General features: G+C 36.7%; 1 protein-coding gene across 2 annotated transcripts; it reads left to right on the top strand.

The window, feature by feature from the left end:
• Window positions 1–53,099: 53,099 nt before the first annotated feature.
• On the top strand, window positions 53,100–267,569 carry LOC149537226 (uncharacterized). 2 transcript variants are annotated; one of them, XM_089807416.1, is made up of 8 exons: window positions 53,152–53,670; window positions 53,972–54,307; window positions 86,689–86,826; window positions 87,068–87,313; window positions 112,733–112,846; window positions 185,005–185,187; window positions 266,735–266,952; window positions 267,057–267,569. In XM_089807416.1, the coding sequence occupies exons 1-8, from the start codon at window positions 53,383–53,385 to the stop codon at window positions 267,391–267,393; spliced, it is 1,860 nt and encodes a 619-aa protein (XP_089663542.1). In that variant the 5' UTR covers window positions 53,152–53,382; the 3' UTR covers window positions 267,394–267,569. The 2 variants fall into 2 exon arrangements, with proteins under 2 accessions (XP_089663543.1, XP_089663542.1); XM_089807417.1 differs by lacking the exons at window positions 266,735–266,952; window positions 267,057–267,569 and adding an exon at window positions 265,622–265,986 and having other exon boundaries at window positions 53,100–53,670.
• The last annotated feature ends 20,789 nt before the right edge of the window (window positions 267,570–288,358 follow it).

Raw genomic sequence — 288,358 nt, 5'->3', positions numbered from 1 at the left:
AATAGAAAGCCTCCATAGATAACAATTCCAGAGTGAGACAACCCTTATTCAAGAAATAGAAAGGAAATATTTTTGGGTAATGCAAGATTTCTCTTACACCCAAGATGTCCCTACATCATTTCCTATGTTCTACAATTTCTGATGGAGTTCTCTTTCTTCAATACTTCCTTTGCACATTTTCCTTGGTTGTTCATATCTAACTAGTTGCTGCTCAATCAATTGATATGTGAATTCTTTTTCTGGCATAACTAGTTTGATGAGTTTACAATCAATCCACCATTTTATAGAAACCAAGATTGTCTTAGACAATATGTTAAGAGTTGTGACATCTTTCCTCTTCCATTTGCATGGATGAACTACATTTTCTAGATTGAATCTCTTTTGCATTACATTTGGATCTTCCTCCATCTGATCAAACACTTGGAGTATTTTTCATGTCCTAATCATATTTAGAGATGATCTTGAATGCATTATCATTTTAATTTTTTTCTCATTTGGAATATTTTCCCAAAAATTATCAAGGTGAACATTGTGTTAGTACTTGATGATCTTGTTGCAGATTTAGTCTTGTTGTGAGGATCATAATTAGATCTTTTCAAATAAATTGGTAGATGGTGTTGGTGTTTTAAAACTATTGAGCAATAGAGAGCCTCAATACCAAAATGATAATACTTATGCAACCTAAGGATTAGCAATTTCCTATTTTTAGTTACACATGCAAGCCATTTGGATCCAACATTAACAAAACCAAGAATGGTTTTCTTCTCTTTAGGCTCTACAAAGCCAAGGTGGGTATACCTAAGAGATGACTCAATCTAGTTGTTGTTGTATGAAAACTATCTAAGTTTCATTCTGATTCTCATCCTCAATCCATAAAGACACATCTAATTATGACATTTTAAATAGAATACATCCCATAAAACATATTTGGTCATAAAGTCTTCTGTAGATCTGCAAGTATTCTTTGCAACAGTGGCTAACTAAGGCTAGAATATTTCATGCAAACAAGTATTGACCAACTTTGAAGATCTTCAGGAAATAAAAGTAAAATTGATTGTAGTTTTGCATTTGATACCCATTTATGATCTATTTCTCTTTTAGCTGAATCATCTTGACCAGTGCCTAATCCAGTAGGGCTCAGAGTCTACTACAAATTTATAAATCTAATATGTTGCCTTACAACAAATATTATCAGCAATTCTTACTGAAATCCATCATTCAAAACATCCTTCCTATTACTACAATAACCTTATCAAATTCATCAAAGCTCTTATTTAATTCATTGAACTAATAGTAGTGATGAAAAGATATACTACCTAAAGGATTGCATTCAATTGCACAAGTTTTTACTCATACAACATCAAGATAACTAAGTAACCAAAAGGAGAAAAAAATCAAAAAGAACTAATATGGGGACAGCTCATAATTTGTATTCATTTTCTTTGAAAATTGTATACACTTTGCAGTAAACTCAAAATGACCATAGTAAGAAACATGGAGATTATTCTGTATTAATGTATTCCCATAAACTTACAGAGAAAATACATCATAAAGCTTGCTCAAATTACTTGGACCAAAAACAAACTAAGTATGACTAAAAGCATTAGAAATTAGACCCTCACATTGCCTTGAAAACTCATTTATATAGGCATGAGTTGCAACAAGCAAAGGGAAAATGTGATTGACAGGTGTCCTTCAAAAGATACTTACATAGACCTATCACAAAAAGGACAAAACTACAAATAACAGAAAGATATGTAGATCAAAAATTCCTTTGTTGGCCTCTTTCTGTTACATTTCTTCATTCTGATTTGGTTGCTACTGTGAGAGTCACTGTTACCTATCACTATTCCTTGGTTAAATTAGTATCCTAGGGATATGGGATTGTCACTTAATATGAAGCATCTGAGCTTGGAGGCAATGTGGCTGTCAAATATAACAAAATGAGCATTTTCTATTAGCTCAACCATATTTGCATTCAAAACCATTCCTCTACCAAAATATGTTCCCCTTTTGAAAAGAAAGACATACATTAAAAAAAAGTAAGAGTAATTATACACATGAAAAACATAGGTATAAAATCTTCTTCACCCTCTCCAAAAACTCTAAACAGGGATCTATATATCTCTACTACCCTAGTATTGAAGTATACTTTCTTGAAAAATTCCTTAGAGAACAATGTTATTGCTGATAGGGTTCTAATTTTTCTAGGTTCACCATTTTCTCTTTTCACAACCTTAGTGACTCGATCACAACTCTTTGCCATATTCTCCAGGAGATCACAATCCATAAAAACACCTAGGACTACTCATCTTCCTTGGTCAAAATTCCATATACTGGCATGTGGAACAAAAAACTTCCTCCCTACTAACCATCTTTTGAAAAAATTTGAATCAGTTTACAAGGTATTAGCATCTCGAACCCAATTACCTTCATTAAGCAATCCCTCCACTATCCACAACCTAGAATTTGGTGAGTCTCTTGGAGGCATTCTTTGACTATATCTTGTAGGACTAGAACACAAGAGAAATTATAGTATAGTTACTTACTTGAAGTTCTTTCTTATTCCTTTCTGTAATTCTACAACTTCTCCTTGAACAAACTACTTCACACACTTGCCAAATACAATCTTCTCAGTAATTGCTTCTACTGAGAAAAAGCTTGAAATCTTTATTTGCACAAGGTGGGACTAAGAAAATCCTGTGTGTTATACCCTGTTTTACACATACAAAGCTTTCATATCTAATAAATACATAGAGTGGCACCACCTTTTGTGTTTAAATTTGCACTGTTGATCTTTGAAAATCCTGCGATCAAGGGATACGAACAAAAGGTGACAAGTATTCCACTTGACAAGTTGGCTAGTTAACCCAATGAGAGCTAACCATGTATATAGCTCCCTCCCTAATGACATCTTTGTTTGGACCACTAGTAATTAATCTTTTACACCATAGAGTCTCAAACCTTCAGAACTGATACCTTCACTCTTACGCGTCAAACATTCCTCATATGAGCGTAAAACCCTTGTTGTTATATTCTCTTTACCTTTTACACTCACATGCACATGTATCAGCAAAAACCTTGAAAATTTTATTCACATTGCTCTGCTCACTTCATTACCTAGGACATCGTAACTCTTTAAACATTCATCCTTTGGTCATACGATCTAGGCTTTACCCATGACACCATAATGCCTCTTTTTCTTTATTCCTCCTTTATGTTCACAAGAGTTACTCTATCCTTGTAACACTAGAAAGCTTCTACAAATGGCATTGTGTTCTTACATTTTTCCTTTCTTGTATAAGCATAAAGCCTTGTATTCATTTCTTCACATTTCCTTTTACGCTCATACGCTTAGACCTAACTCATAACCACAGAGAAAGGATAGAATAGTTCTTCGTTCATATGCTTACTTTGCAAGTGTAAAGGTGTAATGATAAAACTTTACTTTTCACTAATCAATGACCCAAATTGCAGCATAAACAAATAGAAAATAACATTTCTATATTAAGAACTTAAGTTATCTGCCATGCAGGTTGGACAGATCTGATGTTTTTGATGTGTCACCATTTGATTCGCTTGCACTAGGGCCTATCTAACAACTCAATAGGTCCTACTTTAAAAAATCACTATTATAATCTAGCTTTACAGTTGTTCGCAAGCCCAAGAAATGTATGTATGTAAACACAACAACATCCCACCTTAACTCCTATGAACTAGCTTTATCCATAGAACCGTAAAACATTTTGTGCATTCTTTCAAACCATTCCTTTATGCCATGCCAGGGTATTACGCTCTTACGCTATCCCTTAGTATGTAGATGCGTAGATCTCAACTCAACACCTTTTCGCCCTCTCACTCAACTATTTACTCATACCCTTATAAAGCGGCACAACACATATCCTTCAAAACCTTTTATGATCACACACTCAACACAATATTGTATGACCGGGAATATCTCTTCAAACCTCTTCCGCTCACCCATTCAATTGTTCACCGTAAAGCCATAAAACCACTTTCAAAGCATGAAAAATCCTTTATGTTTCTTTGCTCGAAGACCAAATGTATGATCAGGGAGACTCTAAATGAACTATTCCACTATTATGAAAGACAAAAGCATATTCTCATAAAACAAAACCTCTTTATGCTCTTATGCTGCACTATAAAACGCAACCACGGAAACAAGAGGAGAAAGTTATTTTGCTCTTACATGAAAACCTACACTGCATGACCATAAAGGGCAACATTTTAAGCGATTTTCAAATCTTTTCAAAAATTTGACAGGAGACGTAGGGTTTTTCACACTTAGGGTATTTTAATGGTTGGGTTGAGAGGCAAACCTTGAGAATTTCATAGAATTTGACAACACATGAATCAGGGCACAACTAGGGTAACCTATAATTATTGAAAATTATGAGGAATGAAACCCTAATCTAAAAAATGTAATGATCTAACCAATTTTTCACCAAAATTTTAGACTTCTTCTATACTGTGAAAAATCAGACCAATAGATGGAAGAAGTGGAGTTTACATAATGATCTCTCTAGTGCCTTTAAATATAGTCATATCTCAATTTTTCCTTCTCTTATGGAAATTGGGAAATGCAATCCTATCTTCTTCTTCACCTTTTGGATCTTTTTATAAACTCTAAGTTGTTGAGTGAGTTCTATCAAGGCCAACTTATATGTTGGCTACCATAGGATCTTGTATGGCTCCAAAGAAAAATTTTGAACTCATCTATATGAAAATTTTGGGAATTAAATGAACTAGGCTCCATAATCTTATATCAACTTCATCACTCTAATTGACAATCTCATATGAAACTTCTTTTATAGGGTCCTAATAATATGCATGGAAAATCCATCATTTACTCTGACATCGTCATCCATGGAGTGTAGATACAATTGTAGGTAACCTTCATGAAATTTAAAATGTTAATTTCTACTCTCAAATGGCCCTTTGCATCTCATTCCATCATACTTAAGCTTTTGAGATAGCATATAGATGATGTACGAGCTAATACCAAAAAAAAAATTGTGCACTCTACATTTATCAATTTTTCATTCAAGTTATCACTAATGAGTCTAACCCAATCTATCTTACTTACTTCTACCACTACTTGCTCAATAAAGTACCACATCCAAGCTTTGAATTTATAGGAATGTGACATCCTAGAATTATGACCAAGCATCATGATCATGTCACTATATTCTCATCACAAGTCAAGCCATAACAATTCCTACATGATTTTGGAATGGTGGAAGCTGTTCTTTTTTAACCATTCCTTACTGATGACTTCCTCACAAAACTATGTCCTAGTAGTGTATACTTTGAGAGTTTTCTCTTGTGTTTTTGTCACCATCATAGGGGGTGAAGGAATTGCAAATGCTTTAGATGTGAATGTCAGAGAAAGGTATGTGAGGATGTTTCCATCTGGATTCATGATTGTTCTATCTCTAGGGCTATAATGTTTTGCACATTCTACAATATATTTTGGATGTTGAAAGGTTAAAAGGAAACTGGCTACAATAATGATTCCATTGGTCATGATCCTAGTAGCCAATTGCATAGGTTGATGGTCTCTATACCAAACATCCTCTAATTGAACTCGTTCATATCAAGGTTTTCAAAGCATGTATCTCTAATTTCTTCTTGCTTTGAACTAATTTTCTATTTGGGGTAGAATCATCTCCTCACATTATTTATCAATTATCCTATGGTCCTTCCTGTAACTCAGGGTTCTACCATTTCTTCTTCTTTCAAAATAGAAAATAAACATACATAAGAATATACTAAAAGCATAAAAGAGTGGAGTTGATTTCTTTAAGAGGAGAAGATTTTGCAATTTTGGCTATATTTCAAGATTTTTCTCAAAATCTCTTTCTAGGTTTTTTTCAAGAAACGTATGCTTTTCTCCAACCTACTAAAAAAAATATTTCTAATGAAGTTTGCAATCTTTTTGTGAATTACAAGAAAAGTATCTCTCTTCAAGGATTTTGATTACTTTCATGTTTTCTTGGAGAAATCTCTTCAAAATATTTCTCACAAGCCTTCTAAGATTTACTTTTTACTCCTTACTTCATTTTCTAAACCTATGTAAGAGAGAGAATGAAATGGTTTCTTATATAAACGATCTTCCTAAAAAGTTTCTTTTAAATTATGGGCTAAAATTAGGTAAAAGTACTTGTCCAAATTCTATTGTGGGAGGATTTTTCTACCACTTTTCCTTATTTTTCTCCCACTTTTCAAGTTGTCAATTTGATGTTTTTGACTTCATGAAGAATTTATTACCAAATTCTATTTTTTTCAAAAAAAGATCAATTAAATATTAATTAATATTAATATTTAACTAATTTCTTGATGTAAATGTAAAAATCACCCTTCTCTTCAAATCCCTTTATTTTTAAAATTTTTGGATTAACTTTTTAATATTTTATTAAATATTAATAAAATTAATATGTAATTTTCAATGTAAACTAAAAAAAAAATCTCCATAATATGTATTTAAAAAAACTTTTCATTTTCAAAATTTATTGATTAAATATTGATGAAAAAATAATATTTAATTTTAACCAAAGTTCACCATAAAATTGAGGGTTGAAAAGGGAGATGGTTGTCCAATGCAAGTACAATTAACATGATATTTGTTTTGTTGGAAATTCCAATTTACCAAATGTTTGCTTTCTCCATTAATCCCTCTAAAATTAAAAAATTAGAAGCCAAAATTAGAAACTTCTTCTAGCAAGGTTCGTCTTAAAATAAGAAGTTTTCTCTTATTAAATGGGACACTGCTACATTTAAGCTCATTTTTCTACCAAAATTTTTGACCATCAACTAAATAAGTTTAAGTTGGTTGGAATGTTAAGGCAAAAAAAAAAAATTTTTACATGTAAGCCCCGTGTTGGTCAAAATTTTGACCAACATGAGGCTTATACATATAAAAAAAAAAGAAACATTTCTTACTTTATGTCTTTCACATGCACAGGATCATTTGGGTTTTCTGTGAATTTTCACATGGTTTTTGTAGAGGGTAGGGCTAGTGTTGAAAGCAGATTTGGACCCTACTATGGCTATAACAAGATTAGAAAAGGGATGTTAGCTCTCCTAGGTCATCAACCGGTGAAACCCCATTATTGCTAGTGGTGCTTCAATATACACATTGGTCCTGCTTCTTCCTCTGTCTCCACCTTGTTCTATATCTTTGCATCTAGCCCATCATACTCCCTTACTAGGGATTCAACTATTGCTTCTACATGCCTATAACATATAATTTCAACTATAGCAGGGTATCTATAACCACTGGATTTAATGGAAGAGAATGTTAATCAAGTACTCGTCGAGGCAAAATTAGAGACTACAGGTTATTTCTTTTTCCTTTTTTCTTTGTTTCCCCATTTTAGGGTTTATTTATGTAGAGGGTTTTGGATTTATAAAATTGTTTTAACCATTTATAAGTTTTTCAAGTGTGGTAGAGCTTGCAAAGTTGGATGGGTTGTTTGTGAAGCTCTGTTTAAAGGGTCACTTTTGGCACAAAAGATCCACAGTGTTAGTGAGGCTTGGCACTTACCTACAGAAGAGAATACCTATAAGTGACTTAATATGTATTATTGAATAGAAACACATAAATTAGAAAACAATACTAGTAGAAATGTCTACATTCTCCTTTTTCCAAATCCACTAGAGCCTCATTAAATTGGTCTACAATAAATGGGGAAAATTTATAGTTTGTGATGAAGTGAGGGTGCTAGATATGAATAACCATATAAATATACTCAATCAATATGATGGACCCTTCTATACTATCCAACCTTAGCCAAATGTGCAAGCAATAGCCTTTCCCTAATCATTTCTCTAGTTTTTTATATCTGGCTACAAAACCCTCAAGCTCACTTTCTTCTATGAAGATTGTTGGATTGTTGGTATCAAAAAATTCCTAAGTTTCTTCTCTTCTCAAAAATTCCTCACCACTATTATCCCTCACAATTCTTGTGTTTGGGTCACATGTATGAGAAATAAGCAACAAAAATTCTACATCTAAAAATATTGTTGACACCACAAATTTTCCCAAGTCATACCTCCATGCATTTTACTCTAAGTTTTCAAGGTTTCCCTACCCTAAAATTGTATAAATAGTTTTAAACCCTTGGATGGTATAGGGGCATTTGAGATAAAACTATATTTATCAAACAATCCACCATCAACCTTCCAACCCTTAACTAGTTTTACACCATCATATTTATCATTGGTCAATGGGTTTAACTAGTACAAGAAATCATAAAATATGTTCCTTTTATGTAATTCATCTTGGTGGAGGATTTATGAATTCTAGGGCTGCTACAAAAATAATTCAAACTATATAAACTAGGGCTTGTAAAGAAATAATTTAAACTCTATAAATTAAGGATTTATAAGCTCATAATTTCAATCCAATAAACAATGTACCCAAATTTAAAAAATTCACCTCACTACAATAGTTTACCAACCAAAAAACCACAATCCTCCATCAAATTTTAATATAAATTTTCCCAAGAATTATACGAACAAACTCTAAGAGAAAATCCTACTTACAACTTTTTTGCTTAATCTTGCACTGAATTTTTCTTAGAAACACCACCCCAATAAAATGGATAGCTTTAGATAAATTTTAGGACTTGGTAGAATGTAGAATGAATTGAAATTTGGGCACTTCATGTTTTTATTACCTTTTATAATACCTTTTTGTCTTCTATTAATTCATGTGAATGAGAAATTAACTTGAAACATTCAATTCTTTTATTTTAAATCTCCACCAAATTGGCTTGATCATACAACAATTAAATTTCCAACCTCTTTTGACCATAAACTTATTAAAAATTCCCTCAATAAATCAACCAAAATATTCCACATTATAAAAACCCCCAAGACAACATATTTGTTACGATCAAGCAATACTATGAGGGGGGTAAATCGCTATTGCAATACTTTGCACCAATCAATAAATTTGAAACTTGGTCATAAACACCCACATATAGAAATATAAAAAATTTAATGCCCCTAAGTACTCTAGATATACTCTTTGTTCAGGGCTTGATGTTTGACCAATACTATTATTGGCAATAAAATTCAAGTAAGCAAAAAGATTGAGTCCATATTAAGACCGGTCTGTAGGGCTACCCATTAATAGGAGACACTTGATCCTATTAAGAATACTTCATGAAGACACAAAGATATAGTATTCACATGAATGCTTCACATTTCAAATCAAAAAGCCTTGATATTGTAGCTGGTTGTCTTTTGTTGCTATATCTCCAAAGCTTAGTGGAAGAAATAAATTGCCAAAACAAAGATTTATGGTTATCAAGTAGATGATAGCTGCATCACAAAACTTCAAAACTTATAGTGTTGTGGGATGGTGGGGTTTTGATTGAATACTTTCATTAGTCCTTGAACAAATGTGTCATTTTCTTGCACCCTTCAATTCGTCAAGGATTTTGCAAGTCTAAATGCACATTACGAAGTTACTTGTTTGGTCAAAGACATAATTGTTTTAGCAATCAAGATATGTAGCTTGTCTCTTAAGGTGCAACAATTACTATGATTGCCTAATTGAGGTTTGGGTTAGTCAATGGGAAGTTGATGGGACATATTTGATAGAATATCAACACCATCAAACAAGAAAATTCTAAATTCATTTTCCTTAGCGAATCATATCATCATAATTGCACCATTGGGCATCTAAGATATTAATGTTTGATTGATCAAATTCAAAGAATAAACACCTATAGGAGCTCACATATAAAAAATGGACCTCAATTGGTAAAAATATGAGATATCTAGTCACAACCTTCTATGAGATGATGTGACAAAGAACACACATATTGTATCAAAGATTGAAGCATGATTGTTACATGAATTTGGGATTTTCCACGTTTCACAATAATCACTTGAATAATGTAATGGATACATTCTCATGCTTCCTGGTAGAGGTGTCAACTCTTTGGCTTATTCTAATCAATCATAGATTGAGTAACTACATTGTGAGCCATTAAAAGTCTTCAAAGGGGAGAAGATTCACAACCTGCTATTTCAAAATCTAATGTGATGAGTTTAAGCATCTCGTATCATACAACATAAAGTCTCTATTATGTATATGTCCAAAGTCATCTTCTTGCCAATAACCAATCAATACATATCATTAAATAATAATGTTTTGATGCATCTTGCATGGGAAAATTAAATTTATTTTTTATTTTTATTTTTTTTAAATGTGGAGGAGAGAGAAAATGATGAAAATAGAAAGAAAAAAATTTAAAAAATAGAAAATGGAAAACAAGAGAGAAAAGAGGAATTTCTACTTTCAAGGTGCAAAGGTGGCATAAATAGAAAAATAGGAAAAATAGTTGTCATTCCATTAATCGAGGTGTGTAGGTGGCAACTTAGAAGTTTGTTGAAAGTTCATTAAATCATACATTTAATATTTATTGTGATCTACAAAAGAAACATAATTTTCTAATTGGGCCACATGGTGGTACTTAGTTGTATTTAGGTGAAAATTCTAGAAAGTTGTAGATATTGTAGAAGGTTGTGGATATTCTAGAATGTTGTGAATAAATCATGCCTTGGGTGGTAAGTGCCTATTTAAGGAAGGCTTATGTTCATTTGTAATCAAGCTCTTCGAATGTAATCTCTTGTAAGAAAGCTCTCAAGATGTAGAAGCTCTTCGGATGTAATTTTTTGTAGAAGCTCTTCAAGTGTAAGCTCTTGTAGTGAAGCTCTTCAAATATAATTTCTTGTAGAAGCTCTTCGAATGTAATCTCTTGTAAGGAAGCTCAAGAAGTAGAAGCTTGGGAAGTAGAAGTCTTCAAGAAGAAGCTCTTTTGTTGTAAGCTCTTCTAGTTGGAAGTCCTTAGTGAGGAAGGTCTCTTATATTGTAAGAATTTGGAGTCTTTTCATTTGGAGAATATTGTAATGAATTTCAAGTATTAATGGATGATTTATGAAGCATTTTGTCATCTCTCTATCTCCATATTGTTGTGATCTTGGTTGTGAGTTGGTACGGGTAGTGTGGCCCTACATCAGTGGTATTAGAGCATACCTACATCAGTGGTATCAGAGCATACCTTTATTAGTGGTAGTAGAGCATACCTTCACCAGTGGTATTAGAGCAGGAGTTCCTGAGCATGCGAACAGAGCATCGACTATGAGGCAGTTTGCACCAGGACCTTGAGTTGGGTGAAGTTTGTCAAGAAGTTCTTGATTGTGTAGACAGATCGCCGACTGTGAGGCAGTTTGCACAAGGTTCTTGTGTTGCACTAGATTTTCCTTCTAAAGACTTGATTATGGAGATGAGAAAGAAGAAGATGACTTTTGTGATTGGATGGATTCTAAGGATTCCTCAACTTGAGAAATTTAAAGCAAGAAATCAATAGTCATTGCTAGCTGATTTGCAAAAGCAAGTGAATGAATTAGAAGCTGAATTGTGGAAACAAAGAGCACATTACCAGAAAAGAGATGTTGATAATTATTTGGATGCAGAAAAGAAAGATGATCTAGTGGAAGAGCAAGAGGATGAAGAGGAAATTATTTGTGAACCTAAAGTTGAAGAAGATGAAAGAGAAGAGGAAGAGCATGAAGATGACAAGATTTATGAATTTGAAGAAGATCAAGATGATTTGAAGATTGTAGCAATGGAGGAAAAGTATAGTGTGTTCATTGGAGATCAAGCAAGTGGAGTAGTTACATGCATTGTTGACAACATGAAAGAGGCAAGCAAATGAGGATGTCAAACAAGTAAATTCTTATGAATTATATGATGTTGAATTTGAGGTGAGTTTAAAAGATATTGATGATGGTTTGCATGAGGATCTTGCTAGTCATGTGTGGCATGAAAAGAAAGATTGGTATGGTGTTGCTAGGTTTATTACAGGTGTGATTAATTCAAAAAGATTGGATGAGGATGAGAGTTATACTTGGATAGAATTCATTGCAAAAGAGAAATTTCAGCAATAGACACTTGTTCCAACTAGGTGTTGGAAAAGAAGAAAGAAGGTAATAAATCGGCACCGGATACTTGTTCCAGCTATGTGTTGGAGGAAGAGAAAAAAAAATGTCAACAGTGGCTACTTCATTTTGTGAATCCATATTCACAAAATTTTTCCTACCATGGGAGTCGGATGCAGGAGCATCATGCATCAAAAAAAAAAAAATTTAAATGTGGAAGATTTGCAGGTTGGTTTTCTTGTCCCTGTTGAGGTGGAAGCTTGTGGTGAAGATGAAGATGGTTGTATATCTTTCTTTTGGCACTTTTCTATCTACCAGGGGAGTCTGATGCAGGAGCATCTTGCATGGGAAAATTAAATTAAATTTTATATATATATATATATATATATATATATATTGTGGAGGAGAGAGAGTGTGACGAAAATGGAAAGAAAAAAAATTAAAAAATAGAAAATGGAAAACAAGAGAGAAAAGAGGAATTTCTACTTTCAAGGGGCAAAGGTGGCATAAATAGAAAAATAGGAAAAATAGTTGTCATTCCATTAATCGAGGTGTGTAGATGGCAACTTAGAAGTTTATGGAAAGTTTCTTAAATCATGCATTTAATATTTATTGTGATCTACAAAAGAAATGTAATTTTCTAATTGGGCCACATGGTGGTACTTAGTTGTATTTAGGTGGAAATTCTAGAAAGTTGTAGATATTGTACAAGGTTGTGGATATTCTAGAATGTTGTGGATAAATCATGGCTTGGGTGGTAAGTGCCTATTTAAGGAAGGCTTATGTTCATTTGTAATCAAGTTCTTCGGATGTAATCTCTTGTAAGAAAGCTCTCAAGGTGTAGAAACTCTTCGGATGTAATTTCTTGTAGAAGCTCTTCAAGTGTAAGCTCTAGTAGTGAAGCTCTTCAAATATAATTTATTGTAGAAGCTCTTTGAATTTAATCTCTTGTAAGGAAGCTCGAGAAGTAGAAGCTTGGGAAGTAGAAGTCTTCAAGAAGAAGCTCTTTTGTTGTAAGCTCTTCTAGTTAGAAGTCCTTAGTGAGGAAGCTCTCTTATATTGTAAGAATTTGGAGTCTTTTCATTTGGAGAATATTGTAATGAATTTCAAGTATTAATGGATTATTTATGAAGCATTTTTGTCATCTCTCTATCTCCATATTGTTGTGATCTTGGTTGTGAGTTAGTATGGGTAGTGTGGCCCTACATCAGTGGTATTAGAGTGTACCTACATCATGTTTTATTCTTTTATAAGAATAAAATATTATCCAATCAATACAAAGGTAAAGTAATTTCAATAATCACTTACATAACCAACAAATTATAAAGCACAATATTTATTGTAATTGGAGGGGATGTGCCATGGTTCTTTTAGGGGTTTTTATACTTCAAGGAGGGAGTCTTTTTGTTATTGTTTTTCTTGTAATAGAGATACTCATTTTTTAATGTCATATATTGTATAGATTCTAAAAATGTGGGTTCGTTCTTTGAGATTGGATAAAAGGGGAAGCATTATTGAGTCCATGAATTGATTACTGATTCTTTGGATGATGTTGAGTTGTGTCTTATTGTAATCATTTTTCAGTACCATTGATAATGCAAATATGTAGCTTAGTTTGGATTTTTGTTTTCAGATAAAGTTATTCATTGAAAGGTAATATAAACTTTCTTGTGTCTTCTATTTAATCTTCATTGGTGAATGTGAGGGAGTGAGTTGTGTACCAGTTCCTTGTGTTCACTTTCTTTATATTTAAGCTTCTTTCACATGTATTCTATGTTTATAGGTAGATGTTTGTAAGTCTTTATTTCTTTCAAGTTTAAAGCATTCCCAAAATTTATATTTATCTGAAGAAGGGACATATACCTTCACATCAAAATTTAGATAATATTTGCATGTAACCATTGCAAATGTCTCAACTATTGGTTATAGATATTTTCTTAGGTTTTAAGCATTAGAGGGTAATTTGGTTAAGTATGTGAAAAGAAAAATTTGTTCACTAATATCATATCAAATGCTTCAAGGATCTAATTTGTCAAGACTATCTTCAAGAAGCCTAAATGAAGGATTTGGTTTTGTAAACTTTAAAACACTTGGACTCAAGGGTTCTAAGGTTCCAATTCAATTCAAAGAACCCCAATCCACACAACTCTTCATCAAACTATTCAAAAAGCCTAGTAGGTTGTTTAGTAGACTGGCAGCAGAACAAAAAACTAAATAATTCATACTTCTTCCAAGATACCTAACAAGGTAATGGTATTTATGGATACCCTTTTCAATGTTCTAAAGCATATAAATGACCACAAAGACAGAAGTTATCCCAGAATCACACATTTTCTTCATTTTGTTTGACTTTTTTGTGTAAAATTTATAGCCATGGTAGTACATAGCTTTGTGGTGTTTGACCTACACTTATTCAAACATGTCAAGATTATTTGCATTGATCTGTGAATTGATATTAAACCTATGTCTCATGATTAGTAATCTTACGCATACCTTTATATCTCCTAAGCCATATACTAGATCAAATACCATTGGCATAACATTGAGATCTCCATTATGATGAGCTTCTTTAACCAATGATGCAACACCATCCCATGTTAATGAGCGAACATTTTCTTGAGATTGTTTAATCCATACCATCATCCAATCAAGATTGTTTGCAATATACAAATGTAGTGCATCCCACTCACGACCAACTATAAAGAAGATAATTACACCAGTTAGAAACAACTTATATATATTGATGATGGATAAGAATTATTAAACTACAAAAAAAATAACTTATAATTACCTCTCACTCTCCTTAATATACCTTTCCCTATCAAGTACTCCTCTTCAAATTTGTCATTAGAGTTGGGATCCCAAATGCGATCTACATGGATATTTGTTGCAAACTTTGGAAGATATTCACTAATGTACACCATGGTCTGGTATACCATAGAACCCTCAGGATGTGCTCTTTGTCAAACAAAGCCCTTCATAAATTTCAAGTGCCTCTCAACCATCCACATTGACCTAGTTTGTAGAGGTCCACACAATTCAATCTCCTCAACTTGATGTATGAGGTAGTGTTCCTGAGCATTGAAAAAGGTTGGAGGTAAACACTTTTGCATTTCACACATAAGCTATGGAATTTTTCTCTTACAATATTTTATATCTTCTTTATGAATTTTTTTAGATGATAACTACCTAAAAGAGATTCAACATGTAAAAACACATAAAAAAGATTTCAAATAAAATTATACAATAGATTTTAGATAAAAAGCTACAAATCTAAGAAAAAAAATTCTAACCTCATGTATTTTCCAAGATCCTATATAACTTGTTTCATACTATTGTCAAACTAGTGTGGAAGGGATAGAGGTAGGATGTACTACAATCATTAAAAAATGATCATTTCAATATATTATTAGATAATGCAATAGGTAGTACACTCAATTTTATAAATATACTGTAAATAGAGAACATGACTTACCTTGATGAAGGTATGCCAATCATGTGTTTTCAACCCTGCCCCAAAATCACCTTTCTTTGATAGAAGAGTGCTTATATTTGCAGCAAATCTTGTTGGAATTTTATTTTTTTTTATGACTTCTTTTAATGCATCACTTTGTTGCTCCATTAATAACCAAGGAAGGGCACTTGTATTTATGTGGTCTCCATTGCTATTTGATTCAATGAAATCTTTTAGTGCATGATTAGATTCATGAATGTCAGTACAAATTTTGGCAATTTGTTCTCTATTATGCCTTCCATCCAACATTTTCCATAGTGTCTCTATTACATTCTTTCCAATATGTATAGCATCAAACAAATACATGATTGGAAGATCATTGTAGTATGGTAACCTACTAAATTGAGTAGGATAACTTTTCATTTCTCTAGGAAGTTGGTCATTGATGCATTGACGACCTTCACGAGCATCAATTATAGCATTAGTAAATATAAGACTATCAAAATACGGATTTTAAACTTTGAATGACAAATTGGACATTACCTCGATGATTTAGTTGATCATATTCTAACTTCCATAGATGAGCTGTCATTCTTCATGGCCTTGATGATATGTAATGCCCCGCCAAGGGATCCAAAGAATATCACTAAGTTTTCCAAACAATTTTTTTTTTTTTTTTTAAACGTGAAAGTAAAACCATTTACAACTTACGCATAGTAACGGAAGCAATAGTAACATCCAACTGAAAGTAAACGTAACATAACAAGTTTCATTCTTTAAGAATCCCTTAACATTGTATCACATCTAAATTAACTATTCATCTAACATCACATCCTTAGCAATGATACATCCAATGTTCTTAAACAATATACAAGTGTCCTTTTGTAATTACATTTTAGTTTTCTCAATCATCCACTGTACATTTTTTTTTTTTAACTCCCGCATCTGTACAGTCCATACAACTGCATGCAAGGGGGGCAAAAAAAAATTTCCAGACGCCCGGAAGCCAAAAATGAAAAGTTTTATATGTTTCTTGACTGCAAATGGCCTTCTAGATCCAATGGCCACATCTGTTTGGGCCCAAAGTGCCCCAAAAATTTTCCCTTCACCCTTTTGAAGAAAAAAACTTTTAAAAAGCTAGGGTTTTTGACTCTAAATCATGGCTTCAAGAATCTTTAGACGAGGAAGTAGCAGGTCCGCTCTGATACCATGTAGAAGTTGAGAAAACCAACTACACTGATCCTCAAGAACACCTGCATGCAAATATCCTACAATGAAGAGAAACCAAAAAAATGGAAAAAGCAGAGCTTAGAAGTTCTCAAGAATGTGAGAGCAAAAATGTATTCTAAGTTATGAAAATGAAAATACAAAAGTTCAACCTTTTAAGGTGAATGAAACCCTAAAGAAAAGAAAACTAGGTTTGCACATTATAATTAATATAAAATATTAATTATATGCACCTAAGAGAGCTAAAGCAACTAGAGTAATAAATAACTTACTCTAACACATATGTTGAAGTCAAGAACCATAAACCAGTCATATATCCATATATACCTAAGGTGCACCCACCCTAGTTTGTAGTACCTAAAGAGTAGAGAATTCATGTGATTCTATTAATGTTGGATCCAAGTTTGAAGATTTCTTAGTTGAATATAGGAGGTAGCTAACCCTTAGACCAAGACTTATCATCAGAATCTTGGTACCAAGTACTTGGTTGCTTGGTAGTTTTGAAACACCAACAAGACTTAGGAACTAATTTCTAGACCAAAAGAAATGAATATGACTAGAACTAAATGGGTCTTCAAGTTTAAGTTAGATGAGAATGAAAAATTGGAAAGAAAGAAAAGCTATACTTACATATGTAAAGGTTATTTATAGATTGAAGGAATTATTTTTGGTGAGACTTATCCAACTATTGCACAAATGGAGGCCACTAGAATATATTTGGAATTTGCATCTTTCAGAAACTTCAAATTCTACCAAATGGATGTCAATTTGGCATATATGAATGGCGAGCTAAAGGAAGAGGTTTACATTGAACAACTTGAATGTTTAAGTTTGAAGACAAAACCTAGATGTAGTTTATAGATTAAAGAAGATTCTGTATAGATAGAAGCAAGCACTGAGGATCTAGTATAGAAAGATATATAGATATTTCATCAATCAAGGATTTATGAAAGGTTGGTTTGGTAGTGACGTATACTTCAAAGTTGATATTGACCAAATTTGGATTGTGGTTGTGTATGTTGATGATATTATATTTCCGAGCCAAAGATGATATGTGAAAAATTTTCTAATGATATGTTGAAAAGTTTGAGATGTCTATGTTTGCTGAATTAAATCTTTTTTTTAAGATTGAAAATGAACAAGAATAAGAAATACATGTTTATCTCTCGACCCAACTAAATGAAGGATATCTTTAGGAGGTTTGGGTTAGAAAACTTAAAACGAGTTGGTAGACTTATTGTTACTGACTGTAATCTGACAAAAGAAGGTACTTTATTGAAGGTTGATGGAAGAAAGTGTAGATCAGTAATTGAAGGCATTTTAGATATGAAATAATCTATACCTAATATCATGTATCATGAACTTTATTTGGTAGCCAAATTTTAGCAAAAAACTAAAAGAATTTCATGTTATAATTATGAAAAATATTTATATATATCAAAATGGAATTGAGAATTATGTTTTATGGTATCCCAAAGGATCATATTTTACTCTTATAGTATACAAAACTATTAATTGAGTAGGATCCTTGGATGATAGAAAGAGTAGTAGTGGAGGAGCATTATTTCTTGTTTCTCAATTATTTACTTAGGTTGGCAAGAAGTAGGATTCTATAACACTTTATAATGTTGAATTAGAATATATTGTAGAATCCTATTATTGTCTATAAGTATTATAAATAAAGGATACCTTGAAGAATATTGAACTTACTTTTCCCAAACTAGTTGTGATAATGTGTGATAGTACAAGTGTTATGAGTATGTCAAGGAAACTTTTAATGCACCAAAAAATAAATCATATTGATGTTAGATATCACTTTATTAGAGAAAAGGTTGAGGTAGAAGCCTAATTGTACAATATACCCACAAAGGAGTAGATAGAAGACATATTTACTAAACCTTTATGTTAGGTATTCTGCCCCTTCTTGATGCTCATTGTGAGAATCAATGTATGTATTTATCTAGTGTTTTTCACTTCAAATGTTTCTAGATTAGTGTTAAGGACTTTGTTACAGAGGGAGATGTTTGTAGAAATAAGAGTAAATAGTTTTTTTCCTACTATTCCCAGCCCTTTTTAATTTATGTCAAAGGAGGAGAGTTTATTAAGTTTCATTATTGAGCCTTAGATATAGTTTTTGAGCAGTTTTCTTTCTATTGTTTGTTATTGATGGATATTGTATTCAATGAAAAAGGAGGTGTTACAAGCTATGGTTGTTATTTTACCAGAAGAATGACCCATTAATGTCGAATACAATCACTAAAATTATAGAACACAAGAGATAGTTAAGCCATGTCACAAATCTAGAAGGGATATGTTGGTGGTTATTCCAATAATCATCCCCTTAGTATTACCTAAGGATATTCAATTATGTGATCAAGTTATGATACCACTTGTTACAAGATAAGGTTTTTGTACCACCAAAATTGTTGGAAATATAAGAGGAGTAACTGAGAGGGGAGGGGTAAATTGGTTACCACTAAAAAAATTTCAAATCCCTTAGATGTTATTAAAACTTCCTTTAAACTCATAGCTCAATTAGAACTAGATATACACTATAACTTGGTTAACAAAGTGATCTAATATATTAATGTTTATTAACTTTTAATAACTTAGTTGCAGAAAGATAAAGTAGTAAGAAATAACATGAACACATGAGACACCAAGATTTAATGTTGAAACCTAATTTCAAAAAACCACCAATGCAACTAGTTACAACTTTTCACTCTTTTGAAGTGAGCCCTGTTAGGAGCCAACCCTATTAAAGGTTATAAAACACATTGTTAGGTGTGACCCTATTAAAGGATTTAAATCACCTTGTTATGAGTGGCCTTGGTAGAGGTCTTAAGAAACTTCAATCTACAAATGCCACCTGGTTAGAGGATTTACAAAATGACTATTAAGTCGATTCTATTAAGAGATTTTTTCACTACTACAATTGTTAGAGAGTAACAATGATTGACTTGATTTATGAAGAAACTGGATTTTAGATTCAAATCACTATTATGGTTTATCCTTTGGATCCTCCCTAATCAAAATATTCTTTGCAACTCCTTGGATAATCTTCTCTTCATCAGATATCCTTCTCTTTTTGCATATTATCTTCTTATTCTCTATCTCTCATATTCTATCCACAACTTGACCTTTCATATATATGAAACACAATGTCAAGTTAGCTTGAATAATCTTTTAAACAAACAAATAACATTCAGTGAGTTGGCTTGCATAAACCAACAAATGGATACAACTAATCTGTTGAATGTCAAATAAAATTGGGTCACTCGATTATCACTGAGTTCCTGGGTAACTGACATGACTCAATTGACACTAAACTCCTTTGGTAACCAACCTAACTTGGTTTAAATAAGAATCCCTAAACTTCTCTTCTTCTAAACTTTTTCTTGGTGAATACTGGAGTCTTATAAACTCGGTTCCAACTGGCAGCGCTCGATTAGAATATAACATTTGTGTAACATCAATGACAATATACAATTGAATAATTGTTATCAATAATCTCCCTATTGACACTAATGGAAACACATGTCACTGAGAAAAGAAAACTTGAACAATCAAATGATTTATAATATTTTATAATATCCTTAGTTTCATTCTGATTCTCTATCCATCCATGAGAACTCCCTCTAAGATTCTCCATTTGCCATCTTATCTTTGGACTCCATCAAATCAATTTATCCCTCTTGTAGATTACTACCTCTAATTCTTCTCTAATTACACCAATCTTTCTCAATGAATATATGACATGATTCTCTCCCTCTTTAACATAAAATGCCAAAGACTTGACACAGTGGTTGTACAATGTACCTAATGTATTGATTCATATGCAATGAGCTCTAACTTCTTTACATCAACTTGATAAATCTTCAACATGGTTTGGTTATGCATCACTAATTTGTACTCTAGTAAGCATTAGATAGGATAATGACCCCTAGCTTTCCTCTTAGATTAAAAAAAAAATCCTTAGGTAATGGTTTGGTAAATATGTCAGCAACCTACTCCTTTGTGTTAACATATTCCAGTCTAACATCTTCATCTTGAACTAATTCTCTTAGAAAATGATACTTGATTGTAATGTGTTTTGTCTTGGTGTGAATCACTAGATTTTTACATATATTGATTGCACTTGTGTTATCACAATACATAACCACTAGATACTTGAATTCTTCCTTCATTCTTGATAACAGTTACATGAACCACATTATGTTGGTGTAATTAACTATTGCGACAACATATTTGTAAGGAAGCTAAGGCGTGTGAAATCACTTCCTACACTAATCTTTCAGGTGACAATTATGAAAATTCAACTAACTATTGTAGAGATCTCAAAATTCATAACAATATAATCAAAATAGCAATGAACACATAACACAATGATTACTATCGGGAAACCCATCTGGAAGAAAAACCTCACCCTCCAAAACTTGCACAATGTATTCTCAAATCTAGAAGATTACAATACACTTGCAATGCAAGTTCTTATAGGATCACATCACCACAACTCAAAACCAAATTTGGACTCAAAGAGATACTCCTTCTAGCACCCAGTCTTGCAAACTAAACTCGATGATTCAAACACCTCCCCAAGACCTCCTTTTATAATTATTTTCCACTTGGAAACCATTTTTGGTCTTACAAAACCATGGGCCAAAACCATGGGCAAAACAACCATGCCACATGTTACCCACTTGTCATTTGTAACTCAAAGAATACCATTTTTGTCCATAATTTTGTCCTCTAGTTTAGACCCCCATAAAATTCATATAATGAGTTGTTTACACTCTAAAAATAGCCCTTCTACATTGTTCTAGAGACTAGACACATTTTTAACAACTCATACACCTTTTTCAAAAACATAAACATGTGGAAAACTACCACAAACAAATTCTTGAATTTTGTACAATTTTCTAGAGTTTTCCAAAAAAAGCTTACAAGTTTGAGACACAATTCTCATCATTCTCCCACTTTTTGAACACCTTGCAAAAGTCAAGGGATCCAAAGTGTCATGGACTTAATTGTTAGGAACCAAGAGGCCCATAGGCTCTGAACACCATCTAAATTTCTCTATGCTAACAGGCTTAGTTAATACATCATCAACATTCACCAAAGTCTCAACCTTCTCTAGCTTCACCTTGTCATCCTTGACCATATCTCTCACAAAATGATATTGTACATCAATGTGCTTGGTCCTGGCATGAAATGTTAGGTTCTTCGCTAGGCAGATTGCACTCTAACTATCACTATAAATTGTCACTGCACCCTATTTGAATTTTATATCTGAACATAGTCTCTTAAGCCAAATGGCTTCCTTGTAGGTATGATTAGTTTCCATATACTCTTCCTCTATAGTGGACAAATAAACTATAGCTTGTCGCTTGCTCATCCAACTGATTGCACAACCGAATAATGTAAGCACATATGCACTGGTAGATCTTCTTTTATCAACATCGCCAGCCTAGTCTAAATCCACATAGCCTTGAATATCCAAAGAATGCTCATTTCATGTTCCATAGAAACATGTAGATTACTTTGAAGTACCCCGCAAGTATTTGAAAACTCCTTTTATTACATCCCAATGTGCTCTTCCTAGATTAGACATATAACAGGAAAGTACTCCCACTGCTTGGGCAATGTCTAGTCTTGTACAAACCATAGCATACATCAAACTTCCAACAACACTCTGATACAGTACTTGAATCATCTCTTCCATCTCCAATGGGGATGAAAGTTTTGTTCCCATAGTAATAGGAACACTCAATTGTCTGGAATCCTACATATTGAATCTTCTCAGAATAGTACCAACATACTTACTCTATCCTAGCCAAAGATTTCTATTTTTCATATCTCTTATAATCTCCATTCCTAGAATGTACCTTGTTGCACCAAGATCTTTCATTTCAAACTTTGTTAAGAGCTGAGATTTTAATTCTACAATCAAACATTTTCTTTTGCTAATAAACAACATGTCATCAACATATAAGGCAATAACCAGGAAATAATCACCATCAAACTTGTAGTATATACAGTGATCATATTTGGATCGCACAAATCCCAAACTCAGTACATATGTATCAAACTTCTGGTACTACATCCTAGGACTTTGTTTAAGACCATACAAGGATTTCTTCAATTTATAAACCAAATGACTTTTACCTTTCATCACAAAGTGCTCTGGTTGTGTCATATAAATTTCTTCCTCCAAATCTCCATGAAGGAAAGTTACCTTTACATCCATCTTCTCAACTTCTAGATCATACACTGCTACAATAGAAAGTAAAAATTGAATAGATGTCATTTTTGCTACAAGAGAAAAAAATTCACCATAATCAATTCCTACAACCTAGGAGTAACCTCTTGCAACCAAACGTGCTTTATACTTCCCAATGCTTCCATTTGAACCCATCTTCCTTTTGAACACCCATTTACAACCAATAGGCTTTAGTCCTTTAGGCAATGGTACAAGGTCCCATGTGTCATTCCTCTTAAGAGCTGCCATCTCTTCTTCCATGGCAATTTTCTAGGACTCTGAATAATTCATACCAAGAGCCTCTTCTATAGATTTTGGTTCATCATTATTAGCATTCAAAGCAAATATACACCTCCAATCATCAGGCGAATATCCATACCTTTCTAGTGCTCTCCTTTATCTACTAGACCTTCGGATAAGATCTGGTTGAGGTTCAGTTCAGGTTAATGATCAGGTTCTCCCTCTTCCTCTTATGATTCACAACTCATAGAGCTCTCTTCAACAACTTGTCTTTCTAAGGGCCTTGATTCAACTTTCTTAGGTGTAGCAAGAAGTCGAATCACATCATTCTTTTCTTTTATCTATTCTGGTTGCACTATAATAGAAAAAGTGTTTAATGTCCCACTAAGGGATCCAAAAGAAATTAACCTAAAATTTTACTGAGTTTTTCAAACATATTTTTTTTTAAGTTAAAGATAATAACTTAACAACAATAGTTATAACATAGCAGAAGCAATTAACATTCACATAAACACATACCATAAAATAGACTATGATTCTTAAGGGTCCCATGATGTTAAATCACATTTAATTTTCAATTAATATTAAATCTAATATATAACACATCCATATTAAAGAATAACTATAAGTACAAATCCATTAAATAATATATAATTATATAAGATGTCACTTGGCAATAAATAGAATGCACAATCATCCACTGTACAAGTCACAGGGTTATGAAAGGCTGAAATAATATACATCATGAAATAAATTGCATCATCTCTTAAGATCTTATGAAATCAAATACAATACAATAGTGCAACCATCCATCATAGAAATACAAGAATAGATAGAAAGGAACATCTACACAAACACATCCAACAGCGGCATCTAGCAATCGGATCTCAATGGTATAAGAAAAAGCACTAGCACCCAACCTTGTGGAACCCAAAAAGGTCCACTACCACCATGTTGAGGAGATAGTCTCAAGTCCCAAATAGGATTAAAAAATTCAAGAATCAAATCCAACATCTAGGTTGAGGGAATCACCTGAAAGAAATCTAACTCAAAGGTGCCAAGACCCAAGTATCAACTAATCCCAAAGGCAACATAGACAAGTAGGAAATTGTTGCCCCACTTTTTAGTCCCATAGTAATTTGGCAAGGTAGATGTTTCATCATATTTGGTCTTGTCAAGTCAATAAGTCTTTCCTCTTTAGGTGATGATTGTCTCCATCGAGTTTCCATCTTTCCCCCTTCTCGCACATTGCATAGCCGGGTGGGGTTCTCCTTATGGTCATAGTTCATTTGGGTAGTCTAGATCCTTACTTGATGGAGATTCTCAAAGGATACTACTTCAGACAAATTTACTTGTAGATTATACGAACTGAATATGAAGAAAGATGAAGGGGCAAAAAATGTAGTTTTGCCCTCTCCTTTTATGGACTTTCGCACCTTGAAGGTAAAATTCCGCAATGAGTTTTAAATATGATTTGCAGATTTCAAGATAGAAAGGTGAGTGAAGTTATAGACAAGTCAGTTGATTATCATCATATTCTAGCATGGGAATCATTTAGAAATTGCCAAAGTGATCAGAAAAGGCATTGGCGAAAAACTCAAAACTGACTTCTCCTCCTGCGGACTTTCGTAGTCGGAAGGTGAAAATCCGCCAGAAATGTAAATGCAGTCTACAAGATGAATTTAGAAAGAAGAGTTATGTTTTGCTTAAGATCATCTAAAGTTTGGGATGTTTCAATGACGTGAATGATTTAAAACCTGTTGAGATGAGTAAAAGGAATATTTGCAAAAAACTAAAAAATAGCTTCTCCTTTTACAAGCTTTCGCACCAAGAAGTCAATTTTCTGAACAGGCATAACTAAAGAAAGTAAAGGAAGTCAGTGGGCCCCACTTCCATTGGTGAAGTACTTTTTCTATTTTTTGAAGGCTTAAAGAGAAATAGTTAAGACAGAAAAGACTAAATGGAGGCTTCGCGAAAAATTGGAAATTGCCTTCTCCTTTGCGGAGTTTCTACCTTCAGAGGTGATTTTTCGCATTGTCCAGAAAATTAATCTTGCAAACTTGGTTATGTAAAAAATTAATCACAAGAAGCCTAAAGGATACAAGGGAAGTGAATACTCACATTTGAAAAGGATTCTAAATGCAGAATCGAGCTAAGCGGATTTCACCCTAGGGAGTACTCTGTTTTGGTTTTTTCGAAACAAGGTTAAAACGGGAAAGTAAGTCGGTAATAAAGGAAGTTACTGTTAAGCCAACAGAAAGGTGAAAAGACATGGAGGAACCCGTTACAATCATCAGTCTAACGGATTGATCATTTATTTCGCTTGGGTGGCGTGGATCCTGAAAACTTAACGGTAAATTGAGGTTTCTATATAGAGAACAGTATAACCGATTTTCAAATTACCGTTTTCTTGCTTTGAATCATTATGTTGAACATTGCTAATACAGTACTTGCAAAGCTATTTATCGCAATCATTTACATTCTCAAGTTTCATAGTCTACATTTGTTTGATTAAATGGCTCGTTTCTCTGGATTTGATGGTTTGGGTGGCGTTTGATCGACATGGCAGAACATCACAGATACTTCACTCTGCTTTTATGATATTCTAGATTTTCAGAGAAGGATAAGGACTGAACCAATTCATCCTATTACAGAGAAGCTCTGCGGGAGTGGATTGGTGGAGGCAGCTGGATTTCCTATAGCAGTTCAAGCTCAGGAGTTGATTGTTGAATGTATCAATCATTACAATCTAGACACTAAGTAGATTTTGTTGCCTGATCAGAGTGTATTGATTTCAATTGATAGGCAAGCAGTGGTGAACTATCTACGAATCCCAAAACATGACGAGTTCTCCACACTGACAGTTGGAGGAGCCATATCGAAATTCTCTTTGAAAAAGATGGTATGGAGGAAAGAAATCATGAAGTCTTGGTTCCAAAAACCGAGGGGAGTCAAGAGTAAGGTCCCTAAAACCCTTTTTGGCACTGATCTCAAGCCAGAGATTGTGGATATTATGGTTCTTTTGCATCGACTCAAAGGTGAGGCAGATGCCTTTAATTTTGTAGAGCAATATTTTTTCTTGGTGCAAATTATTTGCTCGGATTCGCAGTATATTGACTGGGCATTTGAGGTTAGTGAGAAATTATCTAGGGCTCTCAGTGCAGCCAAGTTTTATAATTCATTTTATATGTCTTCCTTCCTGATATATATGCTGGCTTCCTTATAGTTATGGCTAGGCCTCCCTAGAATTGAGGATGCGCCAGAAAATGTTAAAAGTTATGAATTTTATCTATGCTTGTAGCTACAAAATAGCTATACAAATTTTATCAGAGTTAATGATGCATTCACTATGAGAATTTGCAGGGAACTCCAAGGGTGTCCGGAGCAGAGATTCATCCCAGAAGCAATGGTGGTAATCAGTTAGTTTGGTTGCTTTTTTATACAATTCTCATCCTTCTCCTATTTGCATCTTGCAGCATTCGATGGTTTTCCCTTGAAGATGCCTAGATACCCGGATGGCATGATCGTGTTGATGGAGATCGTGAGATAGGCTCTCTAGGTGAACGCGTTAAGTGCCAGACTGTGAAAGAAGGGATATGAATTCCCTATGAAGGTTGGAGCTTACAATTGTGAATCCAAGTCAGATGCTAAGAGCATGGTGAAAGCGTTTGAAGGAAGGTTCAAATTACAAGAGTATGAAGTTTTGAGACCCATGTTTGACCCGAATGGGTATGCTCGAGATGTGCTTCAGATTGGAGGCACAATCAAACATATCACCACCATAGAAGACTACTGGGCAAATTGTAAAGATGAGCTGGAGAGTAGAGATCGTGCCTTTGCTAGATTCACGGTGGATCAAGTAAGAACTTATGGTATCAATTTGGATGTAGAAGGGCTAGAGGATGATGGCCAGAATATGTATAGCAATACATATTTAACAAGGTTGAGAAATACCCCAGTCAGCTCAGAGCCCTACACTAATATAGATGAAGATCTCGATGTTATGGTGGCTAGGATCGTCAAAAGAACAGGAAAATAGGTAGAGTGGACAGCCAAGAAGGGCCGAAGTAAGGGAAAAGCTTCTCAACAATCTCCAGCTGCTGCCACTCCCACTTCTTCTTATAGCACCACACCCAACGTATCAATATCAGCTACTCAAGGACCAGCTATGTCTGCAGGAGGAGGAGATCAACCACCTGAAAAGAACATTCCCATATCTCCGACATGTCAAGGTGGCTCTCTGCCAGTTATCGGGACCCAGTCTACTGCTGAAGAAAAAGAGACTGGTAAGGAAAAAGATAGTGGTGCTCCTCCAATCTTCATTCCTCATGTTTCCCCATCTCCATCTCCACATAATACACTTGTCCCTTCTCCTCATACTACACCACTTCCATCTCCTCATCATAGTCCTATTCTATCTGAGAAGACTCCCATTTTGCAGCCATCTGGTTCTCCAATTTAGGTAGTAGAGGTTGGAGATGAAGACTCTAGTAGTAGTGAGTCCACTGAATTGGACAAGGCTAAAGGAGGAACACAAGAGGAGGAGAAAGCTCCAAACTCATCTAGACTTCTTTCTAGATATTCAAAGAATCCTTTCTCCGCTGAAACAATGGTGAAGACTCCAGTAAAGAAGAATATTTTTAGCATCGAATCATTAGGAGCAGCTTCTAAGGTAATTGGAATAGAGTCCTGGCTTGAAGACTCACTGGAAAGAAAAAGGAAAAGGAAAGATGAACATGTTCCTGCAAAGGACATTGTATCTCAGGCAGTTCGCTCTGGTTCTGCCATGGTGAAGGTCAAGAAGCAGAAAACTTTGTCAATTCTGGGGCAAGATCCAGAAACAGGACATCTGACCATGGAGATTGCCAAACCCAATCAGGCAAGGTGAATTGAAGACCTGACTCCTGGAGATTTTACTCTGCATTCTATTGATCTTGGAGAAGCCAGGCATGATACAAAGGTGGGCCTATGGAGATTGGGTAATGAGATCATAGAAAATCAATTGGAGGATCTCAAGTTGTCAAAGATCAGAATGAAATCTGAGATAGAAGAGCTTAAGAGGTTCATTAGGCAGTTAGTTGTCCCATTGGCTACTATTACTGGCGTACCTACTGCTGAAAATCCCATGGCAGAGGAAGTACAAGCCTTCATCTCCCAACTGCAAAAAGACTAACATTTTAGTCAAATCAGGAAGGAATGGATTGACAAGCTCAATTCGGATGGAGTTATGTTGATTGATCAAATTGGAAATGTTATCATTCAACTAGAGACTGAGAAAGATAATCGCATATCTAATCAACATACTTTGGCCACAAAGAGAGGAAGATGTGAAGAGTGTGTTTCCATTCTGAAGATAATTATTCAGATGAAGGTGAAAGAATTAGTTAGGTAATGAGCCCCTGTTTGAATGGCTTCAAGGTATGCAATTCAAATAGGAGATGATTCAAGAAGCAAAAAAGGGGCTGAAGGAAATAGAAGATAAAGTAAAGAAGACTCAGGACAGAGCTTTCGAGTTTATGCAAGGACTGCATTTTGAACCACAGACTAGTGGTCAAGGAAAGGCTTTGATTGGAATAGAAGTGATGAAAAATAAATTCTCTGTATATTTGAGTAACCTGTCAAGCATCGCTCCTAATAATCAAAACAGAATAACAGATTTACAGACATTGAGCGGATGCATACATGTGGCAGCTGAAGCATTAAAAATTCATATGAATTCTGTAAAAGAATTAACTCGAGAGCATTCAAAATGGCTCTTAAGATTCACCAATGTACACGTGTCTAGCAATGATGAGCTAATTCCTATTATAATTGCTGCCAGGGCATATAGAGCGAAAATGGAAAAGGGGAAGAGGCCAAAATAATGTCTCTTTTTCATGTTCTTTTGATTTCGTAAATGACAAATTAAATTCTTGTCATTTGTCTTTTGAAGAGATGAACCGATTGGTATTCCTATTGTAACGATCATCTCTCATCTCTATATGTATAGGGCTAAATGATTAATAAATGGTCGCCAAATTTTTGGTGTGAATCTTGTTGCAGAGACAACTGAGTTTTGTGCCATTTCTTTACTATCTGCTTTCTTCTTTTGTATGTTATATATCCATAAAGGTTAAGTTGAAGTAATTAAGTGAACAGAGTTTCATTTTGTTATTTCATTTTAATGGAACTGGTAAATCAATCAGAGAGTTGAAACTAGTTGTTGGAGATATTTTCGTTAAAGTGTTTCGTTTGTATGCATTTCATCCTATTTCTTCTGAATCATTGTGATATTCTGTTGTGCGTTGAAAGTCATAAGATTGCGAGGGTTCAAACACAACAAGTATCTGTTAGTTGTTTCATCTGCATAGTTAAGCTTGCATTGCATTTCATATTTGCATCTATCATGATTGCTTTGTTGAGAAATTCATAAGAGTGTGAAGATCACAGCACAACATTTTGCATCTAAATTCCACCTGAGATTTCACTTGCCTGGGTGGAACTTGGTTTTCCTCTGCTGTTCTTCGGTTAAGAACATACCCCGCAGTAGGAATTAGAGATAAAACAAATTCATTGCATATCATTTCAGAAGGGAGTTGTACCTTCCAATTCAGAGGAAATCTATCAATCTCATGATAGATTATCCAACTATTGGCATCTAATTGTTCTTTCAGAATTGGGCATTTGGAGAATTTATTTAAAAGGACAATCTGTTTACCAACAAAAATCTACTATGCAATTGGGTGAGTGTCATCGCATGAACCAAATCTAGGGTTACCTGGTTAGTCTTTAATCCTTCGTCCCCCTAGTGACTCTATGTGGCACTAGTATCCTTCTAAACTGACAAGGCATACTAATGAGTCAACTCTAAGGTTACTCGGCTAGTCTTTCAGTCCTTCGGCCTCTTAGTGACTTTATGTGATACCAATATCTTGTTAATTCATTTTAAACCCATTTAATGAAATGTTATCACTTATTAAATAACCTACAATGGGTTACCCTAGTAGCCACTTTGGGCCCCGACCTCCATTACAAGCCACTTCCCAACATGACATATAGATAACCTACCCTAAGCTCAGTAAAATTAAAAGATCACAAAAGACCACTTATCATACATCAGTTCTTAAACAAGCAACTAACAAGTATTAAAAAACACTGATCATAATCATGGATTCCACCAATACGATCATCCTAACAGGACTGATCCCAAAATCAAGTATACATAAACCAATCCATGTCATAACATGACATCACCAAGAATAAATCATACAAACACCTCAATCCTATAAAGGTGACTAGAAAGCAATCCAAATAAAACTGATCAAAGACTCAAAGATTATATTAGATAGGTCATACCATTCACCTCAGTTTCAAACAAGAACACTAAAAAGAAATAACAATCAATGCATCAAAACATTTCATAGAGCATACCAAACACATTACCGTGGTTGAGTATAAAATATCGAGATCAAAACATCATCATGACATCATAAAATAGAACTCTTGAGCCTCTGGTAAACATCCTGACTGGCCAAAGCTAAATCAAACCCAAAAACCCCAACACCAGTAAATCACACATCACATAAAGTGCATACAAAAGTGAATTTCATAATTTCTTAAGTTTTGAAAACCCTAAAGTTCAATAGTTACTAAAAATTTTCAGATTAAATCACAGACAATTCTATAATGGAAATCAATTTTCTCAAACAAGAGTTTCAACCCAGAGAACTTCTGAAAATATAAACACAACAAACACGAAGAAGAGAGGAATTCAAAGAATAAGAAACTAGTGCACAAACCAACAAGATCCTACCTGCATCTGATGCTAAAACAATGAATGCACAAACACGCAAGAATCTTCCTTTTCCTTCGAAAATCGTCTTTTCAAAAATTGGCTCCTCCAAACCTATGTATCTAGAAATGAGCATTGATTTCCTTAGTAAAGAGTTTTTTCTCCCAAATCAAGGCTTTGATCATGCAATCATGTGAAAACTCTATCTTTAATTACTATATTTTAATTTTCATACACACACTTTATGTAATTTAATTAAAATAAACTTTATTAAATTAAAGCTTTCTCTCCCTTATTAAATCGTGCGACATTTTTAATATAATATTTATTAATTTAACTAATAATATTATTTAGAGTTTATTAAAATAAAACTCTTAAATAAATTATTATTAAATTAAATAAATATAAATACGCCTAAATTATAACTTTAATCGAATCTTTTAAATTTAATTCTTTCATGCACATTTAAAGAACTTTTTAATTAAAATAATCTTTTATATTTTCTTTTCCTCCACTTTATTAATTAGTGCAAGCGCTATTTAAAGCATAGTTTATTATTTAAATTAATAAGAATAATTAAAGCTCATTATTTAAATGCAACTCTAATTTAATAATTATTATTAAATGATAATAATAAAACAATATTAAATCTTTAATTTTTTAATATTTTAATTCTATTTTTATCAAACTTCTTAAATTAGACTTTTAAAATAAATATTTTTTGATGAATAGTCCTTTAATAAAATTTACTAAGTTTACAATTCACAAAAAAGGTGCCAGGGGATACAAGATCACCCCGTGAATGAGTTCACACGGCCGAAGCCAAAATTAACAACATTGCCTCAACCATAAACTATTCACTATTCATTAAAAAAAGAAACTCTTAACAACCTCAGGCTGCCAAGGCAGTACTAGCAGAGGGAGGATCGTCTTTATCAGCAAATCTCCACGCATCAGTGGGATTGTGGGGCGGACTGGGAACAGTCCAGCCGTCAAGAGCATCAGCAGGATCTAGGGTAGTCGCAGTCTTCGCATCCTTCTTGTCTGGCCGTGGAGGAGAAATTGCCAAGGTCGGCCGAGGAAACTTGCCAGAGTGCGCCCATCCAGGGGAAGGAGTCGGGGACCGGCCAGAAGCCCGCCCAGGGGGAGGAGTCAAGGACCGGCCAGAACCACCATGCGGTGGGGAAGCAGAGCGGCACCTCCAACCGCCATGTCCACCGTTGGGACAGTGGTGGTGGGGACCCTGGGAGCGCGGCGTGTTTGAATGGTGGCCAGAGGACTGGCGTCGAGAACGGTGATCGCGAGACGAAGAGGCATTGGCCGAAGCATCCGGAGGCACTTTGGCAATGGTGCATGGAGCATTGCCCCAATGATTTAACAACTCCTGTAAGTGCACAACTTCCAAGGCAATTTTATTAGCTTGCACCTGTATCTGCATAATGACATTGTTACAAATGCATGCCTTACTGTACATTGCAATGTTAACATCCAAAAAATTGTGAGTGAATAAAACAGCATTCCTATCTTTCCGCAAAGAAAACAAAATTTCCATCCTAAAGGTATGCCAAATCTGGGAGAACTTTCGAGGAATTCTGGGGGAATCACCCAGTAGGATCATGTGCCAGGAAAAAGGTTCGAGCCTGAAAGGCTTGAAAAAATCATGAATCCAGTGCCAATAATTCTGAGCACGCTTGCAAAACTAGAAAATATGTAAAAAGGACTCAGGTTGACCACAGAAGGGGAATCTGGGATCAGGAACCCCAATGTGCTTGAGCCGAGGCCCCAGGGGAAGACCTTGGAAGGCAAGGCACCAAGCAAAGTGGGCAATCTTAGGTTCTGTAATGGCACTCTAAATGGTGTCGAAATGTTTTCTCCATTGAGAAAGCAAAGATTGCAAATGCCACCGTTGATTAAGTGTGTCCACCATTGGAAGGTGGGGCGAAAGCCATCTGTACCCCATATTGGGCTTATAATTGGTAAATAGAGTGGCAAGATACCACTTCCAATCATGCCACCAAGGACGAACAGACTGAATCCCCACTTTATGAAGTAAGTGCACAGGGATGGAAAACAACAGAAGGTCATAAGTCTGGCGATCGAAACTGACAAGGCGGTACTGAACTTGCATATCCTCCCATGACCTGAAATTCATGGTGACCCTTGAAAAAAAATGCTTGGTATTGCGAATGCCATGTTTAAAGAAACGCAGAGCACTGGCACCTTGAGTCTTGGCAAGAGGAGTACCCTGGAGGGCGAGCAAACATGTCGCCGAGGGCGAGCATTAAAAAATTTCTCAGGCTCCTTGGTGACAACTTTGCCAAGGGTTTGGGCAATAGACTCAATGAAAGGCTAGCAGGGCAAGGGTAGACCTGGGAATTCGACCCATACAGGAACACTAAGCTTTTTATCATCCGAGACAGTGAAGTCTCAAGTCCATTTCTGAAAAACAAGCAGAGAGGAACGCACAGACCAAGGGCCATTGTTAAAGATCGCATCTGCTTGCGATGGGTTAGCAAAGTGAAATAAAAAGAAACCTTTGATAAGGTTTTGCACAGCATCAAGGCAGACTCCATGAGGATTCCAGCATTTGTTGACCCATTCTCTGAGCATAGCTTCAGGAGGAGTCCTACCAACAAAATACCCTATCAAGGTATGTTGCTCTAACCAATCACATGCAGCATCAAATTCTTGCAAAGGAAGGATAATATCAGGATTACCTCGTGAAAAACTTTCGGGACAAACTTGCGTAGGCGTTTGTTCGGTGGCGGTGCCATGGCAGTCAGAAGTAGCAACGTGAACACCAGAAACATTTGGTTCACCGCTGGCCGGAGCCATTAAATCCTAACCTAAAGCTCCCACAGTAAATGCGGTATGACAAGTGGTGCCGACAGAAGGGGAGTGCAGGCGAAGGGTCATACGTAAAAAAAACTGAAAGTTCGCATGTAGCAAGAAAACCCTAGCAGAGCATTTTTCTCTTCAGTCCACTCTCCATTATGCCTTTTTTCAATTCATTATCATTGTCAAAATAAATATTTTAAATTGTGGTACATATTTAATTAATTTATAATTAATTAAATAACATCATATTCTAATCTTTCTTTAACCAATTTTCTAAATTTAGACCTCTAATTTAGACTTCTAATTTTAGACTTTTTATTTAAAGCATAAATTTAATTAGTTTTTAATTAATCAAATATTCACATATTTTAATATTTTCTTTTTAATTAAATAATATTTATTACTCAACTAATAATATTATTTAGAGTTTATTATTAAAATAAAACTCTTAAATAATTATTATTAAATTAAATAAATATAAATATGCTAAAATTAGAACTTTAATTTAAGTTTTAAATTTAATTCTTTTATCTAATTAATTTTTCTTTTAATTAAATATAACTAAATATTGAATTTTCTATATACAATTTTCATGCAACAACTTTATGCAATTTAAATTAAAATATCTTTATTAAATTAATTTTCTTTCTCACTTTAATTAATCATGAGATTTTTTCAATATCATATTTATTAATATAACTAATAATATTATTTAGAGTTTATTAATAAAACTCCTAAATAAATTATTATTAAATTAAATAATTATTTTGTCAGTGGTCTGAAGGATGCACTTCGCTCAGAAGTCAAAATGTTTCGACCTACTACAATGATGGAAGCCCTTGGGTTGGCTAAGTTAGCGGAAGACAAGATTAGTGCTCTACAACGCTCCAGATCTAATTTTGTTCCATTCAGAAATACAGGTTCTCACAACCCTCCAGTCATACCAGCTCCCAGAACTACTCCGATCAAGCACTTGTCTGAAACAGAGATGCGAGTTAGGCGAGACAAAGGGCTTTGTTATAATTGTGATGAGAAATGGTCTCGGGGCCATAGATGTGTTCAGCAAAAGCTCTATCTCTTGGATGTGGATTCTCCACCGGAACTGGAAGAATATGTAGATGCTCAGGAAACAGTGGATGCTGAGGTTGAGCCTCACCAACCTGAACCTCCTTCCCCAGAAGCTCCACCAGAGATATATGTCCATGCTTTGGCAGGAGTCACTACTCCACAAACCATGCGGGTCCAGGGTTTCTTCAAGAAGATCCCTCTTACTATACTCATTGATTCTGGTAGCACTCATAACTTCATTGATCCACGCATAGCCAAACAGGCTGATTGCTTTATCCATCCCTGCTCTAGCTTTGAAGTCATGATTGCCAATGGGGGCACTTTACCTTGTAAAGGGAAATGTCGCAATGTGCGTCTCTCTATTGGAGATTATAACATGCGCTCTGACATGTTTGCCTTACCCTTAGGTGGCTGTGATGTGGTTTTGGGTGCCCAATGGTTACGCACTCTTGGCCCCATTCTCTGGGATTTTGCTGAACTTTGGATGCAGTTTTCAGCCGAGGGGCACCAACACACTTTGAAAGGCTTACAACCAGGGTCTCTCAGCATCATCAGTTCACACCGTATGGAAAAACTTCTTAAGAAGAATTCACATGGTGTCATCGCTCAGCTCCATTCCATTCAGATGCAGCCATCAGCAGTCTCTAGCACTCCTGCCGATCTCCAACACATTTTGGACAAGTATTCTGGTATATTTGCTGAACCTGTGGGATTACCTCCTTCTCGTCCAGAGGACCACCATATTCAGCTCCTTCCTGGCAGTGTTTCGCCCAACATCAGGCCCTACCGCTACCCATTTCATCAGAAGACCGAAATCGAGATACTTGTCCGTGACTTACTGAAGCAAGGTATTATTCGCCCTAGTACCAGTTCCTTTTCTTCTCCAGTTCTGCTTGTTCGCAAAAAAGATGGGTCATGGCGACTCTGCATTGATTTTCGAGCACTTAATCATCTCACTATAAAGGACAAGTTTCCCATTCCAGTTGTTGATGAACTTCTTGATGAACTTCATGGGGCTCATTTTTTCTCCAAGTTAGATCTTCGTTCTGGGTATCATCAAATTCGGGTTAATGAGGAGGATATCCCTAAAACTGCCTTCCGCACACATGATGGTCACTATGAATTTTTAGTCATGCCCTTTGGCCTCACGAATGCTCCTTCAACATTTCAGGCAGTGATGAATAACATATTTCGACCATACCTCCGGAAATTCATTCTGGTCTTCTTTGATGATATCCTCATATATAGCAAAACTTGGGCTGAGCATCTCCATCATCTGGAGCTTGTCTTGCAACTTCTCTCTGATCATCAACTCTGTGCAAAACTATCTAAATGTGTGTTTGGCCAGGAGGAAGTGGAGTATCTCGGGCATATTGTTGCACACCATGGAGTGCGGGTGGATCCTACAAAAATAGATGCCATGAAAACTTGGCCGCATCCTAAAACTCTCAAGAGCCTTCGGGGTTTTTTGGGGTTGACTGGCTACTACCGCAAGTTTGTCAAAGATTACGGGAAAATTGCAGCACCATTGACAGCTCTGTTAAAAAAGGATGCCTTCTCCTGGACCCCTGTTGCTGAGACTGCATTTGAACAACTGAAACAGGCTATGTGCAGTACACCTGTTCTCGCGATGCCAGATTTTTCCAAACCCTTCACTATTGAGAGTGATGCTTGCGGCAATGGATTGGGTGCTGTTCTCCTGCAAGATGACCATCCTATTGCGTTCACTAGCAAAGCCCTCTCTGGTAAGAATCTAGCCCTCTCTACTTATGAAAAAGAAATGATGGCTATTTTGCATGCTGTACAGAAGTGGCGGCCATACCTCTTAGGGAGTCATTTTTGCATCAGAACCGATCACCAAAGTCTGAAATACTTCCTGGAACAACGGGTATCCTCTCCTACACAACAGAAATGGGTCAGCAAACTCATGGGGTATGATTATGAGATCACCTACAAGAAGGGTAAGGAGAATATTGTGGCAGATGCTCTTTCTCGCACATTTGATAATCAAGCTTCCCTTTCCGCTATTTCTAAGCCCATTCCCAATTGGTTAGCGTCTGTTCAGCAGGGCTATGACAGTGACTCTTCTTTATCTCAAATCATTCACCAGCTAGCCAATAATCCTTCTGCTATACCACATTACTCTTGGGATGGTGCTTCTCTTTGATACAAGGGTCGGCTAGTGCTTCCTCAGAACCCAGCTCTACATCAAGCTATTTTTTATGAACTCCATGCTTCTCCTTCAGCAGGGCACTCAGGCTTCCTCAAAACTTATGAGCGAGCAAGGAGAAACTTCTTTTGGAAAGGAATGAAACAGACGATTCAACAGATGGTGGCTGAATGTGATACTTGCCAACGCCACAAGGGTGAAACGACCCTCCTTCCTGGCTTGCTCGAACCATTGCCCATCCCTACACGGATTTGGACTGATATTTCTATGGATTTCATTGAAGGGCTTCCTAAATCCGGTGGCAAGACAGTGATCTTGGTTGTGGTTGATCGTCTCTCGAAATATAGTCATTTTTGTGCCCTCAGCCACCCCTATACTGCCTCCTCTGTTGCACAAATCTTCATGGACCAGATATTTCGTCTTCATGGACTCCCTTCTTCCATTGTCTCTGATCGTGATGCAACTTTTACCAGTCATTTTTGGACTGAACTGTTTCAGAAAACTGGCACCAAACTGAAGATGAGTTCGGGCTATCACCCACAAACTGATGGTCAAACGGAAATTGTCAATAAATGCTTGGAAACTTATCTTCGTTGCTTCACTTTCGAACAGCAACATCAGTGGGCCAAGTGGCTCCCTTTAGCTGAATGGTGGTACAATACCTCTTACCACACTGCCTCTAAAATGACTCCATATGAAGCAGTCTATGGTCAGGCACCTCCAGTGCTCCTTCCCTACACTCCCAACAGCTCACCAGTCCAGGCAGTTGACATAGTTCTCCGCAGCAGGGATCAGATTCTTCGTACCTTACAGGATAATCTTCACATGGCCCGTAATCGGATGAAACAGCAAGCAGATCAACACCGTTCTGAGCGCTCATTTCAAGTTGGGGATATGGTTTTTCTTCGTCTACAACCATACAAACAATCCTCCCTAAAGCTGAAAGGGCGTCATAAGCTGGCCCCAAAATTTTATGGGCCTTATCAGGTTCTGCAGAAGATTGGTTCAGTTGCTTATAAACTGGAACTTCCTCCTTCTTCCCGCATTCATCCAGTTTTTCATGTTTCTTGTCTAAAGAAAGTTCTGGGTACCACTGTCAGAGCACAAACTACTCTCCCTGAAATGGATACGGAAGGATCCATTATCCTGGAGCCGGTGGCAATCATTGACCAGCGCACTCGCCAGCTTCGCTCTCGCTCCATCTCTGAGGTCTTGATTCAGTGGCATGGCATGCAACCAGAGGATGCTACCTGGGAACCCCTTCTTCAGATTCAACAACAATTTCCACACCTTAAGCTTTGAGGACAAAGCTTTTTTCTAAGGGAGAGGGGATGTTAGGAACCTGTGTGTTCCTTCTGTTTATTTTGTTAGAGTAGAGTTGTTGGACGCATATGCTTTGTAAGTCGTCCCGTGAGTTTATTTTATTATCCCACATGCATAGGTAGTATTACTTTTCTAGATCGTACCCAGTATATAAGAATAGGTTGAGGCCCTTGATGGGTACGGACGAATTTATTGTATTGAGCTTGCTCAAAGGAGGTTACCCCCTCGAAGTGGCCTGCGATCAGTAGATTTATTCTGAGTTCTGCTATCACTTTGTATTCTGTTATTTCGAGCATTCTCACGATATTGCTATAAGGAGGTTCTTCTCAGAGACAATGGCCTTCAAGATTGTAATTTTCCCTATTGAGGATAGCCATTTCCCTTGCTATGATTAAAAAATTCTTTTAACTTTCTCTAACAATTCATTCTATTGGGTGGAGGAATGCCATTGTCTAGGGGTAAGGTAGGTATTTACACGGTAAATTACCTCTCTTGAAATTCAAAATTTTGCATATTTTAGTTTCTAGATCCTTATCTATATTGAAGAAGAAAATTTCAAATTTATCATAGTTAATCTCTTTCTTAGAGGCTTTAGAATGCATGTACAAAACTAGTTTGAAGGTTTTGGCTTCCCTAACATCTCCATGACCATAATAGGGTATCATCAACAAATTATTGATGAGTTGTAGGATCAATGTCACACGTTATGTTAAGTCCCCTTAATGATCCAAGAGTTGTCTAATTAGTCATATCTTCCTAAGGCTTTTCCTATGGGATAAATAAAAAGGGGGACATAGGACCCCTTGCCGAAGACCTTTAGGTATGGGAAAGAAACCTCCTAGAGACCCATTAATTAACACATAAATAATTGGAGTAGAAACACATTCAAAGATAAGATTAATCCAAGATTTTGAAAATCCACAACCTTTAATGCAATTTACAAAGGAAGTGTTAGTCAGCCTTATCATAAGCCATGTTGATATCAAACATGATTAACATTCTAGGATCACTATTTTTTGTAAGAAGTGGATTGCTTCATATGCTATGATGATGCCATCATAAAAGGATCTACTTAGCACAAAACCTGCTCGTTCCTCACTAGTGACTAAACGGAGAAGTTTTTGAATCTTGTTGGCAATTGTTTTGGTTAGTAATTTGTATAAAGTATTACATAAAGCTATGGGTCTAAAGTCATTAAAGCCATCAACCTTCTCCTTTTTTGGAATGAGAACAAGAAAGGTGTTGTTAATTTCTTTGAGTAGACTACTTGAATTCCTTACCCCCTCTATAGTATCATAAATTGTATTTCTCATGAAATGCTAGCATTTTTGAAAGAAGCGTGTTGAAAAAACATCAAGCCTTGGTGATTAATTTGGGCCCATCTAGTCAAGGGTTGTCTTAATTCTTCTTTGGAAAACTTAGCCATCAAGATTTTGTTTTGTTCAAAACTAATCAATTTTGGAATATTAGCCAAGATTTCATGTTGGTCTATGATCCTAGTTCCTTCCTAGTTGTTAAGGATGTCTTCACAGACATTGACTACCTCTAAAGCAATAGGGGAGGGATCCTCAAGTAAGAGACCAACTTTATTCTTAATTTTAGGTATATCTTTAATCGATCCCCTTTATTTGGTGATGTTATGAAAGAACTTAATGTTCCCATCTCCTTTTACCAACCATGTTTCTCGAGTCTTTTGTCTCCACAACACATATTCCTTTTCAGAATATCTTTATATTTTATCATTAATTCTTTTTCTTTAAGATACATGTGTTTATTCATGCCATGCTTGATAAATTCCAAGTTGATTTCTTTTAATTGGTTTTCTAAGTCTAATTTAGATTCAAAGATGTTACCAAAATGTTCTTTATTCCAATGAATTAATTTTTTTTAATCTTGAATTTTCATACTACTTTGTATAATTTAGATCCTGAAACCTTAGCCTCATTGCACAATTCCTCAATCTAAGCTAATATAGTTTCATCCTCAAGCCAGATTTGTTGAAGCTTGGAGGGACATCTTTTTGGGCCAATATTAGAAATAATCTAAAGCAAGACTAGGTAGTGGTGCAAACCAGATGAAGGAAGGGTCTTAACTTCCAAGGTTAAACTGAGTCTAGTTAGGCTTCCACATAGGGAGTATTTGTTAAGCTTTTATACTATTTAGCTAGAACCTTTTCGTTTATTATTCCAAATGTATGACTTTTTTATAGTTTCAATTTATGACAAAAAGGATTTAGATACCCCATTATTAAAATCTAAAGTAGCTTGTGAGGTCTTATAACAACCTCCCCTTTTTTTAGAATTGCTTAAGATGACACTGAAATCCCCTCCACTAATGTTTAGCTTATTGAAGGATTGCAAATATAAGTCTATTTCCTCCAAAGTTCTTCACTTATCATAATTTTGAGTAGGCCCTTAAACATTTATTAAATTGAATTTTAGGTTATTTTTAAAGTTAGTTACAAGGAAACTAATCCAATTCTACTCAATTCTTTGAAGTTGAAGAGAAATGAACTGAGGGTCCCATATGATAGCTAGGCCACCTAAAGCCCACATGATAGGGCTTCTAAGGCCCTAATTTTTATTTAAATAAAGCTAGTTGATTTGTATCCAACTTAGTTTCTTGAATTAAAAATAAATCAAGTTTAGTTTTTCTCATACACCACTTTTCTAAGCATTGTTTTCTAGGGGTATTAAGGCCCCTAACATTACATGTGTTATTCTCATTTCTTTGAGGGAAGGATCTTCCCCTTCCCTACAAAATAGATATCAATAAGCTCCATTTGGCCTTCAACTACAACATCTCAGTTTCTTAATTCAAGCAATGACTTTCTTCATCTCTTTTATGATATTTTTCCTAATCTAAAGAGTCCAAGTGACTTTTAATTTGATATATGCCCCTTAGGTCTTCTTGATTGGCCAAATTGATTAAGTCTTGCATCAAATCTTTCATAGAGTAGTTGTTTCCACCTAATACAATAAGTTGTTCTACCAACAAATTATTTTGTAGATTAACTTCATCCAAATGCATTAATTCCTCTAAAAAGGAATTAATGAGGCTATTTGTTTAATTATCACAAAATTATTGGTAGTCTTCTCTTTATAACTTATGATCTTGAGTTGCCTCATTCTCAACTTCAATCCCAATATTTTGATTAATAATAGGTTGAGGCTCAACCTCTATAGAGGGAAAATTTATATCAAATTCCTTATGAGAAGGCACAAAAGCCATAGGGGTGAGTATTGGTCTTTTACTAGTTCAAAATTTATGTTATCACTGACTTCCCAAATGCCAACATTTTCATCCTTGTCAGTGAAGCTATTATTTTCATGAATGCTAGGGGTATCAAGGGCATATACTTCCTCAGGTTCCCAAATTTCCTCTTCATCTAGAATAGGAGACAAACCTTGAGTAGGTTTTGAAATATGAACTTCCATCATCAGAGAAAAGTTATCTTTTGAGATTGTGAAGCCTCCACTATTCTAGTTCAAGTGGATCCTGCAATTGTTATTTAAGTTAGACATCTAAGGGAGTTTTCTCAGTCTTATGAGATCTTGATTTTTTACTCAGAATAGGGCTAGAGGATATCATAGTGATCCTCTCAACAATATCCCCTTGATATAAAAATGATAGAAGACAATAGATCAATTGATTGGTAATGAGACAAAGAGGGTTTAATTTACAAATTCCAAACTCTAGATTAACTAAGATTCTAACATTTGGTGAAGAGACAAAATCCTCTTCAAGGCCTTCAAAGTCATTGTTACTAAAATTTTGCACACGTGTAAAATTTAAGTATTCATATAAGAAAAGTACATAAATGCCATTCATTTCACAAAAAATAGAAATGTCCTTGTATTATTCATTTTCAAATATACAACCGACGTTTTCAAAAATGAAATGAATTGATATGCTAAAAGGAAAAGATCTCACACAAGCCGTAAGTATAGCTTACTATAGCTAACCTTCTTTCATAAAGGAACACACAAATAGATAAAATATGTTGAAAAGAAAGAAATGAGGATAGAGATAACTAGTCATTGCCTTTTTCTTTGATTGGTTATGGATTCCCTAGCATGTTCATTATCCAGCTCCAAGCTTTGTATTCTTCAACAGCTGCAAAAAATGAAGGAAGATGATATTAGATCCCGAAGGATCTAAGCAATGGTTGAATGTCTCTACTACTACACATATTCTATATGTTGATGCATTTCATTACAAAAGCAAGCAAGCTATAGGATGCAATGCTGAAAGATATTTTTGCAGTAAGCTTTTCAAAGAAATAAAAGTCATTTGTGGGTGTCACGAGCCTGTGATCGAACCTCATAGATGATATGCTATAGGATACATATGCCACAAGATGCAAAAGATTACATCAAAGAGCATTAGTGATGATACTATTAAAAGAACTACAACAAACATTTGGGGATATTAGAAGCTTGATTAGGTTACATCTATATGCTACACAATCATGGCTGAGAAGAAATAAGACCACAAAAATTAGTATTTCACATAAGAAAAGCAAGAGTCACATTCAAATCATATTCCTATGGAGCTCCAATAGTGTGTATCACAGAATCAGCTAACAAGGTGGAAAGTAGAAACTTGGATGCTGGAATTGTAGCAGGGTATGAAGGAACAAGTGGATAGTTTATTGAGGATTTAAGGGTATGAAGGAACAAGTGGATAGTTTATTGAGGATTTAATCACAGGAATGTATATAGGTTATGCATGAAAATTGGAAATCATTACAACATGGAAGCAATGAAGAAGGCTAATTGCCTTGATCTTCAGATTAAACACCTTTGTGCATATGCTAAAGTATTGACCTGAAGTCACTATCCTATGCAATGACTCAGATTATCATTCAAGTTTCTTGCTTAGTGAGTACTACATGCTATGCTCCTCTTAAACTACATTGTGTCAAAATGCGAAATACACTTTTATCAGCTAGTGGTGCTTTTATTCCTATTGCTTCCCTACTGTTTGAAGTGCTAGAGTGTATAGAGTCGGAGAAAATGAGCACAAGCGGAGTTGGGACAGTATATGACTTTTCAACAATGTTGAAGGAACATTGCAAATTGACGATGAAAATGTCAATAGAGAGTTGCATCGTTTCTTGATCTTCAGGATCTTTGCACAATATGCACTGATTTTTATAATATGAAATATATGGAGCTCAAAATTCTTAGTATATCAGACATTTGCTGAAAGGCAAGTATACCTTGTCATTCAAAGGATGTTAAACCCATATCTGAAGAATATTTGAAGTAGCAAAAAACAAATACCCATAGCTGGAAAAGACAGAAACCCAACCTTCAACAATGGCTTAAAACAATGTATTCATGCATAACGACTTCAGACTAGTAGATTGTATTTGCAATATACGTATCAGATGGAAACCTAGAATATCAAAAAAACCTTTCACATGTGGCATTTAAAAATTGAGCTTTATCAAAGAAGTTCCAGTATATAGTCATGGCAGCAAACAAGATATAAAAACCCTCAATCTCCAAACAGCAAGTTCATTCTGAAATGAATAGTTTTAAGTAGTCTGCCTCGGGTTTTTAAATCACATAAAAGAGCCTCATTGCTGACTATGAAAGAATATCCAAGACAAAGCAAAAATTTCAAACGTTTAGTGGAAACTTATGAATGGTATTTTTATTTCCAGCAAAACCCAGGCGGCCAATGACTTGAACTTCTAGACAGCAAGAGAATGTGAAGAAGGAAATAACAATACCTTTCATGGTGGCATTACAAGATTACTAGCAGCAATGGAAAAGTATTGCAAGATTCAGCAAAACAAATGCTTCAAGTAATTGTCTTACCATGCTTCTGGCAAGACACAATGGCAGCCAACAAAACTTCCCCATGAAATTATAAGAAAAACTATTCAGGTCTTGTAAATAATGGAATGTAATTTCCAAAACTTGATTTTAAACAAAACCCATATGCAAAAATGGAATGTATACATACAGAAAATAATCTTTCATGGCGACATGAATAGAAGATCTAGCAAAAGATACCAGTAAAACATACCTCCAGGCAGTGGCTCGATCATAGAATGAAAGCAAAAAACTCAAAACCTCACTTCTTCTTCACCGTAGATCCAGATCCTTCTTAATGTAGAAATGCAAAATGAGGAGAAGTTAGGGTATTCACACCATATAATGTGCCTTTTCCATATTTCATATTCTTTGAAATCCACCAAGGGGGGTCTTTTATGGGATTTGTTCCCTTTAAAATTTATGTTTATATTGTGTCGTGATGGGGGATTTTAAACTTTGGTTAATCCTTTCTTTTTGCATAAATTCATATTTGTTAAGAAAATTATTGAAGTAATATAATTATAAATCACTTAATGTTTTCTATCATTAATGCAAAGAAGGATGAGTCATTTTATTCTATCTTTATGGTCTTTAAAAGAAGAATCAGTTGGGAAACATCTAGAGGGAATATAGGGTTCTGGGTTGAATTTGACCTTGCCCTAGCAGTTGAAAGATATTTGTTGACTGTTAGAGCATTTTTAGAGAATTTTGGAGTGAGTCATTGGGTTCTTTATGGGGTAGTGGATTTTTCCCAAGGGTAGGACTTATTTTTATAAGTTATTAAGTCCTTATTTTTATGCTATCATTCTGCATTCAACCCAAGGGTTGGGTTTTGCACTTAATGAGTTTTGCAACTCATTTTTCTAAAGTTTTGATTATGCAAAGAAGCTTATGTGACTACTGTTTTGAGTCCTTAACCTTTTTTGCAGAGTTTGTAATTCATCTTGGGAAATTCAATACAGGTGATAGCATTTGTGTTCATGTTATTTTGGTGTCAATTTGAACCTTCTTTCTTCATGCAAGTTTGTGTGTGATGTCAGAATGATTTGATAGAATAATTTGTGAATTGTCATTATTCCTTGCTATTCTATCTCATTCTAGCACTTGGTTATAGGAAAGTAAGTCTATCTACAGGTTGTAATTCGTGTTTTTTGAAGGTGAAATTGGTTCATTTTTTGAACCTTATTACAAATTATTTATGTAGATCTTTAAAGAAAGAAGTGTTTTGCATGTACTCCAAGCAGCTATTTGATCCTTCTCTATTAAGTGTATTTGGATTTTCGTCATCATTTTGGTGTATCACCATCTCCTAGTTTAGGCTGTAGGTTTAGGTTCATTTTCAGCATTTTCTTCCCTTTTCCCTGAGTTTAAGTTAGGATCTTGGAAATATCGCTGAATATCTAATAGGAACCAACCTAGAACCTGGAGGTTTCACTTTATTTGCATGTCCCACATAGTAAAGTGATTCCCATGTTAAGTCAGGATTACTGAAATTTTCTAGTTCAGTAATGGGTGCAAATTCTGATACTTAACAGTCACCAAGAAGATTCCCCATCGTTGATAAAGTGTGGCTATGAAGAATTTCTACAAGGAGGTTCGAGATTAAAACCCATTTAAGCACTTCCATCTTATCGAAGTTGCTAGGGTTAAAGTTTGGAGAGAAATCACAAAATTTTATATGACAACCTTCAATGAAGATAGGATTTCATGTAACAATCTATTTCTTAGCATGAGATCCCTACAATCTACAAACAACAAATCTCGATCGAGGATATAGATACTTACCAGGTCCATGAAAGAATCCTTCAACCATTTTTTCATGTGATCCATTGAATTTATCAGGCCACACCATTTTACAAAAGGGTCATTGGTTTTACAAATGCATCTAGAGCCCTTCCCTATACTTATTATTTAGAATTAAATAATGTATATCATTCTTTGCATGTATTAAGGATCCATGATAGGTCAAAGGATTTAATGGATCTGAAGGATTCAAAGGAGGACAAATAGAGGAGAGAAAATTTGATTGTCCCAAAAACCCTTTTTGGAGGATTAGCAAGTGATGATAGATGATGGGATTATTGCCTAACCTAAGAAGCTCTAGGGTTTGAAGTTTTCTTCCCTAATGGTATTTTATTAGCACCGATGGAAAATTTTAGAGGATTGGCTAATACATGGCTAACCCAAATCTTCCTCTTCTTCTCCATTAGGGATTTCCTTTTTCTTTTGAGCCCTTCAACTCTATGCCAACTCGCATCATCATGAGCATCTTCATAATTGCCTTCTCCATATCCAAATAGGGACAAATGGCTTGTTAGTCATTCTTCTTATTTTTTCCAAAGCTATCTTGTTCAGGCGACTCCACTGGTAAGGGTAACCCGAGGGGGAATAAATCCCAAGATCTCCAGTTCCTTCCTCTTCGTTTGCCAAAACCACAAAGGAATTTCAAGGATGGGAAGATTTGGCTTAGCCAATATCACCATTACAAATGCTTGCTAATTAACCCTAAGCATAATAGAAGACGCCTTTAAATTCACACTATTCACATATTGCAAAGACTTTTTTGACGTAAGAATTTTTTACAAAGATTACTATATTATTACTACTTATTTTAGATTCTATCTTTTAACTATTAATATTTTTGTATTTTCTAAATAATAATTGCTCCACAATTATATTTTCACAACACATTGACCTGTCTAAAAAAAAAACATACTTTATCGACCAAAATTTCAGGGCACCAGCTACGGTGCAACATATTTGCACCGGTCGTACCATTAAACTTAACCCTTCCTTTGTTCTCTGTTTCATCTATGATTCATGAATGTTCACAATCCTCCGTACTATCACGTGTTTCCATACTTGGTTAATTTTTTTAATATATGTTATATTTATTTTTAAGTTTAAAGTTCTAGTTTAGGATTTAATGGATTTAACATAAAAGTATTGTATATTAATACAATATTTATAACTTTAAAATATTTTAATAATATGTTAATAATATTATTTTAAAAATCAATTATTATAATATATGACTATTATTAAATATTAAATTATTATGATTGTTTGTATTTTCATTTAATTTTTTTTAATATGCATTCAAATAACTTCATATGCTTATTCTTATAACTTACTAATAACATGTATCTAATTTAATAACTTTTTAATTTATGTCATGATTTTTGAGTCAAAATATGATAAATGAAATTTTTAATTTCAATTTCATGTACTATTTTTTTATGGAATAATAAACATTATATTACTATCAAATTATATAATATTCATTATTCATAAAAAATTAATGGAAATAATTTATTTTTTAATCATTGTAAATAATTCTTTTATTTATAAATGTTAGATTATAATAATAATTAATATTGGTTTACTTTTAAAATCTTGAGATCATTGTGGAGTGATTATTTTCCTCTTCATGCTTTGTGACATAGATATTATTTAAAAAACTAAGTTAAAAAAAATTCTAAGTTTTTAATTAATAATAAATAATTAGCATTTCTAACTTTAATTCCTTAAAAAAAAAAAATCTTAAAATGATCATAATTATCTAACAAATAAAACTATTTTTTACTATAATTTAAGAAATAATTTTATCTCTCATTAAGTTTTTATCATTACAAATGCTAATTATTTTTTAATGATCAAAAAATATATTTTTTGTTTTCATTATTCTTTAAAGTCGATAGGCATTCTACAATGGCGGGAGTGGGATGGTGTGAATGTGTTAATGTTAACTTTTATTCTTCTAGGTTAAATTTGACAACTATCTACACGTTAAAAGTCTAAATCTTATTATAGATAGAATATACTTTTAAAAACAATTTAATAAATACCACATAAAATATTCGTTTAAATTATAATATTTGGAGATATAAATCATCCATTTTTTAAGAAATTAAAATAAAAAGATTAAGTTAGTAAAAAATTAAATAAATAGAGATAAAGGAAATATAAATAATTTTAGATGTAGTAAATTAAATTATAATTATTTTGTAGTGGATATCTATCGACATTTCTTTAGATAGATTTATTTAAGATATCTATACTAGTTTATAAAATAATGAACATATATAATTTGACAGCTAGCATTTTGAAATAGTTTAGTTGATATCTTTTAGGTATTGTTAAGAATGAAATTCAAATAAATAATGTTTATACTTACTAAATCCTAAACAAAATTTTAAATGGACTTGTATTTCTTTAATATATATTATATTGAAAACTAATAGCAATGATATTAAAAACTAAATTAATATATATTATTACAACGTGTCTAATTCAAATAACATGTTGATAATATGTTTATTCTTGTAATAAACAAACATGTTTTATTTAATATATGTAAAAAAAAATATTTAAAAATATTAAATTAGTAATATTAAAATATATATTTTTTAAATTAATAATTTGAATTTACACTTAAAATAATGAGAAAAATAATAAAATCGTACAAAAAACAATGGTCAAAATTTATTTCTAATCTAAAATTTGTAATCAATGGTAAATATTTCATTTCTACTTTTAATTTTTTCAAAAAAAAAATCATAATAATTTAACTTATATTAAATATAGGGAGTTCAAAGTTACAAAAAGGGATTGCAGAGTATCAAAACATAATCACAAGAGGCCTAACCTCACACCAGAGATAACTGACTAATAATTACAAAGAGCCCAAAAAGAGAGACAATCCTAGCAGCTAGTGGAGCACATCTTCAAAAGTATCAACCCAGGCAGTCCAGCCTAAAGAGCCTTCCATCCATACTATGTTTTTCTGTTCCTGAATCTATTTAAGCATATAAATCATTTCCCCGGTAGTACCATGGTTATTTCTTCTTATTTCCTTACTGAGAAGGTTAATAGTGTGATTGAAAGTTTGAATGTTGTCCATGTGTAGTTTCCGGAAGTACCCATTCTTCACCTCGTTGGCAAAAAAAGTGGCATGACCATCTCTAAGGAGTCTTTTGAATTTAGCTTTGTCAACTTTCATAGTATTTTGAACCTACGAGAAATTTTTTAAATGGGTGAGACTTCGAAAAGACTCAGTAAGCAATCTGGGAATGTTTTGAAACCTTTCCTCATTTCTGCATTTCCAAATTTAACACAAAATGTTAGATGAGAGAATGTTCCAAAACATGTTAGTATCCTTTTTAGCATTCATAATAAAACCAATAATAATTTTCAAAATGTTGAAATTAGAAGGGATAGAGATATCAAACATCAACCAAACCTCTTTAGCAAAGTTACAATTAAAGAATATATGTCTTCCCATTTTTGGGGTTTTGCAAATGCTATAATAATTAATATCAGAGAAATTTTTCCTAATAGGAAGCTTATCTAGAATAAGAAGCCATTTAAAACATTTAATTTTAGGATCAATTGAACTTTTCCGTAGCTTATCAAATAATTTCTTCGAGGAGGAAACATCTAGATCAGTGTACCATATTTTATTAACGTGATTGATAATATATTCACTATGATTAATAACAGAATAAATATTCTTAGCTTTCAGCTTGGTGATGATGGTCCCATCCGGCCATTTAACTTTCAGATAGCTGCTGGAATTAACATGGGAATTAGTGGGAATGTCCTTACTAGCTTTGATAATCATATTATAGGTTTTCTTTTGAGAATTAGGTAGGTTAAATTTACTTTTTAACTCCTCCCATAGGATAAGTTTATCATGTTCAAAAATATCAATAAATTGTTTGATCCCACAGTTGGCCCAATGCTTGGTAGAGCATCCTTGGGTAAGAGCAAGGGGTTTATTACCCAGCTTAAGGTTCCACCAAATGGATCTTTCACCATGGAGAGTCTTGTCATCATGAATTTTTTTGTTCTTTATGAATTGCCTAACATGGTTCCAAACTTTCCAAATGGACTTGAATATAACCAAACCTTGAACCATGAGAAGAAAATTGCCACAAATTAGATCACTTAGAGGAAGATTTTTCCATAATTTGGCTTTCTTGGGGATAGCCCCTTTCAATATTATTTCTAATCAGAATTTTCCATGGATCATCTCCCTCCAAGGCATGAAAGATCCATTTGGAGGCCAAAGCAAGACCACTAAGTTTAAGGTCCTTAAGCCCCAATCCCCCAAGGAGTTTGTCAACATGGCACCACTCCCATATAACCGAATGAATCTTTTTGTTCCCTTTCCCATCAAACTAAAGGTAATTGCGGATGGCTTTTTGAATTTTCAATACCTGGTAGTCATTGAACATCTAGGTAGAAGCATAATAAATATTATATGAAGAAAGAATTTTCTGGCACTCTTGGATTCTACCAACAAGAGATAGAAATCTATTGTTCCATTTATTAAGTTTATTATGGATTTTTTCCTTGACCCAACTCCACATTTCTTTCAAAGAAGGCTCTATGGAGAAAGGAATATCCAGGTATTTAACAATTTTACAGGGGCCTCCCCATTGGAACCCAAATTTATCAAACCAATGCGGAGGTTGATCTTTCCGTCCAAGGCAAATAGATTTAGACTGAGATAAATGAGCTCTTGAAATTTTGCAAAAGAAATTAAGTTTATTGATCATGGCTTCAAAATTAGTTTTTGAAGCTTCATGCAATAAAGAAGTATCATCAGCAAATTGACAATTAATATTTTCCTTATTATCAGGGACGTTGATACCGTTGACCGCACGGGATAAAGAATTATCCCTAAGAATGTAAGAGAGAGTGTTTGAAGCAATCACAAAGAGGTCAGGGGCAAGCGAAAAACCTTGTCTAATGGTTCTGCCCAGGGGAAAGGAGTCTGAGAGTGAACCATTAATGTCGACCTGGGCATGAACATCTTTAAGAAGCATTTGAACAATTTTACAAAAGAAAGGCGGGAAACCAAAAGCCACAAGCATCATAGTGATAAAACTCCACTCCACTCTATCATAAGCCTTTTCAAAGTCCAGTAAGAACATATAGACATTTTGATTAGAGTGCTTGGCCCAATCAAGAGCTTCCCAACTAGTAATCAGATTCTCCAAAATGTATCTACCCTTAACAAAACCAGTTTGGGTAGGACAAACAAACTTAGGGAGGATTGTTTCAAGTCTAGGAGACAAAATCTTAGCAAGAATTTTATACAAAACATTCAAAAGTGTAATGGGTCTCCAATTCTTGATAAGGGTTTTGTCCCCAACCTTAGGAATAAGCTTGATAATGGCAATATTAATGGATCTACCCAGAGAGCCAATGTTAATAGCTTCATTGTATATATTAAGCAAGTCCTTGCAAATCCATTTGTTGTTAGCCTTATAAAACTCCATCGGCAAACCGTCAGGGCCATGAGCTTTATTGTTATTGAGGGAATTGATGGACTTTTCAATCTCTTCCAGAGATATAGGTTGGCTAAGAAGGGAGGCATCATTATTCGAAATCCTCTTGGGGATAAAATTCCTACATTGATCCCTAAGGGAACTAGCTTCATGAGAGTCTTCTGAAGTGAACAGATTCTCATAAAAAAGAGCAAATTCCCTCTTAATAATTTTAATATCCATAGTCTCTTGATTATCAATATATAATTTTTCAATGGTTTCATTGACCTGCTTCTGCTTGATAAGATTAAAGAAGAATTTACTTCCTCTATCTCCGAATTGTAACCAGTGAGCTCTGGATCAAATTCTAGCTCCAAGAGCTTTGTGGTGTTGATGATTTTTGAGAGCACTTTTAGCACAAGCAAGGTGTTGGATAAGGGAGGGATCATTAGGATTGTCTTGAATAGTAGCTTCAACATTATAAAGATTAGTAGCAAGCCAAGACTCTTTACGTATGAAATCCTTGGCTTTCTTTTGACCAACAGCTCTAAGCAAATTTTGCCAAGCAGAGACATTCATGTTCCATCTTTTAGTATGCAAAATGGAGGGATAATGAGACTGATTGATAAGTCTGATAATGGAGATGGCAACAAGGATATCTTCATCGTCAAGAAGACTAATATTAAGAATGAATTTAGGCCTAATATGCCTGCTAAGGACCGGGGAGCAGCTAAATCTAACAGAGATAGAGATAGAGACAAGCACTAGATTGTTGTGCTTATTAGGGAGCACTGAAAAGAAATTTTTATTAAGGTAAAAACAATCCGATCTAGTATAAATTCTACTCTGACCCTTTTGAAAATTGCACTAGGTGCGCCAAAGCCTAGGATTGACATTCTTATTCCCACTTAAAGGATCAAAAAGACATTTAGATTGTTTAAACATATTCCAAGAGAGTTTAACTTCTAATAATAACAATGTATTATACAAATATTTTAAACCTATTGATTGTGTTTGAATAATTTATTAATAATAACAAATGTATTATACAAATATTTTAAACGTATTGAGAAAAGGCGTTTCCAGTCCAAGCAGGGAGCGGCTATCCTACGAGGGAGCACCAAATAATCTGGAAAAATTAGATGTGTGAAACTGAAGTATTTCTCAAAGAAATCTATATTCTAGTTATCGATGGAGGTTTTACCTCAAGGACAAAAGCTGTAGAAAGCTCAAAATAATTGTCCCAAACAGAAACTCTATTTACTCGTTTAACACCGGAACTGGGGCTGCTCGGTTCTCGTAGCATGTCTACCGATTGCAGTATCTCTTTGTATATTTATTTCTATGCTTTGTCTTCACTTAGGCCCCGTTTGGTTGGGGCTGATGATTTTTTGACATAACCAGGTTATCTTATAACCAGGTTTTCGAAAACCTGGTTTTGTGGTTTGGAAAGCCAATGGTCCATTTGGTTGACACGGAAGATGAATATACTGTGGACCCCACAATATTATTAAAAAAATTGTCATAAATTTCAAAATCTGGTTTTAATTTCGAATTCCACCTTTTTGTTGGAAGAAACTTCTTCCAAGTTTTGACCAAAATTGGAAGATGAAATTGAAAACCAGGTTATAATTTTAACCAACCAAACACCAAAATTTTTTTGCAAAACCTGGTTTTGCCTCTGATAACCCGGTTTTGGCCCTCATCTTCCAGCAACCAAACGGGGCCTTAGGTATTTGAACTCGAGGGCTTGTTAGATTGAACTCGAAGGCTTGTTTGAACTCGAAGGCTTGTTAGATTGAACTCGAAGGCTTGTTTGACTTGAAGGCTTGTTCATTGATTGATAGAGTCGCCTCAATTATCCTGAAGCAGGATTTCTTTCTCTGGATGAGGGGTCAAGAAGAGTTGGTAATTCCTATCAAAAACCATTTTATTCACTTATCTCATGGCAACCTCAGGTAGGTACGCAAGTAGCAGCATTATACACATTCTTGGACATGATCAACATTCCAAAAGTCGTTTACCGCTGATAGATTGCTCTAGAGCTGAATCAAATGAGACGCATCTACAAACAAGGGCAACGAGTTGCTTCCCTCGTAGTGCTACAGTTCGAGCTAAGTTGTCTGCAACCTCGAAGGCGTTGAAGTTTTCAGCCGCACCATATTCCGGCCTCAGGGTATGGTGCTGTGCATCAGACAATGCCATGGATAGTGCACCCGCAGACAAAATACAGGTTGAAATTTTAATATTTATTGACTTATATGGCTCAAGTAAAAGATACTGTTCCGCAAACTTAAATAGAATTTCCTGAATGTCGACAACATGCATGTAGCATTTGTTTACTAGATAGATTTGGATAATATATTTTATAATCCACCACATAATTGAGAACTCAAAAATGCAATGATAGGTTATAATGCTTGTTTATTGGGGACATGAATCAGACGCTTCTTCCTGGATTTGAATTTGTGAAAGTTTGGAGATTACACATCAATTGGATGAATATCTAATTGTTTTACTTATACTGGCACCAGGAAGCATTTGACGCTGTAACAGTCTTGCTTGAAGAGTTAGATATTTCAAAGGCAGATGCAATGATCATATCGAGGAATGCTCCAAGTTACACTCGTGAACTCATGAATGTTGTGCACGAGTTGGATGAGCTTGCTCTTTGGGGCTCATGGGAAACAGAGGTTCAGAGTGCTGGAGTAGAACACATGACATTCAGTGATAAGATACTTAAGATAGCACGAAGAAAGCGTGGTGCAGGGTTTATTCCATACTTGGAGAGCTTAGGGGTTAATCCGTCATCAACAATGCACATTTCCCGATATTTATTAGGAGAGACTTTGCCTGGCTTGATTGAAAAGGTTTGTCTTGAAGACATTAGATTTCCACAGTCCATTACATTGAATGTGTGCGCTTCTAGTTTCACTTTCAACTGTGTAAACTTTATTTGAAGGTTTGTCTTTCATAACTAAGATTTAGCTAGTTTGCATTGATGGAAAGCTGGTTGACTTCTAATCTATTTGAAAATTCTTGTAGATGACACTTTCATAGTTTCAGATTGGCTTTTGTAGCTTCATTTTTGCAACTGCCTTGAAAAGGTGATTTTATAGATTTTATTGTGATGTTCCATTCTCATTATTGTTCCTAACATCTCTATTTCCAATACTTAAGTGTTCTCACGCAATCATAACCTATTTCAAGTGTATCTGTGGCCTTCCTTGGTAAAATGATCTCTAGGCAACTAAATATCTATATCACGGTGGAAGTATTACCAAGGAAGTGCATACACGATATTGAAACTTGCTGTATTCACTCTACATTGTGCAGAACCCATTTTAAAAGAGCTTATGTCTTTTGACTTAAGCTATAGATAATTTTGGTTTTGTTGCATGATCTAGATCTAGAAGATATCCAGTGGATATCATCGTACACTATGAGAATTAGATGTGAAAAGTATTGATTAAAGAAAGATGCGCAGGAGAGAATTTTGAACTAGAAAAGAAGAGTTCATTAAACTGGTGAATTTTTTACACGATTTACCTTCTAGGGAGCTGTATGGCTGTCAAGTTTCCATTGGCTTTGTTTGTGCTCTACTATGCTATGATTTAGATATTTGTCATACTTTTGTTGGTTATAGAAATGATATGTCTACATCTAAAATCAAGTTGAGCATTGAAAAGAGAACAAGACATGAGGATTTGAAGTAGAGCAATTTTTGCAAAATATATATGTTTAAAAATTTTTAACTACTTTTAAAAATTTACGAGCAATTTTTAGTGAAAATTTTTGATTAAATAATAAAAGTTAAAGAAAAATATTTTTTAAAGATTGATGAAATTAATGAAAATAAGTTGAAATCTGTTCAATAAAGAATTATGTATCATTTTTCCCTTTTTAATAATGAATTAGGGGTATGATTTGAAATGTTCTAACTCAAAAAACAGAGAATTATTCACACAAATCTCTAGGCTAGCAAGAATCAAAGCTCTGATACCCCTATAAAGTCCCTTGTTAATATGACTTGAATTTTTCAATATCTTGGGTGTGCATTGAATAATTTTTTGGCAAATTTATTTGAATTTTTTCAGATTGGTTGATTTTGTTAAACAACACATATGACACGCTACTTAGATTGATATGCAAGGGAACTCAAACTTCAAAATATTGATTCAATAAAATTAGTGACTGAACAACAAAGAACTTGAAATTCATTAATTTAACAATTTACAAAGCTGACCTTCTTTGTTTGCAGCAGGGATTCACTAGCAATTACAGATTGAAAAAGGAAGTTTCAGCTCACAGTAAAATAACAAATATTTAAAAATGTATGAAGGAATATCTGTAGGTATATATGAAAATACTCTCATGCTCAATCAAGAAAGGATTCGTTGTTATTTGCAGACCTCTAGCCACGTCTAGTAATGGAACCCCAATGTTGACCCTATCTTTCATATCCAACAAGGTGCCACTTCCATCCTTAGTGTTGTAATGTTGTCATTGATGTCACAATTTTCCTGGCAACATGAGCTCCAAAAGCTTTGACAGACTGTGCATTTGTGTTTTGGTCCGCTCTCCTCTGCAACTACAGGTATCAATTTGCAGTTTTGGCAATAAGCTTATTTATGCAGTACCCATATTCAAGTTTTCACATGGTGAGATTGTACAGAGTGGAAGATATAAGGTCCAATAATCTTTGTGTGAAGACACCATATTCTTCAGTATAGAACAGTCTAACTAAGTGGTCCACAACTCATCTATTGATAACATTTTGTCATGAAGTTTCGAGGAATGATCATAAATTGGATATGGCATATAAATTCGAGTTAATGGGAATAATTATAAATTTATTATGTTTTGGCTGACTCAGTTAGATAATATGAGTAAAGTTTTTTGGAGATGATGTTTGAAGCAGTTTGGAGCTGACGCATTTGGGAACATAGTGTGTTGAGCCGACTTGATGTATGAACAAATTGGTATACATTTGGGATATCCTTGGACATAAGAAGAGATAGATTGTAACTAATTCGACAATTTCAACTTAACCAAATGCAACCATAAATTATAATGCATAAAAGTAAACATACACCATGGAAGAACTCATAACACCATCATTTGTTCTTGTGCAAATGCTGGCCAAGGGAAAACCCTAGCAGGGATTGAACCCACAAGATTATGCACTAATCTCTCAGTATCTCTGTTATATCTGAGCTTGTTAGGAGTCGTTACATAACATTTAGTACATTAAGCTCTCAAAAACCAAATTTAATATTACATATGTTTGGCCTTCCTTTTCTCAATGCCCCATAAAGGGGACATTACAGTCCTCCCTCCCCGAGATTGCTTGCCCTCAAGCAATCAGGAGTCCATAACCAATACCAGGATCCCATATCCATCTGCTAGCATCTAAGTGAGGACCTACCATGCTGTGGTACCAAAAATAAGAATGCAACCCATCTATCATTATGATCCCTGGATTCCAAACCATACTATCAACACGATCATAGGAGTAATGGGTGTCCAACAACCTACCATTCTGGATCAGCCAAATGAACAAACAGATCACCCAACCAAAACCACGAAAGTGCATGAAGTTGGACTCGTAAGTCCACCACGTATCGCTGTCATAAACCGGATCAGCATCAAGAATGTCAACGCTGTCACCAATATGCCGCTGAACTAGAAAGGTAAACATCTCACATGGAATATATCGCAATGTGTGTTGTCCCCACTCATTTGCATGCAACTCACTAACCACTGTAGGCCAAGCCAAATCTGAAAATGTACTAATAGTCCCAGCAGCGAAGCTACTGATAACTGGAGTATGTAGGAAGATAAAATCACCAATCAATAAGTAGGCAACTGCCATATCATAAAAACTTGGTGGCAAAATAATAACTGAGTTGTAGGAACCTTCATCTCTTGGTTCACTAAGATCATCCACATCCAAATCATGACCTCCATTAATGAAAAGATCATTGTCAAGTGAAATGTCTGAATTATTTTCACTTGGTTCATCTCTATCCACATGACATTGTGAAGATATACAACTGCTGTCATAAAAATCAGAATCCTCATGGCTATCTTCATGCCGGTCAACCCTCTCGCTGTCATTACTGTTAATCTCCTCAACTCCTACATCTGAATGTTGAGCCAAGGTAGAGTGTGCCAATTTTATTCTTGATTAAGCTCAACAATCTAATTTTTTGCCTCATGAAATGTTCCTAAGGAAGCCTCTAGGATGTCCTTAGCATTCGTGAGCTTGCAAGAAAGGATGTTCACTTCTTCTTCCTTCTTCCTTAACGCCTTAGAGTAGATCTTCGTGAGACTAAGAAGATGATCACGATCTGAAAGTGGATGTAGATATTCTGATTTCATTGCTTTCGTCTCTTGCTTAATCAGCTGCAAGTGCGAGAACTCCTCTTTGAGTCCTTTTTGTCTTCTAATTGGTCCATCCAAAAATGTTTTTCAACCATCTCATATGTGTTATCAAAATGTGATAAAGCTGCAATAATTTAATCTTCATTTACTTGCAGCTGATTTCCCAACATATGTGAATTAATAGGTGTATGAGATAAGTCAAGTGTACATGAGGTGGGAGAATGTGTTTCATCATACATATCTACATCATAAGTGTCATCTTTCATACCCAGAAAAGATATTTAGTCCTCATCATTGGCTGATTGGATAGTCTTCTCTAATGTGTTATTATCTTGTTCATCAAGAATACTAGTCTAGACAACCCCCCAAGAAGCCTCTACCTCTATACTACCAATCAATAGCCCTATACTAACTTTAACGTCTTCTACAGGATCATGAGAAGTGTCGTCGGTAGAAATTGTGTATCGGCCGACGGGTCCCTTCGGAAAAGAAATTGTGTATCAGCCGACAGGACCCTTCGGAAAAGTTTATGTATCTGGCCGACGGACTCCTTCGGGAAAGTTCTTCGGAAAGTATTTATAACCCCTTCGGAAAGCATTGTAAGGAGGGGATATCTTATCATGGAAGCATAATGTACTGGTTAGCATATGCGAATAATAATAATAAGAAGAGTTCTTCTGTTCGTGTTCGTGTTCATTATCTGTGTGCAATTCTTAATTAACCCATGCCGTAAACATTTGGCGCCGTTGTTGGGGACCGAACCCGGGTCACCCGCGTGACAGGCGGGAAACGACTTTTCTTTTTGGGGGGATGATGTCGTCGGTAGAAATTGTGTATCGGCCGACGGGTCCCTTCGGAAAAGAAATTGTGTATTAGCCGATAGGACCCTTAGGAAAAGTTTATGTATCTGGCCGACGGACTCCTTCGGGAAAGTTCTTCGGAAAGTATTTATAACCCCTTCGGAAAGCATTGTAAGGAGGGGATATCTTATCATGGAAGCATAATGTACTGGTTAGCATATGCGAATAATAATAATAAGAAGAGTTCTGTTGTTCGTGTTCGTGTTCATTATCTGTGTGCAATTCTTAATTAACCCATGCCGTAAACAAGAAGGTTGCAAATCAATGGTAGTTGGTTGCTCTTCTTTTTCAAGGCCCCCTGTAAGCTGTTTTTGGTCCACTGAAAACTCCTCATACAAATTTCTGCACTTGTCTTTTGCAAGAAGATCCTAAGCCAATTCATAATACTTCTTTTCGGCCATATCAATCTTGTGTTGTAGCTTTGGATGAAAGTCCACATAATCAATGAATGATAGATCATTTTGAACATGTTGAGGAAATTTGTTATGCTCATCATACATGTCGAGTATCTCTATTTTTACATTGATTTGAGAATTTTGGGCTAGTTGTTGTTGTAAGTTAACAAGATCTTTTCTATTTTTTTCCAGGCCGTGCATCTTGCCCGTAGCTAGGTTGCTTGTTTCTGAAGGTGATTGTTAAAAGTGTTTACTGCTGCCTAGAAGATTTTTTTTTCATGCACATGGAACACTGTTAAAGTTATTCCCTTCAGGCATTGTTTTTGATTAGATAAACAGGTTTTACAGGGAACCTGAAACCCAACAGTTAAAACAAAAAAAGGCTGATAATAAGCGTGAAAGCCCAGCCAAAAAAGTTTAAGTTCATAGGCTGATAATAAGCATTAAGCCCAGCCAAAGGAAAGAGTCACTGTTAAAGTTATTCCTGTCAGGCACTGTTATAATGGCTACTATAATCTAGTTTGTAAGTCACTGTAAGAAGCCACTCAATTCAATTGGCTCTAGCCAATATGAAAGAGCCTGAATGTATTGTAATTTCAGACCATAATGTAATCAAGGGTGCAAATGTCCCTGACTAGTTCTAGCCAAGAAACTTGATTTTCAAATTACTAATTCATGACGTAAGCATAACATCGGACACTTAGCTGGAAGTTTACTATTTCCATCATACAACAATCGCTGACAACACCTCTTGACTTATTCACAACTCCCTTAAATGGCTTCTATAAGGATTCAAACATCAAGTTTCCACAGATAACAACAATCATGCAATTCTGATAATCTTGCGGCTTCTCATAAATTCTATCTAACAATATGTATGCAAGAATTTTCTATTCTTAATGCAGAGTTTTAATCTGTTTACATGAGATTTGACATCAACCACATATAGTTCTATGAATTAGTCCCTACTGCCCATGAATCTCTCGCACTCCAAATGTTTAACGGGTTCTAGTATTATTTGCAACAGGCGATAGAATTACCGTGACTTAGAGGAACTATGACTTCATGCACACCGAATATATTGTCTAATTGATGTTGACTACAGCCCAAACATAATAGTTTGGGTCCTAACTCATTGTGTCAACACTTACACCACTCTCCGTCTAGATTTGCTTTGCGTCAAAGACTACTAGCAAGATTGATAAATTCAATGTCTCCAACAGTGCTTCATGTTTGCAACCGCCTCCAGAAACCTTCCCAAAACAACTTGAACTCTACAAGTCCAACTCCTTGTGCAACTTTGCTCTCTGTACAAATGTCCCACTATGTTGTACACAATCCCAGTCCGAACCACATTGATGTATGCATCCCAATAGCAAGGACAATGTCCAATTACTTCAAGCGATCCCAGTTCCAGTCAAAATTGCAATGCCACTCTTTTTTAACTACGTTCAATCTCGATACTATCATGCAATATTATCTAATGCAAACACTCTTCACTGAGTTTATTTCTAATACACTTGAACATTGACTGCATTTAAGAACTACCATGCCGAATTCATTCCTATTCACAGACTGCTTGTTGCGTTAACAGGAATACCTTGTCAAGTGTTTTTTTGCATTCTCCTCGTCTTCATACTATAGGCTTGCTTGTGGAAAGGAATGATTTCTCTGGAAAATTAACTCTTCAAAACTCTCGAGCTGATTAACAGGAATAGTTGTTATAGTATTTGCACCTAAATTGTAAGCGATTGAAGCTCTGCAATCTCTGACAACCTCTCTATCCTTGCCATCTCAAATTTGCTACCAACCAAATCTATATTGCAAGTATTCTTCACTGTAGGGAATTTCTGACGACACCACCTAGTTAGTGTAACACTCAAGGCAACGAGCTCCAAGCGACTTTGTAAACAAGGAATAATATTTCACAATTATTTTGGCACTATAGTTATCTCATGTGCCATCTAGACGTTCACCGTTAACCATACTCGTATCTTATGCCATCGAGTGTTATTGTTGCACTTGTATGCATGTAATTTCTATCCACCTAAAGATTTGATCCAGAATGACTGTTATAGCAATCCAATAGTTAGGTGAAAGAAACAACTCCTGTACACAACAATAATGAGTTTGATTTTGGAATCTGAACAATTACTCCATGGCGTGCTTAATCCAACACTTGGGGATTACAACACAATATCAGGGCTGCTACAGTTCACAACAATCTACAATAAATATTTCAAGTCGCAAATTCACCAACTATAATTCTTGAAATACTTGACCACAAACATACTTCTCCACCATCGACTTCTAGTTCTTGGTTAGGACTTCACAAGTGAGAACTCCACTCACCACAAATTACCAATTTTGTTGCGTCCATTTTCTTCATTGATTGACAACGACTTGTGCTGTAGAAAATCCTACTATACCTCTCTTGACCAATGACTTAGTGGGATATTAATACTCCTTATCATGTGTTCTGTTCAACACTTCTTCGTTCCCTATCCACGATTCTTCTTAATCTCCTCCGATGACAATGTTTTCTTTCATGATCTTTTGCCAAAATTTGAAATAAAGCTTTCATGACATATTCAAACATTTATTGCACAAAAAATATATTTGCAGAAACATGATAACTGGTAAACTACTTAGGCATTGGTATGGAATATGAACGAACTAGACTCCATATTTTAATCATCCTTTTGTACGACTACTGATATATTGATACCGTATGATGCACTAATTATATTTAGTAGATTCAACTATAGTTTTGTAAATATTTGAGCACCCATATATATTTCTTTGTCAATATGTTCCGACAATTACTAAGGCTCACAGATGCAAATCTTCAACATCTAATAATGAGAAACATTTCCTCACAACATTGCAAAAATTGATTAATATTGAGCATATTATAAGAGAGGCATTAATTTGTATTATAATATTGCTGCTGAGGTCCAGATGAGGCCGTGATTTTTAAAAGTCACAACCTTATAGTATTTTAACATTTGATAAGAAGTTGGAGACTCTTTCTAATTAATCACTGTCGAAGGTGTTTCGATTTTAAATAATATTGCTCAAAATATTTCTCTGGACTTTAATAAGATGCTGATAAAATATATACTCATAACATCTCATTTCCATGTGCTCTGTAACGATACTCACCAATCGGTGTGAATGGAAAAATGAATTGTGAATGGAAAAATGAATTATTCGTCCCTCAAACCCCAAAAATTTAATTGGGCCTCACCCTAGATAGGAAATATAAATCTTTCAAATTTTATTTTGAGTCCAATATAGAAGAAACTCCACCTTATTCCTGTGGATCTTGCGATATTTGTAGATGATATTAAGTCTAGATGAATATTAGCTCTGCTAAAATCTGGAGAAATAATTTCCAGCTTTGTAAACAATAAATCTTTTGGAATTTGTTTTTCAAAAATTTCTTTGATTATACCTAGCAGAATGGTAGGTTCAATGCTCTGATACCTATGTAATATCCCAAATGGATATTCTCCACAAATTTACCTCAAAATAATTTTCAGTAAACAATTTACATCTTTTGCAAATAAAACCAGTAGAATAGACCAGCAATGAACCATAATGCTTATTGAAAAAAGACCAGTTTTAATACATCTTCAGAATTGTTATTGTATCATAAATCAGCAATAGAATAACGACATGCATAAAATCCAATCTTAAAAACAATATTACATTGAGATTGGAGAGAAACAACAATATGCACTTGTAATCCCAAATGTGAATTTTAAATCAGGCCTACATCCAACCCACCTAGAAATCTTGAAGGTTTTTCATCCTCAGGCTTCAGCTAGAAAAAGCTAGAAGCTTCTCGAAGTTCTCCAAAGAGAAACCATAAAATCAATCTCAAATCCAAGCATGCCCCAAAAGAATGAAGGTTCCTCCTTTCAATCCTCATAGTTGTGACTCTTCAACTCCCCTTCTTTTGTCTTTTCATCATATTCCCCTACCTTTTAGCCCAGTTTAATAATATTAAATTGGCTTTTTTCCCTAATTCTACATTAAGCTCTCAAAAGGCAAATTTAAGATGACATATGTTTGGCCTTCCTTTTCTCAATGTCTTGTAAAGGAGATGTTACAGTCATAAATCATAATGCCTAGTGTAGATTTAGCCAATTGGTTCCCAGAGTGTAATCAGGTTTGAATTGTCTGCAATGTCTCCAATGACGGGTGAACCATCATTTTCTTCTATTGGTACAGAGAGTGTCTCTCACCTAGGCATCATGATCGATGTCCAAAGTTTCATGTGAGTCTGTAACCTCAAAGATTGTGTCCAAAAAGCATCATTTAGGTGCTAATCCTCTGATTCACCAACTTCCATAGATTATCCAACCACAGTTACAGTCAAGAGCCAAGTCCTCAATCAATGAACAAGCCCTCGAGAAAATCATTTGAAAATGAGTTGATTGTAGAAATGCCTGTAACTTGCTTCTCAATTCAAACTCAACTTTTCTTCAGAGGCTTCTGTGTTGTTTTAATTTGACGTTTTTCTGTTTCCTACATGTGTCTGTGTCATTTATTTGCACAAACGAATGGGCTTTATAGAGTAGGGTCTTGTGCGTAGTTTTGCTGGTTACCAACTGATTTTAAATTTCTTCCTCTGTTCAAAAGCTAATCCAATTTTAGAGCAGTTCTAATTGAATTAGCAAACCACTGCTTTTTAGAGAAGAATCATTTGAAATATGCACCATTTGTCTCGTCCCCATTTCCACCAAAGCACGGTGGGCAAATATTACACTTTATTTTCTCAAGAATGCTCTGAATATACATGGTTCAAACAACACTTGTAGACTAGGCAAAAGTAATTAAATTTTTTCAGAATTGTTGTTTTGTCTGATATCCTTACGTTTGTATAGCATTTTCAAACAAAGAACTCTTTGCAGTTTCAATGACATGGCATGGAAGAATACACGTTGGTTCGAAAAATACAACTCGATAGATACTCTATATTAATCATCGTTAATACATTTTTATTGATCTTCAAAAATATTTTGTGGTTGTATCCTTATTACTATCTGGATGTTTTTTGTATTTTTCCTAAAGCTCGAAACACGCAGAAAATAGCTACCTCTTATTTTTGGGATGTGCATATGATCAAAGACACTCCTTACATACTCATAACATCATGCTGTCTATTCATTGTTTCTAAATTTCATGGAAACATTGCGACACTCGTAGAAGATAAGATAGATCATTGATTACTAACAAAAATGAGAATTTCCAGACGTCTTTTGCGGATAAGAAGATTTCTCAGTTAAGGAGCTAATGCTCTACCAACAACTGCAGAGAATGTTCTCAGATTTGCTCCCACCAATGACAAAAATTGATTTTTTTATCTCAGTATTTCTTGTTAGCATAAATGCTGATGGTATTCCTGTGGGGAGTATCCTAGCAGTGTTGGAGACATTTTTTAGTGATTATATGTTGCATTCATGATAGAGTTTGTCATCGATGTCAACATACTAGTTATTTTGTGAAGATTGGCTTCACAAAGACAGAGATTGGCTTCGTGCGGTTCGAGGATTGAAGATCAGTTTTTGTGCACTTGCAAATATGTTCTAGAATATGTCTAGATGCTACAGCTAAGAGCACATACAAAAATATGAAGACTAGACAAAGTGTTACATCCCAAATTTTGACCTAATTTAAATTTATTATAGCCGTTGAATTGAATGGATTTTCTTTCATAATCATGTGAAAAGGGTAGTTAAATATATCTGTTGTATTCATTATTGTTTAACTGTTCAATGATGATGGTTGTTATCCATTATTTGTCATATGATGATGATAGTAGTTAGCAATTGCTTGGTTTCGGAATTATGGTTAATAATTAAATTTCTTGCTAATATCTACATTAAATATTATTATGGATTTATCATGGAACTTGTTACTATCGTGGAAAATGCTGCATGTGTGATTGCAAGAGTAGATGAAGGGGAGAAGCATTGCTAAACGGGATCAACGGAATGGGGTACTATCTTAGTCCACTTATCTGGTTGACAGGTATGATCTCTAACTATCTTGGTAAGGACCTAGCGACTTGTATAGTAGGGTACAATCACTTGGACACGCATGAGCTATTATATAAACATTAAAAACATTAATGATTTTAACTTAATTAAAATACATACTTTTATTAGATTATTGTTGACGTTTCAATCATTTCATTGTAACACATTTATGTACGTGCACATAGATATAGAAATAAAAGTGACACCATAATATAGTTTTTATACAAGATTCTATCTAATACGTGCATTTAAATACATGTACAAGAAGATAAAATAATCTTCCAAATAAAGCATGTATTCAAATATACATAATAAAAGATACAACCTTGGATAAAAACATATAATATGATGCCAATCTTATAAATACATCTATGTGCAAGTAGATAAATATATTATAATTTATCCTTGATTCATAACCTTCAATTCTTTTCCTTGTCTATTCAATTCTTTACTTGAAACCGAACTATACATTTGGCATTTGATTCTCGATGGATTAAGAAAACAAATCTTTGTAAATTGATCATGAGTTACGACTGACAATCTTGGAAAGCCTTTTATTTATGAAAGTTGTGAGAAATCAAGAATATCATTGAGTCTCATTCCTCACGATATCTCTCAGCATTTTTCCTCACGTTCTTTCTCTCATCATATTTCCTTACCATGATATCCCCATTTCATTGAATACTTTTGCTGAAAGACGTGATTGGTAATCACACCGAGATTTGTGTTTGGAGTTATTTCCGTGAAGGAATGGATTGATCGCGTCTAGCCAATGCTCTAATACTTTCCAAACTTAGCAGGTTATGTGGTTGACTTACCATATCCAAATGATTTATAATATGTTTTTATCAGATACCACTGCATTGTATTTACAGTAGTAAGATATAGTTCCTTGAAATGCTGTACAACATCCTTGTTTGATATCATCGGATAGTTCCTCCTTAAGTCAGAACTTCTCATGATAAGTCAAGACCAATTGTTCATGATATGATTTCACATCTTTATTTTACTGCTGAATGTCAGAATCAAATGGTATTTATTTTGCAAGTCTTAAGTTTATAATTATTAGGTCACAGAAATGTGATATGCTGAAAACATGTAATATTCTTATGTCCGTTGAGGATCAACAAGAGCTGGTTCCTGTGAGATTCAAACACCTGGGACTCACCCGGCTGTATAGCCAAGGAAGGGGTGAAGAGGTGAGATAGAAATCTGCAATAACATGGAAATAAAAATCAAACATGGCATAACAATTCTATATTATTTTTAAAAGGAAAATCATTTAATAGCTCATGCATGTTCATACTTATTGTTCTCCTGTTGTCAAGTCGAGCGGTGGTGATCGAGTAATTGAACCCATCCAAAAGCCTTGGCCAAGGTCGTTAAAGACAAGTTTGCTATCTATGATCACTTGATGTCAGTAGTGCCAGTTATTCAGACATGTCCGTCCATAACTATGCAGACATTCTAAACACCGGAAATGCTCAGGTGACTGGACTAGAAATATCCCAAGCCTGATCCTGGGGTAGGGAGGGCTTTTCTATTCAATATATTGTGTGGGGATGAATATGGTCAGAGGTTGGGAGGTTGAGCCTAAGTCAATGCTTCTCCTCTTACCGAAAACCGAGGCTTGTACAACTAGTTAAAGACTCGCTAGTTACTTCTTGTATGTTTCTTCTTTCCATTCCTGATATGCATTTTTATTCCTCATATAACTGATCATGTATTTACTTTACTATATGCAAGGGAAGATAGTTAATCGTTGTTTTAGTTACTTCAGTTACTTCAGTTAATCATTAATTCAGTTACTTTAGTTAATTGTTATTTCAGTTACTTCAGTTAATCGTTATTCCAGTTAGTTCAGTTGAATGGTTATCTCAGTTAATCGTTAGTAGTTAAATCAGTTAATGTCTCATGAAAAGGATTTTAAGATGTTTGTTTTGAAGATGGTTGAAGAAAACTATTTCATTTCTATGTGAAACCAAATATTAGTTCTTCTTTAATTTGTTATGAAAATTTGTTTGTTACATATGGTATCAGAGTGCTGGGTTCGACACTGAACCTAGGGCACACCACTTAAATAAAGATTATTAAATCTGAAAATTCCTAGATTAAATGGACAGGATGCAAGTACATAAAACACCTCGCAAGAAGGCACGACATCCCATCTTTTTATACCTAATTAGGAACATACCGAACTATGACTACACTTGTTCCATGCCTCAGGACAATGAAACCCTAAAGCAGGCTTTGCAACGAATGAGAAAAGAAAGAATCAGGTGGATTCTTGCCAATAAAGCGGTCTATAGAAACAAACTGATTCAAATTTGGAACGCCCGTCTGGCCAATTCTCTTATGCACTTCCATAGATCTTGGATGGTGCGGGATATGTACAAATTTGAAACTGAATTGAATGCTGAAAATAAAGAAAATTCAGAATGACTGAATCTACAATGTAAACATCCTCTGAGGAGGAAATTTTTGTAGATAAGGCTGTCGTAAATACAACATAGAAGTATTAAAATAGATTAAATAAATTGGTTTATTCCTGTGTTTTATCTATTCACAATCTCTTTATCTTGTAGAAATTAAGTTAAAAAAAAATTAACATAAGAATCTTGATAATTTCCAGGTCAAACTAGTAAACAAGAAATATGAGCAGCGAAGAGAACGTTGCAGGCCAAGACATGGTCCGTGAAAATAACAGACAATCTTCCACTGATTTACTACTTCAGATTTAGCAAGAAACGCAACTGAAGTTAGATAATATGGAAAAAATAATGAATGAAATGGCAGGCCAGATGGGGCATGACCAAGAGGAAATGCAATCCTCACCCCCTCCTAGAACATAAACAAAAGTCTCTGAACACAGCAGGAACACCCCTCAAACTTCACCTTCCCAAAATGAAAAGCAGAAGAAACTTGAAATAGTAAGTGACCTATCCGCAGATATTAAGAAGATCAAACCATCTAAATTTGCTGGTTTTGAATCCGGAGAGGATGCAGAGGCCTGGTTAACCAAAATGGAACAGTACTTTGAAATTAAGAACTTTTCAGAAACCTCAAAAGCAGTTTGGGGAATATACCATTTTGCTGGAGAAGTTGCTACATGGTGGGGAAACGCCAAGATAGAGCTAAACATCAAAACCACTGAGATTACCCGGAAAAAGTTTGTAACTATTTTTAAGAACCGTTGTTTACCTCAAACCTTCTATGATCAAAAGTTGCTCGATTTTCAAAATCTCAAGCAAGGAGATATGACCGTACATAAGTATTGGGAGAAATTCACCCGACTACTAAAGTATGTACCACCATACCAACAAGACAGAAACCTAAAGGTGAGGAAATTCATCATGGGATCGAATAATAGAATAGGAGGGCAGTTGATGTTCTCACTCTTCGAACCATGGAAGAGGCTCTAGAAAAGGCTGTCCGACAGGAATATAAAATCAAGAGAGATGATTCCATCTGGGATAATAAAAGAAAAACAAACTGGAATACAGAAAGTACAGATACTGGATCTCAGAAGAAACAGTTTAAGGATTATAAATTTAACAAACCAGAAACAAAAGGGAATGGAATCAAGGATTTTAAAAGTAATTTCAATACAAATAAGAATAATAAGGGTAGTGAAAAGAAGCGACCACCTTCAGGATGTTTCACTTGTGAAGGAGATCATTATCCTAATAAATGCCCCGTTAAGATTAATACCAATCAGTCACATCGACCACCCCTTCCACATCAACATGTATATCAACAAAGGATCCATGCAACACTTGACACTCAACAAGCAAAACAATAGATAGGCCTGATCAAAACTTCGAGTAAGATCTACGGGAACCCTGTTTCTATTTTAATTGATACTGCAACTTCTGAATGCTTTATATCACCTAAACTATTAAGTAGATTTCCAAAGAGATCTATTTTTATGGCAAAACCATGGACAGTTGAGTATGCAAACCAGTCAAGGGCTATGGTAGAGTAGTGTCTATTTGAGGCTCAGGTTGATTTTCCAAATTTCTCCACTGAATTTAATTTGTACGTAGCACCTCTTGGGTCTTACGATATTATTATAGGCATTAATTGACTCAGTGAGCATAAGGCCAAGGTTGATTGTCTTGCAAAAATTGTAGATTGTTTGGATGACCAAGGTAAACCTCTAAGCATTAAAGGGATTATACATGAAATTAAATCAAAACAGATTTCCACCATGCAACTCAAGAAATGTGGAAGAAAAGGTTGCGAGATTTTTGCAGTAAGAGTTGAAGATATGAGAGATCTTATAAACACCACTTCTGGAGATGATTACATTTTTGAAGATGGGGAAATCAGAGAAAAATTAAAGAAATCTTTTGAAGAAAAAGTATCCCTATCTAAAGAAATATCAGGATGTGTTTCCCGAAGAACTCCTTGGTTTAGCTCCATCCCGAGTCTTTGATTTTACCATAGATCTGATACCAGGAGCAAAACCCATCTCTCAAGCACCTTATTGAATGACCACCATAGAATTAATGGAGTTGCAAATATAATTGCAGGATATGTTAAATAAGAAACTTATCCAGCCTAGTGTTTCACCATGGGGAGCCCCAGTATTGTTTGTCAGGAAGAAAGACGAAACTATGAGATTATGCATAGATTATAGAATTCTTAATAAGGTCACCATTAAAAACTGATACCCACTTCCTAGAATAGACAACCTCTTTGATCAAATGAAAGGCGCTACAGTATTTTCAAAGATTGACTTAAGGTCGGGATATCACTAGTTCCGCATCAAGGACAAAGATATTCACAAAACTGCATTCAAAACTAGATATGGGCATTATGAGTTCATAGTATTACCCTTTGGGTTTACCAATGCTTTGACAGCTTTCATGAATTTAATGAATAGCATATTCCAAGATTGTCTAGATAAGTTTGTATTGGTCTTTATAGATGACATCCTAATCTATTCGAAGAACAAGAAAAAACATCAAGAGCATCTAGAAAAAGTCTTGTAAAGGCTGAGAGAACATAAATTATACGGAAAATTGTCTAGATGCTCATTTTATCAAAAATAAATCCAGTATTTAGGACATTATATCAGCGCAAGGAATAGCTGTAGATCCTTCAAAAATCAAAGCAAATAAGGAATGGCCTATACCTAAGAATGTGATAGAAGTCAGGAGTTTCATGGGATTGGCAGGATTCTATAGGAAATTTGTTAGGAATTTTTCCAAAATAGCTTACCCAATCACATCACTATAGAAAAAGGCTAAGTTGCACGGGTACTTCCCCCCCCCCTCCGGACCATGTACCGGTTCAAACCGGTTCGTGGTTCTGGTCCGGTTCGACCTGGGTTCGTTTTTGGAGGCCTGGTTCGATCTGGTTCGAACCCAAGAGAACCACATATAAAATTTCGGACCAGGGTTCGAACCTAGGAGAACCACATATAAATTTTCCACATTACAACATGTTTTAATTTAATTTATGTTGATACATCTTGGGTCTGGGTTGGTAGGCATTACAATGCCACAGTTTTTTAGTGTTGAGTAATCCCTAGCTATAAAACACTTTCTATTTGAATCAAAATGGTACTAAATTTGAGACACCCACAAGAGAAGATGCTCAACATGTGGCGACCACCATGACCAATTTCGAGGAATTTCAGGGCCTATTTGAGTAGCAATATGAATTTTTCAAACACTAAACAATAAACAATGTTTTATTGGGAAATGTTGCCTTGCAGAAGAAAGTTACGGTCACATGAATATGGTCAGGTGGGGCAGCTACTTACCACATTGTCTATAACTGTTTGGCTGATTATTTCTCCTCTAGGTATATTAAAAATTGTATTAAAGAATATTGAATCTGGGATGTCAGACTGTGTTATCCAAAGGCCTCCATGAATGGTCTTTTTCCAGTTTACTGTTGTTGATCAGTGCTTGGGAGATTGTGCCCAAAGAGATTGAAGAATATTCAGCTGGTCAAAGGGATTTACCTTCTGCAAGCTAGATCTAATTAGTTTTTAACCATGTTCAATCGATTATGTTAATCATAATAAGAGTTTGGTAAATAAATTTATGAGAAGAAGAAATTTTTATTAAAACTTACTGTTGATCTGCATAAACTAATCAGATACAATTATGAATTTTTTAAATGAAAGGGAAGAGATCTAGTCGCTAGGGGTTCCAATGATCACTGTGGTTTGCTACTATATTGTTTATGCTGTTTTAAAGTTTTTTGTTGTTCAAATGTGTTTATGCTACTATGCTACATTCTAATTCTAACTCATGCTTCATAAAGATGTATATATATATATATATATATATATATATATATATAAAATATTTTTTTTTACATGTTTTTGTACTAACGAACCCAAACGAACCCAAACCCCTTTTCAAAATTTTGTCGAACCAGCGAACCGGTCCTCGAACCCGAACTCGGAACCGAACCGCGAACCGGCAACATGGACTGAAAAATGCGAATCAGCTTTTGAGTATCTGAAAGAAAAGTTAACTACTATACCCATACTAAGAGTACCCGACCAACAAAAGAAATTCGTAGTCATAATGGATGCATCAAGGGAGGGAGTTGGAGGAGTGCTAATGCAGGATAAGCAGGTAATTGCATATGAGTCCAAGAAATTGAAGAACTATGAGCAAAATTATGCCCCTAATGATCTAGAATTGGCAGTTATAGTTCATGCCCTTCAAATGTGGAGACACTACTTGATAGGGAAACCTTTCGGTCTTCGATCCGACCACCATAGCCTAAAATACATTTTCACTCAACCCAACCTTAATGCTAGACAGAGGAGATGACTGGAATTTTTAGCAAATTATGAGTTTGATATTAATTACATCAAGGGTAAGGAAAACAAGGTAGCAAATGCCTTAAACAGAAGGAGACACATTTTCGTGATGGTTGTCATAAATTTCAGATTAAAAGATCAGGTATTGCAACATCTAGAGCATGATGAATTTTATGGAGAGATTAGCCAAGCTCTCATCAGAGACCTAGAGGATCCCAGGTATTCAAAATTTAGGATAGAAGAGGATGGATTGTTATGATACCATGATAGGATTTATATACCCAACAAAACTGAACTTCGAAGAATGATTCTCGAAGAATTCCATTCAACTCCATATTCAGGACACCCTGGAGTAACTAAAATGTTGTCAGATATAAAACCTCTATATTTTTGGAAAGGAATGAAAAGGGAAATAACAGATTTTGTGGCGAGATACCTGGAATGCCAAAGAGTAAAGGCTGAACATTGTTATCCAATTGGCCTTTTGCACCAAACGAGATACCAGAATGGAAATGGCAGATAATTTCCATGGATTTTGTATAAGGGTTACCTATGACACGGAATTGACACCACCATTCTAGTAGTAGTGGTTAGATTGACTAAGGTTGCTCATCTTATATCAGGAAATCTAACCGATGGATCACCAAAAATTGCTCATAAATTCATAAAGGAGATTTTCAGCCTACATGGAGTTGGAGAGAAAATTATCTCAGATAGGGATGCTAGGATAACCTCCAGATTTTGGCAAACATTATTTTCGGCATTAGGGACTAAGCTAAACATTAGCTCAGCTTGTCATCCCGAGATTGATGGTCAAACATAAAGACTAATTCAGGTTTTAGAGGATCTTTTAAGAGTTTACTGTATGGATTGGTAATATCAGTGGAAAACATATCTACCCTTGGTAGAATTTGCTTATAACAATTTCTATCAATCCACCATTAAAATGGCCCCCTTTGAGGATTTATATGGCTGCAAATGTAGAACTCCTGTGAGCTGGAATCGATTAGAGGACAAAATTATTGTTGGACCTGAAATGCTTAGGGAAATGGAAGAACAGGTAATCCAAATTCGTCAAAGATTGAAAGAAGCCAACGATAGACAGAAAAGTTATGCAGATGCAAAAAGGACGCGTAGAGAATTCTCAGCGGGAGAAAAGGTGCTATTAAAACTAAAACCTCAAAAGACTACCATCAAGTTTGGTAAGAATGAAAAGTTGGCCCCAAGGTATGTAGGACCCCAGTAGCCTACAAAATTGCCCTACCACTAGCTCTTGCTAGGATGCATGACATCTTTCATGTGTCATATCTTAAGAAGTACATCGCTTATCATGATCATATAATTGATTGGAACTTATTACAGGTGCGAGATCTAGGGGTGGTGGAAACAGAACCACTCAGAATACTCGAGGTGCGTACGCTACGCTTTACGAAATAGAGATGTGACTCAATGCAAGGTCCAGTGGGATCAGTATGTAGAGGATAATGCTACTTGGGAAGATTATCATGAAATTTTCCAAAAATGCCCTCACCTTTTCTCTTGGGCTAGAGCCTGAACTTTTACTTTTCAGTTCTTTTCATTAATGTAATGGTCTGGATAGATGTTAATTTTAAGTTTTTGCTATGACATTCATCAGGGATGATGAAAAACTTAAGGGGGAGGGTATGTTACATCCCAAATTTTGACCTAATTTAAATTTATTATTGCTGTTGAATTGAATGGATTTTCTTTCATAATCATGTGAAAAGGGTAGTTAAATATATCTGTTGTATTCATTATTGTTTAACTGTTCAATGATGATGGTTGTTATCCATTATTTGTCATATGATGATGATAGTAGTTAGTAGTTGCTTGGTTTCAGAATTATGGTTAGTAATTAAACTTATTGCTAATATCTACATTAAATATTATTATGGATTTATCATGGAACTTGTTATTATTGTGGAAAATGTTGCACGAGTGATTGCAAGATAAGATGAAAGGGAGAAGTTTTGCTAAACAGGATCAACGGAATGGGGTACTATCTTAGTCCACTTCTCTGGTCGACAGGTATGACTTCTAACTATCTTGGTAAGGACCTAGTGACTTGTATAGCAGGGTACAATCATTTTGACACGCATGAGCTATTATATAAACATTAAAAACATTAATGATTTTAATTTAATTAAAATACATATGTTTATTGGATTATGATTACATTTCCATCATTTCATTATAACGCATATTTATGTATGCGCACATAGATATAGAAATAAAGGTGACAGCATAATATAGTTTTTATAGAAGATTCTATCGAATACATAGATTTAAATACATGTACAAGAAGATAAACTAATCTTCCGAATAAAGCATGTATTTAGATCTACATAATAAGAGATACAACCTTGGATAAAAACATATAATATGATGCCAATCTTATAAATACATCTATGTGCAAGTAGATAAATATATTATAATTTATCCTTGATTCATAACCTTGAAATTCTTTTCCTTATCTATTCAATTCTTTACTTGAAACTGAAATGTACATTTGGCATTTGATTCTCGATGGATCAAGAAAACAAATCTTTGTAAACCGATCATGAGTTACGGATGACGATCTTAGAAAGCCTTTTATTTATGAAAGCCGTGAGAAACCAAGAATATAACAAGACCATTGAGTCTCATTCCTCACAATATCTCTCAGCATTTTTCCCCACGTTCTTTCCCTCTGCATATTTCCTTACCACGATATCCCCATTTCATTGAATACTTTCGCTGAAAGACGTGATTGGTAATCACACTGAGGTTTGCGTTTGGAGTTATTTCCATTAAGGAACTGATTAATAGCGTCTAGCCAATGCTCCAATACTTTTCGAACTTAGCAGGTTATGTGGTTGACTTACCATATCCAAATGATTTATAATATGTTTTTATCAGATACCACTGCATTGTATTTACAACAGTAAGATACAGTTCCTTGAAATGTTGTACAACATCCTTGTTTGATATCATCGGATAGTTCCTCCTTAAGTTAGAACTTCTCATGATAAGTCAAGACCAATTGTTCATGATATGATTTCACATCTTTATTTTACTACTGAATGTCAGAATCAAATGGTATTTATTTTGCAAGTCTTAAGTTTATAATTCTCAGGTCACAGAAATGTGATATGCTGAAAACATGTAATATTCTTATGTCTATTGAGGATCAACAAGAGCTAGTTACTGTGAGATTCAAACACCTAGGATTCACCCGACTGTATAGCCAAGGAAGAGGTGAAGAGGTGAGATAGAAATTTGCAATAACATGGAAATAAAAATCAGACATGGCATAACAATTCTATATTATTTTTAAAAGGAAAATCATTTAATAACTCATGCATGTTCATACTTATTGTTCTCTTGTTGTCAAGTCGTGCAGTGGTGATTGGGTAATTGAACCCATCCGAAAACCTTGGCCAAGGTCGTTGAAGGCATGTTTGCCATCAATGATCACTTGATGTCAACAGTGCCAATTATTCAGACAGGTTTGTCCATAATTGTGCGGACATTCTAAACACTGAAAATGCTCAGGTGGTTGGACTAGAAGTATCCCAAGCTTGATCTTGGGGTAGGTATGGCCTTTCTATTCAATAGATTGTGTGGGAATGAATATGGTTAGAGGTTGGGAGGTTAAGCTTAAGTCAATGCTTCTCCTCTTACTAAAAGCCGAGGCTTGTACAACTAGTTAAAGACTTGCTAGTTACTTCTTTCCATTCCTGATATGCATTTTTATTCCTCTTGTAACTGATCATGTATTTACTTTACTATATACAAGGGAAGATAGTTAATCGTTATTTTAGTTACTTCAATTAATCGTTATTTTAGTTGCTTCAGTTAATCGTTATTTCAATTACTTTAGTTAATCGTTATTTCAGTTACTTTAGTTAATCATTATTTCAGTTAATTGTTATTCCAGTTATTTCAAATCTCAGTTAATCGTTAGTAGTTAAATCAGTTAATGTCTCATGAAAAGGATTTAAGATGTTTGCTTTGAAGATGGTTGAAGAAAACTCTTTCATTTCTATGTGAAACCAAATATTAGTTCTTCTTTAATTTGTTACGAAAATCCATTTGTTACACAAAGTTATGAAGAGTTTGGTGAAGGTAGCTTTTAGACAACATTTCTGGACAATAGGTATTGTTATTTGGATTTTATCTCCCAACAGAGATGGAATCTGGGTGAGCGAGCCGAGGCAAAAGTTGAAGACATGTTGAAGATGACTTGATTAAGTTAGCATGATTAGATGATCGGCAAGTGGAAAGTTATGAAGATTGTGAGCCGACAAATTGCTTGTAATTGTGAAAAGACGTAATATTCTAATGTAACATACAATGTAATATCTTAAGGTGGTCCTATATTATTATTGTAAATTGGGAAAGCCTCAAGGCCAACTCAATAACTTGTTTTAGGACTTTGTGTAAAGGAGAGGTCATTTCCTTTTGCTAGAGTGTGATATGCGGTAATATCTATGTGCGAGCTTGAATGCCAATAATTTTTGGATCAAAGCAGAGATTTGTGCAGTTGAGGCACAGTGAGCTTACAAGGAATTGTATTTGGTAAGATAAGTTGCTGTTGGACAGTTGTTGATGTACACTTGTATTATTCAATGAGGATAGTATTGAAGTTGTTTGGACAATGGGTCTATTTGTCTTCCCTTCAACCCCTAACAGGGTTGGCACAACTCCTAACAGGGATTCAGAGTCTTCTAACAGGGACTCATATGTACTGATTGTATTTCATTGACTCCTAACAGGGTCCATCCTTTCACAAGGAACATTTATATTAGTACATCATCTCGTGGGCGTCATACTCACTAGGGTCCTCTGATCAAGGGTTTCCCTAGTTAACAAATCTAGTGTTATTGTGTATGGTTATCTTTCTATGCTTGTTGCATCTTCTATTTACATGTTTTGGAATTAATAAGGATATTGAGAGTTGTTTTATTTTGGTGGATTTTACCTTCTAACAATTCTGAGTGAACAATTTCAGTATGTATAGGTGAACCTAGAACACATGTTTCTTCTTATAAACTGCAGGCTTGAATGAACTCGTAGTATCAACTCCTAAAGAGTGAAGACTTCTCAATGCCTTCACAAATCACTGATTGACTTGCAAATATTTCTAAATATTGCTGTAGCTACCAATGTTAATCCGTAACTCGTCAATCTCAGAGTATTTGCAATGAGTAATACAAATTATGTAGTCTGAACCATAGTTCGCAAACTCTCTGAGTACTCACGGAGTTGTTGAGTACTCTCCATTTTTTTTGTTGGGCAATGTGTTTTTCACATGCTGTTTTTGCTACAAAACCATGCATTTTTTCTTTCAAGATATAAATTTTTAATTTAATACATTTTGTAATTGATTTTTACAAATAAACGATGTTTCTTTAAGAGAATTTATTATTCAGTTCTTTCTAAGTTGTCGAGTTTTCTCCGGGTTTTTGTCGAGTTAAATTTTTTGGGCTTGCTGAGAATACTCTGAGTCTGAGTTTGCAATCTATGGTCTGAACAAGTAGGAGTCCGTAGCAATAAACAAAAGCTCATCTCCTTCCAAGGGTCTTGACGACAACACTGTTAATGATTCTGCAGTCAAGCAATGAAGAGTCTTGCACCAACAGTTTAGCAAAGAGGAATTCACGGGAATATTACTGCATCTGGATGATTGCTTGAATATTTTTGTTCAAACTATAGGCGAGGAACCATAATATTTAATGCGGCCAACATATATCTGCTTGATAATCAACACTACAGTCTTGGTTTTGTTAATACAATGAATGCCAATAAAGAGGCCCGACATAATAATTATTAAATGCCCTTGGTTTACCGCAAATACATCATAGGGAGGCAGTGGGTTATTTGACTGCGATTCCATCTATACAAATCAAGCTTCCTTGATTTGACAACGCTCCCACCTGTTAGTCTTCCGCTTATTCCATTCTTTGATTCAGCACCCTTAATGCAGATGTTAATAACTTCAAGTTTATCGATGAGCCATTCAATTTCGATCTGATGCAGACTGAAAATCAAGATTATGCTTTTGAGATAGAATTTATATTCTGAGTAATCTGAACTCTCAATTCTAATCGGATCTTCCTTAGCAAGGCTCTAATACCATGTTAAAGATTATTAGATTTATTTCAGATTAGAACTGTGAATGTCTTTTCAATTTTCAGAATATGATAATTACTAATCTCTGATTCTATTTAGCAAGATGTAATCAGAATTCGACCTTTGTAAAGTGTGTATGCAAATGACAATTCAATATTAATAAAGACTGATTATTAATTTGTAATTCTGAATCTGATATTTGCAGTTACCGAACATTAAAGGGCAGAGCACATATTAATTTTCGACGTCCTTCCCATGGGATCGGTTCTTCATTATATAGGGTGTGAGGAGACATACCCATGAACTTGTGGAGACATGCCGGTTCATGGGTATGTCTCCTCACACCCTATATAATGAAGAACACGCCCGTTCATGGGTATATCTTATGAAGAGGTACCTCTTCATGCCCAATCTCTAATCGGGTTTCAACCGTTAACAACTGCAAATGATTTCCTTAATCAAGATTGAAAGTGATCTTGCTCAAACATATTAAATTTCCATCTGGTTCTAATTGCCGATCATGATGCCTGATAGGGATTGGATATGAAACATCAATTAACTATAATCTGCAATTTAATAGTCTCTAATGCAGATCGATTATATACTTAGAATCTATGGTTCTTCAATTGGATACAAACATGATGATTGATTTTCCAAAATGATATGATGTAACTATATGACTGAGAGCAATACAAATATGTATGTGTGTATGTATATCAGAATATACCGAGGCTGATATACATACACACATATATATTCATCATGAAATCAATCATCATTTCTGACCGAAGCTACCATTTCTTCAACAAAAATGTTAAATTTAAATCTGATTGATTGGCCAAATACAAGTCAGCCTCTTCAAACAAATTAAAATGGTTGAATTTAAAATTGATTGATTGATCAAATTCATGTCGACCTAGACCAAGAGGTGCCCCCTTTTCATCCTTGGCGTTTATATAATGAGGGTGTGTTCATTTCATTTTCACCACAAGCAGATCAAACTTGCAATAAGAAGCAGCGATTTCATGACTAGAGGGGTGATTTTTAGAGGATTTTAGGAGGCAAAATTCATCGATTCTCCAAGAAATCAGAAGTGTAGGGCATTGAAGGAGATAAAATCTGGGTAGAAAATACAAAAAATAAGGCTTTATTAGACCACAATTTAAAGAAAACTCATTTAAAATCATAATTTGGTACGATTTTATGTTAAAAATCAGATTCTAAGCACCTAGATTTTCAGTACTAGCCAGCAAGGTAAGCCATATATTTGATTAATGAAAATCCTTGAAGAGTCAAAATGATTTGGTCATCCTAAACAAAGTTTGAATTCAATAATTTGCTCAAACTTCTTGCACATGTCTATTTCATGATTGTAAAGTCTTGCTTTCTAAATTGAAAATCTAATGGAAAATGTGGAATGCAGATCCAAGAATGTTAGGAACTGAAACTCAAAATGCAAAGAAAGATAGGCAAATCCAATTATAGAATGATACAAAGGAAATGACATTGGAGACTAGTTTCACCTTGAAGAACAAGAAGATTGGAGATACCAACCTTGGACTGGTCAACATGTTGCAAGTAAGTGATTGAATCTTTAGAAGGAATTCTTTGAGGATGGAAAAACGAATGGTGAAGAATGAAATTGTTCGCGCTGCTGCTTTTTCTCCTACACTGGAGTGCCCAACATTAGTACTTAACAATATTAATGCCGTTTTGGGACTTCAGTGGCTTGAGTCATTAGAGAGGTATGTTCAAGATTTCAAACAAAGGAAATTGGAATTTATGGTTGAGGATAAGGAAACCGTACTAAAAGGTATAGATGATGTTGGACCGAGGATAGCTTCAACCAGGAGAATGGAGACTTTCTTCTGACACGACGACATAGAATGGGCAACTCATTGCTTTGTTTTTAATTAGTCCACCACGAGAAAGGAACCCACTTACCATATTAATTCACAATCTCTGTTAGATATACATGTTGCAGTGTTTGAGGATATTCCTCCTTGGCATCCCCTTTATAGGGGATTTGAGCATGTAATTGAGCTTGAAGAAGGTTCAAAACTAGTTCTGACCACTTCTTACAGGCATCCTCATCATTTCAAATATGAAATTGAAAAGACAATTAAGAAGCTGCTGGAAATGGGACACATACGCCCAAATTCCAACCCTTTTGCTTCTTCTATAGGGCTGGTCAATAAGGATGGGACATTATGTATGTGTATTTATTACAAGGCATTGAATAAAAGATTAATAAAGAATAAATATCCCATACCCTGGTTAAATTAACTTTTGAATGAGCTGCATGGTTTAGTTTTCTTTTCCAAGATTGATTTACAGTCTGGCTATCATCAGATAAACAACATTCCATTGTTACTATGGACACTTCGAATTAATTGCTATGCCCTTCAGTCTCACAAATGCACCAATGACTTATCAATTTTGTACGAGTCACGTTTTCTTGAGAGGTTGAGGAAGTTTGTATGAGTATTTTTTGATGATATACTAATATATAGCAAACCTTGGGAAGAACATTTGCAGCATGTGGACATTGTTCTGAGTATCATGGAACAACAGTCATTGTTTGCTAAAGTTTTCAAGTGTGAATTTAGAATGTCATAGATTCTCTATCGAGGACACATATTTAGTGTTGAAGGGGTAAAAGTTCATCAAGAGAAGATACTAGCAATCTTGGGTTGGACACCTCCTAAAAGCATTTCCAATTTGAGAGGTTTCTTGGTTTATGTTGTTATTGCAGAAGATTTGTTCAAGGCTTTTCTTAGTTAGCTTCTCCTTTGACTAACCTTGCAAAGAAGGGGACTTTCTAGTGGTCTATAGATTCTCAGGTGATTTTCTAAAAGCTCAAGGACATCATGAGCAATGTCCAATTTCAGCCCTCCCTGATTTCACAGTGCCTTTCATTGTGGAACTTGATGCTTCAGGTCAAGGAACTGGAGCGGTACTAATGTAGGACAAACATCCTCTTGTGTTGAGAGCAGGAATCTCAGAGATCTAGAGAAATTGTATTCCATGTATGATAAAGAGATGTTGGCTATCATGCATACATTAGCCAAATTTAGACAGTATGTGGGTGCAAAATTTACTGTTAGAATTGATCATAATAGTTTGAAATATTTTTTGGAACAAAAGGATCTCAATGAAAGCCAACAAAAGTGGGTGAGTAAGATTCATGCATATGACTTTGATGTGGAATATATCAAAGCAAAGAAGAATGAGGTTGCTGATGTACTTTCTAGAAGACCCACTCTATTCACTTACTGAAATTTCTTCTGATTGGAAATCGCAGCTGCTGTCCAAATACGCTAAAGATACCTTTTGCTAGTGATATAGCGGATGGGAAGGTACATAATAATAGATATTCAATTATTGGGGAAGTGATATATTACAAAAGCAAGATCTACCTTGTACGTGGGTCTAAACTAATGCAGAGCATTATGGTGGTGAGAGAGAGATTCTCTTGGAAGGAGCTTAAAGACGATATACTGCAACATGTCTGTGAATGTTTGACATGCCAATGGAATAAGGCAGAGCACACTTTTTGGGCAGGTCTTTTACAACCATTACTTGTTCCAGAGCATAAGTGGGAAAGAGTATTGATAAACTTCATCATAGGACTACTGTGAGTACATGGAAAGGTTTGCATATTTGTAGTGATAGATGGGCTAACTAAATATTTTCATTTCTTTGCCATTGCTATAGATTACTTAGCTTCACAAGCTGCTGATTTGTTTTTTTGAGGAGAGTTCAGACTGCACGGTCTAAGACTATTGTCAGTGATAGGGACAGCAGGTTTATCAGCATATTTTGGCAAGATTTATTCCGTTTGGGAAGGACAAAATTGACTCCCAGAACCAGTTATCACCCTTAGACGAATGGACAAACTGAAATTGTGAATAAGTAGGTTGAGGGCTATCTCTAAAAACTATGTTTCAAGACGAAAACATGCTTGGGTCAGATGGTTGCATTTGGTTGAGTATTGTTACAATACTAACTATCACATGACAATTTGGAATGTCTTTATTTAAGGCATTGTACAGATATGGAGCTTTGTCATTTATGGACTAAGCCTTTGATGACAACAGAGTGCCCCGAGCAAAAGAAACCATATAGAGTTACCGAGACATTTTCAAAGCTTTGTAAGACGATATTTCACAGGCACATAAACCAACATAAAATGCATGCAGACAAACATAGAGTTGAGAGGATATTTCAGGTAGTACGCTTGGTTTTCCTATGCTTGCAGTCTTATAGACAATTTTCATTAGAAAACAACGGAGGAAAAAATTGACACCAAGGTTTTGGGTACAAGGTACTTAGGAAAATTAGAGAAGTTGCATATGAACTTGAACCTGCAGCAGGTAGTAGAATCTATAATATTCCCCATGTGTCTTGCTTAAAGAAACCATTGGGACAACAAACAATTGCCTCTCGTGAATTGCCACCATTGGATGAAGAAGAAAAATTGATTCTGAAATGTGGAGGTATTGCAGATTAGAGGGAAAAGAAGCCGAGAAATAAGATTGTGTGTGAGTATATGATAAAGTGGAAGGGATTGCCTATTGATGATGCCATATGGGAAAATGATGAGATACTACAACACCCCAATTTATGATTGCTAGCATACCAACAATCTTGGGAAGGGGGACTACAATGTCCCTCTTAAATAAATTATTAATAAATACTTTGTTAAGTATGATGCTAGTTGTGCATCTCCTAGTCCTAGCCAATTTTATGAAATAAAAGGAGACGATTATGTGGGCCTTTTGTCACTTAAGTGATTCTTATTTTTCAGTCATCAATCAGGGCCGTTTAAAACTTAAAGAAATAAGCCTAAGACTTAATGAAGGGGTCGGCTGAAAGTTATATTGATGATTTAATATAATGGTCAAGTAAGTAATGCCATCACCTATTTATTTAAGGAAATCACCTGATTTGTAGGGATGGAGAGGAAAGTGGATTTTTGCCTTTATAAGTCACTTAACCAGAAGAAGGCGGCATGCTTATTATGTTCTCATTTTTTTTCTATCTCTGCGCTCTGGGAAGATAACCCCATGGTATCTCAGCTTGGACGATTATCTAGGACTGCATGTATGGTTGAAGGCATAGAAAGAACATTGGTTCTTATTGTGTTTAGGAACAATAACTCTCTTAATATTCAATCTTTAGGTGCCAATCTGGAGGTGAAATGATTCCATCTCTGGATTCAAAGTGGCTGCCATTTCTCACACATTCAAAGAGACTCTAGCGTCTATCAGCAGTACTTGGGTAATCTATTGTGCTCAAATATTGTAGAGGAAAATCAGTCTTAGTTTGTATTGAAGGCAAATTGTTATTTCAGAACGTATATTTCATTTTAGATTATTCAAATTTTAACTCAAGGCAAATTGTTATTTGAGAACATATATTTCATTTTAGATTATTCAAATTTTAACTCAATTCCATCCCAAGTCCAAAAATCAGCAAAAAATATTATTATTGTGCCTCCAGTAGAGTTTTCGTTTATTTTCTGTTTGGCAAAAAATATTTCAGTGTTGTTCCTCATCTTGGCATGATTAGTTATTTTACCTCGAAAATAACACTGATTTTTTAGTAGATACTTTCAGCTTTTGATTAGATAGATAGATAGATAGATAAAATTTTAACGTCCATGAGGCTAAAAATAGCCTATGGGACAGCAAGACAACTCAAGTAGACTTAAGTAGCAATGTTCGCTTCTTGTGCAGGATGATGATGAGTCCACCCAATTGCTCAATGTACTCTTCGTTGAATAGGTTATGCCAAGAATTGTCACATATAGTGTCCGCAAATTTGTCTCTGCTACTCTTGTAGGCCTCACATTCTAAAATAAAGTGCTGTTCAGTTTCAACTTTCCCAGAATTGCAGAATCTGCAAATTCTCTCTTTCCAAGCCTCCTTTGGCCTCTTCCAACGTCCGGTCTCACAACGAAGTTGGTGAGAGTTGGTTCTTAGCTGAGCAATAAGAATTTTAGCCCTCCAAGAAATGTTGGCTCCTATGTATTATAATGATTAACAATAAGGCCATGTGACACCTTCCTTACATAGAACTAGTGTTCCACAGGGACAATGCTCTCCTCAAAAACCCTACGTCTCCAGTTGAGGGACATTTTTAAGACTTTGGGGAAATGTCCCCCCACAACACCACCACCGATACCACCTCCACTAGGGATGTTGTCAAGTCGCTATTTTGCACGTCATTACATACTGATTGCAACCTTAAACCTTGTGGAAACAAGTTTGCCTTTTACGGGGCACTAGCAAATATACTATTTTGCAGATTTTGCCTTGAAGATTTCAAGTCACCTCAATTGGTCTATCAACGCGGCTCCCCCAACTAATGTTCCATTGTTGTCCTTAAATTTAAGCCCTTGGTTCCCCCGTCCTTGAAAGTCATCCCCACAACCCTGTGTCCCTTTGTCTGAGAACTCCATGGAACTATGCATAAAACAAACATTTTCTTATCCAACACACAAACCTTGTCTAACACAGGGTCCATGCGATGTTTTTTTTTCATGGTTTTATGCAGTGTTGGGAAATTGCTGGAAATGTATCTAATCTCTAATTTAATAAAGGTATTGGCGAAGTAATACAATCCTGAAAATTAAGTTGTCCTAAAATGAAAAACCATGAAAATATTATCTTCTTTGTTTTGTTCAAAACTATCATTTCTAAAATGCTTAATAAACCTATCTTAGATGAACATAAAACATCACAAGTTAATATTACTTCACCATAATATAGCATCAATATAGAAGCATAAATTAGCAAAAGGAGCAAAACATCTCACAACATATGATTTACACGGAGAAACCCTTTTGGAAAAACTTCACACCAAAGATATCGGGGACTTGTATTAATCTTTTAGAGCAGGGACATCAATACAACTTCCCTCTGAATCACTACAACACTTTATTGCTTCAACAACCTGTGACTCAACTTGTTTTTCCTTCGACTCAAGCACTAAATATATAAGATGAGTGAAACTACAAACCACTCATTCAAGCTTTTGTTCAACTTCCCCCTTTTCATTCTTTTTCTATTATGACAACTAAATCATCAGTTTTCATAATTGCATTTAGCAACTTTCATGACAACTAAAAGATTACAAATTGTTAACTGATGATTAAAAAAAATATGGTTAATGCTAGGTTGAGACATTTTCCAAACACATAGAATATGCAGTTTCTTCTCCAACACACAAATCTTATTTAAGCTTTGAATTTCCACCACCTGGCTTGCTAGATATCAGCTCCACTTTGACATTCTCACCTCTAGGCACTAGTCCTGGTGTCAAGATGAGCATACCTTAGAGATCTGCAGGAAGAAACATATTTGGTGAGTTTCCCAATAGTCAAGACCAACACCACGCTTATCTTCCCCAATTGTGGCCTTGAAATCTAGGGCAATGTCCTAATGGAAGGATAAAACGGAGAACAAACATTGGTTTGTAACAAATCCCTTTGTAGTGAGGGGCATCACCTTTCTTCACCTGCTGTTAACAAACCATTCATAAACTGCACTGGATGCAAACAACTGTCATAGAACCTCCTAAACAATGAAATAGAAGAATACAATGCATCACCCAACTAAAGGAAACTTACTGGCAGGACTGCAATGCCTACAAGATGCACTTCACCTAAGTGCAATAAATGACCCTCAATCTTTCCTACGACCTTGTTTTCTGACATAGTGCTACTTTTTGAGCAAACAAACTACAATGAATGAAAATCACAGTCAAGGAGAGGAGCTAAAATGGCCTCAAAAACTGAATAAATAAGATTGGCTATATACAGCTGTAGGAGCTTCTTATTCAATACTGAAATTACATTATGTCACTGCATAGAAATTGCATCTTCGGTGTTGATAACTTACATTGGTAAAATTAGAGCCCAATTCCAAGGATACACTTTTATAAAATACATTGGAGAGGGGTCTTCTTTATTCTATAGTGCATTAGCATTTCTTTGATGACTATTATTGCTTCCAGCAGTATGAAGAAGAGAAAATACATTTTTTGATGGTAGAAATGGAACATTATATTAAAAAGCAAAACATTTACAAAATCGTTGCTTTAAATGAACAAAAGAAGGGAGTTTTGATCTAGTGTATTTATAGAACATATCACAGTTGTAAAAACAGTGTTAGAACCTTTTTTAAGTGGGAAAAAAAGCCACAGGAACATTAAATCTCAATTTTGTAGGGAAATATAATGTGGAGGTCTTTTATCTTTGGAGGAAAAATAAAAAATGAAAACAGCAATGGTAGTATCGATAAAAACCTTGACAGCTGAAACCCTGTGGGCCTTAATATTTGTTTTAGTCCTTTATTTGTCTTGGTTGGCATCAACCTTGCCGATTTCTCAATAGTGTGAAGATGCTCGCTTGGGAAAGGACTTATAAATATATATATTTTCCAATCTTCTATGCTAGCTTGTTGCTCGGTGCCCATAACTTTAGAAACTAAACTTCTGTTGTTTTCAATGTAAAATGGTAGTTGGTACAAGGTTCATGATTTCTTGTTTATTCATATTGTTTTCATGATATAGATGGATTTTGGTTGTAGTGATAGGCATTGGGGCTTGTGCTTACATTTCCAGGTCAAGTTTTTCGAGGAATTGTTTGCCTTAGCCAATTTCCACAAGAGTGTTATTAGCTCCATTGTCCGACGCATGATGAGGCAGTTGTCCATTTCTGCAGATGATGAGCTTCAGCAATGTTTATCATTTTTTGAAAAGGTTTGTATCCATTTTTCTATCTTTTTATTGGTGTTCTCATAATTTTAAAAGCATTTTATTCATTTCCTTGAATCATGAGGCTTGAATTGCATAGTTTTGTGGTGTGTATATTGTTTTCCACAATCCTGGATGAAGATGGTTTGCTGCAGTTATAATGATTTTAAACATGCTATGCATTTTGAGATATTATTATTTAGATCAATGACTTGGTGCTTCTCAATGTGTTTTGAACTTATCGTAGATGGAAGCTCGTCATGGAGGATTAGCTATATTGGATTCTGGAAGGGATGTCTTACCATGGCTCATAGAATCATTTCCAAAAATACTTCTTCGCGATGTTAAATATCATTTGAATCCATTGATAGATTTCTTTATATCTATTGGGGTACCGAAAAGTTATATTGGGCTGGTAGTATTGTGCTATCCTCCAGTCATTCTATTTGACATTGAAGCTGATATCCAACCCAGGATAAGGCTTTTGAAAAAGGTAATTTGACTGATGTATATAGATGAGATTCAATATGTGTTTTAAATGCATTTTATTTTTTACGCAAGGATACATGGATGTGTGGGTCAACATTTGTTTTGAGTAGGAACAGAGAAAGAAATATATCATATATTACTGTCCCCAATGACACAGCTAGATCAATTGGTCTCAAAATTGTACTGACAATTGTATACTTGAATTACATTACAAAAAACACAACACTATAAAAATATTGTATCTTGTATGTCAAAGCATACAATTATTGATTTGATAACTCCAAAGTTGGTTTAACAAGTGCATGTTTGAAATTTTTGTAGTCCATCAATGTTAAATTATACTTTTTCAACAAGTTGCTAACATTCAATATTGTAATGGTACATAACAACGTGGAGAAACCACATGGAGGATAAATTATGGTTTCTAAATGTTAATTCTTGTTGTTTGTGGAGTATATTTCATTTAATGCAAGGAATAAACATCATTCACCATTACACTACAAATTCTTTGATGACTTAATAAGCGACAATTATCTATAGGAATTCATTTATTGTTAATAGAATATTTTAATGTTTCTTTAATGGTCATTTTAGTTAGTCTTTAGTTTATTAGGTAGTTTCTATTTTTGTCTTTAGGTCATGAATGTTTTATAATAAAAACATCGTCTTTGTAAATGTCTATAAGGAGCTTTCATATCCTCTGTTTAAAATAATATTGATTTTCCATAACATGTTATCATAGCTGGTTGATGGGATTTCATAATAGTTGGTGAATTTTAAGGAAAAATCAAGCTTCGTCCAATTTGAAATTTTTTCCACTTAAAGATTCTTGCTGAAAATCGCAAGCCTGATCCAGAGTTTTGATTGCCATTCTTTTGGTTTCATCAAGTCTCTAATTTCCGAAGGTTGCATATACTTGCATGTTCTTTTTGTGAGTTGCATGTTCTTTCATGTGCTGTTTTACCATGCTAAGTCCCATGTTTTGTCGCATGAAGGCTTCTCTAAAGGGTTTTATAATTTTTTTGTTAAAAACTTATGTTTTGGGTTTATAATTTTTTCCTCAAAAATTATTTGTTGGGTTTTACTGTTTATTACTCAAAAATGATGCTCTGTATGCTGATTTGTGTCTTGGTTTCTGCTGTCTGGTTTCGATCAAAATTTTACGTTGAAAATCATGTCTAATTTTTTCCAATTTTTCTCATAGAAAAGTATTGTGGCTTTTTGCACTCTATTTTGGACTATAGTGCTCATTTGCAAGAAGGGTTTGACTGTCTTTCTCAAAATCATGGTTTCTGTTTCATCTTGGTGTCTCTGGCTTCAAGGAGTAGTACCTTTGTTACCCAACATCACGGCTTCTTGGTCATTAACATTTTGCAGATCTAGGGAGGGTCTCAGTAGCAGCAGAATGTTCTGAAGATTTTGTGACCAAAAAATTGTAATTAGACGATGACCATTAAGGCCCGTATTAGAATATTGTAATGTTGCTTTAAAGGTCGTCTTAGTTAGTCTTCAGTTTATTAGGTAATTTCTATTTTTGTCTTTATTTCATGATTGTTTTATAATAGAAACATTGTTTTTGTAAATCTATATAAGGAACTTTCATCTCGTTTGATTAATGCAACAACAACATCAGTTTTGTTAATGGTCATCTTAGTTTGTCTTCAATTTATTAGGTAGTTTCTATTTTTGTCCTCAGTTCATGATTGTTTGATATTATTATAATAGAAACATCGCCTTTGTAAATCTATGTAAGGAGCTTTTATCTCTGTTTAATATAACAAGAGTGGTTTTTTTAATGATCATCTTAGTTAGTCTTCAATTTATTAGGTAGTTTCTATTTTTCTCTTTGATTTACGCTTGTTTTATAATAGAAACATCATCTTTGTAAATCGATATAAGGAGCTTTCATCTCCTTTGTTTAATACAACAACATCGATTTGCCATAACAACTGTGATGATGAGAAATACACTAATTAAAAATTCTGATAAAAGAAATTTGTCAAAGGCTACCAAGTCAAGTGTCTTAGTTTACAAAGGATTGAGTTTCTGAAAGACCCATAAGGTTTAAGAGGGCCTAATTACAGGTTTTAAACAGATGAATGCAAAGGTGTAAAGAGATTTTTTCGTATTTTCTGAACAAATTTGGTTTTAGGAACAGGAATAAGAAGTTATCTGGAAACGTCTGGCATCCTGTTTACAGTACTTTATATTAATTCCAGCAATAAGTTTGAACAAGGAATTGCTATCTGATTAGGGACGAGGTATAATCTTGTTCTGTAATGCCTCCTTTTTGAATTAGGAGTGTAGGAATAGCATTTAGTTGATCTGGCAATAAAGGAATAGCTTTGATTGAGTGAACTGGCAGTTTAAGGATAGTTATAATTAGTTAAACAAGGAAATAAGGCAGGTGAGTCAGTTAGGGTCAGTCAGAAAGGATGGATTTCTCAGTGAATTGCCATCGATTAAGGAAGAAACTTGTTTGTCAGACTGCAATAAGTTGAGATTGGACTGCGTATGACTAAGGAAGCATGGAGTATATAAGCAGCATTGGAAGGGGAAAAAAGACATTTAAGAAATTTGAAAATAAATATTATTTTTATTCTCAGGACTATGATACCTGTTACATCAGTGGATGGCATTTGGATATGGAACCCTTCCAATGTGGCAAATCAGTCTGTCTTGAAGATAGGAACGCTGAAGGAGTAGATCAAAATTTAGATTGACTCAGAAGCTTGAAAAGTGTTTCAGATTGATGTCTATCGGAACATCATGTCAAAAATTTTGAGTAGCCTTATTCAGAATTTCAGGTGTGTGTTTGAACATAATATTGAAAAAATCAAATTATTTTTGTATTAGTTCTGGGTATGTTAGGGTTTGTTGTGATGTGTGCTTTATTTTGGTCTTCACAAAAAACAAACGAAATTGATATTAATATGAGTTTGTGATATAAACCATATATCAACTTGGGGAACAAAGGAAGCCTAAAATGTCACCCAAGGATAGAGAGCAGAAGCCATGGGGGTGAAAATCTTCAGGAAGTAGTTTGTGGTGCAGAGTGATAACAGAATCATACAGAGTGACATCAGTTATCAAGGAATTCAAATTTGCAGATTGCGAAGTGTCCTGAAATAAAGAAGCATTCAAATTTGCTGCAAAGTTAGGTGTCAAATTCACATGCTGGGTATAAGATGTGGGGGTGCAGTTCAATACTTTGGATCTTTCTGAATAAAGTTAAAAAAACAAAATAATAATTTGTGTGTGAAATATTTCAGGTCCTTTTTGTTCAGTATGCATTTAGTTTGGGGCTTTACAGTACCGGAGCTAAGATTTGCCAGGCTGTGGGAGGTTTAAGAAACAAACCAAATATTAGTATTGCATGTTAGTGATAGAAAAGTCAGATTTTAAAATAGGGAACAAAGGAAGCAGTAAATTTCACAAGAGGCTAAAGAGTAGAAGCCTTGGGATTCAACACAAAGGTTCTTGGTGAAGGGCCAAGCACATCTGATAGAAATGTTCTACGATGACAAGGGAGAGTTGAAGCCTTGGACAATGACACTAATTGTGGAGGATGAGATGTTTCTAGAAAGTCTTCCATCTGGTTGACATTTCAGCTCACCTAGCTCTTTCTTCCATCACTAGAGGAAGTTGGTTGATCTTCCTCTTCACAGTCCGTACATCATAGCTCGCCTTTCTAACTCTGGCTGGTTTTCCCTTTCATCGTTTTGAATTCCCTCATCATGCGAAGCATGTCTTTCTGGAGGGCTTGGATTTTCTTATTTGACTCTTCACTACTGCTTTCATCAAAAGAATCTTCATCGTCAGAGGATGATTTACTTTTCTTCTTCTTTGTCATTTTTATTTCGTTTTCCAAGTCCATCGCTCTATTGTAAGCATCGGTGTACAATGCCGGTGGTACAATTTTCATTTTTCTTTGGAGGTAAGGCTTTAGTTCCTCAATGAACCAACATTTAGTCAACTCGTCCGCTGGCGGGCTTTCCATTTTCCCCACTAATTCCTTCAGTTGCTGACCATATCCTCAAGCAGTTTCATCCTTTGCTTGTTTAGTGTTATAAATTTCAGCCACTATTTCATTATTGTCTTTGAGTAGTCAAAATTCCGTTTGAAACTCCTTGAGGTCTACCCATGTTGCCATTTTTTTGTTTTATCTGCATTAGAGAACTAGTCGATGGCCACTCCACGCAAGGTCATTGGAAATTGTCTTATCTATCTAGTCATTTTGTTTTGTTACCGCATTGGCTGTCCAAATCGTTTCGCACATTTTACAATGTCGAATGGGATCTTCCTTCCTGTCACTCATGAACCTGGGTAATTTTTTCTTTTGCACCATGGTAATTGGTTGTGTAGGTATTGGTTGTGTTGGTACGACCGAACTTGGTGTCCTGGAACTGGAAGTGTCTGGCACCCCTACACCTAGTGTCCCCGAACTACTGGGAGTGTTCAAGCTTGGTAGTTTTCTCTGATACTGTGCCCTGTTGTCTCTCTGATACTCGTGGGGGCACTGATACCCCTGGCTTCTCTACCCTCGTCCTCTTCCCTTGCCTTCCTTCCGGCCTCCCTTGCCTCCATATGTAGGGTTAAGGTTAATTTCCCAAATAGACTTCTTGTTTCCTCAATAAAATTCTTCTCACTACTCACCTCACAGTGTTCCTCACCATTCCACTCTTCCCGGTGGCAAAATTCCTCATCGTGTTTGTTGTGGGGTTTTACACCATCGCCCCATTACAAATAGGGACCCCCTCTTTTGCTGTTGGTCTCATCCTTTTGGCTTTAGTTCTTGGTAGTTTTCAGCTCGGTCCTTTGAGGTTCCCTCTTTAAAATGAGAATTGGTAAAATTGGCCTAGTTTGGAGAGTGTTGTCCATGTGGCTTCGAGAATGGAAACTATTTGATTGTATGAGAATTGAATGTCTGGACAACTTTCTATTTTTAGAATGTCTATTTTTAGTAAATTTCACTTGGATTGACCTTATTTTGACATTGGGACAACTCACTATTTTTTAGAAAGTCTATTTTTGGCAGCTCTGTTTTGGCAACAAGTGAGCTCTAGTTGATAAAGAGACAAAAGTGTATCTATTTCTATATCCAAACAAATGAGCAAGCAAGACAGCCGATCAGAAAATGGTTAAGTCTGGAATCACCCTTGAAATATTCAAAAAGTGGAAAGGAATGAAAGCATTAGGATAAATGATTGTTGCAGAATTCTTCCATCATGGACAAAATCCATGACCACTCAAAAATTCCCGCCTTGGAGAAAAATGGTTGTCACAGAATTCTTCCATCATGGACAAAATCCATGATCACTCAAAAAATCCCACCTTGGAGAAAAATGGTTCCTACGGAATTCTTCCATTATGGACAAAATCCATGACCACTCAAAATTTCTGCTGATAAGAAAACTAGAAATCTTGGAAAAAATGGCCAAGTGTTGGAAATTTGTCCTTCATGAAAGAAAAAATGACTAAGTGTTGGAAATTCCTCCTTCATGGAAGAAAAAATGGCTAAGTATTGGAAATATCTCCTTCATGGAAGAAAAATGGCTAAGTGGTTGAAATTCCTCCTTCATGGAAGAAAAAATGGCGAAGTGTCGGAAATTCCTCCTTTATGGAAAAAAAAGGGCCGTGTTGGAAAGTTCTCCTTCATGGAAGAAAAAATGGCCAAGTGTTGGAAATATCTCCTTCATGAAAAAACAAATGGCTGTGTTAGAAAATCCTCCTTCATGGAAGAAAAAATGGCCAAGTGTCAAAAATTCCTCCTTCATGGAAGAAAAATGGCTAAGTATTGGAAATATCTCCGTCATGGAAGAAAAAATGGCTAAGTGTTGGAAATTCCTCCTTCAAGGAAGACAAAATGGTTTAGTGTCGGAAATTCCTCCTTCATGGAAGAAAAATGGCCGAGTGTTGGAAATTCCTCCTTCATGGAAAAAAAAATAGCTGAGTGTTGGAAATTCCTCCTTCATGGAAGAAACAATGGCTAAGTGTTGGAAATTCCTCCTTTATGGAAGAAAAGTGGTTAAGTGTTGGAAATTCCTCCTTCATGGAAGAAAAAATGGCTAAGTGTTGGAAATTTCTCCTTCATGGAAAAATGAAAATGACTAAGTTTTGGAAAATTTCTCATTCATGGAGTAAATTACAAGTAGTCAAAATTTGGCTAAATATCTTTCTAGAGAGACAGAGAATATGTAATTGGTCTATATGTTTCATTTTGAATTTTTTTGCATGATTCTTATATTGCTTGTTTCTATTTTGCAGAGGAGAAAGCTCCAGTTCTAAAAATTCAAGAAAGTTTCTCAAGTCCCAAATTCTAGTTCCAACACCAAAGACATCCAAATACTGAGTGATCCCGTCCCAGACATTCAACGTTCAAATTCAAAAATACAAGAACATGGCGATGGAAGTTCAATATGAAGAAATTCTAAAGTGACATAATCATCAGCAAGGGACTCTAATCCATTTCAAGGAGATAAGTTTCCAAGCAAGTACATGGAAGACGAGAATGTTTGAGAGATTTTCAGAAAAGTCAGTCAAAGTTGGATCTTACTTAGAAAATGACGTAGTTGGAAAGGACTTGAGCTTACATGGTCTCCATCATCATTTCATGGCATCCAACTATCTTTGATGAAGAATTAAGGTCTCCAAGTCAAACTTCTATGTATTGAGAGAATGGATCAAGAATAATTTATTCAAGGAAGATTGAGCATTTAACGAGTAATGGACATGCATTAATGCCCCGCTTGGGGATCCTTGGAACAAGGATAAATAAAAGCCAAGATTTAAAAAAAAACAAGTATGGATGCACACGGCATACAACATACGAGGATCAATAAGATCGCAACAGAAGACTTAACCAACCATCCAATCACCAACGGATCTCCAAATGCCACTACTGAACAACATGACAACTACAGATGACAACAAATCAAAGATGACAACATAACACAAAACCTCCGATCTGTCGAAGCATGGTAATTCAAGTAGTCTTAAAGGGTATTCAAATCACCTAATCGCGTTCTCCAAAAAACATTGGAGATGCCCCCTGTTTTCAATGAGAGAAAACACAAATGGCAGTTTCACGCAAGGAAATGCACCATGCCACGTGAGAAATTGCCCTCTCGCGCGAAGGAATACTTGGCCCAACCACCAAACTCACAGAACTGGTGTCAAGGCTTGCGCAAGGAAGTACAAAGAACCACACGAAGAAGTGCAAAGAGCCATGTGAGGAAATGCAAAAAGCCATGCGAAAAAACATAGAGAGCCACACAAGAAAACGCAGTCACGCAAAACTTCACACTTGTGCGAGAGATCACATCAGCAAGCAAGGAAAACTAAGATGAAAAGAAGGTAAAACTATTCCTCCACATTGGAGATTACCAGATCCACAAATCGAGGCTTAGACACTCGAGCACAATAACTACAAGATGGAAATTGCATCTAATCATCTGAAACATAGCAGTAAAGGAAATAAATTGAAAGCAACATCGCAATGAACAAACATAACAAAACTCATGCTTAGTTCCTCCCAACCATAATAGCATCATGAGACCTCGAAGGTCCTAGCCATCCCTCGTGCATAACATCCCAAACTGCCAACTAGATAGTCGGAGCTATCTTATGAGGACGTCATTATTAAAACGTAATAACATCATAAGCAACAGGAAATCTAACATGCGAATCCAATAAGCAATAGATATTCCAACTAAGCAAATAACATCATCTAATCATATCCTAAACATTAGAATAAGGGAATGGGTCAAATAAACTAACATCATCTAAACGTGATATCTAAGTATTCTAATGAAAGCATAAATCACAAGAAAGAGAACTCCGGAACCCAAAGCATCAAGTGAAAACATCTAGCAACGGTCGCACTGGGACAATAAACCGTCTCTGTACATCGGTCCTCAATAGTGGTATAGGTAGCTACACCTCCCAACCACGTGAAATCCGTAGGTCCACTCCCGCCTTGCTGATGGAGATAATTATCTAACCACAAACACACATAAAATAGACGTCCATGGCTAACACTCACGCTAGACAGTAAAGATGATCGAAACCAAGATCATGAGACAATGCAAGTACAACAGGTCACTGGTTAGACCCTCTATAGATAACTATGTAGGGGTCTAGTGGAGTTTCATTACTTGCCATCGATAGCGCAAGTACTTCAAGCCTTCAATCAATTCCCTCGGGAGGCCAGACTTGGGAAGTATCTTCGATCAACTCCTATAGGAGGCCACATACCATGCCTTTGATCAACTCCCTCAGGAGGCTAGATACACACGTTCGATCAACTCCCTCGGGAGGCCAGGTGTTTAAAATCTTATCTTTTCATTAAGTTTTAGTACCCATTTATTAATTTAGTTATCACTTGTTAGAATCTCTTCACGTTACCTTGTTGGCCATTTTCGGGCCAGGGTACACGAGAGAAGCCACTTCATATGCCTACCCTACATACCCATGCTCATCACATGATGAGTGCCCAAAGGCAATGCAAGTTCCCAACCTAACCCCAATGAACATACCTCCACCATAATACAATTGGGAGTTCGGGCCTTGCAAGTCACCTGACAAATGCATGCGCACGTGCTCGTGTGTGGCGCACCACCATCACGAAGATCATAAAACAAGGGCTGGATGAGAACACAAGAAAAATTACCAAGTATAGCAAAATCACTCAACTGACCTTTATCTGGGAGCTCGGATTGTACATGAATCCTAATGGTGCAACCAAAACAAACACCAAATACAAAATCACTCAACCGAACATAAAGTCGGGAGTATGTATGCGACACACATCCCAATGCAATAAAAAAGTGCAATAGTGGTCTGATTGACATCCCACAAATATCTAAGTCCACGACCAACATCATGCCAAGAAAATCTAAGAAAACTGGGCGACACACAAATCGAGGTAAAAATCCCAAAACTCAAAAACTTTGAAATAAAAACCCATTTGGTCTTTGGGTACAAAAGTCACAAAAATCCAATAAAATTTGGGTTCGGACACCGTATGCAAAAATGACCAACATAATAGTGCGAAACCCCAAACCCTCTTCCCGAAAATTGGGAAAATGTTCATACCCGACCAACCAAGCATAACCAACAAACAAAAATGGAGGGGAACACTAGTTCTCAGCCTCCTAACAAACAACTACAAGAAACATAACTAGAAACGGAGCCGAAACACAAAAACGAGGGAGCCCTACTTGACAACAAAAGGGGCAGAAACAAGAATCAACACAGTAAAATAAATAACCCGCAGAAGTTGCCAAAAATCATGGCAAAGCAAGGTCTCCCCGAGCTGGATCCAATGAGATTGATCTCGCGAAGATCCCACGCTTGTAGCTCTCACAACGAACAGAAAAGCAATCCTCTAGAAGAGGATTTTGGAAAAAGCTCTCAAATTTTCAATTTCCAAAAGTGGGAAGTGAGGAATTCATTTCCTCTTTCAATACTTATTCACTTTTCGAGTGAATAATCGATTATGGTAAATAACCAGCCAACCTAGTTAAACCCCGAATCGACCCAAATGAAAACAGGCTATTCCAAGTAATTGGAATTCTTCTATCGCAAAGCTGCTAGAAATTAAAAACAATTAAAATAAAGCTCGAAAACCCAAAATCACAAAAATTTCCTTAACAACTTAATGACAATGTGAAACTCTAAATGCACAGACACATTTACTGGTCTAATCACATAATGCAAATGAGTCCAGATTTATTAAATCACCGGAAGTTTTAATTTAAACATTTAAATAAGATACGTCAACCATATAGGGATGATGTAAAGTGGAAATATCACTCAAGTTCACAGAGATATGCTAATGATACAAAATAACACAATTGAGATGCATATAAAGTAAGACATAGAATGTACCAATTATACCATAGTACTATTAGGCGAGGAAATTGTTTCTTTATTAATACCAAAAACAACATGAGTACATTGACAATATTCCAAGTACTTATAGAAGGGTTGGTTGGTTGGAAACCAACCGACACATTCCCTCACCTCCTAACTACCCAACCCGACTAGCTTTAACAAGTACTAAACATAATAATTACTTTATTCTGACTACATCTACCCCCCAAAAAAAGAAGTCGTCTTCTAGACGACTGTTGAACATGAAAACAACAAAAAGAACTTTGACATCAAGGAGGATGGGAGGACATCTTTGTGCTTGGAGCTCCTTGTAGCCGTCGCAAATCCCGTTCCATTGTGGCAATCTTGCTCTCCAATTCAACTTTCTCTATTTTTCAGGCTTCTTGCATTGCAATTTTTTCGGGTTCCCATTAATATTGAAGATTCTGCCTTTCCAGCCCCCATGCCTTAACCAGGCTTTTTTTTTGTTGAAGTTCCAAGAAAGTTTCGCAAAAGGCAACTTCCATAGCTGCAAGGGCTCCATGAGAGGCGGCGATTGTTCCTGTCCACTAGAAATGATAGAACAGCTTGTCCATGTCCTCTGAATATTCACCCTACTCTAATAGTTCCCAGTTTGTATGGTAGTTAGTCTGCATAAATGTGAGCAATACTTTCGCTGCTATTATGACAACTTCCAAATTCCAAGACCTAGCCTGCTTCATGAGCTCCCTGGTAGAATGCTCCATTGCATGCAACTTGGTGAGAAACAACTTTTCCTTCGTTGCAAAAGAAGCCCTGTCCAGGGGTTCCCCACGCTCGCTTTGTATCTCTACCTGTTCTTCAACAACTGCCTGTAGAGGAGAAGACACCATGCCTTCTTCCTTGAGTAACCTGTCCCCGTCCTCCAGGACCGTATCTGCCATAGCCACGTCCATCATACTTTCCTGAGTGTGTATATCCCCTGGCTATTTATCCCTTGCTCCTACTAGTTGTACCACGAGAGCAACTAGATGTACTACTTTTGGGCTGAGAGGTGTTTGCAACCTCACTTTATGCGCACACTTTGTCTGGCATCTCAAATCTATTATTTTAGTACAAGAGTGCTGTTCCAGATAGATTAGTGGCACCATCCTCAGAAGTGATATTCTGGAAGCCCCCCATGTCTGAATTTGTTGCCTTTCGCCTGCTCCTTCCTTGACTCTTGCCTGATTTGGTTTGGGAATAGCTATTGTAGTAGGTCTTTTGCAATGTCCCCCACTTAGCCAGTTTGGAGGTATGTCGTCGTTAGCCCATTCTTGTATGGTCCCGAGGGCTAACCAGGACTTCAAAAGGGATCCTGAGGTTATTTGGCCAAGTCAAATTTAATTACAGGCCAAACGGAGTTCGTTTGTTGGGTTTTCAGAAAGACTTACTATTTTTAGTAAGCCAATAGGGGGATGCAGTGCCTTCAATTTTCAGTGACAGGATGAGATGCGTTTTGTTGGACTCTTTCTGATGAGCTATTATATGTGGGATTTTGAGTTTATTTGGTATATTATTTTAATGTTCGAAGTTACAACGGTAAAGTGACTATTTAAATTAAATATTATAATGTTTCATAAAGTCAGTTTATAAAAAAATCAAGAGTCCCCCTTTTGAGTACATACATGGACTTTGTAAAAGGAAAAAAAAGTAATATTAAAACTCATGTATTATCCCACATTGACAAGACGAGAGCGTGGAGCAAGTGAGGAAGGGATTAAGAGGAAGAGGATAGCTCTCATTTATTCATGCTGGGAAATATCAAAGAAATTGGAAAATTTTCTGGAGATTATGTCTCAATAGTTTGAAGGACGAAATCCCTTCAAGCTGGAAATCTTGACGCCATTGAAAGATATGGTCTTGAGATCCAAAAGGGTAGCAGTTTGAAAAAGCAGATACGAAAAAGAAGAACCGAAAAAAGCAGGCCGAAAAAGCAGTTTGAAAAAGCAAATCGAAAAAGCAAAGCAGAAGGGGCAGCATTGAAGAAAATTATTACAGCCCTCTACAACCAGGTTCCTTTATTAGTATTGTTTTTTAGGGTGTTATAAGTTTCAGCTGTAAATGTGCATTATACCAACATTATCATTTTGTAATCCATGTAAATGCCAAAAGTCTTGGCCATATTTCATGAGCATTGTATTAGAAATTTCATTGCAAATCAAGAAGATAATAGTTGTTGGTGTCATTTAAGCAATTCAATATCATTATTTATCAACTAGTTAGTTTGTACACCAACTGTTTGTAAAAATGCCAGTTGGCTGTAGGTGTACATTTCTCATGCTTAGATCATATATATGCACTGAATATTGTCAAAATTAGTAGCACACTCATGTTAGGCCATTGTGTAGTCCATTTGGAGTCTTCTAGCACAAGATTTTTATTGATGCAAATTGAAAAAGAGTCATTTAAAGCCAGCTGAAATACCATATCAGTCATATGTCCCTTGCATGTGAATTGTTTGATGAAATTCTTTGAGCTTTCATCAACATTTTTTTGAGAGTAGATTTGAGGAGGGTCATTACATCTTTCGGGATCACTAGTCATGTTATGGTAAATCTCTGGAGATTTGGATATTCCAGTTGGAAGAGGCCCCTCCGTAGGTGGTAAGAAAGTAACTTCTCGTAGAGTCTTGTGTAGGTGACTTAGGCGGATTTCTGCCTTCTGTGAATTTGGGGAAGATGACCGTATCGCTGCCCTCCTCTTTTGAACTTTCTTTGTCCTCTTCATCCTCTTTGAGTCTCTCAACCACAATTGCTTGTTTTGGTTTCTTTTTCTTTGGTTCACCCCCATTGTGAGATCCTATACTTATGGTATCCATATGGAGCCAGTATGTCATAGCAGGCGTGTAGGGTTCCACCCTATTAGCTGGTATCAACGTCCCTCGGTGCTCGTTGGTCACCTGAGTCTATACTGCTTCCAAGAATAAGGCCATGACATGATGGGGCATGCAAAAAGCTTTTTATTTCAACTCCATGAATTCCCGAAGTCTGTCAGAAAAAAATTGAGCTCAGTTATACGCCTGTCCTTTATACAGTCCATCCACTACGGATAATATCCAAAGGGCAATGTCTGAAGTGCGGCTATTGGTTGTGAGTTTATTTTTCACCAAATCTACAATACATCGCCATTCATTATTTACAATGTAAATTTTCTTGAGACCCCTACTGTTCTTCAAAATTCCTTCCATTCCAGACTTGTAAGATTGTAATGACCCCTACCAATAGGCCACTAAAAACCTCTAATGCTGAATTGAGAAATTTTATCAAACACTTCGCATACAAGGGTCATATAACTGATATAGTATTTCAGTTTGCTTTAATGACTCTTTCTTCAATGAGAATTTTTTGCAAGAAGACTCAAGATTGACTAAACAATGACCTAACATAAATGTGCAACTTATTTTAACACTATTCAATGCAAATATGTAACTAAAACCACTTGCAATATGCTGCTACAGTAAATAGTAATTATGACAAACACTTTGGATGCAACCTATGATGGCGTTAATGCACTTATAGCCAAGTGGCATTAATACAAACACTTGGTATGCAAAAATATAACATTATTTATGCCAAAAAGTGAACCTACAACCAATTGACATTTTGTCAAACAATTGGCATGCAAACTAATAAGCTGATCATGAATGATAAATACATATTCAATTACAACTATGTCAGACCAGCAACTTATGGCTCCTTTATTGCACATAAAATGTCAACTACAATGCTAGTATGAAATGGCCAAGACTCTTGGCTTACATCCACAAGAATAATGCTTAAATCTGATACAAACTTTCACCTACAGCCTTACCTTCTAATATGTATCTAAATGATAAGAACAATGCATGAAATATCCAAAGGAACTTGATTGTAGATGGCTGTAATAATTTTTACTAATGCTGCCTTTTTGCTTTGCTTTTTCGGATTGCTTTTTCGGATCTGCTTTTTCGGACTGTTTTTTTTCCCCTTGCAACAAAAAACTCAAACCCTCAAGTAAGTCTGAGTATACAAATTAAGCTCAACTTGAAATGGCTGAGTGCCACTTCCAAAGGGCAACCCTTCAGAAGATCTTTCACCTCCTCAGTTATGCAATCACTTGGGAGGTATCGTTCCCAATGATTAACCTGAATACTTGCAGGCCTTCAAGCTCCACAAATGCTCAAGTAGACACAATAGAGAAAATAAACTTGGATGACAGACAATGAGCCCTCCACACCTATATATTCTTTTTCTCCACTTTCTCCAGAAACTTCTAGAACATTATTTTATTTTATGTATTAAGTGACTTTATAAAATATTTTATAATTCAAGTCACTTTATTAAATTAATTAAATATAAAGTTATCTTTTAATATTTATTTATTTGATAACTTTATAAATAATTAACTTAATACCACTTATTTATTTAATTAAAATAATTAATTAGTCATCTTCATAAAATATTCATTATTTTGGACAACTTAATTAATTAAATTAATTAAATCAAATTACCTCCACTAATGGGGACATGACGAAGATCTTTTTGGCACATTAGTTTCAACCACTTTTTGTCTTCTACTGTTATAAGGGTTTTTTCCAGTGCCTGCCCACTATTGAGAATTCCAAAAACCCTGCTTATTTCTTCTGCTGAATAACAAATTGTCACCTACTTCTGGAAATACTGTACTATAGATCTATGACATGATCTTTTATAACCTGTGATTAAATTCCATAGTATAGGTTCAAACTCTTTTAATTCAAAAATTGGCATGAAAATTATTTTGTCTATCTTTGCTATGCACAACGCCTTCTTCAGAGGATGATCCATTTTTGCTTTCTCCCTCCCACTAGGGTTTGCACTCGCTTCCCATCACTTTCAAACGTGATATTCTCAGCCGTGATTTTCTGTGCCATTTTCCCTTTACTTTTTGTCATCTTCCTTATCTCCTTTGCTTTCAGTACCATAGGTTTCTTCTTTTTGGAATCAATAATGTTCGCTCTGCTTAGGTTTCCTATGCTTAATTTCACCATTGTGTTGGTGCGTCAATTCCAAAATTTCTTTAACTATTTCTATATGCCACCTGTACCAGTCGTTCCTGTGATGTGACTGCTTGTAACAAACTTCGACGTGTGGCAATGTGGTATGGACTAAGCGTGTGTAGTACGGCCCTGAACTTTCTCTTGTCTTGGAATTGACAGGTACAACTGTTTTTAATGCCTCTTGCCCTACAGATGGTTTTCACTGTACGAACTCCTCATGTACGAAATTCTGTACGGATGCCTCACATACTTCCTTTATTGCCTGCCATATGGAAGCTCCATATACTGAAATCTGCCATACGGATGCCTGTTTGAGGATGTCTTGTCGTACTTCTCTTTTTGCCTCTGGTATGGATGCCTCACGTACTTCCTTTATTGGCTGTCGTACGGAAGCCCCACATACAGATGCCTATCGTATGGATGTCTTCCGTACGGATACCTGCCGCATGTCCTTCGCCTATACTCTCTTCTCCCTCCATACGGTTAACACCTTTCTGCCTTGCTGAGAATGTCTTCATACGACCATGCTTTCCTCCTGTTGTACGAATGTTCGTACAGTTGCTTCCTCTTCCTCTGGTGCAGAATGTACGGCTGCTGCTTCCTCCACTGTTATGTTCAGTAGGGTAATAGTTTGTGGCTCAGTCTCTTTATATTGACTAGGTTTAACATTTTCTCCTTAATCACTTTTTGCTTTTTTGACTTGGTCCTTTTCTCCTTCCGTACTTATAAAATAGCTGTTTGCCCGTTTATTCCTTTCTTCATATGCTTTTAACTTAGACCCAGTTACTAGGTCTCTGGTAGTTTTATTATCTAGAGTAGATAACTTTATTGCCCCATTCTCCTTTATGTTTAATATTTTAAATGGTCCTAACCATCGGACTTTAAATTTTCTTAGGTTTATTTCATTTTTTTCATTATACCTTAGTACCAATTGCCCTTGTTTAAAATTCATTTTCTGCAAATGTATGTCATGCCAAAATTTTCGCCTTTGCTGGGCCATCTCTCCATTGAGCAAGTGTCCTCCTTTCGTCCAGTTTGAGTAAAGTGTATAGTCTTTCCTTGAGGCTCTCCTCATCACCCAATCTGTTTTGAATTGCCACCCGTAGACTTGGTACTATATGTTCCATTGGCATCGCGACCTCCAGTCTGTACATAAGATGAAAGGGAGTGTGTCCCGCAGTGGCCTTATATGTAGTCCTGTACACCTAGATCACTGCCTGAATTCGTTCCTCCCAGTCCTGCCCGTTTACTCCACAAGTTTTATATAAGATTGCTACTATTACTTTGTTAGTGGCTTCTGCTTGGCCATTTGCCCTTGGATAATAAGGACTAGAGAAGGAATGAAAATTTTTATGCTCACTTGTCATCCTAATGGTGTGATTCAGAAAATGTACTCTATCATTTGTCAGCTGGAGTGGAATCCCGAATCTTGTGACTATTTACTCATATAGAAATCTCACCATGCTGAGAGCCGTGTTGTCTGGAAGGGTCCTTACTTTAGCCCATTTCGTTAGGTACTTTGTTGCCACCAGTATGTATTTACATGATGGCTTTTGCTTACTGGTAAGGGACCCACAAAGTCCAATCCCACTGTTCGAATAATTCTTGAGGTTGAGACGGGAATAGTGGCATGAAGTCCCTTTTTAGTGGTTTTCCTGCTCTCTGACAAGTGTCGCAGCTCAATACCCATTCCCTCGCATCTGCGTACAATGTTGGCTACCAGAGTCCTGCCAAGAGTACCTTCCTTGCTGTAGTATCTGGTCCCATGTGACCTCTCGCTAGTCCTTCATGGGATTCTTTTAGAACTCTTGGAATTTCTTCCTCGACACACCTCCTCATTATTCCATCCGGTCCCATTTTGTACAATAACCCTTCAATTGGCTGAAATGTGCTACTTTTTAAGACAATTTTCCTCCTCTCCGCTACAGGCATTTCTCTTGGGAAGGTTGCTATTGATAAGTACTGTCCGATTTTTTCATACCATTGAGGTAACACTGCGATCTGAAATAAGTGTGCATGTGGAAAGCTCTCACACACCCCACTGCCCAAGGCTTCTCCTGACTTGATCAACAATCACATGAGTTTTTCCTAGCTGGACTATGATTTTAAATGTAAACTCTTATAGTAGAATTAGCCATCTACTTACTCTCCCTTGGATCACTAGTTTGTTTACTAAGTACATTAGTGCTTGGTGGTCAACAAAAAATGTAAAGGGTGCAACTAATAAGTAATGTCTGAATTTATGCATTGCATATACCATACCTAATGCTTTTCTCTTCATGGTACTGCAGTTACGCTTTGCTTTAGATAGAGCCTGCTTGCAAAATATACAGGATGATCAAGCCCTTCCTTCCTTGTTTATGCCAAGGTGACACCTATTGCATAATTGGATGCATCCACATGGACACGAAATTCTTTGTCCCAGTCGGGATATATGAGGATGGGGGCCCCGACTAATCTTTTCTTCAGTTCTTGGAAGGCTTCTTCCTGCTCTTCTTCCACCCAAACCGCTCTCCTTTCCTGGTTAATTTCTCCAGTGGCATTGACACTTCGGCAAATCCTTTTATAAACCTCTTATAGTATCCTACATGGCCCAAGAATAATTTGATACCTGTTACATTCGACGGAGCTTCCATTTCCAAAATCACCTTGATCTTATCAGGATTTGTCTTCAATCCTTCTTTGTATACAATATGCCCAAGAAGTCTCTCGTGTGACACCATGAACCTGCATTTTTTTCAGATTGAGGGCTAGTCTTGCTCTTCGACATTTCTCCATGCATTCCCCAAGAATTTTTAGGTGCTGCTCCTGCCCACTATAAACTGACCAGTCATCCAAGAAGGCTTTGAAATTCTCCACTGACATGCCATCGAAGTTATGTAGTATGATCCTTTGGAAAGTGGCTGGTGCATTGCATAGTCCGTAGGGCATCCTATTATAGGCATATACCTCGTCTTCAACTACAAATGTAGTTTTTAGCTTATCTTCTTCCGCAATGCTAATCTGATTGTACCTTGAAAATTCGTCCATGAAGGAATACATCTCATGGCCGGCTACCTCCTCCAAAATGCTATCAATAAATAGAATGGGGAATGGGTCTTTTATTGTCACCACATTCAAACATCTAAAATCTACACATCCGAAATTGAGCACCATCCTTCATGAGTGATATGACTATATGAGATACCCATTCACTCTTTTGTACTTTGAATATTATCACTGCTTCTAACATCTTTGTGATTTCTTCTCCGTCCCTTTCTGCATAGTTTTTATTCATTCTATAAGGTCTTTTTTGCACTAGTCTTGCTCCGGGTACCAATTGGATTTGATGGACACAGTTCTAGGGATACTCCCTTCAAGTCTTTGTACCTACAAGCAAAGACGTCCTTATACTCCAGGAAGATTCTAACGGCTGTCGCCTTCAACACTGGGTCCCAATTATCTCCTATCCAGATTTCTTTAGGTTGATCTACTTCTCCCAGGTTTAAAGTCTAGAGTTTGGCCTCTTCGTATTCCACCTTTTTTTCAAAAATGTGTGCAAGTGTCTTGTTGAGAGTTGCCACCTCTTATACTCTGTATACCCTTCCGGGTATCGTTCTTCCGACTCAAATTCCTATACTTCGAACATGTTACATTTCGCATGAAAAACTTCATAGTCTCCCATTTGCTAGTGAAATAATCCATTAAGGGAACTTGTGTCGTCTTCTGAGCATTCCCCTAATTGAATTACTCCTTCCTCATCTGGTTCCATCCCTCCATAGTCTTCTCCTTCGGAGTCTGATGCCAAGTCCTGACTTATTGACTAGTTCTTGAGATCTATGATGTACTTTCTACCTTCGGACTCAATAGATAGAGTGTTCCGTTTCCAATTATAGGTAGCTTTTGTTGCAGCCAACCATCCTCTTCCTAATAAAGCATCGTACCCTTTCTTCTCTAAGGTGATAACCACAAAATCCAAAAAAAATTGTTGCATACCAACTATGACTTTTTGTCCCATCAATGTTTCTATACTTTTGATTCCATGTTGGACCGCTCCCACTAGTTGAAATGTCGGTGGCCAGAGTATAGGTTTCCCTATTTCCTTCCATGTTTCTTTTGATAAGACATTTACGCTGGAACCTCCATCAACAATAGTATTTGAGAGCTTGCACCCTAGTATCTCCATCTCTACTACCACTGGTGTTCTCCCCATCCCTATGGTGAACAGGGTATTGTCTTCTATCAGTACTTCTCCTTCCTTCTCTTTCTTTAAGGTTGTCCCTTTCGGGTTTGCCCCTTGTGTTAGTGCTACCTGTAATTGGGGTAATGTTTCTAATAAATCACCTATTTTCACTAGGATAGTAGTTTTCAGTACTTGTCACACAATATTCATTAGACCCCTATCCGAAGTAGGCTTTTCCAGCTTTGTCTTTCCTTCCTCTCCCATGCTATCTTGAATGTCTTTCTTTGTTTCTTGAAATCTTTCGATTTCCGTAGTAGCATCTGGATAGGTTAATTTTTTGGCTTGCATCCTGGTGACTGCAAGAATTTTGCCTTTTGGATCTTTAATGTCTAGCATAGTTACCCCCTTTTTGTCTCGGGCAATTTGTATCCTCATGATTGCCTGGCCCACACCATTTATAGAATATTCCTCCATTTTGTCCGCCTCTGCTTTGACAATCTTGTGCAAAATATTCCCATTTATTGCATCTCTTACATTGGATCATCGGCCTCCCCTTGGAATCATACTAGAGTGGACCCCATGGTGTGTTGTTATTGCCACTGTTGTTGCTATTATTATTACTTCTTCTCCTGTTATTTCTATATCCTCTTGGTGAGGTTTCTGTATTTGTGTTCTTTAGCAGAGTGGAGGGAGGTGTAGATTGCTCCCCTTGGGTCAGGAATACTTGAGCGCTCTTTGTTTTTAAATTGTAGGGGCAACCTTTAATTGCGTGCCCCAATACCTGACAAATCTCACTAAATGCTTTCTTCGGGCATGCTCCCTTTGTATGGCCTTCTTTTTCACAGTCAGTACACCAAAGTTCTCTCTCTTCTTTCTTTTCTTCTTTACTCCTTGCTGCTTCCTTTATCAATCGCCTCAAGTCTTTTCTCAGGGTTTGAATGGTTTTGGATTCTTCTTCGTTCTCCTCGAAACTTTCACTTGCGCTTCCATGCCTTCTTGCCTTGGAAGTCTTACTCTTGCTTTCTATGTCCATGGCACGAGTACATGCAGGTCGATGCTGGGACTATCTTCATCTTTTTCCTAAGGGACGGTGTTAATCCTTCAATGAACCATTGTTTCTTTAGTCCATCTGCCGGTTTGTTGTCTAGTTTCCCTACCAGCTCTTTCATTCTTCTACTGTAGGCTTTGATGGATTTTCTCTTCCCTTGTCTTGTGTTATAAATCTCCATTACAATTTCATTATCTTCCCTCAGGAGTCTGAATTCTTCCTCAAAGGCTGCGCAGAGATTATTCCATGTGTTTTTCTTTGCTGCCTCCAAATCAGTATACCAATCAATGGTAATGCCCCTTAGTGTGGCCGGGAAAGCTTTTAGCTATTATGCTGCGTCATTTTCTTTGTTCACTTGCCATATTGTTATACATGTTTTATAGTGGTGAGCGGGGTCCTCCGAGCCATCCCTTGTGAACCTTGGTAATTTTTGTTTGTCTATTGCCATTATGTGAGGCTTTTTCCCTCTTGTCAGAACACTTCTTCCAGATAGAGCACCTCCTCCGGATTGAACACTTCCTCTCGATGGAACACCTCCTCCTGACTGGAAGTTCACTCTCGAGGAGAAACTACTGAAAGTATCCTCTTCTTCTTGACTTTGCTCCTGTCAGAGATCTATCCCTGTAGGTGTCTCTGGATTTCTGTATCACAAGGTGTCTCCTAGATGACCAAATTTGCTATACCTTCGATTATATGCCTAATCAACCCTTCTTGGATTCTTATGGAATCCCCTTGTCCTCCCCTCAAGTTACGATGTCTCTCCTGCTGCTGTTGGAGACATAGTATCCTCAAGGTGACTTCTTCCTCAATTTCTTCTCCTTATACCTGCCTAGGATATATGTTTGGAATCAGGGGCATGAATCAATTTTATTGTCTATTTCCCTTTTTGGAATTTTCACGTTCCTCGCGTTCCTTGGTCCTCCTTTTTGCAAACTGCTGGAGTACTTGTTGTCTCCTCCGTTCCCTTTGTGTCTCAGCTCTTTCCTCTTCTACTCGTAACAAATTGTGGGCTAACAGGTGAGGAACCTCTCTTAGGAGATAATACACTGCTGGTGGTACCAAAAGCTTGTTGTGTGCCGTACCCTCAGGGACCATTTTCTCACGGGTTTCCCTTCGTACGTATTGATCGACCACAACTTCGTAGGCCATCACCAGATCACGTGTCAACTGATCTTCCTTGGTTATTTCGTCCTCTTCTCCATCACTATTTGTTACTTGATGAGCAGTACAAAGGGCCTTTCCATTACTCCATCTTGCTGACCTCTAGGTTCGTACTTAGGCAACGATGCCACAAATGTAGAGTGGAAATATCACTCAAGCTCATAGAGATATGCTAATCATACAAAATAACACAATTGAGATACATATAGAGTAAGACATAGAATGTACCATCAATACCACAATACCAGTAAGCGAAGAAATGGTTTCTTTATTAATACCAGAAACAACATGAGTACATTGACAATATTCCAAGTACTTATAGAAGGGTCGATTGGTTGGAAACCAACCGATGCATTTCCTCACCTCCTAACTACCTAGCCCGACTAGCTTTAACAAGTACTAAACATAATAATTACTTTATTCCGACTACAGACGACATTGGTAAAATATGAACAACTGAATCACTAACTCCATGTGCCATTGTCAAGATTATGTGCCACTGCCAGGGATATAAATCTTGCACACTAAAACCCATGATTAAGTGCAATTGCATATAATAACATAGCCGAAGCAATAAATGCATTAAATACCTAATTTAACCATTTATTCAATTATACTAAAATAATCCATTTACATCACTCACGTTCGCATAAAGCATAATCAAAGCAAGAATGAAGTAAATCACCATAACATTAAATCCAACATATAACATAATCAGAGATATGTCTGAATACCGGATAACCAAATATCATCACAAAACATACTGTCATCTCAAAATAGCATCATCATGCAAATATGATAAACCGAACAACATAGTAATCTAACATTTATGATACTGAAATCAAAGTATAACATCCGACCCCTAGGTCATCTCAATGTAGAAGTAATAACATGAGTACAAGTATCTCTCGGATCAAAATATAACAAGGTACAGATTGCAAACACAAGAGGCACTACATGCATAGTGGATATTTATTGCACTCCACTCTCTTTCTATGCAAGCATGCATAGTGGGAATCTATTGCCCACTATGGTAGTGGATTTCTTATTATATTAATATAGATTCCTTTTCTTTTCCCTAACCTTAATTAGGCCTAATGTGGCATGATCCGGGCCATCTGTTGTAATTGAGGACCTATATAAAGGCCTCAATGCTCATTTGTAACGAGAGGATTTTATGAGATTGTTGCTATGAGCTACTAAGAAAATAGAGTTTTCATTGAAGCTTGGTGAATACTTGATGTGTCTTGGTGCTTGCTTGTTCTCTCAAATTCCCTCAATTAGATTAAGTTTAGCCTAGTTAAAGTGTTGTGATTGCAATGGAGTGATGGTGTATTGATGAATTCCTTTAGTTCATTCTTTTGATGTTTTAGTGATTCTAAATCATTGTGCAAAGTTAGCCCAAACCCCTTTCATGCATATGTTTAACTTCTATTATTTATATATATTGTTTTTTATGATGGTGTATTTGGTGGTTTGAAAATCTTTCAGCATAACCCTTGAAGATTGCACCAGTTCACGCATAGTTGTAGTATAACTTGACGAAGCAGAGCTTGGTAAACTCGTCCACCAGAGTACCATTTATTATCATCACTACCCTTAGGAATAGATTAGAATCTCTGAATCCTATCCCATTTCATTTCCGCATATTTCGTGAAAACCCAAAAAAGTACTTTATTGCAAAACCTTTAGGGCCTGTTTGGTTGCAGGCATAGGAATGGAGAATAGGAATGCATATTGGGAATAGGAATGGCTATTCCAATAATAACTATTTTTTGGAATGGGTATAAGCTCATTTTAGAGGCAAAATGGGAATATGTATTCCTATTCCCTATTCCAATTGACGAACCAAACGGAAAATAGAAAATGTATTCCGATTTTTCTATTCCTATTCTAACAACCAAGCAGGCCCTTAGATAGCTCCCACATCCAGTATGACTTAAATGAGTTCGAATAGATACACGTAAGGCCCCTTGTGATCATTAGCAAATCACATCAACCACTGAGCTTATCCACAATCAAGACTTGACATTGAAGTAACCTTGGAGACATCGTATGATCTTCTAGCAATCTTAGCATACACAAGACTTTGTTCAAGAGAGGATAAGATATTTCGGTATTTTGTTCTATTGTTTGGTGGGTTATAAAACATGCATCAACAATGTTCACTACTGACGACCTCACCTTCACCGACCACCTCCTCAGGTAGTCCCTTTGTGAGTCTCTTGAACCTTTGCCTTCTTTCTGCTTGTTGCTACAATAATATTGCTTTCCGGGTAATCTCTCACTCCTCTACTTCTTTTTTCGAATTTCTATTTTTATTTAATTGATTTGGCGTAAATATTTTCCTTATGCATCCACAAGAAAACAACACATGATAAAGTCAAAGAACACTTTTGTTCATTTATTGTTTGTATACAATCTATGTTATTGTATGAACATAATCATAACAATGTGTTCTCCTTTTTTCATCTTCCCTTTCAAGGTTCACTTCATACTTCCTTTACCATGGGATTTATCTTTGTTCTCGTCTTCCTTTCATCATTCTTCCTTTCGGCGGTAGTACTCCTTGAGAACTTGTTGTCATCGGTTCTCGCGGTCGATTTCTTCCTGTCGGTTTTGTAGTTCCAGGAATGTCTGTGCCAACAACCGTGGGAGACAATACATCAAACGATCTACAATCAGACTTACTCTGAGGGCGTTCTAGACGACACCTTCTAGGATCCTTCCTGTGCAACTTTTCTTCGCACTAGTGTCTCAATAGATGCTTGGAGTATTGAGATGAAGTCCGTCATCAATTCTTGTTTACCTTTGAATAACTGGTGATTCTTGTCTTCTTGACGATTACTCTCACCGTAATCTATTGGTTGCTCCATCACATTCCATTCGCAATCCACTCTTTGCTTCTCAGAATCGGTAAATGCAACAACTTCCCGCCTACGGGAAACTGGTTTTATGCATACTAGTGTATTATGAAAGTTATAACAGAGAAAGAAAATACAATTGAATATCAGAAAACCACCATGTATTTCATAATTGTTCTTCCAAGTTTATCAATGGACATCACATTATAACATAACATTGCTGTCTCTCGTCTATAGAGATTGTACATATACCATCCGAAGGGGTGCGACTCAATTGTCACAACATAACGACTTACCCCTCGGCTACAAATGACTCACAAAATACTTAGCCCATTCCCAACAAGTACGATTATGCTGACAACACCCAATGCACTGTGTCAGCCTATGGGAACCTGATGATAGGCTAATCATGCTAGTTGGTGCTGACACTAAGAAGGCATAAAAATGGGGACACCAAAATTTGTTTCCAATGTAGTCATAACTAACACCTGATCAGATGAATCAATTATTGCAGCCTGCTGCCCCTACTATTTACAGATTAAATATCTGTCATTGCCACCACAAAAAGCGTAGGAAAACTTTCCAGCAGTTGTCAGCTTCCATACAACCAACAAAAGGAGAATAATTAGATTTTCAAGGAAATTTTCTCTTGACATGCATGATAACACTCAAACCAGATGCTCCTACATCAGTATTCTAGGAATTCAAGAAGTCTATGGGAGTACTGTGATCTGTGCCCTCAATTGTGGCAAAAATTTAGGCATTCGTCTGTTAGAAAGCTCTTTGTTTTTGCTGTTATATTTTTGCATTAGTGTTCTGTAGCTGATTTGAGAACAAACCCCTTTGGCTTCCTTCAGCAGTGTCATATAAGGGGTGAAATTGTGTGGAAAATATTCTCATTTTTTTTTGACGTGATAGCATGCCATTATAAATACATGGAATTTAGTTTTGTATTGTCAATATAATATGGTAACTCCCTGTGGTTGTTTATAGATTCAGCTGCTATAAGATTTATGTAGAGGTTATTACATCATCAATGCATTAAAACTTGTTTACGGTTTTCATTATGTAAAATGATGAGCTCTGTTGGTGTCTTATACTAAGCATTTACAGATGTTTAGCCCCAATTTGTCTCTTTTAACTTCTTTCATCTGTAATAGCCTTCATTATTTTTAGAATTTTCCTTTTCTGCTGTTTAAGATAGGGAATAAATAATTTGTCCTCAGCTATGGTTATTTCCTTTCAAAAGTTAATAATAGGTTTGTAATTTCCAGGCTGGTATGAAAAGGGATGAACTTGGGAAGGTGCTTTTGAAGTATCCGTGGCTATTGAGTAAATGCATTCAAGATAATACTAGTGATGTTATATCATTTTTGTTTGCAGCAAAGGTAAGATTCTAGACATTGTGACATCATATTAATCTAAATGTGGACATAAACATGATTGTTTACAATGTTGCCTACCCATTTTAATTCATGGATGTATCGATTCCTGTCAGCCACTTGGCATTTTCATCTGATTTTGATGTTATTCAATAATATTGTTTCGGGGATGGTTGCTGGCTTGTTTAGTTCTGTTGAGGTTTTATCTTTTGAACTTTAATCTTTCTATTCAGAGATTAATGAGAGATAGCCTTATCATAAATTAGATCTATTACATAGGTAAAAGATAGTATTGACGTTTTGTAGCTTTACTCGGATAAATTACCTCAATATATATATATATATATATATATAAGAGTTTAATTATGATAATGAACAGACATGTCCCATGAAGGGACATCTCTCTTATAAATATAAGGGGAGGCTGCAGTTGGAAAACATACACCAAATACATGACAGTGCTTAGTACATTTGCAGCGATCCCGGAAAACCAGCATGGTATCAGAGCCGGACTGCAAATATAATAAAACAATCAAAAGACATGGTAGAATGATTTCATGCCTGTGATATGTAATCTTACAATCTTAAATTTTAAGAACAAAAAAAGGAAGGAAACTTTGCCTATACATCACAAATAAGTGCTATAGTGAACCCGGAAGGAGGCATAAAATAGTTCATGGAAGATTGGCAATAAATGGAATAATTCATACTAACCAGCAGTGAGAGATAGGATATAGCCAGCAGTTGAAAGAAAAATAAAATAGATAAATCAGCATAAAGACTTCAGTTCTGTCGATAGTCGCAGATATACCTATCTCTCATCCAACACATCATATCATCAGCAAGTTGCAAAGAACTAAGTACTAAATACAATATCAGTTCGTGAGGGAAATAAAAAAGGACCAGTAGCAATTTGAATACACAACCCATAACTGGACTTCCCACATCAGCCAAAACTAAGAGAAGTAAAAAGGCTAATAAGAGAGGAGCATATGTGATGTCACCCAGATTACTCACCAAATCACAGTCAACAAGAACACAATGATTAATATACATGCTAAGAAGTATCTGGAATGAAAAGCAACATTGTGGCAGCACTGAATCATTCAAATTAGCACTTTGATTACACAATCAGCATACAGTTGTCACAGACAATAAATGGAGGCACGGTAAATAACAGAACGGGTTAATACTATGAGGTTGAAGACTAGCTAATGAGAGCGATAAGAATCCTCAAACCATTAGAGGGATGTTACAGAAAAATTGAAAATTGAATCGAACCAATTATTCTCAGACTGAACTACAATTGGAAACTCAACCGGCCAAAGGAGTACAATTACTAATAATCATCGTCATGCCATTTAAATTGCCGATTGACAAATAAAAGCATGGCAATAGTGAGCCAAGTTGATGTTCTAGTCGATAGCCTTTATACATAATCTTTTGGTACTTACTAATATCTACTAATCGCCTTCTTAGGTATCAGATGGTGGTAATCAAACAAGTTTATATCAGAAATAATACCGTGTTTAATATCGGCATTAAATGGAGTTGAATACATCCTTTAGATGCAAGGAATATATCAGAAAAATGACTAGAAAGATGAGTCATTTTCAATATAGAGAAAGATGAAATCATTTGGATCGATCCATGAAACACATAAAATGGCCTTCAACAATCAAATAAATATTTTAATCACTATCAGCAAATGAGGATAGTTGAATTTAAATAAACATGGAGAATGATTCCAATCAAATCGATGACTCATTTGCTACAAAAGATAAGAATATTAATGGATTTGAAGATTGTCAGTTGTTCTTAATGTTCTGCCTTCATCAAATCATAAGTAAATATATGTGCACCTGACCGGGAAATACATATAAAGGACAGATTATTTGAACGCAAGACTAGTCCTTTGTAGCCATCAAAGACTAAAAGGTGAAAGGTTTAAAACAATAGTAAGATCATCCCTTACATTAAAAGAAGAAAATGTATGCATTTTACGTTTTCGAAGGAAGAGAGGTAGAGTTCACATGGAAGGATATAAAAGGTAAGTTTATGAATTTATTTCATGTTTGTATGAATTTATGTCCATTTATAAATAGAGATATAAATATTCATACATAATTATTAAAGGGAGATTGAGATTCAGAGGGAGACAGACATTTCATTAGAGACAACCTTGAAAGAGAGGGAGCAAATAGTGGGTATGATTCACTAAACCTTTGGTGATCTTGATCATATTGATTTAGAGGGAGTGAACAATGTTGAGATGGATTCTCAAGTGATTAATAAATTGTAGTAGTCAATAGGATTGTGATTCATGAATATACCTCATGACTATGTGATTTTAATGGGCCTATCCCCTGTGTACATCATGAGGAAGTGACAACTTCCAAATGATGTCACTTGTATTTGCAGAAGTTATTGAAAGGTGATGATCTTACAATAACTTAATTTTCTATTATGATGGATATCTTATGATGTCTATGTAGATCATGATAGATTATACTTTGCATGGTGGATGTATATATGGCAAGCATTATGAAGGTGCGTGTGCGCATATCTTATAAACATTTTTTGAGTACATTGTGAATGTTATGCAAATTGATATTCTAGAGGGCCATTACGCAGAGTACTTGGTGAACATCATGCAACTTGATGTTTTGGAAGGCCATTACTCATAGTAATTGGTGAACATTTTGCATTTCAACATTCTGGAAGGCCATTACTCAAAGAGTACTTGTTGAATATCCTTGATATTCTGGGAGACCAACACTCATGATATCGGATGAAATATTAAACATTTTTAAGTAATTGGTGAATATAATGTATTCTGGGAGACCAATACTCATGATATCAGATGTGATATGAAGACTTTTTGAGTACTTGGTGAATATCAAATGTGGGTATTCTGGGAGACCAATACTCATGATATCAGATGTGATATCAAACCTTATTGAGTAATTGGTGAATATCAATAGTCGATATTCTAGAAGACCAATACTCATGATATAAAATGTTGAATATCTTCTGATCAAAGACATTCTTATATTACATTGAGATAATATATGGTCATCCTCCCTAGCTAAGAGGGAGTGTTGATGTTTTGTAGCTTTACTTGGATAAATTACATCAAGATATATATATATATATATATATATATATATATATATATATAAAGAGTTTAATTATGATAATGAACAGACATGTCCCATGAAGGCACGTCTATTCTCTCACCTCTTATAAATATAAGGGGAGGCTGTGTTAAAGTTGTAGCTTCAGTCGGATTGACTCAATATCGGATTGACTCAATATACATTATTCTTATTGGTAAATCATCATTTCCTACATATACATATACATAATAATAATATATATTATTATATATATTATATTATATATAATACATATGTACATTATATATATATTCATATATATATATACACATATTATAAAAATTATTATAATTACATATATTAATTAAATGATGCTTAAACCTTAAAGACATGTCTCTTCATGAGACATGTCTCCTCTCATATTTATATGAGATCCAAATCTGCATTTGGGACACATCAATAACATTGGCAATGTTAGTACATTTGCAGAAAATGACCCATGTTACTCAACATGGTATCAGAGTCTAGTTGATTTTCTGCATGTTGAGAAGATTTCACATATCTATATCTATTGGAAGAGCACTCATGTTTATTGATTAAAATTAAAGCAGGAGAATAAGGTTGGATATAGGACAAGGATCTGAATCAGTGTTCATGTGTAGAGTAGGGCTCTGGAAATACACGGTGGTATAAATAAAATGTTTGACAAAAGTGATAAGATTAAGTTCTAATGTTTGAATTGGAGTCAACAGTTTTTCAGACAAAGACAATGATAAATAGGGGCCGTGACATATTAGCTAGCAATATATAGCAAGAATCACACATACAATAACACATGATTCGAGAACAACATAAATCGATGCATGAGGTATTAGGTTGGTTGTATAAGCAGTGATTGCATCCAAACCATGAGATGTCAGTCACAACCACGTCACCATCATCAGCAGAAGAAGTATTCAAAGGCCTCCATATTCATTTAATATATTTAAGATAGTTATGTGGAAGGCTCATTAATAAATTGAAAGCTCAAAACTATTATCCCGAAGTCCATTTCTTATTATTTTGTGGGTCCCAAATTGTATTAATGCAGATGCATCATTGCATTTCCTAAGGGATTAAAAGAGGAGATGAAATCAATAATTTAAGGAGGGACTCACGACAAAATATAGAGACTATAAAAAGAGGAAATAAGAGAATCGAACAAATCAAAGCTTGGGCGCTTATTTGGAGTTTTAAATAGGAAGGTCAAAAGGTCATCAAATAACACATACCACCTTGCTTTGTTTGGAGCAGACCGATTCTAAGTCTCAAGGTGGCCAAATCTTCGTCGGGAGGAGTATTAATAAGGAAGAGTGATATATAGAAGAAATAGGCATCCATGAGAAGTTAAAGCACAAGAAACGAAGAACATAATAGCAATATGTAGATATGAGAAAATTGTCTACATGGCTGCAAGATGTTCTCTAGGCAATCTAGAGTCTGACCGATACTACTATTCTAAGAATAAATGCATTAGATATTCTTAACTTGGCTTAAGGGACACTCAGAAAATTCTTGGAAGTTCAATGGTTTGAGAGATGTTGTCTCTTCGTGGATGCAGAAGGATAGTCAGACAATATAGACAAACTCCTTGTAGTAGAAGATAGTTTTGTTATCATCAATTTGTCGGTTTTGCTGATGAATGATCATTCCAGTCTATGCGTTGACAGGATTTGACATCTTCACTCGAGCTTGGTGTAAACGGTCACTACTGATGGTGTAGTGGAGTATCTAATAGAGGTGGACCAATCATGTGTGAAGTGTATACACTCCATTGGCTTCTACATCTGGGTGTATATCTGCATACGACATATATTATCGTAGGTGCACGAATTAATCACCTACATTGCAATGGACAAAAACTTAGATTGTTCTTTCTGGATTATAGCAGCTCAACCTAATTTATGAGAATGGATAAATGAGGAACTCATTCTGATGGATATTACATGCTACAAATAATTATATTTATTTGCATTAAAGAGAATCTTGTAATATACATTCTTGATGTCTTCAAGGAGATACTGATAGAGGAAGTGAATAGGTAGTATCCAATCCTAGTTGCTACTAGAAGGTCAAACAATAGATTGCAAGATATCAATGAACTCAATCTATTCATTAGCGACAACACATATGGTGCATTTAAATGTGAAAGATCCTTGATGGATCTCTTCTGCTGATCTGCTGTAATTTTATATTTTTAAATTTGTTTTCCTGTTTATTTATGTTTTCTTGCAGAACTAGATAGAAGTGCAGAAAGGTTTGTTTGTTTTTAATGGTTTTATAACATAGAAAGGAATAGGGAATAGCAACCATGAAACAAGACTGAAATAAATAAGGTATTTAGTAAAAATCAGAATTATTGCAAACCGTACCAGACAGATTTGTCTGAATTATAGAGTCAAGCAATAAATCCAATGCATTTCCCAAAGCTCACATACAAATTTGATGTCAAACTGGAAGGTGAAGATTGTTCTCGAATCCAACATACATTTGGAGGTGAATACAAGCAATACTCTATACACCATGTGGTGTATCTGTTGCAAATGGCATCCCACGGGCTATAATGAACCACGTCCCAACTGGAAAGATGATATGCCACGCTGAAACCCCAATGAGAATTGATGCCTTTGTCCTTAATCACCACGCACAATGCTTAAGAGAATCGGTGCCAAAGATTGCTAAGGGCTACGTCCTAGCTAATCACTAACTTGGGGTTTGCGTCCCAAACTAGAAATCACCCATTCAGAGCAAATTCATAAACAAGTGATCATAGAATGAAGCTTCTATCTCCTTATAACCCCTCAAAATGCAAATCGAACCCTAAGTGTCTCCAAGTGGCATTGGGTAGTGAAAGTGTTATAATTTCTTATTTTAAAGTGGTTATGTTACTAGAAAATGACCTTTTTCCTCACAGACAGAAATCTATTCATTGAATTGCCCTGAGACCAAAGAGAAAGATTTAGAGAATTTCGAGACCTTTCCAACGAGCTATCACACCATAGGATGCACATCTAGACGATGCCAAAAACCCCTTATTACTCCAAAATGGCTAATAACTTAGCCTTAATTATTAAACGCTAATTTAGGAAATATTAAAAATATAACCCAAATAGCTACAAAATGCCCAACTGACATCTCAAACTATAAAATCATCTTGTCACCTGTCTGTGACTGAAGTCGGAAATCAAGGATCCATTGACAATCTCATCCCTAAAATCTAAGGATGCTCCTAAAATTTAGGAAACAAGCCCTACCCCTCTGAAACTGAACCCAAAGAGTAATCTCATGGAGACCTAACCCTGGGCAAGATCATACCTCCTAAAAAGTAGGAACTGCCTCCTAAAAACAAAGAACGTCTCCCAATTGATCAACAATTGCCAGAACATCAAGTCCCCAACACTGAATAACCATGTTGGGTCTCTATCCAACCTTGTCAGCCTACAAGGCCTCATAATAAGCTGACTCACATGTCTCTGCTAGACTGAGCTAAAAGAGGGGACATGACAAAATGGAGGTGATGTTATGAGTTTGTAGCCTGTACCTCGTAGAGGGCTAGTTTGGGTGATTGGTATATTGATTAGCCGGTGTACCTTGCCTCTTGCCTCATTTCTTCATTGAATCAGCATAGGAAGAGTATCAACTGAAATTTATGACTTGTGGCTGATTTGTTCCTTCAACAAGAAGGAAATTTTTCTTCATCATTGTTAGTTGTATATTGGTTGAGTTAACAGAAAAACAAAGATGACTCTTCAATTGGTAAAATTGAAGAGAATAATAATACACCCGTGGCCCATATAATTGCAAATTGGATAAGTTGAAGAGAAATACAGATTGCGGATCACTATTTGAGTTGAATTGTGGAATGTCATTTTGCTGAATTGTGGGGTTTCCTTGGAACATATGAATGGAACTACAGAGTTATTATATTGGTCGGTAATGTAAACTATCAACATCGGTGGTCAGCAGAATTACACATGATGATGAATTTATATTGCATATGGTTGGAGAAGAGTGCTCTCGCAAGATTAAGTTTGAGCATTTAAAGATGCCAAGAAAGCTCTCAATAATGGATAAGTGGGAATTTTACATTGAGGGAAGGAATAATAACCAATGTTTCATTCCCATTATTTGACACGTGGACCTTCATTGGAGCAACCTGTATCAAGAACATTAATGCGGAGATAAGTATCTATTATCTTTGAGTATTATATTTACTTGCTTATTGTAGTCTCTCTCTTATTTGTAATTCTACACATACTATAAGAGTTATTTGCCTTGATCTTTTCCTTTGTATTTGAAGTTGATCTTGTAGGAAAAGAAGAATGACACATTAGGCAACTTAAAAGAAGTTGTGATCAGGCTAGATAAAGTGAGGCTCTTGAAGAAAACATCTTTGATGATTGAGATTATGAGTATCCTTCTACATTAAGAGGGAGTATGACACTCTTCGAAGGCAATGCAAGAGCTTAGAAGATTAATACTCAGAGGGAGTCTAGAAATACATGTGTGTGATTGCATGATTTTGATGGGCCTACTCTTGAGTGCATCATGAGGACGATTGATATCAGATTTAGAGTGAGTCTGACACAAATTCTTGGGGAAGAGAGTCTCTAAGGGAGTAACTACTGGACCTGACTCCCTAGGATCATTGTTCAGAGGGAGGATTTTGAGGTGCAATCCTTTGTAAATGATATCTTCTCTATGAGGTGAAGTTCTAAGTGAAATTCCTTCTAATGCATTCTTCTCTATGAGGGAGAATTGAGCTGAAAGCCTTTGTACAACCCTTTGACTTGGTTCATGGCGGTTACTATTTCGCATATGATACATAATGAAGATGACAATCTTTCATTGACATATATAAACATAAGGTAATCATTGTAAGATGATAATCTTATAAATGTTAGACCTGTTATCACGACAAATTTCATTAAGTTGTTGTCCTAGAGTGCTGAAAGTCATGATAATGAATGTATCATAACAAACTTCATTAAGTTGTTACAGGATGTTTAAATTTTTGCAATTTTGTGTTATGAAAGGTGACGATCTTTCATGTGTGAGGTCACTATTGTAAGGCGACAACTTTATCAATAGTTAATTTAGTAGAGAATAAAGTAATATTGTATTTAGTACTTGTTAAGATTGAGCGGGTTGGGTAGTTAGGCGATGAGGGAATGCGTCGGTTGTCTTTCCAACCGATCGGTCCTTTTATAAGAACTTGGAATATTGATAATGGACTCATGATATTTTGGTATGAATAAAGTAAATCATTCTCTCGCCATTTTGATATTGTGGTATCAGGCACATGCTATGTTATTACTTTGTAGGAATATATCTTGTTATCTTGTGAATGTAAGTAATATTTCCATTCTACATGTTTGGCACCGTTTCCTAACTCCAAACTTGGAGGTCGACAAGATGGAGTAATGGGAAGGCCCTTTCTACCACTTATACATGTAACAAATAGTGACGGAGAAGGGGAAATAACCAGAAGATCGTTGACATGCGATTTGGTGACAACCTGGGAAGTTGTGGTTGATTAATACGTACAAAGGGAAGCTCGTGAGAGAACGGTTCCTAAAGGTATGGTATGCAACGAAATTTTGGTGCCACTAGCGGTGTATGATCTACTAGGAGAGATTCCTCGCCTGTTGGCACACAACTTGTTATGTGTGGAGGAAGAAAGAACCAAGACAGAAAGGGAACGAAGGAGGCAACAAGTATTCCAACAGTTTGTTGAAAGGAGGACAAGGGAATGCAACTTGGAGGATTGTGATAATCCGAAGAAGAGAAACATACATTAAACCAATTCATGCCCCTGATTCCAAACATATATCTGAGGTGGGTACTAGGAGAAGAAACTGAGGAGGAACTTGTCTTGAGGACACTATGTCTCTAGCAGCAAGAGGAGAGACGTCGTAACTTGAAAGGAGGACAACGGGATTCCACTAGAATCCAAGAGGGATTGATTGAGTATACAATTGAAGGTATAGCTAATTTGGTCATCTCAAAGACACTAGGAAGGAAGTTAGGGCACAAAATCTAGAGACACCTACATGAAGAGACCTCTGACAGGAGCAAAGTCCCGTAGAAGAGGATACTTCCAGTTTTCAAGGATCAAGCTCCTCGTCAAGAGGGAACTTCCAGTCAGGAGGAAGAGTTCCATCGGGAGGAAGAGTTCCATCGGGAGGAAGTATTCCACCAGGAGGGAAAAAGGCCAACATAATGGCAATAGACAAACAAAAATTGCCGAGGTTCACGGGGGATGGCTTGGAGGACCCCGCACGTCACTATAAAACATGCATAACCATATGGCAAGCCATCGGAGAAAATGATGTAGTTGAGTGGCTAAAGGCTTTCCCTGCCACAATAAGGGGTATAGCCATTGACTGATATCAATCTGGAGGCAAGAAAGAAAACCACATGGAATAATATCCGCATAGCCTTTGAGGAAGAATTCAGACTCCTAAGAGATGATGATGAAATAGTAACGGAGATTTATAACACAAGGCAAGGGAAGAGTGAATCCGTTAAAGCCTATAGTAGAAGACTAAAAGAACTGATAGGAAAACTTGAAAACAAGCTTGTGGATGGACTAAATAAAAGATGGTTTATTGAAGGATTAACACCGTCCCTTAGGAAAAAGATGAAAATAGTCCCACCATCAACCTTTGGGGATGCGTGTACTCACATGATGGACATAGAAAGAGAGAACAAAACTTCCAAGGCATGAAGGCATGGAAGTGCGAGTGAAAGTTTAGAAGAAAGTGAAGATGAATCCAAAACCATCCAAGCCCTGAGAAAAGACTTGAGACGACTAATGAAGAAAGTGGTAGGAAGTAAGGAAGAAAAAAAAGAAGGGAGGGAGCTCTGGTGCACCGACTGTGAAAAAGCCATACGAAAGGAACATGTCCAAAGGAAGCATATTGTGAGATTTGTTAGAAACTGGGGCACGCAATTAAAGATTGTCCCTACAATTTGAAAACACAGAGTGCTCAAGTATTCTTTACTCAAGGAGAGCAATCTACACCACCCTACACCCCTCCAAAGAGTACAAATACAGAAGCCTCATCAAGAGGATACAAAAATAACAAAAGAGGAAGTAGTAATAATAGCAACAACAACAACAACAACAACACATCGTCGCGAGCAATCCAGTATGATTCTAAGGGGAGACCGATAATCCAATGTAGAAGGTGCAATGAATGGGGACATTTTGCACGAGATTGCCAGGATGGAGGAGGACAAAATGGAGGAATGTTGTGTAAATGGTGTGGGCCAGGCAATCATGAGGATGTGAATTGCCTGAGATAGAAGGGGGTAAATATGTTAGACATCAAAGATCTAGAGAGAGAAATTCTTGCAGTCACAAGGATGCAAGCCATAAAATTAGCCCGTCCAGATGCTACTATAGAGACGAAAAGATATCAGGAAGCAAAGGACATTGAAGATAGCATGGGAGAGGAAAGAAAGACTAGGCCAGAAAAACCTACTTTGAGTAGGGGTGTACTGAATATTGTGAGGCAAGTACTAGAAACCACCATCCCTGTGAAAATTGCTGATTTATTGGAAATGTTACCCTAGTTGTAGGTAGCATTAACATAGGGGGAAAGCCTAGGAGGGGCAACTTCTAAGAAAGAGAAGGAAGGAGAAGCACGGATAGAAAACAATACCCTATTCACTATAGGAATAGAGAGAACACTAGCCGTAGTAGAAATGGAGATATTAGGGTGCAAGCTTTCAAATACTATTATTGATGGAGGTTCCGACGTAAATGTTTTATGTGAAGAAACGTGGAAGGCAATAGGAAAACCCACACTCTGGCCACCTACATTTCAAGTAGTGGGAGCGGATAAACATGGAATTAAGACTATAGGGACTCTGATGGGACAAAAAGTCATAGTCAATACTCAACAATTTTTTATTGATTTTGTAGTTATTACTTTAGAGAAGAAAGGGCATGATGCTTTATTAGGAAGAGGATGACTGGTTACAAAAAAAGCCACCCATAATTGGAAACATAACACTCTATGTATTGATTCATAACAAAGAAAGTACATCATAGACCTAAAGAACCAATCAGTAAGTTAGGACATAGCATCAGACTAGGAGGGGGAAGACTATGAAGGGATGGAACTAGATGAGGAAGGAGTGCTTAGGTTGGGGGAATGCTTAGACGACGAGACAAGTTCCCTTAATGGATTATTCCACTAGCAAATGGGAGACTACGAAGTTTTCCACACAAAATGTAATATGTTGCAAATACAAGAATCTGAGTCAGAGGAAAGATAGCCGGAGGGGTATACAAAGTACAAAGAAGGTGCGGCAACCCTTAGACCAGCACACATCTTTGAGAAAGAGGTGGAATATAAGAAGCCAAACTGGCCTCACACATTAAATCATAAGTACGAGCCCCAGAAGAAGTAACAAATCAGGGAAAGGGAGAACGTAGGTGCAAGAATGACATAGCCGTACAGGAAGAGACAGGTACAAATGACCGTACGAAGGAGACAGGCGTAGGTATGGACCACCATACGAAGGACATAGCAGAAGGAGGTGGTCGTACAATGAGAGGTACGAACGATCGCATGACGAAGAAGGAAAATGAGACACGGATGACCGTACAAGGACATAGGAGGCATGTATAGATAGGAAGGTGGCCGTATGGGGGACCACCGTACGGGAGGCAAAAAGGGTCGTACAAAGGAGTACAAGAGCAGTACAAAAAGTGACAAGGTTCGTATGGGCACAAACAGCCGTACACAGGCAAAAGGGAAAGCCACTTTAAACACTTTTGGAATTATGACACCACCACAAAATGTTGTAATTAAGCATAGGAAACACAAGTGGAGGGAACATTTTTGATTCCAAAAAGAAGAAACCAACGACATTGAAAGCTGAGGTAAGGAAGATGATAAAGGGCAAGGGTAAAATGGCACAAAAGATCACTGATGAGAATGTTTCTTTTGAAAGTGTTAGGGGCAACGAATGCCGCACTTGGTGGGAGCTAGAATGGACTACTCTTCAAGACAAATGGAAGGCTGAGAAAGTGGCCATGGAAGAGGCCTGGAGAATAGAAAAAACTAACTAGGGAAACGAGATCACTGCAGTAGAGGAAAAGAAGATGGATGTCTTGCGGGTACTATAGGGAGTTCGAGCAAAACAAAAGGTAGCTTAACGTGACCTGCAATGGCTTCGAGGAGCTCCGAGTATAGGGATGTCTTCCTAACCCTCTTCCTCAAGTCCAATTTTTGTTCTAGTGTGTTTGGTAGTCGTTTGGAAGATGACTTCTTTTTTTGGGGGGGATAGATGTAGTAGAGAATAAAACAATATTATTTAAGATTGAGTGGGTTGGGTAGTTAGGCTGTGAGGGAATGCGTTGGTTCGTCTTCCCAACCAACCAACCCTTTTATAAGAACTTGGAATATTGATAATGGACTCATGATATTTTGGTATGAATAAAGTAAATCATTCTCTCGCCATTTTGATATTGTGGTAATTAGGCACATGCTATGTTATTACTCTGTAGGCATACATCTTGTACTCCTGTGAATGTAAGTAGTATTTCCATTCTACAGTTGATCCATCTCGTAACACCAAAATGTGTTGGAGCAAGTGTTATCATGGTTCTTTGGGTTGGATTTTGCCAGACACCTTGATAATCAACTTATCATGGTTCTTCGGGCCGGATTTTGCTGGACACCTTGATAATCAACTCATCATGGTTTTTCGGGCCGGATTTTGCCAGACACTATAAAAATCAATTGTTATGGTTCTTCGAGCCGTATCTTCACGGACACCATAACTTATATATGGCATAGACTACACTTAAAGTGGTGTTCAAATCTTGTATTATAATTGCTTCAATTATTTTTTGCTAAAGAGGGAGTGTTGAGAAATTTAGCTTTATAGTGAATTGAATATCATATTGAGATGATATCTCTTCATATACTTGAGAACATAATGTGTTCTACAAATCCTCTCTAGCTAAGAGGGAGTGTTAAATTTGTAGCTTCAGTCGGATTGACTCGATATACATTTTTGTTATTGGTAAATCATCATTTCTTATATATACATATTTATGTAATAATAATAATAATATATATATTATAGTATTATATATATATATATATATATAATACATATATAATATTATATATAATACATATATAATATTATATATAATACATATATAATATTTTATATAATACATATATACATTATACATATATATATATTATACAAATTATTATTATTAAATATATTAATGAAATGCTGGTTAAACCTTAGAGACATGTCTCCTCTCATATTTATATGAGATCCAAATCTGCATTTGAAACATATCAATAAAATTGGCAATGTTAGTATTTGCAGAAAATGATCCATGTTACTCAATAGGCTGGAGTTGAAAAACACATACCAAATACATGGTAGTGCTTAGTACATTTGCAACGATCCCGGAAAACCAATAGATAGAATAATTGAATGAATTATTAACAAAGATCAAATTGTTCTTATAGAGTTTACAATCAAGATGTTTCTAAAAAGAAACATGCAAATAATAGAAATGATCTATTATATAGGTTATTTACAATATCTAGAACCGACCATTAAAATAGAAATAGGATAACTTATGAGATATTATTTTAAATGCCCCCTTGTAAGGGTCAACTTATCAATGACACCAAGCTGCCCCTTGAATTTGACAAACTTCTTTGGAAGTAGGGACTTGGTGAGAATATCAACAATCTGTTCAATTGTAGAATGAAACTGCAAGTCCATAGATCTATCTTCAACCAACTGATGGATAAAATGACAATGGATACCAATATGCATAGTGTGTTCCTATAAGACTGGATGTTTGGCAAGTTTGAGGATCCCTTGATTGTTGCAATAGAGGGTTGAAGGGCTTACCTGAGCCACATGGATGTTGGAAAGCATCCTCTAAAGCCAAATCGCCTCACAACCTTCTTTGACTATTCCCTTATACTCAACTTTTGTGGAGGAAAGAGATATGACCTACTATTTATTGGTTTGACTAATAGTACCTCTGCACAAACTAAAGACATACCCAAAAATATACTTTTTGTCATTATTTAAGCCTCCCTAATGCAAGTTTGTTAAACAAATAAATCAGGTATTTTTGGCTCCTTCATAGAGAATACCAAAATCATGAGTGCCCTTGACATAGTGCAGGATGTGCTTCGCTGCAACTCAATGATCCAAAGTGGGGGTTGTCATGAAGTGAGATATGTAACTCAGTGCAAAGATGAGATCAAGTCTAGTGGCTGTGAGATATATCAAGCTGCCTACTAGTTGCCTAAATGCAGATTCATTTCAACAAGAGAATTAAATTTGGTTGATAACTTGAGACCAAACTCCATAGGTGTAGATGTAGGTTTACAATCCTGCATTTGATCCCATTCATACTTAGATTGAGATATGAAGATGTCATGTGACTATTGCCAAAGCTTGATACCTAGGCAGTAATGAAGAAGTTCAAAGTTAGTCATGTCAAAAGACTGACAAAGAGTGTATTTGTTCCTTGAATCAATGCTTTGGAACTGCAAGTGATAAGCAAATCTTCAACATATATAACTAGAACGATGATATCACTGTCAGTAGCATTAACATACAAATTTTAGTCATAAGGACTCCTCTAGAAACTTTGATTTGTGAGGTACTTATCAATTTTCATGTACCATGCTCGAGGAGCTTGTTTTAAGCCATAGCGTACTTTCACTAGTTTTGAGTACTTGGTGTTTTATATTGGCAACCTTGAATCCAATAGGTTGCATCATATACACTCATTTCTTTAACTCACCATCTAGAAATACACTTTTGACATCCATTTGATGGGCATTTTAGTCACACTGAGCTCATCTGATGGTGCTTCTCTTTGTAGTGGGAAAAATGGTCTCTTTAGAGTGAATTCCTCCTCGTTAACAGAAGCCTTTGGCAACAAGACAACCCTTGTACTTATCTAAAGTACCATCAACTTTGTATGACTTTGATCAAATGGAACCCAAGTGTTCTTTATCAACAAGTTACGATGCTTCGTTTGCATAGCTTCTTCCCACTCAGGTATTCCTTTTGCCTCTGTGTATGTTTGAGGTTCATACACACTGTGAAATAGTGGCCATGAGATCAAAATTTACTGAGTTAGAAGTTTTGCTCTTTTTCCGAGAAGTTCTACCTTGATGAGCTCATAATCATGGAGATCGCCTATTGTCTTAGCCCACCATTTAGGTCGAAGAGTAGAAGTGCTAACATCTAAAATAGGAGGTACAAGAAGATCATCATCATCAAACAAAAGGTTAGATAAAACTTGAGCAAAATCAAGTGGTGTGGCTACATGTCTAGGCAAACCTAGTGGAGAAGGAATTGGAAGAGATGCAGGAACAAGAACAATTGCAGCCTTTTCAACTGAAGTCATCCAGTCAAGTGGACCTAATGAGAGATGGATATCCATGTCTTGAGCTTGGAAATACTGATCCTTTGAATTCATCATTGGAGGAGAGAGCTGAATGGTTCTCATTCCTCATTAAAGACTGTTGCACGACTGAAGATGAGATGACTAGTTTCGATGTCAACTTGGTGGTAGGATTTTTTTTAATCATTGTAGCTAGTTACCATGAGTTTTCAGCTTTTGGCATCTAACTTGGCATGTCTAGTAGGAGGGATCCAGGTAAAAGCAATGGAGCAAAAAACTTTGAGATGACTGATTTTGGGCTTACCACCTGGCCATGCCTCTTCTAAAGTTTGCTTCTTGACAACCACTATAGGATAGCTTTTGAGAAGATAGACAACAATGTGGACAATTTCATCCCAAAACGATTTTGGAATTTGCTTGTGTTCAAGCATAGATCGATCCATTTTAGTGATATTGCGGTTTCAATGCTCAACAACATCATTTTGTTGGGGGGTGTAGGGTGTTGTTAATCGGTGCTTAATGCCATGTTGATCATGGAAATTGGAGAAGGCAGATGAACATTTTTAGTTGTAAGAATAATAATGTGTTGACTAGTCTTTTTTTAAATACAACAAACACCTCTGGTTTTGACAAGGAAATACACACATTTTACGACTAATATCATCAACAATTTAAAATATTTTTGGACCCAGTTACAAAGGTAGTAGCCATAGGTCCACAAACATCAATATGGACTAGTTGTAATACCTTAGAAGCTTTCTAGCGTGTCGCCATTTGAAAAAGGAGTGTGATTTTGCTTCCCAGTCTAACATGCTCCGCAAATTCCAAGATTTTGCGTGTGAATTATTGATAGTCCATTAACAAGATCATCCCAAACAAGTTGAGAAAGATAGTGCATATTCAAGTGCCCATATCATTGATGCTAGAGTGTAATAATAGAGTAGTGATGGGCTGCCATAGCAAGCTCTCGAGAATCCCTAGATTCAACAAGTCTAAAAACATGACGATCTTCAATATGAAAGACAACTGCGGATTGAGTTTCCCGATTAATGATACAACATTGATGTGAACTAATGGTAGCTTCAAGTTGAGGAGAATGTCTCAAAATTTGATAGGCGGAGAGAAGATTGAGTTCTCCATGCTTGGAACATAGTCCACATCAAGGAAAATTAGTTTCCTTCATGTAAATTGAATCTGAGAATAGTTGGAAATTTGTTAACCAATCTTAGCAATGAATGAAGTGGCGAGAAGCACTTGAATCAATATACTAGGCAGAGGATTTGACATGATCTAGAAGTCTTGTAGCCATGAAGGTGTAAAAGGTTGACTCTTCTAGCTTAGTGTGTTCCACAACTTGTGCTTAAGGCTGTGAATTATATTGCTTGGCTTAAGCAGCTAAGCATTTTCGACACTTCAACTTCATATGACCAAAGTTATGGTAGTAGTTGCACTAAACATTTTTTCGTTATCGACCTTTTGATGATCGAGCAGAAGGATTTTGCCAAGAAGACTGATATAATTGATAGTTGTTTGTGGATTTAATTGAGAAGGATCGAGTGTTAGAAGATGAGCTGGTACCACTGCCGAATTGTTGTTTCTACCAATCATGTTGTTAAAGAATGATATAGAGATCAGAAAATGAAATATCAGATTGAGCCAAAGCAATGTTGAGAGTTTCAGCGAAGTGCTCTTAGGAAGATAAAAGACACTTTAGGGTGATCACCACCATGTCTTCTTCAAATTTATGTTCATGTCATTCAACTAATCATGAATATTGTTGATTTTATTGAGATGATCTTGTAGAGACACTTGTTGGCTCCTTCCTACTATAGGAGCAATGTTTCATAATACATTCAATATGCCTATTGTAGAGTTATTCATAGTTCAATAGACTATAGTCTATTCTACACTAGTTATGGGCTCCAATTTAAAGAAACTCGTGACATTGTAATTCACAACCTTCTAGTTCCAAACATTAATGAAGAAAATTTAAGAACCTGATGCTTTATTGATTCTGGATAATGCCCTTAAATAGGCACTATATATAGAAAAAATTGTCAATGGTAATAACCATTTAAACATATGTAGTTTGAAAACTTAAAAACTAATCCATTAATGAAATACACCAAAATTTCCCCTTTATTACATTAATTCAAACAAGAATGAAACATTGCAAGGGTTTTGAACCAAATCCTTTTGGAGACTTCGATGTAGCGGCTTGTAATGTACCCTGCCATGTAGCAGAACTAGATGCTTCTGTAATTGTCCAATGAAGGTCAAAATAGAGCTCGTACGACAATGTTTGTTAGTCTTGCAGAGAGGGGCGTATGGCGATAGATTGTATGGAAGCAAGTTCAGGTGTATGGACAAGGTTTTGGCATACAATGTTATTGTGTTCGTACAATGTGTGTATGGTGAATGTGATTGGGGCATGCATATGGTGCCTAGGCTAGTCGTACGGTGGAGCATGCAAACCATATGGTCAAGCAGACTCATAGTTGGTACAGTGATGGGTAGTGCTGTATGGTGGAGTGCTTTAGGGATATAGGCCGTACGATGGTTGAATCTCCGAGCTGATGTCACCTAGTATGTTTGATTAGTAGCTGCATGATCCAAGTATGATGTATACTTTAAACCTAAGTCACAAGGTTCGAGTTCGACAACAATGAAGTTCGACAAGTCTAAAAATAAAAATAAAATTCTGTATTAAATTCGCCTTATGTAATTTTCAAAAAAATATAACTATATGCTATTTAATATTATATGTTTGAGTTTCATGCAAAGAACTTTTCAATTCAAAACTACAAAAGAAAACAGCTCTTCATATCCAACAATATATCCAATATTTATTCAAAATAGTTTGACATTACAAAATAGATTTAAAATTATTCCAAAAAAGATATCACATTTGTAAGATATAAGCCATAAGAAACATGTGAAATCATGATTCCAAAGTTCTTTTACCATCCAAAAGATAGATCAGTGTTTAATAACTTCGAAATAGCTCAAAATTATAAAAAGTACAAACATAGTTTTTTTTCAAAATGTTCAATACTATAAAACTTCCAAAAAGCTCCAAGTCATCAAGAGCACTTGGCTGATCTGCTGTAGGATCATTATCAGTATCACTACTCAACTCATCATCCAAGAAATTAGGTTCCTTAGTAGCTCCAGTTGCCATGTCTTCTGAAATTCCTTCTTGTGAAGAAGATGTGCAGCCCTTTGCTGATTTGTTCATGAGCAATTTCAATTTGCTGCGAACATAGACAAGATCTCCTAACTTTCTGGACAGTAGCTTGTTCCTCTTTTTATAATGAATGTGGTCAAAGCAACTGTAGTTCCTCTCACATGCTGATTAACTTGCTCCCTGACTCAATACTCTAATGGCAAAGCGCTGTAGTTCAGGAGTATGTGCCCCATAGCTCATCCACCATCTATACCTAGTTACCTTAGCTTGTGTCATGTCATATTGTGCTGCTTCCATTCCAAACATCCCTTCTGCTTTCTTGTATTTCCAGCATTGGTCTCTGATCAGAAACACAATGTCTTGATCTCGCTCATACTTGCTAAAGACACCATAAAGCCCTGTCATAATTTTAGAATCAGTTTTTCTATCAATATGAAATAATTTTGGCTTCAAATAGCAAGCTGCTGCATGTAAAGGTGTGTGCATCATTTTCCACCTAGAATCAACTGCCTCCCATATCTCCATGTACTCTGCTTCTACATTTTTCAGTGCTCTCTGAATGGACTTTTTATTTACAATGGTCCATGCTTTCATAAAGCATGCCAAGACAAGGAGTGTCACCATCCAGCATACGAAGAACATTAACAATTGGCCCACATATATTCAGAACATTTGCACCACTTTCCTAAAAATTGCTGTTTGAAATAATTTACCCTATCGTCTTCCCCTTGGCACTTTTAGAAGGTGCTGAATTTTCCCACTCATTAGAACAAATCACAAATCTCAAAGCTGCTTTCTCTTCAACTACTCTCCTCGAAGTGATAAAATGAAGCAAACCTTGTGTCACAAGGCCTCAACAACCCCCTAGATGCATGTTGCCTGTAAAGACTCAATTTGAGATGATGATTTCTAATGAAATTTGCAACTGCTCTCCCTCTGTGAATTGCTTCATGTATATATGCGAACTTGGCCAAGTCATGCAGCAACAAATCCAAACAATGGGCTGCACATGGGCTCCAATAGATTTGCGGGTACTTCTCTACAATCAACTTCCTAGCTCCTACACAATTCGTTGCACTATTAGTAACCACCCGAACCACATTTTCCACCCATACCTCAATAATAGCTTCCTCTAATAACTGAAAAATATATTCTAAAGGTTTCTTTTGATTCATTGTCTCAATCACTCTCAAGAACACAACACCTTCAAGGGAAGACACTAAAACATTAATCTATGGCTTCTGACATATATCTAACCATCCATCACTCAATATAGTGCAGCCCATTGACTTCCAAGAGTCTTTGATATCAACTAATTTTCCCGTCACACTATCTTTGGACCTCTCTAAAAGAGTTGTTCTGATAGCCTTTGAAGATGGAGGTGTGCAACCTTTGCCAAACTCTACAGTTTTTGAAATTGCATTATGGAAATGGAGATTTCTTGCTGAATTTAATGGAGTAACACTTGTAAAAAAATAATCAGCCCATGCATCATCCATCTGTTGTTTCTCTATTGGTTTCTAAAAGCTGTTTAATGTTCCACTTTGTTTTATTGTACCTGTGGCTATAGACTTGAGGAAACTAGAAGAAGAGGCCATAGATGAGAACCTAGAGACATCCTCTTGAATCCTTTGTTTTTTTTGCATCTTTTCAAGTCAGCTTCATTCAGAAGCGATAGATCTCTCTCTATATCAGCTCTCATTTCATTACTCACATTTGGACATGCTCTAACACCTCCTCTTGTACCCCCACTAATACCAAGTAAGTGGTCTCTTGTCCTTGTTAAACTTCCGGTAAAATCTTTCCTACATTTACTACAATAGAGTTTAGAACCATCCTTTGTCACATATTTCCATACTTCAAAATTTGACTTTTTGGGAGCCATTCAATTACAACCTACATGATAAACAAGCAAATTAGTATTTTTAGTTTGATTTTTTTTAACAAAATATCAAAAATAACTATTTGAAACTATACAATGCATGACAAATAAATAGCAAATTCTATTTTAATAAGGGGAATAATAAATGGCTTTTTACTCAATAAAATAAGAAGTTAACTATTTTAAACTTTAAAAGCAAATTAATATCACTAAATCAAAATAATTTATAATAAATAATCCAGTAATAAAAATAGACCTATGAAATTTACTATTTTGCATTTTACAAACTAAAAATAAATAAGAAATATATAAAATAAATAATATTTATGAAGTCATAATAATATTTATAGTTCACAATTTTTTTAAATAAGTAAAATATTTTAACATAAAAATTTAAAGTTTAAAAATTATATATGTGAAAAGTTAACCATTTTAAAATATAGAAAATTAATTTTTTTTATAAAATTTGTATTACATTAACATAACTTAATCATAAGTAATAAAATTAATTAAAATCTCTATTGAATTCCACATAAATATTTTAATTGTTTTAGCATTTAAAATCTAATAACATTACACAATAACATAAATTAGAATACATTATATTCATACCAAAAACACAAACCTAAACCTAAAAGAAAAAATTGAAATCTTAAAAACTTAGACCCTACCTGATGTGACAACCAATCTTGCTCCCATCCTAGCTACTTCTAAGGATACCTTAAGTTTTCCTCTAGACCTAATAGGGTTACTAGTTACCCTATTATCCTTAGGATCCTAACAAGAAGGTCCTAGGCTTTTCAACTAGTGCACACCAATGTAAGAACAATAACTCTCCAACATCATAACCAACTCCAAATACTCATTTGACTCTCCAATGGATGAATGGTCACCTAAGAAGGCATTTGGACTCCCCTCAAGGTTCACAACCACCAACAAACTTGAAACCCTAATCAAGTTCCAAAAATCATGCAAGCTTTTACCAAAGTGCTTGAAACAGGGCTACAAGCAATTAGCCCTCCTAATGAAGGAAATCCCACATATCTTGCAAAAGTCCTTAACAAAGGGTCAAACAAACCACTGATCTAGACATCCTTTTCAGAGACCTTAAGGATTTTGGTGGTCTAGGGTTCTCAACTTGTCCGTATAGTACGACCACAATTTAAGCCTACAAACAAGGGTTTTAAGGGTTTACTAGGTTGACTAATGAGAAACATGTTTTACCCTCCATAGAACTTCCAGCAATGCCTCCCATTGAGATTGGAGCTTCATTACACATCCTCCTAATGCCTTCCAAGCTTTGACTGAAGTATCATGCACATTCAATCACTTTAACACTTCTGCATTTGACTGTGATCCCTAGCCATGCATCTCTGGCTCGCCTAGGGCATCACCATAGAAATGTTTTCTTTACTTTCGAAGGGCTCTCCTTTGCTATACCATATGTACAAGGAGTCATCTCCCAAATCCCAAGAGGCCGTACAGATCCTATAGTGGGAGAGGGAGTTATGACTTCATTTTTTCTCAGGCACTTGCTTTAGGACAATAAACAGTGAAGAAACAAAATAATTTATTCAAACATCTAAAACCTTAAGAAATCACAAACTAAAACTGTACAAAATCCCAAATCAAACTACTCTCACACTTCCAAGCATAAAAGACCCAAAACTAATCCATTAAAATGCCAAAAACCTCAAAAGCATAAAACTGTTACTATGAACTTGTTGTTTAGTCCGTACACCCAAAATTGTCCCCAATTTCCAACCCTACAACAAGGTCGAGGATGGCTTTATAACACATCCCAAGTCTCTCCCTAATTGTTTCAGACAGTTACAAGACTCTAACTACAAAGTTGCTCAAAAGCAACAAGAAGATGTCAATGTTGTCAATGACAACATTGACAACTTTTGAGCAACTTTTACATCTTTTGGAGTTTGACTTTCAAACTTGATCTAATGGTTACTAAACTTTGCCAAAAGCCTTAAATGGATGAAATACAATTAAAAATGTCCTAAAATCCTCATTTTGGCCATTCTTGTTAGAAATAGGGATTACTGTGGGGGGGGGGGGTTACTTTAAACCAAACATAACAAAGTAATAAAGTAATGCTGAACAGTAACAGTAACCATGCACAAAGATAACTCATAACACCATATTTTGTTAACTAGGGAAACCCTAGCCAAGGAAAAACCTCGATGGGGATGATAACCACTAGATAATATACTGATATATAAGTTCCTTGTTAGAGGATGGACCCTGTTAGGAGTCAATGAGAAAATTCAGTATAGAGAGTCCCTGTTAGGAGACTTTGAATCCCTGTTAGGAGTTGTAGTACAATAGATGCAAGGTGAGCCCACTGCCCAAACATGCATTTCCAATTACAAAAAGAGCTCTCTGCCCAAACAAGTAATCAGACTACTAGAATATAGATTCTTTCTCAGTTCGATCTTGATTCTCGAAATAGCTTCTCAAAACTTAGCATATATCGCTTTACAGTAAGTTCGCATATCACAATACTCGCACAACTTACATCACAATTTCACTTCTTATCGCAAGATGTCCTTTTGCATAAATACCATGCCTTTACACAAACTGTTACTAGGTCGGCTAAGACCATAATACACTTTTCCAACATAGAGTAAACATCTAGGATGTCGGCCCTACTTGGACAAGTAATTATTTTGTAAACAAAATAATCCTTTCCTTTAATTCCACTGTTAGTTTCACTAAAACACGAATATCTCTTTTCCCTACAGTTCATACTAACTTCCAAGGTTATACACGTCATCATCAACATGTATACTATCTCCATCTAACTTCACTAGTTATAATATGACATCGAGAACAAGTTACAAACAAAACAATACACTGTTGTATACCAAATTCATACTTAGACAATTTTCTAGTGTACCAAAAGCTAAGTATTTTTATTTCTGAGGTTTCCTGTAATCATGTACATCATGTGTTGCCATAAATGACAACAATTACATATCCTCATTAGCCAGTTGTCAACAATTCTACCCTATTAATAAAAAAGATTCTCCATTTGGCCTCATTGAGCAACTATGAGCAACTTACCCTAAACAACTTCACCTTAGGACTAGGCTAGCCCTATTATTCACCTAGTGGTGTGGCTAGCACCACTACAAGCCAAAATACCCTAGGAGCCCTAGATCTTTCACAAGCCTACCTAGGTGCCCCTACACTACTACCTAGTGTCATCGGCAGATGAACATACGACTCGATGTAGATGAATCAAAGCCAAAGGAAGGGTCATTGCAGACGAGTGGTCGTCAGGCTGTAGATGAATGAAATCCGTTGTCGGGTTGCAGTTTGCAAAGACCAGAGGAGATGGATGACACTGGAATCACCACAGACAACTTTGAATCACATCTGGATTCCGCTTTGAATCAAGAACTAGATTTGCGCTTTGAATCACAAATGAAAATTGCCATCGATGCTCAGAATAACACCCATAAAATCTTGAGCCGCCAAGGGTCACAAAAATGTAGACGAAAGCCCTAGCTGCCAATGCTCAAAACTTATTGGTGTATTCTAAGTATCTAGGCGGCTGCATTTATAATAAAAAACGGTCGAAAACCCTAAAAAATAGGATGATAAAATACTATTTTTACTAAATGACAACTATTTAACTTTTCGAATGAACTTTGGATAAATTTTAGTGCAATTTTTTGGGGTTTTTTGAGTTCGCCAAATTTTGAATTTGATGCCGAAAATTTGGTGAACCCTATTACAGGTTTAAACCTAGAATATAGATAATATATGGATTTCAAAAAACTATATCAACATGAATAGACACCATATAGATGAACCCCAAATACCAACGATGCTAGAATTAGTTATCGATTCAAATAATGACAATGCTTCAAATTTTCTATATATGAACATTGAGAGTAGAGTAAAATAGGGTGAGTAGTTACACCTACCGAAACTGCGTATGCTAAGACACTTGAATCTCAAATGAAATTCACAATACAATAAAATAATCCAAGATGCTTACTTACTACAACCTACAAGCCAGTATAAATAACCCTTCGATAAATTGTCGAGGGTTTACAAAAAGGTGTCGGCACGACTCACTCCTACAGAAAAAAATAAAAATGGGCCCAAGAGATAGTTAAATTAATGGTCGGGGCCAAACATACAAAATATTATTATATTAATTCGTTTAATGATTCTAGGGACATCACAGTTTTCCTCGCCTGAAAATTGGTTGTCCTCAAGCAATTGTAGACTTGGATGCTCTAGAATTTGCTCGCCTTCCCAAGTGGCATCCTCGATCAAAAGATCCTTCCATTGCACAAGAAAATCCTTGATGGTGTGTGACCTAAGCCTCTTCTCATGGACGTCGACGATCTCAACTGGCTCAAGAATTAGTTTCATCTCTTCGTTTATAGGAGGCAAGTCTTCTGATACCATGGCACACTGTTCTACGACCTCCAAGCACGACATATGAAAGACATTGTGAATTTTATTCGCTTTAGGAAGCTCTAATTGTAGGGAGCTTGGCCTACCCTCCAAACCACTTTGTAGGGTCCGTAGAAACGCGGCCTCAACTTTTCCTTCCCACACGTCTTTAGAGAAGATTGCATGTATGGTTGAAGCTCAAACCTTCGCTCAGTCTAGTGTTGTTCAATATACATCTTTTGTTGGTTATGAGCCCTTTGTAAGTTATCCTTGAGAGATCTTAGGATATCCAAACTCTCTTATAGCCAGTCTTTGGCCTTCTGTGCATGATTGGCAAAGGTTCATAATCGTACAATGCTTTGAAGGGTGCCATTTCGATTGACATGTGATAGCTGTTTATGTAATAGTTCACACCCAAATCTAAGGTTCATAATTGGCACCTAGTGCCAGCGCTATGAGTGATGAAGGTTCATAATCGTACAATTCTTTGAAGGGTGCCATTTCGATTGACATGTGATAGCTGGTTTTGTAATAGTTCACACCCAAATCTAACCAATGAACCCATGCCTTTTATTGTGTTGAAAGATAGTTTGTGAGATATCTCTCCAACCATTTGTTTACAATCTTCATTTGTCCGTCTGTATGCAGGTGGCAACTCGTGCTGTGTGATAACTCTGTCCCTGCAATATGAAATAATTGCATCCAAAAGATATTGAGGAAACAACTATTTCGGTCACTTACTATGTTCCATAGAAGTTCGTGTAAGCGGGAAACCTCACGAAAAACCAACTCGGCCACTTGAGCTGCTTGATAATTGTTAGAGTTGAGTGTTTATAAAGAAAAGAAATATAAAATAAAAATGGGAGAGGATTAAAATAATATATTCAAATATATTTGTAGACTAATTCAAAGAAACAAAAAACTAAGTGATAAAAGAGTGTATGCGCAAAGATTAAAAATGTCAAATTGAAGAAGGGAAGTTGTGCATTTAAATTGTCCATTAGCAGTTGAAGACAAGCAACATTGCCAAGGTGGAAGAAGTTTGTGTGCAGTGGGTTGGTGCTCACGAAGACAAGCAGTGGGGGTTGGTGCTTCTAGTGCATTGGTGCCTGCGAAGTGTGGGAGTTGGAGTTTCCATTGAGTTGGAGTTTCTCTAACGGATTTGAATTACTTGTTCTTCCATTTCTTTCAGCATTTCTGGCCCAACGACAATTCTAACCTCGACACGGTTCCAACTTATAGGGGTTCTGCATTTGCGACCATATAGGGCCTCAAAGGGTGCCATCTTAACAGTGGATTGATAGGAGTTATTATAAGAAAATTCCACCAATGGTAGATACATTTCCCACTGGTATTGTCGATCCATACACTAAACTCTTAGGAGGTCTTCCAAAACCTGGTTTACCCTCTTTGTTTGGCCATTAGTCTTGGGATGATAAGCCGAACTAATATTTAGCTTAGTCCCAAAGGCCAAGAATATTGTTTGCAAAAATATGGAGGTTATCCTGGCATCCTTGTTTGATATAATCTTCTCCGAAACTCCATGAAGTCTGAAAAGTCTGAAAATCGCTCATGAATTTGTGAGCAATTTTGGGTGCTCCATCGGTCAGGTTACCAGGTATGAAGTGAGCCACCTTGGTTAATTTGTCTACCATTACTAAAATGGTGTTGTGTTTTTTCGAGTCATGGGTAGTCCTTGTATGAAATCCATGGTGATTATTTGCCACTTCCATTCTGGTACTTTGTTTGGGTGTAGGAGGTGAGCTGGATAGCAGTGTTTTGCCTTGACTCTCTGGCACTCTAGACATCCTGCGACATAATCCATTATTTCTTTTTTCATCCCCTTCCAAAAATATAAGGGTTTTATATCTGCCATCATCTTGGTCACTCCATGGTGTCCTGAATAGGGGGCTGAGTGGAATTCTTCTAAAATCTTTCTTCGAATTTCTAGTGCTTTGGGTATGTATATCCTACCACCATATCTCAATAGTCCATTTTCTTCTATTTTGAAGTCTTTGTATCTGGGGTCTTGTGGGTCCCTAAGAAGTGCGTGACTGATCTTTGCATGGAATTCATCCTGCTTTAAATGTTGTAATACTTGATCCCTTAATCTAATATTTATGACGACCATAGCGGAAGTATGCCTTCTTTGGCCCAAGGCATCTGCTACCTTATTCTCTTTACGCTTAATGTAGCTAATGTCAAAGTCTTAATCTGCTAGAAATTCCAACTATCTCCTTTGTCTGGCATTAAGGTTAGGTTGAGTGAAAATGTATTTTAGGCCGCGGTGGTTTGATCGAAGTTCAAAAGGCTTCCCTATCAAATAGTGCCTCCGCATTTGGAGGACGTGCACAATGGCGGCTAGTTCTAGATCATGGGGAGCATAGTTTTGTTCATAGTTCTTCAGCTTCCTTGACTCATGTGCAACAACTTGATCCTCTTGCATCAGTACATCTCCTAATCCCTCCCTGGATGCATCAGTTATAACCACAAATTCCTTTTGGGGGTCTGATACTCTAAGTTTAAGTGCAGTAGTTAACTTCTTCAGGTTACTCAAAAGGCTTTTTGACATATCTTGGTCCAAATAAATTTCTTCCCCTTCTGTAGTGAGCTGATCGGGTAAGCTATCTTGGAAAAATCTCTAACCAACTTCCTATAGAATCCTGCTAACCCCATGAAGCTTCTGACTTCTATCACATTCCTAGGTACGGGCCATTCCTTGATTGCTTTAATTTTTGAAGGATCTACAACTCCCTTGAGCTGATATAATGTGTTCTAGATATTGGATCTCCTTTTGATAAAAGGCACACTTAGACAACTTCTCGTATAGCTTATGTTCTCTCAACCTCTGCAGAACATTTTCTCTAGATGCTCTTGATGTTCTTTTTCGTTTCTTTAGTAGATCAGAATATCATCCTAAAGACCAATACAAACTTATCCAAACAGTCTTGAAAGATACTATTCATCAGGTTCATGAAGGCTACCGGGGCATTAGTTAGCGCGAAGGCTAATACTGTAAACTCATAATGCCCATATCTAATCCTAAACGTAGTCTTGTGGATATCTTCATCCTTTATGTGGAGTTGATGGTATCCCGATCTTAAGTCAATTTTTGAGAATACTGTAGCACCTTTCATTTGATCAAACAAATCATCAATTCTAGGAAATGGGTATTGGTTCTTGATGGTGACCCTATTGAGCATCCTATAGTCTATACACAATCTCATATTCCCATCCTTCTTCCTGACGAATAATACTAGGGCTCCCCAAGGTGAAACATTGGGTCGAATAAGTTTCTTATCTAACATATTTTGCAACTACAATTGTAGTTCCATCAATTCAGTGGCGGTCATCCGATAAGGAGCTCGGGATATAGGTTCTGCCCTAGGTACTAAATCTATTGTAAAATTGAAAGCTCTAGATGGTAGTAGTCTGAGAAGTTCTTTTGGAAACACATCCCAAAATTTCTCGAGATATGGATACTTGTCTACAAACGATGCTTTCGGGTTATCCCTTATTTCTCCATCCTCTAAGTTACTTCTATTTCTTCCTACATCTTCAATTTTAACTGCAAAAATCTCGCATCCTTTCCTTCCACATCTCTTGAGTTGCATTGCAAATATCTGATGTGGTTTGATTTTGTGGAGAACTCCCTTAATACTCACAGGATCGCCTTGATCATCCAAACATTCTATAGTCTTGGCGAGACAGTCAACCTTGGCCTTGTGCTCACTAAGCCAATTGATGTCTATGATGATGTCATAGGACCCAAGAGGTGCTACATACAGGTTTTTATTCTGTAGAGAATTTTGGGAAGTCAACCCGTGCCTCAAACAGACATTGTTCTACCTTAGTCCTTGATTGGTTTGCATACTCAACCATCCATGGTTTTGCCATGTAACTAGACCTCGTTGGAAATCTACTTAACAATTTTGGAGATATAAAACGTTCTGAGGCTCCTGTATCAATTAATATAGAAACAGGGTTTCCGTAGATCTTACCTGGAGTTTCGACTGGGCCTAGCTATTGTTTTGCCTGACGGTTGTCTAGTGCTGTGTGTATCCTTTGCTGGTAGACATGCTGTTGTGGTGGTAGTGGTGGTCGAGGTGGTTGGTTGGTGTTTGCCTTACTAGGAATTTGTTAGCATAGTGACCCCCACCACAATTGTAGCATCCTGTTGGTGGTCCTTCCTTTCATTGCCTTTGCCATTCTTATTTGTATTGGGTTTACTTTTGAAGTCCTTGTTACCATTTCCTCTTGGCTCTAGTTTGTTGGGTTTGTAGTCCTTGAATTTTTTCTTGTGGGATACGGAATCTGTCCCTTCTGAATTCCAACATGTTTTCCTTTTATTTTCTTGAATGGAATCATCTCTTTTTATTTTATGTTCTTGTCAAACAACCTTTTCTAGGGCTTCTTCCATGGTTCGGGGAGTGAGAACATCAACTGTTCCTTCGATCCTATTATTTAGTCCCACGATAAATTTTCACTGTAATGTCCCGTTATAAAATAAATTTTAATTAAGCTATTGTAATTGGGCTGATTGATTTAATATATCTCGGACCCATTTTTATTTTGTTTCCGTAGTTTGTGTTGCCGTTGGCTATCTTTGTACACCCTCGAAAAGTTTTGCCCGACGGATATTTAAGCATGGCTTGTAGGTAGTCATTTGGTATGCATTTTGATTAATTCTTTATACTGCGAATTCCTGTTGGAGTTCTGGATTGTTCGCCATTTCGGGAGTGAGAGATCTTCCCTATATAGCTTGTTTCCGATTTTGGTGGGATTCAACCCTCACCCTATTCCATCGCCTATAATACTTTGCTCAGGTCTGGCAAATTGGGGTACCATCATATTGCAAATTGGAGAAATCATTGTGTTTAATGAGATCTAACTTTTTTGGTGTTAAGTGAGTGAAATCTGTGGCAAACGTTTTGTGTGTTTTCTCTGCATATTCTACACATTCCGTTGCATACATTTTTGTACACTCCAAACTACGTACATCACCCAGTGAAATCTTCCATTCGGCAAACAACATAGTTTTCAACTGTACGACCTCTAATTATCAACCGTACGGTCTCCAATTCTCAACTGTACGACCACCAATTCTCCACCGTGCGACCTCTAGTCTTCCACCATACGGCTACACATCAACCCTCCGTACGACCTTGTCGGCTTCCCATCGTATGACCTCAGTGCTCTACCGTACAACCATACTCTTGCACTCTTCATCACCGTACAGACACAGTATGGACGTAACTCGTGCATCATTCTGGCCCACATTATGGCCTCCACATTGCCTGTACCTTTGCATTTGGCTTCCGTACGTCAACTCCACCTAACCGTACTGCCCTCTAGGATACCGTACGGGTTGTCATCTGATTTCCATTTTGGAGAAAGATTGTTTGAGGGTAGTTGTGTAGGACAGATCATCATGGTGGGTTCTCCTCTTTTGGCTATAAACTCTCATTCACTGTTCACAAGCTAGCAGGATCAAAGCTCTGAAGGGTTGGGTAAAGGGGTTTAATCTTGCCACCCAGTCAGAGGCCATTAAGAAAGCACAGAGTATGGCATCATCATCGGCATCATCCTTTCTGGGTTACTCACATTTCAAATCACCAATTTTTCCAAGGGACAAGATAATAAATCTCCGTTGAGGAAGCCATGGTTGGACGAAACTACCAGACAAGAGCTCTGAAGGAAGAAACTATTTCAACTGCAAAGGACCATGGGAACCTGGATCCATAGATGCCTCGGGAAAGGAAAGATCCACTACATTGAGGTCATGTCTGATGATGAGGATGAACAGGAAGATATACCCACCGAAGACAGCCAACCCCATGAGGATACCAAAATGGTTAGTTTTAACCGTACGGAAAGAATTGCAACACTGGTACGGTGCGGAGGAACTATTGCCTTAGCCAGTAGCTCGAGGTGCACAGTGTTTCGTGTACGGAGAACCCTTCAAGGACAAAGGGTTATGGTGATGCTCGATAGTAGAGCTACTCTAAACTTCATAAACTCCTCTCTAGTGAAATGAAGATGTCTACCTACGGAGACGCATGCAGGATTTCAGGTCAAGGTTGCCGGAGGGACTCTCATGCCCTGCACACCTTGTTCCTTTGCTAAGTATCACAATGACGAATCACATGGTGATTGAGGATTTCTTCATAGTGGACCTTGATGATATGGAGATTATTCTAGGTATATAGTGGATGGAGACACTTGATGAATACATTTAGAGCTTCAAATGGATGGACTTCACTTTTGTTGTTGATAGAAAGAAGGTTGTTCTTCGCGGAATGACAAATGAAGGTTCGAAGGAAGTTCCTGCACATTAGATGGAGGCAATTTTTCGGCGTGATGAAGTTGCTTGGGCTGCACATTGCTTTGTCTTGGTGGAACCTATAAAAGAGCAACGAACACCTCACTAGGATGATGATCTCCAGAATATGTTAAGTAAACATGATAAAGTTTTTATTGACATTCCTCTTGGTATACCGCCTCATCAAGGGTTTGAACATACTATCGAGATTAAAGTTGGAGCCAAGCCAGTCATAACCACACCCTACTACCATCCCAAGAAATTCAAAGATGAGATCAAAAAGACTATTCGAGAACTATTGGAGAAAGGATGGATCCGTCCTAGTTCTAGCCCCTTCGCGTCATCAGTGGTATTGGTAAAAAAGGACGAGACGATGTGCATGTGTGTGGACTACCGTGCATTGAACAAAAAAATAATAAAGAATAGATATCCCATTCCAAGGATAGATGAGTTGTTGGATGAATTACATGGCGCAATCTATTTTTTGAAAATAGATTTTTGTTCCAGATACCATCAGATTTGCATGAGGAAGGAAGACGTGGAAGAAATGGCCTTTCGTTGTCACTACGAGCATTATGAGTTCCTGGTCATGCCGTTCGGATTAACAAATGCACTTGCTACATTCTAATAATGCATGAATCGCATTTTCAACAAACAGTTGCGTAAGTACTTACTAGTATTTTTTGATAATATTCTTATTTATAGCAGGACATGGGAAGAGCATCTGAAGCATCTGGACGAAGTCCTACGGATCATGAAGGATCAATCCTTGTTCGCCAAACGATCCAAGTGTGAATTTGGTATGATGGAAATATTACTTGGGGCATGTTGTTAGTAACTATGGAGTTCAAGTTCATCAAGAAAAGATTCAGGCTATCCTTGATTGGCCTCCCCTGAAATCACTCACGGAGTTGCGAGGATTTTTTGGACTGTGCAGTTATTACCAGAGGTTTATAAAAGGATTCTCTCAATTGAGTGCCCCATTAACAAATCTGACAAGAAAGGGTTCCTTCCAGTGGAATGAAAAAGCACAACTTACTTTTGACAAGCTGAAAGAAGCAATGAGCACTTGTCTTGTACTTGCATTGCCTTATTTCGCTTGACCTTTCATTCTGGAGTGCGATGCATTTGGAGAAGGCATCGACATGGTACTAATGCAAGATAGACACCTCATAGTCTATGAGAGCAGGAAGCTTATGCAAACAAAATGCTTATATTCCATTTATGACAGAGATGTTGGCCATCGTACATGCACTGACCAAGTTTCGACAATGTCTGGTGGCTGCCAAGTTTGTTGTGCGTATGGATCACAATAGTCTGAGATTTTTTCTGGAGCAATGAGACTTGAATGAGAGGCAACAAAAATGGGTAAGCAAGGTTCAAGCTTTTGATTTTGACATTGAATATGTGAAAGGGAAGAACAATGTGGTTGCAGATGCTTTGTCTAGAAAACCCGCTATTTGCTTACTGACCCAGATTTCAGCTTACTGGAAAGCACATTTGTTGGTAGAATATTCCAAAAACACATTTGCTTGTAAGCTAATGGATGGAAACACCCAGGATGATTGGTAGAAAGTGGTGGATGACATCATCTACTATAAGAATCATATATTTTTAGTGTCAGAATCCAAATTGAAGCAGAAAATTTTGAAGGAAGTCCACGAGTCACCCTTGGCAGGACACTCGGGCTTCCTCAAAACTTACAAATGCCTCAGGGAGAGGTTTTTATGGAAGGGTCTAAAAAGAGACGTATTGCAGTATGTAAGAGTGTGTGGTCTACCCGTAGAACAAATCCAAACATACTGTACCTGCAAGGTTACTACAACCTCTGCCAATTCTAGAACATAAGTGGGAAAGTATCTCGATGGATTTCATTATTGGACTTCCCAAGGTGAATGGAAAGGATTGTATTTACGTGGTGGTTGAGAGATTGACGAAGTACGCACAATACTTCGCCATCTCCTCAGACTTTTAGGCCGCACAAGTAGCTGATCTATTTTTCAGAGAAGTTTTTCGTCTGCACAGGTTACCCCGAAACATTGTCAGTGGTTGGGATGGACAATTTATCAGTAACTTCTGGATAGAACTGTTTCGACTGGCAGGAACAGAATTGTTGCCAAGCACTAGTTATCACCCTCAGATAGATGAACAAACGAAGATTGTGAACAAGTGGCTTGAAGGTTACTTTTAGAATTATGTTTCGGCACAACAACGGGCGTGGGTCAAATGGATGCACTTAAGGGAATATTGTTACAATACCACTTACCACATGTCCATCGGGATGACATCGCTCCAAGTACTATACGGATATGAACCCCTTTCCTTCATTGACACAGTTCTGGGTGATAGTCACGCACCAAGGGCAAGGGATTGGCTTCAGGAGGGATAGGACATACTGAGATTCTTGAAGGAAAACATACAACGGGCATAGAATCAACAGAAAATCTACGCCAACAGACATCGTACCGAGAGAAATTTCGAAGTAGGAGACTTGGTCTATCTCAGACTTCAACCATACTGGCAATCCTCATTTAAGGAAAAGGGGAAAGAAAAATTGAAGCCACGATTTTAGGGTCCTTATTGGGTAGTTCGCCGCATCGGTGAAGTTGCCTATGAGTTGAAACTTCCAGAGGGGAGTTGTATTCATAACGTTTTTCATGTCTCCTGCCTTAAGAGAGCTGTGGGACAGAATGTCACGGTAGTGGCAGACTTTCCATAGCTCGATGAAGAAGGAAAGCTCGTATTGGAACTGGTTGAGATCATCAAAGTACGTGAGAAGACCCTGCGGAACCGCACGGTGAAGGAATATTTGGTATGTTGGAAACACTTGCCATTTGACGATGCAACATGGGAGAGCGAACACATTCTATAGCATGCGGCATTGCATTTGCTTGAGGACAAGCAAAATTTGGGACAGGAGGACTGTAATGTCCCGTTATAAAATAAATTTTAATTAAGCTATTGTAATTGGACTGATTGATTTAATATATCTCAGACCCATTTTAATTTTGTTTTTGTAGTTTGTGTTGCCGTTGGCTATCTTTTTACACCCTCGGAAACTTTTCCATGACGGATATTTAAGCACGGCTTATAGGCAGTCATTAGGTATGCATTTTGATTAATTCTTATACTACGAATTCTTGTTGGAGTTTTGGATTGTTTGCCATTTTGGAAGTGAGAGATCTTCCCTATTTGGCTTGTTTCCGGTTTTGGTGGGATTCAACTCTCTCTCTATTCCGTCGCCTGTAATACTTTGCTCGGATCTGGCAAATCAGAGCACCATCATATTGCGAATTGGAGAAATCATTGTGTTTAATGAGATCTAACTCTCTCGGTGTTAAGTGAATGAAATCTATGGCAAACGTTTTGTGTGTCTTCTTTGCATATTCTATACATTCCGTTGCATGCATTTTCGTACACTCCAAACTCCGTACATCACCTAGTAAAATCTTCCATTCGGAAAACAACATAGTTTTCAACTGTACGACCTCCATTTCTCAACCTTACGACCTCCAATTCTCAACCGTATGGCCACCAATTCTCCATTGTGCGGCCTCTAGTCTTCCACCATACGACTACACCACATCTACCCTCCGTATGGTCTTGTGGGCTTCCCACCATATGGCCTCACTACTCCATCGTATGGCCATACTCCTGCACTCTTCATCACTGTACGGACACACAGTACAGAGATAACTCATGCATCATTCTGGCCTACTGTACACCCTCCACATTGGCAGTACCTTTGCGATTGGCTTCCGTACGCCAACTCCACATAATCGTACTGTCCTTCAGGATACTGTATGGGTTGTCATCTGATTTCCATTTTGGAGAAAGATTGTTTGAGGGTAGTTGCGTAGGACAGATCATCACACTCACCTTCAGATTCCTATCTTGTTGATACAGAGGTATGTACTTCTGCAGATGGGTGAATTTCTCCCAATATTTGTGTATAAACATATCTCCTTGCTTATGGTTTTGGAAGTCCAACAACTTTTGGTCGTAGAAGGTTTGGGGTAACCAACGGTTCTTAAAGATGCCCACAAACTTTTCCTAGGTAATTTCAGTTGTCTTTGTTGGTGTAAATAGGTATTTACTATTTACACTTTATTTAAGTTTACTTAGGATAATGCATAGTCATATTTGTTGTCATGTAGACACCTAGGAGTTTGCATATTCATATAAGTTGTCTTGTAGACAACATAGTAGTTTGTATTCCAATTAAGCACATGTTGTCTACTATATCTCTTTATGAGATACATCTTTGCATTCTTATCCTCTCATTGTTGCACGTACATTCATGCACAATGGAGGATAATCCACTCTTGGTGGACATGTGCTTAGTTGTTATGCTTATCTCTTTGATGACTCCTAGTCATATCAGTTGTCTTTATATACAAGACACTTTTATAATGTATTCATCCAATTATCTGATATCCAATCATCTAATATCCATTCTCATTTGCTCACTAATTGTCTCTCTTGTGTTGTCTATTGAGCTTCTTGATCTTGGCGTTGAATTATTGCCTTAGGCAAATTCTTACATGGTATTAGAGCTATACCAAATTCTTAGAGTCTTAATATTCAATTCAACTTTGGTGTTTCCCCAGCTAGTAGCTTCCCCTGAAAAATGGTATATTCCCCAAACTGCTTGTGAGGTTTCCGAGAAATTCCTAATCTCAAAATATTGTTTCATTTCTGTCAACCAGGCGTCTGCATCCTCTCTGGGTTTTGAACTAGAGAACTTGGGAGTTTTGATCATTTTAATATTTATGGATAAGTCGCTAAATATTTCAAGTTTCTTCTGTTTCTCAATTTGGGTAAGTGAGGCTTGAGTTCTAACTGTGTGAAGAATTTTTAGGACCGGTTCCAAGAGGGGGCGATGATTGCATTTCCTCTTGACTTTTCCCAATCTGGGCTGCCAAATTGTTCATTCTCTTCTCCATATTTTCTGACTTTGTTTGCATGTCTTGCAAAACCTGAAGTAGCAGATCCGTGGGAGGGAGTGAATTGTTCTCATTGGCCATTTCGTGGTCTGCGACATTCCCATTGTTGTTCATGTTTCTTAATTATTTCGGTCTAAAAGTAATGCAAGTTCTTAAGTTAATTTTTCCGGTTTATACGCATATATTTATATACATTCGTTGTTGAGAAGAGAAGAAGGAAAACACAAGATTAAACAAGATTCTGACTACTTTATTTATTCAACAATAAAACTCTCAGCTATGCTTGTTGTAGCTTTTATTTACAAAATTCCCTCCTCTGAGGGTGCTGCATTTAGATTATAGATTCAATCATTTCGAAATTTAATTTTGGGGTTCTTGGTCAGTTTCAATTTTATACATATCTTGCACCATTCAAGCTCTATGGAAGTGCATAAGGGGGTTAGCTTGGCGGGCATTCGAAGCTTGAATGAGTTTGTTTCTATAAGTTATCTTCCTAGCAAGAGTCCATTTGACCCTTTCTTTCTTCAATTGTTGTAGAGCTTGTTTTAAGGTTTCGTCATCCTGAGGCATGGAACAATAGGAGTAATCATAGTTTATAATGTTCTTAATCAAATATTGAAATATGGGATGCCGTGCCTTCTTGCGAGGAGCCTTTCGTGTATACATCCTTTTTTTTTTTTAGAGGGGTAAACTCTTTTTGACTTGGAGTTATGAACCAGTGAGTCCACAAACTCGGGACCTCATCCCCATTAGATCTGAACCTTGATGGCAAGGATAACAACTCAACAACTTAACCATCACAACATGCCACTATTGGCAAGACCTCTTGTTACATTTAAATCTAAAGAAAATCTCAGGTTTACTAATTTGCTAGGTGATGTGTCTGAGGTTCAGTATTGAACCCAACGATCTAATACCATATGGAACATATCAAAATTACTAGACTGAAAATAGATACTTAATTCTGAAATTTGTAACTTGAACAGATTATCAAACGAATGTAAAACAGTTAGGAAAATAATACACTATAACCATATTACCGAAGTAAACATCTTTTACAACTACAATCCATTTCATGTGAAGGTAACTGAGTTAACTTTCAAACTGAAATAACCGACTTAACTGATTTCAATAACAACCAAAAGGAATCTAAATCATTTCTAAATATTCTGCAATTTATACATTAAGTACGATGAAGAAACTTGCAAGAAAGGATCCAGAAAACATATTGAAATTAATTGAAAATAATTGAAGTTTGTTGTCCAAGCCTCGACATTCTGGCAAGAGGAGAAGTATTGACATAGGATTAACCTCCCAACCATGGACCTTATAAATCTCCACACAATCTTTTTACAAGGAAGATCCTCCCTACCCTGGGTTTAGGCTTGGGGCACTATAGTCCAGCCATCCGTGCATACTGGTGTTTAGAATGTTTGCTCAGTAATAGGCAAGCATGTTTGATTAACTGACACCATTGACATCTTGTGATCAAAATAGGCAAGCATGCCTCTAAACGACCTTGGCCAAGGATTTAGATGGGTTTCTAATACCCGACCACTACCGCTTGACTCGACAACATGGTGCATTTTGGACAAATATGAGCTTACTTGGATGTTCTTTTGAAAATCATTATAAACTTTATCATGTTTATATATTGAAGTTCTGATTTCAGTTAATTTCCCTTACAGGGATTTCCTCCTCTCCACCCCCTTTCATTGGCTATTCCAGCTAGGGTGAGTCCTTGGAGAAAGCAACTTTTCATTCTGATATAGATCATCTTGATAATCATGGATTTCTATCCATTGGTGGATATACCGCGAGCACCAATCTTGTGCGATGTTTTATTCAGTTTCTTGCAACATACCAAACTTATATTTCAGTATCACTCTAGAATAGATTTCGTGACAGAGAGGACAGGTAAATAATGTAGACGTATGATAGAGAGGGAAATAGACCAAAGTGAATTCATACACCATGCACATCGGCCTTTAACTTGTAATTAACAAATTTCAGAGGTTCGAAATAGGTAGGCCATAGAGAAAAATCGGATGCAGAGACATACAACATAACCTGATTAGAAATCGACTTCACAGAATGGTCGATGCCTCAATCTACATGGCTTGGAGCCGACTCTTGCTAGGAATTAAGAAGAGATTATAAGGAGAGCCAGTGGTCTGAATTAAGAAGGAAGTATTTTATTTTGAGAGACGAAAGAGAGTATCTTCGTCTGAAGCCAGACGTGCTATAATATATACTTGCATTGGCTCAAGCGAGCCACGGCCTTGATCGTCCGCTTGCTCAAGATGACAGTTTTCAAGATCATCGGTTTCAAAGTTATAGAGTTTAAAAAGTGGCACCAAGTGTACATGGTCGCCTCTCATGAAGAGATATAAGTTTGAATTATTAAAAGTTCCTTTTAAAAAACATTTATATATATATATATTTTTAAATGATTCCATCATGCTGTTATTATATCTAAGGTCACACATATTAAAATATGTATATCTATATACATGTGTAGTTCGCAGAAATATGGTTTATTTATAACATCATATCCTCTTGATAAATGTGGATGTGTACATATATATATATATATATATATATATATATATATATATATATATATATATATATATATATATATATATATATATATATATATATATATATATATTGATAAGTACGGACTATAGATATTATCTTAATATCATGGTGGCATCCTGCATTTATAAATATATATGTGTGTGTGTGTGTGTGATGATAAAAGAAGTATAGATGACATCCCAAAACAACAAAGGTAATGGTTCTGAACATGAATTTTAGATAATGATAATTATTATTTTTATATGTTTTTCCAAGTTGCTCATGACTGTCTAGTGGTGTACTCTATTTTGAAGTCGGTAAATTATTATCAAGGTAGTTAGAGGTCATACCTGTTGATGAACAAATGGACTAGAATAGTGCCCCATTCCTCAAATCTCGTTTAGCAATGCTTTCTTCCCTTCGTCTGCTCTTGCAACCACTAGTGCAACATTTCCACAATAATAACAAGTTCTTCCATTTAAATCAATATTAGAATATATCAAAATTAAATGTAACAATGGTTAACTACCATAATCAATAACAAGTAAATAACGGCTAACTACCATTTTCAATAAACAAATAAACATGATAACCGTTAACTGACTCCATTATAACAACCATTTGCACATTAAATAAATGGTTTATTATTACTTCCCTTTTCACATTATCAAGAAAATGATAGTTTTAACTAATCTCAATGGCTATAACTTATTTTAATTAGGTCAAAATTTTGGGATGTAACACCAAGGTAGAATGCTGAATTGGGAAGATTATCTTGGCATCTAGCATCGTTAGAATTTGTGTCAAAATGGTGTGTGAAATGTTTGGATTACACTACCACTGCTTCTGCCTGAATGGAGCAGCGCTTAACTTTATGAATGTTGTGTTGTAACATCTTAGGGTGGAAAGACTTCAGATCATCATATGCGTATGCTAAAATGTCTAAGTACTCATGCAAAAGATCAATGAATTGATCTCTTTCTTCTAGTGTGCAAGACTTGCCAATATTCACAAACATCGGGTCTGTTGAAATAATAGCTTCATTCAAATAACAATGGATGAAAATATAAAATACAATGATCTGTATATAACATGAATGCATATATAACAATATACATTGTGTATATTGATATATACACATACATATTAAATAACAAATCATTATTATCATCCACAAAATCTGATATATATCTCCAAGTATAAATATGATGCTATCGATCTTTTCTGATCAATTTGTATTACTGTGTATGTCTATCGGTTACAAATCAATATATGAGATAATGCTGCATATTTCATAACAGACCCAAGTCTGTTTATGACTGTTCATATCGCCAATCACAAATACCTTAAGAGTTTCTCAATGCCGATTTCAAACAACAATATTAAGGTAACACAAGGATCGGTTAAGTGAAAAGACATGTCAATGAACATGTCTCCACTCACGTGGATGCATGTCAATTCGTTGACATGCCTCTACAAATTATACATATACACAACCAGATCAATCTAGAGGGTATCACAGTAATCAATCAGAGCTGGTCTCTCCAAGTATTCAATTATTGTCAAATATTTAGATTCAACATTGAACTTACCATTCAGAAGTCAGAATTACATAGACACTGAAATAATTAACACTTTCTTTCAGATTATAATCTGCAAACAAAAGAATTTTTTTTTCAGATTATTGCTCAAGAAAATTAGAAAGATTGACAATATTTTGATGTAGAATAAATCTAATCATTTTAACATGGTATCAAAGTCTTGCTAAGGAAGATCCAATAAGATTTGAGAATTCAGATCACTCAAAACTCTAATACTTATTCTCTCGTGACATTACAATCACATTCCATTCTTAATAATGTCAAGTGTAATTAGATTTGAGGATTGTCTTGAGGGTGCAACCAACTTTGTATCATGGAAATTAAGAATCATGATGATATTGAAAGAAAATAAATCAGATTTTTTTGTAAAGGAAAACAAAATAGAACCAGAAAATCATTACGAGAAAACTCGATGAATTGAGAACTAAGTTGTCGATTCGGGTTTAGGGACAGATTTGGGTTCAGGTTTCGAGTTCATGGGTTCGGGCAAATTTTTTTTCCCATTTGGGTTCGTGAGTATATATATATATATATATATATATATATATATATATATATGCATTACAGTCCGAATGAAGGACTCTGCCTGGATCCGAGCAACAGGGTCCAAACCCGGTAACTAAGATTGAGAACATTGGGAAGGCTACGAAACTTATAGTAGATGCAATTAGGGATCATATATTACCTATCTTATTAATACAAGATACTACATGCCTGATGTTTTAAATTTCTTGAAAGCACATTTGAAATAAACAACACCAGTATTTGAGAAGGCTATGAAACTTATAGTAGATGCAGTTAGGGATCATATATTACCTATCTTATCAATACAAGATACTGCATGCCTAATGTTTTAAATTTCTTGAAAGAAAATTTGAAATAAACAACATCAATAGAATCCTTTCTCTAATGAGGAAACTTAATCATGTAAAAATGAACAAGGGAGAATCCCTCACTGCATATTTCATGAGAATCACTAAACTAAGAGATCAACTCTCAACAGTTAGAAATCAAATTGATAGCAAGGTGTTAACATTAATAGCTCTAGGTGACCTACAAACTTCATGGGAGTCATTTGTTAAAGGAATAAGTGCAAGGTTAAAATTTTTTTAGGTTGAAGACACATTGCTTACAAAAAGAATCCAGACTGATGGCAAGAGGAAACAATCAGAAACCCATAGATGAGGATATTTATGTATTAAACAGTAATTCTCATAAGAAAGGGAAGAAGAAAAATTTCAATCTATGCAATATCCTAAATGGATATTTGCTCTGTTGCTGCTATAATGTTTAATTATATAAATTATATTTTCCTGTAGATTTTTCTTTGATCTTATAGAGCTAAACAGAAGTTACAGAAAAATGTTTTTTCTTTTTGTATTTTTCAAAATATAGGTATTACAATAAATAAATAATAACAACAGATAAAATACAAGTGATAGAAATCATATGCAGCAATACATACTAATCTGGAAATAATTCGAAAACCATACCAACAGAGTCTGATTTATTTCAGAATAGTACCAATACAGATGTATTTTAAACAAGGTTGACGCTAGCTGAAGATGGGAGCCAGCTATAGCTAAACAAGTTTGAATGATAAAGCCCAAGTTGTTGAAACAAAACAACTCCAGTCTGCTGCAAATAAACACCCTAGAATTCCTCATGTAAGTTGCTATAAAGAAACGCTAGGCTGAACCAAAGTGGCCACCTTCCCTAAAAGTCCACTAAGTGTGACTGCAATACTAGAAATCGATCCTCTGCCTTGATCAAACTATATGCATAAGAACCTTTGAATCTAATCTTGTTGAGGGCTATGTCCCAACAAATTTGCTCTCAGCACTAGGGTTTGCGTCCTAGGTGAGGAATGCTCTTCCAAAGCAATGGTATCCAAAATAGATTGACAAAATGATAAAAGATACTCACCTTTAGGTTACCATTTCCTTATATCCCCTCTCCAAGGAAAATTGAACCCTAAAAGAACCCTAAAGTGGATTTTATTTGAACTTTATAATATAACATTATTTCCCCAGTAAAAGCGTCCAAATAGAAAGAAATCATTATTTTATTAATGACAAATAGCTCCAAGCATCAAGTAACTCAAGACAAGTGATAATCAAATAGTAGAGACTGAGCTCTTTCCAACGAGCTATCACACATAGGCAAATCGATCCTAATGGAGCCAAAAAATTCCTTATTAGTCCAAAATGACTAAACACTTAGCCTTATTTAAATTATTAAAATGCTAACTTAGGAGAATATTTAAATATATTAAAATATTTCCCAAGTAGCCAAGGAACAACCCAAACACCTCTAAAACATGAAATTGAGTTTGTCACCTGCTTGTGACTGATGTTGGACAACTTGGGCCAAGTGACAGTCTCACCCTCAAATCTAGGGATACTCCTAAAAATTAGGGAACACCCGAATCTCCTGAAATTGAGATTAGGGGTGATCTCATAGAATGTGAACGTCGGAAAATGTCACCACCTCCTAAAAGGTAGGAATCTCCTCCTACAATCAAGAACTGCCTCCTAAAATCAAGGAATTGCTCTCAACTGATCTACTACTGCTTGTAAAAGCAAATCTGGATGCTGAAAACCCTGACTGAGTCCCTGATCACCATTGCTAGGGTACGAGACTCCATAATAGGTTAAGTCTCACGTCATTGCTAGACAGAGCTAAAGAGGGGACATGACAATCCTCCCCTCTCAGAGATGCTTGCCCACAAGCAACTGCAAAGTTGGATGCTGTAAAATAGTCTCACCCTCCCAAGTGACGTCCTTTATAGGGAGACCTCTTTAGCGAATCAGATACTCTCGAATCACCTTGCTTCTCAGCTGGCGTTCCCTCTCTTCCAAGATCTCCCTAGGAACCAATGTCAGCTTACCTTCCTCATCCAAGGGAGGTAGATCTGGAGATGGTATAATATGTTGTCCAAGTGCCTTTTTCAGACATGACACATGGAACACATTATGAATCCTATTGCCAGATGGTAACTCAATTTTTTCATATGCAACCTCTCCAACACGCTTGATAATCTTGTATGGTCCATAAAAACGAGGTTTGAGCTTCTCAGCTCCACCCCTTTTAAGGGTGCTCTGTCGGTAATGCTGCAATCGTAGGTACACCATATCGCCCACCTCAAATATACTCTCAATCCTGTGTCAATTAGTGTAGACCTTCTGCTGATTCTGTGCTTGCTAAAGATTCTCTCTGAGAAATCTCATAATGTCCTGGTTCTCCTGTACCCAATCCTGTGCCAAAGGAACCCTGCTGTCACTAATCAATAGATCAACAAAAGATAGAGCATTGTAACCATAGAGGGTTCTTAATGGAGTCATAGCAATCGACATATGATACGTAGTATTATAACAATACTCGCCCAAGTGCAACCAACACACCCATGTCCTCTGTTGTGCTTCTCTGATATAAACATCAAGATCTTCAAAGTGTAGCATCTCACCATGAATCCACTAGAGGAATGTATTATATATGTCGATTCCTCGATTCCGAACCAATTTAAAAAAAAAAACATATTCATATTGCACCTGTCTGAATAGATGTGCAAACTCATATTGCTAATGCCTCTTCGTTAGGTCCCTACTAACAATCCTTGAACTTGATGCAATCTAGGGAAATAGACAAAATAACATGCTCAACCACAGCACGTGACCCTCCATATCTCTCAAACATGCAACTAGCTGTTCCATTCTGACAAAAATGCCCAAACACTCCAAACCATGAAGCAATATATGGAAATCTGTGTAAAGTGATGTATCTCGCGAATCAATACTTGGGTCCCATAACAAAACATATGCCGTACTGTGTGTGATGTAGAAGAACTTCATATTATCACCATCACTATCAAGTAACCCTCTGTGTATGCAGGACACCATAACTATGGGTGAGTAATATCTTGCATGCTCAAAAACTATCAATAATGGCCACCCTATCTCATCGTCATAACTTTGACCAGCAACACAAGTGATTTCAAACATACTATCAAACCAATTCCAATCAACAAACACTCCCACTCCATCACTAACCTATAGGGGCACCTCCCAACACTCCCATACTGTTGAAAACCTAATGTAGATAGTGAAAAGCTCAGATGAGTCATAAGATCCCCAATAGAATAGTCACTAATCCTCAATGGATTGAAGGGTATAAATTCACCAATCAGCAAGGTTATTTTTGCCCCGTCAAGGAAACCATGAGGTCACCTCTTAACAGAAGTATATGTGCCATCCATGCCCATAACTCTTGAGTGGCCGGCCCATCAAGTGTATGCTCAACTTCACAATCATACTCCAAGATTGAGCTCCTCATATCATTTGTGTCTTCAAGAACAAGAGCCTCCTTCTCATCCAATTCAAAGAGTGGGTTATCTAAAATCAAATTGGCACTCATCTCGGAAAAGGGGTTATCAGCAATGACTGAATGTATGTCATCAACTTCTTCAAGACTATAGGCAAAAAACTCATGAGAATGGGAAGTAAAATTGCTGCTACCCAAATTCAGAATTTTGGAATCCTCCTCTATACCTTCTTTGGAATCATCTTGTATATCCTTAGTATTAATGGAACTACTGGTATCACTGGATAATGTATCATCAAGTGATTCCTCTTCCTTATTCAGCTCATGAATATGTTGTCTATCTGAAAGGGCTGTTGCAAGAGGCAGGTTTTCTGATTGAGCTGAAGTAGAATGTAGTAGACTCAGCTCCACACAATGTTCCTCCCACTGATTTTCTGATTTTGTAGGTAAATTAATGGATTAAACTCATACTGAGTTCTTCAATCTGATTTTTTGCCAGAAGGAGAGCTACTTGAGAATTTTCCAAAGTTTCTCTAACCTTTAAAAGTTCTGAAATAAGCTGATCAATCTCATTTTCTTTCCTCCTCAAAGCAATAGAGTAAATAACACCAAGGTCAAGAAGATGATGTCTATCTAAAAGGAGGTTTAAGTAATTATTCTTCATTGCCTCCATGGCTATCTTAAGCACATGCGAATCAAAGATTGATTAAGCCTCTTCTTTACATTTATGTCTTTCCTCAAGTTGGACCTTCCAAATGTAGCTCTCTACTAACTTGTGGGCACTGTCAAAATGTGTCAAGGTTGCAATGACCTTTTCTTCACCAACCTTCATTTGGCTCTCCAAAACAAGCTTATGGACACGTGCAAATCTATAAGCAAAGGATGTGGACTGCCATTGAAGAGTAGGGCTCTCTTCAATATCCTCTTTTGATACCCCCTCAAGATCTTCATCTGGTAATTCCTCTTGCTGGTTATTGCTGGTCCTTGTTTCCCTTGTTGACTTATCTTCTCTCCCAATACTTTCTTTCCCTTTGATTTTTCTTTCCTTCCCTTTGATTCTTCTTTCCTTCCTTGCTGCTGATTTGAACTTTTGGATACCAAATCATCCTCGGCATTTGGTATACCCATAAATTGTGTGAATGCTAGCATGTCTTGTATCTCCTTAGGAAGAGAACGATACTGATGGTAGCTGCTCATTATTGCATCATTGAAAGCCTTAGCAGGAGGTATCTTGCTTGTACCTATTGATGGAGATAAAATCTTAGAGCGCCCATTTTTAATTCTAGTCATGGTATTGACCTGCAACTAGCCCAATAGGCTGGTAGGTTCGATGCTCTGATACCACTGAAATATCCCAAATGGATATTTGCTCTGCTGCTGTTATAATGTTTAATTATATAAATTATATTTTTCTATAGATTTTTCTTTGATCTTATAGAGCTAGACAAAAGTTGCAAAAGAATGTTGTTTCTTTTTGTATTTTTCATAATATAGGTATTACAATGAATAAATAACAATTGATAAAATAGAAGTGATAGAAATCATATGCAGCAATACATACTAATTGGAAATGATTTGAAAACAGTACCAGTAGAGTCTGATTTATTTCAGAATAGTACCAATACAGATGTACTTCAAACAAAGTTGACACTAGCTGAAGATGGGAGCCAGCTACAGCCAAACAAGTTAGAATGATAAAACCCAAGTTGTTGCAACAAAACAACTCCTGTCTGCTGCAAATAAACACCCCAAAATTCCTCACGTGAGCTGCTATAAAGAAACGCTAGGCTGAATCAAAGTGGTTGCCTTCCCTAAAAATCCACTGCTTGCAAAGTGTGACTGCAATACTAGAAATCAATCCTTTGCCTTGAGCAAATTGTATGCATAAGAACCTTCAAATCTAATCTTGTTGAGGGCTATGTCCCAACAAATTTGCTCTCAGCACTAGGGTTTGTGTCCTAGGTGAGGAATGCTCTTCCAGAGAAATGGTGTCCAAAATAGGTTGACAAAATGATAAAAGATACTCACCTTTAGGTTACCATCTCCTTATATCCCCTCTCCAAGGCAAATCGAACCCTGAAAGAACCTTAAAGTGGATTTCATTTGAACTTTATAATATAACATTATTTCCCCAGTAAAAGCGTCCAAATAGAAAGAAATCATTACTTTATTAATGACAAATAGCTCCAAGCATCAAGTAAGTCCCGACAAGTGATAATCAAATAGTAGAGACTGAGCTCTTTCCAACGAGCTATCTCACAGGCAAATCGATCCAAATGGAGCCAGAAAACTCCTTATTACTCCAACCTGGCTAAATACTTAGCCTTATTTAAATTATTAAAATGCTAACTTAGGAGAATAATTAAATATATTAAAATATTTCCCAAGTAGCCAAGGAACAACCCAAACACCTCTAAAACATGAAATTGAGTTTGTCACCTGCTTGTGATTGATGCTGGACAACTTGGGCCAACTGACAGTCTCACCCTCAAATCTAGCGATACTCCTAAAATATAGGGAACACACCTAAATCTTCTAAAATTGAGATAAGGGTTGATCTCATAAAACCTCAACTCTGAAAAATGTCACCACCTCCTAAGAGGTAGGAATCTCCTACAATGAAGAAACTGTCTCCTAAAATCAAGGAACTGCTCTCAACTGATCTATTATTGCTTGTAATACCAAATCCAGACACTGAAAACCCTGACTGAGTCCCTAATCATCACTGCCAGCCTACGAGACTCCATAATAGGCTAAGTCTCATGTCACTGCTAGATAGAGCTAAAGAGAGGATATGACAATATATCTCAAATACAATGTTTCAAATGTGATCAATATGGACATTATGCAATGAAGTGCCTTGATAAAACAAAACAACAAGCATCCTTTTCTAAAGTTGGAAAGGCTATTATAGAACATGATTCTAAATATTGTTTCTTCTCAGCCTTATCAATTCAAGCTTCAAACAAGCTTAATACCTGGGTAGTTGATAGTGGATCATCAAGACACATCATAGGATTCAGAGAACACTTAGACACCATGATAGAAGAATATGATGAAGAAGTAATGATTCGGGATGAGTCGGCATATCCATTAAAGAGGGTTGGGACTTGCACCATAAATTTGAAATCAGGCATCTCCCTTCAACTTACTGAAGTATTATATGTTCCAAGAGTAATAAGGAATATAGTATATATTTTTGCTCTTGAAGATAAAGGATTTAGGGTTACCTTTATGGATGGAAAAGTTCTAGCATGGGCAAAGAACTCCACCATAATGCAAGCACAAACTATTGGAATAAGACAAGGATGTCTTTACAAACTTTGCACTAATTCAAACCAAGGCCTAACTCATGAGACTTCTGACTCAAATGAAATCTAGTACTGAAGATTAGGACATCTCCACTTTAGTGCCCTACCTTCAATAGAAAATTTGGTGATTGGATTGTCCAAACTGAACTAATCTTGTGAAGGAACATGCAAATGACATGCCTTAGGGAAGAATACAAAGGGGACTTTCCGAACTAGTACTAGTAAAACTAAATATGTATTTGAATTTGTTCACTTTGACTTATGTGGACCCATGTTTGTGCCCTCCATGGGAGGATTCTTATATTATCCAATCTTTGTAGATGATTTTTCTAGAGAGACCTGGATATATTTTCTTTAGTGTAAAGAGTTGAAGGAAATCCTTAAAGGTTTAAGGAGTTCAAATCTCTTACAAAAAATTTCACTATACTAAGAACATATAATGGGAAGGAATACACTTTAGAAATTTTTAAGCATTTTTGTGTAAATGCTGGGATTAAGATGGATTTTACTATGCCTTACAATTGTCATCAAAATGGAGTTGCTGAGAGAAAGAATATAACTAGTGTAGAAGCTGCTAGAGCCATGTTGTATTACCAAAACATATAGATCTCATTTTGGGCAAAAGCCTCTATGACAATTGTTTATATTCAAAATAGATGTCCACACTCTCATCTAGATAACAAAACTCTTGAAGAAGCATTTACCAGTGGAAAACTTGACATAAGTCACCTAAGGATTTTTTTGTTGTCCTGTCTATATTCATGTGCCTAAAGAAAAGAGCCCTAAGTTAGAAGCCACTGGCAAGAAAGGGATATTTGTCAGCTGTAGTTAAGCATCAAAAGCCTACAAAATACATACCTAGACAAAACAAATTGAACTCAACAGAGATGTCATCTTTGAGGAAGACATTGCTTTCAAAAGTTCCAAGAGTTCTCATGAGATAGTAATTCTAGATTCTCCTAAATACATGGGGGAGGATCTTGCTTCTAAGATTCAAAGGGAGTCTCCTGAAGAAACCATAAATGAAAATTAGTCTGCTCCAATAGAAGAACCCAACAATAACAAAAAGAGACCACTTTGTTCCAAAAAGATGATTGAGGAAGCTGAGAATTATGCAACACCCAAAGGAACTTTTAGAGAAAGTGAGAGACCCCACAAATTCTCTAGCTATGTTGCCCTGATGAGGGAGATCATTAATTTAGAACCAACGAATGTTACAAAAGCTCACAAACATCAAGTATGGAAAGATGCTATGACAAAAGAGTATCAACCCATTGTAAAAAATGATGTGTGGGATATAGTACTAAGAGCAAAAGACAAATTTGTTGTCTCTTACAAAGGGCTCTTCAAAATGAAACATGGTGTAGACGACAGTATAGAGAAACCAAAAACTCATTTTGTTGCCAAAGGTTTCTCACAAAAGGAGGGTATTGATTATGAAGAGACGTTTGCACCTTTTGCCTGCTACAACTCATTAAGAGTAGTAATAGCTATAGCAATTGCTAGAGTAAAAGGTTAATTTAATATCATTTATTAAATGACCTTTACTCCTTTCTTAAGATTTCACTTTATGCATTTGCATTTCTATTTAATAATTAATTAGTAATTATTAAATATCATTTACCTCGTAGGGTCTCTCTTTTAGGTCTTCGATCTCCTTCTATAAGGATTGATCAATTGTAAATTTCATCTCATCTTTTTAGTTTGATAATATATTTTTTTATATTTTTAGAGCAAAACTCTTGCTTCTTCTTTGTCTTTTCTTCTGTGTGACAGGTTCTTCCATGCAGGTGTTCTTTGGGTTTTGTGGATTTGTATTTGCTCAAATCATACAACAACGACTAAAGGCTAGAAGATCCATCAAATGGATGTCAAAACTGCATTCTTTAATGGGACTATCGAAGAAGTCTATTTAGAGAAACCTGGAGGCTTTGTGATACATAACGTGGATTCACATGTATGCAAATTAAAGAAAGCCTTATATAGACTTAAACAAGACCCTAAATCTTGATATGAGAGGATTGATCGTTATCTTATGGGACTAGGATTTTCCAAGAACAATGCAGATCCAAATGTCTACTTTAAGATAATTAATGGTGATATGTTAATACTTATTTTAAATGTTGATGACCTGCTAATCACAGGGGAAGATCACCTTATAACTCAATAAAGAAGGACTTGACCTCAGAATTTGATGTGAAGGACTTAGGCATTTTATATTACTTCCTTGGGTTGGAAGTTTGACAAAAATCAGATGGTATCACTCTCAATAAAGGAAAGTATACTATCGATATTCTGAAGAGGTTTTGGAATGTTGGACTTGATGGTGTCCAAATTTTCCAAATTTTGGCATCCATTTTTTGTAGAAGTTGATGAAAGCCAACTTCACAGCTCGCTAAGATCACCTACATGCAAATAACTTGTTGAAGGGAAACCAAAGAAGGAAAAGGTGGAGCTTGGAAAAACTAAACGGACTGAGAGAGAAGATATTGCAAACAATGAAAATGAAATTGCTGTACAATATGCCTTGCAAAAATGAGTTTGAGTTATGAAATAGAATGAGAGAGCCCGAATATAAAGGCCTCAAGGAAGCTTGTAGAACAAGCTGGAAAGTGCTAGAAGATAAGGTTGACAACAAAGCATACGTTCACAAAAAGTGGAATATCCTCGATCAAGGTGAGGAGATAAGTATGACTTAGATAGGAACAAACTCCCATGTTGTCAACAACTCCTAGACTACAACTAATACATAAATGCATTAACCTAAGTAAACTTAAGTAAAAGAATAAATAATTAATAAATAATTATTTACTCTAACATTTTTAAGAACAGCATGACAACCTCTCAGCTCTTTCTCAAAAAACTGGCAGGTTGGAAAAATGATCTCAATTGCAAGTGGATATTCAAAAAACAAAACTCACTCATAACTTCAATGTTGCATTGAGAGGAACTATAGCAAGGCACCATCCAGGCAACATGAATATAGAGATGAATGTATGGAGAGACACAATCATGTAAGAAGAGCCTTCAACACTAAAAGACGCTATTAAAGAATAGTGATAATGATAGATATCAGTCGGGATTAGTATCTGAGAGCAGAGCAAAAAAATATATATGGAGTTGCAGATATTCAATGATAACCATGAATTAAATCAATGAAGTTTGAAAGGGAGAATAAATCAGATGTCTCCATCAATGAGTGAGCGGCAAGTTCAGATCATGTTCCTAGATCCTATTTTGTCACCATTGAACAAGCAATTAATAAATGAAGAAAGCCATGTTGGACAAAGTAACGTGCCGCATGAGGAGACCATAATCACCGACAAACACAAAAAGGAGAGACAGTGAGGAATGTCAAACAACGAGCATTGGAAATGAACCCGAGGAACACATATTTGCCAAGTTGCAGATCACAGGAGTAATGGAGATGTAGATTCTCATATATTGTGTCGTCTTGAGGGTATGGTCTCGAGTGATAGGAACACCCAGATCTTGAAATGCTATCTGTGCGAAATGATGGAATATTTAGAAGCAACAGATGCCAATGTACAAAGAGACGAAGAATATGGGGAGCCACAATGGACGAAAGGTTTTCAAAAGCCACCACAATGTCATCGTGGAGATAACACACAAATACACAACGATGATAAGATTGTGTAAGTAGACCAAAATTATTCCCATGCCGTGAACTAACATGTCAAAGTGTATTTAATTTTAGACAAAATAATGTAAAGAAGCCGTCGTGACCAGTTAAGGATGAATTAAACTTTTCAAACAAAATAATTAGGAGCATTACTAAAGGGTGTGATCATGTTTAAAATAATTGAAAGAGTGATATTTAAGAAATGACTTTATGAAAAGTCATGTTCTTTTATAATGTAAAATATAAGAGGGCAGTATCATTCGGCAAGAAGAGACATTTGGACATCCATATTCTCTTAGGAGAAAAGTATTTTTATATTTATTGTACGGAGGAATAAGGAGTTTAATATGACTTGTAATATAAATTGATTTATTTTATTTCAAAAATAAAATAAAAAAGTCTTTTGTTTATTTTTTTAAAATGGCATGAAGATTTAAACTGTAGGCGAATCGTCCTTTGTAATTATTTTCTGGAATTCTATATACAATTTAAATGTTAGATAAGTAGACATGATTATTTAGCATTTTAAATTTGATCATCGCAGATATTGTAAAATAAATAATTGTTTCCGTATCTGTGTCCAGTTTGTCTCCCATAGGAGTTAAAATTCACTTTGGACTAATTTAAGATTGCATAATAATTGATCTGTCGCATCTTGATTATTTAATTGTTGGCAGTAAAGTACGTAAAACATTATGAAGTTGTACATGAAAATTCATTGAAGTTGACTCTATTGCCCGGATGAGCAGAGGCACTGGTCTTATTATTATTGAAGTCAAAAAATCCTTCCTACAAGCATCAAATTAATTATTGAAAACATTCAACCATTATCCAACATCTAGTTTTCATTTTAATTGAGTTCGAGGATTTTGCCAGCCAGAGAACTCAAGAAGTTTAAATTCGCTATAGAAAAGCTCTGAACCAAGTAATTAGGTTCGAGGAGGTGGTCTACCCGCCTAGGTGTAGTGGAGCTTGAAGTGCAGGGAAATTGAGAAGTATTTCCGTTCGTTGGCCAGAACTGATTGAGAAGTCCTATTGGAGAAGTGGCGAGCTCTTGGATTCTAATTTGCGGTTTTTGGAAACAACAGGACTGTAGACCCATGTCTACACCTATGGAAACCAATTTACACAAATTGAAGGAAGCAACACCATAATCAAAATTTGCAGATCCCACTCTCTATAGCTAGATAATTGGATCATTGATGTACTTGGTTAACACAAGATCAAATATATGTTATGCAGTTAATGCTCTAAGCCAGTTTATGTGTGAATCAAAGGAGATACACCTTGTTGTTGCAAAGCATATATTGAGATACCTGCAAGGTACTATTGGATATTGGATATTGTATATGGTCTCAAGGTACTATTGGATAAGGTACTGTTGCTGCAAAGCATATATTGAGATACTTGCAAGGTACTATTGGATTCAGATTGGGCTAGAATTATAACCGATCGAAAAAGCACATTAGGATGTTTCTTTAGTTTAGGATCAACTACGATCTCATGAATTAGTAGGAAACAATCTTCTGTGGTACAAAGCTCAACAGAAGCCGAATAGATTGCAGCCTATACTGAAGCAAGAGAAGCAGTATGGCTCCAAAAATTTCTTGTGGAATTATTTGTTGAGCCCTTGAATCATACTAATTTGTATTAAGCTCTTAATGAATCCAATGTTCCATGATAGGTCAAAACATAGAGAGTCCATCACTATGTGAGAAACATGGTAGAAAGGAATGTGATTCAGTTGGAGTATATTAGTACAAGTGATCAGGCAACAAACATTCTCACCAAGCCTCTCCCCAGAGTGAAAGTTTATAAGATGTTTAATGTGTAAACTCTTTTTATTTTGTCATGTGTGTGACTCCATGACTTTATGTGCCCCCTGTGTATATTATTGAAAGGTGACAACCTTTCAGATAGTGAACATTTGTATTTGACATTGTAAGGTGATGACTTTACGATGATTAGTCTCACTATCATGATGGATATCATGTGGCTTGATATCCATGGACATGTCATGATAGTTAGTATCTCTTGGATACTTTGATAGGTATCACGAGACTTGATATCATTTGAAGGTCATTATGATCCATAGGAGTTAATCATGGCGTGTATTGCATCTGTGGATAAACCATTATTACGGTAGACATCATGAGACTTGATTTTAGTGTACATAATGAGGATATTGATGAAGAATGTTATGTGACTTGATATTCTTAAGCATATCATATCTTCCAAATATCAAAAGCAAGGTGATATTGCTATGCTTGGATGAGTATTATCTTCACTAGCTAAGAGGGAGTGTTGAAATAAAAGCTTTATTTAGATAACGATGGATGATAATATAAAATACAATGACCCATATATAACATGCATGCTTATATACCAATATACATTGTGTATATTGATATATACACATACACATTAAATAACAAATCATTATATTAATCATTATTATCATCCACAAAATCTGATATATATCTCCAAACCTAAATCTGATGTTATCGATCTGTTCTAACTTCTGATTGACTTGTATTACTGTTTGTGTATCGATTACAAATTGATATATGAGATAATGCTGCAAATTCCATACCAGACACGAGTCTATTTATGACTGTTCAGATCACCAATTACAAATACCTTAATTAAGAGTTTCTTAGTGCCAATTTGGAACAACTGTATTAAGGTAACAGAAGGTATCGGTTAAGTGAAAAGACATGTCAATGAATGGACATGTCTCCACTCACATGGAGGCATGTCTATTCATTGACATGCCTCTATGAATTATACATATACACAACCCGATTGGTCTAGAGAGTATCATAATAATCAGTCAGTGCTAGTTTCTCCAAGTATTTGATCATTATCAAATATTCAGATTCAACATTGAACTTATCATTCAGTTGTTAGAATTACATAGACATTGAAATACTAAATACTTTCTTTCAGATTATAATCTGCAAAGAAAACAAATTGATTGTGAGACTATTGCTCAAGAAAATTAGAAAGAATTACAATTTTCTGATCTAGAATGAATCTAATCATTTTGACAGGATTAACAGCTGATCCAAGATTATATTTCTCTAATTCCAGAGCAGAATTCGATTTTGCTGCTTGTTGATGTTTGACATAACAATATGTTTGTCAAATAGTTGTTCCAATGAGACCAAACCGCAGGGAATTCTATTTCCCTTGACCTGAGATGAAAGGATCCTTGTGAAGAGGAGGAATGTTATCTGATTCAGTCACAAATGTTGTGGCCATTTCGGTCTTGGTGGCATTTCTTTCACAAACTTCAGGGAGGAATGAGAGCTTTTGATAAGTACATTATTGATGAGCTTGATTCCAAGTTGATGAAATGCAAGAAAAGAGATAAAGTATGCAAAAAGTATTACTCCAAGCAGAATACTTGTTTCAATATGGAAAAAATGACTACAGTTTGAAACAAGGATTCTGCGTGGAGTAAATTAGAGTGCATGACCAAGGATTCAATAACTAGGTTCTTGTCGATCTGGTTTCATGTAATAACCCTGCTTGGTTATAGCTTCACAAACTCTAATTTTCTTGATTATTTAATTGTTTGACATTTTATCAAACACTTTGTAGGCGATCTCGATAACACTAAAATAAATCAGAGCCAACTCTGCTACTTAGCTGTTGTACAGTCCTGGTGATTGACATCACCATCCAGATCGCAGTCAATAATAAAATCAGCTCTCTTCTTCTAGCGATTCGCAGCCTCCAGAATATAATGGAGTTTCAGCAAGCACAAAATGTGGCCCTTGGAAACTTAAATGCAACTTCAAAACACCAATCACAGTCCCAATAACTGATTGGCGGCCCAATTATAAACTGCCAGGCAGAGCTGGGCAACAATACCCCAGAACTTGGCAGTGATAACCTCTGATTCAACCCCCAAGCTCCAAACGCCAATACCAGAACAAATCCCAGGCTATGTGCAATGATTGTTGTGCCTCTAAACTGCCGCGTGGGGCCTGGAAATGACCATGGCAAATCAAGTAATAGCCAAACATTGCCACAATTTTAATCGGCCGCCTGTAGGAAACTCAAGAATTAAAATGCAAGGATGCTGACTTAGATCAAACTCCTCACAAATCAGTCCAGCACAATAAACTCCAGCCAACAAATCTCCTTCGACACAGTTGCTACAGTAGGAGAATGACAAGTTGTATACTTCAGCACAACTTGCAAGAGTAATTCTCAGAATAACCCTTATACTTCAGCAAGGCATACAATTCAGAAAACTCAGAAAAAGCCACAAAGGCCACAAAAGCAAATAAATTTTCAATTCGATGCCTTTCCCATCAAATGACCTCATATTTATAATCTCCAAAATGACACAAGTTTCCCAAATGAACTTCACTTAAGAAGCTTCCTACACACAACATTAAAATATAATAAAGTGCCATTATAATATAATTTATTAATTGCTTTTGGCTCAAAAAATGACCTTTTTCATCATAACATAATATTTTGACACACAAGGCCATTGTTTCTTGTACCCACAATTAAATTTTTTTCGTCTTGGTTTTAACGAGCTATGATACTGAGGTGACCAACATAGAACGCTAACACAAATAATGACCTCAGCGTATTTAGATGAATAATAATAATTCATCCGTCTTGTGAAAACAACTGAAGGAGCATCAAAATAGAAATCTGACAACACCAAAGTGTATGAAGAAAGATGATGAATGAACTTGATGGGGTGACTTACTATAAATAGACGTTCTCTCTAGGATTCTTGGAGCCCAAATTGGAAGCCCGAAATAAAAACTGAAAACATCACCGAACTCCTCTAACTCAACTAAGCTCATCAAAACCAACAGTTTGACTTACTGTAAATAGTAAATCCCTCAAACAAAGCCAAAACACACCATAGGTTTCTGGAAAGCCTATAACCCCAAAATTGAGACCCTCAAATCCCACTGTTAGCTCACGAGGGTCGCGATGGTGAATTGAACAAGTCAACTACGAGAGATTGCTAAAAATGGGGACAAAAATAATGACCTCAATGTATTTAGATGAATAATAATAATTCACCTGTCTTGCGAAAGCAACTGAAGGAGTATCAAAATCGAAATTTGACAACACCAAAGTGATCCTGATGAAGAAAGATGATGAATGAACTTGATGGGGTGACTTACTATAAATAGATGCTCCCTCCAAGATTCTTGGAATTCAAATCGGAAGCCCGAAATAAAAACTGAAAGCATCACTCAACTCCTCTAACTCAATTGAGCTCATCAAAACCAACAGTTTGACTTACTGTAAATAGTAAGTCCCTCAAACAGAGCCAAAACACACCATAGGCTGCTGGAAAGCCTATAACCCCAAAACTGAGTTGACCAAGTCAACTACAAGAGATTGCTAAAATTGGGGACATTACATTTCAACATTGCTTTGGTTGGCGTCAATCTGGTTATGATTCTTCTACAGGTCTGCCACGAATCATGGAATATAAACTTGCCATGAGGTTGTATACACAAAAATTGAAGAAGTGATACCATAAACAAGTGAGTGTGTCACATTAAACGACAATGTTGTTATTCCTCAATAAGCATTAACAGTGTTCCCTTAACTTTAGTGTCAAAGTTGAAGTATGATTGAAAAGTTATTTTGTCCTTTCTTTGAGTAAGATGGGTGCTTGCTTAAGAGCCCGATGGACCTTGAATCGAGACCTTCCAACCGAAACAATGTATGCAGGTTGAAAAGTCGTGTCACGTCAAATGAATGAATTTGCTAAGTATTGACAAGATTTTGCTAATGAGGAATACTAAGAATTTTTTTAGCGCTTTGTTTTGGCAGTGATTGTATTGGAATGGGCTTCATTCATATTGCCATTTACTTATATGGAAGACACACATGCAATATCTCTATAGTGTAGGGCATTGTCATTCATAAACATGCTTTTGGTGCTGAAAAAAAAAAATCGGGCCACACCTTAAATGTGGACGAAATAGATATCGCAGGTTCATAACAAAGAAGAGTTAAGGTGCTTATCTCTTTGGCCACAATACCTATCCCATGGTGATGTTTTGAGCAGATTATTGGGAGTTGCTTCACCCACATACAAAAGTTATATTTGTCTAATCTTTTATTGTTAGAGGAAACATACACAGGCTATAGTGGAAGACCTTGTCGACATGGTTGACTAATGAAGCTTGGTCTTTGAATCACGGAAATCAAAAAGAAGAAAAAGAAATGAAAGAAATAGAGATATCATGGTGTCCCCAGCATGTACATCTCATCCACATTGGATTTCATCTTGCTACACATGATGACATTTAGATCGGTGACATCGAAGATTGCAGTACTGGTTTGTTTAACAACGATCATGCTTTACTAGGTGCATACATTCTATGAGATATCCACCACCGTATATGCTAGTCAGTTATAGAGGATTGAGTGGTGTGATATATAGGCACATCTTTTTATGAGAAATGGTGCAAGTGGTTCCTCAAAAAAGTGGATTGTAATTGAAACATGGGTAGATGAACAATGACTATGGTGTCGATCTATGTTGGAAGGAAACGTATGAATCCTCAATTCAGACAATGTCTGCATTTTGAGGATGTTATCGTGGGGATGCCTCAAATTATCCAACTCAATGTTAAAGCTCAAAGAATATAACCTCCATCGTATGCTAAGTCAATAATAATATTGACTTGGAAGATGATGCTTTAATTATTGTCAAACACCAAGAGGTGCCAACAATTTAAGAAGCGTTGTGTATTTGCAACCATGAATAATTAATATGCTTGGTTCTCGAATGGATTTCTCAAGGATGTGATGATTGAACTTGTAAGTGCCATGTGAGATAGGTCTTGTTGGATGCACGACCACACATGATAGACTTAATCATTCGCTATAATAGATTGTGTATTTAAAAAGTCTTTGGGGTGTTATCCTAAAGCTACTGAAGATATAGAGTCTTGTTGATGTGAGTTTTGTTCCACTACAACATGCAAAATCAAATACTTACTGTTTTGAGGAGAAACACCAAATACTCAATCCTCTCTTGATATAAGGTCATCTCTCAAGCTACGCTTGCAAACTAAGATCATGAAATGACTTCAAGGTTTCTTCTTAATCGTGGACTTCACTCAATTTTATGTTGTGATATGCTGGTTATCACAAATGGACTTATGCTATTCGTTCAATGGATATCAACTTTTGCACTTGTAAAGATTTGGCTTTACAATGTGCGATGAAAATATAGTTTTGATTTTCCAACCCTTCCACTTTAGTTAAACTTAACTTCTACAGCTACTTCTACCTTGTTGCCACAATTTTAGTCCCCTATTCTTAAACTTTTGAGGTTGTTAGTAAGTCAAGTGTCTTCATGTCTGTGTTTTCTCTAGGTTGCCATTAGGGCTTACCCTCATCTTTTCCTCTGAGTTTCCTACGTAGGGATACAAGAAACAATGTAATGGATTCAATCAAGCTAGGTGTCTAGGTTTTGGGAAGGTAAGTTTCTGCATATCCTAGATGAGAGAGAAATAGTCTTATTCATAAGAAACCCTAACTCTATGATCAAGTGTTCCATTAAAAGCATAATGCAGGTAGAATGAAGAGATAATGGGCATATACAAAACGAATATAGTAGCAAACATTGAAGACTGAGGCTAAAGATTGATATGCAGATCACAAGCATAAGTCAGAAGCGGATCCAATCCCATCATTTGGATGCAAACCAAAGATTGAACATCAATCGAAGTTAAGCGTTTTCATTGGCTTACCACGCAAGGCACCCTTACCATCGGCAAGAGGCTAGTTGCCCGGATTTGTTCGAGTCAAACATGAAAACATCCACAATAACTTCCATTCAACTAAACTACTTCAACATGAAAATAAATCTAGTCCAAGAGAGAGAATGATGAAACCATGTAATACTATAAAGCAATATTAAGTAATCCACCATGAAAAACAATGAATTATCAATGACTTTGACAAGTATTGTAGCAACAACTTCATCAAGTCTCTCCCTTAGCTAGCCTATTCTACTTGAGCTCTCTAATCTTACCCCCTAAACTAATGAATGACAAATGAGAAGACCTTGCCCTTTTATAGTTGCTCAATTACAATGAAGGGCCAAGATCAATTCAAGATCAAGGGTCGAGATTTCTTCCCACAAACCCTAATTAGGATTGCCCAATTTACAATCAATTACACGAAGGCACTAATCTATCGCCCAATAAGAAAATTACATTGATTTTGATAGTCGATGAGGAAATAGGACACTTAGCATGTTGTGATTGACTGTTCTTGAAACTGAAATTTTTTGATTGGAGGAGGCAAACAATTACCGCCTCATCATCCTTATCCTGTGCTTGGAATCTTAGCTTGTAGAGTATCTTCCAACATTTGTGATTTCCTCCATCCTTCAAAATTTCCTTATAGAATTGAGTTGAACCATTTGCATCTTCGTGAACCCATGAACTTGATCTTTCTTGATTCTCCTTGAACATGTCTTCATGTAGTTGGATCCTTGGTGCTTTCTTGAATTTCCTTTTGATTTCAATCTGACTTTGTGGGTTGTTCGTTTGACCATGAAGCCTTCCTTCTCACTTAAGTCCTTTGGCTTGAGCTATCTTCTTGCAGTATCCACTTGAAGTTTGAGGCCTTGATCATCACCTTGCCCTCTAGCTTCTCCTTCTGAATTCACCTTGCAAAACAAACAAGAAGAGCATTAAACTTGTGAAAAATCTGAAAAGTAAAATCACATCAATACACAAGATTCATCCCATTTCGCATTAAAATTCATTTCTCTTGCAACTCTACCCATTCTATTGGTCTTAAAGTAATTCAGATTTGCCTTTTAGAACATCCAAAGGCATTTTAATGGTGATAACACCCAGATTTTTAAATTTTATTGCAAAAATAAAATCACCGCCCTTGGAGCTAGGCTCACCTTAATACCATGAATCTTGAATTTTCACTTTAGGAGGCAAAATATTTCCAGTTGAACAATTTTAGCGCTTTGTAGTAGATGGGAAGGGACGAGGGTAATTTCGGATTATCGAAAATTTCTACCAAGGGGGAGATTTCGGAAGATCTGAAATTTTCACCACAGGGGGAGATTTCGGAAGATTTAAAATTTCCACCAAGGGAGAGATTTCAAAAGATGCGAAATTTCCATTGAAGGGGAGATTTTGGTAGATCCGAAATTTCCATCGAGGGGGAGATTTCAAAAGATTCAAAATTTCCACTGAAGTGGGGATTTCAGAAGATCCAAAATTTCCACCGAAGGGGAGATTTCAAAAGATCCGAAATTTTCACAGAAGGGGAGATTTCAGAAGATCTGAAATTTTCACAAAAAGGAAGATTTAGGAAGATCCCTATTTTTAATGTTCCTTGGCAATTCCTTGTGCTATACTTGATCATGATGTTTCCTTCATGCCATGAACTGATTTTCTAATGCCTTAGGAAGATGGCAAACTTGGGAGACTCAATGTGGGGAAATTTTGGAAGATGTGAAATTTCCACTGATGGAAAATTCCAAACTTGCAAAATTTCCACCAAAGGGAAATTCCTTTGGAAAAATTATCAATTTCTTTCCCTCATCATTCTAATATTGAAATGCTTAAGTTGCCACCAAATAAAAGGCCCAAGTCTTGAGAATTTTGGGAGAAATGAAGAGGGGGGAGATTTCAGAAGATGCGAAATTTGCACCAAGGGGGAGATTTCGGAAGATCCAAAATTTGCACCAAGGGGGAGATTTTGGAAGATCCAAAATTTTCACAAAGGGGAGATTTCGGAAGATGAAAATTTCCACCAAGGGGGAGATTTTAGAAGATTCAAAATTTCCACCATGGGGGAGAGTTTGAAAGATTTGAAATTTCCACCAAAACTTGGTTCTCTCACAAACTTTGTCCCCTTTTCCAACATAGAAACCCATCTCCTTCGAACCAAAAGAACTCACTTTCCACTTGGACTTAGACTATGAAAATTCCCCTAAGTGGCATCAAAATGCTTGTACAAGCCTAAGATTGTAATCGCTTTCTACTGAGCTGAAATTGCCCAAACTCATTCCAAACTTGGAGACTTGAAAAAATGTTGGCAACCAAGACCATCTGAGGCAAAGACTCTTATTGGCTAAAGCAAAAAAGAGAGGGGGTCCCCATTTGGAATGGGGCGATGGTGTGAAAACCACACAACTAGTCTTTGGGAGTTGATCCAAATTGATGACTAAGGACTACAAGGATCGATAATCCTTAGAACAAGCAACACCATTGTAGAACTAGTCCAAGCCACAACAATAGTGCTAATTCAAGAATATCAAAATTGCGATCCCATGGTTGTCAAATATATAGTACAATGCCAATCATCTATACAATATATTATAACTACATAGATTGATATACACACACACACACACACACACACACACACACACACACATGCTCGTCATTCATGGAGTAACACAACAATAATCATCATGCACTTATCATAGATAACAATGGTCATGACAAGCAATTTCCTATTGGTTTATGAAATTCACAACAAGATTTAGTCGGTGAAGCATAACATATGATCTATGTCAAACGAGGTCATTACAAAATATAGTAAGAAATATATTTGCAATATATTGGTAGCGAAATTAATGTTTGAAGCAAATACTAATGCTTGCATTATAGATATTTGCCAATGATAATTGCTACCAGAGTTTGGGATATGGCAAAGTCCATAATGTATTTGACTTGGAGAGTTGGATGAAGAGAATGTATTGACCTTCATTACGACTTGCAAAGGATAGTTTTTCACACCCATCTCTCTCTTTCTGAGAAATAATAAATAATTTTGAAGTTTAGAGGCTATACATAATGTGAACCATCTTCACATAAGAGCTTATAAGGAGAGCTCGGCTTCTTGATACCAAGAACCATATTCTGAAGGATGAGTTGAATAGAACAATATTGGTATTTGATGGAACTAAATAGAGAAATAAAGGCTAAAACACTAAGAGAGAGACAAACACCTCTAGGTCACGCTCCTAATTCAAAGCTGCAAGTTTCCCCTATCATATCACTAGTTATTATTTCACACATTGGATATTTCCACTATGGAAGAATGAAAGTGACTTCGGATTGGTCGTAAGTTGCCTAGGTGACATGACCTTCATTGGAGCAGCTTATATCAAGAAGGATGTTGATGAGCGTTTGCTCCTGAAAAACGAGATAAGTATTTTCTGATTATTATATCTTTAGTAATATCTTTATTTGTTGTTGTGGTCAACCTCCTATTTGTATACCTTTATGTACTATAAGAGCTATTTTCTTTGATCTTTTCCTTTGTCTCCGGGGATGTTCTTTCAGGAAAAGAAGAATGACACATTAGGCATGCTACCAAAATATTGTGTAGGACTCAATCTTATGACAATAGTTCCAAAGTGTTTTTGGATCTAGCATTCATTAGTCATATGTTGATTATGCTAGATAAAGTGAGGCTATTAGAGCAAGATATCTTCTATGATTGGGATTATAAGTATCCTTCTATAACAAGAGGGAGCTTGGCATTTTATTAAAGGAAACTTTGGAGAAAGATGTTGGGAGGTTGTTGCATGTACTTGAAGCCTCAGAAGGCAACCACATTATCTTGAATGCCTGGTGTTGCCAAGGCTGAGGATAAATCCTTAGTTTAGTTCGTTCACTGTTGTTATTATCAATCAAGGTATGCTTCCATGACAGAGGGTTAGATAGAGGATATGCTCTAGTTGACTTTTGAGGATCTTGGTCATATTGATTCAGAGGGAGTAGACCATGTCGAGATGGATTCTCTAGTGATCAAGAAATTGAAGTAGTCAGAGGACTATGATTCATGAGATGAAGTTCCATATGTGTAGACTAAAAGGCCTTTTTGCGAATCCCTCTTTTTTGTGAATGCCTAAACCGTAGATGAATACCTAGAACGCTATTCATTCAGAGTACATTATCACTGAAGATTTGACAACCAATATTATCTCCAAAGCCTTAAACCAAAGTTAAGTTTGTACATTATTGAAGACAAGCTTGGATTTATGGATCAGAGCCCTTAGTGAGAGGGAGATTCAACATCAGTGATTTCTTGAGATGTACCTTAATGCATCCTTCTATGTGAGAGAGAAGTTTGAGATGAAAACCCTTGTTCCACCCTCTGAGAATATTCATGGTGGACCCACCCTATGATATGGTTCATGGTGGATGTCATGTGAGTTATTACATGATCTTGTGAGAATTTATTAAGAGGTGATGATCTTTCAATACACTTTACTTGTGGTTACTATTGTAAGGTGACAATCTTAACAATAGTTAAAACTTGCTATCATGATGGATGCCATGTGGATGACGTCAATGGAGATCATGATAGTGCATATCTCTTATATAACTAATTAAGTAGTGTTCATACTACTATAAGTTATATTATTGAGATATGACACGGTGGATACCATGAGACATATCGGTGGAGACACCAAGAGCAGATATCTTCTCTGGTAGACATCATGAGATGTGATGTCAGTGCATATACCAAGAAAATATGAGTATGGTGAATCATATGGTTGATATTCTTTGGCATACCATACTCCTAATGTTACTATGAGATAACAGTGGTACATTGTGTTGCTTATTTGGATGGAAATCATCCTCCCTAGCTAAGAGGGAGTGTTAATGATTGTAGCTTTGATCGGATGATTCCAATCGATGAAATCAAATGTTTGAATGGCCTATCCACCTTAAACATTTGATATCTATCCTTCTCTATTATTATCATGGAGCATTAATATTATTGATAATAAATTATTAAGAAGATATATATATCTATATATATGTGTATGTATATTATATATACAAGATATATTATATATATTATCTATATATATATATATTTTATATTATATATGTGAGAAATATTATACATATATATATTATCTATATATATAAATTATTATTATATATTATAATCATGATAATACATTGAGCAAATATCATTTCTGAAATATGTTAAAGCAATACCAAATGTGAGTAAGATATTAAGAGGCACGTCTCTATGGGAGACATGCCTCTTCATATCATATACATATTCATTGAAAGGGTAACTTGAAACACATAGAAATCAATAAGTGCTATTACAAGTTACAACAACGATTTATCATATATAATCTGTACATACATATGGAGAATAGTGATTAAAATTATGAAATTCCTATATGATATAAATCTGATCAAAATTAGCAGGTGGTATCCAACACTTCTTTTGAGAAGTTAACATAAAGGGATAAGCGTATGCTCTTTCGTCACAATTAATGAAATCCACCTCAAAAGTAAAATTTGCTAAGTAGTTAGCAATTTTATTGGAGGTAGAGGCACCAAAGGCTGGAAAACATTTGGTGATCTCTCATGGTCACTAGCGACAAGGTCAGGAATTGTATTAGTGACAAATCTACTTGTGCCAAAAATGAATAAAGCCAAGATTTGTTTTCAAGTGGTAGTGGCAATCATATTGTTCAATCTCTTAATGTTGTGGTTGGATGTGTATGTCCCCTATCACATTTCTCTGTTGTTTGTGATTTGATGTGTTTGTCCACATTCGTGTGATGATGCAAGTGATTGGAAGTGTTTATTGTTACATCCCAATTTTTGACTTAATTTAAAATTTAGCTGTTGAGGTTCACATGAAGTCAGTTGACAGTTAATTTGGTTATAATCTTGTGAAATGGTAAGATGGTTAGTCGTTATAATTTCAAAATGAAGATAACAAGTTAGTTGATCATTTGTTACAAATTCATGGAATTGAGAAGATGGTTAATTGTTGTGATTAATTATGATTAAAATAATTTATTATGATAATATAATATAATTGCGGAGAACTTCCTTGTAGGAAACACGTTGAAGGGGTGGAAGCATTGTCAGAAAAGAATTAGGCACAAGAGCATCACCATCATTGAGAAGATGGGTTGAGAACCTAGCGACTTGAAATAGGATACATTTGTGGGACCCGCATGAGCTATTTAAATAAATAAATTGAGAAACATAAAATAATTGAGTTAAAATATAATACATACCTTTAAAGACTGTTTATTAATTTTTTATCTTATCATTATAATAAACACTTACATATGAATACAAATATAAAAATGAAATGGCACCAATAAATTATAATAATATAGTCTAATGATGTCACCTCATCAATAGACTTATGTGAATGTATATAAGAATGTATTATAATAATAAAATAAACTCTAAAACTCTTCAACTCCTTATTTCTTTTCCCTCTTTATTTCTCTCCTTTTTAAAGTTGAATTTATGATGTATTCGAATGGTCTTCTTGATAACCGATGGTAGCCGAGGAGTCTCAGCCAACCATTAAAAGAATGCCATGAATCAATTTGGGAGGCAACCCTTTCTGCATTCTTCCTTCTCTCTTTTTCCATTTCCTACATATTTTTCACCAAGCCGAGTTGGGACGTTTTCAGCAGAATTACCGTCCAATATTTCTTACTGTCAAGTTTTCCATTCTTTCTTTAACTCTACCAGCGATAGGAATTTTGAGGAAAGTATTTTACAGCGGGTGAACAAGAGTTCTAGCTGTGGGTGGAAGAGCTAAATACAAATTGCAGGTCATGTGTCTTCCTTGCTCTACTAAGTCTAAGCCCAATTATAGTTGGCTTCCCATATTTTCCTTTTGCTGAATGAAATATCAAAGAAGCAATGCTATACTTAGTTCGTTTTACCATTGAATACAATGTTGTTGCCATACAGTATAAACAATAGACTGAGATTAAAAGTGTATTAAAGATGCATAACTCCCATCTTTCTATCCATAGTCGGATTTACATGTAGTTTGGTATCTTGCTGTTGTTTTTCCCTGTATTACACTGAGACCCTTTTCTGATCCTTTTCGAGTATCCTTGAGATTATAATATTTAAGAATTCAAATGATAGAAAGCTTGATTGAATTGCATGAATCAACATTAGTGCTTGTGTTATCACAATTTTCCAAATACAAATCACAGAATTCTTGAAACATCGAGGAATTCACCAGCAAGATGCTATAGAATTGGTGAAGAGGTGTAGATAATATCAGTATGCTCATAATCTTACGAACACTGAGAAATCCACCGGCAAAGAAGCCATGGAATAGTGAAGAGGTGAATATAATAACAAGGTGATCTTATTCTTTCAGACACCTAGGATTCACTTGGCATAGAAGCCACAGAAGAGTGAAGAGGTGGAATTAACTTGCAAGAATCAACAATGAAATTAGATTTGAATAATGAATAATTAATAGCTCATGCATGTCCTAGTAATGGAATCTGTTGTCAAGTCGAGTGGTGTAGATTCCAGGATTGCTCAGTAGATGACAGATGTTCCAAGTCCAATTTCGGGTAGGGAGGGCCTTTCTCATTAGAGATTGTGTGGGGAATAAGTTAAGGTCCAAGGTTGGGTGGTCAAGCCCCTGACAATGTTTCACCTCTCTCCAAGTTGTCAAATGAACAACAGACAAAGATAAGCTGTACATTAAATTGTTTGTCGAAAACAGTTAAGTATTCGGAAGGAAAGGAATGATACAGTGGTATCTGAAGCCCTAATTGATTCAGTGGTAACTAGAACCCTAAATGATACAGTGGTATCGAAAGCCCTAATTGAATCAGTGGTATCGGAAGCTCTAATTGAATCAGTGGTATCGGAAGCCCTAAGTGATGCAATGGTATCAGAAGCCCTAAGTGATACAATGGTAATCGATGCCAATTGATACAGTGGGTTGTGATGCCCTAATTTTATATAGTGGTTTTTAATAGTAATCGTCATTTGATTTTGATATAGCAGTATTGGATGGTAGTCATTATATGATTTTGTTATAGTGGTATTTGTGGACTAATTTGGGTGATTGTAGAAGCCTTCTTACAATGATTTATCAGTTGAAATTCCCTAGTATGTGGATTTAAATTTCTATAGTATATTCCTTGATGGTGTTTTAAGTTCTAATTAAGAAAATTTTGTCTAACTAATTTTAACAGTAAATCTCATTCACATGAAAATGACTGATATAACTGTCTTCCTATGAAATTGAAGTAATAGCAGAATTTTTTTAAGTATGATAATTGTTAATTAAGACCTAGGAAATCGGGACGTTACATTTATCCCTGGTTTATTATGATTGGATGTCATAATTGTTGTGCGCAGATTTGTATGTCCTTCTCATGACCTTAATGCTGGAAATATGTGTTTGTCCCTATCCAAATTTGATGTAAGACCTTGGATAGATATGTTAGTTGTTAAATTTGGTGATCAGATTTATTCAGTTTAATTCATTGAATTATCTTAAGCCTTTTGACAGATTTATATATTAATATACGAGGTCTTATATCTACATATATAAGAATTTGAATTTCTTGCAATCAATAGATATAATATGAGTGTAATTATAATACACTTCACTTGGCGTGGGTTCCAATGATTGTTACCTTTATTCCCGTCCATTGCTGCTCCAAGAACAATCTGTCTTTTTTCTTTGAAATGCCAGACACATAACTTTTAGACACAATGTCCATGATGCAGACGTGGTTTTTTACCTCGCCTCCTTGCTCCTGTTTCGAGTCGCTCTGACTTAGCAGATTGGTATTCTTAGTTTTCTTACGTCGGTGTCCGTGGATAGTGTTCTCATGTGAGGAGGTGTTGTCGACCTGTAACAAAAGACTTGAAGGTCCACAAATGAACATGTCTCCTATGTGGGAGGCATGTCCATTCTTTGACACGTCTCCCTTCATTTACCAATGCAACCATGATCTCCGTCAACATTAATTTCACCGTGATTTGCTTTTCAATGTATTCGATTTTTGATATGTCCAAATTTATATGAATTGACATAATTTATATGGTATGTTTAAATGATTTGGCACAATTTATATGAATGGTTAGTGTGTGTATATATATATGTTCTTCTCAATGTCAAATCATATACACATATAAGATTCATATCATATTTCATTTATAATTTATGTTTATTCTACTAGACTATAACATTAACATTAGTCCCTATCCTTGTACCATGGGTAGAGGTAAATTTCCCCATCCTTCGATGAAAGTACACTAAGTTTAGTGAGGCCAGTTACATTATTATTTGAGATGAGTAGATGTGTATGCCCCTACTCTTACCCTATATTTTGGTGAGCTGCTATTGTGAGGTACTTTCTCCCTTTGTTCACAATAAGGGGGGTTGTTGAGAATTAGTGTTCACATAGGTTTTAGGAATTTAGGATGCATAATATAATAAGTTGATAGGTTTGTTGAGTGTTGGGAATATCAAATTATTCCAGTAGGCTGTTAGTGTGTCATATTATAATTATTTGTTGGTTGTAGTCTAACCATTGGTATCATGAGTTGTTTTATCAACTCATATATAATAGGATGGTTTATTTGTTACCTCATAATAATCAAATTCTTAAAGGAACGTTCCTATAATATATGAAATATAAACTCCTATATATGTATATAATTTGATTAAATGGAGAGTGAAGCCAAATGAGAGTAATATAATATTATTGTTTATAGCTTTGTCTATCTCTGCACAAATTTCCAATAGTTGGATAACTGTTTGTTTCTCTATGTTCCACCTCTTGTATGCTTGTTTTCGACAACATCCACAAATATGTCTTCTGATAAAAATGCTCACTTTGGTGGACATCATACTAGTTTTTGTAGTCCCATTTTGTCACAGATTGGGGGGACATTTATAAAGGTGGCGGAGTTTGATGCTACACTTCCCAAGTGTATTTTCTTAAAAGCTTCCATATGATTTTATGCAGGGTCCGCAATCATTTATTTCCATTCAACCAGGTTTCTTTAAGTAAGCTTCTCTCTTTTCAAATGACTCACAAATCTTGCTTATGTTTCCCCACTTTCCATGCAAGTCTGCCAGGGAAGTCACAACTGCAACATTTGATCAAAACTCCTTGTTCTGTTATGCTTTAATGGATCCCATATGCTGCTCTAAAGCTTCCATTTGTGTAGGTAGACGATTTTAGTTGGGGCTGGTCCTTTTGAATGCTTTTTCGAATTTTGGAGGCTTGTTGAATGTTAGAAATCCATACGCCATTAAGTGTCAATACTAAAATTTATGTGATATCTTTTTAAGATAAGAATGGCCATTGAATATGAAAATAGTATTTTAATTATTAGCATGATGCTTTGTAGAATTTGACTTGGCACTAGTGTAATTACTATAATTTTGTGTTTCTTCTTCATCTTCTACCATTCAACTTACTTGGATACAAGGGAGAGGAGCCAGTACATGCTCACTCTAACTTTGTGCTTCTAAAAATTCTATGTTGAGTCATTTTGTTTTGAATTTATTGCAAAAGTTTACTGGTCAAGTGCCCTACTATAAAACAAAATTTCAAGGTCACATGGTGTAATGACCCTACTCAAATCTGATCCCAAAATGTTAATAAAGGTTCAAGAAAACACTTTGCATACAAGGGTCATATGACTGATATAAAATTTCAGTTTTCTTTTATGGCTCTTTCCTTCACTTAGCATCAATAAGAATGCTTGCAAGAAGACTCTGAATTGACTAAACAATGACCTAACATGAATGTGCAACTTATTTTGACAATATTCAATGCATTTATGTGATTGAAACTATTTGCAATATGCAGCTACAACAACTATTAATTTTGACAAACATTTGGGATGCAAAATTATAACATTATTTATGCCAAAAAAGAGAACCTACAGTCAATTGACATTTTGTCAAACAATTGGCATGCAAACTAATAAGCTGATCATGAATGATAAATACATATTCAATTACACTATATCAGACCAGCAAATTATGTCTCCTTTATTGTACATAAAATGTTAACTACAATGCTAGTATGAAATGGCCAAGACTCTTGGCTTACATCTGCAAGAATAATGCTTAAATCTGTTACAACTTTCACCTACAGCCTTACCTTCTAATATGCATCTAAATGATAAGAACAATACATGTAATATCCAAAGGAACCTGATTGTAGATGGCTAAGATAATTTTCTCCAATGCTGCCATTCTGCTTTGCTTTTTTTGATCTGCTTTTTCACTTGCTTTTTTTTCGGATCTACTCTTTCGCTTTGCCTTTTCAAACTGCTTTTTCGGATCTGCTTTTCCGGACTGCTTCCAAAAACTCAAACCCTCAGGTAGTCTGAGTATACAAATTAAGCTCAATTTGAAATGGCTGAATACCACTTCCAAAGTGCAACCCTTCAGAAGATCTTTCACTTCCTCAGTTATGCGATCTACTAGGAGGTATTGTTCCCAAAGACCAATAGACTATCTGAAACCCTTGGCTTCACAATAGACCATGTGATTGTATTCACAATCTGATGTCAAGAGAAATGATAAAAATTGGATGATGAGAATGAAGCCTAGGATGCCTATTTATTCTTTTTCTCCACTTTCTCCAGAAACTTCTAGAACATTATTTTTATTTTATTTATTAAGTGACTTTATAAGATATTTTTCAAGTCACTTTATTAAATTAATTAAATATAAAGTTACCTTTTTAATATTTATTTATTTGATAACTTTATAAATAATTAACTTAATACCACTTATTTCTTTAATTAAAATAATTAATTAGTCATCCTCATAAAATATTGATTATTTTGGACAACTTAATTAATTAAATTAATTAAATCAAATTACTGCCAAAATGGGGACATTACACATGGTCAAACATAATGCCACATCAACATGCTTTTTTGTGAAGGTGTCGAAAATGGTTCCAAAAAGTGCTAATACCAATAGTTGTGCACTAATTCATGTTTAATGGTGCTCTGATGACTACATGAGTGGTTGTTTTTTCAGAATTTAGATGGATTGTTTTGAGAATATTCATTGATGGGACATATTTAGTGCACCTCTAGAGGGTCTAATTTGTTCACTTACTATAACATGCATTGGACATTGTACATGTATTCGCTTCTTTCCCTTAATTAGAGATTTTTCTTTGCTTATATCTTTATTGATTGATACTTCATTCTTTTTCTAATCTAATGGTCTTTATCCTTATCTTTTGTATTCGTTTTTCATGTTATGCAGTTTCCTTTGTGAATGAATAAAAAATTGACTTTTTTCATTAAGGCTCTTTATTTTATATTCATAAAATATGAACTTACATTTTTTTATTTATTTATTGAACTGCTGGGCGACAATGGCTTTTTTACTCTGGTCTAAGATAATATCCATTATTGTTGATAATCTTTGAATGTTAAGGCTTAATCTACAATGTACTCTGTGGATTAGTATAGGTGGAAACCTTTTTGAGTTGGGCTACTTGCTAATGCCATGAGGTGGTTATTGAGAAATGTAGGTGCCTAAAAGGAACGTTGATAAAGTCATTAAGAAATGTCCTCAACTCTTAGGCTGTTCAATTGAGACACTCAAGTTGATTGTAAACCAGATAAATTCTCTTAATGTTAAGGGAAATGCAGTTGCTCGTATTGTTTATTCTACTCCTTATATATTTGTGAGAAGGCCACGTGAGTTCTCAGAGGTTAGTAGTTCTGATTTTTTTTTTGAATTGGCAATACTTTGGTGGAGAGTATTTAATTAATATCTTCGTATAAGAGAATCCTTTACTATTAGATGTTTCTTATATACGAGTTTCATAAATTATTAAGAATGGAAATTTAGGAAACTTTATATCCACTAATTGTTAAAATGTCATCTAATTTTCCTGAAAATATTCTGTTCTTTCCTTTGAATGTTTATGTCACACAGTTTGCTTGTTGTGGGTTTATCAAAGGTATGATATTCAGTTTTACATTTATATGTTTTTCTCAGATTACAGATTCAGATACGCAACTAAAACTGAATTTTCAGGACAATTATCTAGCAAATAATAACGGAAATTTGAAGATTCAAATTAATTCCCAACTTCAATATTGTCTTGTATTATTAGTAATTACTGCTCAAATACATAGAATATAGACAAGGAATCTGATGAGAATAGAAATATAATAGCCAGCGCCTTAATAGCAGCAGCATGTGATGTCCCCAATTTAGAGGTTTCAGGGGTATGTTTGTATTAGCTCATCAGTGAGCTAACAATTGGATTTGAGGGTCTCAGATTGGTCAACTTACTATTAATAGTAAGTCAGTAGGGTGAATTTCTGTATTTAGCAGTGCATTTGTAGATGCTTTAGGTTGAGCAATATCTACATTTGGAAGAATACTTGACAAATTCACGTGCTTGGAATATAAGAGAAGTTATTGATTAAGTCATTCTTAACTAATTACTTATAAGACTAAGTCACTATAAAAGTGCAAGTAGTTATTATATTTAAAGTTTGAATATGCTTCAAATGCAAAATCATAATTTAAGTAAAAAGTGTACTGATGAAGCCTTTTAAGTGAAAGGTCTGAGCAGTAAGCCTTAGCTGTTGGGTGGGATGGACAATCTTTGAATTAAAAAGTTATAAATGCAACTCCTTGCAAAAGTTTGATCATCCTTGAGCATAATTTTCTTGAGCTTTGATATTTTCTGTGATGAGGGTTTGGTGAGTTATTTAAAGCTGGAAGCAATTGAAAATTCTTTACAGCCAATGCACTTTGAGTTGGTCAATCCTTACACCAGAAAATTGTGCCTCATATTGCTGTGTTTGTGGAGTGTGGAATTTGATAGATTTGAATTGAAGTCTAATGATAATTGCTGGGTTGAAATGGCTAAGTATCCTGAGCCATAGAGATCAACAACTTCAAGACTTGGCAGCCGTATTGCATTAAGCCAGCGTGGGGACTGGGTAAGGGACTGCGTTTGAATATATACCAACAGTGTTTTCTCATACAAGCTGCAATAATAATCCCAGGTCTGTGTTTGGATCAGCGTCTCAGTTGGGCATCAACTTCATGTTAGGTTCCCATCAACTAGCAATCAGTGTTGATCATTCACATTACCAGGTTCTTTGCATTTCTGAAAATAAATAATGTGCATTGTACAAAATTGCATAGTGAAACATAAGTTGATGATTTGCCTTTACTTTTTGTATTATTATCTTATATTCTGAAAAATTACAAAGAAAATCATATATCCCAAAACACAAAAAATTTACAAAACTGTAAAAAACAACTACTCTCCAACATAGAGTTAACTAGGCTCTTTACAGTGGTATCAGAGCAGTTTCCTGCCAACCTTGGGTTTATTCATGGCACAAAGATTTATACCAGGGGTTCATTATACTCGCAGGGGTAGAACTTTTCCACCAGGTTAAGGTGAACTGGAAATATAGTTTGGCACTATGGGTAACAGAGATGTTGGTGGTTCAAGTAATGATATAGACAGAGAGGCCAGGGACATGTTCAAGGACATTGCAGATGGACAATATTAGTTGGTAGCTGGCTAACATTAGGTTGCTGATGTACAACAACAATTCTTTGACACATTACAATGCATCTCGCTACCTAGATGTTGCATCAAAGATAGGAATACAAGGAGTATTTCATTCAATTCTCACAGGTCTATAGCAGATGACGAAGAGGACCCTACAAGTACATGTGTTAGACCTTTACATCCTACTTTCCTGAGACGGGAGTCAGATGTGGTTAGTACTAAGACCAAGTCAACAACTTTTGCTGATGATGTGGTATCTCATTTTGTCGAGTGGTATGCATTACAACAGATAGCAAAACAAAATCTGAACTTTGACATATTTTTGACTCGGAAGAGAGCATTCTAGTGGTAGACCTGGACTTGATATGAGATAGAGGCCTAGATAGAATGATTTGAAGTAGGTAACCAATAAGATGACTCTGATTCACTTTGATGGAAGCGGGAAGGTTACAACTAGATCTCGAGTTCACAAGTTTGATGCATATCTTTCATTACATCCTATAATCGAGGAGGACACTATACAATTTGTTGTGTTCTATTTTGATGGCATAGCCCATGACTAGTGGTACCATGGGTTAGTTTCATCCAACGTTATAGGACTTGTCGAGTTTGGCAAGGACTTGGCGAGTCCTGAGGGGAGTTGAGCAAAATGAGGCAAATTGCCTTGATCGAGTCTTGAACGAGTCTTGGCTGACTCGGCTGACTCGCCAAGTCCCATTAGGCTGACTCGGTTGATAGACAACGTCCTAAAAGCAAATAAAAACAATTTTTTAATTTTTAATTTTTAATTTTTTTTGGTATGTAAAGCATGAGTAAGACCTGAAAAGGTCATTCCAGCACTTGGAAACACAAAGAATAGAGAAAAAAGAGTTGAGGGAAGAGTATTGGGGGTTTGGGAGATAGATTAGCAAATTAGTTGTCTCTCATCTATCAGTTGTTGATTGTTTGTGCCACTTTGTAGGGCGCATCTAAGCATTGAGAGGAGTTTAAAGAAGCATTTGGAGAAGGCTTCTTCAAACTTGGGTTACATTTCCATTTCTAGAGAAAATTTGAAGAGGTAAGATACATTTTTTTCTTTTTATTTTGCAATTTTTTATACTTGCCTGAATTTTTTTTATTTGCATTTGTTTGGACTCTTTAGATTTGTTCCATTTTATGATGATGAAAAACTTGAAAAGTAAGAAGACCTAGTGTTTGTAAATTAGATTTTCTATATTCTAGATCCTTATTTTTTTATTTATGGTATATTGCAGCAACAACATCATGTCTCAACTTGAGGGTGTGGAAGCAAGCTTGAAACTAACCCTAATGCTGATCCTAGTGTAGTAGCAAGGGATAGGGCTTGGAAACATGCCATTCCTAAACATAAAAAAGGAGTTGTGATATGTTGGAATTGTATGATAAATCATAACATATAATGAGGGAAGCATTAATAGATTGAAATATCACCTTGCGCATATACTAAGACGTGATATCGAAGCATGCAAGATGGTCCCCCAAGATGTTATGCATGATATGCAAGCTCTCTTAGAGGAAGCTGCAGAGAAGAAATAATTTTAAAAAAAACAAGAAGATATAACACGATTAGCTGGAACTAGAAGTATAGAGGGCTCTTCAAGTTACCATGGACATGGTCACCCTCCAGTTCCACCTTCTAGTACTACTGCATCTCAGAGTGTGAGCGTTGGGCCTTAGGTGCATAAGCAAAAATCCTCACTTGATTCCATCTTTGTTCCATGCACATCTATCGCTTGAGAGCATGGCTTGGAATAAGGAGAAGCATGGGCACGCAAAGTTGACACTTGCAGATTTCTTCTTTTACAACAACCTTCCAATGTAGGAAGGCACTTATAATTTTAATTTTTAATTTGTATGTCATCTCTTGCTTGCATAATAAGTATACTTATTAGTTATTTGTTCATTTAATTTGTTTTAGGTATCCTTATTGGCAAATTGCCATAGATGCTGTTACCGTTTGTGGTCTGGCATTCAAAGCCCCTAATGATGAGGAACTAAAAGGTCCATTTTTTGGCCCATCGAGTTGCTGTAATGTATGGGTTGCAAAGGGTTGCACCATCATGACTGATGGTTGGACTCAGAGTTTTCAAACTCAGACTCAGAGAGTACTTGGGAAGCCCAAAATTTTCAACTCGGTAAAAACTCTTCATATACTCGACAAAAACTCGACAACTCGGTAAGTACTATAATTTAAAATCTCTTAAAGAAAAATATATTTTTTGTAGAATTCAATTACAAATTTGTTTTAAATTAGAAATTGACATCTCAATAGAGAAAACACATAGTTATATAGGAGTAACATCATATGAAAAATGCATCTTATCTAGTGTTTTCCTTGCATTGACATTTTTACCTATTTTTTTTACATCTATAAATATGCGAGAGTTAAACTTGAGAGTACTCGCCCAGCAAAAAAAAAATGAGAGTACTCGGCAACTCTAAGAGTACTCGCAGAGTTTGCAAACTATGGTTGGATTGATAGAAGAAATAGAACATTGCTGAATTTTCTTGTCTCCTCATCAGGTAAATCAATATTGTACTTAGAAAGTTAGAATTTAGTAATTTAGTAGAAAATTAATTGATCATTGTGATTGTACTAAATTTCTTTTTCTTTTCTCAGGTTCCACAATGTTTTTGAAATCAATTGATGCCTCAGGGAAGACAAAAAATGCTGAGTATCTTTGTGAGGTAATGGAGGAAGTGTTGAAGGAGGTGAGTGAGGGCAATGTGGTGTAAATTGTAATAGATAATGCAGCAAATTATGTTGCTTCTGGTAAACTTCTTATGGAGAGGCACCGCCACTTGTTTTGGACCCTTGCGCTGCCCATTGCATTGACCTCATGTTGGAGGATTTAGGTAAAATTCCTTGGATACAAAAATATGTAGAGCAAGCAAGGAATATTTGTAAATTCATATATAATCATGCTTGGGTCCTCAACCTTATGAGGCAACAGACAAAGAAAAAAGAGTTGTCTCATCTAGTGGTCACTAGATTTGCAACAAATTTTCGGACGTTGAAACTTTTTTCTTAATTCAAATGCTGGTTTGAAAGGTATGTTTGTGAGGAGTGGACAAACTCGTCATATGCAAAGCTCAATTTAGCAATTGAGGTGGTTGATTGGATTTTTAATGAGAGTGGCTTTTGGAAACCCACCAATGAGATTGTGGAGGTAATTTTCCTTTTTGTGCTCATTTCCATTTCATTTCACTATTTAAAAAAAAGTTTTAAACAATTGTTTATGTTCATTGACATTGACATTGTTCTTTTTTAAATAGAAAACTGAAAGCTTAATTTTTTGTTTTTCGCAATGATTATAGTTCATAGAACCTCTTATTATTACCCTATAAATTGCTAATGGAGAGAAGCCCTCAATGGGTCACATTTATCAGGGTGTGGATAGTGCAAAAGTGGCCATTTGAGCTTTTTATGCAGGGAATCGCAAAAAATATGGTCCCATATGGGATGTCATTGATAAGAGATGGCACAATCTACTTTTTAGGCCTATAAATGTTATCAGCCGACTGGATGGTCTCGGCGGTGTTTCTGTAGCCGACGGATTGACTGTCGTCGGTGTTTTGTATTCTGTAGCCGACGGGTAAATAGTTTGTAGCGGACATAATGATTGTGGCCAACGGACTCCTCCGGGAAGGTTCGGCGGATAGTATTTATATCCCATCTGGGATCATTGTAATTCATCATTGATCTTATCTTATCAAGCATAATGTAATGTCTGGCATATGCGAATATAATTATGCTATTTTGTTCCATTGTCTGTATGCGTTGATTTCTTTACCAGTACGGTAAACATTTGGCGCCGTTGCCTTATGAATCTGGAAGGTGGGAGAAATGAAGATTAATGCCAAATCAGCTTAACAAGGATCGGAATAAGGTCAAGGGAAAAGATGGAATCCGTATTGCGCAAGAGAATTTAATTTTGGCACAACAAGCCGAACACCGACGAAGATTCTAGAAGATTGCCGACGTTGACCGAAGCGCGGAGGAATTGTTGGAGGAGACTCGACAGCGAGTGGAGTTGGTGGAAGAAGCACGGGAGTTCTTGAATTTGTGTTCGCCGAGGGAAGATAATTCAGACGGAAGAGCATCGACTCGCACGGCTCGGAGTGCCGAGAGAGCACGAGCGTGGAGTGACCTCTTCGTCCGGGATACACTTCTGCGGGAGACAAATTCAGAAGATCCTTTTTCTTCACCAAGGTTCGTAGTTGTTGAGTTTGACGGTGTGGGAAAACAATCCGCCGGTGTAGGAGTGCAGTCTGCCGGTGTGGGAGAGCAGTCTGCCGGTGTGGGAGTGCAGACCGCCGGTGTGGGAGTGTAGTCTGCCAGTGTGGGAGAGCAGTCCGCCGGTGTGGGAGTACAGCCCGCCAGTGTGGGAGTGCAGTCCGCCAGTGCGGGAGTGCAGTCCGCCGGTGTGGGAGTGCAGTCCGCCGGTGTGGGAGAGCAGTCCATCGGTGTGGGAGTGCAGACCGCCGGGGTGGGAGTGCAGACCACCGGTGTGGGAGTGCAGACCGCCGGGGTGGGAGTGCAATTCCACCGGTGTAGGAGACCAGTCCGTCGGTGTGGGAGTGCAGATCGTCAGTGTGGGAGTGAAGAGCGCCAGTGTTGTAGGACCGAGCAACGCCTGTTTACAGAAACCAATTATGATGGCGGGACCAAAAGAGAAACTGCCGAAGTTCAATGGCGATGGTACAGCCGATCCTCTTCGACATTGCAAGACATTTGAAACGATTTGGAAGGCAAATGGGATAACTGATGAAGACGACTAGATCAGGCAATTTCCAGCCACCCTACGAGGTGTAGCAATTGATTGATTCACTGATACAGATCCAAAAAAGCTAAATAGTTGGGATAACATTAAAAAGGAGTTTCTGGCAGAATTTAAACTGTTGCGGGATGATAATGAAATTGTAGTAGAGATCTTCAATACTAAGCAGGGGAAGAACGAAACCGTCCGCATTTACACCAGGAAATTAAAAGACTTGATAAACAAAATGGAAAGTAAGCCGGTAGACGAACTTCAAAAAAGATGGTTCCTGGAAGGCCTATGCTCAAAGTTGCGAAGGAAAATGAAAAATTGTGCCACTGTCGTCATACACGAAAGCTTATAACAGAGCATTGGAACTCGAAAGTGAGGAGAAAACAAAGAAGAAGAAAAACACTAGCTCATCTAATTCGGATGATGACGAGCCTGTCGGAGGTGATAGCAGCAACGAGGAAGGCAACAGTAAGAAGGTTCGTGCTCTCCAGAAGGACATGATCCACATGATGAAGGAGTTTAAAAACATGCAGAAGGAGCCAAAAGGTAGTGAACTGTGGTGCACGGAGTGTAAGCCCGACGGTCATACTAAAGGATCGTGTCCAAAGAACCAATTTTGTGACATTTGTCAGATCATGGGCCATTCGACAAAAGAGTGCCCCTTTAACATGAAGACAAGAGGATCTCTGCAGGTGCTTCTTACACAGGAGGCTTCCCCGTCGGGCAGTAGCAAAAATATGAATAGCGCAGGTGCCACATCCGGAGGGTATAGGAATAATAGCAGAGGGCAAAATAACAACAGTGCGAACAATAACAATAATAATGGGAGCCGAAGTCGAACTCAGTATGATGCAAACGGACGGCCGATTGTTCAATGCCGAGTATGTAATTTATGGGGTCATTTTTGCGTGGGATTGTACAGCGGCAAACACACCGAAATTATTATGCAGATGGTGCGGACCCGGCGATCACGAAGATTCCAAGTGTCCAAAGTCTGGAGTAAACTTGATCACTGTCGGCACGGATGTAGAGTAGGTTTTTGCAATTACACGGAAGCAAGTGAAGGAAAAGAGAAAAGTGGGGGAAGCGCAAGCAGAAATTGGAAAGGCATCGTCGGCGGGGACATCTTAGTTGAAGGACATCAACGACACCTTGGCAAGGAACTTCGCAGAACAAAACATTGTACGACAAATCTTACAAACGGAGATACCGGTCAAGATAAGTGACCTCCTCACAATGCCCCAGTTACGGACGACCATTCTGAATCATACACCGTTTTCGAAAGCAACGGAGGACACAGGAAGGGACAGTAGGGAAGCGATGGCAATAGATCCAATGCTCTTGGCACTCACATCCGGACGGCATCTGACGGTCGTCGAGATGGGGATTTTGGGAAACATTCTGACAGACACAATTGTTGACGGAGGGTTCGGCGTGAATGTGTTGCCGGAGGATACTTGGAAGAAGTTGGGAAAGTCGATGCTGTGGCCACCTACATTCTAGTTGCTCACGGCGGACCAGCATGAGATCAAACCGTTAGGAACCTTGAGGGCGCAACCGGTAACCATTGGTACGCAACCATTTTTATTGGATTTCGTAGTCATTCCATTGAAAAGAAAAGGATATGATGCTATTTTGGGACGGAATTGGTTGGTGCAAGCAAAAGCAAAACATGATTGGAAACGAAATACCCTATCAATGGAGTGCGGAGGCAAAAGATTCATAATTGACTTGCACACACAAATGGTAAGTGAGGAGGCAGCATCATCAGACTCAGAAGGTGAAGGCGACAGTGACGAAAGAAATGACGATGAAGGAAAAAGGAGAATGGAACTAAACGACGGAGTATTGACACTAGGAGGATCAAATGATGATGACCTAGACTCGGTGAATGGCCTTTACCATTGGTAGATAGAAGACTACGAATTGTTTCCGAGTTGTAATATGCTAAGGGTTGACGAAGTTGAGAAAAAAGAGGAAAATGAGTGTCTGAAGGAATACAGAGCAGCGGAAGAAGGAAAGGCGGTTACGCTTGAAGCTGAGGGGAAGAACATACAGTCCAAACCCAAAAAAAGAAAGATCCCACCATTCGGTACATGGTGAATGGACCGCACAGGAGGAAGAGGAAAGGAACGCATCGCACCATGAAATTACTTGAAGGGTACCGATAGCAAGGAAATAATCTAGATGTGCAACGACCGTAGGCACAGTGGGCAACGGAGGTGACACAGAACAGACGCAAGGCCTGGCATGACAAACATCTCAAACTCAACAAGTTTCCCCCGGGGCAGTTGGTACTCAAGTACGACGGTCAGAATGAAGTCAAACCGAAAAAGTTTAAGGCTAGATGGGTTGGACCATATCAGATCCGGAAGGTCGGTGACAATGGATCAATAAAATTGGAGACATTGGACGAGCAAGAGGTGCCTTCGGTAGTCAATGGATTTAAATTGCAAATATATGGTGCCAGGAAGATTTCGTTGCTGTCACAGAATGGCTAGCTGACTTCGTCGTCGTTGTAGAATGGTGACACCCGGAGGCAAAATTGAGGTGCTGTCTTTCTATTTTATTTTATTTTCGTCAAAAAAAAAAAAATGAAAAAAAAAAGAAAAAAAATATTTTAAAAAAAAGATTTAAAAAATAAAAAAATAAAAAATTTGAAAGAAATAAAAAAAAAAAGAAAAAAAAAAAGGTCCCGCGGGCAGATGTCCGTGGACAGTCCCACGAGTAGCTCCCGCGGACATGTCCCGCGGGTAGACGTTTGCGGATTGTCCTGCGGGTAGCTCCCGTGGACATGTCCTGTGGGCAGCTGTCCACGGACTTTTCCGCGGGTAGACTCCGCGGTAGATTGCCTTGCGGGCAGCCCTCCGTAGGAGATTATTCGACGGCCATTCTCTTGTCCGTGGAAGCAGTCTGCGGAGTTGTAAAACAAAATTTGCTCCCTTTTTTCCTGCTCTCCTCCATTATATCTACTGTGAGTTTTATATGTTCTTCCGTGCAGGCGTTACACTATCCGCGGGCTGGTGTTTCAATTCGGGCTGGTGTTTCGATTCCACTGCAGGTCCTGATATTGCATGAAATGGATTAATGTGGGTTGCAGGGAGGAAATTCGAAGGAATAGATTGTTTGATCGTTTTCACTGCCGGAGGAATTGCTTGAGTTTCTCATTTGCGGAGGTCGGATTCAAGATTCTTCCTGTGGTTATCTGCTTGTCGGAGGTCGGAGGTTCGTGGGAAAGGTGTGCTTGGTTACGGCATAATTTTGTTGGCCTCTTCCGTGGGGTAACGAGCGGAGGTAACTCAACCAAAAAAAAAAACGACGACAGATTCATGTTGTTCACAATGAGTGACAGATAATGCCAAAGGGAAGGGGAAGCATCAGTGGTTGCCAGAAAGAGTGTAGAATTGGCAGAAAATGATAGAAACAGTGTGTTCCATGCAATTTTGTGTGGGTTTCAGAGTGCTAATTTGGGCGCTGCCCCTTGACCCTGCCGGGGGCGTTGCCCCCTGGACCCCTAGTCGTTGCAGATATCAGTCATGGGAGTCTGATCAGTTGAGAAGAGTTGAAGTTGCTGCAGGCATGGACTTTCTGTGTACCAGAGGTACTGGGAGTAGGTGTTGGCCGGGAGGCTGTCTTGGTGGATGCGTAGAGAGCTCAAGAGGAGCTAATCATCCAGTTGGAGGCAGTGCAGCGACACTTGGCTCAGGGTACCGAGGAATTGAAAACGGAGAAAGCAGCACAGGTGGCTATCAAGGTCAGCGTCATTGAGGAGACAGTATTGTGTTAGTAGAGGCTACAGATGTAACGGGATGAATGTGGAAGTGATGTGACAGCAGTAGATTTTTCTTGTTATAGTCACTTTGTTAATGTATTTTATTTGTTAATTTGTCTCAAATATTTTGTTAGTCGTCAGGAGACGACTGTTCTTTTTGGGGGGGATGGTTTCAGCCGACTGGATGGTCCCGACGGTGTTTCTGTAGCTAACGGATTGACTGTCGTCGGTGTTTTGTATTCTGTAGCCGACGGGTAAATAGTTTGTAGCGGACATAATGATTGTGGCCGACGGACTCCTTCGAGAAGGTTCGGTGGATAGTATTTATATCCTGTCTGGGATCATTGTAATTCATCATTGATCTTATCTTATCAAGCATAATGTAATGTCTGGCATATGTGAATATAATTCTGCTATTTTGTTCCATTGTTTGTATGCGTTGATTTCTTTACCAGTACGGTAAACACATGTAGCTGTCCACTTTCTTAATCCAACATACTGATCCAGTGTAGATTTTAAGGCTGATGAAGAGGTGTTGAGTGGCTTCTATGATGTTATGGAGAGAATGTCACCCGATGAAATTGTTGGAACAATTATAGTCCGGGAGATAGAGATGTATAAGAAAGCACTAGGAGATCTATTTTCACGAGACTTATGGAAGAAAAACCGGACATAACTGATGCCTAGTAAAAATCCATGATTGCAAATTTAATTTCTATTTTATTACGACTTTAGAATCTAGAATGTAGATTGATAAAGTCAGAGTTATAGAACTAATTTAAATTTTTCTTGTTTCAGATGTATGGTGGGAGATGTTTTGTAGTAAGGTGCCAAATCTATAGAGGATTGCAGTTTGTATCTTGAGCCAGTTATCTATTGCTTCAAGGTGCTTATGCGATTGGAGTATGTTCAAGCATATACACTTGAAGACGCGCAACAGGATGGTAACAAAAAAGTTGAATGATCTTGTTTTTGTTTACAACAACATTTGCTTCTGTCACAAACAAATTTTGGGCATCAACACATCTCCCATTGTATTAGAGAAGGTTGATATACAAGCAAGGTGGAATATAGAGGTTTATGATCTTGTTTTCAATGATGAAGACTTGGAGTGGGTTGATCAGGTGGATCAAGAGGCAGAGGCAGTGGCAATGGTAGTGAAGGAGGCTAGAGCACAAGGAGACCATTGCAGGACCTTGAGGCCGAGAGTGATGGAACTGACTCTGATTATGATGATTATGACGATGAGGAGGATGATCATGATGAGCATGTCATTGAGGTTCAACATTAGACATAGGGAGAGAGGATGGCTCTAGAGTCTTCCATGACTTATCTTAGGCGTACTCGTAGGAAGATAGACTACTATGAGCCTTTCTTTTGATATATGTTTTGAACTTTTGATTCCATGGATTGCATATTCCATGTATATTGAAGACATTTGATAGTTACATTATATTTTAGATTTCAATTATGTTATTCAGTTAAAGTATGAGTAATTTCTTTCAAAAATTTGCATTTATACTTTCATGCTCTATGAAAAGTTGTATGTGTGCAAAGTAGATATTATTTATCTCAATTATTGTGTATTTGATGTTAATTAGCTAAATGATGCATGTTAAAAACATAAAATCCTTAAATTTTTTTGAATTTCATGGGCTTTTTAATTTGGGAAGTCCTTGCCAAGTCCGGCCGGCGAGTCCGAGTGTGAGCCCAATTTGGGTCTAATCGAGTCTGAGGCTGGTAACACTGATTTCATTACATCATGATCAGATTACATCCTACTAGGAGTTTTTGGTAGACTGGTAGAGAGATTTGACAAGGACCTAGATTCTAAATCTGCAAGTTAGTACAGTTGATGCAGACTAGAGTTCTTGAGACATTTATCAATGGGTTTCACTATTTATCAGTAACTGTTTATGACATTTCAGAGAGGAGGCATCGATTCTCTTCATAGAGGGATTAGTTGAGCCTCTTAGAGGTTAGATTATATCTCTTGATCCACCTACCTTGCAAGATGCCATGAAGAAAGTAAGGAATTTGGAAATGTCTACTCCACAACGCAAGTTCGCTCTAAACCATCTACTTTTCTTATGACAGCAAAACAACCTCAAAGAATGTTGAAAATTCAGATTGTAAGAGACTTGTGTCAGCCCCTTTAGATCAAGAAACACTTAATGATCTAAGGAGGAAAAGACTTTGCTTCTATTTCCAGGGACCATATGATGGAAAACATGATTGCCCTTTGAAGCCTTGGGGTAAAAACCAGATTATGGGGTGGTTTTATGATGATGAATAGAATTCAGATTTCTTCGACCAACCGGCTGAAAATAAACAAGAAACTCATATAGGAGTTATTAATAATGAAGAGGTTGCTGATGATTCCAACGCTAAAGTAGTATACGTTTCTAGCATGAGGAAGGAATGATTTGTTAGTATACATAGTCTCTTGGTAGGGCAACGACTTATTGCTTTAGACATAGGTGCTACTCATAATGTAACATACCATTTTTACTATGCTGAAATTAAAGAACATATTCTGAAATTTAACCGAATATCATAACAGAAAAGACATGAAGTAAATTGAAAACAATACATCATATAGAAATGGAATTATTCTTGAATCGATTATACAAGCTGTAAGACCAAATTTAAATAACGATTATATCCATTTCATATGGCAAACAACTAAATTATCTTCCATAACTGACTTCTACGGTTACTTTGAAAGGAACAAATCAATTTAACCATATTTACATTTATACATTTCAAAGTGAAACAAAAGTACGTACAAGTTAAAGATTTAGAATTCATACATGAACTGAAATAACTGATGGTGTGTTGTACAAGCCTCGACATTTGGTGAAGAGAAGCATTGACATAGGATTAACCTCCCAATTGCAGACCTTAACATATCCCCACACAATCTCTTACAAAAAAGACCCTCCCTACCCTGGGTTAGGCTTGGGACACCATAGTCTTGCCATCCTAAGCATACCGGTGTTAGAGTTTCGGCTCAGTAGCAGACAAGGTTGAGGAATTCCTCCGTCAACCTTCCATCTGTCAGCTAGCACTCCCAACCTCTAGTGATCATTTGTGGCAAGCATGCCTCTATTTTACCTTGGCCAAGCATTTAGGTGGGTATTGAACAACCCGATCACCACCGCTTGACTTGATAACCGATTATATCTTGGACAACCATGACCTGACTTGGACTTAAGCAATTTCTTCCTTTAAATGTTCATATAATTAAGACATTGAATAATAGTTTATCTTTCATATAGGGATACCCATTTACACTTGGCTCTACCGGCCTTGGGTGCATCCTAGGAGATTTTTGGTAATCATGACATTTTTATGAATCAGATTTGTTTGTGAGAGCCATTCTGAATTTAACAACTGGTAAATATCAAGTAATAGAGAAATCAGAAGATACTTCAAGCCAAAAATATAGCAGATCTTACACAACATAAAAATATTATGGATTAATATTTGCGGAGCATTCCTTTCCAAGGGAATTATAGCAGTTCTATCCCTACGGGCATACACCCGTTGTACATAGATAGGAACTTGTCATACATAAAGAATAGAGAGCAGAGTCGATACTTCTTAGATATGCAATCAAGCTTATGATACTACTTCATTTGGAAATCATGAATATAAAAAAAAATTCTGCTATTGAAAAGGCATAGCATGAAATGCGAATACCTTGCGAAATGATACATGACTTGAGAAAAGAAAACAATGCAATTGCTGACGCGATTCTTGAGCAACCACTTTGCATGCTATGGCTTCCACCCGTGTGGCTTAGTATTTTAGAAATTAGTGTGGTATTATGCTCTAAAATATAGGTGAAACGGTGAGAGGATACTTGATTTAGAGAGCAGTCGCATACATAAATGAGAAATAATGAGAATAATCCTTCAGCCGCGAGGAAGGGAGATATAGCCTCTCGCTTTCGGTTACAGGAAGGAGCTCGTTACAAGAACTCCATAAATTCAAATTTAAAAATTGATGTTGATAAGGTGGCAACACTCACTGTTTTGGAGTCATTATAAAGGATAAAGTTTATATTTTCTCCATGGTTTAAAACAATTATATAGTTATATATATATGAATATACATATAATCATTATGTCATCATGCTATTGAATTCTATCTATAATTACACCTACATATACATATATCTATATGCGTGTGTTATTTTGAGAGTACATATAATTTCTTTTTATCATTATATTCTCTCTAGATACGCTCGCATATATGTGTGTGTGCAATTCATAGATATTATCAGAGTATCATGGTGGCATCATATATATATGTGTGTGTGTGTGTGTGTGTAAAGTTTATAATGTTGATCACATCCAAAGTCTCAAAGTAAGAGATAGGTAATAGTTCTTTTCATGATATTAAATGTTTAATATTTCTCTTGTTATAAAAAATGACCAAATAGCTCATGACTGTCCAAGGTATACTCCGTTGCCTAGCGGTTAAATCCTTCTTCAAGGTAGTTAGGGCCCATACTTGATGGTCTGGCAATGGACTAAATTGGTGTCCCATTCCTTGAATCCTGTTTAGCAATGCTTTCCCCCCTTTCTCTGCTCTTGCAATCAAAATGCATATTCCACAAAAATATATTACTCCATTGATATATATTAAGAAACCAAAATAAATGATAACTATCACAACAACTAACCACCAAATCACAACAACTAACCACCAATAACCTTTATCTTAAAATATAAGCATTCATTTTGTCGTAATAACAGTAATCAACTAACAAGTCATTTACACATGAATCAATTCGGTTAATCATGTTGAGAAATTTAGGCTCATAGTGAATTGAAGCCAATTCTATATAATATATGTTAATATATATGTGTTGATGAAAATCTAATAAATAAAAGTCTGATTTAATACAAACACACACACACACACATATATATATGTATGTATGTATGTATACCATCATCAACATATATATATATATATATATATATATCATATCAAAAGTATATTAACGAAAACATGATAAGTATCAGCATTATTAAGGACTGAATGTCGATTAGGTATCAACCATCATTGATAAATTGTATTACTTTGAATCGGCAGTCAAGTGATATCAAATGTGACCATGTAGGGTCATGAGCCATGCCCCTATGTGGGCATGTTACTCATGTATTAATATGCCTTTCGAAGACTGCTGAAGAACATCAATTCCAAGGCAATGTGAATCATAGTCGTCAATCCAATAAATTCGATTTGCAATATATTCTCAGTACAGTCTAAATCAGATCTGCTCTCATCAAATCTCATAGTTATTGTCATCAGCATAATCGACCTGCAAAAGAAAGTCAATCAAACATATCTGAATTCTCTAAAGGGAAATTGAATAATACTCTAATCAGGACAGTATTTCTACTAGTATAAGTTAGTTCGGTCTCCACCAAATCCATCTGTTTTCCTAAACATGGTATCAGAGCCTAATCGATAGAGAGATTGCTAAATTACTTAAAACAAATTCTCAAATCACAAAATAAAAGTGACATTATAGCAAGCAATGTTAGAGTCGAGGATAGGCTCGAAGGAGCAACAAACTTCTTCTCATGGAAAATTTGAATTACAACAATCCTTGAAGAATTGGAATTAGAATCATTTATTGAAGAAGACACTTCAATACCTAAAAATGAGGCAGAAAAATCCACTTGGAAAAGGCGAAATAATAAAGCCAGGAAAATCATTGTTGATTTAGTAGAAGATCACATTCTTCCTTCCATTTCAAATCTAAAGAAAGCATTTGAAGTATTTAAAACAATTAAGGATACATTTGAAATTAATAACTCAAGTAGATTGATGACATTAAAAAATCAACTTATGAATATAAAAAGGAATAAAGGAGAGTCAATCTCATCCTACTTTGGAAGAATTTCCGAAATAAAGAATCAATTGTCATCTATTAGAAATAAAGTTGAAGATCAAGAATTATCCATAATAGCAACTAGAGGGCTACTTATATCTTGGGAAGCATTTATCCAAGTCGTCTACAGACCTTCAATACCAACTTTTGATTAGCTTAAAAATGATTGCACCTCATAAGTGTCAGTCGACTGGATGGTCCCGTCGGTGTTTCTGTAGCCGACGGAATGATTTTCGTCAGTGTTTTGTATTCTGTAGCCGAAGGGTAAATAGTTTGTAGCGGACATAATGTTTGTGGCCGACGGACTCCTTCGGGAAGATTCGGCGGATAGCATTTATATCTTGTCTGGGATCATTGTAATTCATCTTCTACTATTTTCATCTTATGAAGCATAATGTATGTTTGGCATATGCAAATATAATTCTGCTATTCTGTTCTATTGTCTGTATGCGTTGATTTCTTTACCAGTACGGTAAACATTTGGCACCGTTGCCATATGAACCTAGAAGGTGGGAGGAATGAAGATTAATGCCAAATCAGCTTAACAAGGATTGAAATAAGGTCAAGGGAAAAGATGGAATCTGTATTGCGCAAGAAAATTTAATTCTGGCACAGCAAGCCAAACGTCGAAGGAGATTCCAGAAGATTGCTGACGGAAACCGGAGCACGGAAGAATTGTTGGAGGAAACTCGGCAGCGGGTGGAATTGGTGGAAGAAGCAAGGGAGGAGTTTTTGAATTTGTGTTCACCGAGGGAAGAGAATCTAGATGGAAGAGCATCGACTCGCACGGCTCGAAGTGCCGATGGAGCAAGAGTGGAGTGAACTCTTCGTTCGGGATATACTTCTGCAATGGACAACTTCAGAACACCCTTCTTCACCAAGGTTCGCAGTTGTTGAGTCTGACGGTGTGGGAAAACAGTTCGCCGGTGTGGGAGTGCAGTCCGCCAATGTGGGAGTATAGACCGTCGGTGTGGGAGTGCAGTTCATCGGTGTGGGAGACCAGTCTGCCAGTGTGGGAGTACAGACCACTGGTGTGGGAGTGCAGACCGCTGATGTGGGAGACCAGTCCGCTGGTGTGGGAGTGCAGACCGCTGGTGTGGGATTGAACAACGCCAGTATTGTAGGACCGAGCAACGCCTGTTTACAGAAACCAATCGTGATAGCGGGACCGAAAGAGAAATTGCTGAAGTTCAATGGCAATGGTACGGTCGATCCCATTCGACATTGCAAAACATGCGAAACGATCTGGAAGGCAAATGGGATAACTGATGAAGACGATTGGATGAGGCAATTTCCGGCCACCCTATGAGGCGTAGCAATTGATTGGTTCACTAATACAGATCCACAAAAGCTAAACAGTTGGGATAAGATTAAAAAGGAGTTTCTGGCAGAATTTAAATTGTTGTAGGATGATAATGAAATTGTAGTAGAGATCTTCAATACTAAGCAGGGGAAGAATGAAACCATCTGCATTTACGCTAGGAAATTAAAAGATTTGATAAATAAAATGAAAAGTAAGCCAGCAGACGGACTTTAGAAAAGATGGTTCGTGGAAGGCCTACGCTCGAAGTTGTGGAGGAAAAAGAAAATTGTGCCACCGTCGTCATACACGGAAGCTTATAACAGAGCATTGGACCTCGAAAGTGAGGAGAAAACAAAGAAGAAGAACACTAGCTCATCTGATTCTGATGACGACGAGCCTGCCGAAGAAGATAGTAGCGACGATGAAGGCAATAGCAAGAAGGTCCGCGCCTTACAGAAGGACATGATCCGCATGATGGAGTTTAAAAACATGCAGAAGGAGCCAAAAGGCAGTGAGCTGTGGTGCACGGAGTGTAAAACCGACGGTCATACTAAAGGATCGTGTCCAAAGAACCAATTTTGTGACATTTGTCAGATCATGGGCCATTAGACAAAAGATTGCCCCTTTAACATGAAGACAAGAGGATCCCCGCAGGTGCATCTTACACAGGAGGCTTCCCCGTCAGGCAGTAGTGGAAATACGAATAGCGTAGGTGCCACATCCGGAGGGTACATGAATAATAACAGAGGGCAAAATAACAACAATGCGAACAATAACAATAATAATGGGAGCCAAAGTCGAACCCAGTATGATGCAAACGGACGGCTGATCGTTCAATGCCGAGCATGTAATTTGTGAGGTCATTTTGCACGGGATTGTACAACGGCAAACACATCGAAATTATTATGCAGATGGTGCGGACCCGGTGACCATGAAGATGCTAAGTGCCTAAAGTCTGGAGTAAACTTGATCATCGTCGGCACGGATGAAGAGGAGGTTCTGACAATTACGCGGAGGCAAGCAAAACTACCGGCGGAGGAAAAAAGAAAATTGGGGGAAGCGCAGGCAGAAATTGGAAAGGCATCGTCGGCGGAGACATCTCAGTTGAAGGACATCACCGACACCTTGGCAAGGAACTTTGCGGAACAAAACATTGTGCGACAGATCTTACAAACGGAGATATCGGTCAAGATAAGTGACCACCTCACAATGCCCCAGTTACGGGCGGCCATTCTGAATCATACGCCGTTTTCAGAAGCAACGGAGGACACAGGAAGGGACAGTAGGAAAGTGATGACAACAGACCCAATGCTTTTGGCGCTCATGATGGGAAGGCATTCGGCGGTCGTCGAGATGGGGATTTTGGGAAATGTTTTGACAGACACAATTGTCGACGGAGGGTCCGGCGTGAATGTGTTGCCGGAGGATATTTGGAAGAAGTTGGGAAAGCCGACGCTGTGGCCACCTACATTCCAGTTGCTCACGGCAGACTAGCACGGGATCAAACCGTTGGGAACCTTAAGGGCGCAACCGGTAACTATTGGAACACAACCATTTTTATTGGACTTCGTGGTCATTCTATTGAAAAGAAAAGGATATGATGCTATTCTGGGACAGACTTGGTTGGTGCAAGCAAAAGTAAAACATGATTGGAAACGAAATACCTTATCAATGGAGCGCGGAGGCAAAAGATTCATAATTGACCTGCACACAAATGGTAGGTGAGGAGGCAGCATTGTCAGACTCAGAAGGTGAAGGCGACAGTGACGAAGGAAATGACGATGAAGGAAAGAGAAGAATGGAACCAGACGAAAGAGTATTGACACTAAAAGGAGGATCGAATGATGACGACCTAGACTCGGTGAATGGCCTTTACCACTAGAAAATAGAAGACTACGAACTCTTTTCGAGTTGTAACATGTTAAGGGTCGATGAAGGGGAGAAAACAGAGGAAAATGAATGTCCGAAGTAATACAGAGAAGCAGATGATGCAAAGGAGGTTACGGCTGAAGAAAGGAAGGACATACAATACAAATCCAGAAAAAAGAAAAATTCCACCGTCCGAAACATGGTGAATAGACCGCACAGGAAGGAAAGAATGCATCGCACCATAAAATTACTTGAATGGTGTCGAGAGCAAGGAAATAAGTTAGATGTGTGACGACCGTAGGCACAGTGCGCTACGGAGGTGACACAGAATAGACATAAAGCGTGGCATGACAAACTCAACAGGTCTCAGTCAGGGCAGCTGGTACTCAAGTACGACGGTCGGAATGAAATCAAGCAGGAAAGGTGTAAGGCAAGAGGGGTTGGACCATATCAGATCTGGGAGGTTGGCAACAATAGAGCGATCAAATTGTCAAACTTGAACGGGCAAGAGGTATCTCAAGCGGTCAACGGTACCAAATTGAGAATATATCAAGCTAGAAAGATGTTGTCGTTGCTTTCGCTGTTGCCGAATGCCCACATGACTCCTCCGTCGTCGTCAGATGACTGTAATGCTCCAACACCAAATTGATGTAAAAAAAAAAAAGTTTGAAAAAACTTTAAAAAAAAAAAAAAAAAAAAAAATCGGGAGGTGCTTCGCGGACATCTGTCTGCGGGCGCTTGTCTGCGGGAGGTGCTCCGCGAGCGCCTGTCCGCGGGAGGTGCTCCGTGGGCACCTATCCGTGGCAGCTTGTTCGGAGGTCCTCTTCCTATTGGGTATTCACGTGCCTTGCGAAGATCTTTTTCCAATCTGCGGATGGGTGAATGTTCACGGTTTCAGTTGTTGTAAGTTTCCATGGGAGAAAAAAAAATATTAAGCTAGAGGTATTGTCGGGGTAGCGCACTTGGGGTGCTGCCCTAGGACCCTGCGGGGGCGCTGCCCCTCGACCCCACCGTGGGCGTTGCCCCTTGAACCCCTAGTCGTTGCGGATATCAGTCGTGAAGTGTGACCAGTTGAGAAGACTTGAAGCTGCTGCAGGCATGGAGTGTCTGTGTAACAGAGACACTGGGAGTAGGTGTTGGCTGAGAGGCTGTCTTGGTGGATGCATAGAGAGCTTGGGAAGAGTGGGTCATCCAAAAGGTAGTACAACGACACTTAACTCAGTGGACCCAATGTTGGAAGCAGAGAAAGCAGCACGGGTGGCTATCAAGGTCAGCTTGAGGAGACACTATTGTGTTAGCAAAGGCTGCAGATGTAACGGGATGAATGTGGAAGTGATGTGACAGAAGCAGATTTTTCTTGTTGTAGTTATTCTGTTAATGTATTTTGTTTGTTAATTTGTCTCAGATATTTTGTTAGTTGTTAAGAGACGACTTTTCTTTTGGGGGGGGTGGTGTCAGCCGACTGGATTGTCGTCGGTGTTTCTATAGCCGAAGGGGTGATTGTTGTCGGTGTATCTGTAGCCGACGGGGTGATTGTCATCGGTGTTTCTGTATTCTGTAGCCGATGGGTAAATAGTTTGTAGCGGACATAATGTTTGTGGCCGACGGACTCCTTCGGGAAGGTTTGGCGGATAGTATTTATATCCCGTCTGGGATCATTGTAAAGCATCTTCTATCATTGATCATTGATCTGATCTTATGAAGCATAATGTAATGTTCTGGCATATGCGAATAATAATAAGGAATTCTGCTGATCATATTCCATTGTCTGTATGCGTTCATTTATTTTACCTGTACGGTAAACAAGAAAAATGAAGATTAATTTCTAGAGGGATCATTTTAAATCAAGAGGGAGAAAATTAAGCTTTTTTCTCAATCTCTAGGAACAAAGGGAAGAAGAGGAAATTTAAACATAAAGGGAAGAAAAATGACCAAAGAAAAGGAAACAATAATCACAATAGGAAAGACTTCTCCAAAGTTCAATGTTATAAGTGTGAGAAATTTGGACATACTTACAAATTTTGTCCAGAAAGGGAAAAAATTCTAGCTACCATAGCTGAAGCTAAAAAGTAAGAGAATCTATTATTCTACTTAGCTCTATCAAGTGAGATGAATTCCAATGAAATTGTGTGGATAATCGACAATGGTGCATCTCGTCACATAACATGATTCATAGATAAGTTTGAAAGTTTTGAAAATTATCTCACTGAAGGAGTCACTATTGGAGACAACTCCACCTATCTAGTAAAAGGAATTGAGACTTGTTCTGTACAACTAAGAACTGGGGTCACTCTAAAATTGAAAGATGTTCTCTTTGTACCTGGCATAAAAAGGAATCTAGTATCCATCTCAGGACTTGCAGATGAAGGGTATCATGTTACCTTTAATGAAGACGAAGTGTTGTAGTGGCCTAAAAATTCTAACACTAAGAAAGACATCACCATAGGGTCTAGAGATGGAAGTCTATATAAATTATGTAACATTCAAAAGCAAGCCTTAAATCATGAAGTATCAAACCCTAATGAAATATGGTATAGAAGGCTTGGACATCTTGGATGTAACACCTCGCTAGGGAACCCAAAAGAAATTAACCTAAAGTTTCACTAGGTTTGCCAAACTTTTTTTTTTGAAAGATTAAAACAACAAGAGATAATATAGCAGAAACAATAACTCACATACATAAATACAATCCATAAACATATTACATCTCTTAAGGGTTCCATGACATTGAATCACATACAAGTGTTATTAATACTAGATATGATACATAATAAATCCACATCATAGATTAATCACAAGTACGAATCCAATTAAATAATATACAATTACATTAGATGCCACATGGCATAACCAGAATGCATAATCATTCGCTGTACAAGTCATAGGGTATGAAAAGCTCAAAGAATATATATCATGAACAAATACATCTCATAAGATCTCTAGACAATCAAGTACCATACAACATAATATAACCATCCAACAGGAATACAAGGTCATAATGAAAGGAACAACTGTACAAGTAAATTCAACAATGACATCTAGCTGTTGGATCTTAATGGTATAAGAAACACGACCACTCGATCTCGTGGAATCTAAATGGCCCACTCCCACCGTGCTGAGGAGATAATCTCAAGTCCCATATGGATATCAATCTACAAGTCATAACCAACATTTAGGTCAAGGAAAACCTGATAGCAATCTATCTCAAAGGTACCAAGACACAAGTAACATCTAAATCTAGAGGCAACAAAGACACGTAGAAAATCTACTATGTAAGTGGGCAAGTGTCATTGCATAAGCCAACTCTAAGGTTACCCTTGCAACCTCTCTAGACTCCGGCCCCCTAGTGTCTTGTAATAACCCTGTTCGGTTATGCTTCTAACAATACCACTTATTCAAACATTTGACATTTCAACAAACACTTGGCAGATAAACCAATTATCACTGAATATATGGTATTTAAAATTCCAAAACACAGTATTGGAAAATGCAACAATTGTTTACAAATTCAATTAACCTTAGCCTTATACATTGCTCAAATAAATATCAAGCACTAGTATATAATTCTGCCATGTGAATGTGCACATTTAAATCTGAAACAACAAATGACTCACAACAAATTCTGAATTTATTCATTAACTTACTATGCTTTAGACAATTCCCGCTTGCAATCACAAAGATTTTATCACCAAGAAAACCACAAAAGTCTAGCCTTGAGAAATCCAAATAAGAAATAACCAGAAATCAGAGATATAAGTTACCAAACTCTCCAAGATATAATTGCCCTCTCAGCTACAGTCAATACAATAAGAAAAGACACTGAATTATTCCAACCAACAATTGCTCCTTAGCCACAGGAAATACAGTACGAGAAGCCACCATGAAAATCTCATAATTCACAAGAAACTAATCTCCACTATACTTCAACAATGCAGCAAAAACCTTAGATGAAACCCTTATAGCTCAGCAAGGGATTTGAAAATCAGAACCTTAGAAAAGCCACAAAGGCAACAAATGCAAATAAATATTCAAGTGTGCTTTTTTCAACAAATGGGCTTGTATTTATAACCTCCCAATTCCCTTTTGTTGACAAAAATGTAACTTCACTCAGGAAGCTTCACCACACAACATTAGTTAGAAGCTTCCATTAGATTCTCTCACTTGATTTGGCCTAACTAATTAATAAATGACACTTTCCATTGATAATTGAACCTTCAACTTAAGTGAAATTATAACTTTATAATAAGCCATTTAATTATTTAATAATAATTTGGCCACTAAAAATATAATAACTACCAAAATTCTTATCATTTAAATATGTCGTCTCAAATATGAGTCATACCTATTATTTCTCCACGTGACCAAGTGCACTTTCAAAAAATAGAAAAGGTCCATCTTGATCAACACCAATTTACCACAAATAGTAAGTACACAAAACTAAGCCCAAATGAAGTCCAATCTGAGCCAAACGAAGACCAACCTATAGCTTATTGAATTGTGGAGAAGATAAGACCCTGCCAAGTCAAGCCACTACCTCAGAAGACCCTCTATCCACAATAATTAGCCTGCGAGGATCACATTAATAGGCTAACCCATGAAACTTTGATACTGACAAAAATGGGGACATTACATGTTTCTATGCGGTATCAGTATCCTTTCGTACAAACAAAGTATACTAACGAAGCAAGGTCGCAACCAAGCATCCTCTCTACTCCCATCCTAGCCTGTATTAGCACTCAAGGCATGGGCGAGGAAAAACATTGACTCTTATTTATTCATTTTAAACCCCATTTAATGAAATGTTATCACTTATTAAAACAACTTACAATGGGTTACCTAAGAAGCCTCTTTAAGGCTCCAACCTCCATTGCAAGGCACTTCCCAATATACACATAGATTACCTACCCTAAGCTCATGAAAAGTACAACTCATAAAATCACAATTTTCACCTCAGTCCTATACAAGCAACTGAAAAGCACCTAAAGATAAATCACAATATTCTTCTTAGTCCTATGCAAAAAATTGGAAAACACCTATAGATAAATCACAATATTCACCTCAATCCTATGCAAGCAATTGGAAAGCACCAAAAGTTAACTAATCGAAAACTCAAAGGTTACAACAAGAAATCACACCATTCACCTCAGCTCTATACAAGCAACTGGAAAGCATCAAAACTCATCATAAAAATACATGAATACATCACACTGGTTGGGTATAAAAGATCGCGACCAAAATATATATATCACATTATCATAGAACAAAATCCCGCAAGCCTTTGGTAAACATCTTGATTGGTCAATGCACTAAGTCAAACCCGAACCCAACACCAGTAAACCATACATCACATCAAGTATATAACAAATGTAGTTTCATAATTCATTGAGTTTTGAAATCACAAAGGTTCGATTTACAAATAGGTTTCTAGTTTTCCATTTCCAAAGTGTCACAATTACTAAGGTTTTCGAACTTTCAAAAGAAATAAAATATCCCTTCTATAAAATTATTTACATATAAACTAAACCATATAACCAAATCCGAGCTTATTAAATCCCATCAATTTTCCCAAATTGAATTACAATTTTCAATTTTCTTTATAATTATATTTTAAATAATAAAGTAATTAATAAAATTTTCAAATAAATATTATTAAAAATTCAACAATAAATATTAATTTATTAATGATAATAATTATTTATTATTAATAAAATAATTTATATTAAATTATTAATAAAATATTTACCAAATCTATAAATAAAATAACATTAATTATTAATAAAAATAATATTTATAATATTTTATATTTAATATATTAACAAACATATATATAAATTAATATATATATTAAAAATATTAATTAAAAAAAAAACTAAAAACAAACTTACCTCACCTTTTAATTTAAAGCCCGTAGGCTAAAAGGGGTCCTACAGCAGCCTTGCTATCGCAGCATAGGTCTGTTTTAGCAGCACCTGCTGCTACGGCAGCAGGTCTGTCGTGTGTGGACCTGCAAAAGCCGCTAGTAGAAATAAAAGAGGGGGAAGTGGGGGGTGGTGGCCCGCCTCCCCATTTTAAAAATATATATTAAAAAAAAAAAATCAGTTCAAACCCCCCCTTGGATTAACCAAAATCACATCATTTTATATATATATATATATATGTTTTGATAAATTTTCAATATAGACCAGATATAGCAACCCGAATTAAACAGTAAAAAATAATAAACAAATTTGGTTTTCTTTTCTAAACCCCCATCCCGATTTTAATCAATCCAATTATGAATGACTGAATTTCTCAATCAAGGGTTTCCAATTTAATTTCATTCACAGAAGGGTTTCAACCCGAATAAATTCTGAAACAGAGTCATATAAATGTGGAGAAGACAAAAATTTCGAAGGGGAATTACTGTGCAAAACTCAACAAGATTCTACCTCAATATGATATTAACCAGTCAAATGCTCAGAGCTCGCAAGAAACTTCTGTCTTCTCGAAAAACTCTTTTATCGAAATTTGCTCCTCCAAACCTATGCAGAGAAATAAGTTCTAATTTCTTAATAAAGAGCTTTCTTCCTTTAGAGTTTCGGTTTTGCAAACATGCAAAGCTCTTTTCTTTATTATTTTAATTTATTTTAATTTCATGCAACTTTTTGCATTTTAAATTAAAATAAACTTGATTAAATCTATTCTCTCTCTCTCTCTCTCATTAAATCATAAGATGCCTTTAATAATATATTTATTAATTTGTTCCGAGTTTTCGCTCTACCAGGGTTTCCTGCCTCATGCGATTTTTCAATTCTCTTGAGTACGTCTCTTCGTCTCAACTTACCTTTTCCAGGCAACACCTGTCAAACCGCATTTACTGCGGGAGTCTTTAGGCTTTTTTATCATGGCTCCAGCCATCGGTGACCTAGTTGTTTCTGGTGTGCACGCTGTTGCTTCGGATTGCCATGGTGCCGCCTTCGAACAAACGCCTGTGCAAGTTTGTTCTGAAGGTCTTTCATGAGGCAATCCTGATATTATCTTTCCTTTGCAAGAATTTGATGCTGCATGTGACTGGTTAGAGCACCACACCTTGATAGGTTATTTTGTGGGTCGGACTCCTCCTGAAGCTATGCTCAAAGAATGGGTTAACAATGAGGAGTCCGCCTTGATACCGTGCAAAACCTTACCAAAGGTTTTTTTTAATTTCGTTTCACCAACCCGTCACAAGCAGAGGCGGTTTTCACCAACGACTCTTGGTCTATCTGTTCTCTGCTTGTTTTCCAAAAATGGTTTCGAGACTTTACCGTCTCGGATGATAAAAAGCTTAAGGTCCTTGTGTGGGTTGAGTTCCCAGGTTTACCCTTACCATGTTGGCATTTCATTGAGTCCATTGCCCAAACCCTTGGCAAGGTTGTCACCAAGGAGCTTGAGAAATTCTTTAATGCTCGCCCTCAGTGTCGCATTTGCATCGAAGTTGATCTTTCCAAGGATCTTCGTGATTTCGTGGAAATTCAGATTGGGGTGCAGACCTTCTCTCAGAAGGTGTTTTACTTGAACCTACCTAACACCTGCTATAGGTGCCAGTCGGTAGAACACAAGATTCGAGATTGCCCCTTAGTTACCTCCAGGGCAAAACCTGCGCCTAAAGATGCGCCTGCCAAACAAGCCGAAGAGAAAAAAGACGACTGGGTTTCTGTTGGAAGCAAGGGAAAGCTGCCTTGACCCCTGTGCAACCCAAGCAATCTTACGTGGCGGTTGCCGCTCTTCCTCCTATTCCCACAGGGTGTTCTTCACCAGCTAGTGTGGGGACGCAGGCGGCTTCGACAGTCCCTCTTCCGGGGGGTTCGCAGGTTTCAAACCCTGCTAATGCGCAGGGGATAAAGGCCGCTGCTAGGGCTTCTGCCTTGGTCGGGGCTCACATTCCATTTGTGGTCTCTTCCATTGTGCCACTAGCAACACGGTGTTCTCGCAGTCCTCCTAGACGTGCGGAGGTACCAGAGATTAAGCGTCAGGCTGTAAGTTCAGAGGATTTCCCGCTTGACTTTCACCTGGCCCCTACCTTCTTGCAAAATAGCTACTCCTTTCTCGAGGACGAGGATGACATGGAAGAGTTCTCATGAACTGCCTTTCATGGAATGTTAGAGGTCTTACAGACCTCACCAGAAAGTACTATGTCTGGGATACCCGTCATAGACTTGGTAATTTGGATTTTTTGTGTTTGCAAGAAGTTAAGATCTCTGGTTTCATGCTTGATGCTGCATGCCGCGTCATTTGGCCGGATGGCGTTATGTTTTCCTCGCACCATGATGCTGGCCGAGGTGGTGTAGTTACTCTCTTGTCACCTCGCCTTCATTCTGCTATTATTTCGCATGGTTCTGACCCTTCACATAGAATTGTTTGGCTTTTACTTTCCATTAACAATCACTCTTTTGGCATTATTACTATTTATGCTTCCAATGACGCTGTTGAAAGAGCCCAGTTGTGGGCCTGGCTGGCTGACAATTTGCCTCCAGCTACTTGGGTCATGTGTGGGGACTTCAATATGGTTGAAGTGGCATCTGACAAAGAAGGCATTCTGCCTTTTCGTTGGACAGCTGGAGAAAGAGCAGCCTGGTACCACATGCGTAATAAACTGGGCTTGTTTGATCCCAACACTAACTGCCACCAGAGTAGTGGGGTCTGGCACACTTGGTCCAACTTTCGAGGTGGCCCAGATCGTATTTTAAAACGTCTTGATCGTGCCATGATCTCTGCGCAATCTTTTTTCTCCTTTTCTGAGGATCGAGATCTGCTTGTCATTCCTCTATCAGATGTCACTTTATTTGACCACTATCCTATTTATTTTGGCATTACTTGGCAAACAACTGTCCCCAAGGTGGCTACGTCTCAGTTTTACCTCAACACATCAGTTCTGATGCATGCTTCCACCATCTCACATATCCTACGTGTTTGGAATTTAGAGCCACGTCCGCACTCTCACAGGGGATGGATTCAATGGTGGAATGATGCCATTGCCAAAACTGTGCGATTCCTGCGCATTTATGGGCGTTAAGTCGCCATTTTCAGAAAAAGGGCTTATGCAGCTAACAACCTTGCCCTCAGGAAAGCTTCTGAGGCTCTCACTCTTAACCCCTTTGATACGGATTTACAAGTTCATCTTGCCAAGATTCGACATAACAAGCAAGTTGCTGACAACTATGCTGCCTGTGGAGCTCAACTCAAGGCTCGTCTCCACTGGTTGAAGGTTGGAGACAAAGCCTCAAAGGAATTTTTCCATGCTCTCCGAGCCCATCATACCAAAGTCGGGATTTAGAAGCTCAAACAGGGCACGATTGTTCTGTCCAGTCTCCCCGACATCTTGTAAGCATTCGTTCATTATTATGAGAACATCTTTGCTCCGCAGGGAAATTCGGTTGCCCAGGAAGATGCTCTCTGAAAATGCATCTCTGTTACTCCAAACCGCCTTGCGGGGGAACAGCGTGCTTTCTGTGAGCAACTTCTTTCCCTCAGCGATCTTAAAGAGGCTTCCTTTTATATGGTAGATGACAAGTCCCCTGGATGTGATGGATTTCCCTGTGAGTTTTACAAGCACCTCTGGGAGCAAATTGACCCTGATCTGCACAGTCTATGTTGAAGCATATCATTCTAAAAGCTTACGCGCCATTATAAATAAAGGAAATATTAAATTCATACCTAAGGCTGGTGATTCGGAGGACATATGCAATTGGAGGCCCATCACCCTTCTGAATGTGGCTTATAAGATAATTGCCAAGGCACTCTCTCTCAAAATTAGGCACATGCTGCCTCTAATTGTGCGGCCTGAGCAAACTGGCTTCATCAAGTCCAGATACATTCTTGATAACATTATTGCTGTTTGGGAAGGGATGGAATGGGCTCGCAAGTGCAAACAGAAGGCTATCTTTCTGAAGATAGATTTTGCCAAAGCTTATGACCGCATTGAATAGCCCTTCATCCTAGCTATGCTCCAGGACTTGGGATTTGGTCCCAACTTTATTCAATCCGTGGAGATGCTTTTTGGTGATGCTAATACTTGCATTACCAATAATAATTCGTAGTCTGAGGCCTTTGGGCTCTTTCACTCCATCAGGCAAGGTTGCCCCTTAGCTCCAGTGCTTTACGTTCTTGCTGCTGAAGGGTTTGGGTACCTGCTTGCTCATTCTGTTTCCTCAGGATTGGTTCGTGGCATTTCCTTGCTTGATTCTACTTCCCAGCTTGTCAATGGGCATTTTGCTGATGATTCCTTCCTTACTCTCCTTGAGGAGGAGGAAAGCATCAACAATGCGCTTTCTTGTTTGCAAACTTTTTGTGAAGCCTTTGGCTCTGCCATGCAATGGCATAAAACGCTCTGCTACCGCCAGTCTTTTTCGCCGGCACCACATTGGCTTAGCCAGTTTGAGTGAAAATGGGTCACTCTCGGTGAAGTTTTCCGTTCTCTTGGCATCCCTTTTGCCTTTCAGGCTTCCCCTCTGGAGCTTTGGAATGTTGTCCTTGCTGAGATTGCAAAAAAGTTTGATTACTGGATTACCAAGCCGCTCTCTCTTGCTAGTAAATTCCAGATTTTTTCTAAGATTCTGGTATGTTTATTATTCTTCCTGTTGGGCTACTTCCAAAGCTTCCTATCTTAAGCTGGAACGCCTGTTCAGAGATTTCCTCTAGGCTTTTGATTCCAATCATCATGGATTTCACAGAGTCGCCTGGGAATTTTGTTGCCTCCCTAAAGAATCTGGTGGCCTCGGTCTGCTTTCCACTCACAAACAAGGCCTTGCGCTTTGTGCCAAGTGGATCATTCGAGCTATTATTGGAGACGAAGCTTGGAAGATTCTGGTTCGCCATTGCATTTCTTCTGGCTTCCCTGTTAACAAACTTGCGTGGAAGGGGATTGGTTTTCAAACCCTTCTCGTCATGCGCGATCCAGTTGTCATACAAGGCTCATTTGTTATCAAGAGCATCTGGAAAGCCTAGGAGGCTATCAAGCCCTAGCTTCATTGGGCTGGGGATGACTTTCGTAATGGTCTCTCCTTGAATCAACAGAATATTTGGTGGTCTCCTCTGTTTGCCATTCAGGGTAACCCTCTTGCTAAGACCTAAGGTGCCAGTGCTCTTCGTTTTTTCAAACGTGGCATCAGAACTGTCAAAGATCTCTTTTCCAGGGTCACTATGAGTTTCAGGACCTGGGAAGACATGCAGGTTCAGTACCGTCTTGTCCGTGCAGATCGACAGACTTTTGACCTACTGCTTTCCTCCATCCCTATACATCTGGTGCACAAGGTTGGAATTCAGTCTGGTCGTCCTTGGTGGCATGACTGGAAGTGGTATCTTGACACTCCTTTTGCCAACTACAAGCCCAATAAGGGATACCGATGGCTTTCACCCCATCTTTCGATGGTAGACACGCTCAACAAGAGATGGCATTTGCAATCTTCGCTTTCTCAATGGCGAAAACGCTTCGATACCATCTGGTGCACTATTACTGAGCCCAAGATCGCCCACTTTGTTTGGTGCCTTGCTTTCCAAGGTCTTCCCCTGGGGCCTCGACTCAAGCACATAGGGGTTCCTAATCCCAGATGCCCCTTCTGTGGCCAGCCTGAGTCCTTTCTGCATATTTTCTAGTTTTGTAAACGTGTGCAGAATTATTGGCACTGGATTCATGATTTTTTCAGGCCCTTTAGGCCCGAACCATTTTCATGGCACATGATCCTACTGGGTGATTCCCCCAAAATTCCCAGAACGTACTCCCAGATCTGGCATACATTTAGGATGGAAATTTTGTTTACTCTGTGGAAAGATAGAAATGTTGTTTTATTCACACAGCTTTTTGGATGTTAACATTGCAATGTACACTAAAGCTTGTATTTGTAACAATGTTATTATGCAGATACAGGTGCAAGCTAACAAAGTTTCCCTGGAAGTTGCTCACCTGTAGGAGCTGCTCACTGGGGCAATGCCCCTTGCATTGTGCCTTGAGTACCTCCAGATGCCTCGGCAGACACCTCGACGCCTTGTGGCTGTCGGCAGTGGTGCCACTCCTCAGGCTGGCACTCGCACACTCCGCGCTTGTAGGCCTCCTGCCACTGCTCTCCCAGTGGTGGGGCTGGTAGCTGACGGCGCCGCTCTGCCTCTCCACCCTGTGGTGGCTCTAGCTGGTCCCCGCCTCCTCCTGGCGCTCGTCAAGATACTGCTGGCAAATGGCCCCTCCTGGCGCTGGCGATTTCCCCTCCGTGGCTTGAGGTCAAAGATGCGGAGGCTGTCACTGATCCCCCTGCTGCTGTAGCTCTTGATGACGGTTGGTCTGTGCCCAGCCCGCCCCCCAATCCTAGAAATGATTGGGGTTTCAATGACAAAGATGATCCTCCCCCCTCGGCTGTCACTGTTTTGGCGGCCTGAGGTTGCTTTATATGTTTTTTTTTTATGAATAGTTGCTTCTTCCGGCTGATGCCGTGTGTTTAGTTTCGGCTTTGGCCGCTTGATCTCTCTCGCGGGGTGATCGTGTATCCCTCAACCCTTTTTTTGTGAATTGAATTCTAAGTATATTTTTTAATAGAACAAGACTATTCAGCAAAAAAAAAATATATATATATATTTATTAATTTAACTAACAATAATATTTAGAGTTCATTAAAAAAATGAAGCTCTTAAATTAATTATTGTTAAATTAAAAATTAGAACTTTAATTAAATCTTTTAAATTTAATTCTTTATTTTAATTTGTTAGTATAAATAATTAATTATTATTATACTTTACTTAAGTTTACTTAGGAATATGCATAGTCATATGAGTTGTCTTATTGACAACATAGGAGTTAGCAACTTATTAGAGCACATGGTGTCTACAACATCTCTTTATGATATACACCTATGTAAACTTATCCTCTCATCATTGCACAAACTCTTGTGCTCAATGGAGGATAATCCACCTTTGGTGGACATGTGTTGAGTTGTAATCCTTATCTCTTGTGTGACTTCTAGACATATCGGTTGCCCTTATATATAGGCACCCTCTATGATGTATTCATCCAATCATTTGATATCCATTATCATCTTGATCATTATTGAGATTCTCATTTGATCACTATTTGTCTCTCTTGTGCTATCTATTGAGCTTCTTGATCTTGGCGTTGAACTATTGCCTTAGGCAAATTCTTACATGGTATCAGAGCTATACCAAATTCTCACATGGTATCAAAGCCACGGGAGCTTCATTGTATAGCCATTGAAGAGAATTTTTTGTAGGTCAAGATTGGAGCTTGTTGGTGCAAATCAGATATTGGTATCACATTCAGAAGGTCAAAAAACTCCCAAATCGACTTTTGTTTCATCAAAATCGGACATCTGAGGTGAAATCTAGAGTCATTTGATTTTTGGAGGTGTGACGGCGGTGATTCAGGAAAAATAATTATAGAGGTGATTTGCAAACAACGATATCTTCCTCATACGGACTCCTTTTTTTCAGCAATTTTTTTTTTTTTTTGGGTAGAATTTCGTGACCTACACATTGATGCAGGTTGTTTGTGATCTCTATTCCTGAATTTTTTTGCAAATCGCAAATCCCAATTTTTGCAACTTCAAAGGCTTAGTTCGGGCTGATATGAACACATATTTAGGTGTTTTTTTTTTTTGAATGTGTATAATTTTTTGTCTACTTTCCAGATCTGGTATCAGTTTGGAAAAATTATAAGTAGACATAGTATTTCAAATTTTGGTCTCATTTTGGCCTATTGGCACTTGTAATTAATTAGATCCTTAAGAGGTCTTGTGTCTTATCTTGTTGAGTCTGATATAGCTTCATATTTGTTGTTGTAACCAACAAAATCAGAAGTCCACTTAGGCCCTAAATTGGCAAGTGGCCATTGTAATCGCACTAAATATAAAGTGCCAAATCATGCATTAGTGTGGGTTTCTTTGATTTTTTTTGCATTTTGGGGGTCCATACATTATTTGATCTCATGGAGTCATGTCAAAAGTGTCACTTTGGTTTAAGATTCAAATTGACAAAAAGGAACTATCAGAAATAGAGTGCTTTGATGATTGATCATCTAAGAGAACATAAGGAAGTGTTTCCTTATATATATTTGAAGATATTTCCACCTAATAATAATTGAGGACATCTTTCTCTTCTTCACTTTATGTATAACAATATGAGTAAGGAATCTTTTGCTCCTCTTAGTAAGGCAAGCAGTTCTCATGACGCTTGGATGTGTCTTTGGGAAGCATATGGAGATCCCTGAGTCCCTCCATTACCAGAGGACATTCTACTTCTATTCACTCCAGTTGTGGTACCTACAACTTCAGTTGAGACCATACCTCTTGATGCTCCTGTTGCTTCTACTGATCTAGTTTCAGCCACAGATGCTTCTGATTCAGTGCAGCAGGAAACACCATGTCTGCCTATTTCAGCTTCATGGGATGACTTCCTTCCAGACATTGTAGTGTTGTTTGTGGAGTCTTACATTGGAGATGTGGGAGACATTATTGATGACATCCCATCTTCTCTTTGTTGAGGAGAATTCTTCTTCACTTGTTGCGAGGGAACACTTTGACCCTCGACCACTTGATCTGTTTTTTGAGACTGACATGATTGTGGACACTTCTTTTCAGCTGTTGGAGGAGGACTCTTTTACTTCAAAGGAGACATTAGTTTTTGGAGATTGTTTTCCAGTTTCCTCAGACATCATATCTTTTGAGGATTCTTCCTACTAGTTGGGGAGCATTCTCAACTACACCTATGGCACTACTTCTTCCTACAAGGAGGAACATCATTCAGTTTTCATGGTGTAGCTTCTTCAGTCATCAAGGAGCTTCTTTCATGGGTGTGCATTCATCATTGAGGGGAGGCTACTTTGCTTCTCTTCCAATATCTTCCTATAAGGATGATTCCTTGTCTTTGGAGTTTGATTCACTTTCATACATGAACATGTTACCTTGTTTGCCACCTTTTGGGCATCCACTAGATTGGCTTGTGGCATCTACATTCATCAAGGACTTGTCAACATATGAGCAGACTTCAGAGGCAACATCCATAGCATACTACATATGGATTCCTCATCCATCTTCCTATCCACAATGGGAAGTATACTTGCACCTATACTTGGTGTATCTTCTTCCTGAAGGGAGAAATGTTGTTTGTAGGCATTGGATACTTTTTTGTCTTCATGACATCCTTGTAGGAGATTATTCAATATGGAGGGATACCATCATGTATTTTTTCTTATAGGTGATATATGCTTGTACATGCATGATGTATGTCATACTAGGGGGGTCTTGATTACTCCATCCTTGGATGCATCTTGTATTTCTTCATCTCTCTTTTTGGAGGAGGTTTTTCCCAAGAGTTTTTTCCTCTTTCTCTGTTTTCAAAGAGATTGCATTGCATTGCATTATATGTAGAGCATTGCATTTGTACATGGGTACCTAGCGTTGCCTAGTAGCCCGGACCCACATTGCATCTTGCATTTAGCTTTGTGAGCTTAAGTGCATTCCCCTATGTTGCACTTAAGGGGGGGTTTTATTGTAAATAATTAATTATTATTACACTTAAGTTTACTTAGGAATATGCATAGTCATATGAGTTGTCTTGTTGACAACACAGGAGTTAGCAACTTATTAGAGCACATGGTGTGTACAACATCTCTTTATGAGATACACTTATGTAAAATTATCCTCTCATCATCGCACAAATTCCTGTGCTCAATGGAGGATAATCCACCTTTGGTACACATGTGCTGAGTTGTAATCCTTATCTCGTGTGATTTCTAGACATATCAGTTGCCCTTATATACAGGCACCCTCTATGATGTATTCATCCAATCATCTGATATCCATTATAATCTTGATCATTGTTGAGATTCTTATTTGATCACTATTTGTCTCTTTTGTACTATCTATTGAGCTTCTTGATCTTGGCGTTGAATTATTGCCTTAGGAAAATTCTTACATGGTATCAAAGCTATACGAAATTCTCACATAATTAATTTCTCAATTAATTAAATATAATTAAAAATTGATTTTTCTTTATAAAATTTTCGTTAATTTAAATCATTTAATAATCTTTTATTTGATTTAATTATAACTAAAAATCACAATAGACCCACAAACCTAAATAAAAAAACCCATTTTTAAAGAGAGTACTAAATCAAACTCAAGGGTCAAAATCTCCAATTCACATCACTTGATGAATTTGGAAGGGTAGATAACTCAGAAACTTGTCCCACTTTGTAGGACAATTTGGCTCAGGGTTAGGATTTGGACTCAAGAACTATCTCCCCTCTATACCATTGAGATACTGCGATAGGGCACGCTCATCTTAGCAATTTAGGAAGTCAATGCCCGGTACGTGCAATCTACATAAAATTCGAGTATGTAAATATACATATAAATCTAAACTAAACATACAATGGCGGTGAGTGGTGCATCGTATAGGTCCCGACTAGCAGGTGACTACGACTCCCTCCCTCAACCACATCAAAAATATCAAACAAAGTAAAACATACATGTACACCATACACATGCAAGTATGAAATAAGTATCTATAGAAACTGCATATAAACGATCCATCTAGCTATCATCATGAAATAATTGAAATCACCATAAACATTATCATGAAAAGAATAATCATGAATACATGAAATAACCGAGTATCAAGTAGCTCATCAAATATATCAATTGAGTATGAAATAACATCTAAACAAATTAGGTAACCAAGTACGAATAATCATCAAATATAACCACAAAACTGGCCTAAAAGAATTCAACCATACAACAAGAAAAGTAAACTAAGGGTAAGCATTACATTGGATTTAGTGCACTATCGAATATAGGAAAAATCACCGCTGGAACACCTAACTTAAATCAAACCATATAGGCCTTTGTAAAAGATACGCTCTAGGAAAGAATGTAAAAAGATCTTTTCCTCCAAGTGAACACAAATCTAAATTAGTATTGGAATTAGTTCACACTGATTTGTGTGGACCTATGCCAACACTCTTTTTTAGGAAGATACTCATACTACATAGTCTTTATTGATGACTTATCTAGGAAAACTTGGATTTATTTCCTAAAAGTCAAAGAATCAAATGAAGTTCTATTGAAATTGAAAGAGTTCAAAGCACTTGTGGAAAATCAAATTTCAAAGAGAAGAAAAACTCTGATCAGACAATGGGGGCGAATACACCTCTGAAAATTTCAAAGATTTCTATACCTTTGTTGGGATTAAGAGGGAATATATGGAACCTTATAATCCTCAACAGAATGGAGTGGTAGAAAGGAAAAACAAAACCATTGTTGAAGTGGCAATAGCCATTTTACATGATCAGAATTTACACTTCCCATTTTGGGCTGAGGCCACTAATACTGCTGTATATATTCAAAATAGACGCCCACACTCAATCCTAGAAAACATAACTCCTGAAGAAGCCTTTAAAGGAATTAAACTTGACTTAAGCCATCTCAGAATATTTGGTTGCCCTGTTTACATTCATATACCAAAACAAAAAAGAACCGTTAGAACCATTCGGGAAGAAAGGTATATTTGTTGGATACAATGAAAACACTAAAGGGTATAGAGTCTATATTACCTGGGCAAAGATCAGTCGAAATCAATAGAGATGTCAAATTTGAAGAAGACACTGCCTTCAAACTATCCACAAGTATAGAAGATTCAACCCATCATAGAATTGGATGAAACTCAACAAACTGAAAATTAGACGGAGAACATATTAGAAGAAAATAAACTATTATCAAACACTGAAGATAGGAACATCTGTAATACCAAGAAAAGGCCACTATGGGCAAGAAAAATAATTGAAGAGAATAATATTGAACTGGAAGAAATCTCTAGAGAGTAAGAAAACCAGAAATAAATCATGCTACACTGCACTAGTAACTGAGCTTACAAAATCCGAACCATCAACTGTTGAAGAAGCTCTATGATGTCAAGCATGGAAAGATGCTATGGTTGAAGAATATCAATCCATATTACAAAATGATTTTTGGGATATCGTACCTAGGCCAAAAGACAAATTAGTTGTCTCATCAAAGTGGTTATTCAAAATCAAGTATGCGTCAGATGGTAGTATTAAAAAACATAAAGCAAGATTTTTTGCACAAGGTTTCTCTCAAAATGCAGGTATTGATTATGAGGAAACATTTGCTCCAGTTGCTTGATACACTTCAGTAAGGACAATTATTGCAATTGTAGCATCCAAAGGATGGAAGATACATCAAATGGATGTAAAAACCGCATTTCTGAATGGTGTCATTAATGAAGAAGTATATATCGAACAACCTGAAGGTTTTACTATAAAAGACAAGAACCTATATGTATGTAAACTAAAGAAAGCTCTTTATGGCCTTAAACAAGCACCACGAGCTTGGCGTGAAAGGATAGATAGCTATCTTTCCAAACTAGGATACTCAAAAAATGAAGCCGATCCTAACATATATTTCAAAATATCTAATGGTGACATGTTAATTCTTGTTCTTTGTGTTGATGACTTATTAATAACAGGTGAAGAGCATCTAATTGAAAAATGTAAACAAGATCTTGTGGCTGAATTTTAAATGAAGGATCTGGGTCTACTACACTACTTTTTGGGTCTAGAAGTATTTCAAAAGAAAGATCATATTTTTCTAAATTAAAGGAAGTACACCCATGACATCTTGATTAGATTTGGTATGATGGACTGCAAGCCCCTAGCAACTCCTTTGGAAACAAATCTACACAAGTTAAAAGAAGCAATGAATTCATAATCTATTGATCCCACTCTCTACAGATAGATCATTGGATCACTTATGTATTTGGTAAACACTAGGTCTGATATCTGCTATGCCACCAATGTCTTAAGCCACTTCATGTGTGAACCAAAGAAGATTCATTTGATGGTTGCTAAACATATCTTGAGATATCTACGTGGTACTATTGGTCTTGGTTTGAAGTACAAAAATGTTGAGATAAAACTTGAAGGATATACTAATTCTGATTGGTTGGTTGTTCCATAATTCGCAAGAGTACTACAAGGTCTTGCTTTAGTCTTGGATCGACAATGATATCTTGGTTTAGTAGAAAACAACCAACAGTTGCCTTGAGTTCCATCGAAGTTGAATATATGGTAGTCTCCATGGGAGCTTGCGAAGTAGTATGGTTGAGAAAGCTACTATTTGGACTATTCAGAAAGCAACTAAGCTCTATGATTCATTGTGATAACTAAAGTTGCATCAAAATTTTTGCTAATCTCATCTTTCACAATCAATCAAAGCACATCGAGACTCCATATCATTACATAAGAGATATGGTTGATAGAAATGTTATTAAATTGATTTATATCAGTACTGATGAGCAAAATGTTGACATTTTCACCAAGCCCGTTTCAAGGTTGAAAATAGAGTACTTTAGAGGTGAACTTGGCATGACAAGTTTGTAAATACATTTATAATTTAATATATTCATGAATAATTGAGAATTAAATTTTTACAATTGTGTGTTATGAAAAGTGACGATCTTTCATGTGTGTGAGGTCACTATTGTAAGGTGACGACAATATCAATAGTTTGATCTATCTTGTCATGCCTAGAAATAAATTGGGGTAAAAACACACCAACAAATTTTTTTTTAGAGATGATAGTGGATTAAATGTAATACATAAGTATTTGAACAGAATTACTTAGCTTAAACTTCCTCAACTCATGTATAATTACGAAATTAAGTACAATTCAAATGCGAATTTTCTTAACACATTTTAAACTTAATTGCATAACTTGATATATATCGCAATGCTATCTAATTAAACTCATTCAAAAGAATACGATTTCAAATCAAAAGAATGTCACAAGAAGGTGAAACATCATTTTATCCATTTAACATAAATCAAATAAACATATGAAAAAATTGAAATACCAAAAAAACATCATATGCAAGAACATTATTCAATCTTTTCTCTTTTATTAATCAACATGGTTCAAGGCTCCATCGGGAAAGAACCAGTAAGAAAACCCGACATCTTTGCCAAATACATCAAAGTTTAAATACATTTTTACATAATATTACAATTCAATTGAATTCTCTTTTAGGTCTTTCACAAGAGGTCTTTTTTAATATCTTCAATGCACCAAGGGAACCATGGGAAAAACAAGAACTGACTCGGATGTAAAACAACATATGTGATGAACAATTCAAACATGCATTCCCAACCCGGTTTTGCACAATAGCTTCAACATTGAACCAAAATAGGGGGGAAGTGGATTTTCTCAATAGGAGACATCAATCACCATACCATAACATAGCTCTTTCGGGGCTAAAATTCAAGAACTTCCGTTCTTCTACAAATGTCCTTTTAAGGCCAATATAACAAGGGTTTTCATTTCTTCCTTTCTTCAAGAATTCAAATTTTCATACAAGGTATGTGATGACAAGTAGAGGCCCATACACCTTAACCCTCTTTCCCTCTTCTCACCATGAGAGGAGACTCTACACTATTGAGGTCCAACTAAGGCCCTTCCTCCGTACTTGGCCACTTCTTCCTTATCCAAGGGTGAGGAATGCCAAAACAATCCCCATGAAATCCTCTCAAAATTTCAAAGCAAAGCATAAGAATGACATCCAAGAACAAGTTAAGATCCCTTCCCAAACAACTTCAACACACATGCAAGCAATACAAGAACGACACAATGCCTTGTGCATGAATCAAAATATGAACAATATGAAGAACATGATCAAAAGAGTGAAGAACCCTATTTTCACAAAAAGTAATGGTAACATGACAAGTTGAGAAGAGCTTTTTTTTCCTTTCCTTCAATCTTCAAACTTCTCTCTAAAAACTAGAGATTGGGTAACCCCCAAAAACTTCTCCAAAAATCCTCTAAATAAGCTCCTAACTCAACTAGACATTAGGTAAACCTCAAGGTGGAGTTTAAGTCACCAACTCATGAAAAAAACAATCAATTTTCACAATCAACCAAAAGTAGGGTCTTTGAGTGACCCTAAAAGTCAACCTAAGAGGCTAAGGGGGTGAAAAGTACTCCCAATCCATACCCTTACCTCTAGGATACTTAAATTTAATGTTTTTAGGCCTTAAAGACTTAATAGAAACCCACAAAAGCTAAGAAAATTTTAAAACTATATAACAACCTTCAAAGAAAGACAATGCAAATTAGCAAAAATAGCAAGGTGTTCAGTTTCGTCTTTCCATTAGGTTTCCCGGTTAAATATCTTGCACACTAATTGCACACATCAGTAGTTCAAGAAATCACATGCATAAATGTAAATTACGTATCAGGAAAATCATGTATATTTAAAACATCCATCTTTCTAATAATCAATTGTTTATCTCATTCTACTCATATTTTCAACCGTTAAATTTGCAAAAATCAAAATGTCAGTTCTGCATTCATTTACTTCATCATTATACATGTTCATAAAGCATTAAATGACGAAATCAAATATCTGAAAGTAAAACATCACACATCATAAAATAGCATAATAATGTTCAGTGCATCAAAAAATGTCCCGACATATCGAGTCATGAGTATCAAAATAGTAATGTATCGACTATGCTACAATGGGTCGGGCAAAGCCTCAGGTTTAATCATCAAAAATCTCAAGTCAATATAACATAACTTATACATTAATTTAGATTAAAATACTAGAATAATCATAGTTAGTTATGCATATACCTATCATCATAAATATCACCAATTAAGGAATACTGTACTATTTAGAGCATAAAACTTAACCCTCAAGGTACCAAAATCAACACCCTTATTATCAGGTGAAAATGCCTTGTATCAACGGTAGTGAAATCTAGTGTTTAAACAGTCGAAATCATGCAGTAGTTCTTGAATCACTGAGTATTTTAAAACACAGATGTACCTTGACCGATCTCAATTTCCATTAGGGCATTCAGAAAGTAAAAACATTACTTTATATCCATTCTAATCTCTTATAACATATTTTATAGAGAAATTCATATTTAAAAAATTACATACGAGGAGGGTCCTTACATATCTCCTAAATATGCTACATTAACTTGTAGCATCTAAATGTGCTAGATGTCTAGGTGCAAGTGTTATCATGGTTCTTTGGGCCGGATTTTGTCGGACACCATGATAACCAACTTGTCATGGTTCTTTGAGCCAGATCTTGCTGGACACCATGATATAGTTACTATTGTAGACCACACTTAAGGTGGTGTTTAAACTTATATTAAAGTTATGGAAATTGCTTCAATTCCCTCTTTGCTAAAGGAGTGTTGAGAAATTTAGCCTCATAGTGAATTGAAGATAATTCTATATAACATAGATTGAAATCTCTTTGAGAAGTGGCAGCTATCTCTACTTCTCGCTAGAACTTTTCCAAAACAAGAAAACTTAAGGTTTTCTAGTGAGAAATTTAAGCAAAAAAGACTCAAATTCTTGCTGATAAGTTGGCCACTTCTCTGTGATAAATTGTGAACTTCTCGCGATAACTTAACTGCTTCTCTTGGGCAACACCAGTAAAATTGTGACAACCAACGAGTTGCCATTCATTGTTTGTTTTGCGATTTTGTGTGTTTGGAGGACAGGAGAAGGGTGTAAAAATTTGGTATAGCTTTGATACCATGTAAGAATTTGCCCAAGGCAATAATTCAACGACAAGATCAAGAAGCTCAGTAGATAGCACAAGAGAGACAAATAATGATCAAATGAGAATCTCAATAATGATCAAAATGATAATGCATATCAGAGAGTTGGATGAATACATTATAGAAGTGTCTTGTATATAAAGGCAACTGATATGACTAGGAGTCAGCAAAGAGATAAGCATAACAACTAAGCACATGTCCACCAAGAGTGGATTATCCTCTATTTTGCATGAATGTACATGCAACAATGAGAGGATAAGAATGCAAAAGTGTATCTCATAAAGAGATGTAATAGACAACATGTGCTCAATGGAAGTGCAAAACTCATATGAATCTACAAACTCCTAGGTGTCTACATGACAACTAATATGCTAATGCATTAACCTAAGTAAACTTAGGTAAAGTGTAATTAGTAAATACTTAATTACACCAACACCCCCCCTTAAATGTAGCTTAGGAGAATGCACTTAAGCTCACAAACGCTAGATGATAATACAATATGGGTCCTAGCTACTAGGCCATGTTAGATACTCATGTACAAAATGCAAGCTCTCATAAAGCGAAGAAAGAGAGAAAACCTCATGGAAAAAACTCTCCCCCAAAAAGAGAGATGAAAAAACAAGATGCATGGATGGGTGCAGTAATTAAGACCCCCTCATTACAACATACATCATGTATATACAATAGAGAAGTATGAGAAGAACAAAACCTCATAAGAGGAAAAAGTCCCCCCATAAGAGAGAAGAAGTAGAAGAAGAAGAAAGGAGACAAGGTAGTCCCCCCTCAATGTAAAATACCCATCAGTGATAGTTGTTCCAAAATGAATATAGAAGTTGATCCATGACTGCTGAATAATGTTCCTCCCCTTAGGGAGAAACAATATCATAGGTACATATGAGATGCTTCCCCAATGTGTAGAAAGAATCTTGAAGATGAATGGCATCTCTAAAAATTGCTCAATTGTCCCTGTGTCGATACTGATGATCACCCCTTCCAACACTGTTGAAAAGAACAAGTTCGGATCTAGCAAGGATGGATGTAGAGCATATCCCAAAGAACCATCTGTCTCCTCAAATGATAAAGAGACCTCCTACAATTGCTGTATATAAGGATCCACAATCTTATCAACCTTGTAAGATTGATCATGTAGAGAATGGACAAGAGGGTTAGAGTGTTCCCTCACAACAATTGAAGAAGGATCTTCTTCATCAAAGAGAAGATGTATATCATTAGTAATGTCTCCCAGATCTGCAATGTAGGACTCCACAAACAAACCTGAAATATTTGTCAAGTAGTCATCCCCTGATGTTGGAACCGGAAGACAAGGTGTACCCAACTGTATTGAATTACATGGACCTATCACTGTAGCAATGTATGCATGTGGAATTTGCTGATGTGACGTTTTCCCATGTCTGTCAGAAGGATCACCCACATTTGAACTTGTTGAATCACTATCACCATTGTCACTATCAGTTTCCACAATGTATGAAGTGTGGAGAGGATTAGAGGATAAGCTAGTTGAACTTTCCTCAAAGTGAACATTCCTCTCTATGAATATCTCATGAGTCTCAGGATCCATAAGTCTATATGGCTTAACACTTTCTTCATATCCAATGAAAGTACAAGGCCTTGGTGGTGGTGCCTTGCATTCCCTTGAAGATATGTATGCCCACGTTGGACAACCAAAAACTTTGAAGTGTTTTACAATTGGTTTTCTTCCACACCATGCCTCAAAAGGAGTCATTCCATCTAAGACATTATGAGGAGATCTATTAAGGATGTGATTGGCACTACTTATAGCTTCTACCTCAAGTGATGGATCAAGAGACTTAGCTTGAATCATGCAACTTGCCATTGACTTAAGAGTTCTAATCCTCATTGTTGCAACATTTGTCTTTTGTGGACTAAATGCTATTGGATTTTGAAGATCATTACCCTCAAGTTCACAAAAGTCATTAAGTCTTGAGTTCACATATCTACTTTCATTGTCCATACTAAGAACCTTGATGGCTTTATTTGATTGCTTCTCAACATGACTCTTGAAGGCTAGAAAATTATCAAACACTTCATTTTTGTGATCAAGAAAGTAGATCCATGTGTAGCGTGAAAAGTCACCAATGAAAGTGAGGACATAGCGACCCTTACTAACTGATGTCACTGAAAAAGGGCCTGCTAGAACCGTGTGAACCAACTCAAGAACAACTGATGCTCTCCAAGACTTCCCTTTGTCAAACTTCTCTGCTAGATGCATATCCATTGAACAAGTTAAACATTCACCCTTAGAAAAGTTGATTGTAGGTAGACCTTTGACCATATTTTTTGAGCTAAGTTGATGAAAATAAGGGAAGGCAAGATGTCCATACCACTCATGCCATAATTTACTTTGTGATTGTGAATGTGTCAACAAGGCAAGTGAAGGAGACTTAGGCACAAAGTGGGAGAAAGAATAAAGCCTTGTTTCATGATTAACTTTACCTACTGCAACCAATGAATCATCCTTAAGATTTCGCACCATTACTGAATCAGGAAGGAACTCAACTTTATTTCCACCTCTATAGTGAGTGATTTGGTAAATTGAAAGGAGATTAGTGCTAAGGTGAAGAACATAGAGAACATCTTTGAACTCTCCATTTTCCATCTCAACTTGTCCTTTCCCTTCAACTTCCACTTGTGTATCATTCTCTACAAAGATGTGAGGTACCTTAGATTGCTCCAATGAAGAAAAGTGTCCTTTTGGAGAACCCATATGATGTGAGGCACCTGAGTCAAGAATCCATTCTCTTGAAGAACTTGAACTTGCCATAAGTGCTTGCCTTTTTCCCTTTGAAGTGGATGGATTTGAATTCTTGGAAGCATTTGGCACATTGATTTTGTTCTTCCTAAGTAAGTTTTCCAACTCATCTATTCTCTTAGTCTTGCAATGATGCTCATCATGATTTGGTTTCTTGCAATATGCACAAAATAGTTTATCCTTCTTGTTGGAAGAAGAATTGCCTCGTTGTGAGGAGGAAGATTGTTGTGCCTTTGATTGTGATTCTGGCTTCTACTACTTTTTCTTGTTATTGTTGAATCTTTTGCCGCCTTGATTTGTTTGGTTCTCATTACTAGCCACCAATGCTTTAAACTTTGATGACTTGAGAATTTCCATATATATCAACTTGGATTGTTCCAACATCAACAGTTCTACAAATGCATCAAATGAAGGCTTAGTGAAGGCATTTCTCATGGTCAACTTGTGAGTGGTGTAACTTGAAACAAAAGATGCATACTCTAAAGGTAGCCTCTTCAAGATGTGATGAATCAATCTATCATCCTTCATGGGATTACCACAATCCTTAAGTAGTGCTCTCATTTCATTGGCTTTGTTGACATAGTTTTGAATTGTGTCAAAATTCTTAGGATCCAAGAGAAGTAGATCATCCTCAATTTAGAATTCCTTTTCCTCATCCACCTTACCATACAACCCTTCAAGTTTGTCCCAAGCACCCTTGGCATCCTTAAAGCTGGAAATATGGAAGAAAAGATCTCTATGAACACAAGTCCTAATAATTCCTAAAGCCTGGTTCTCTTTAATTTGCCAATCAACTTGTGCATCAACATTAGTGGGTTTTACAATTGTACCATCAACATATAGATTTAAACCTTTTTCCATTAGTCTACTCCATACAATATCTTTTCATGTAGTATAATTGTGTGAAGTTAAAAGTGGAGTTTTAGGTGAACCCATGATGCAAAAAATTAAAAGAGCACAAGAGAGAAAGAAAGACACAAGAACATAAGATACCTCCCCTTCACTCAATCAAAGAATCCCCACCCCAAAAAAGATGATTTGGCACTTTATATTTAGTACGTGTACAATAGCCACTTGCCAATTTTGGGCTAAAGTGGAACTCTGATTTTTGATATTTACAACTGAAAATATGAAGCTATATGACTCAACAAGATAAGACACAAGACCTTTTAAGGATCTAATTAATTACAAGTGCCAAAATAGGCCAAAAATGACCAAATGCTGAAAGTACTATGTCCGCTCAAAATTACTCCAAGTTGATACCAGATTTGGAAAGTAGACAAAAGATATGCACTTTCAAAAAAAATAGCACCTGAATATGTGTCCATATGAGCTCGAACGAAGCCTCTGAAGTTGTAAAAATAGGGATTGGCGATTTTCAGAAAAATTCAAGAATAGAGATCACAAAAACCTGCACCAATGTGTAGATCACGAAATTCTACCCCAAAACAAAAAAATTGCTCCAAAAAGGAGTCCATATAAGGGAGATATCACTGTTTGAAAATCACCTCTGTAATTATTTTTCTTGAATCGCTGCCGTCGCACCTCCAAAAATCAAATGACTTTAGATTTCACCTCAGATGTCTGATTTTGATGAAACAAAAGTCAATTTGAGGGTTTTTTGACCTTCTGAATGTGATACGAATATCTGATTTGCACCAACAAGCTCCAATCTTGACCTGCAAAAAAAACTCTCCAATGGCTATGCAATGAAACTCCTATGACTCTAGTACCATGTAAGAATTTGGTATAGCTTTGATACCATGTAAGAATTTGCCTAAGGCAATAATTCAACACCAAGATCAACAAGCTCAGTAAATAGCACAAGAGAGACAAATAATAATGAGAATCTCAATAATGATCAAAATGATAATGCATATCAGATGATTGGATGAATACATTATAGATTTGTCTTGTATATAAAGGCAACTAATATGACTAGGAGTTAGCAAAGAGATAAGCATAATAACTAAGCACATGTCCACCAAGAGCGGATTATACTCCATTGTGCATGAATGTGCGTGCAACAATGAGAAGATAAGAATGCAAAGGTGTATCTCATAAAGGGATGTAGTAGACAACATGTGCTCAATCGGAGTGCAAATTACTGTGTTTCTTACATGACAACTCATATGAATCTACAAACTCCTAGGTGTCTACATGACAACTAATATGTTAATGCATTAACCTAATTAAACTTAAGTAGAGTGTAATTAGTAAATACTTAATTACACCAACAAAGGGTTTTGCCAAACAGAAACAGTTTTTGACAGCCTTGTAGATAGATTATAAGTGGGTTCGGAGCAGATTCCTGATTCACAAGTAAGTTTTCTAAATTCCTTTTCTTTTTAGTGGGAAGGGGAAGAGGAATATGTAGATTAGTTTCATATTTTACTTGATATTTGTCTATGCTTATCTTTTTACAAAGTCAATTTTCTATTTCTAGTTTTCTTTTAGAGTTCAGAGTCTCTGAGTATGGCTGTCAGCCATCGACATTCCACATGAGGATGCAACTTGGTTACTTATTGCGTTTATATATATCTAGATCAGCTAGTTTGGTTTGTTTACTCATTTATTGAGTCATTAGATGCATATCCTTATTGAATTTTGGAAAAAAAAAGCATTTCTAATTAAATTTGCGACCTTTTTAGAATTCTCAAGAAGTTGCCGATTTATCTCCAATATTTGTCAAAAACTTTATTTTTTGCCTTACCAATAAGTGGTAGAGAACGAGATTTTGAACTATGCTATATAATATATGTTATTATATATGTGTTGATGAAAATCTAATATATGAAAGTCTGATTAATATGAACACACACACACACACACATATATCAACTATATATATTTACATATATCATATGAAAAGTATATTATTGAAAACATGATAAGTATCGGCCTTATTAAGGATTGAGTGTTGATTAGTGATCTGATTGACGGATCTAGACTAATTGCAGTATTGAATGCTTAACTAAAAACACAACTCAGCGGAAGTCTTAATACATTTAACATAAATGAAATTAAGCATCACAAACTCAATAACTTGAGGTGAAATAAACAGAAGTGAAAGAGAGAAGAAGATAGAAAGTGCAAATAAAGTTTGATTTTGTAGTTCGCCACAAACGTGACTACGTCTCCGGGTCGGCTCCAATAGAGTACGACCGATCCGATTAATCTCCCGAGATCAATTACAAATATGCACCAAAGAAGACCATTTCTTCTAGCACTTCGATAGCATAACAATACTCTGAAGTACGAAAATGGCTCCAAAAAATCTCCTAAAAAAAATCTCCCTATTCCTTTGGAAAACTTGACCAAGAGAAATTTCTCTCCAAGTCTCCCTTAATTTCCCATTGCCTCCAAATGATATCCAACCCCCGTTTTTATACAAAATAATTTACTTAAATTGTCTCAAAACCAATTAATTTAATAATAGAGAATAAAACAAAACACCCCCCCTCGAAAATGTCCTTTGCCATTTTTACATTTTGGCATTTATATAATTTTAAGGGTTAATGTTGTTAAAAATAACAAATAAATCTATTTTAAGGGGGCTCCACTATTTGATACAGTTTAAATAACACATCTGCCATGCATTTAACAAGCCACATCAGTGGTGTATTGGCATGTAGCTATTTTAGGGGCGGCCAGGTCAAGGGTTCAACTCCCACCTATGCATCTTTTCAAACAGCTTTGGCGGCATTCCTCGATTAAATAAGAAATCTGCTACAAAGTTGTTAAAAGCTCCACGTGGCCTAGTGGCAAGGAGGGAAAGTAGGGAATGAGAGGTTGGAGGTTCAAATCTCTTAAATAATTTTTTAAACCACCAAATTCGAGCTTGAGGTGCCATGTGGCACTATTTTATTTGCTCATATTTTTGACATGTGTCATCACTTGAGCTGCTGATATCATGATGATGTCATCACTATTACATTTTGCTTCCAAAATTCAAATGGCCATAACTTTCACATATGAAGTCCGTTTTTGATGAAACGAATGCCGTTGGAAAGCTCTCATTGGGCTCTTCATTTTGAAATCCACTGCTGACCACTTTTGAGATGGTTTGATTTCCCCCCTTATCTAGCCCTTTGGTCTACCTATTGACCAGAACTTTGACCGAGCATAACTTGCACAAACAGACTCCTTTTTACTCCGTTCAAGTTGCATTGGAATCAAGACGCTGAGATCTTTTTGATGGTTCAAAAATCTGGAGATTTGAAGACACTTCAATTTTCACTGAAATTATCCACCGGATCAGGCCTCCCCACTGAAGACCTTTTGGACCTCCAAAAGTGACATTTACTCTGACATAAAGTGAGGACTTGGCCTCCGCACTTGTCCTGTATCACCTGTACATTTGAATACCTGACTCACAAGCACAATGAAGACTGCAACAACATTGTTGATCATAAACATTATTCTATCACTTCCATAAGCATCTACATCAGTTGTCATAGCCACTAACCAACAAACATTGACTAGCATCAAGCTGAACAATAATGTAGAAATGAAAGAGAATAAGTCAACAACATATCGATCCTTCACAACAGGAACACTTTTACCCAAGGAACCATCAATTCATTCAATCATCATTCCCTCATGTTGTACTGTGGGTGCATCCTGCAATATTTGACCCTAGTTAGCTACTCCAAGTTCAAGTGTAGAATCACCTGTACTGACAGACATAAGAGTTAACTCTTTATTTGCATTAATTACCCTCTTTAACTGCCTTGTGTTTGCAAAAGAATGATCAGTCTTAATCCTATGAGAATGCACAATATACTGAATGCCATTTTTAAACAAGTGATAATGATTCTTCTCCCTATAGAAAATTGCTTTTCTATCATAAAGATAAGGGCTACCAAGCACTATCCCACAGATATCCAGTGGAACCACATCAAACTGTACTTTATCCACAAACTTACTAGTGATTGCGAATCTTAAGGTGCATTGTCTTGTTACTTGCAGCTTATCATTTTCACAAATCCAGCCTAGTGGATAAGGTTTCTTATGTAATGTGGTTTTCAATCCCAAGTTCCTCACAATACTTTCAGAAATCAAGTTCACTTGAGAACCACTATCTATGAGTGCATCAATTTTAGTGTTCTTAGCAACAACCCTTAAATGAAACAACTCATTCCTTTTCTTATCTTTAGAGAAATCATTAACTGTAGAAGTAGAAGCACAACTAGCAACAGAAACATTAGAAATAGGAGCTTTACCTTTCAAACGCATAGCTGTTATCTTAGTCTCATCATCTGAATCTGAACCAAGATCCAAAACAACATTCGCGGCTTTCTCCTTACCTTTCTGTTTCTGATTCTGTCTCTAAGCCCACTTAGGCATCAACTTAGGATGCAACTTCCAACAATGTTCTTCATCATGACCCTTCTTGTCACAATGAGTGCAAGAAAGCTTATCATCCTTCTTGACTGTAGCTGCCTTCTTTCTTTTCTCTGTCTCTGCATTCTTAGAAGATTTCTTTACATCATTATCAAAGTTATCAATAAAAGATCCTTTACCCCTTGACTCTAAGTGTGTAGCTTGAACTGACACTTCATCCAAATTACAAGGGTTCAATACCAAAATAGAATGTCTAAGGTAGGAATGAAGACCTCCTATGTACTTCAACAAAGTATCTTGGGTGTACAAAGGAACATTCAAAGCAATAGCCCTTTTCCTAAATTCATGAGTGTACTCCTGGACAGTTTGACCTTTCCCTTGCCTAAACATTTGCCAGTCCATCATTAACTGTTGCATATGTCCTAGGGGATAAAACTGCTTCTTAAGAGCATTCACAAACTCTTCCCAAGTTAAACTGACTCTACTTTTCGAGGGTGTACAAAGATAGCTGATAGCGACACAAACTACAGAAACAAAACAAAAATGGGTCCGAGATATATTAAATCAATCAGCCCATTAACAATAGTTTGATTAATGATTTATTTTATTACGGGAATATTACAGTCCACTTGTCTCAAATTTTGCTTGTCCTCAAGCAAATGCAATGCTAGTGCTGAAGAATGTGCTCGCCCTCCCACATTGCGTCGTCCAATGTCAAGTGTTTCCAACACACCAAATATTCCTTCACCATACGATTCCGCAGGGTCTTCTCATGTACTTCGATGATCTTGTTTGGTTCCAATATGAGCTTTCCTTCTTCATTGAGTGGCGGAAGGTCTGTGGCTATTGCGATGTTCTACCCCACGACCACCTTCAAGCATGAAACATGAAAGACGTTATGAATACGGCTCTCCTCTGGAAGTTCCAACTCATAGGTGACTTAACCAATGCAACGAACTACACGATAGGGGCCATAAAATCGTGGCCTCAATTTTTCTTTTCCCTTTTCCTTCAATGAGGATTGTTGATATGGCTGGAGGTTGAGATAAACCAAGTCCCCTACTTCGAAACTCTTCTCCACTCAGTGTCTGTCGGTGTACATCTTCTGTTGATTTTGTGCCCGTATAAGTTTTCCTTCAGGCATTTGAGGATGTCTTGTCCCTCTTGAAGCCAGTCCTTCGCCCTTGGTGCGCGACTGTCACCCAGAATTGTGTCAATGAAAGAAAGGGGTTCGTACCCATATAGAACTTTGAATGGTGCCATTTCAATGGACATTTGGTACGTGGTATTGTAACAATAGTCCCCTAGGTGTATCCATTTGACCTATGCCCGTTGTTGTGCCGAAACGGAATTTTGAAGGTAACCTTCGAGCTACTTGTTCACAATCTTTGTTTGTCTGTTTGTTTGAGGGTGATAACTAGTACTTGGTGACAATTTTGTCCTTGCCAACGCAAACAATTTTGTCTAGAAAATACTGATGAATCGCCCATCTCGATCATTGACAATGTTTTAGGGTAACCTGTGTAGACAAAAGACTTCTCTAAAAAAACAGATCGACAACTTGTGCAACTTGAAAATCCGAGGGAATGGCGAAGAAATGTGTGTACTTTGTCAATCCGTCAACCACCATGAAGATACAATCTTTTCCGTTCACCTTGGGAAATCTAGTCATGAAATCCATCAAAATACTTTCTCACTTATGTTTTAGAATTGACAGAGGTTGCAGTAACCCGATAGGTAGAGTATGTTCGGATTTGTTCTGCTGGCAGATTGCGCACTCTCTTACATATTGCAATTTGTCTCCTTTAAGTCCTTTCCATGAAAAACTCTCCCTGAGACGTCTGGATGTTTTGAGGAAGCTCGGGTGTCCTGCCAAGGGTGAGTCGTGTACCTCCTTCAAGATTTTCTACTTCAATTTGGATTTCGGCATTAAAAATATTCGATTCTTATAGTAAATGATGTCTCCACCACTTTGTAACGATCATCCTGAGTGTTGCCATCCATTAGTTCATAGGCAAATGTGTTTTTGGAATATTCTACCAACAAATGTGCTTTCCAGTCAGCTGAAATCTGGGTTAGTAAGCAAATGGTAGGTTTCTTGGACAAAGCATCTGCAACCACATTGTTCTTTCCTTTCACATATTCAATCTCAAAATCAAAAGCCTGAACTTTGCTTACCCATTTTTGTTGCCTCTCATTCAAATCCTGTTGTTCCAGAAAATATCTCAAACTATTGTGATCCGTACGAACAATAAGCTCAGCACCTAACAGATACTATCGGAACTTGGTTAGTGCATGTACGATGACCAACATCTCTTTGTCATAGATGGAATACAAGCATTCTATTTGTGTAAGCTTCCTGCTCTCGTAGGCTATGGAGTGTCTATCTTGCACCAGTACCGTGCCAATGCCTTCTTCAGATGCGTCGCACTCCATAATGAACAGTCGAGTGAAATCAGGTAAAACTAGCACGGGACAAGTGCTCATTGCTTCCTTTAGCTTATTAAAGGTGAGTTGTGCCTTTTCATTCCACTGGAAGGACCCCTTCCCTGTCAGATATTTTAGTGGTGCGTTGAGCTAAGAAAACCCTTTTACAAACTTCTAGTAATAACTGCACAGTCCAAAAAATCCTTGCAACTTCGTGAGTGATTTTGGGGGAGGCTAATCAAGGATAGCCTAAATCTTCTCCTAATGAACTTGAACGCCATATTTACTAACATGTCTCAAGTACAATATTTTTGTCATACCGAATTCACACTTGGACTGCTTGGCGAACAAAGACCGATCCTTCATGATCCTTAGGACTTCATCGAGATGTTTTAGGTGTTCTTCCCATGTCCTGCTATAAATAAGAATGTCATCAAAAAATACTAGTAAGTACTTATGCAATTGTTTGTTGAAGATGCGATTCATGCATGAGTGGAACATAGCAGGTGCATTCGTTAATCCAAATTGCATGACTAGGAACTCATAATGCCCGTAGTGACAACAAAAGACTATCTTTTCCACGTCTTCCTCCCTCATGTGGATCTAATGGTATCCAAAACGAAGATCTATTTTCGAAAAATAAACTGCGCCATGCAATTCATCCAGCGACTCATCTATCCTTGGAATGGGATATCTATTCTTTATTGTTTTTTTGTTCAATGCACAGTAGTCCACACACATGCGCATTGTCCTATCCTTTTTGACCAATACCACTGATGACGCGAAAGGGCTAGAATTGGGATAGATCCATCCTCTCTCTAGCAATTCCTGAATCATTTTTTCGATCTCATTGAATTTCTTGGGATGACGGTATGGTGTGGTTATGACTGGCTTGGCTTCTGCTTCCAATTCGATAGTATGTTCAAACCCTCGATGAGGTGGTATGCTAGGAGGAATGTCTATAAAATCTCTATCACGGTCTCTCAAAATCTTCTGGAGATCATCATCCTAGGGAGCTATCCGTTGTCCTTTTATAGGTTCTGTCAAAACAAAACAATGTGCAGCCCGAGCAATGTCATCATGCTGAAAAATTGCTTCCATCCGATGTGCAAAAACTTCCTTCAAATCCTCATTTGCCATTCTGCGGAAAACAACCTTCTTTCTATCGACAACAAAAGTGAAATCCATCCATTTAAAGCTCAGAGTGTATTCATCAAGTGTCTCCATCCACTGTATGCTCAAAATAACCTCTATGTCATTAAGGTCCACTATGAAGAAATCCTCGGTCACCATGAGATTCGCCATTGTGATACTTAGCTGAAGAAGGTGTGTGCAGGGCAGAAGAGTCCCTTTGACAACCTTGACCTGAAATCCTGCGTGTGTCTCCGTAGGTAGACCTCTTCGCTTCACCAGAGATGAGTTTATGAAGTTTAGAGTGGCTCTGCTATTGAGCATCACCATAACCCTTTGTCCTTGAAGGGTTCCTCGTACATGAAATACTATGCACCTTGAACTAGTGGCTAGGGCGATGGTTCCTTTGCGCCTTACCAATGCTGCAATTCTTTCTGTACGGTTCAAACTAACCATATTGGTGTTGTCGTGATGTTGGTTGTCTTCGGAGGGTATTTCTTCTTGTTCATCCTCATCATCAGACATGACCTCAATGTAATGGATCTCTGCTTTTCCGAGGCATCTATGGCCAGGTTCCCAAGGGCCTTTGTAGTCGAAACATAGTTTCTTCCTTCGGAGCTCCTGTCTGGTGGCTTCATCCAACGATGGCTTCTTGGGCGGAGGTTTATTATTTTTATCCCTCGAAAACACCAACAGTTTGGAATGTGAGTTACTTCGCGAGGATGATGCCAATGATGATGCCATACTCAGTGCTTCTTAATGGCCTCCAACAGGGTGGCAGGATTGAACCCCTTTACCCAATCTTTCAATGGTTTTGTCAGTCTGTCCATGAAGAGCACTATAAGTCTTCTTTTCGAAATGTCTGTGACTAAAACAAAGAGTTTCTGAAATTCTGCAATGTACTGGTCGATCGATCCAATTTGCCTCAACTGTGCAAAATCTTTGAAATTGAGTTTTGGATCTTTACCATCAAATCGATCTATCAATCTCTTAGTGAATTTTGCATAAGTATTTATTTGATCATGCCCTAGTGTGATTGTGCCGTGATGCCAACATTCATGCGCTACTCCCTCCAAGTGCAATGCCACAAATTTAATTGCTTCTTGTTCTGGCATGGGATTAAGCTGGAAGTAAGTATCGACCTTCAGTACCCACGCTTGCGTAGATATGGATCCGGATCCATCAAATAGAGACAAATTTACTTTACTCAGCTTCGTTCTGAGATCATTATTAAAATATCCCTTGTTTCCGCCTCCTGAATATATCATTCTTAGATCTACATAATCTTTGTAGGATATATCTTCCTCAAAATTCGCATTCTTCCAGTCTTCTCTCAATTGTTTTTGCATTTCTTCAAAGGTCGGCTGCTTCCCTCCAGGTGGTGTCTTCGTCCGTGGGGGAAAAGACGACATGGAAGGCTGAGAGGGTGTTGGATGAGGGTTTTCTTTACCCAACACTGAGTCTGCGCTGTGACTATTTTGTTCTCATGATATTTTATTGTCTGCCAACTTCTTGAGAGTCTCTTCCATGAGTCGCTGGATATCATTGATCTCTGCCTAATTCTTCGTAAGTTCTCTTAGTAGTGCCATGAGTTCGGCAGCTGCGGGTTTTGGTTTGACGGCTATTATATCAACGGAATGGGTTCTTCTCTTTCATCTATAAACTCTCATTTACTGTCTACAGGCTGGCAGGATCGAAGCTCTAATACCACTGTAATGTACCAATCCTCGTACTCGAATATGTGAGCTTCAAATACCAATTTCTTTGATGTTAATTGAATAGGCAATGTGTATGGTAGGAAACAACTAAAGGCCTAGAAGGAACCGTACAATGTTTAAGCAAAGGTCGTACGATGAGGATTAAGAAAGCCCGTACGGAGGAGACAATTTAGATGCCGTACGGTGGGAGAGAAGTGATGTAAGGTGACCAAATTGCAAGCCGTACAGAGTCCAATGTCGGTGCAGTGATAAGGTGTCTGTACGATGACAAAAGTAGTGGGGCCGTATGATGGGACAGAGGGCCGTACTGTAGGAGTCTAACTTGGCCATACAGTGCAGGATGAAAATGGCTGTATGGGGTGACAAGGATGGCCGTACGTGGGGAAGAATACTAAGGCCATACGGTAGGCTTATGTGGTCAGTGGATGGTGCCTGAAGGGGATTGTACTATTGATGTATGAGACTGGAGTGTACGGACAGTGTGACAACAGAGAGTAGATAAACAAAGAGATTAAAATTACCTAATACAAATACTAGAGAGTTGATCAAATTAAACAAAGTGATTCAATTCACAATATGATGGTGCTCCGACTTGCTAGATTTGAGCGAAGTGTTACGGCAACGGAATAGGGTGAGGGTTGAATCCCACCGAAATCGGACAAAACCAAATAGGGAAGGTCTTTCACTTCCAAAATGGCGAACAACAGAGAACTCCAACAGGAATTCGTACTACAGAAAAGATAATCCAAATTGCCCCCTAATGACTACCTACAAGCCGTGCTTAAATACCTGTCAGGGAAAATTTTCTGAGGGTGTACAAAGATAGCCAACGGTGACACAAACTACGGAAACAAAACAAAAATGGGTCCGAGATATATTAAATCAATCAGCCCATTAACAATAGTTTGATTAATGATTTATTTTATAATGGGAACATTACAATGCCATTCAACATATAATCGTTGCATTTGAAACCGATGTACATAAATATACTTTAGCTGAGATCATATCTCTGTCATGATCGAAACATATTCCGATCCCTTTTGATTTAGATGATTATTGATCTGTGTAAATATCATTATTGGGCTGCATATGAAATGAGTTCATTATGATCATTGATATATGTTTAGACTTGTGTTATGTTTAACTAATTCAGAACGGGTATGATAATTGAACACCAAATAGGTTTGACAGTGAATGGTCATGTCTCCTTTCGGAGACATGCCCCTTCACTCTCACACCCCTCCTTGTTATATATATACTCGATTTGCTCGATATTGCTAGGCATTGAAATCTATTACTGCAAGCATATCAAAGGAACATAAGCATCACATATACAAGAACATCTCTATTATTTCTGTAGTGCTATATACAGATTCTGAAGTAAATCATATTCATTGCATCAATATTCGAACCTGCAAACAAAATAGTGCATCAGTCAGCATAATATTAAAATTTGGTTAGAAACTTTACACATTGAACCTTGCATTGGGTTATGTCTTGATTTCAAAAGCGGAGCTTATGCACCTCGAGTATTTTGAGCAGCTCAATTTCCACCACCCCTAGGTCTCGTACTCGCAAAAGATTCCAATCAATTACATGTTCATGATGGGTGATATATTTCTTAAGATATGATACATGGAATACACCATGCATCCTGGCAAGGCTGGAGGTAGTGCGATCCTGTAGGCCACCGGGAATATAACTTCTAACGCCTCAAAGGGTCCCATGTATCTTGGGGCCAGTTTGACATTTTTTCCGAACTTGATAGTACTCTTTTGTGGTTTTAGCTTTAATAGAATCTTCTCTTACTGAGAATTCTCGAGGTATTCTCTTACTATTTGGATAATTTTTCTGTCTATCATCTGCCTCTTTCAACCTCTGATGGATTTGAACTATTTGTTCTTCCATCTCTAATAGCATCTCCAATCCAATGATAATTTTGTCCTCAATTCGGTTCCAACTTATAGGAGTTCTACATTTATGATCGTATAGGGCCTCAAAAGGTGCCATTTTGATAGTGGATTGATAAGAGTTATTATAAGCAAATTCTACTAAGGGAAGATACATTTCCCACTGGTATTGCCGATCCATAGAGTTTACTCTTAAGCGATCTTTCAAAACCTGATTTACTCTTTCTGTCTGACCATCCGTTTTTGGGTGGTAAGAGGAACTAATATTTAGCTTGGTTCCCAAGGCTGAAAATAGAGTTTGCCAAAACCTGGATGTTACCCTAGCATCCCTGTCAGATATAATCTTTTTTTGGAATTCCATGAAGTCTGAATATTTCTCAAACAAACTTGTGAGCAACCTTAGGTGCTCCATCTGTTAAGATACCTGGTATGAAGTGAGCCACTTTGGTTAACCTGTCTACCACTACTAAGATGGTATTGTGTCTATTCCGGGTGATGGGTAACCCCTGAATGAAATCCATGGTAATTACTTGCCACTTCCATTCGGGAACCTTGTTTGGGTGTAGTAGGTGTTGGCAATATGATAAGATAGATATCTTGGTGGTTGTCATTTATGACAACATACATTCAACATTTCATTTATGTATTTAGAGATAGAAAATTGTCCAAGTGTTACATAGTTTGTAGCAGTACAGAGAACAGAGCTTAAGTGTAGGGCGACTATTTAAGAGCTAGCTTATGCTCAGTTAAGAGAAGCTTTGTGACACTATTATGATGACGTGTGCCAGTGCGCAGATGTGTACAGACAACATGGCGCAAGTTATGATTAAAATACTAGTGCAGGTATTTAATAGAGTAGAACAGAGCATATTAGTAAATAGAGTTGTACGGCTTGAGGAATTATTTTGGTTACAGAATAATTACTAAGTCATGATGAGCCGACTATGTGGATAATAATCCGTAAGTTATTTTATATTATGTCAAGCATGCAAAGACATGAAAGCCGACTGTGTAGTAGTTTGTGAATGTGCAAGGTATAAGTAAAGATTTTATATTGCGTAGTTATTGCGAAGTGGGTGATTTTGTAGATGTGATGTGAACTATTATGCGAGTCTTATGTGATGCGAGATCTGATGTATGATCAGAGCAAGTGCGAGTTACAACAGTAAAGCAAGTATTGTATGTATACCTATTTTGTGAAGAATTGAATTGTATAATTGCATGTTAGGGCAATGGGCTCTTCTTGCATACATTGTAATTGCTCTACCAACTCCTAATAGGGTTAAGGCTTCTAACAAGGCCTAGTCTCTTAATAGGGATTCGAGACACTATATGTACTTCATAGACTCCTAATAGGGTCAATATCCTTAACAGGATCCTATTGTTTAGTGAATCATCTATGGGTATCTACCCCACTGGGGTTTTCCCTTGGCCAGGGTTTCCCTAGTTAACAAATAGTGGTGTTATGAGTTATCTATGTGCATGGTTATATTTACTTATCAGCATTGTTGGTTTACTTTCATATGCAAGTTATAAAATAATTAACAATATTCAATTGTGGGCAAAAGTTTGTAGAATACTGATTCAACTTCCCCCCCTCTCAGTATTATCTATTTCTAACAATTGGTATTAGAGCCCAATTACTTTGAAGAGGCTTAATAGCTTAAGATCCCAGTGAATATGGAACAGTTGAAGAAAAACCTAGAAGAAGCTCTGGAGTAGATTGATCTTCTTACAGAAGAAAGAGACACCTTGAAAGATAGAGACAAAGATGCAAAAGTGTGCATTGGCAAACTGAAAGATGAGATTGATAATCTGAAATCTAGCAAAGAACCAATTGCGCAGATTGTTGGCAATGATGAAGTAGGAGATCTTCAAAAAGAGAATGAGATCTTGAAACATGAACCAAAAATATGAGCTTAAGTTGAGTTTTAAGAAAAATAGTTGCATTAGTAAATCAACACTGAAATCTGAGAATGCAGATCTTAGATCCTAGTTAAGTCAAGTTGCATTTGAACTAGATACTATCAAGATTGAACATGCTGAGCTGGAAAAATACAACATTATTGTGAAAGGAAAATTGACACAAGCTAAGCAATAGTTAGAGAAACTTGATTCCAGTAGTGAGAAGATAGATCAATAGATATTTCATTAGAGACCTTATGACAAGACAGGACTCGGATATCTGATTGGAGAGAAATCAGCCAAGAAAGTTGAAATCATAAGAGAACCAGATCTAGTTATTGAATTCCCTAAGGAATTTGATCTAAGTAAGGTAGAATCAAGCACATCTATTGAAGTATCAAAGGAAGTTGAGTTAATTGATTTGTCAACTAAACTTGATGAACCTAAGAAAACAGAGCAAGTTGATCCACCCAAGGAAGTAATCGTGAGTTCAGAGGTAGATTCTTCATTTGTAATGAAGTTGGACACATGAAAAGAGATTGCACAGGTAAGTCTTTTAAACCCATCACTAATTTCTATTGTTATAATTGTCATAGCTATGGATATAAGGCAGTAGAATGTAAGAAACCTAAGTTTGATGGTAATAATGCAAATAGTAGAATGTCTAGGAATACTAATCCTATAGGTAATGAAAGAGGAAGATCACAGAATAGGTCCAATGATGGAGAGACATCTAATGGAGACAAGAACCGGTTCGTGTGCTACAAGTGTAACAACCCTAGACACATTGCAAAGAATTGCAGAGCACCTAAGAATCATAATGGAACGAATCAGAGGAGAAATGCACTTGTATGTCAGTTATGCAATAACTTCGGACACACAACAAGATATTGCAGAATGGACAAAGGAACTTTAACAAGAATCATAATAACAAAAGGAACAACAACATAAATGATAGAAGGAATGATAATGACAGTAACAACAGTCAGAAGGAAGCAATAAAAGAACATGTTGATGAATTCAAGGAAGCATTTGTGACAGCTAAAGATCCATAAAGCTCGTATATAGTATTGGAAGAACAATACTTTGATGCACTTGATGAAAAGTTGTAGTCACAAATTGTTTGCAGTTCATCCTACCTAAATTAAGCAATTCTAGCAGAGACATAGCATCAGTTGGTTTGAACTAATATCAGAGAGTGAGTTAGAGGTTGCGCAGTTAACAAAAGGTAGAAGACATAGAGAGGAAGCTATGGTCGAGTGTGCAAGTCTTGATATGATCGCAACAAGTAGAAATTGAGAAATCAAGTTTATTGGTAAGAGACAGTATTTCAATCTGTGGTAGATACACATTTAATATACAATGCGATTTGAAATGATTTAAGTATCGTAAGCAAGATTGAGTGTACCATTTGTTCATGCGAAGTGTCTTGAGCGAATTGAAGAGTGATTTGACAGCGAATTGAAGTGCGAAGTAAAGTTTGAGAAGCCGAAAGTTGCAGAAGCCCTAAATCGCGAATTTGAGGTATTTTATGAAGTATTGAATCCAATTTATTCTAGTATTTACAGCTTACAGAGCAATGGCTAGTCAGAGAGTGTATGATGTTAGTGATAGACTAAGGTATGAGTTCAAGAAACCCCCATTTGTTTCTTTATTGGATGATCCGTTAGGCGCATTTTTGCAAGTTTCGGAAAATGTGTTGCATGTAGAAGATATCAGAAGTTATATACACTATAAGATTGAGAGCATTGGTGATAATGAGATTCATAGAGATTTAGGTGATATGTGTAATAATGATTTGTCCTTGAAATCTGAGTATGCGCACCTAGAGGAATCAAATTTAGTGAAGTATATGTTTCATATGGAATTCAGTAATCATGAATGGTCCTGAATCATATTGAGTAGGGTACATGATGATATGTTTTGGTTAGGTGATGCGCATGTTGTCATTGATAATGACTTGATTCACAAGGTTACAGGATTAAGCAATGAAGGTTGTAATCCTGTTAATGAGAAGAATGTAAGGAAAATGGTTGAGACGATCCTAAAGATGAAGTTCGACAGAAGAAATATGAAGGTTGAACCTATTCAAAATAAAGGAGTTAAGTTGTTAACTAAGATATTAGGGTACAAGTTGAACCATGGATCAAGGGTTAACTCTGTACCAACTGAATTTCTTCATGTGGCATATGTGATTGTAGTTGAAGGAAGAAAGGTTAATTTATATGAAATCACTAGAATGCAATTGTTGGATAATATTGCAAGGTTGAAGAAAACTAAGAATGCAGTATTCAGATTTGAGTCTTTGTTGACTCATATATTCTTTTGTGCTTCAAGGAAGTTTCCCAGATTGATAAATTGGGATAGCAGCAAGTGCACAATGAAGTTAGTGACTCAATGTTATAGATCCAAGCCTGAGAATGTCAGAGATAATGACATAGACAGAATGATGAAGAGTTTCCTATTAGAGATGAAACTGAGGTATAGGATACCTCCTTCTATGGTGGAAAAGTACAAGGATGATTTATGCTTCATACTGGAGACTGACTACACCTGCATGGAAGCAATCATTCCCAGAGTGAAATTCATTGAGCCTATGCACTATGAGATGAGCGCAGAGCTAATAGAAGCGTATGCGCAGATCAGACTTGAATCTGAGCAGGATACAGAATGTCTTAGATGTAATGTCCCCATTTTAGCAGTTGACCAAGTGTGTGTGCGTTAGCCTTGTTCTACATGGTCCCGAGGGCTAACGAAGGGGTTAATGGGATTTTGGAGTGTTTTGGCCTAGTCATTTCCAGTTTGGGCCAAAACGAAGTTGATTTACTCAGTTTCAAGCATACTTACTATTTTTAGTAAGTCGGCAGGACACAGTGCAGGTCAAATTTGGTGATTGGATTCGATACTCCTCGGTGAGAGCTTTCCGATGAGCTATCACTCGCATTATTCGGAGTCTGATTACTAATACATTTTAATGCCTGAAGTTTTATTAAAGTAACGTCTAATTTAATTGTAAAATATTAAAGTGTTACTTTAATATTTATTTTATGGTGATGTGTACTCAAAGGAGACATAAGGGGTATTTTAATATATGTTTTATATTACACATCTTTTATCCCACATTGCCCATATGAGTTGAGCGGACCCGTGGGAATAGAATAAAAGGAAGCATTTGTGGCTTCATTAGACAGGTTGAATATGAGAAGAAATTGGTGTGTGAGTTGCAGCTTTGTTCTTGGCATTTGAGGACGTCTATCCTCTCTTGTAACATTCTAGACGTCATTCCCTTGGGGTTTGGCCTTTGGAATTCTTTCTTATTGGCTTCATTATCAGGCAGTTTAGTTGCATTTCCGGCTACAGGCAGATTTGATATTTTGCTCATATCTTCTTCACTACTTGTCTGACGCTTATGCCGCTTGGAGGGAATGGTATTATGAAGGTAGTGGACTGATTGGAGGACAAAGTATTGTAGCAGCAAGTTTGTAAGCATGGGCTGGAGTATTATGACAATATTGCTGAAGTAATTAGTGAGTTGATAAATCTGCCATGTATTTGGTTTTATGAATTCTAAAAATAACATTTTATTAGCAGCAGTTCATTTCCACTTTGCATATTATTGTAGTTTCTTTCTTGTTTATGTTGTATGATACCAATTCCATGCACGAAACACAACAAACAAATAAACGTTTGATTTCCAGAATTATAAGGGGTTTTAAGAAGTTGAATGCAAACTGTTTGACATAATTCCTTTCAGCAATTTGGTTTAGTTTTTTGGGACATCCAAGGGTGTCCATTACATTAGATGGGGAACCTATGATGAGAGACTAAGGATAGTTGAATCTGAACTTCATAGCAAAGAGAGCAAGGAAAAGGTAGAAAAGGAGATAGATTCCATCCTGAAGGACTTTGGTATGTCAAGGCAAAAATTCAATGAGCTGAAAGGAATTGTGTTGGAGATGAAGGCTAGTGGTCAAATTGAAGTATTGGTTGCAACACCCATTGCAGTAGCAGGACCTTTAGGAGTAACTGTGGCATAGCCTTGTGCGCAAGCTCCTATTGCACCTTATGCAGCAGTTGTGCAAGTGCAACCAGTGAGAGCAAGACATGAACAAACCAGGAGGCAACCAAATGTCGAAGTACTTGTTGCGCAAAGGAAGTCTGGTAGATTGGTTAAAGGTTAAGCAAGAACCTACACCACAAGCAAAGAAAAGGGTCAAGCAGATCACCAGCGGACCTGGAAAGAGAAGGAAGACTATACAGATAAGCAGTTTTGAGAGTTCGGAGGATGATGCTGAAGATAAACCTGTTGAACAAGATGCGCAGGAAGCAAGGATACAAGTAGGCAAGAAAGCATGGAAACCCAACGTAGAAAATCTGAATATGCAGATTATAAATGATGACAATTTTGTTCAATTAAACAAATTTTACAGTATGTATAGTAGTATGGCTAGAAGAGAGTTAAAAAATGCTGTTATAAGAAACATAATTTTGAAGAATAAGAGTTTTGAAAGTATACAAAATAAGATTCTTGAAGACTTATACAATAGGTTGGTTAATAGGAAGAAAAGAGTATTAGAAGAAGATATGAAAATAAGGATCACATCAATAGATAAGCTATGTGATGTTGGATCAAAAGAGGAATCAAGCAGAGTTTTGAAGGGTATTGAGCCCTTGCTGAGGAACAAAAAAAGAGCAATTCTTCTGATGGGAGGCAATTATGAGGAAGTTAGGCAAGAGATAGAGGAGGCTATAGTAAAATATGTCCTTGATACCTAAGGTGAGTATGCAGTCCAAAGCTGATAGTCCAGTATATGTACAGGTAGAAGAAGATGAAGAGGAGACACATCAAGCACTTTCACCAGCTCACATTGTTATGGGTACTGAATCCATGCAAGTGGATAGTACATACATAACAATAGATGTCAAAGAAAATCCCTTTGCAGCATTTGGCCAAACTATTGTTGGCAATATCATTGCATACAGTAGCTCAAATGATGAGGAAGAAGATAAGAAGAAGAAGGAAGAACAAGAAAAGAGGAAACAGGAAGAGGAGAAGAAGAGAAAAGAAGAAGAGGAAAAGAAGAGGAAGGAAGAAGAGGAGGAAAAGAAGAGTAAGGAAGAAGAGGAGGAAAAGAGAGTAGTAGAGAAGAAGAAAAAAGAGGAGGAAGAACAAAAGAAGAAAAGAAGAGGAAGGAAGAAGAGGAAAAGAAGAAAGAAGAGGAAAAGAAGATAAGGGCTACTATAACTTTAGTAGTATTGGCAGATGGAACATCAGTAGCAATACCTATTCCATCTGATGATGAAGATTAGAAAGAGCTAATGGGCACCTTGAGCAAATTGTTTAAGAAAAAAAAATCTGTAAAGTCTTTGGAGAAGACTCTTGCTGAAGTCTTGAAGCGGATGCAGAAGACAGTTTCCACAGCTGTAGCAAATCCAGACTTGCAGGTTAAGGCAAAAGAGTTGGTGAAGGCCTTTGATGAGGAGTTCACCAGTTTAGCTGAAGTAGTAGTAGCGCAAGCGCACACAAAGCATGATGCATCACTGTTTGACACAGTATGCACAAATGTTAAGAATGATATGAAAACCTTAGATGTATATATAAAGGAGCTAAGGAAGAGCTTAGATGATGGTAAGAAGTTGTGTGGACAGTGCACAGTGTCTTATAATTACTTATCAGATTTTGATGCAAAGATCAAAAGCCATGAGTGAGCTTTAGATACTCACTACTAGATTGCAACAACTAGAGGTTAGAATTGAAGATTCTAAAACTGAAATTGAGAAGATCCACAATGCTATCAGAGGCATTGAATTTGACAAGGAGAAGGTATTAAGGAGATTCTCTATTCTCAGAGAATATTTGTCACCCTGAGTTGTCATTTTGCAGAGGCAGTTGGAGGAATGTCTTACAACGAAGAATTCCTATGACAAATTTTCCTATACTGACTTCAACGCAGTTGAAGTGGCATTTTATGCACTTTGCGCACTCATCAGTATATCAGATACAGTCAAAGGCAACTAGAAGAAGGACATAGACAGAGTGAAGATTGATTTTGCAGATTGTATATCTAGAATATCCAGAATGACGAGTTGATCATTAGTAGGCAACAAGTTTTGTGATATAGTTCGTGACACTTTTGTCAATGATGTCAAAGGGGGAGTATTATGTAGAGAAAATTGTATAGATGTAAATGTATATGTAAGGGGCAGCTTATGTATGTATCAATGTAAAGGAGTAATAAGGAATGCAATGATCCATCAAAGCATGAATAAAATTGTTATGTTTTGAAGGCAAGTTTTGTAGTTAGTTTTATGTGTTTTTATGTATGACATTATTTTGGGACTTAGCCAATTTTTCCAAATGTTGCCATCAATGCCAAAGGGAGAGATTGTTGGCAATATAATAAGATAGATGTCTTGATGGTTGTCATTTATGACAACATACATTCAACATTTCATTTATGTATTTAGAGATAGAAAATTGTCTAAGTGTTAGATAGTTTGCAGCAGTACAGAGAACAAATCTTAAGTGTATAGATGACTCTTTGAGAGTTAGCTTATGTGCAGTTAAGAGAAGCTTCGTGACACTATCATGATGACGTGTGCCAGTGCGCAGATGTGTACGGACAACATGGCGCAAGTTATGATTAAAATACCAATGCAGGAATTAACAGAGCAAAGTAGAGCATATTAGTAAACAAAGTTGTACGACTTGAGGAATTTTTTTGGTTACAGAATAATTACTAAGTCATGATGAGCCGACTATTTGGATAATAATCCATAAGTTATTTTATATTATTTCAAGCATGTGAAGACATGAAAGCCGATAATTTGTGAACGTGCAAGGTATAAGTAAAGATCTTATATTGCACAGTTATTGTGAAGTGGGTGATGTTGTAGATGTGATACGAACTATTGAGCCTTATGTGATGCAAGATTTGATGTATGATCAGAGAAAGTGTGAGTTATAGCAATAAAGCAAGTATTGTATGTATACCTATCTTATGAAGAATTGAATTGTATAATTGCATGTTAGGTCAGTGGGCTCTTCTTGCATACATTGTAATTGTTATACCAACTCCTAATAGGGTTGAAGCAACTCCTAACAGGGTTGAAGCAACTCCTAATAGGGTTGAGGCTTCTAACAAGACCTAGTCTCCTAACAGAGACTCAAGACACTATATTACTTCATAGACTCCTAACAAGTTTAGTATCCTTAACAGGATCCTATTGTTTAGTGATTCATCTAGTGGGTATCATCCCCATCGGGGTTTTCCCTTGGCCAGGGTTTCCCTAGTTAACAAATAATGGTGTTATGAGTTATCTATGTGCATGGTTATATTTACTGTTCAACATTGTTGGTATATTTTCATATGCAAGTTATAGAGTAATTAACAATATTCAGTTTTGGGCAAAAGTTTGTAGAATACTGATTCACCCCCCTCTTAGTATTATCTATTTCTAACAGTAGGCTTGATGGGTAGCAGTTTTCTTCCTTGACTCTTTGACATTCGAGGCATCCAACTACAGTCCCTTATTTCTCTTTTCATTCCCTTCCAAAAATATAAGGGTTTTATATTTGCCATCATCTTGGTCACGCTAGGATGTCTAGAATAGGGAGTTGTGAGGAATTCTTCTAAAATCATCCTTCGTCCTTCGGACTTCCGAAACCTTGGGTATATACATCTACCTCTGTATTTCAACAATTCATCCTCTTCTAGTTGATAATCTCAATACCATGGATCTTGAGGGTCTCTATGAAGTGCTAGGGTGACCTCTGTATAGAAATCGTCTTTGGTTAGGTGTTGCAATACTTGCTCCCTAAGTCCGATAGTTATGGCTACCATGGCTGACACATGCCTTCGCCGACTTAAAGCATTTGCTACCTTGTTTTCCTTGCCCTTAATGTAGGTGATCTCAAAGTCATAGTCTGCTAGAAATTCCAACTATCTCCTTTGTCGAGCGTTGAGGTTTGGCTAAGTAAATATATATTTCACATTGTGGTGGTCTGATCGGAGCTCAAAGGGTTTTCCTACCAAATAGTGCCTCCACATCTAGAGGGCGTGAACAATGGCTGCTAACTCCAAGTCATATGGGTCGTAATTTTGTTCATAATTTTTCAGCTTCTTAGATTCATACGCAATGCCTTGATCTTCCTACACCAATATTCCTCATAACCCTTCTCGGATGCATCGGTTACAACTAAAAATTGGCCTCAGGGGTTTGGTAATCTAAGTATCAGGGCAGTAGTTAATTTTTCCTTAAAGTATTCGAAAGCTGCTTGACACTTTTCGATCCAAACGAACTTCTACCATTTTCTTTGAATTGAGGTGATGGGGTAACCTATCCTAGAGAAATCATTGACAAATTTCCTATAAAACCCTGCTAAACCCATGAAATTCTTGACCTCTGTCACGTTTCGAGGTACAAACCAATCTCTAATTACCTTAATCTTAGTAGGGTCTATGACTATTCCTTGAGCTGATATAATGTGCCCCCAATACTGGATCTCTTTTTGATAGAATGAACATTTGGATAGTTTTCCGTACAGTTTATGTTCTTGTAACCTCTGCAAAACTATTCTTGACCTCTGTCACATTCCTAGGCACAAACCAATCTCTGATTGCCTTGATCTTAGTGGGGTCTACGACTATTCCTTGAGCTGATATAATGTGCCCCAAGCACTGGATCTCTTTTTCATAGAATGAACATTTGGATAGTTTTCCGTACAGTTTATGTTCTCGTAACCTCTGCAAAACTATCTCTAAGTGCCTTTGATGTTCCTCCTCATTTTGTAAGTATATGAGAATGTCATCTATAAACACCAACACAAATTTATCCAAACAATCTTGGAAAATGCCATTCATAAGATTCATGAAAGTTGTTGGAGTGTTGGTTAATCCGAAGGAGCGTATAGTAAATTCGTAATGTCCATATCTAGTTCTGAAAGCAACTTTGTGAATGTCTTCGTCTTTAATGTGGGGTTGATGATATCCAAACCTTAGGTCGATTTTAGAAAATATAGTTGCACCTCTCATTTGGTCAAATAAATCATCAATTCTAGGAAGTGGATATCTATTCTTAATCGTAACCTTGTTAAAAATCCTATAGTCTGTACACAGTCTCATGTTCTCATCCTTCTTCATGACGAACAACACTAGAGCTCTCCAAGGTGAAACATTGAGTTAGATGATTTTCTTGTCTAGTAAATCTTGTAGTTGTACTTTTACGCTCCATTAACTTGGTAGTGGTCATTCGATAAGGTGCTCTGGATATAGGTTCTGCCCCTAGTACCAAATCTATGGTAAAATCAAATACTGTAGACAGAGGTAATCTTGGGAATTCTTCTAGAAACACATCCTGAAACTTCTTGAGGTATGGATACTTCTCTTCGAAGGATTTCCCCATTTTTTCTCTAATTTCTACATCTTCGAAGATGTAGTCATCGCCATAAGTAGTTTCTGCAGGTTCTCTCATGTCTTCAATTTTTACCGCGAAGATCTCACATCCCTTTCTACTACATCTTTTTAAAGTTGCATGGCTGATATTTGACGTGATTTGATCTTATGTATAATCCCCTCATTGGTTACAGGTTTTCCTTGATCATCTAAACATTCCACTATCTTGGCAAGGCAATCGACCTTAGCCTTATGTTCACTATGCCAATTTATACCCAAGATGATATCATAGGCCCCAACAGGTGCTACATGTAGATTTAGTTTTGTTGAAAAATTCAGAAAGTCAACCTGGGCCTCAAACAGGCACTGCTCTACCTTAGCCCTTGACTTATTTGCATACTCAACAGTCCATGGATTTGCCATAAAACTAGTTCTTCTAGGTAACTTTGGGTATATAAAACATTTTGTCGCCCTTGTATCGATTAATATAGGAATAGGATTTCCGTAGATCTTACCTGGAGTTTCTATTGGGCCCAGTTGTTGTTCTGCTTGTCAATTGTCCAATGCTGCACGAATCCTCTACTGGTAGATAGTCTGTTGCGGCGGTAATGGGGGTCGAGGTTGCTGATTGGTACTTGATTTGTTAGGGCACTTGTTGGCATAATGATCCCCACAACAAGTGTAACATCCTGATGGCGGTCCCTTCTCATTTCCTTTACTGCCTTTGTTTGAGTTGGAGTTACCCTTGAATTCTTTACCACCATTTCCTCTAGGCTTTGGTTTATTGGACTTGAAATTTTTAGAATGCCTTTTATGGGATCCTAAATCTGACCCCCCTATGTTGTAGGTAGTTTTCTTCTTGTTATCCTGGATAGAGTCATCCCTTTTTATTTTGTGTTCCTAGCAAACAACTCTCTCCTCTTCACCCATTTACACTTGGCTCTACTAGCCTTGGGTTCATCCTAAGAGATTGTTGGTAATCATGAGATTCTTATGAATCAGATTTGTTTGTGAAAGCCATTCTGAATTTAACCATAGCTGGTAAATATCAAGTACTAGAGAAATCAGAAGATGCTTCAACCCAAAAATATATAGCCGATCTTACACAACATAAAAATATTATGCTTTAACATTTGCAGAGCATTCCTTTCCGAGGGAATCATAGTAGTTTTGTCCCTACGGGCATACACCTGATGTACATAGATAGGGACTTGTCATACATTAAAAAAAGAGAGCAGAGTCAATGCTTCTTAGATATGCAATCGAGCTTATGATACTACTTCATTTGGAAATGATGAATATTAAAAAATGTTCTTGCATTGAGAAGGCATAGCATAAAATGCAAATAACGTGTGAAATGATATATGACCTGAGAAAAGAAAACAATACAATCGCTTATGGGATTCCTTAGCAACAACTCTGCACGCTATGGCTTCCACCCATGCAGCTTAGTATTGCAGAAATTAGTGTGGTATTATGCTCTAGAATACAGGTAAAAGGGTGAGAGGTTATTTGGTTTAGAGAGCAATTGCATACAAGAATAAGAAAACATGAGAATAATCCTTCAACCGCGAGGAAGGGAGATATAGCCTCCTGCTTCCGGTTACAAGAAGGAGCTTGATATCGGTTAGAAGAACTCCATAAATTCAAATTAAAAAACTAATGCTGATAAGGTGGCAACACTCACTATTTTTGAGTCATAATAAAGCATAAAATTTATATTTTCTCCATGGTTTAAAACAATAACACACACACACACACACACACACACACACACACACACACATATATAAACATTATGTCATCATGCTATTGAATTCTATCTATAATTGTACCTACATTTACATATATCTATACGTGTGTAATTTTGAGAGTGTATATTTCCTTTTATGTCCAGTTTTGTCACAAAAAAAAGATGATCATTCCTGAATAGAATTTACTGGAGTTGATTGTGATATTTTTCAGCACTATTATGTCATTAAATATATGTTATATTTAGTTTGCCTAAGAATTCAAGAGAAACTCCAAGCACAAAATATCTCTGTTAGTTCATCAGCTTTGCAGTAGCATTAAGCTTTCCAAATGTTTGAGAAAATGTCAACTCACTAAATTGAATAAGGGAAATTAGTGTTTGTTTAAGCTAGGTTAGCAGGGGATATTATAGGGGTATTAGAGCGGTTTTCTAACAGCCTATAGAAATTGAGCTTAGTTATTATTTTGATTTAGTGATTGGTATTTAGTGACATGGATGGTGACATGAGATTCATTCCGTGTAGACATTATACCCGAGAAGGGCGTACTTCAGCGCCTAGAGATGGCAAGCTAGATATTTAGTTTGGTTTGTTGGTCACAAGGGTGTTGATAGTATGGTGGGTTCAACTAATATGTGATACAAAGACACTGACACAAGATCCGAGGTTAATAGAGAGGTTTGAGACAAATTAAGAGATCTTGCGCAAGGTCAACACCATGTTGTTGTGGTGCTGCAGTGGCTTTCTCGCATTCTACAACTTCAGGGATGGAGTAGGGAGAGGGCTCAAGATATTTCTGTTGGCTCTTATAGATTTCGAGATAGTGATGGATCCCAAAATGATGATAGATACAGAGATGGAGACCAGGTTTGAGTTGAGGATCAAGACAGGTTAGCTGAGAGAGCTGACAGAATGACTGACACATATGATAGGTTGCAGAGGCTCACGTTTCTGAGACCCAAGGCAGATGCAGTCAGTGTTGAGCTTGAGGCCACTCCTTTTGCTGATGACGTGGTGGCATACTTTGTGGAGTGGGATGCTTTATCGTAGTTGGTAAATCAACATTTGAATTTTGATAGGTTTCTAGCTTAGAAGCGGGAGCATTCCAGGGTGAGGTTGACACTTGAGAGACAAAGGCCTTGATAGACTAATCTAAGAGAGGTTGCTAGTAAGATGACACTAGAGCACTTCGATGGCAGTGGGAGAGTTACAACTCAAGCTTGGATCCACAAGCTCAACACTTATTTGGCTTTGCCTACTATGTCTGAGGTGGATGCTATCAGGTTTGGAGTGTTACATTTGGATCAAGTTGCCCATGACTAGTGGTACCATTGGTTAGTTTCTTTGCGACATGATCAGATCATTTCCTATCAAGAATTTGTGGATCGACTAGTTGAGAGATTTGATAGGAAGGATCGAGAGGTGTACTTCAGAGAGTTGGCATAGCTAAGTCAGTGTGGTGGATTAGAGAGTTACATTGGTGAGTTCTAGAGACTCTCTATTATGGTCTATGATATATGAGAGCGTAGACCAGTGATGTTGGTTGAGCCACTCCGTGGATGGGGAAGTCATTAGATCCATCTACCATACAAGAGGTGATGAGGAAGAAACGAGACTTAGAGTCGTGTTCTTGAAGCAAGGTTACTTCAAAATATTTTGTTTCCCTCCCATGTTGATGAGGAGACTCTGCCAGTTGTTAAGGACAAGGGCAAGTCAGTGGGGAAGATTGATGATACACGTAGAGAAGACTTGCAGAGGAGACAACTTTTCTATTGGTGCGAGGGGCCTTTCTCTAAAGGTCATACTTGTGCATTAAGGCCGAAGTGGGTAGTGAACCATGCCATGCGGGTTTATACTGATATAGTAGGCAGAGTCATCACAACAACTTAAGGATGAGGATGGGGATGATCACAGTGGCAGCAAAGTGTATATGGTGATGAGGGTGCACTGTTTCATATTCAACCCACATGTTGAGGATTTGTATCAGGTGCAAAGTTGGTCAGTGCCTAAGCCAAATTGTTTGCAAGATGGTGGGGTAGACATACTAAAGGAGAGTGTGTTGAGATCTCCTACAAAGTTGTATTGTATTGCATCCTGACTTTACATCATCAACACAGGTATTGGGTGCTATATTGTAGGTTATGTTGTTGGTTTTGATGATGTTGGCATACAATTGGTTCAGTGATGATAGGGATATCACTTGCTTCCTATGGGATCCTAGTGGAGGTTTCAGTGTGTTCCAGGATAGCTTGAAGAAAAACAATCTCAAGGAGGGAGGACTATAATGTCCCCATTTTTGGTGAGCTCCTACAATTGATTGAGTTGGTTCATTATAGCGACCTTTGTGAGCTGACATTGTGATTTGGGGGTCTCAATTGTGGACTTATTATTTGTAGTAAGTCTAATTTGGGCAATTACCATATTTGGCAGTGCAGATAGTGATGTTGATTGTCAGTCATCACCCGCATGACATGAGGCTATTTATTGTGTGAGCTCATATTTATTAATTAATTATTAAAGTTTATATTACTATAATGACACTATTATTATTATATGTTATAAAGTGTTGTTGTGTTGGTGAAGCTTCTTAAGTTAAGTTTCGTTTGGGAAACAAATGCCTTTGGGGGATTATAAATATGAGCTCATTATGAAGGAAAAAAAGCATCCGATTATCTAATTTGCTTTTGTTGATTTGGTGAGTTTTTCTAAGGTTGATTGATTTCTTCTGTGCCCTTATTGAAGTATAAGGCTCTGAAACTTGTTTACTGTACTGGTAAAGAAATCAACGCATACAAACAATGAAACAAAATAGCAGAATTTATTCGCATATGCCAGACATACATTATGCTTGATAAGATTCATTAGTGGATCATAATAATTTACAGTGATCCTAGACGAGATATAAATACTATCCGTCGAACCTTCCTGAAGGAGTCCGTCGGCCACAAACATTATATCCGCTACAAACTTTTTACTTGTCGGCTACAAAATACAAAACACCGACAACAATCATTCCGTCGGCTACAGAAACACCGCTGGGACCATCCAGTCGGCTGACACCATCCCCCCCAAAAGGAAAAGTCATCTTCGGACGACAATTACAAAATATCTAAAACAAAGTAACAAACAAAATACATTAACGAACTAATTACAATCAGATAAATCTGCTTCTGACACATCACTGTCACTTCGTCTCGTGCCTATAGCCTCTACTAACACAACACTCTGCCTCCTCAATGAAGCTGACCTTGATAGCCACCTGTGCTGCTTTCTCTGTTTTCAATTCCTCGGTACCCTAAGCCAAGTGTCGCTGCACTACCTCCAACTAGATGATTAGCTCCTCTCGAGCTCTCTACGCATCCACCAAGACAGCCTCCCGGCCAACACCTACTCCCAGTGCCTCTGGTACACAGAAAGTCCATGCCTGCAGCAACTTCAACTCTTCTCAATTGGTCAGACTCCCACGACTGATATCCGCAACGACTAGGGGTCCAACAATCTTTGGCTGAAACAACTCCTCTGGCAATGAGAAGCTCAATAATTCTTCCAGCAATGAAAATAATCAAACAATCTATTCCTTCCGAAATTGCTTGTTGCAAATCGCATTAAATTTAGGCTTCTCTAGAAACCGTCGAGCTAACGCGCTTGGAAAAAAATGCAAAGCCGCGGGGCAGTCTGTGGGAAAATGCGAAAAAGACTCCGCTGAGAGATGTGGACAAACTCCATTGGCGCTTGATGAAGAACTCTGCGGGAAAAGGCACACCCCGTGGACAAGAAAGGTCTTCGCGGGAAGATAATAGACAGATCACAGACGATCGCCCGCGGAATAATGGAAGCCCCATGGGAAAAATATCACTGCCAAACAATATTTACAAACTCTCGCGGCAGGACAAACTCTCGAGATTTGAGACCCGCAGGTATATATAAAAACAAAAAAAACACCCGCGGATGAAATTATTTAAGGCGGAGATCTGGCAAGATGACCCCGTGGACCAGACAAGCCTGTGGAAAGAGGACCTCCAGACAGCTTGCCGTGGAGAGGTGCCCGCAGAGCACCTCCCGTGGAAGAGGTCCGTGGAACACCTCCCACGGATAGGTGCCCGCAGGGCACCTCTCGCGGAGGAGGTCTGCGGAACACCTCCCGCGGAGGAGGTCCGTAGAACACCTCCCGTGAAGGCTTTTTTTAAACATTTTTTTAAAAATTTTTAATTTAAAAATAAAATAAAATAGAAAGACAGCACCTCAATTTTGCCTCCAGGCATCGCCATTCTGCAACGATGACGGAGTCAGCTGGCCATTCTGTGACAGCGACGAAGTCTTCCTGGCACCATATATTTGCAATTTAAATCTGTTGACTACCGGAGGCAACTCTTGCTCGTCCAATGTCTCCAATTTTATCACCTGATTGTCGCCGACCTCCCGGGTCTGATATGGTCCAACCCATCTTGCCTTAAACCTTTCCTATTTCATTTCATCCCAACCATCGTACTTGAGTACCAACTGCCCTGGCTGAAACCTATTGAGTTTGTCATGCCACGCCTTATGTCTGTTCTGTGTTACCTCCGTCGCTCACTGTGCCTGTGGTCGTCGCGCATCTAGCTTATTTCCTTGTTGTCGGTACCCTTCAAGTAATTTTATGGTGCGATGCATTCTTTCCCTCCCATGCGGTTCGTGCACCGTGTACCGAATGGTGGAATCTTTCTTTTTTTTGGGTTTGGACTGTATGTTCTTCTCCTCAACTTCAGTCGTACTCGCCTTTCCTTCTTTTGCTTCTCTATATTCCATCGGACATTCATTTACTTTTGTTTTCTCACCTTCATCGACCCTTAACATATTACAACTCGGAAAGAGTTCGTAGTCTTCTATCTGCCAATGGTAAAGGCCATTCACCGAGTCTAGGTCATCATCATTTGATCCTCCTAGTGTTAATACTCCTCCGTTGTTTGGTTCCATTCTCCTCTTTCCTTCATCGTCATTTCTTTCATCATCACTGTCGCCTTCACCTTTCGAGTCTGACGATGTTGCCTCACCTACCATTTGTGTGTGCAGGTCAATTATGAATCTTTTGCCTCCGTGCTCCATTGATAGGGTATTTCGTTTCCAATCATATTTTACTTTTGCTTGCACCAACCAATCCCATCCCAGAATAGCATCATATCCTTTTCTTTTCAATGGAATGACCACAAAATCCAATAAAAATGGTTTCGTACCAATGGTTACCGGTTGCGCCCTCAAGGTTCCTAACGGTTTGATTCCGTGCTAGTCCACCGTGAGCAATTGGAATGTAGGTGGCCACAGCGTCGGCTTTCCCAACTTCTTCCAAGTATGCTCCGGCAACACATTCACGCCGGACCCTCCGTCGACAATTGTGTCTATCAGAACGTTTCCCAAAATCCCCATCTTGACGATCGCCGGATGCCGTCCGGATGTGAGTGCAAATAGCATTGGGTTTGTTGTCATCACTTCCTTACTGTCCCTTCCTGTGTCCTCCGTTGCTTTCGAAAACGGTATATGATTCAGAATGGCCGTCCGTAACTGGGGCATTGTGAGGTGGTCACTTATCTTGATTGGTATCTCCGTTTGTAAGATTTGTCATACAATGTTTTGTTCTGCGAAGTTCCTTGCCAAGGTGCTAGTGATGTCCTTCAACTGAGATGTCCCCGCCGACGATGCCTTTGCAATTTCCGCTTGCGCTTCCTCCAGTTTTCTCTTTTCCTCCGCTTGCCTCCGTGTAATTGCCAGAACCTCCTCTACATCCGTGCCAACAGTGATCAAGTTTACTCCAGACTTTGGACACTTGGAATCTTCGTGATCGCCGGGTCCGCACCATCTGCATAATAATTTCGGTGTGTTTGCCGTTGTACAATTCTGCGCAAAATGACCCCACAAATTACATGCTTGGCATTGAATGATAGGCCGTCTGTTTGCATCATACTGGGTTCGACTTCGGCTCTGGTTATTATTGTTATTATTCACATTGTTGTTATTTTGCCCTCTATTATTATTCTTGTACCCTTTGGATGTGGCACCTGCGCTATTCGTATTTCTGCTACTGCCCGACGGTGAAGCCTCTTGTGTAAAAAGCACCTGCGGAGATCCTCTTGTCTTCATGTTAAAGGGGCACTCTTTTGTCGAATGGCCCATGATTTGACAAATGTCGTAGAATTGATTCTTTGGACATGATTCTTTAGTATGACCGTCGGTCTTGCACTCCGTGCACCACAACTCACTGCTTTTTGGCTCCTTCTGCATGTTTTTAAACTCCATCATGCGGATCATGTCCTTCTGTAAAGCGCGGACCTTCTTGCTACTGCCTTCATTGTCGCTGCTATCTTCTCCGACAGGCTCGTCGTCATCAGAATTAGATGAGCTAGTGTTCTTCTTCTTCTTTGTTTTCTGCTCACTTTCAAGGTCCAATGCTTTGTTATAAGCTTTTGTGTATGACGACGGTGGCACAATTTTCATTTGCCTCCGCAACTTCGAGCGTAGGCCTTCCACGAACCATCTTTTTTGAAGTCCGTCTGTCGGCTTACTTTCCATTTTGTTTATCAAGTCTTTTAATTTCCTGGCGTAAACGCGGACGGTTTCGTTCTTCCACTGTTTAGTATTGAAGATCTTTGCTACAATTTCATTATCATCCTGCAACAGTTTAAATTTTGCCAAAAACTCCTTTTTAATGTTATCCCAACTATTTAGCTTTTATGGATCCGTATCCGAAAACCAATCAATCGCCACACCCCGTAGGGTTGCCGGAAATTGCTTGACCCATTCGTTGGCATCTGTGATTCCATTTGCTCACCAGATCGTCTCACATGTCTTATAATGTCGGATGGGATCGACTATACCATCGCCCTCAATCTTCGGCAGCTTTTCTTTGGGTCTCGCCATCACAACTGAATTTGGTAGAGAATCGTTATTGGGTCCTGCAACACTGGCGCTGTTTACTCCAACACCGGAGGTCTGCACTCCCGCACCAGTGGTTTGCACTCCCACATCGGAGGTCTGAACTCCCACACCGGAGGTCTGCACTCCCACACCGGCGGTCTGAACTCCTACACCGGAGGTCTGCACTCCCACACTGGTGGTCTGAACTCCCACACTGGAGGTCTGAACTCCCACACCGGAGGTCTCGACAGCTGCGAACCTTGGTGAAGAAGAAGGATCTTCTAAAGTTGTCTCCCGTGGAAGTGTATCCCGGATGAAGAGGTCACTCCACGCTCGTGCTCCCTCGGCACTCCGAGCCGTGTGAGTTGATGCTCTTCCGTTTGAATTCTCTTCCCTCGGCGAACACAATTTCAAGAACGCCTCCTGTGCTTCTTCCAACAACTCCACCCACTATCGAGTCTCCTCCAGCAATTCCTCCGCGCTTCGGTTTCTGTCAGCAATCTTCTGGAATCTCCTCCAGCGCTCTACCTGCTGTGCCAGAATTAAATTAGCTTGAGCTGTGCGAATCTCATCTTTATCCTTCACCGTGTTCTTATTTTTATTCAACAGATTCGGCATTTAATTTCCATCCGCCTGCCTGCGTACCAGGTCCATTGGGCAACGGCGCCAAATGTTTACTGTACTGGTAAAGAAATCAACGCATACAAACAATGGAACAGAATAGCAGAATTTATTCGCATATGCCAGACATACATTATGTTTGATAAGATTCATTAGTAGATCATAATAATTTACAATGATCCCAGACGGGATATAAATACTATCGCTGAACCTCTTCCCGAAGGAGTCTGTCGGCCACAAACATTATATCCGCTACAAACTATTTACCCATCGGCTGCAAAATACAAAACACTAACGACAATCATTCCGTCAGCTACAGAAACACCGCTGGGACCATCCAGTCGGCTGACAAACTAAGAATTGTATTTGATTCCACAACTGAGGTATTGAGGATTAAATTCTGAGAGTTGTTGGAATTGAATTATTGATTCCCTACTGTTCTTACTATATTCAGGAAATCTATCCAATTTGAATATTATTTGCTTCTGTGTTTTGGCTGAGGGTGTGAAAGTTGGGAATTGTCTGAAAGAGCAATTTGCCAATATTTCTTACTGTATATCACAGTGTCTAAAAAGTGGTTGTATTTTGTGAAATCAACTGCTTTGAGGAAGGAATTAACCTTCTGTGATCTAATTGTACCTGCGTTTGGTTTGGAGAATTCACTGTGCATTCTTAAGGGCTGCCGTCACCTCTCAAGGTAGCAATCGACTTAGACATTGCCGTTTTTGCCTTAGGAAAGGCTGTGGGTGATCATGGAGGGCCTGCGTCACCTTCTACAAGACCTTTGAACAAATCCCCAGGCCTGCGATTTGATGTTAGTGGCTTGCAACATGCCCAGCGACCATCAGTAAGGGCCTGCGATTATTGATTAGGGGTCTGTGTTAAAACTGGAATTCTGTGGTTGCATGTTACATGCCTGCATTTGAATTTCTTGCGGCCCATGTTTATCAGTTCAAAAGTCTGCAGTCACATTTGGGGGCTGCAATCATGAATTGGTGCCTGCGAACTTGATTCTGGAAGCTTGCGTTGGAACACTGGCCGTCATTGTTTATTGAACAGCGTTAGAGAAAGCCCGCAAAGATTGCAATCAGAGTTATATCAGAATGGAATGATGATCACCTGCTGCAATTCAATTAATAGCTGGAGTTACAGGTTCCATGTTTGCTTGTGAATTTTATGTAGAAGTCTATTAAACTATAATAGATAAAGATGCAATGGAATCTCATTTTCAGAATTGATTGCTAGCCATTTATTCAATGTCCAGAACTGTCACAAAAAAAAAGATGATCTTTCCTGAATAGAATTTTCTGGAGTTAATTGTAATATTTTTCAGCACTATTATTCCATTAAATATATGTTATATTTAGTTTGCCTAAAAATTCAAGAGGCCAACTCCAAGCACAAAATATCTGTCATTTCATCAACTTTGCAGTAGCATTAAGCTTGCTTTCCAAAGGTTTGATGGAATGTCAACTCGCTAAATTAAAATAAGGGAAATTACTGTTTTTTCAAGCTAGGGCTAGTAGGGGATATTACAGTTTCCATCCCCAGGATCCTAAAATGAAGTTGAGCTTCCCAAAATCTCAGCAAGAGATATCTGAAATCAATTCACAATTCCAACCATGCTGAAAATTCAACTGCCTTCTATTAATGCTCAAAGTAGTAACCTTTCAAATTCCCTCTCCTCTGTTTTCGCCTTATTCCTCTTTTGTTAACTCTTATCCCATTTTATCATATTGAATTGACCTTTTTATATATCTCCATTAAGCTCTCATAAACCAAATTTTAATATTACATGAATTTGACCCTGAATTCCCAGATGCCCCAAGAAGCGGACATTACAATAGGCTACTTTAGGTATTATGCCTTGCACTTAAATAATAAGATGTCTCCTTAGGGGCAAATTTTTGACTTTGTTTCTGTCCTTGGATGACATTCCATTTTTGGTGTTGGATTTGGAATGATTTTGCATTGCTTTGGACGTGTAGTTGTCTTTTGAAATAGGGATCATGGTTTTGTATTTTTATGTCTTCAGCAACTCTAAGGCTTATTTATCTTATATTTTTTAGCAGCTGTTTACTTATTCTTATTGCAACTATATTTCTGCTTGGCAGAGTTGTCTATCATATTTATTTTGTTTTAATAACGTTGTCTACTGGAAATGATTCAACTTCCTTGAGTAAACCCTGTTTCAGTTTTTTGATGAAAATTACTCATTTCTGCACATGGGCAAGCTGTCCTCTTGGCCTCTTACTCGATTACCTAGCTGTAGGCTTATAAATAAGGTCATCCATGTATTTAGATAAACCCATTGATTGAGTCTCATTCACTTCTTCATTCTGTCCTTTACAATGTTGCAAAGCAAATACTCTTTGAGCTCAGATGACAGATCTGGGTTTCAAAAACATTTGATGAAATGTGTTGGATAACTCTATTCATTATCTACTCGTGTGTTTAGGTACTTGGGTGTTTCCTCAGAATTCTGACATTTGATCTAGAGCTACATAATACAGTCTGCACTCGATTTCAACTTACAATTTGTGTTGCTTGATTTGTAATAGAAATCCACTTGTTACATTTCTTTGATTTGTACACATTCAGGTTCATTCTTGTCTATCTTCTCTCAGTATCTTGTAAATGAGTAAATAGATTTTAACGGATATGATTACTTGTACTGACATTGAATGAAGGTATTAGGAATTTAGGATAATAGCACCCATTTGAGGAGGTGCAATTTTGATGATGCTGACATTATTTATTAATCAGTTAATAAGCTGCAGCCATCTGTTAGATAACTGAGCTGCAGCCATGTATAAATATCAATGATTAAGTTTTGTTTCTTCTTTCTTTTTTATCATTTCAGAAGCATCATGTACAATATATGAACATTGTTGTCTAGCCCTCTTCACTATCTACTATGTATGCTAATAGTTTGCGTATTTATCTTTTAGGTGCTTCAGTGATTACTTTATATTTTGATATCTGATTTTGTTCTACAATCTTTACCCACAATCTATTTATTCTTATAATTTGTTTTGGTTTATATAGATTTTGAATGAAAAAGGGCCTATGTACCTTACTTTCAGGTTTACAGGATTCTGATTCATTCCTGACCATATAAAGTTTCTTAACTGTATTGCATTACCCTTTCTCTATTTGGATTTGTTACAGCTAGACTGCTGTTAAAATGCCTCCTTTAGAATATAGCAGTTTTTTGCTTGCAATATTTTATTGTATGAAAATCTAAGTGCTTTGCATTTTTAAAATTGGGATATGGAAGAAACAAACCAGTTGGAAGTTGGAGGGGCAATTTGAATGCAAAACTCATTGTGAATCTTTTGACTCTGAAGCAATTGAACTCTAGATAAAGTACTGTTGGGTTTAATGAAGTGAAACATATGCTAAGGAACTCTAAAATCAATCAAGTTTTTCAAGTTTCGTTGGTACAGCATAATGTATTTGCCTTGAAGAAAGCTTTTCATCCACGTGTCTATGATTTATAATGTTATGTTTAAAGATTTTGTCTTTAGAATTCGTTTGAATGATATGAATTGAGCAACTTTTACGGTAGGTTGTATTCTTTCTGGAAGAGTTGGGCCTGGATAGTGAGAGCGTGGGGAAAGTATTGAGAAGATCTCCAGAAATCTTTTCATCCAGTGTTGAGTATACTCTTAGGAAGGTAAACTTCCTCAGTGATACGTATGGTCTTTGTGATTATCGTCTGTTGCGAGTTGTGCAGAAATTTCCTGAGGTTCTAACACTGAACATGGAACAATCAGTGACATCGCGGTAATTTTTTTGTATTTATTCTAGTTCTACTGTATTGTGCCATGTTATCTTTATTAGTGTTGGTTATGCTAAATAAAATTAAATCTAATTTTGTATATTTGCAGATTAGAATACCTGGAGAGTGCAGGTTTTTCCAAGAAAGATGTGGTATTCATGGTATATGGGTTTCCGCCATTGTTGGCTTACAACATTGAAGGAGTTCTTAAACCAAAACTAGAATTCTTGGTCAATACCATGGGTAGATCAATAAAGGAAATAGTAGCATATCCTAGATATTTTAGCTACTCATTGGAGAAAAAGATAAAGCCTAGGTTTAGAATTTTGCATAATCGCAAAATTCAGTGTGATCTGAAAACAATGCTATCAAAAAATGATGAAGAATTTGCTGAAGAATTTCTAGGTATAGGTCGAATGCTTGTACCTCCTATAGACTATATATAAATGAAATAGGTAGTAAAATTGAACTACTATTATGGCTGTGTGAATATGCAAAGCAAATGCAAATTACCACTTCGTCTGTCATTCTGTTATGTTTGAAGTTGTATGTCATATTTCCTCTAATTTACTGGAAGATTTCTTACACAATAGCATTTTGTGATTCACCAATTCTCAAACAAGCAGACTCTAGTTATCGATGTGCATGATTAAATGGTTTAGAACCTTATTCATTTATGTGAAAATTATTAAAATACCAAATTGCATGTTGCACCAAATGAGGTGTCCTGACTCTAAAGAAACATCGTGTAGCTTATATTTTGAATTTAAAGTAGCAGTATACAAATTACTCTGACCACTTATGTTTTGAGGCACAATACTTTTCTCTTTTTTTCATGGTATTGATAACTAGACAAGAATGCTAGGAGATTAGAAGTATCACGCATCGCCCTATGGGAATTGGTTGCTCCTAATGAACCCCTCTTGTCTGTGAAGGCTTATGTGCATGCGACCATTGAAGTGTTCTTGAACTCTTCTCGGCAAACAAGATCCGTTCCTCGGTAGTAGCTAGGGGAGGGGGGGATCGAATGAAGGGGTGTGAGGAGAGAAGTTCTTCTCTGAGAGATTTATTCTTTGCATCTATGCAGGAGCACCTTCTATTGCCACCCAACCCCAAACTACTATATGCACCCACTCATCTCCTGCTTGCAGAGATTGACTATCGATTTGCTCAAACCGATCTAATGGTTATGTAATATATAGGGTCCTCAAGCACAGCCAAGTGTAATTTGTCGACTAACTATTCCTCCAAATGGGCTAAACTAGTACTTAATAGTGCGAGTGAGGCACGACATTCACCATTCCCAACCAACTATAGTTCACACAAGGCGGCCAATGGAATTCATTCATCCATTCACAATTCGTTCACATATATGTGAAGCTAGGCTTATTTACTTTTCATGGAAATAATGGCTTATGCGGTTATTTTCGTTGATGACAATTATTGTGTTTTTGAAAGGATTTGCCTAATAGATTTGTTTGATGTGAAACCTTTAGTTCTAAAGCTGGGTAATATGGCAACCCTCATTTGCCAAGAAACTAGATTTAGCATTCACACATTGCATTTTTTTTGTTACTATCCCCATTATTTGATCCTCTAGGGCCCGTTTGGTTGCTGGAATATGAAGAGAAAATTAGAATATGTTTTATATTCGTTGTTTGGTACGTTCAATCAAAATTGGGAATAGGAAGGCATATTCCAACTTTGTACCTAAAATGAGTATATGTCTATGCCAAAAAATATTTGTTATTGGAATAGGCTATTCCTATTCCCAATCTGATTTTAATTTTTTAAAAAATATTACTATTATTATTTTTAAATTTTAAAACTTTTTTTGGTAACATTTTTTTTTAACATATTATTATTCTTATATATATTTGTTAAAAAAATGAAATAAATTATATTTCTCATTAACTTGAATGAATAAAATAAAATGAAAATAAATTAACCTTTTTACCATTCTTGAAAAAATTAACCAAGAAATAATAAATTAAAACAAAAAAATTTAAGTGAAATATTTTTAAAAATACAAAACTTAACCTTAGTCCTATTCTATTTTTATACAACCAAACAATAGATTAACATATTCCCAATCGAATTCCAAGTGAACCAAACAGGATTGGAATTCTCTTTTTCTATTCCCATTCTCCATTTCCATTCCCATTCCATTTTTCTATTCTAATTTTCAATTCTTATGCTAGCAACCAAATGAACCCTTATGGTTTGGATTTAGTACTGTCCTCACTAATCAGGATAAGAATACTTGCAAAACCAACGTTAGAATTTTAAAAATACTGAATTATAGTCTGCTTTCTATACTAATCCTAACCTTAAAGACATCTCCATATCGATTTTGATAACCCTCTTAAGGATCCTTAGGTCCCCAATTACTTCTCTGTCTTCTATGAAGTGCTCCCTTTAAGGTCCTTCCTAGAATATATATTATCTATCTAGGGCCTTTATCACATATGCATATGTTAACATTTACAAAATATTCTGGCCTTGTAACCAAATTTAGATAACTCTCTTGCCAAAGGGACTCTCTTGATCTTAAGCTATTAAGATCACTCTCTTCTCAAAGGGACTCTCTTAATCTTAACAATTAATCATATTAAGTTTAGCTTTTTCCTAATACAACATATTTATGCATGTACACATTCTTTTGTATATAAGTTATTCACCAAGTAAACATTCATACCTTCCTTAATAAAGCATTCATACTTACCTTAAGTGTGTTTGAATTCCTTTGACTGAAGGGATACAACTTGACTCGGATACTTCAATCTCCTTCTGTGGTCTTATCAATGTTCAACTCCCAAAATATGATGATCCCTTACTTGCATCTTAGTTTCATTAAATATGTGACTTGGGCTCACTAAGCGACGCGACCAGTGGAAAGCCCATATGTTTGCATAGGTAGGACATCTTATGCGTTAGTTTGCACATTGATTGATTCATCCATGATGTGTTTATTACTTAAATTGGTGTTTGAATCCTTTCATTAATTTAATCACATGTGAGTATGCTTTGCTCGGTAACTGCACCTTATTTGTGGTAAATAACATTCTCATGGTCAACAATAATAATGGAGAAGTATAAACTATAAAAGGTGACATCCTCATTCTAATATGATGAAATAAGATAATATATTGTTGAATTTTCCAAATCATTGCAAATGTAATAACATTGCCATGAATTCAGTATGTGTTTTTCAAATGCAACATCCTCTCACATTTATATTGAGTATAGGGAAAGAATAGACATGTTCCTTTGTGGGACATGTTTATTTGATATACACACAAATATAAAAGATAAATACATTCAAATTGACTAAAACTTTAACATATATTAAAATGAGAATATATCAACATTCTAATATTATGGAATGAAATAGTATTTAAGAGTACATGTGAGGCCTCGCCCCGACCCATCGTAGCATAGTGATACATTACTACTATTTTTGTTATCTGCGACTCGAGATGTCGGGACATTATCTGATGATTAGAACATATTTTATTTTTTCATGTTGTGTGATGTTATTTCCAGATATATTTGATGATTGTCATTTAATGATCTTGTATATGTATGTTGATGAAATCAGTAAAATTGAGATTTGATTCAAGATATTTCAATGGTTAAGAATTATGTAGGATGAAGAAACTCTTATTTGATGCATGTTTTAATTTATGAAAATTTTGATACATATACGTTTATATACATGTGACTTTCAGAACTACTGATGTGTGCAATGAGTGTGCAGATATTTAGCCGAGGAACCCTACGGAGGAACAAAAATTGATCTCTATGTGCTAAAATTTGGAAACTCTATTGTTCGTAATTGTGTTCTTTCAGTGTCGCTTGACACTCGTAAAATGTTTATGTACTTAATTTGCTAGTTAGAGTTGTTAGATGGACCTATTTTATTTCTAGATTTTTATTTTGACTCTAACCTCTTCCCTAAGGCTTTAAAACATGTTTTTTTTCTAACCTAAGGGTATGGGTATGGGTTAGGGGTCTTTTCCAACCCCTAAGCCCCTAGCTTTGACTTTTGAGGGCACTCAAAAAGTCCCTTTTTGCCTTTGTGCGAAAATTGCAAGTGGTTGTCATGAGTTGTCTTACCCCACCTCCTTTTTAGGGTTTAACCATGGTGTAGGTTGTGTTAGGAGTTTCTAGAGTGGCTAAGTGGGTGGAGATAGTTATTGCTCTTTTTGGGTGGTTGAGTTGGAGGCTTATTAGAGGCCTTCCTTTGTTTAGTGGTTTGGGTTACCCAATCTCTACTTTTGGAGAGGATTTCTTGAAGCTTGAAGGAAGGAGGGATACTCTACTCAAATTGGTTCATTGCCATTACCTCTTTGTGAAGGTAGGAAACTCCCATTTTCCCTTATTCAGTGTTTATGATTGGTTTCATGTTCTTGTTACCTTGTTATTGTTTTACTGTTGTATGGTTGTGGGTATGTTGGGAAGTTTTGTAAATCATGTCATTTTGGTTGTTTTCCCTTTGTTGTTTATGTTTGAAATTTTGAGTTTTCCTTGCATGGGTGTTTTGGTATTACTCACCCTAGGAGAGGGCAGAAGTGACCAATTTTGGGAGAGGTCTGTTTAGTTGGACTCCAACCTGTGTAGAGTCTCTTCTCAGGATGAGAAGAGGGATAAAGGGTAGGGTGTTATGGGCCCCTACCCGTCAGCACAAACCTGGTATGAGTATGGCAAGTTTAAATGGAAGAACGGAAGTTCTTGGTTATTGGCCCCGATTGGGCATCTGAAATGGTGTTGTGCTTGACTTCTCTAGTTGGAAGAATCCACCTTTCCCTAGTCTTGATTTATTGTGAATCCTTTTGTGTAAACCATGTATGATTATGCATGCTTGATGTTCTTTTGGTTCTGCTTGGTTGACACCCGATCAATTATTGGTTTCCTCCATGGTTCTTGAAATGAGATTCATAAAATATTACAAACTCCTTGATTATGATCATGAGGAAAATTTGATTTAATTGTTGAAATTTGGGATTGAGATCCTATTGTAAATTATATTTTAAACTTAGTTGTAATGGCAACGAAGCCGGGTTTTCTTCCTGGTTCTTTCTCGACTGAGCCCTTGAATCAGGTTGGCCAATAAAATTGGTGTTGAGTAAAGTTGCTTGTCATATGATTTAATCTTAAATTTTAAAATTGGGTGGATGCATATCAAATAGGATGAAAATGATGGCATTCAATTATGCAAATTTTGAGTTTCAAGTATGTTAAGAAAAAGAAAATAAATGGAAATGTTGTTGATTCAATTAAGCAAAAACTTCATGTTTCTTTATATGTTGAAAACAAGATAATCATTGTTGAATGAAAAATTTAGTTTCTTAGTTATTGAAATTAAATCAATTCTTGCATTGTGGCTCAAATGGATAATTGAATCTATTGGCTTATTAATTTGCAAGTGGTCCTATTAGATTTTCTTTTTAAAAAAAAAAAAAAAGTGTGCCAAGAGAGCAAAAAAAACTCTATGGTTTTTGTATGGGGAGCAATTTAAATTCTCCCATTGAGACAAAGAATATTCTTAAAGATATTCCAAGATTTAAAAGTTAAATATAAAAAGCAATATACTTATAATAACATGAAAAGGTATAAATTAACAATTATCTAACTTACTATCCTTAATATCCTTTCTCACCAACTTTTCTTTATTCATTTAAACCTACGTATCACATGCGCCCTATTTGTAAAGGAATGCATTGTGTTTAAGACTTCAGAGGTTGAATTTAATGCCAAGTCTTTGGCCACCTCATGGCATCGCATCCACCCCTCTCTTTTCAAAATTTTGGCGTAGTGAGCAAGACCAACTTGTATCATGGACAGTGCGAAATGTTTTTAAAAAGATTTCATTGCTTTTCTCCATCTTCTTTTTGCCGATATTTATGCTGCCCTCTCGTACCGTAGGTCAGACCTGTGCAAGGCTTTCGCATGGCATGAACATTGGTCCACGTGAGAGTCTTGGGAGGCGCCCAGAGACATGAGAATTCGCAGCTCAGCAACCCTTAGATTTGGCATTTATTGTGAATATTTTGTTAAGGAGGTTAATTGTTTTGCTAGCTTCTACCCTTAGCTTTCCTTGCTTACCTTGGACGCTTCATCACACTTGAGCGTGGTCAGGGTTAGTGGGTTTGGGGCAGAGAGCCAAGCCTCCTTGGTAAGCGCTTGGTAGGCGTCAGTCTTCGGGATCTGCGCTTGGGTATTGGAAATTTATGTGATGTGGTTTGGGTAGAAGTTAGTGCTAGGCTTAGGATAGTTTAGTAAGTTGTTCTTTAGTTAAAGTTTTAGGTTAGTCTTAATTGTTAGTTTAGAGTTAGAATAGAGTTAGGTGTTAGTATAGGGTTAGTTTAGTTTTTACTCAATTTTAGATTAGTATGTTATTAGCATTAGATTGTTAGGATTAGTTTTGTTGATTAATGATTAATCAATGTTTTGTTATAGCTTAGTTTAGTTCATTTTAATTTAAGAGTAGTTTAAAATTAAAGTTAGTTAAGTTTGTAGATAGCCTTGTTTAGGAAATGTATTTGCTTTTATGTTTTAGAATCTAGTCAGTTAATTTAATAAATGGATTAGTAGTAAATTTGGTTATGTTAATACATTTATGTAGTTAATTGTTTTTAATATTATATTAATGTGTTATAGTTTTAGATTTTAATTAGTTAGTAATTTTAAATAGATATATATATATATATATATATATATATATATATATATATATATTTCTTAATATAGTTAGTAGCTATTATAGTTTTAATTTGGCGTTATTTGAAATGGTGTTAGAATGGTGATTTTATTTGAATTAAAAAAGATACGTTTAATTTTGTTATAATTTAAGTATCATGTTTGAACTTATGCAACTTTAGGTCTCTACTAATATGTTTTTTTTTTAAAACTAATTTTAATGTATTATTGATTTAGTTAGCTGATAGTAAATGAAATTTAAATTTAATAAGATTAGATAGTTAATTTGTATGTTAAGATAGTCGAAATGTTTAAAGTTAATAAATTTTAGATATATATATTTAGTTTAATTTTAGTTAATCGTTTTTCTTAAAAGTGACTTTACAATATCAATTAGATTGTAAATCAATATTGTCAAAGAGATTTATAGTTGTTTTTTGATTTAGATACCTTTCAATGAATCTAAACTCGAATACTTTTACGTTGTCATTTAAATAATTGTTTCATATTGTTGAAAGTTAATGTAAGAACATGAGTTTATCGATATCAATCTTAACGATGTAATCATCCTCATGTTTGTAATCTTAAGATGTAATGAAGAGAACCGGCACTAAAACTACTATCAATCTTTTCAACTTAGAGTATGTTTAATTATTAATATTTAAAAGAAAAAAAAAGAAGAAAAGTGTATGTTTTTGCCCTCGTAGTTTGGGCATGACAGTACAAATAAAATAATATTCTTGATAGGTTTATTAATTGAATTTAAATGATAATGCATATTGATGAATAAATTGTATTAATTTGATTAATGAATAAGGAATTAACAATTATTCGCATATCATTGATAATGAGAATATACTGGTCTAGTGCTATTAGTTAATACATGACTTAATCAAGGTTCATTGCAGTCTTTTTGTCTCAAATTTGCTTGTCCTGAAGCAACTTAAGGATTTTTTTCTTTTTCCCTTGAAGAATTTGTTTCAGGTTGGTTCTTCAACTTAATTAGGAATTCAGTAATAGTCTCGTTCCTCATTCTTTTGTCTTGGGTGTCTAGAATAACTTTGGGTATTAGAGCAAGTTGACGTTCGTCATCCAAGGGGGGCAAATCTTCACATGGAGTTACTTTTTTCCATAAGACCTTTTGAGACAGGAAACATGGAATACATTATGTATCTTTCTATCCTTGGGAAGTTCAAGCTCATAGGCCACTTCTCCAACCTTCCTTAGTACTTAATATTGTTCGTAGAATCCTAGCTTCAGTTTCTCTGCACTATTTTTCTTGATTGATGATTGTTTGTATGGCTATCATCATCAAAATACTAAATCCCCAACTGCAAAAACTCTTTTTGTTTGTTTCTAATCGGCATATAATTTTTGTTAATTCTGTTCTTGATACAAATTTTCTTTTTAAAGTTTTGACGATGTCCATACTTTCCTTTACAAAATCTTGTGCACCTAGTACTAAACTGTCTTGGGTGATTAGGTTCTTGAAAGATGTAGCTTCATATTCGTAGAGTGCCTTAAATGGGCTCATCCGTATTGACATATGGTGAGTAGTATTGTAGCAATACTCTCCTAAATGCAAGCACTTAATTCAGGCATTTTTCTATCCTATGACATAGTTCCTTAGATATCCTTCCAACTATTTATTAACTACTCTAGTTTTCCCATCAGTTTGAGGATGATAATGTGTGCTAGGAGTCAAGGTTGTACCTACTAAGTAGAAGAATTGTTGTCAAAACTTATTGAGAAACTTGCTATCTCTATCACTTAAAAATATTTTGAGGGAGCCCATGGAGTTGAAAGACCTCTTTAAAAAATAATTCAACTACTTGGTGCCTTGTATTCCACAGAGCTGGAAAAGAAGTGTGAATACTTTGTAAGTCTATCTTTGACACAAATATGCTATCGTTTCCTTGGATCTTTGGAAGTCCTTGTCGGCATAATTGACCGGTAGATAGTCTGATAGACTTAGTCAACAAAAGTGTTGTCATTGATGTCAAGGCACACAAAGGAACCAAGATCGATAGAGAGGAGTGACCAACAATGCACATAGATATGCAACTACTTTACTTCACAATGGTGATTAGAGAAGTACGGGCCCAACAAAGGCGACGAAAGAGGTGATCCACTTAGACAAAGTATGCTAAGTGATGTCCACATGAGAAGAATGATGACAAGTGGAAGGGAAAACAGATAGACTACTGAGTTGGTTTGTCTAAGTCAACAAGGTGAGGATGGAGCAAGATATTTGTGACTTCCTAGTCATGTAGTAGGTAAGAGTGCACTCAACATTGCGTTTAATGGTGATGGGAGAATAAACCGAGGAACAATCGAAAGAATTCAAATTCAAATTCTTTCCAACAAGAGCAACTCATCAAAGACACATGACACTTGCGAGTCCTCTATGAACATGCTACATCTGACAAGAGTGACACTACGACAATGAGACTTTGAGCTACCAGTGATGAATTCAAAATTTGAATTCGTAGATTAGGGCTTCCAAGCGAAGCTAGAAGAAAGTATAAAAGGAGACAGAGTTGAAAGAGGAAAGGTTAGATTATTCGAGTGATTAGCCAAAGCACGAGAATAATCAAGCTAAGTGGAATCTCAAGGAGTGAAGGAGAGTGTCAAGAGTGAAGTCACCTTTGGAAAGTTATGGTGCTCAGGATAGAAAGCCCGAGGAACACAAGGTTTATCGTGTGCAAGAGCAAGGAGAGACAAACACACAAGTGATCAAGGTCTGAAGTTGCAGAGCCAAGAGAAGGCAAATCACAGTTTTAGATGGGTCAAGAGAGCTGAAGAAGGATCCATTTCAAGCTACGTGTAGTAGGGTAAAAGCACAAATATGTGTCACCTTTTATAAAGGAGAAGTGATATCAAAATTTAAAATCTTCAAATTTAATGACATAAAAGTGGCATTTGTGCTTAGAATTTGGAGATGATGCAAACTAATGAAATGTGTCAAATTGGATGAAGTTTATGTCTATAATTTTTTTTTAAAAAAATTGAGTGAAAATTTTATCTATTTTTCAAATTTTAAAGTCTATTATTTAATTGTTTTAAAATGCTAAAAATATAGAGTTTTTTTCCTGTCAAACAAATATATGAAAATGTTCATATTTTGGTCTGATTTTGGAATATGTTAGAGTCAACATGTATACCTAGTGCACCAAAAAAGAAAAATTGAAATTCGGCTAATATTTGATAAGTTATCACTGGTCAAAGTCAAAGTAATCAGAAATTGACAGTTTTTTTCTCCCGTCAAACTTTTTTCATCAAACCTACATATTTTTTTAAAAAAATTACATATTCTTGAAGAAGACTCTCTCCTCTAGTGCAGCATTAAAAAATAATAATTTTTGAACATGATTTACTATTTTTTTCTTATTTTTGAATAGACATCTTCTTGAATCTTAAAATACCTACTTGTACTATTTTCAAATTATAACATATTATCCATAATCAAAATTTTAAAAAAATTACATAATCATAATCTTGACTCCGAGACCTACGAAACTATATTTTTAGTTTTAAAAAAAACTTTAATTTAGTAAGTCAAATTGGCCTTCAAAGTGAGAAGTTTGTAGAAGTTCTTATTTTTGCTTGTGTGGCTGCCACCTAGGATGCCACATAGGTAGTTCCGGCCAAAAGGGTTTCGGCCGTAACCCCCTAGTGTATAAAATTATCGTCAATCACTTTTTAGCTATTTTTATGATATTTTGAGTCATTCAAAACATGGGGGTTACGGTCGGAACCGTTTCGGCTGAATGTGTTTCGGCCATAACTATGCATGCCACATCGACGAGGAAACTTGCCATGCATGTACGGCCGAAACTTGTTCGGCCATAACCATTATGGCCGAAACTATTTCGGCTGTAACCCTTCCAAATATCACAAATGGTGACAAAGGTTTGTGCTTTCACCTAGTAGCTACTTGTTAGATCATTTCTTATTGTTTACCAATCTTTGTAACAGTAAATCTCGTCAAGGATAGACCCTAGTAGGTTCTTTGGACATATCCCCTAATAGGGCGACACATCAACTTGTGTTCCAAAGTCCTTTAACCAGGTTACTCCTAACAAGGCAAACTTTAACATGTCTTATCAAAATCTCTTAACTAGGTGGCATCTAACAATGTCTTTGTAATCTTCTAACATAGATAAGCTCTTGATTGTTAGACTTCAAAGGATTGTTGCAAATGTAGTTGTACTACCTTTTTGTAGTATATGTTTTCCAATAGCAGCGGTATTACTCGGTATTACTCTTATTTATATTAAGGAAGAGACATGTCTCCTCATAAGACATGTCCATCCATTATTATCTAACAAATGATATATATATATATATATATCACATGTATATATTTATGCACTTTAGTCTCATAGTTTATCCAATTGAAGCTACCAAACATCAACACTCCCTCTTAGCTAGGGAGGATGAGCACATGACCATATATTACTTCAATGTAATATAAATATATTGGGAGTAATGACCTCTTGAATGTCAACTCATTTGATATTCACCAAGAACCCTATGTAATGGCCTCTTGAACATCAATTTGCATAAGATTCACCCTATACTCAAAATTTTCATAAGGTATGTGCATGCACATTCTCATAATGCTTTCCATATGAACATCCACCATGCAAAGTATAATCTATCATGATCTGCATAGACATCGTAAGATACCCATCATAATAGGAAATTAAGATATTGTAAGATCGTTACCTTTCAATAATGTCTGTAAATACATGTAATAATCATTTGTAAGTCATCACTTTCTCATGATGTACGCAGGTATTAGGCCCAAATAGTCATGAAGTATATTAATGAATCATAGTCCTCTTGACGGGTGCAATTTATTGATCGCTGGAGAATCCATCTCAACACGGTCTACTCCCTCTGAATCAAGATGACCAAGGTCTCCAAAGGTTGACTAAATCATATCCTCTAGCTGCTCCCTCTTAATATCAATCTCTATATTCATATGGGTTTCAATTGGAATCGTATCTTCCATAAAGATTTTGATTGATGTAATGCAAAAGCCGCATTAAGGAAATGATCACTTAGTCAATCCTTATATTTCACTGATAATTATACATTTGGTATGTTCACTTCTTTTACACAATAATCTTCCTTTTTTGTCCAATCTCTTTTTATATCTGCAACATTGAATATTAACCCTTGCAAAGTTGGGTCCTATGATACTTTTTTTGTAGTTGGTGAACTGATTATCATTCAAGTTCAAGTTTATTTTATTTTCAATATTCAACAAAGAAACCGATTTTTTGAGCTCTTCTCTTCCATCAATCATAACTGTATATTATAATTTGTTCATTGGGTGGTTATTCTACTGATGTACACTAGCAAGTATGATCCATTGTAAGTTGTGGGTGTTCTCCTCCAAATTCCACCATGGATATTTGTGTGGCATCCTTCCATATGTCTTTGCACCCACAAAATTAACAGATGCATTCAACTCATGTAGGATCTTGTACACCTCATTCCATACCTTAGTCTCTTTCTCTTCCATTTTAATCTATGTATATTATATTCTCAACACTCTATTTATCATTTTGTTGACATCAACATGTCAACGTAAATGTTATTGGTGGCATGCACGACACCCTCCTTATTTGAATAGGGATGTTTCTCTAGCTTTTATGGCGTCATCTAATTTGAATTTTTTCATTGTCCATGCATTAAAGGGTCCCATTATGAGCGTGACTTTTCTTGTTTTCACATGGCTTCTTTATTTCTCCTTATTATATATTCCCCTTAGTGGTTGCTAAATTTCCTTGTCTTTTTTTTTTCTTGAATACACTCAAGCATATGCACTCAACTTCTGTAGTAGATGTTGAAGAGTCATTTCTGCTTAAACATAAGCCCTCAACTTCCATATGTCATTTCCAAGGCTATTTGAATAATGCCCTTTCCAAGAGAGTCAATGCAAACATCTAAATATTTGCAGCTTGGCTTTGATATCAAGTTAGACTTTTGAGGATCATTGCAAATGTAGTAGGACCTATGGTAGCAAGTATATTGATTCACCCCACCCCCACCCCCTGCAAGTATATTGACTTGTGGTAGGACCAACAATTGGTATCAGAGCCTATGTCCTAAGGAGATAAATAATTTAACAACTCGAGAAAATGATCAAGATGTTTAAAAGAGATAAACTGAACTTTTATAGGGAAAACTAAAATTCATGGTGTCGAAAGATGTGTCTGCATTTGAAGACTTTCAGAGATGCTTACTGGACCCTTATAGAGGTCAAATATGTTGAACTAGTGGGTCAACTTAACCCAAACCAATTGAAGGAGAGGGAGATACACACAACCACAATGGATGCTCTAGTGAGCACCCTATCTTGCTCAGAGTACAAAGATGCAGAGGATCTGGAGACAACATACGAGATGTGGTAGAATCTAAAAGTTGTCTATGGTGGCAACAAGCATGTCATGAGGGATAAAGCTGAAAGCCTAAGAGTAAAGTTTGATGACATGAGGATGCAAGAAGGCAAAGAGATTGAAGCCTATGGAAAGTAGGTCAAGGATGTCATGCTAGGCATTAGAGCACACTGAGGGGTTATACAAGAAGAAGAGTGCATGATAAAGGTATTGAGAACCTTGCTACCCAAATATGCCATAAGGGTGTTAGCAATTAAAGAGATGAGAACGATAGACAAGATAAAGGCATCACTTGATGTTGTGATAGGAAAGCTCATTACATTTGAGCATAGCAACTGCGACAACAACCAACCACCTAAGGTTGAAGATGCATTCAGAGCCTCTGTTGCACCAACTCCAACACAAAGAGAAAGAGGAGAGGCAAGCAGATCCAGATACAAGAGAGAATTGGAGAGCCTTTAAGTTGAAGAAGCTGAACAAGAAAATAAGGAGACTCTATTCGCAAAAAAAATGGTTAGGGAAAAGAGAAGTACAAAATGATAATAGTTGGTTGTGGCATAGGAGGCTATGTCATGTGGATTTTGAAAGCATTGTCAAAGTAGGAAGGAAGAACTGTGTAAGGGGTTTACCACCTATTACTATACGTAACAATATTATGTGTAAAGGTTGTCAACTAAGAATGTTGGCAAGTTCAAGTTTATGTGGCAAGTCACTTACTTCGTAACATGTACTATATATAGTTCATACTAACTTGTGTGGTCCCATGAGGATGAAGAGTGCATCTGGGGTAAAAGGTGAATTGCAAGTTAAGGAATTATTTTGGCTACTAAATAATTGCTTAACTAATTAGGGACAACACTCTAGATATTAACCCTAAGTTAGTAAGAATTAGCTTTTTGTTTTGCCAAGTGTCTAGAAGCTTGAAGGCTGTCTGGACAAAGTTTTGTGAAATATAAAAATATAAAGGAAAGCTCATATTATGCGAAGTAGTGTGTAAATTGTACATGATAGGCAAAGTATTATGCAAAGTATATGATGTGAATTTTGATGTATGATCAGAGGTATGTGAAGAGCAATAAAAGAAATATAAGATATTGAAGATATCAATAGTAGGCGATTTTTGAATGTATCTCTTATAAAGAAATTGTATTGTATAATTGCATGTTTGGGCAATGGTCTCATCTTGCATACACATTGTGATTGTAATACCAACTCCTAACATGGTTGAGGCTTTTAATAGGGCCTAGTCGTTTAACAAGGACTGAGACACTATATGTACTCAATAGACTCCTAAGAAGTTCAACATCCTTAACATGATACTTTTGTTTGGTGGATCATTTTGTGGGTGCCATCTCCACCAGGGTTTTCCCTTGGATAAGGTTTCCCTAGTTAACAAAATATGGTGTTATATGAGTGTATCACCTAATTTAGTAGAGTAAATATAAATACTAACTATTAAATGAAAGCATTAACAATACTAAGCAAGCTAACACTTAAGTTAGGACCGAGGGTTATCACCACAAAAGGAAGCAAACCAAGAATGGTAGGCTCCTAATGGCATAACACATGATACGAAGGATTTGTCCCTAATTAAGATATGCATGCTCACATGTATGCTCAAGTTTTAGATGGATGGATGGAGTGGATGAAGCAAAGTTTCAACAATGGATTCATGGAGGTATTTCAACATTATAATAGTATTTTGGTAGTTTTTAGGCTCTCAAAATAGCATTATAAGTTTGCTTGAAAAGTGGATGATTTTAGTGAAGGAAGAGGCTTCTATTTATAGGCCAAGGGGTAGAAGGATGGATGGTCAAGATGCAAGGATGGCAAGATGGTGAAGGAGGGCTAGGATGCACTCAAAGGGGAGCACATGGATTGTGCTTGTTTGAAGCCAATTAGTAGGTGACACATGCCATAGGGTGATTGGATGTGAGAGGGTAGGATATGAGTTAGTCAAAGGAGTAATGAGGGAGGTTGAGCCATAAATGGGGATGGTTGGGTCATAAATAGAGATGGTTGGGGGGAGAATGAGATTGTTGACTTTGGCTTGGGTCATAAGTGTTGGAGGGTGAGGGGAGAATGAGATTGTTGACTTTGGCTTGGGTTAGCAAGTCTTAACCCATGTTTATGATTGTGCACGTGATTAGAAGAGGATTAATCTTGGATTAGAGGGGGATTAGGAGGTAAGTGGCTTAGATTTGGTGGGATGGGTTAGTTAGGTGGCTAAGTGAGGTTAGTATGTGTGAATGGGTTGGATTAGGGGTTAGGATAGGGTTTAGGGAGGCTCTTAGGATTTTAGATATTTTATTAAATGATTTATTTAATAAAATGGAGATATAGAATTAAATTGAATAGATTTGAGAATTTATTCAATTTAATAGAGGAATAGGGATTTAATTGATAAATTGATTGTGGGTGATCTTTTAATTTTATCAATTGGACTATAGTTAATTAAATTAATTAATTAACTAGGGGATGACAATAAATTAATTAAATATTAAATACTTAATTAATGATACTTTAGGAGATGACTAAATAGGATTACTTAAGTGATGTAATTAGATTTAGATGTCTACATTTTGCCCCTCTTTGAGATAGTGTTGGAACAATACTATTTCAAAGAAGTTTGAAGATAGATGACATGAAGAAAACTTTGAAAGCAACATGATGTCCTCAGGCTTGAATAGAAGAGGAGAGAGTGGACTATGTGATGATATTTTAATTTTATCAATTGGACTATAGTTAATTAAATTAACTAATTAACTAGGGGATGACAATAGATTAATTAAATACTAAATACTTAATTAATGATGCCTTAGGAGATGACTAAATAGGATTACTTAAGTGATGTAATCAGATTTAGGTGTCTACATTTTGTACCTTTTTGAGATAGTGTTGGAACAATACTATTTCAAAGAAGTTTGTAGATAGATGACATGAAGAAAACTTTGAAAGCAACATGATTGCCCCAATCTTGAATAGAAGAGGAGAGAGTGGACTATGTGATGCCCCCTCAAGAAGATGGTGGGGAGAGAAGGTGAGGCCCGATAGCTTTTTGAAAGGTACAAGAATCTAGGGCAAGCAGGAGGACTGAGAGGGGTGAAGAGAGGTGGTTCAAGGAAGCACATACTCTCACCATGGGAGAATGAGATAGAGGAAAACCTTGGGTGCAAGGATTACCAATGGGTAAGAACATTGGCTATAGGGAGAGGGGGGGGGGGGGGGGGGTGTGAGTGGTTTTCTAAATTGAACCTAGGGAAGTGATTTGGAAGATGGGAGATTTGGGGAGATTTATGATTCGAGGATTTACGAGTTGGTGATGACTAAGATTTTGATTGATGCAGGAGCTATGATTATGATTGATGCAAGAGCTATGATTATGAGTGATAAAGGAGCTATGATTATGATTGATGAAGGAGCTATGATTATGATTGATAAAGGAGCTAAGATTATGATTGTAAGATTGATTGGATGGGATGCTTGGATAGGATGGGATGTTTTGATAAGATGGGAGTATTAAGTAATCCATTGAAGCTTGAGCGTGTGGGTGTTCTAAAGGGGAGCACCACCATGTAGTTGAGCACTTATTTTGATATAGGAATATTGGGAATATGCCAAGGTTACTAAGAACATCAAGGCCTTTTTACCAATATTACATAGGACTGGCGCGGAACAAACATGCAAGGATTGCCCTAGCATCACACATGAATCTCAAAAGAATTAGAGTGGAAATGATACTGGGTAACCCACAAGCAAACAATATTTCCCAAGTGCACCATGTAACCACAAGTGATCACATGTTTAAACTATGCCAGGGTCATATCCGACTAACTCACAAGCAGAAAAGAAAAAGAAAAAGACCTAATCAAAACCTTGCTCTTGAATTGCCCCATTCGCAGCACACCATGATATAAAATATCGTGGCGACCGTGAGGAGGGAAAAACCAAAATCACTTGGAAGAGATACTTTAAGAACCAAACGTGAAATCCTAAAAAGAAAATAAATCGAAAGAAAATGTAAATCCATAAAAAAGTTAACTTTTTGCCAAAGAGATCAGTAGGACTAGATACTGACAGACCAAGATCAGACGAGAGGAAGGATGCATCCTACAAGGATCTATCGGTAATATCGAGGACTAGGATGAGCTAGGCAATCAGAACTCTTTAGGACAACATTTTGATGACAAGGGATCTTGTATAAGGATTCGCTAAAGCACCTAACCAAGAGAACTGCAAGTTATGATCAAGCAAGAACTAACACTAAGAGAGGAGAGATATACAATGATACTCAATGAAGGATTGAAATGCAAGGAATGTACTATGGAAAAATCATAGTATTTACAAGGGATTACCACACAAAAGCTTAGTGTGATAGGATAGTGGTGGGAAAGATGAAGATGAGAAGGTTAGTAGAAGAAAATCTAGGGATGAGGAGATAGTGCGATGAAAAGTGGGGGATGAGAAGCTAGTGGAAAGAAATAGGATATAGCATACTGTTATGATAGGGGAGGGGAGGTGTGGAAAGGACGGAGCTAGTTGCTGACTTGACTATTATGATGGTGGGTATTGAAGCTTGTTGTCGAAGATATGGATAGCGTGTAATGTAAGCAATGGAGAATGTTGTTGGTTCTATAAAAGGTGAGTGAATTTGATGACAGCCCAACAACAAGAAGTGTTAGCTGAAGCATAAGAAAAGTGTGAGCGAAGAATTAAGCTGTGAGTGAAATACCAATGATCGATTCGCAAGAGCAGAGGTAGAAAATGTCAGAGGTGATAGAAGGAGGAATGGGGGGATGGAGCGAAGAGGAAAAGGAAAGACAAGGAGAAAGGAAATGGTTGCGGGGGTAGAAGTGGGGCGTAAAGTAGAGCTAACAAGAAGGAAGAGAAAGCTTGCCACGCCAAAGTGTGCGGCATTGTGAGCGGGCAGTGGTGGAGGCTACCAAATGTAATCCAACTCAAAATCAGCCAGAAGAGGAAGAAGAAGATCCGACCTTGCTACAACTATTAGCAGAGGGTGCGATGCAACAGATAGAGTCGAGGGAAAAAGAGAAGGAGAAAAACTTACCAAGTGTGGGAGTGTTGTTAGAGGGAGCGAGTGTTGTTAGAGGGAGCATGTGCAAAAGATCAACCATTTGTAGAAGAGACTCTTCCAAAAGAGGAACAAAGATTCGTGATGCAACCAACAACGATCTTATGGAAGAAGGGAAAAAGCAGTTTAGGGGATATGATGCAGGGCTCTGGGGAAAAAAAGGGTGACCCAGTGTTGTCTACATTTCAGTCATTTCAAGCATTGCAATTCGATGCTACAGTACAAGTAGCTCATGATGCAGCGGTGGTGATGGAGAAAGCATTGGCAGTGGAAAAAGAATGGGCTGACTAGGCAGAGAAAGATGCAAATTTCTTTCAAGGCCTGATTGAAAGAGTGTGAGAGGATGGTGCACGGATAGAAGCTGAGCGCCTAGGGATGATGTTAATGATGGAGCAAAAAAGAGTGGAGACTATGGAGGCGACTTTGGTAGCTGAGAGAACGGTGATGGAGAGATGTGAAAATGAATTAGTTCTCATGCGGTCACAAGTAGAAGCGTTCAAGGAGTCAGCAGTGCAGACCAATAGTTTAGCGCGGAGGTCACAAGAGCAGCTAAATGCAAGTAATGCATGCATTACATGGTACTAGAATCTATTGAATACAGTAAAATATGAGAGGGAGTCAATGAAAATGCTAGCGAATAGATATGAAAGAGAACATGATATTACGTAGAGGACAACAACTATGCCAAGAGTAGAGAGACTATGGGTAGAAATGAAAGATGTCATGGAGAAATTAGTGAGGGTTGTGCGAGAGGCGGCATACTACATGGGATTATATCACCAAGCGGTCCCTTTGGAGCAAAGGAGAGGAGTGGTATACTCTGAAAAACATTTTATGGAGTAGATAAACACACTCTTGAGGCGTGGTAACATCCCGATCCCCATGGATACACTTTGGGCAGGTGTGAGGATGACTCCAAGGGCATCATCATTTGGGACTAGGTCTGAAGGAATGCCATTGATTGGACACCCTATCTTGCCACCTCCCCCAGGGAGGCTAGAATAAAAAATCAGCCATACATTATTAGTTAAATAGAATGTTGTTGTTGCTGTCGTAGGAGAATAGAAAGTTTGTGCTTGTTGTTGTGGCAATTAAAGGGACAACGAATGTTGCTCATAATGTAATGTCATGTTTTGTTTTTGGGATTCTTATGGAAGATATATGGATGTTTTTGTGTTTTTTTGTCGAATATTTAAATGTTTTTGGGATGTTTGATATATATTTGAATGTTGTGTTTTTGGGATAAATAATGAAATAGTTTGACTCTTGTAAAAGTGGGAACAATACAATTTGCAGAGTAAGGGTAACCATGACTCGTAGGCGAGAATGTCTGTGTAGAGTTAGCAAGTATGATAGATAATGATAAGACAAAATGCAGGGATGTTTCTCTAGGTGTGTGATGAGACAGATGTTTATGAGGCATGTAAAAGGCATTGGGACCTATGCAAGGCTTGTGATGGCCAAAAGAGTTCAAGTAAGGCCTTAAAAAAGGCCAAAAGAGGGCCTTGAAAAAGGCGTGTGGGCCAAAAAAATATCTCAGAGGCCTGAAAAAGGTGCTTGAGCCTATAAAGGCATTTCAGGGGCCGAAAAAGCGCAAAATAGGGCCTTGAAAAAGGCACTTGGGCCTAAAAGGGTAGTTTGAGGGCCTGAAAAAGGCGCTTGGGCCTAGAAAGGCATTTTTGGGGTCTTGAAAAAGGTGTTTGGAGCCTAAAAAGGCATTTCAATGGCCAAAAAGGACAGTTGTACCTTGAAAAATTTATTTAAGGCCTAAAAAGGCACTAGAGTGGTCCAAAAAGTACACTTGGGCTTTGAAAAAGCATTTAAGGCCTAAAAAGGCGCTATAGTGGTCCAAAAAGGACATGTGGGCCTTGAAAAATCATTTAAGGCCTAAAAAGGCACTAAAGTGGTCCAAAAAGGATAATTGGGCCTTAAAAAAAAGCATTTAAGGCCTAAAAAGACGCTAAAGTGGTCTAAAAAGGACATGTGGACCTTGAAAAATCATTTAAGGCCTAAAAAGGCGCTAAAGGGGTCCAAAAAGGACACATGGGCTTACGAGACAGTATTGATATATTTGTTGAAACTGGGTAGACTAATCGTGGCCACTTCAACTTAAATAAGACTAAAAATCCTTCTTGATTCACATTAATAATGGCTGCATGGAAGGAAGGTGACGGTCAGCTTTGCGACATCTCTTCTACTGTCCGAGTTGTGCTGGATTTTTCTAAGCTTAGAATTATGTTTCAGGACATTACCATGCTTCTTCTTAATATCAATTTCTTAATATCATAAATTGAGAGGAATTTTTGGGGTGGTGTTTTAATGTTTCAAGCTTTTATGGCCATATTTGGCATTTATGACCCCCTTTTGAATGCTTTAGAATTTTATTTTATTTTTTTGATATTGTTTGGGCAATTTTTGAATTTGTTTAGGTATTTTTTGATGATGTTTGAATTTTTTTTGGTATTTTTGGGTAGTTTATGAATTTTTTTTTGGTAAGTTTGGATGATTTATGAATTTTTTTTAGTATGTTTGGATAGTTTATGAATTTTTTTGGTAAGTTTGGATGATTTATGATTTTTTTGGTAAGTTTGGGTGATTTTGGGTTGCTATGTTGGCTATCGGCACTGTCTTTTCCTCCATCCTTGTGGGTTTGATTTTTGGGGAGGTTTGTGCATAATCCTCTGGCAATCCAATGGAGGACATTAAAGAGTGAGTTTGGCTTCATTTTCTAGATGTATCGATGGTTGGTACAGGAGTGATGGGGTTGGTTCTCCTTTTGTGGTGCGAGGCAACTAGCATGGGCCTTGCAAACGGTTACAACTCCAAAAGATTCTCTTCGAGAGGTCTATGTGAAAGGGTTGTAAGTCTATTGGTTTCTCATTGTGTAGGATCTGTGAAAGGTTTTTGTCTCATGTCAAGGCCTTATTGTGGAAAGTAAGGTGTGTGTGATAGGGTTGTGAGAGAAGGAAGCTCTTTTTTTTTTTGTTTTTCCATTTTTTTTGGATGATTTATGAATGTTTTTGATAATTTTTTGGCAATTTTTGAATTTTTTTTTGGTATTTTTGAGGGATTTTTGGGTCTGTGCAGGTGAAATAGAGGATGTGAGCGAGATTTTGTGGAATGTGAGGGTAACCAAGACCATGTGAGGTACCTAAAGAGGCAATGAAGGGAGTTTATAGATGACATTAGAGTATATGGGGATAG

This window comes from Cupressus sempervirens, chromosome 10, assembly GCF_028749045.1.
Source record: "Cupressus sempervirens isolate cs-2001-9-10 chromosome 10, ASM2874904v1, whole genome shotgun sequence".
Lineage (NCBI taxonomy): Eukaryota > Viridiplantae > Streptophyta > Pinopsida > Cupressales > Cupressaceae > Cupressus > Cupressus sempervirens.
This window is presented reverse-complemented; position numbering and strand designations above follow the sequence as displayed.

What these genes read in the sequence shown, in the direction of transcription:
- LOC149537226 (XM_089807416.1), top strand. Translation starts at nt 53,383, where the DNA reads ATGGCAACCTCAGGTAGGTACGCAAGTAGCAGCATTATACACATTCTT. An exon ending in GGATAAGGCTTTTGAAAAAG is followed by an intron (nt 87,314 to 112,732) that starts GTAATTTGACTG and finishes TGTAATTTCCAG; the next exon opens with GCTGGTATGAAAAGGGATGA. An exon ending in GGCCACGTGAGTTCTCAGAG is followed by an intron (nt 185,188 to 266,734) that starts GTTAGTAGTTCT and finishes CTTTTACGGTAG; the next exon opens with GTTGTATTCTTTCTGGAAGA.